The 234,655-nt window shown below is 40.4% G+C and overlaps 5 protein-coding genes and 1 long non-coding RNA gene across 12 annotated transcripts in view; 2 read left to right on the top strand and 4 right to left on the bottom strand.

The window, feature by feature from the left end:
* Positions 1-55,269: 55,269 nt before the first annotated feature.
* Positions 55,270-101,127, bottom strand: epb41l5 (erythrocyte membrane protein band 4.1 like 5). Of its 4 annotated transcripts, none has more exons than XM_033612626.2 (26): positions 100,946-101,127; positions 98,048-98,259; positions 89,760-89,864; positions 88,649-88,691; positions 88,274-88,352; positions 88,053-88,097; positions 86,462-86,514; positions 83,298-83,418; positions 80,163-80,250; positions 79,926-80,014; positions 79,722-79,791; positions 76,551-76,720; positions 75,201-75,307; positions 74,931-74,949; positions 73,960-73,999; positions 73,514-73,632; positions 64,066-64,259; positions 63,809-63,906; positions 63,481-63,615; positions 62,693-62,760; positions 61,632-61,754; positions 60,107-60,188; positions 59,560-59,640; positions 58,579-58,641; positions 58,164-58,303; positions 55,270-57,573 (listed from the first exon to the last, which is right to left on the bottom strand). In XM_033612626.2, exons 2-26 carry the CDS (start codon positions 98,225-98,227, stop codon positions 57,504-57,506), a joined length of 2,382 nt encoding a protein of 793 aa, XP_033468517.2. In that variant the 5' UTR covers positions 98,228-98,259; positions 100,946-101,127; the 3' UTR covers positions 55,270-57,503. The 4 variants fall into 4 exon arrangements, with proteins under 4 accessions (XP_033468517.2, XP_033468533.2, XP_033468525.2 ...); XM_033612642.2 differs by having other exon boundaries at positions 58,164-58,230; XM_033612634.2 differs by having other exon boundaries at positions 64,108-64,259.
* A 5,325-nt stretch (positions 101,128-106,452) lies between these two features.
* On the bottom strand, positions 106,453-189,300 carry ptpn4a (protein tyrosine phosphatase non-receptor type 4a). Of its 2 annotated transcripts, XM_033617507.2 has the most exons (28): positions 188,761-188,900; positions 180,399-180,481; positions 154,506-154,660; positions 141,486-141,593; positions 139,333-139,375; positions 138,536-138,614; positions 136,221-136,265; positions 134,694-134,746; positions 131,092-131,212; positions 130,498-130,585; positions 128,960-129,048; positions 123,849-123,912; positions 123,003-123,175; positions 122,024-122,092; positions 121,767-121,901; positions 120,811-120,975; positions 115,042-115,201; positions 114,304-114,387; positions 113,954-114,010; positions 113,574-113,730; positions 111,772-111,938; positions 111,529-111,619; positions 111,238-111,299; positions 109,840-109,986; positions 109,024-109,152; positions 107,445-107,593; positions 107,167-107,302; positions 106,453-107,079 (listed from the first exon to the last, which is right to left on the bottom strand). In XM_033617507.2, the coding sequence occupies exons 3-28, from the start codon at positions 154,641-154,643 to the stop codon at positions 106,612-106,614; spliced, it is 3,177 nt and encodes a 1,058-aa protein (XP_033473398.2). In that variant the 5' UTR covers positions 154,644-154,660; positions 180,399-180,481; positions 188,761-188,900; the 3' UTR covers positions 106,453-106,611. The 2 variants fall into 2 exon arrangements, with proteins under 2 accessions (XP_033473398.2, XP_033473397.2); XM_033617506.2 differs by lacking the exon at positions 180,399-180,481 and having other exon boundaries at positions 188,761-189,300.
* On the top strand, positions 113,715-115,185 carry LOC117251321 (uncharacterized). Its single transcript, XR_004501221.1, has 3 exons — positions 113,715-113,788; positions 114,879-114,965; positions 115,056-115,185. It is a non-coding gene; the product is annotated as an uncharacterized LOC117251321 (long non-coding RNA).
* A 4,060-nt stretch (positions 189,301-193,360) lies between the features above and the next one.
* tmem177 (transmembrane protein 177) lies at positions 193,361-197,270 on the bottom strand. Its single transcript, XM_033618336.1, has 3 exons — positions 197,172-197,270; positions 194,775-195,032; positions 193,361-194,532 (listed from the first exon to the last, which is right to left on the bottom strand). Exons 2-3 carry the CDS (start codon positions 194,973-194,975, stop codon positions 193,801-193,803), a joined length of 933 nt encoding a protein of 310 aa, XP_033474227.1. The 5' UTR covers positions 194,976-195,032; positions 197,172-197,270; the 3' UTR covers positions 193,361-193,800.
* Positions 197,271-198,664: 1,394 nt separating this feature from the next.
* On the bottom strand, positions 198,665-200,059 carry LOC117251165 (zinc-binding protein A33-like). Its single transcript, XM_033617183.2, has one exon. The coding sequence runs from the start codon at positions 200,057-200,059 to the stop codon at positions 198,665-198,667; it is 1,395 nt and encodes a 464-aa protein (XP_033473074.1).
* Positions 200,060-220,909: 20,850 nt separating this feature from the next.
* The window catches only part of mrasa (muscle RAS oncogene homolog a), a 26,040-nt gene continuing 12,294 nt past the window's right edge, over positions 220,910-234,655 (top strand). Inside the window, exon 1 of one of the 3 annotated variants that reach the window (XM_033617495.2) lies at positions 220,910-221,080. The gene's annotated coding sequence lies outside the window, so the exon portion shown is untranslated. The remainder of the gene's footprint in view (positions 221,081-234,655) is intronic. The other 2 variants (XM_033617494.2, XM_033617493.2) reach the window with 2 other exon arrangements.

Genomic DNA, 234,655 nt, shown 5'->3' with positions numbered 1-234,655 from the left:
TTATTGCATTGATGGGGTTAGCTCTTAGCTAAGAGCTAACCCCATCAAACCAGCTGTTCCGAGCGTCCTTCTGGCAAACGTCCGCTCGCTGGACACAAAAATGGATTACATCCAACTGTGGAGATCCACTCACCAAGGAGTGAGGCACTGCTGCGTCCTTGTGTTCACTGAGACATGGGTGAATGGTAACATCAGACTCTGGTGTTGAGCTAACAGGGCTAACACTACACAGAGCAGACAGGGAGACTGCATCATCTGGTAAGCTCTGGCAATATACACAAACAGTTTATGGTGTTGTGATGTGAAAAGGATCTCAGGATGTGGAGTTTTTGACTGTGAAATGTCGACCCTTTTCATCTTACTATTGCACTATATGTTCTTTCTTATATGTTGCACAAATTGTTTTTAAATGTTTTGTTTCTTTTTGCTTGGGGTATGCAAAATGTCATTTCGTTTTATGTGCTGCACATAAAAATGACAAATAAAGAAGTTCAGTTCAGTTCATAACGTGATATATGGCAACATAGCATCCAGTTACTAATGGCTAACATTAGCCTCCTGTAACGTAGCCTCTGAAACATTAGCGTTATCTTCCTTGTGCGTTTCCACCTACTAGTAACGTTAACGCTACTATCTAACGTTAGCACTGTAACCTTATTCTAAAACTCATCAGTCATCACTGACATCGGTTGAGTTTTAAAACTCCGGGGTTGCGTTTGCTGTCTTGGTTGTAAGGTTACACTCGCTCTCCTCTTACGTGTATCTAACATCACCATGCCAACGCCTACGTCTATCATAGACGTAATGGAGGAGGGGGGAGAAGGCCTTTGGAGGGAGGTGGAGTTGCAGGAGGAGTGGGATGGGACTTTGGAGGGAGGCGGGAGTTGTGGATATTCAAATCTTTATAAGTGTTGTGTGAAATGCAAGAAAGGTAAGAGTTGATTTAATGATACTCCTTACCTGGACAAGGAGATAAACGTTTCTTCCAAAACATCCCAAAAACAAAAATACCCTGAAAAATGTAGCTAGGTAGGTAGCTACTGAAGGCTTAGCCCTCTGAATGTTTTATGATTGTGACAGCACATAAAGACCTGCCCTACACTACAGGAACCAGTGAAGGGAAACAAGGAAACTCTGCAATGTTCAACCATCTGTGTGCCATCACAGTGTGAGCAGATGAACGGAGTTTGGCTTCCCGTGGAGCTCCCCGCACATCCACTAGCAGATGCCCAGGCTCTGGTCGCATGGGGTAAAGCCAGACACTGTTCATCTGCACACAATGCGATGACACATAGCTGGTTCAAAATTGATGAAGTTTCCCTTTATATTCATTGTCCTCTGTCTCAACTCCAGTGATGTGGTGGTTCACTTTTACACTGTATCTATAGTCTGTAGTTAAGCTTTAGCTTCCTACTATCTTCATCTTCTTTCACCTGTTGTTGCTGCTGAGTGAGTTTTGACATCTTGACCCCTCTGTCTGCTTCTCTCTGATATGGCTTTTTCTTTTTCAAAAAATGTGAAAATATTTCTTCAGGGAGTGCAGTTAGTTACAGTGTGGGTTCCATGTCAGCTCGGACAACTTGATGGACCATTGCAAAGGGGCAGGGCTTCGCAAATGGTCAGTTGAGAAACTCTAAATATACTATCAGAAGAATTCAGAGCAGAGGATTTGAGTCTGGCTGGACATTTTTTTGATAACCAACTGCATGAACCCATCATGATCGTGCATCATGCATTGTGCATCATGATCAATTTGCAATTTTTAGACTGAAGAAGAGGCTTCTGATGGTCTGTGGTATTTTGTTTTAAAGGTGTCACATAATGAATATAATAAAACCAAAGAAAAAGTAAGTAATGATGCAAGCCAAGTCTTTCATCATGAGTTTTCTAATAATGACTCTCTTTTCCTCTGTGTGTGTGTGTGTGTGTGTGTCTGTCTTTCTCTTTGTCAGTTTGTGTGTTTGTGAGTGTGTGTGTGTGTTGCACTCTTTTACGTCTCTAAGGGATGAAAGTCCTCTATCATTAATTTTCTAATAATGCGCCCATGGCTTCACATGTGAACAGAGCTCCGACACATCAATCAAAGCACAGAGTGTGTGTGTGTGTGTGTGTGTGTGTGTGTGTGTGTGTGTGTGTGTTGTTATTTGTGTGGTTTCCCAACTGTGCCTGGGAGTGTGTTTCTGTGTTTCACCATGTCGTGCATTTACCAGCGGCTCGGGGCAGTGTGTGCTTATTGGCTCGGTGACAGACTGGTGTATTATTCATCACCTGATGGAGAGTGACAGATGACTCCCTTTATGAGTCCATGCATGTGAATCGACGTGCTCATTTTAACAAGTGATAAAGAGAGGGTGGTGCGGATGTGTTTTGATGGTCTTACATCTATGTGTCTCTTTGTGTCATTGTTTACTTTGTGTGTATAAGAAACAGGTAGGAAGAGGCGTAGAAAGTCTCTATCAATCAAAACAGAGTAAAAGAAGCCAAGAAGAGGAGGAGGAGGGTAAGGTTATGTTTCTTGTCTGTGCATATGTATCAGTGGTAAACAAAGGCATTTACTCAAATACTGAACTGAACTGAAAGTTTGTGGTACTTGTACTTATTTCTATGTTATGCTGCTTTATAGTTATACTCCATTATGATTCAGAGGCAAACACTGTTCCTTTTACTTCACCAGGTTTATGCCACATAATATGCTCAATAAAACATTAATATATTAATGTTTTCAGAGTTCAGAAACCTCTGAGAAACCTATGAGCACAGCAAAAGTACACGTGTTGATTTATTATTTTGCACCTTATTTCTCCTAAGGTGATACATTTTAGTAATCTTCAAATAAGAAGCTAGTTTATTTCTGATAAGACTACTGTAAGCAGTTAAGTTTTCCTGTGGGAGCTCCTAAAAAATCACATTCTACTAATTTCCAACAGCAAACATGTTTCCTTTGAAACATCATGTTTTTGCCTGTTTCCACAAAATGCTGATAGTGAATATATTAGCAAAATGTTCACAGACAAAATACTTTTCCCTCTTAAGTCTGCTCATCTTGACTTATACATAATTAACATTCTTGCGGTTATATTAAGACACTCGTCTGGCTTAAATACCCCAGTGTTACTTTATTAACATTTGATCAAAACCATGATCTTTCCCTAAAATTAACCAAAGTGCTTTTGTTGATTAAACCTAACCACAGGACTCAGGGTGTGAACCCCCTGAAGTTCTGCACTAAAAAGTACTTTTACTACTGATACTAAAGTATAATTTGAATGCAGACCATTAACTTTTAATATTTTTTGTTTGTTTGTTTTTTTAAAAAAGACTAAAGGATCTAAATAGTTTGTTTAAGCATCTCGTGGTTGGTGGTAAGCAGTATGCAAGAACTGCAAGACAGTAAGGAAGCGAGAAACACGTGAACACTAGTATATCACCAAGTGAAATACATGCAACTGCAAATCGACACAGTGCAGACCTATCTGACAATATCCATTTAAAATCTTCAAAGTTCCTACCAGATTTATAGCACTGAACCCAATACAGCTTGTAGTCAGCACAAGACTGAAAAAGAGAGTAGCGAAGGTTCTCCCATTTCCCGCTGAGTTAAGAGAAGGTTACTGGACCCCGAACACCTCCAGCACAGCATGGTGTGTGCGTGTGTGTGTGTGTGTGTGTGTGAGTGTGTCCTTCTCTGGTCTCCTCTCAGCATGTAGTAGTGAGTGACAGCTGGTGATTTTGAGCAACAACTGTTCAGACCTGAGGAACCCCAGTGTGCAGCTTTAAATAAAGGCTCATTCTGATTTAAACATCGGCTTTCAATCAATCTGGCCCCTGTGCCTTGTGTCTCGCCCACTACACATAGACCAAACATTAAAGAGACAACGTTAGGGACTAGCTGGTGAACATAATAAAGCATTTAGCAGCCAAAACGCCACTTTATTAGGTACACCTGTTCAACTGCTTGCCAACCCAAATAGCTAATTAGCCAATCATTTGACAGCAACTCAATGCATTTAGGCATGTAGACATGGTCAAGACAATCTGCTGATGTTCAATCCAAGCATCAGAAGGGGGAAGAAAGGTGATGTAAGTGACTTTGAACATGGCATGGTTGTTGGTGGCAGACGGGCTGGTGTGAGTATTTCAGAAACTGCTGATCTACTGGGATTTTCACACACAACCATCTCAGAGGACAGAGGGTGGTCCAAAAAAGAGATAATATCCAATGAGTAGCAGTTCTCTGAGCAAAAAGCAGATGGGCTACACCACCACACCAGGTGCCACTCCTGTCATCTAAGAACAGGAAACTGAGGCTAAATTCACACAGGCTCACTGAAATTGAATGATAGAAGATTAGAAAAACATTGCCTGGTCTGATGAGTCTGGATTTCTGCTGCGACATTCAGATGGTAGGGTCAGAATTTGGTGGTGGTGGTGTAATGGTGTGAAGGATATTTTTTTGGTACACTTTGGGCCCCTTAGCACCGATTGAGCATCGTTTAAACACCACAGCCTGCCTGAGCATTGTTGCTGACCATGTCTATCCCTTTATGACCACAGTGTACCCATCTTTGGATTGGGCTATTTCCAGCACGATAAGGTGTCATGTCACGATGCACCAGTCATCTCAAACTGGTTTCTTGAACATGACAATGAGTTCACTGTACTCCAATGGCCTCCACAGTCACCAGATCTCAGTCCTATAGAGCACCTTTGGGATGTGGTGGAACGGGAGATTCGCATCATGGATGTGCAGCCAACAAATCTGCAGCAACTGTGTGATGCTATCATGTCAATATGGACCAAAATCTCTGAGGAATGTTTCCACCACCTTGTTGAATCTATGCCACAAAGAATTAACGCAGTTCTGAAGGCAAAAAGGGTTCAACCCCATACAGGCAAGGTGTACCTAATACAGTGGCTGGGGAATGTAGTTCCCTCAGGCATTGGTGGAGACCAAAAACAGAGCTAAAAGAGCATAAATACTGGAATTACAGTCATCAGTTGGACAGAAACATGACTCCAAATGAATGCTAATGTCGCTCCATGTCTGCTGGATGTGCATAAAAAATTGCAACCAGCTGGTAACTGTGACAGTGTGTGTTTTACTGTAAATTAATTCAGCTTTAAAGTGTTCTGTAAACTCTTACCTTCTTTCAGCGATATTGGTGTTGATAGTTTATTTACATACACACACATACACAGTATAATTACAACAGGGAAGCCAGTCCAAAACTGCAGCAGTGTACCTGGAGAGTTGTTGGCTCATTATGCCGCACCTGACTACAATTAGACTGGATACATCCAGCAGACACACCACCTGAGGCTGAGACACACTCACACACGCATTACTGCATGTACACCTAACCACCAACAGGTCAAAAATGCAAACACAAGCACAGAACCTTCACACTGTGCTACAAAAACAGAAAGGAAAATGGTGACTAAACAAATCATTCAAGGTGGAATAAAGAAGGTGAAGTCTGGACATGGTGCCAGAGACGGGGAGTTGGTGTAAAGAACACAGAGAAACTCTTTATTTGCCTTCATTATGTGTTTGTGGCCAGCACCAATACTTGATAAGTTGCTTGAGGATTTTAAGTACAAATAACTGTTTCCACTGAAAGACTCAGAAACAGCAGCAGGAAGTATTGAGCTTACATGCCGCTGTGTTTTCTGACAACTGCACCTGGTATCCTGCTATTACTATTCAGCTGCACTGCACTGTGATGTGTGTTGCTTAGTTTATTAAGCTTGTTGTATAAAGGCTTTGCCTTGGAGGGCTCTGTCTGTGTTCACTGAACTTGAATTATAGGACATAATTAGCAATTTCTGGCCCCTTTTCAGTGGTGTGATGTAGCACTCTTCTGCATGAAGTAATAATGACTGAGTCTGTCCTAAGCCATTCTGTGATATTGCCTTTAATTGACTGGCTAACACTGACAACAGTTATCTTTTTAAGAAATTTCATCCTACAGTTTCTGTAGTTTGGATTTTGGTCTACTACTACAGTTCTGTTCTTACAGTTATCTAGGAGATGACAGTCTCAAAGTTCTCTCTTTCTTGCTGTCAAAGCTTTAAGTTCTGTATCCAGCAGTTAATACAAACTGTACAGTTCATACTCCTGCTTCAAAACCACAGAAAGTCTTTGATTTTCACCAAGGTAGGCAAACTCCTGCTTACTCTGTTTGATTAAAAAAAAAAAAGTATTCTACATCAGTTCAGATCAAATCGAGTGAGGGGCAAAAAGTATACAAAACAAGCTGAATAGAGGCTGCAGGTCATGGAAGCTTACTGCCAACCTCAAACCTCTAATAATCATTATCAACTCTGTGTGTGTGTATAAGTAACTAAACCTTTACAGCCAGGGTTAGGGAAAAGACTAAGGACATGTTCACACAAAAGGCTAAAGGTTTAAAGATGAAGTGTTAAGGGCCAGGTGAAGATGCTGGCTGTTCTTAGACACTGTCCGTACGTATACCTAGGAAAGGTACTGCACCACAATTTGTATATAACCCACATAATAATGAGCCAGTAATTGGAGTATAACCCACATAATCTGGAAGACTACAATCACATGACCAATGCGCTGATGGGATTAAATATGGCAGATGTATAAAGACCGAAAGTCAGTTGGGGCAGTTCGTCCAGGAAACCAATTTTTGGAACCATGAGAAACAAAGTGAACTTTGAGTTTTTTTAAGGTATGTCATCACAATGTTTCTTTTCCTAAACCTAACCAAAGTGATTTCACTTTCCACATAACTTTACTTGCCTAACTCTAACCTACACAACTTTGCTCGCCTCAGTTTGACCTACATAAATTTACTTGCCTAAACTCAAAGACGCCCAACCATGTATTTTTCCTTAACCAAACCTATGCAACTTTACTTTCCGTCAACTTGAATTGCCTAAACCTAATCTCTTGTGTAACTTAAATTGTCTAAACTTAAAGAAACCCAACCATTTTCTTTTCCTAAACCAAAGTAAATTTACGATAAGGTCTTCGCACCATTTGTGGGGTGCTAATTGACCTATGGCTAAGCCCCCCTCCACTCACTTGGACAAACTGTCAACATTCAGTGGCCATCGTTATGGCAGGTGTCACAGTACACGGCATTTCGCAGGAGGCAATTGATGTTTTTTGGGGACATAACGATCAGATGTCATTGAGGAGTAACCAAAAGGGCCTAAACTACGCATTGGAGGGATATATTAATCATTTTATTGTTGAGAAGGTCGATGAAAAGCTTAAATTACAAGCCAAAAGTTACAGGTCACAGTGTGAACCCCTTGTGAACCACATCTCCTTGCCGTCGCCATCAAAGACAACAAGATAAAGTGCAACTGAAGTTAAGGTTTTTGGCTCAGAATATGAGAAAAGGATAACGGCCTTTTTACCATCTTTACCAAGAGTGTCTCTCCGTTAGTTTGGTGCTACAGTATTTACACTGAATCATTCAGCATAACGTTTGCCACCCTTTGTTATCTCTGCGATTACAGATAAGTTAATGAAGCTAAGCTCCAGAAGTTAACGTTAGCTTAACTAGAGCCCTTTGGACAACAGCTAACAATGATGTACAATCACCAAAGTACAAAACTAGAACAAAATAGGCTAATGAACTCCCAGCAAACAAGGTGACATAGCTAGGAGCTAACATCAGGCTAACTTTAGCTAATGTTAGCTAGAGATGTTAAAGATAACTTTATATTTCTTTCCAGCAAAGTGACAATATGTTGCCTAAAACAAGATGTTGACTTACCTTAAAACAGATGTAGACATCATTGTTAATCTTATTCACGCTGAGTCTAACATTACCACACAGCTTTATCCAAAGAAGACACTTTTCTCGGTTGAGATGTGTTTTTAAGTGTAAAAAATACACCTCGTCGCCCAGCCTCTCAGGATACCTTGTGTCGGAGTTGCATGTACACCATGCACACTGTTTGACCATTTTTAAACTTCAAATCTCCGAAAAAGCTCATAAAACCGAACAAAACTGACTTTCTGTAATGCATTTCAATGAATAGAATGGCTGAGAATGTCCAAGTGTACTGGAATGGCTATATGCACTGTGATGGGCTCATCGCGTTTAGGTCAATTAGCTAGATATCATACGTACTATTGAGTGTATATGAACCGTTTTATGAGGATACATTAGGAGAGAAGGACGTATCTCTATTTCCAAAGTTGGACACTTTGTACACCCAAATATCCACTCCAACCTCCTCCCTTAGAGGTTTTGCAGCACAATAACAACGTCTCAACCTCAAGACATCACCTCTCAGAAAAACGTAAACATGAGTCATATTAAATATTTGAACATTGCTGTCGTTTTTATGGTGACGACAGCCTGTTTTGCTTACATGTTTGTGAGTGTGTGTACATTCTTGGTAGTCCAAATGCTCTCAGATGAGTGTGGATGCTTGTGTGTGTGTGTGTGTGTGTGTGTGTGTGTGTGTGTGTGTGTGTGCAGTGTCATTATCCCTAATAGAGAACCACAGGTGGCTCTATTAATCAGTCTAAACACTGCAGCAAACAGTGTGACACAGACTGGCAGCACTTGCGCCTCCCCTCCCCCTGTATGCAGTACAGTATATCCTCCTCCAAACTTCTATTCTCGTCCTCAGAGATTTAACAGAAGACATTGTTCTGTGCACTTCCAGTTGGGTGATGAATTCTGCCTCAGATCAGACCTTACAGGCCGTAACTCTCCTTTTAGTTTGCCTCCTTTTCTCTTTGCTCACCAGAGGAATAAGATTCTTAGGGTCTTTGTAGATTAGTGTCTTGATGGAAACATTTGTTTTTTTTAATGTTATTTACATAGATATGACCATTTTTATATTGGGTATCATAACATTTTGCTGACCTATGGCAATGCAGGGAGTTTACAGAGCATTTTGAATGCACTGTTGTCTAACGTTTCTTTCACTGTATAACGATATGCTGCTAATCCACCTCTATATATATATATATAAATATATATGTATATACGGTCATGACTGTCTCATTTAGGTCAAGACAAAGAGGTCCACACAGCCGTGATCATAAATTAAGGACAACTCAAATAAGATGGAATTATTGGGTGTATTAGTATTAATAAAGGAGAAACCACCCAAAGTTATTGGTTATTACATATACATTGTAAACCCTGATTAAGTGTCCTGACTCATGATCTGTATTTCTTTTATTCTGAAGTATTCAGGTGGGTAGGCTTGCACAAATGAATAGACGCATTGTCCGAATTTAAAAGTGAATTTGTCAGCCTAGTCAAAATCACAAGGATTCCTCGTCACCTGTTTGTTACACGCTGGTTTTAAGTTGAGAAAAATGAGCATGTGAAATATCAGGTTTACATATGAATGGCTTTTGGATCCAAGCCTTTATGTTTTAATTTTGGAAAATGTTTGTTAATAATGGTTAAAAAAAGGTTGTTAATGTTTTCATATTGCTTTTTAATTCAAGATGTAATATTTTTGCTATTCCTATATGTATGTATTATCATTTTACATTGTAGTAAAAATAAATTGGCAGACCATTTCTTATTTGCCTAAACGCCTTAATTATTAATGGTTTCAAACCTACCACTATGCCTTATTTTTTTCCACTCACCCTTACTTTACCCCTTTCCCTAGCTCTGTATAAATTCTCCATTTCTGCTTGTCTTTGCTGTCCCTTTTTCTTCTTCACACACACTTCTGTCCTCTCTCTCCTCTCTGTCTTTCCCTCCCTACAGGCTACGGAGGCCCTTTTCTTATGAGAACCCTAGATCTCAGTCGCAGCTTTACAATGGCTCAATATTGTATCATCTATCACTCTGCATAGAGCTGCGGGCCGCATCAGCCTCCACGGACAGGAAACAAGATTTATTACAGAGGACGACGCCCTGCATGTGTGGTGGAAGGAGAGACAGAGGGAGATGGAGATGCAGTTGGAAAGAAATGAAGACTGAAATGTGGCAGAGAGACAGAAAAACAGACAGAGAGGGAGCAAAGATGGAGACCTGTCAACAGAAAGAAGCCAAAAAGATAAAAAAAAAAAGGTGTTTTTTGGCAGGAGAAATAGATGGATGTGGAGAAATGAATGTAAGAGGAAGAGAAATAAGCAGAGAGAAAGATAGATGAAGTGAAAGAGAAGGCTAATGAGCTTGAGTGATTGAGAGTATAATGTGCGTGTGTGTGTGTGTGTGTGTGTGTGTGTGCGTGTGCGTGTACATGATAGACGTAGTGCTTAAAGGCCAAAGCCTGGCTGTGTGTCCATTAGGTGTTTAGTAATGACAGGTTGTGTGTGTGTGTGTGTGTGTGTGTGTGTGTGTGTGTGCGCGTGCGGAGGCCTTCAGTAATCATCTGTGTCAGTGTGATTGATGACCGACCACAGTCGCTGTTTAAACATTTAAAATCTTTCAGGACAGGGGAGCAGGGAGGAGAGGAAGAGAGTGATGGTGAGAAGAAGTGAAAAGAAAGATGGAGAGTGCAGAGGGTCTTAATGATCAAATTTACGCCTACATAAGCAGAAATCCACATCAACACCATCGCTGTCGAGCCTCTCTTTTCAACAGTTCACACTCCTTACCAGTGAAGAAATGTAAGTCCCACATGTAACAATACAACCTGACTTTGCTTTTAAAGTGCTATATTTTGCTTATGACTTACCACATTACGAAGTAGGAAAGTCTCTGATCAAAGCCAATTTAAGCCATTTAGAATGCGTGGAAATTAAACCTGCTCCTGCTGCCACAGATTTATGAGTCATTTAGTGCAACTGGGAAGTCAGAGAGAAATATAACATTGTTCTTTAAAGTACTGTCAAGATTTCAGTCCTGTTGTAATCAAATGGTCTAGGATATAACTGGGTAAATTTAGCATGGAATCCAGTCCATGAAATCAGCCCTGTCTTAGAAGGGTAGATGGTTTTCTGAAGGCAAGGAAGCCTCTTTAAAAAAAAATTGTTCAGCATTTGAGGAATTATGCAAGTACATATATTTCCTTTCTTTCTCGAGAGTGAGAGGAGAAGATTGATAATCTCTTGTATGTGCATGAAGCTAATCAACTGTGTTTATTCTAAAAGTAATCTATTATTAGGATGACTTTGTTTCTGGCTTTGGAACATACTTCTGTCTATACCCTAACTGCAGCCCATTCTCATTTCTAGGGCTTTACATACTGATGCTTTGTCCAGCCCAGTCTCACTCCAAAGTTGTCAAATACTGGAGCTTGTGCAGTGCATCGGGGGAAATGCAGCGGGACAACAACGTAAGTTAAGTGGCCGAAAGTCCAAGTAGGGTTGGCGGGAGGGATGTTGAATGGGTCCAACAACCACCGATACGACTTCACTTGGGAGGCAATATTTTTTATTTTTTATATATCCAGCAATATTTGACGCTCAGAGCAAGTGATGTAGTCTGAAGAATGACAAAGTCAGCACAGGATGGACGAAAGGAGAGGTGGATGTGTCAAATGAAATTGGACTTTCATCCAGGTGACTGCTGTTTGTGTCCCTCAACTCAACTTTATTTATAAAGCACTTTATAAATCCATGTCCCATTTGAAACCAGGAGTTAAGTTGTTTGAACGTAACACTAGGTCACTTACATACCTACATCTCAAGTGAAACCAAAAGTCATTGTTGTTTTAATGTTATGTTACGCAGTTAACATACAGTAGTCACAAATTGATGTCACTTACATGCATTTATGTCACGTTATGTAACAAGCATACTTATTCTCACCAAAAACATCTTCTTTTTTTCTAAACCTAACGAAGTAGTTTTGTTGCCTAAACCTAACCGCAACTGCTTCACAACATTAACAATGTGTTACAATGTGTTTCAGCTGTGGGTCACATAGATGCACTAAAGGCTGCCTTCTGTATCACTATCAAATACCAAGGGGTGTGACAAAGCCTCGGTATATGATCATTTTGGATCAATTGACACTGTTGCATGTTAACCTGTGATGTGTAAATCATCCCAGGCAGAAAGGTCACATGAAATGAATGAGTAGATTTACTTTAAGTGTTAAAAGCACAGGTTCATTGCTCAGAATTTGATAAATAGCCTCCCACATCAGATCGAGTCAATTATATTTAAAAATCCCAAAATCACAAATTTGCTTCAGTGGGCTTCACATTATGACCCACTCTGCCCATGACTCACTCTGTGACCCACTCAAACATCAGGATGGCATTGTGGATGGCTGCCTCAGTGTGTTGGTGCTACACATATTTTTTTACTTACCTTCACACTCCCTGGACAATAATTCAATCAAATCAAATTACAATATAGAGAAGGAGAATGAAAATATTAGGTTGATAAGTATATGCATCCGGTAAGACGTTGAGCAACTTCCAGGTGCTGCTAAAACAGGCAGGACTTAAGACACAACCTCCCCTCTACCATGGCCTTGCAGATAAATTAGCTGTTAGAGCTTAAAGAGTCAGTTTGCCTATAAAAAATTCACTCCTAATAGTATTGCCATGTTGATAGTTTCAGTCTACTCTGTCCAGTTATTGAGATTTATGCATTTGATATTTTTGCTGCCAACACAGTACAATGTAGGTTATTGGCCTTCTGAAAGTGTCACAGTGACATGTTTTTCCAAGAACAACATTTCAGTGACACTCAATAATCGTAAAACTCTACTTTCTCCAGTTTTTCTTGGAAAAACTTGTTTGGTAGAAAGTAAGAAGACAAATGTATATTGTTTTGTTTTTATGATTTGGGTGAACTGCACTGAAAAACAAACTCCTGGCAGCCCTGTGAGACATTTGTAACAGTAAACATCATTTATTTTAAATAGTGGAGTTTTGGGTTACTTGGCTGACACAAAACTGTTTCTATGCACTGCGAGGGAGGTGAAACGGTTTTGGCAAGAGAAATGTGATCATTCAGTGTTTCAACCGATGCTGGTGTAAGATGTTGGACGTTACACAGAAAGCTAACAGGTGTGGGACACGGAGGTGGAAACAGTGGGAGGATTGGAGAGAGAGAAGAGAAGTCACAAATAAAGAAAGAATAAAGGAAGTAAAAGTTGGCGTGGATGACAGATGGGTTCGAAAAAAATAAGTGTTTCAGAAAGAAAAGGCATGAAGGACAGAGGCGTGGAGAGGGGGAAATGGAAAGAGGAAAAGGAGACAGACACGCAGATTGTGTGTGTCCGTGTGTGTGTGTGTTTGTACCAGCCTCAGACAGACAGTCACTCCACTCCAACAGTCTGGATGCTCGAATGTTCTCAGGCTTTCCAATATAATTCACCCGTTCCGCTATGTCAAGTTCCCCAACGTGGCCCTGTAGGGCCCGCCACGCCTCCCTTTCTCCTCGCTTCCATATATGGGCGTCCTGTCCCCCCGCGGTGCTCAAAGGGATTATTATGTTTATGTCCGCGCTGCTCCAGTGACCCTGTGTTAGAAAAGAAGAGAGACTGTTCATGCTATTTCCACCCTGCTTTCTGTGATGGCAAACCGTCTCCGGGACTTCAGTGTCGGACGGATATGTGTGTTTGTGTGTGTGTGTGGACACAGAGATGATGGAAAGATTAAAACATCAAATACAGATAAGCACGGAAACATACAATCACTCAAGTACCGTACTCAAATTTTGAGGCACATGTACTTTTTTTGAATGTTTAATTTAATTTTTACTTCTACTCCATTAGATGTCGGAGCGAAATATTGTACTACATTATATTTATTTGACAGCTTTATTTACAAGTTACTCTGAAGATTCAGATTAATAATACAGAATATAAATCAAGTAATAAATCATGATTTAATATTACTGTTTTAGTTAAGCTACTCAGCATTATATGAAGTAATTAAAATGAACTCCACCTTTACCAGCTACAACATTAATGCAATGTACACATGACTGCATCAATAATCCAATAATATAATGTAGAATACTCTGAAATAGGTCATTCTGCACAATTAATAATTTTACTTTGAAGCATATTTGATGCTTGTACTGCTGAGTAAGACTTTGCAGTACTTTTACTTGTAACACAGAATTTAAAACTTCAGTATTGAAAGTCTTACTTAGTAAGGAATCTGTGTACTTTTTCCATCACTGTCATTGTTCAACATTTTGGGAAATATGCTAATATGCTAATTTGCTAATTTGCAGAGATTTAGCTAACCTAGAAAGTTACTGCGCCTAACCAAGAAATACTAAATGGTAAAAGCAGCTGCTCTTGTATTGCACCTTTCTAGTCCTCCAACCACTCAAAGCACTTTTACACTACTTGTCACATTCACCCATTCACAGACATTCATAAGTGCTATACAGTAGGCAGCTGGACTTGCTTGCGTTTCTTGAAGACGTTTTGCCTCTCATCCAAGAAGCTTCCTCAGTTCAGTCTTTAAGAAACGCAAGCATGTCCAGTTGCCTACGATACAGCACTTATGATTACTATGACCTGGATGACTGAGAATCTTCACCAACAACATTCACAAACATTCTTACACTGGTGGTCAAGGCTACCAAACAAGGTGCCACCTGCCATTGGGAGTAATATAGGGCTCACTATCTTGCCCAAGAATACTTGGACATGCAGTCTGGGGGAGCCGGGGATCGAACTGCTGATCTTCCGATAATTACCTCCTGAGTCATGGCAAGTCAGGCGTGCATAAAGCCAGTATCCCTTGGGGTTTTCCAAAATCAAACAAACATGTATAACTTGTTAATTAGTGAGCTTTAGAGGTGCTGGTAGGTGGATTTTGCTACCATTAAACAAACCCAGGCTAGCTGCCCCCCCTGTTTTTAAGTGAAGCTAAGCTAAACTAACCAGCTGCTGGCTGCAGCCTTTTTCACTAGACATGTACATGAAGGTGTCAGTCTTATCATCTTACTGTGCAAGAAAGTTATTAAGATTATTTTCCCAAATGTCAGACTACTGCTTTATATGTCCTTAGGCTTTCGAGCAGCTTGTTTAATGTGAGATGTGAACACATATCCCTGCTTTTAAACAAAGTAAGTTATTGTAGCTGTTAGCGGCTGATACAAATGTTGGTGACCATGTACTATTATGTGCTTTCCAACCACATTATACGCTGTGTTGATGTGGTTTAATTGTGTAAAAGTTCAGTTTTGCAAAACATTTTAGAGTGCTTTTTTGTGATGTACAGTCATGCCAGTACATTGAATTGAATCTGCAAGAAAAAGAGCAAGAAATTGAGACAAAGAGTGAAGAAAGAGGACACTTATAAAGAGAAAGAGGAGAAGACTGAGGGGGGAAAAAAACAGGGTCTTTAAATGAGTGTGTAGAAAAGCGGCCTGGCATCGGAGCAGACACGCCCCATCACACAACAGTCGAGACATTAACTTCTCGACTCTCTCTGTTTTCCCCCCTGCCATCATTCTCTCTCTCCCTCCCTCTTTCCTTCCCTCCATCTGCTCTGCCACTGCACCTGGCCTCTTCACGTTCTCTCACTCCATTTCCTCTCTTTTACTTCTTTCTTCCCCTTCTCTCATCATTTTTCTTTCTTCTCTGATCGCACCATCCTACCCTCCTCCTCTTCCTCTCTCCCTCTTTTGCAACTGAATGGTTCTTTCTCCTCTGTGTGTCTTCCTCAATCTGTCTCTTCTCTCCATCTGACAGTGTCTCCATCTCCACCACTGGCGCTTTTGACATCCGTGTCTCCTCCCTCTCTTTCCGTCTGACTTTTCCTTTTATGGCATCAAACATAATTTGTGAATCTTTCGTCTCTAACCCATATTCTTCATTTCCCATCTCCCCAAATGTTCAAATTTCTTTCTTTCCTTTACAGACCACTCTTTTTTTTCTATACCCCCCCTCCCCCTCTAGCATCCGGGGGGCTCACTGTCTCTCCGTCTTGGCCCAGCATGAGTGGGCCACGTCTGGGCACAGAGAGTTAGGACCACAGGGTGACTCTCCACAAAACCCTGGAGGGGTCTGACACAGTGGCCATATGGCAGAGCATTGAGCGAATGGCTCCACACACTCAGACAGGGAGACACAACACAGTCTCCGACAGACGCCCTGTGTGAAGGAATGGATTGTGTCCCCTGTGGCCGGTGGGCATGTCCACCACTCATTAGTTTCCCATGGAGAATTGATATTATTCACAAAGCTGCTTGGCTCGCCTTGGATCACAACCCCGACTGCATGAATAGGTGGAAGGCATGTGTGTGGTATGGGAGTGCACAAGTTAAGATGAGTTAAGAGGGGGATTTAGTGAACCATTTCAAATTTGATGTCAGTCTCTTAAAAACACATTAGTATACAACCAGGCAATTCTAAAAGCACAAAAACTGACCTGAAAACTGCATTATTACACCTCTAATAAAGCAAGCTGGGAATAAAATTAGAGTTTATTTTGTACAATTGCGAAACATGTTAAAATCATATAAGAAAATGAGAGAAAGAGTCTACAGCCACACTAGTTGCTCTATGAGATTGAATTTAGACACAGCAGTGCTTTCAGCCAAATAATGATAATCGTAACATGCTGATGTTTAGCAAGTTTAGGATTTGCCATGATAACCATCTTAGTTAGTGTGCTGGCATGCGAACATGTGCTACTTATATTCATTCCTTTAACAGGTATTTGGTCAGGCCAGAGTCATCACATTACAGACCCCTGGGCACAAATGTTTAATGGGCCTCGAGCCAACTTGGTATGGTGGACAGGCTTTTTTTCTTCTTTTAATATATCAGATATAGCTTGTAGGACATGTACGGCATGGTTCTAATTCATTACGGAAAATTAAAAGTAAGCAGTAGTGATGTTAAAGGTAATTCAAACTCTTACACGTAAAAAGTATTAGCATCAAAATATATTCAAAGTACCAAAAGTAAAAGTGGGCTACTTGCAGAATGGTCGATTTTAATCATTCCTTTGATAATATATATATTATATTATTGGATTATAATAATTGATGCATTAATGTGTTCATTATTTATTGCTGCAGCTGGTAAAGGTGGAGCTCATGTTAATTACTTCATACAGCCTACTGCTGGGTAACTCATAACCTATAATTTATTTGCTAATTTATATTTTGTACTTATGATCTGAATCTGTAAAGGAATTAAAGCTATCAGATAAATATAGTGGAGCAAAAAGAACAATATTTGCCTGACATGTAGTGGAGTAGAAGTATGAAGTAGCATAAAATAGAAGTACCTCAAAATTGTACTTAAGTACAGTACTGCAAATAAAGTACTTTGTTTCATTCCACCACTGAAACTAGGCCTAACCATTACAATACAACTTGACTCCATTAAATGGAAAATAAAGCAGCCACAGGTATTTTGTTTAATGTAAGTTGTCCCCTCTCTTCTCTCTTTCTCTCTCTCTCTCTCTCTCTCACACACACACACACACACACACACATACTTGTTGCTGTCTCTTTTCTGTCTGTCTCCTGTTCTCTTTACATGCTCTCTAGGGGCTGTCTCTGTGTCTATCTGTCTGGTATTGGTGATATGGGTTTTTGTTTTTTTTGTTGTTTTTGTTTGTTTTGTTTATTTTTGTATTGCTTACATGGGCGGAACAAGTGGCATGGCCTTTGCCCAGAGTGCCCATTGGATAATCTGATCCAGTATTTGGTCATAAATTAAAGTATGGAACAAATTGAATTTTTTTTTTTTTTTTTTTTTAAATTTTGACCTGATTATGGAGCTAGAGGATAAATCACCAAAATAATTAGGATTCATCCACAGAGGACCACAAATTTCCATCTAATAGTTATTGAGACATTTCAGCCATCACAATGACATTCCTATCTGTGCAGTCTTGCCACCAGGCAGTCGGCCTTGCAGCGAGGGAAAAGAAACCCAAACTACCCTATTCTTGGCCTCAATCTAAATACAGCTGTAAACAACAACATTCAACATGCAACAAACACAACATTCTGATGGACTTTTTTAGGTATCACTTTGGGCGAGGTTAAAACACTGCAGACAACCGACTGGTCATATTGGGTCTTCACTTGCGCAACATGGTGTATCTTCTTCAAACCCACCATTTTAAACAGCAAAGCTACTGTCACTAGTGACTATCTGCACTGGAAACCGAGTTCAGTTTAAATTTAGTCATGATTGAAATGTCTCAAGTCAGATCTTATCAGTCTTTGCCAAACTACAACAGTTGATCCATATTGCCGATATAGAGTTGCCTTGTGTTATTACAAGAGAGAAAAAGTGTTGTCTTTGCATATGGAAATATGAAACAGGAATACTGCCAGGGTAAATGGGGACAGACTTCCCTTTCCAAACAGTTTTATGACTACTTAATGATGATTCTGGTGTACAGTCGAGTGTACAAAAGCATATTGTTCTTAGTTCATTTGAATTGTATTGGATTTATGTGTTCTTGTAACAGTGAACAGAGTTTTTAGTCACCTATTGTATTTTTTCCTCTTGCATGTTACTAATCAGATTCTTTGTGTTTTCTTTTCATGTTATGTTTTTGTTTCATGTAGTCTGATAACAGGTTTAAAGAAAGCTGGCATTTTTTGTCATAGAGAAACATCATATGTGCACGCATGTGTATGTGTATGCAAAAGTAATAAGCTTTGAATGTCACTGAAATATCATGCATTACTATATCGCAGTAGGGCGTTGGTGGAAATGCAGTGATTGCCCTTACATTGGCTTTTATTCTAATAAGACAATCATTTTTATTCATGCCACCGGTTCTGCCCTATTCAGTGTGTTCCTCGTCATTACACACACGCTGACTAAATTAAAAAGATTATTCACTTTTGACAATTTCAGTGCTCCTTTTTACAGCTGGCCCATCACAATCAGAGTTCATGTGGGAAGATAATGCCTGCATCCAACAAAAAAGCTTGTTTATCTTGGTGTATTTGGCTATTATTGGATTATCTTTGTTTTACTGTGATTGACAGTCGGCTCAGTCTCCCTCATTACACATAAAACATAAATCTGTGATGAAACGAAGGGTCAACTGACTTTAAAACACTTACAGTATAGTCTTGTTACCTTTCATATGAAAGTGTACTTTTAAACCAAATGAAATGAAAATTGTGTTTAAAATGTATCACAAGTCTGGTTGGTTGGCTGGTTGTGACACCCAGAGTTAGTTGCAAGTGATGGTGGGGTCGGGGCACTTTGTGACACAGGTTACCGTACATCAATGTAATTGAATTGCGTTCAACGGTTTCTATGTACTATGATGCCATTTGATTTTTTGGTGATAAAATTACAGTTAGGCTACATGCCAATATAATCTTTTTTGTTAAATATTTTTTCTGTAGCATTATATGCTTTTCAATAAGAGTTGAGAGTACAGATGAAACAAAATGAAGGTGGCGAGAGATGGGGATTGACATGCAACAAAGGCCCCAGCTGGACACAAACTGGGAATGCTGGGATTCACAGTTAACACTTTAAAGCACCATAGATCACCAGGGCATGGTGGCCAAGTGAAAACTGCATTTATTTTTCTTTATAATATTCCAATTTATTCAGCCTCCATGTATGTAGGATTGGCAGGGCTCAGATGCTTGAAAAGTGTTGACATCTGTTATGAATGTATGCCATGCAGAGGAAAAAAATACTGTAAAATGTAAGCTGTTTCCAGGTCAGAGTCATCTGACTGGTAGTCTCGCCACCAGACAATCAGAGATCTCCGCCTTCTGATAGTCTGGGGACACTCCTTTATAAAGTGTGTTTAACACATCGGCGAAAATGGCTGGCAACAAAGCAACGCCTCTTGCATTTTTGAAAAGGACACGCCTTCTCGGAAATGTGCGCTCCCCCTTTTCTCATCCGCAAGGAAACAAACACACAGAGAGCTTGAAAATGGACGCCAAAAGATTTAACTCCATTTTATCAAACGTGTGCTCATCCGTGAAGAAAATATTTTTTCCAGCGGATGTCTTAGTTACAACATGATTGAGCTAACTGGAGTAGTTTCATGTCGTATCCGACAACGGGAGGCTTTTAACAGATGAAGTCCGGATGTTAGCTTTGCTGCTGCTGTTAGCTGTCCCTGTCAGCTGCAGCCACTGATGCTTTCTAGACATCGTGATTTCCCAAAACTGAATAAATACCACACATAGCAACACAAAACTGCTTTGCTAGCTCAATCATGTTGTAACTAAGATATCCGCTGGAAAAGATATTTTTTTCACGGACCGTTTAATGAGTTATTACCTATTACAGACACTGCTAACGGCTAACAGGGCTAACAGCTAACGGTTAGCCCAGCTAAACGTGCACACAGAAATAGTAATGTTTGTTCCATCATTGTGTTTATAGACTTTACAAACATCGGATTAGTCCAAACAGTGATGTGAAAAATGTGATATATAGGCTATATATATATATATATATATATAGCTAAAAGCTCTGCTGGTTTTCTACCCGGAAGTATTTGTAAACAACAAGGTGATTCCCTCTATAGTCCGGCCGGACGGATGAGTCATGGCCTTGTAAAAGATTATGTTTGTTTCTTTTAGTTGGTGAGAATATGTCGCCGCAAACGCGACAAACATCCACTAACTTTGACGGCGTTTTCTGCCAGCACGGCTGAGCCATTTTGTACCGCTACACGTGTTTCTAGTGGGACTATGTTTACGAGCACAAGAGTTCAGCGAGCCACCGAAGGACCGCCCTGCAGATTTACTATTGGTTCTGCAATGTAGGGAGTTTTTTTAAACTCTGAAATTGTATCCGCCCATCTAAACACAAAATCAGGGAGAAAGTCATCAGTCTTTAGTTAAGCAAAGCGTCTAAAGACTGACTTGTGAGTCTATCTGACTGGCAACAATACTGACAAGCAGTCTTCTTGTGAAGCATACAGAAAACATGTGTTCCGTAAAATGGTGAAAATGCCTAAATCACTGCTAAAGAGCACAGACAAATTACCAACCAGCATTGTGCAGCAGTCAAACAGTTAGAAATGACGACAGGTCAGGTTGTGCAGTGGAGGAAATGCTGCTCGTATCTACAGAAGAATCGCAGTTAAGTCGATGGTAGGAAGTAGTGCAACAGTGACTGTCAGCTGCATACATGCAGCATCTCTCCAAACTCCTCTACATGTATTGCCCTTGGTGATTAAACTAACTCTGAAATCCCTGACTAACGCTGTGTATGCAATTTGCATATGTAAAATCTGTGTGTATGAGTGTTGTTTTGAGACTTGTGCGAGCTCATATTAGTTTGAGGAACAAAGCGTTGAGTTTTAACTGGGGCATCGAAACACAAAAACAAACACATGACAAGGACAACAACGCTGTCTTTACAAAAACAAACTCCACACATCTACTTCCTCTTTGTGCTGAACCATCAAAGCACAAAACTTCTATTTCCTCAGTACAAACTGACACACACACACACACACACACACACACACACAGTGAAATAAGTATAAACCAGAGTTCACGCTGAGTCATCCTCCATCAGTCTGTATTCTTCTTTATGGATCTAATGATTATTATCCTCTGCTGCTCTGAAGATTTTCAATGAAATGCAACATAAATGTTTGGCAATAATGTGAATGTGTGTGTGTGTGTGTGTGTGTGTGTGTGTGTGTGTGTAAGGATGAGTGGACAATTACCTTTTGGAAGACCTTTTATTTCCTGTTTGACTACACGCTTGTCAGTTTCTCTTAAAGTCAGTGTCTCACAAAAGTACATTTTCATGCACTCATACTTGGTTTGCTTTTCCACTGCAAATGATGTTCTGGAGCCATTTTGCACACCCACACAGGTGTCACTTATTGGGATTGATGAGACCTCTGCTCAAATTGGGTGGAGCTGTGATGGAAATTACATGAGGTCACCAAAATCCATTCACGAACGGAAAAGATGCAAGGTGTAAGACAACCCCATGTGCGTCAAGAGGAGAGGAGGTGTCAGTCAAGCAACAACTGTACACACCCACACTGTCATGAGCAGAGGTTTAACCAGGCACAACAAGTGAAAACACCTGTGTGAGTGGACCTAACTGTAGGTGTGTATGTTCTTTAGACATACTGCAATGTTGGTGGTAAGTGCAAAACTATTTCATTGCCTGTAATAATTGGCTAAAGTACTGACCTTTTTTAAAACTGCAATTACTCAACAGCTGTGATTATGCTACCACAGAGCCAGTATTGCCGGCCACATTGGTAGTTTCTGAATGATGATACAAGCACCTTGTAACAACATAATATAAGGAGCTGGAAAGTCCCTATGGGCGGGAAGGGAGGTGGATAGGTCCAACAAACCCTGGACTTTCATCTGGGAGTCTGCAGTTCACTTTCCGTGCAATGTTGATCCAAACCATGATGTTTTTTTTCTAAACCAACCATGTGCTTTGTTGCCCAAGGGGCTGTACACATGCTGTGCCTTTAACCACCTGGAAAATGTGAGGTCAGGTGCTGGGTGAACTCTTGTGCCTATCATGTGCTAACTTTCAGAAGTGCCGAGTCAGGGTCCATCTAAAGTTGCTAAGTAACTACCACAAGCACTGTATGAGGGCTAGGGGGGAGCGATATGGCCTTAAAATAATATCACAATATTTTAGGGTATTTTTGCGATAATTATATTTTTGACAATATGACAAATTAGTAAAAACAAATATTTTATCATTAATTTAAGAAAACGATAACAAAATAAGTAGTATATATTTACAGTTTGCTGTCAAATATTCAGTAAAAACAAAACAAAAATTATCTCCTATTCCTTTAGTTTGTAAACAACAACAGTAACTCACAATGACAGTTCAACAAAATAAAAACTACCACATTCTAACAGTTCCCAAATGCAAACAATGTATCCTGGGTACTCTGTTTATCTAGGGGCATAGCCAACATGTCCTGAAAAATAGGTGCTCATGCATAGTGACAGCATTGTTCTGACATTTGAGCTCACCTAGCGTGCATCTTCATTAACAACTATGGATTTGAGGGCACATAAAACGCTACAGCCCCTTAAACCAACCATTGGCTTTTGTTGCACACAGAAATTAACATAAATTATACCATGGTCTGGGTGAATACTCTTTTCTCATTGGTCGGCAGGTATGCGTTAAAACCCTTTAATGCACATGTAGTTCGGCTAAACTTTATAACTGTCTAAATTCATCCACTAACCAGCCTGTAACCATAGCAACATTAACGAGCGCAGCTGTCAAACTGTCAACTGCCAAGGGAAAAAAAATCCACTGCAGCTGTCAAATAACTTCTGATGGAAAAAACAAACAGAAATGGCTGATTTTAACATTTCTTTTAACTTATTTGGAGAGTACAAGGATTTTGAGGAATGGGATGCCGCAGAAGAAAAAGAAATGGAGAAGGAAAGAAAAAAATCAAGCGAAAAAGGGCACAAGGAACTGACACCTGAAGAGCTTCAAATGATAGAGGAGGAGAAAGATGAGATGAATACCAAAAAGACAACAAAATGGGCAGTTAAGATACTGACGGACTTTCTCTGCCAAAAACAAAAGAACACGGATTTAAATACATACTCTGCAGTCATGCTTAATGACATTTTATGCGAGTTTTATGCCTCGGTTCAGTCCACTAAGCCTGGCGGTGAGTACAGTGTGGCTAGCTTAACGAGTATCAGAGCTGGTATTAACCGCTACGTATCACATTTCAACATAGTAAGTGATAAGTTCAAATCCAGCAATGCTGTTTTTAAAGCAATGCTGAAACGGTATAAAGAGCGGCAAAGACACCAGTGTCCATCATCCTCGGATAACCGAGTCTGACCTGCAGATGATCCGAAATTCAGCCATCCTGTCTCCCGACACTCCTGTTGGCCTGGTGAGGAAGGTCTGGTTTGATATCCAGCTTTGCATTGCACGGAGGGGCCGAGAAGGGAATCGGCAGCTGACAAAATCATTGTTTTCTCTACTGCATGATGAGGATGGTGTGGAGTATATTAGCCTGGCGCACAATCCAGAGACCAAAAATCATAAAGATCCCACCGCCTTGAACAAGGAAAATCTGAGAGGTTTCATGTTTGCCCTGCCTGGGAATCCCTTGTGTCCGGTTAAAGTTTTAAGAGCTACATCTCCAGATGTCCAGACAACGCCAAGGCCTTCTATCTCCACCCGAGGCGCATCCTGGACACGCAGCTTAATTCCACTCAAGTGTGGTACACCCAGGAGCCGATGGGGGTGAATTACCTCGGGAATATGCTCAAAATGATCTGTGAAGAGGTGAGATATTTGGGCACACACTAAAGCTTATAAAATCATCAATAATTTCTCTTCCCCAGATTATTTATTCAAATTAATTTCTTTTTTCTTTTTTTCAGGTGAGTCTCTCCACACCCCTCTCCCGGATCTACACAAACAACGACGCGGGGCTAGAGGGTCACCAGATTATATCTGTGACAGGCCACCGGTGTGACACCAGCCTCAAATCCTACTGGGTCCCGTCCATATCGGAGAGGAAGACATGGAGCCAGATCTTGTCCTGTCATACCTCCACAAGCACCGTGACGCATCGCCAATCAGTTCATCGGCCCACCAATAAACCAAACGTGCCTATTTCGTTCACAAATTGCACCATTAAAGGGAACGTGGAATTTCATTTAAATGCTTGACTAATTGTTGATTATTTGCTCATAGCTTCACTGCATGAAAAATCGAAGTGAAGCCTATTTTTTTGTCTGATTATTCTAAATTGTTACTAATAGGCTACTGTAGTTTATTTCGTGTGTGCTGGTTGAAGGCACGAATTGTTTCAAATTGTTAGCCTATTAAGCCTATTTATTTATATATTTATTTATGCATTTATTGGTGGCTGAAGGCTAAACCTGTTCCAAATTGTTAATAGACTACTTATTTATTGCTTGTCGAAGGGTTACATTACACTTACATTACATTTTGTTATCTTTTATAGCCTACTTTATTTGAAATAGAAATTAACCAATTAAATTGATATTTATTGCTTGTTACATTTTGTTATCTGCTTTATTTGAAATAGAAATTAACCAATTAAATTGATGAATTAACGAACCAATAAATGATCCCCTATTTAGTAGCTGTGTCTTAACCTAATCAGTTTAGCAAATGTCTATCATTGCCTGGTAATCTGATGGCCTATCTGCACACTGGGTCACGACTCACTACTTGGTCCGATCATTTTATAAACAAAAACCACACTGTGGAATAATTTTGACCTAAATCAAGCTTAATTTTAATTTTTAATAGGCTACTTTTGGCTTTGTTAAAGCGATTGGGCCTCATCCCGTCCTACTGTGACTACTGGCGTGGTTTTAAAAGGGACTAGTTTATTCCTTGTCATGACAATGGTAAGCTCTTGCTTCAAAAACTTTCAATTTTGAGTACAAAACTTTCACCAAAAGTTGTCGAATCCTTTTATTCCTATATTCTTGGCAAATGACCATGGTATAAGCGGGTTAATCCACTAGAAGGTGTGTTCCAAACGGTTTTAATGCACTTCGCAGAGGCAACTACGCTGCGCGTCGGGTAGTTCTTCGCCCCCACGTTGTGCATTAAAACCGTTCGGAACACACCTACTAGTGGATTAACCCTTACATATTAGGTGCTTTATCAGCATTCTAAGTTTATTTTGAAAAACACTGAATGCATCTAATGAGCCAAAACCAAACTTCTCCTGTGAAAACAAAGCAGCAACCTCCAGGGCTGAAAAATGAAGCCAACATGGAGGTGCCCAAAACTGCAGTTCTTTGAATGACCACTTGAGGCTGGCTCCAGACCCCAGTCAGTCCCCATAGACCTAACACATGTTAAAACGCCCAACTTTACAGCAGAAATAAACATGTTTACAGCCTACCAGAAACAGTTTCGGTCTCTATAGAGGGAATCGCCTTGTTGTTTACAAATACTTCGGGTAGAAAACCAGCAGAGTTTAGCTATATATCTATATCTATATATATACATACATACATATATATATATATATGTATATATATATATATATACATATATATATATATATGTAGCCGTTAGCGGTGTCTGTAATAACTCAGTAACTCAAACGGTCCGTGAAAAAATTATTTTTTTCCAGCGGATGTCTTAGTTACAACATTTATTATTATTTGTAAACAACAAGGCGATTCCCTCTATAGCTAATTTCGACATTCATGACAACTGTAAAAGCTCACCCGTTTATATTTTATGAAGGCTTAAAGTTACACATAATTGAGGGCGGGCCACTTTAAGTGACAGGCTGTCTACCAATAGTGTCTGCAGCTTCTTAGTCAGATCCTACCCTTGCTCTTCCACAGCCTCAGCCTCTCTCTTCTGGCTCCAAATAACCACAATGGCGATGGCCAAGATACAGGAGTCCACAAACCAATGGGTGACATCAGAGTAGCTATGTCCATTATTTTTACAGTCTATATTGAAAATGGTCAAAGTGTCAACAACAGATGCAGGAGGATACCTAGCATGTCCTATGTAGACGTGAAAGTCCACTGACAAAACTGCGATATTTGACAAGTTGGGATACGTACAGTCAAATGAGTTCTATACAGTGTGTATTGCGCATCAAATTAAGATTTGAACCTAATGATGGTGATAAAACTTATCTTGTGGGGAACATGAATATCTGCACCTAATTTAATTGCATAACTTAGCCATAAAAATAGAAAAATACCCACACTGAAACTTCTTGGTGAATACACGCTTAAAATTAGCAGAACTTGGAGAGAGCCATTAATGTCTTATGAAGCTTACACACCTGCAAGAGTCACCTCCTCTTTTTTTTTCTCATGGTCATTCACATTCATTTTCACACTTCATAGTTACGCTTTTATCTGAACCACTGCTCTCTGAACAAATGCTTGAATGTCTTAATGAGCTGTTGCTGCACGATAAACCCTCATGCCCTGTTTCCGTATCATTGTTATTTTTAAAGATAAAACCGAGTCAAAAAATATAAATATATTTTGCTGTTGTCTCAGCAGATGGTGTCTCTATGACACATTCACAGAGAGAGAGACCCTTCTGTATTTAGGCCTGCAGACTGACAGAATTACACTTCGCTAATTAACTTGAATAAGGCAGCTTGACACTCAGAAAGCGATGCACTGCTATCAGTGTGTGTGTGTGTGTGTGTGTGTGTGTGTGTGTGTGTGTGTGTGTGTGCGCGATGGAGATGAAACAACATGGTAATGAGTAACTAATCATTACTTTCAGTTTGAATCAGTGGAATAATAACATCTTCAGTTAAGCAAATGTGACCTATTCTGTCATTGAGATATCTATGTGTGTGTCTCTGCAACATTTGCATGGACAGTATGTGTGTCCATAGGCTTGTGCTTCTTTCCCTTTTGAGTTAATTGACACTCTGCACAGACTGCAGTTGCCTGTCTCAATAATGGTTGTTATGGAAACGATGTTTGGTGTGACAGATGCGTTTGTGGCAGATCAGGATGCGGCAAACCCCGAGAGACACACATGGATTTGGATGAAGCGGCAGGCAAATAGATGGCTGAACAATACAAAGAATAAGAACACAATACAAAATCAACACAATGGACACAGCGGATGAACACATTCATGAAATAAAAAGGGATTACTAAATGCCTACAAACTGGTATGAATATTTCAATCTGCATTATTATTCCACCTGATTAAAGACTTAAATAAGGGTAAATATTGTGAATTACACCATTCCCAAGCACGACTTTAAAAAGTTTGCTTGAGATGTGTAAATATAAACAGCTCTAAACTATGCCTTTATTAGTAAATGTGGCTAAATGGAAGTCTAATGGCATTTTTCTCATTGATATCAATCGTTCTCTTAGAAATCCGACGGCCCTTTCTTGGGCCCTCATAATGTTTTACTTGATGATTATTTTATTTATTTTATTTATTTAACCTTTATTTACCCAGGCAAGCAATTAAGAACAAATTCTTATTTACAAATGCAGCCTGAACCAAAGAGCAAAGGCTCTCTGGAGGGAGAGGGGGAGTGGATGCTAAAAATAAAAAATAAAGTTATATAAAATACACAATAAACAATTAATAAATACAATACAATAAAGGTAAAAAACAGTACAAACATGACAAGTAGGCCTACTCAACAGGTGCAAGAGTCAACTATAATTTGTTGCAAATTTTGTTTAAAGACTGTGAGTGATGTGAGGACGGTAAGTTTGAGGGTGTTTTGAATGGTGTTACAGTCATTAGCCGCAGCAAAGCGGAAAGTGTTGCGTCCAAAGACTGTGCGGGCTTTGGGGATGGAGAGTTTAATGAGTTTACTGGACCTTAAATTGAGGGCAGAGTGGGAGAGGTGCAGGAGGGAGGAGAGGTAGGGAGGTGTCATACCAAGTATGGTTTTGTAAATGAGCTGAAGCCAATGGCGGAGTCGTCTGGTGTGGAGGGATGTCCAGTCTACTAGGTTGTATACGTCACAGTGGTGAGTACTGAAATGTGCACCTGTGGCAAAACGGATGGCAGAGTGGTGGAGAGGGTCCAATTTACTGAGGGTAGAGTGAGATGCCATCCTGTAGATGGTGTTGCCAAAGTCAAATATGGGCAGGATGGACATTTTGACAAGTGTGTGTCTGGCTAAACGGGTGAAGGTGGCCTTGTTGCGATATAGAAAGCTCAAACGAGCTTTAACTTTTGACTGTAAGTGCTTAATGTGGGTGGTGAAGGAGAGGGACGAGTCCAGCCAAAGGCCAAGATATTTGTAACAGGTCACAAACTCGAGTTCAGAGCCGTCGGCACAGAGGATTTTAGGGGCAGTGGTGGAGTCATGTTTCCGGTCAAAAATGATACATTTTGTTTTCTTAGTGTTGAGGAGAAGATGAAGGCTGTGGAAATGCTGCTCAATAGAAGAGAGACTATGCTGTAGTGTGGCTGCTGCAGAATGAAGAGAAGGGCTTACTGAGTATAAGATGGTGTCATCGGCATATAGGTTGATCTTGGAGTTGCCGGCATTCTTGGCTACATCATTAATGTAGATAGAGAACAGCGTTGGGCCTAGGATAGAGCCTTGAGGCACCCCTTTAGTGATGGTGAGAGGGTCAGACAGGATGTTTTCAGTCTTAACTTGCTGGACTCGATTGTTTAGGTAGCTGGCGAACCAATTACAGGAGTGTGATGACAGACAAATGCTGGAAAGCTTCTGCAGGAGGATGGAATGGATGACAGAATCAAAGGCCTTAGTAAGATCAATGAAGGCAGCAACGCAGATCTGCTTAGAGTCCAGGGAAGTGATAATGTCATCCAGGACCTTCAGAGTGGCTGTAGTACACCCATGGCCTGGCCGGAACCCAGACTGCAGGTCGGACAGGATGTTGTTTGAGGCCATGAAGTGACTGAGCTGTTGTGAACCAATTTTTCTAAGACCTTGGCCAAGCAGGGCAGGATGGAAATAGGTCTGTAACAGTTGGGATCAGAGCCAGAGCCACCTTTAAAGAGCAGGAAAACCAGTGCAGATTTCCAGTCTGGAGGAAAGACAGACAGCTCTAGAGACATGTTGAATAGCCGCGAGATGGGGACAGCAATGACGGGAGCAGCAACTTTTAAAAACATGGGATCAAGCCCATCGGAGCCCGCCAACTTGTTAGAGTCCAGCTTAGTGAGCTCCTCTAAGACTTCCGAGGCCAGGATGGGTCTAAAGGAGAAGGTCCCAGAGCTGGAAGACGTAGGTGAATGTGATGAAGCAGCAGTGGGGGGTTTGACAGAAGGGATGTGAGCTGAATTGACAAAGTGTTGGTTGAGAAGTGAGGCCATATGGGACTTATCAGTGACAACAGAGTCACCAAAAGTCATTGCGCTGGGAAAATGGGGTTGGGGAGAGCTTATTTTCCATGGATTTGACTGTTTTCCAGAATGTCTTGGCGTCAGAGCCGCAGGATGCAAATTTGTCCAGGAAGTGAGTAAGTTTGGCTTTTCTGATGGCTTGAGTGCATTTGTTTCTACATTGCCGAAAGGCAAGCCAATCAGTAGGAGACTTGGAGGAACGGGCTTTCCGCCATAAGGTGTTCTTCTGGCGGATTAATGCAGCCAAATCTCGGGAAAACCAGGGGCTGCAGCGATCCTTGATCCGTAATTTTATGAGTGGGGCATGTTTATTGATGATCTGGCCAAAGGTCAACTTGAAGTAGGACCAGGCTGCATCCATAGTAGAGAAAGTGTTAATTCTGTCCCAGCTCACAGCAGCATTGTCGTGGAGAAAGGCATCCAGGTCAAACTTCTTCAGGGAGCGTTTGAAAACAGTCACAGGTGGACATTTAACAGAGGAACCAGAGCGTATGCAAGCAATAGCACAATGATCGCTCAGATCTTGACTAAAGACACCAGATTTATAATTAAACGGAGCATTCGTGAAGATGACATCTAACAGTGTGGCAGATGAAGGAGATTTCAGATTATGTCTAGTGGGCTCTGATATAAGTTGGAAGAGGTTTAGGGCATCGAATTGTTGTGCAACCAGATCTGGGGGGTTAGTCATGTCCCAGTTTAGATCACCCAGGAGAATGAACTCGGAGGAGATGTGCGGGGCCAGGAGTTCACTATGAACAATTAAAGAACAGAGTGGGGCAGAGGGTGGTCTATAGCAGACAGCAACAGAGAGAGAAAAGTTATTAGACAATTTGATCTTTACCACTAGTAGTTCCAATAGCTTAGGAACGGACTTTGACAGAGAAATAGTGCATTGCAAATGGTCTTTAACATATAAAGCAACACCACCTCCTTTGCTAGCTCTGTCCTGGCGAAATACATTATAGCCTGGTATGGAAATGACAGAATTGACAATATTTTTCTTAAGCCACGATTCAGAAATAGCGAGAACATCAGGAGTAGCAGTGTGAACCCATGATTTCAGCAAGTCAAGTTTGGGTAACAGGCTGCGAATGTTAATATGCAAGAAACCCATAGACGTGCGATCACAAAAATCCATAAATGACAAATTAGGGACAGCATGATTAACAATAGCTGGGCCTGGGTTGGGATGTATATTGCCTGAGACAAACAGCATGAGAATAATTAAAATGCGCCTGAGAACAGAGCCAAAGCATACTTTTGGAGTATTGCTATTTTCTTTCATAGAGGATTTAACATGTAATAGAAGGGGAGTCAATGAATTGCTGCAGAAGCATAAAGGAGTACAGTGAAGAGTATAACACAGTCAAACTAGGAAGTCCTGTATTTTTTGTGATCCAGAAAGTGAGAGCGTCTCTGGGCAATAGTCTGATGTCCAGCGTGCCACCACCATAGAGGACTATGGCTGGCCTGTGCAAATGTCTGCCAGCATCTCCGGGGGACTGATCCGCAGTGAGCAGGCAGATGATAGACAGTGTAAGCCAGAAGGCCATGGACAATCTTTTGTAAGGTATTATGATATGTAAACAAGTGCTGTGTTTGCTGTTATTTAAATGGTTTACTTATATAACCTATCGTTAGACAGAGATGTTGCTTTCGGTTTGATTGATGAGGACCATTTCAAGATACAACCAGCACAGCAGGTTCTGTAAAGGCTTCCATCAGAAAAACAAGCAAACAAACAGTAACGTTACTCACCTATTATGCCTTATCATAATCCACAGATCCATCTAATGCCAACAAAAACACTGGTGACACAGCATGCACTCCAAAATGATCGAAATCCAGTGAAATATTTAGTCCAAACACATTATTACATCCATAGATATCCATTAACTTCTTTTGAATTGTTTCAAACGTCAAACATCAGAAGAGGTGCTGGTGTCAATGCCGGTGTTCTGACAAATGGAGCTACCCGCTCAGAATGACCTACCAGTAGTGAAATAATCTATCAGAATGGACTACAAGTTCTATAAATGTAGGTAAAAGTAGAGCAGCTCATTCTGTCAGGTAGAAATAGCTATCACAATGTGGTTAAAAGTAGAGTAGGCCATTATATAGGGTAGGAATTATCCATCAGAATATGGTACTACCTCTATAAATGTGGTTAAAAGTATGGTTTTGTCGTCTGGTATGGTTTTGGTGTTTTTTTTTTTCATCACTTAAATGCATCATGAATGAGCAGTTTGTGTTAGTAGGTCATTCTGAGTGGCAGCTCTATTTGTCAGAACACCGGCCCAAGTGCATTTATAGTGTAAAGCGACTGAGTTGTATCTCTTGGACTGTAGAAAAGGAGGAGAAAGTAGAGTTGTGGAGTGAACAGGAGTGCCTCTTTGACATGTCCTCCCATTTGTGCCATGACAGAGTGGAGAAGGAAAAATGTGGACAAAATTTGCTGCAGGCCTCAAAAAAAAACCAATATGCTATAGCTAGTACGCTAACCACCGTAGAAGCCATTTCCAAGCTAACGTTAGACACTGGAATGTTTGCTACAAGCCCACGACCTATGTTGCAATTAAAGATAGCTAGCTTCAAAAATCACATCATGTAACCACTCTGTGAGTGAAAATAGGAATCTTAAGCTGAAATGGGTCGTTCTATGAAAATGGTGGCTTTCCTGTCCCCTCCTTATTCCCCAGGAAAAACACCCAAAAGTCTCAGAAAATGACACAAAATATACATGCTTTGTTTTAATGTAAGTGTTTCATTGTTAATAAATGACAAATAAGACAGATATATTGCAAATCTTTTTTTTTTTATTATATTGTTAAATATTGTCAGTGCCATTAAATTTGCTTGTCCCTCGGGTAAGGAGTCATGATTTAATGACATTTTTAGAATTAAAATACATGATTTTCTCCCATTTAAATGTCATAATACAAAAGGAATATGTTATAGTTAGTCAGCAGACTACTTTAAACATCTAAAAAAAAGTATTAATATTATAAATAATTTACAATAAATAGCCATCCCTTGATTTCATGTCACTGGTGTTACCGTATTTAAAAACCACCACCTTGGAAAAACTACAACTTCATTTCCAACTTCTTCCTGGTTCAAAGATTCATTGGAGGAGTGGCCATCTTTCAGGTGCAAGGTGAGTCTTCAGTTCCTCTTCACATTTTAACAATTTTGTGCTTTAGGTAGTTATTTTATGTGAGCACTTAAGATCCGTCACTGGTGTTATACAGTTTATAGTCAGGGGAAAGGGAATTTGATTACAATAACTGATGAAATTGCATGATTATGTGATTTATTTACAATTTAAGAAATGTGATTTGACCTTGAGTGGCCACCATCTTAGATATGCCATCTTGTCTGCAGATTTGTCACTGGTGTTACTGTCACTGGTGTTAGTGTTCCAGTTAGTAACACCAGTGACATGAGGGTAACACCAGTGACAATACAGAACACTGTACTCACTTTTTTCCTTCCAAAAGTAAGGTTCAAAGCATTTTATTGTTGTTTCAATATTGTAACCACATGGCTTTCCTTTTTATAGATATGGCAAAAAAAACTGCCAGTGACGAAAAGATCTTTTGGAATTTGCCACGGTATCTGGAAGTACTTGGAGGAGCACCTGACTGTGTGGCACAAGCACACACACACATATCACACATACTCATACCACTATGAAGTCCTATCCATATCAAAATAAGCAGACACATGCACAGCAACGTGTGTGTGCATGCGTGATTAACATAGTAAATTTTGGTACACATGCGTGTGCACATGCGTTATTACGTGCGGATTGTATTTCACGCCTAACAAGAAGATGTGTATTGTACTTAAAGTGTGTGCACGTCACTGTTGGAGAAATTGTGTTCACACACACGCATGTTCACATTTTTTGATACTACGCAACCGGTAGTTTATCTGCATCGCGCACACCAGTTCGCGTGCATGAACGCCTCACGAAGTTTCCTTTCCATTTCATTCCATTTCTGTGTTCCATTTTCATCCAGTAGATGGTGCCATCGAGCCAATAATACACTAGACATATATAATTATAGTTTTTTAAAAAAAAAGTATTATTATTAGATGTAATTAGAAAAAGGCGGACACAAAGTTAGCCTAGATACAGTTTTTTTTAGTATTGTGGAAGAAAGTATTTGCATGAAATATTTGTTGTACCATTACCACAGAGAGCAGAGTTAGCTCACTGTGTAGGGTGCTAGGATTACAGTCTAAACATTATGCAGTCTGATAGCTGGTCTCCCCACAATGCGATGATCCCCTGGTCAACTATAGTTTGATGATTTTTCAATCATCTTTCCCGGTCAACTATAATTCAATGACTATGTAATAAAATGTAAAAGGAAACTACGTGAGGCGTTCATGCATGTGGACTGGTGTGCGTGGTGCAGATAAACTTCTGGTTGCGTAGAATCAACAAGTGCGAACGCGTGTGTGTGTGGAGACTTAACAACATTTCTCCAATGGTGACAGACGGACGTGCACACGCTGTAAATACAGTACGCATCTTACGCGTGATGTAGTTTGCGCACGTCATAGATGTGTGCTGCACCTGTGGGTATACTTGCTGCAGCATGGGCATTTGTCGATGCAGTCAAAATGTCTGAAATTGGTGGTCTCCGCTAGGGGCAGACCGTAGAACTCAGACACAGAGGTCGCGAAAAGCGTAGAAGGCGGTGACAGTGTATGTCCGGATAAACACAAACATGGACACTCTCGATGAAGAGGAGATCATAATTTTATTGCTGTTAAGATCTCGGCAGAGGAAAAGGCATTGTCTCCGCCGCCATCGGAGATGGTATGTAAATTATTCACCGCCATTGTGATGACGTCCGACCTCACGTTCACAGTCTCTAGGTATACTTCGCAAGAGCGCCTCTAGTGTTCGTGTCAATATTGCATCTCACATACGTGTAACGCTACCTCGCAGCAAAGTGTGCGGTCTACGCACCAAACGACTGCAAAATACGCATGGCAGCCAAACGTGCACGAAAACTGCACACGTTTAGTGCAGCAAGTATACTTTAGCCATTATAATGCTTGTGTTATGAAGCACATTTTTAGCTGTCAACTTCTGGTCGAAATCTTTGACCAATAACCGTCATTTTATTGTTCACCTTGAATTAACATGAATTCATCATATCAAATGAACTTGTGTTGTAATATGTAAAGTGAAAATATTCTGAATAAATTGATCATATTTGTTTTAAACAATCTTTTGTTTTATCATTCCTTAACATTCTGTCACTGGTGTTACAGTGTGTAACTGGGGTTACTGTATGCCATATTGGTGTTCTGGTATCAGAGTTGCCCAATTAATTTAAATATGTTTTTGGTATCTACCTAACTGTTATTACATTCACTAGTAAACATTTTAAGTGCATGATATTTCAAGTTTGAGGACTGAGTGTCCAGTATTTTTAATGTTACGTAAAAAAGAAAAAAATGGTAGTAACGGAAAAATGTCATAAAATAGAACTTTACACGTAAGTGTTAAAAGTATATTAATACTTATCAAAACAGTTTAATTATATTATTCACCTTTTCTGTCTTTGATTATATGTGCAAATTAAATAGTCAAATTACATTCTTTAAAGCCTGAATTATCATCTAACACATAGGTAACACCAGTGACAAAAAAAAGAACAAGCATTTCTTAATGTAATGTAGTAAAAATATAAAAATACATTAAGCTGTCATTTGTGTTGATTTATAATGTTAAGGGGTTAACTATTACTATTATTAACTTTTGGATTGAAAAAAATAATAAAAATGAAAGTCAAAATTGCTGTTCAAAAAGCCACCATTACGTTTGATTTGCTTGTGGGCTAATAGCAAACATTCAGGAAGCTAACGTTAGCTTAGAATTAGGCTAACGTTGTTTGGGATGGGGACCATAGACATATATACGTAGACGCCGCATCAAGTGGGTTTGCCCGCTGCTGCGATACGTCAACGTCGCTGCCATATTGGATGTGGCAAGGCTGCGCTGTAAACTAATACAAGTGAATGGACTTAATTTCATAAAGCGCCTTTCTACAAAGAAATTTACGATAATGCCTCTCGTTTATTCATTCACATATGCACTAATATACTTGAGAAACAGTTAGGCACCAAAAACAATGTATTTGATCTTTTCAGATGGCTAAGATAAGAACTTTATTGATCCCACACAGGATTAATTCACCTTACATCAGCTATAGAGAACAAGGTAGTGCCGAAAAACAATACACAGTATACATATATATATATATATATATATATGTGTGTGTGTGTGTGTATGTGTGTGTGTGTGTGTGTGTGTGTATACCTAGTACAGTAGGCCTACAATAAAAATACAAGACACAGTAAAAGGACAGACAGATACAAAAATAGCAAATATTTGCATAAACTAAACCTAACTGTACTCATGGCAGGGTTTGCAAGCACTGAAATTAAGCTGTTTGGTGACTCAGATATCCTACACAATTACACTTTTTGGGGCTTCTGAGGCTTGCGCTTCCCTTCCTTCAGAACGGTACTCCATGCTGGGGAGAGGAGTTGGGGGCACGCCGTCACCCCAGTGACTGCCGAGCAGGCTCCGACGACCCCGGGGCTTCCCTCTCCTGCGATCCCGATGCAGCAGCACCAGCCCCACGGGCCTGGCCGGGCGATCCATGGCAATGGCACCTCTCCAAGTCCGTCATCCGGCGATCCAGAGCCGCAGCCGGTCTCTGGTCTTCGATCACACTTGCCTGTGTTTCCAACGCTGCTCTCAGAGCAGAAACTTCCTGGCTATATATATATATATATATATATATATATATATATATATATATACACATATACTGTATATAGGCTACTGTGTATTGTTTTTCGGCACTACCTTGTTCTCTATAGCTGATGTAGGGTGAATTACTCCTGTGTGGGATCAATAACGTTCTTATCTTAGCCATCTGAAAAGATCAAATACATTATTTCTGGTGCCTAACTGTTTCCCAAATATATTAGTGTGTGTGTGAATGAATAAACGACAGGCATTTGGATAAGCCGGCGAGCACTGTGAGGGTCATGTTTTTTGACTTCTCTAGTGCATTCAACACCATCCGTCCAGCTCTACTGGGTGACAAGCTGACACCAATGCAGGTGGATGCCCCCCTGGTGTCCTGGATTGTAGACTACTTGACTGGCAGACCACAGTATGTGCGCTTGCAACGCTGTGTGTCAGACAGAGTGGTCAGCAATACCGGGGCCCCGCAGGGGACTGTCCTCTCTCCCTTCCTCTTCACCCTCTACACCACGGACTTCAGCTATTGCACTGAGACCTGCCATCTTCAGAAGTTTTCTGATGACTCTGCTATAGTTGGATGTATCACCAAGGGTGATGAGGATGAGTACAGGGCTGTTGTGGATAACTTTGTCACATGGTGTGAGCAGAACCATCTGCAGCTCAACGTGGCAAAGACAAAGGAACTGGTGGTGGATCTGAGGAGGACCAAGACATCGGTGACCCCTGTTTCCATCCAAGGGGTCAGTGTGGACATTGTAGAGGACTATAAGTACCTGGGGGTACACACTGACAGTAAACTGGACTGGGTTAAGAACACTAACGCTCTCTACAGGAAGGGCCAGAGCCGTCTCTATTTTCTGAGGCGACTGAGGTCCTTCAACGTCTGCCGGACTATGCTGAGGATTTTCTATGAGTCTGTGGTGGCCAGTGCTATCCTCTATGCTGTTGTGTGCTGGGGCAGCAGGCTGAGGGTGGCGGACGCCAACAGACTTAACAAACTGATCCGCAAGGCCAGTGACGTTGTGGGAACGGAGTGTGACTCTCTGATGGTGGTGTCAGAGAGGAGGATGCTGTCTAAGCTACGAACTATCTTGGACAATGTCTCACACCCACTCCACCATGTGCTGGTCAGGCACAAGAGTACTTTCAGTGGGAGACTCATACCACCAAGATGTACCACTGAGCGCCACAGGAAATCATTCCTGCCTGTGGCCATCAAACTGTACAACTCCTCCCTCTGAGTGGCCCTGAGACTTTCACACACTGCAATAACTTAATTTAACTTGTGCAATAACCCCGTTCACCCTGACTGTATATATTCTGTTTGTGTAAATTTTGTTTACAATATGTATATGTATGTGTATATATATATATTAATATATGTATATATATATATATATATATATATATATATATACATATATAATTTACGTTTATGTTTGTTAATAATTCCTGTTTATTTAACTATATATTTGTTAATACTATTGTTTAAATTTCTTATATTTTCATGTATCTTTCCTGTCTTGCAAGGAGCACCTGTAACATAAATAATTTCCCCTCGGGGATCAATAAAGTATTTCTGATTCTGATTCTGATTCTGATTAACGTAAATTTCTTTAAAGAAAGGCGCACCCCGATTTGGGTAAACTGTGCCTGGTAAAAGCTGTACCCGAAAATGTCCCCGATTTTGACAGTGAATGGGGGGGAAATGCGCGCAGACTCAAACACCAGTTATTACGGTAGTCAGTAAACGCATCACCAGAGAAGATGTCGTATGACTTTCAGATATTATCAGGAAGCACGACCAGACGCAGCAGCATCAACAACAACAATCTAGAGGCGGCAAAAAGGAGAGAAAAGGAGACCAGTGACCGCGTTAAATGGTATGTGTGTGAGCTGGCAGTAGACTTGACTGTGTGTGTGTGTGTGTGTGTGTGTGTGTGTGAAGTGAGGTAAAGTAAGTATGATTGTAACATGCAGTGCATAACATGCAGGAGAAGAGACAGAAGGAGAAATTGGCTGAATGTAGTCTGTCCCCCTGATGAGTGACTTTTGTGAGTGCACTTCATGAATGTAGCTATTCTTTCATTTTAATAATTTAATAAATTTTAATAAAGTAGCATTTTGTTGATGTTGTTTAGCCTTACTGATGCTGTTGCATGGGTGATACAGTTGTTTTTATTGTATGAAAAAAATCATATCTGGAGTAGAAAGTTGCACTTTGGAAATTTGGTTTGGTACAAAGTGTTACATAGTCTGAAAGGTTTAGGAACCTCTGATGTAGCACATTTCAAACAGAGGCAATTACACAGAGCTGATAAAAAAGAGCACAATGACTAAATTATATAAGTATATTATCAAAACTGATGTTATTTCTTTATAAAACTATTCACTTACTATTGGCTCTGTTCTTGCAGTTTTTCTCATGTTCTCCTCTGCTCTTATTCTACCCAGGCTCCTGAGGCGGAGGCTACAGAGGTGGATGAATGAGGGGGTCACGGTGATGTCACCTATTTTTTTGATTGCCACCTTTTGTGTCAGTTCAGTATTCAGTTATGAGTTGAAACCTTTGACCAAAACAATCCATCCTCAAGCTAACAAGATTAAGATATTTTTGTCTTCCTCAGTGGATGGATGGTTGGTGATGTCACTCATTTGTTTGATTGCAACCTTTTGTGTAATAAAAGCTGGTCAAAATACATGAAAAAGTACTTGTCCCCGTTTTTTATTTCATAATGATAATATTTAATGATTTTTCACCGCCGCACTGAAAATGTCCCCGATTTTCATCTCAGAAATCTGGTCACCTTAATGATAGACAATAATCACTAGTGATGCGTCATAGATTCTTTTAAATAGCCTACATGAAAATGCAACACTCTTTACTCAGCACCAACAATGAAATCTTGTGATGAAGCATACATTATAATAGGTGCATCAATAAGTAGTTCACTTTACTGAACACATAGGCTACAATGATAAATTATGATACTGCATACTATGAGTCCTCACTACAGCTGACTGTTGAGGTGAGTATCTATTCATAATGCATTATAAACTCAGTTATTATAAACAATCAGTCAGCCTCTAGTTATAGCTAGTCAAGAACATCCATTAGACACTTATAAATCATTAAGTCACATCTATAATGTTTTATGACTGTTGATATAGTGCATTAGTAAGCCTTTTGTGTGTTTATGAGTGCAGTCATAGAGCATTAAAATGCATTATAATTCACTATAAATGCCCTCATAATGCATTACAGATATGGTCTTCATAGAAAGTGTTACCACAGTAAGCTCTTTAATAGACATTTCTGTCTGCATTGACTTGTTTTACACTCACATTCACACATTCAGTAACACCTCGGACAAGGTGAGGCTTCATGCTATGGTCCCCAGTGTTTCCCAGCTGATACCTCCCAGATCTAGTCATCTGCTGCATCTGCTTTCAAAATATTCAGGCGAAGATAAGAGAAACCTTTTTTTCAGTGTGTTGAAACTTGTATAACTCAGTAATTTAAGTAGTTACAGTGATTCTGATTGTTGAGGAATTAACTTCATTGTGTTACCTTTCAAATGAGACCATGCACATACATACATGTACTAAAGATGGAACAAGAACAGCATACATTTACTTTGGGTTTTGCCTTGGATAGGTGTTTTTGGTGAATTTAGGTGAATTTTACAGGATGCTTAAGAGGTACCTTCCTACAGAGCTGAGCGAGCAGGAGGATCAGGATGGTCGACAAACATTTTGGCCACAGCTCGTTTTGGAAAATTGGCTGCAGCTGCATTTTTTTGGGGGGTGGGGGGGCTTGTTGTCTGTTTCTGTGCGTCCTTGTATCCTTTGATTCTCAGCCCAAATGTGATTGGGCCAGACTGGTTTGGTCCAGGTTTGCCTGGCCTGATTTCTCCTAATTGCTTTGGGCTTGATTTGGTCAGGTTTCATTTTATTCAGCAGTTTTGATTTTTTTTTTTTCTTCCTTTCGTTAACAGTATAAAAGTGACCCCTTTGTACCCTGCCAGAACACTCAGTGACATTCTAGGAGCTTGTTAGGCTGCTCTGGGTTTACACAGTTGACACAAAATCAAAATGTTTTGGCTTAATAATCACTGCAGTGACTCAGGCTTTGATCAGGTTTAAACAGGATCCAGGCCCATATGAAGCCAGATATTTGGGGCCCAAAGAAACTCCCACTACCCATGAGATTCCCTTCATTTAGTTATCTTATGTTGAGCAACAACTGGACAAGAATGTTGATTACAGTCTTTCAGTTGTTTTTTGACATTTTTCACTTTCATTTAATAAAAAAACAATCAACAGATTTATTCAAGAATTATTCAAGTTGTTTACACAACTTCAAGGAGGAGGTCTAATTAGGGGAAAATGGAGTAATCTGGCCATCATAATTTGGTACAGTGTGACATCAGTCCAATACTTTCACCAGGTGTGCTGCAACTAATGAGAGCTGAGAGGGCGGCAGACAGTGAAAGCTTATTGGTTGGTGCCTGAGGTAAAGCCAGTGAGTATTAGATAGGGAGGAGAGTTATTCATGTGCTGTGTGTGCGTGTGTGTGTGTGTGTGTGTGTGTGTGTGCAGAGGGAGGATGGAGGGGGTCTTTCCATGTAAGAAACACCTGCTCCCAGTGTGTGTGTGTGTGTGTGTGTGTGTGATGGGAACGGGCATGCAACATCACCAACTGGATGTGTGTGTATGCCCGTGTGTTCACATATACACTCCTGTGCACTTGGTGCCAGGTGTTTGTGCAAGCATCCATGCTTGCGCGCGTGTGTGTGTGTGTGTGTGTGTGTGTGTGTGTCTGGTTTGGTGGTCCCGTCGGTATATGGGATGATTGGCAGCGCCCGTTTGGGCGTCGTTGATAACACACGGGAGGGCGACAGCCACAGATGAGCTCTGTCAAGCTGTCTGCCCGTCAGACACCCACACACTCTCCTTTTCTCTTCCTCTCACACACAAACAGCAAGACACACAAACCTCGAATAACATCTGTGTGAGCGCGGACATGTGTAATATCTGCATGCAGATGTTCATACACCTGAAGACATCAGCCATCAGTGGAGTGCACAAGCTTGTAGGTGTGTACAAATGGTACTTTTTTGCAAAGCACAAAGTTGAGGAATTTAAATGATTTGCTGTGAATGTGTAAAATGTGCACTGTGATGATTAAATATAATGGTTAAACCTGAGAGAGAGATTGCATGTGGATCTGAAGCAGAGGGTTACTGACTTCAGATGTGTGTTCAGCACAGTAGATTAAAGATACATTAGCGATATAATTTTTTAATTTCTAGATAATTTTCCATCATTTTTTGTATTTTTTTTGCTGTTTTTCACAAAGTATTAATTATGTTTGTCTTTCAGAAATGTTATGTATGGATTCATTATGTAAAAATGTGTTTCAAAGTCTGGTCTACCCATACATTAGGAGAAAAGACAGGCATTTCAATGTAAATATACTCTGATATTGATTTTAAAAAAAATTATATATTTGGTATGTGACAAAAGGTTAAAAGTCCCATGTGGAGGATTAGGGGGCATCTATTGGCAGAAATGGTGTATACTATCTATATTTATGTTTTCGTAAAGACCTGAAAATAAGAATTGTTGTGTTTTTATTACCTTAGCAGAAGTAGTTTATATCTACATACAATGTAAGTCCTCTTCCACTGAGCCATTTAGTTCTACAGAAGCCTATAATGGACAAACCAAACACTGGTTTTAGATAGAGCCTTTGCGTTTTCACATATTCACGTCCTTCACACTACAAGTTTCAGTTGCAATCTGCAATGTCACTACAAGATACGACGAAATCCTCCACACTAGACGTGTAACTCAGGGACACAGGATTAAAGCTGGGAAATCTATTTTTCATTTTATTAGGGACTTTAAGACTTTCTCTAGGATAGTTTCTTAAAGTATGGGTGTAGGAATGAAATAAGACGGAATCTGACTTCATACTTGCTGCAGTGTTACTGCACTCATGGAAAGCCACAGCATGGGTCACCAGTATTGACATAACTTTGCTGCAACTGTCTACCAGGTGTGCATTACACAACATTCACTTCAAGCCTTCCCACCTGCCAGCTAAATTTGCCTTTAAAGGTTGCATGAAGTTTGGGGCTTGAACTTGGCTTTGCAGATGTGATTTTTTTCATGTGGGCAGTCTCTAGAGGCTGACATTTATCAGAATAATAGATTCTCTCATACCTCTTTTTTATGTATCCAGGATTGTGTGTTTCACTGAGCCAGCTTTGTTGCTGTTTGAAGCAGCAGAGTAGTTTCTTTTAGGTCTTTTACAGCTCCTAAACCTTTTCAATTATTTAACTTAACAAGTTCTAGTTTTATCTACATTCAGCTATTAATTGCTATGTCATGACTTAATAAGTCTATCTGTTTAAAGTTTTTAAGAGTAAGCTATTACAGAGTGTCTTTGCTTGTACGTACTGTGGTAGAAATTAATTGCTATGTCATGACTGTTATCTGTTTAATTTGTGCAAATTTTAACAGAAGCCTATAATGGCAAAACACATCCAAACACAGTGAATGAAGTGAAACGCCTCCTGTGGCAGATATACATACTCAAGGAGGATCATGAAAAAGAAAGGGAGCCTTTGAAGCAGGTCATTGAGTCTCAAACCAAGAAAATAGACTCTCTGAAGAACAAAAACCAGACTCTTAAGGCCAAGGTGAAAACTTACAAAATAAGGGAGAAGGAATGGGATGAATGCAGTTTAGAGGACTTCTATGAACTTTGCAGAGACGCAAAATTAAATACCCAGGAACTCTCAATGAAACAAGAAGAAAGAGCAACTACATGCTCCCCAGGCAGAAGTGCTGTTATGTGAGATGGAGAACAGTAGGTACTGAAGAACTTATGAGTCAAGCCAGTACAAAAAGAAAAGGCCATTGCTGAGGCAGAAAAAAAAGATGGCTCAAAAGATATGAAATTGCCATGAAGCACAAACACCTTGAGATAAAGGCTGAAAAGCTGAGGAATCTCACCAATAAGGTGTCGAGAAGACATCAAAGGTAGAGAACCACAATTACAGTATGTGCAGGCTAGAATTTGTTACATCAAAATAATCAATGACCAGAAGATTGAGAAGCACATGTTGAAAGAAATACCTCAAAGAGGCTAATCTGCTTCTTGAAAAGGCAACAAAGCCAGTACATCAGAGGCTAAACTCTTGGTTCAATAAAAATTACTGTGATTTGCCAATGCTGTCCCAGAGGTTGCAGAGGAAACACTATCCGTTTACCCAGAGGACTGGCAGCCACTAGGCCTCACAGATGACAGTGTAATGTCATCTGTGCATCCCTGTACCAATGACATATCATCCTGGCAGCAACATCTATGTTTGGATGATGACATCACATATGTTTGGCATGTGAAGATAATAGTTCCCCAACAGCTGACATTTAGGGTGCTTTCACACCTGTAGTTCGGTTCATTTGGTCCACAACAGAGGGGGGGAAATGATACATTGTCGTATTTTAGTTCTAGTTTGGTTCTTGTCTGGACTGACTTTTTGCGAACAAACCAAGAGGAGTAAACACAAAGTTTTGACAGGTAACTCATTGATTGGACAGTTTTGGCGTTTGTCATCCTGCATCATTGGTGCATCATCACGACCCACATGGGAAAATCAGATTCTGGGTCAAACTCCCTGCAAGTAAAAATCACCTCCATTCTCGCATGACCCATGACACCATGACACCATGACAATAGAAACCTCCTCCTCAGGACAGCAGCTTCATATCTTGACTCAATGCAATGAACATCTCAGCACTGAGGACACAAAAGACATCGTCAAAACATTACACCTGTCCCGTCAGATCTTGTTTTGGTGCTGTTACTACCATCAAGGCAAGGCAGTACCCCCATTCCATGACTATACCTTTGGTTAAGAGTGACGTGATGGAATAGCACAACATTCCCGTCTTGAACAGGACATGTAAAAGGGGCTTATGGGGGTCTAGGACCAGCCCAGACACATTTCAGTGGCATTGTCAGTGCTGGCTGTGAATCACATTTAGGACCACATTTCCAATAAAGCTCGTGTCTGCTTGCTGTGTTTCAGCTGCAGCAACATCACCTTTCCTGTTTTGCATGTTGAAGTTTATTCCCTGTGAAATCAAGAGGCACACTGTAAAGAATTTAAGAGTAAATGTCAGGGGTTGTGTTGTTTTTGACAACTTTTCTACTGTACCATACATGGCTGTCTGGTGGCATGTTAGGATCACTGTCTGCCACTCTGACCACACCTTGCATGGTGAGGAAAGCTACACACACACACATGCACACACACACACACACACACACACAGAGAACCTGTCAGCCCTGCCTGTGGCCAGCCATTGAACCTGGTATACAGATAACAGCAACAACAGCCCTCTCCTCTGCAGGGAGAGCCAGTCTCATTCATATGTATCTTTTGATGTGCCAGGGAATCTCTGTCACTTGTTTGTCACTTTGAATGTCTCCAAAAGACCAGGCTGACATTTGGAGGGGTAAATTTCAATACAGCAATTGAGAATGGCAAAGGGAAGTGCTTTTTCGATACTTTGGCAGCCACGTTCACATTGTCTGTGGTATGCAGCTAAGTTTTAGCTTCAAGTGGAGGCAGGAGGTTGGAATTGGAGTTCGGCATACAAAGCTTCTGACTCTGTCATTTGTCTGCCATTAGATAATGGTTGTTTCATGTAGCCCTCCCCTTCCATAATCACTATAAGTTTCTTTAAACTAACACAGTAAAACAGTACTTGATTTTCTTGGCACTTTGGGGCAGCAGAACAACTTATAAACATTTTTAATGATCACCTAATAAAGCTTACAGGGCAAATGTGTTAGCAAACAGTTCTCTATTTGAACAAATGGTCATCAGGTGCCACATCAAAAAAGCACATCAGAGGATGTACTTCCTTCAGCTGCTGCCAATGACATTGATGGTGCATTTCTACACTGTCATCACTGAGTCCGTCCTAACCTCCTACATCACTGTCTGGTATGCTGCTGCCACTGCCAAGGACAAAGGGAGACTGCAACTTACCATTGGGGATTGACAGCAGTCTGCTGTGCTTCCAGGACCCTAAAGACGGTTTTACAGTGCATCAGCTCTATGCAGAGCATTTGCTGTAGCCTATGCCCCTGTGAGCATTTATACTTGTGCATGGTGTGTGTCTGTGTCACTTTGTAGTTACAGTCGAAAACACTAGTTGGCAGTGGGGTTTCTGTGAAGTGTTGTTAAGTTTTACAGACATTAAACATGGCTTAATAGCAATGATTTAAACACACAATCAGCTCCATTATAACTTGCAAGATTCACAGGCAGATCACTTCTGCTGGACACAATTTCCCCACAAATACAACATGCTAACATTATTAGCACAAGCCTTTAGCATTTTACATGTATAAATAAGCCTAGTTGCTGTTGGAGTTTTCCTCTACTCATATGAAGCCAGGAACATCAGCAACATTTACCACAGGTACCATGAGAAAATGTGGCTCCATTACACCTGTTACAACTCTCAAGGTTCACCAACAAAATAAGTGTCTTGTACTACAGACATTTTCCCCATAAATACCACATGCTATTGTTATTTGCAAAAGTCAATGACATTTTACATTGCCTATATTAGCCTAGTGGCTAGCAGAGTTTTTCTCTACTTATATGAAGCCAGGATAAATTACACATAGAACATAAAATGCCATTGTGTGAGGGCTTTAGCTTCGGTGTTGATTCCACGCATAAGTATAAAGCCTGCTTAACGCCCAAGCCAAACTGCCTGCATGGGCAGCACATGAGGGCTACCTCGCAGAACCGCTGTGGCTCACGTGCATGCAGTGTTCACATTGCAGAGTTGCCTGCTGCTATAACTACTGTAATCCACAATTAAAAGCTAGTACTCCACAAATTTATGGAGCTGTACGAGCCAATGCATTGTCAACAACACGTTCCTGCAATTAATTTACACTTAAAAGGCTTGTGTTAACAAATGAAGGGATTCTGTCCCAAGAAACATTATCAGGGGCCTTGCATTTTAAAATGGAAACTGGAAGGGTTGAGTTAAAAAGAACTATCTATATTTTTTTCATGTCTGTGACAGATATATACATTGAAGCTGTAGCAAAAGGTGGTATGATGTCAAAATTATTATCAAAAGACCATTTTCTTTGTCTTTTTCTAAAAACTGCATGCACCACACACAGAAAAAATAAGCAAGACTCAGAATCTCTAGAGGTTCCGCAGCTGAGTAGTGGCCAAGCAGCACCTAAGCAGCACTGCTCACACAAGCAGTGTGGCTGCTCCAACCTGTTAACATAGGCGCTAAAAAAAAACAAGAGGTTCCACAATGCACATGCGCTGTGTGACCCGGGCATGAGGCATGCAGCAAACATATATTGTATACATTTTTATAGTATTTTTTATGTATATTTTTTTACTGTAACTTTATTCTATCCTAGACGTATGTCTCCTGATTTTTGCAATAGCAAATCCCTTGTGTGTGATAACCTACTTGACAATAAATATTCTTTTTTGATTCTGATTGACATTTATATATCAAGCAGATATAGAGCAATATTAACATTCATTTGGGGTTGTGTTTTTATCCACCTGATGAATGTACATTCAATATTCACTCTCCTTTTAGCTCTATTTTGGTCTCAACCAACTCCTCAGAGGACATTTAGCGCTAGGAGGGTAGCATACAAAGGGTTTATCAGGGCCTTGGCTTTCCCAAACCGGACCCTCACCTCTCCCAAACCATGACGGAGTGTAACTCTCTTTAAAATCACCTTCACAGCTGAATGAAGCACAACTTCCAACAATCAATGTACTCCTGCCAGATGACAACCACCAAATAATAGTAGAGAAATACATCGACCAATGCAAAGTGAAAATAGACATTAATACAGTAAAGTAGTGAAAATCATGATAAATTCATATGATTTCCTGGGTCAAACTTGCCACATATTATGTGGCTATAGTTCACACAGATGTTTGCCATTCATCTTTTTAAATATGCTGGAAAGGAGGATGCATCCGGTGAAGTGGCAGAAATCAAGGTTCTACTTACTCTACAAGATTTCAGCTAGTTTCATGATGAAGCAACAGTATATAATAACTGTAAGTTATGTTTGTATGTGTACAACCACACCTGGTATACACACACACACACACACACACACACACAAACACAGACAAATGCATACAGCACACACTTACTGACACAATGCAGCCCTTTAGGGATCAATTACCGCTCACTCACGTCTTTATCATCTCAAAGCTTTGACTATGAATACTTCCCCACACCGACCAGACACACACACTCGCTCTCACACACATGCATACACCAAGGCTATAAACCCATTCTGATAGTTGAGATGTATAAGCTTCTTTTCAAAATGCCCTGTCACCCTGTCAGAGAGTGCTATCTCCTGCAACAGCTCGCCAAACAACACAATAGCCTTTATTGTAATGACTGACAGAGAGAATCTCATTTGTGTGTGTGTGTGTGTGTGTTAGAGAAATAGACAAAGAAAGAGTCTTTCCTCATGAAAGAGTTTACCTGTTGAATTTTCAGGGACTTCAATACACCTGAGACCAGCTCTCTTGAGGAACCATCAAACCTTACACACACACACACACACACACACACACACACACACACACACACACACACACACACAAAGTCATCTTTCCATCACTTCAGAGGACATTACGCTGACCTACATTCATTTCCTGGAGACTTACCCTAAACTTAGGCTTAGCCTTCACCCTGAAATTTAGTGATTTACATCATGGGAACTTGTGTTTTGTCTCTTAAAGGAATGTGAGACCCCACAGTGTGACTGTGTAAACAGATTCATGTCTTCACAACATGAGCAACACTGACACACACACACAAAGCAGTATCTTTAGCTCTCGCTTTCTCTTCCTATCCAGATGCTCTACCATTTGTTCATCTCTTGCCGGATAAACTTTTCATCAAGGTCAGTTTATTCTGCAGAAACAGGAAACTTGATCAGGGTCTGACAGTCAGAACAGAGAAAGCAATGGAGACAGATGTGAGGGCAGGTGTAGAGCACTTTTCATCAGCATCTGGATTTCACCCAGAATGTGAAAATGTATTTTAATTGGGAATGCAAAAAACCTGCTTGGTCTTCTCTTACATCTGAGATTTAATGGGCAATACTCCCTGAACAGTAATGACTACAAATGTTCCTCCTTAAGGTGTGTTTAGACAGAGAGCAGAGTGAATCTGATCACTTCCAGTCCATGCTTATTAACCCCGAACAGCCAATAAAGAAATAAGGAGGGAATAAAGTTCACCATTGTTTGGTTCTGTTGGAGTAAAGAAGAAACAGGTCCCGAGCTGTCTAGCTAGGAGGCAGGCTGGTTCAGTGGATGGGTCAAAATGCAAAGGACTTTCTCCAGAAGACCGGTGTTCAGGACCGTGTGAACTTTGAGTGAGCTTTGAGTCATTTTAAGGTAAGCCCTTACCATGTGTCTTTTCCCTAAACCCAATCTTGGTAACTTTTCTTGCTTAAACATAACCACTGTAACTTTCCGATAATGACATAACTTTACGTTAAGGATGTAACGTCATCCTTGGGGCGCTAATTTGTAGGATATCATACGAACCATTGTATAAGAATATGTTGTTTTATTATAAAAGGGCAGGTTTAAAGGGGTTTTGCCAAGATCATTTTTATCATCAGTTAAAAAACAGGTGAAAAAAAGTTTTGTCAGTAAAATAGTTATCAATTTTTTTTGGTGAGGATCATTAGCTGTCAGTCGGCTAGCTAACGTCAGTCTAGCTAACACTAATGACAGATTTGTGCCGATTAAAATGCATCTTGAGCTAACAGAAAGACATGGCAGTAATGTTACTTACTAACATGAGATATGTACCTTGGGTCTCATTCATGAAAAGTGAGTAAATCTGTGTGTAGATTTGCACATAAAAGCCTACTCTACTAAAAACCTACTCCGGATTCAGGAACGCCGTGGGAAACTAAGATTTGATCGTAAACACGTGTGTATGATCATGAATGCCAATCCATCGTAAAGTGACAGCGCGCTCCCGGTAATCAGCAATTAGCATAAATCCCCGCCCATGAATAGCCAATGACCACCATATAAGGAGGTGTAGATGCATCCTGTCGACCTGTCAGTCATGGCGCAAAGAAAGAAAGAGAGAGAAAGAAAAAAGATTTTTTCCAGATCGGAGATCGAAATAATTTTGGGTGAAGTGGACTTAAGAAAAAACATTTTATTGTCTTCAGTTAATAGTGGTGCGACAGGGACAGGCAAAGCGAAGGCCTGGAGGGAGGTAACAGATGCTGTTAATGTTGTCTCCGTGGTACAAAGAACCATGTCAGAGGTGAAGCGTAAATGGTTTGATATGAAACTGGAGGCAAAGAAACGCATAAGCACACACACAAAAAATACAGCAGTCACCAAACAAACAGAAGATTCATTTGTGGGGTTTTGAATGAAGTGGGAACGGGAAACCAGAGATGTTTTGTGCGTAATGGATAAACTCTAAATCAGTGATGGCTGTCAGAATGTAGAGCTATTTAACATTTATTTTAACAAATGGGATAACATATAGCCTACAGCAGTTTTGTATGCATCGTCTTCAAATTAGTCTATTTGAATCTTAATAGCCTAAAGCTCTGTTTTATAAAACATAAATTAAACATTTTTCAAATCAGATTTATTCATTCAAATGATCAAAAAGCCACAAAAAAAACAAACAAAACAACATGTTGTCTCAAATGATTCTTTTAGCTGGCGCGTGCTCCTTCGTGGCTCCACCACCTGCTGCCCCTGCTGCCCCTGCTGAACCCAGGCACTGAGGCCGAAGAGGCTGTGATCCAGCTGTCCTTAGGGATATTTTTATTATCATCATTCAACATGTAGAAAGAACGTGTAATCTATTGAGTCGATTTACATAGATAATTCACAATCATGAAGCTAATCTGGATCTTAAACCTGCTAACTGCCAACTAATTTAACTAAATGTGTTATATTTTTAATATTTTGTCATGTTTAGATTATGTGTTTCAAAGGCATCTGTGTATTGTGTACATAACAGAGTGCAATACAAATTAAAATTGTAATTTCCAATAGTGAAAAGCAATATTTATGTGCTTTACTAAATTTACACAAGCACTACGAGTGGTCAGGAGCAGGAGTAGATTTTGTTAGTAGTTACGAAAAGATCGGAGCTACTAAAATATTGATGAATGCGGACATGCACGTAAATTTCCGTCTGCGAACAGTTTACACACAAATTCCTTCTGCTCACGTTTCATGAATGAGACCCTTTGTGTTTAGTGTGCATGTAGAAATTAACTCACCTGGAAGAAAACATGAGTGCTGTACAAGTCCTTTTGAGAACATGGTTTAGTGGCATGCTTCAGCCCCTTGTGGCCAAAATGAGTATCACCACAACAAATACTTTAAAAAAATGATCATGACACATAAAATAATAATAAAATAAAATAAATTTAAATAAATTAAAAAAAAAATTGTTTTCACTGTTTTCACAGATAAAAAAGAGTAACTTAGAAAAGTGATCCTTTGATTCGCCTGTTCCGAAGTCATAAACACAGGAGAGAAAACAACTTAGGTCAGACTTCACCTGAAAGTTTTTTTTTTCTCACTTGTCTGTCGGGGCTTCCATAAAATATGTATTATCTTTTGTGTATAAGCTGAGAGAACAAAAGTACTGCCTTTTCAAAAATGGTAAACAGTTTTAAGGAATTACAAATGAAAAAAACAAAACCGATATAAATATGTACTCCAAAAGTCACAATTTGGAAACTTTGGGAGAAAACTTTTTTTTTACAAACTCCTGAATAACATCAGTGAGTTTTTCTACTGTCTAATTAACACCCTAAAATGGCTGCACTGACAGCTCCAAATACCATGTGTAAATAACCCAAGTGTTATTATTAAGTTAACAGATGGTCTTAATTTGGTGCTACACTAACATTTCACCTTTTCTTTTGATTGAAGTATTTCATGAACACTGTTGGGTTAAAACCTTGACATCCACTATGTTGATGTATTCCTGTTATATCCTCTGCTGTTCTTCTAACCTCGATGCAGTGAATCCCTCTTCAAAATGAAAACCAACATTGGACAGCCTGTCATCAAGCTATAAACAATGCTGATAGTTAAAAAAAAACTACTGCTATCATCCTCAAACAATATTAACATTTACGAGAAGCTATGTTATATTTGCTTTAGCGGGATCTGAACTGGTGACATCAGGGCACGGGCTCTGCGCCAAATCTCTATGAATCCACCCAGAGCTTTGAGCATGCTTAAGCAATCATGACCTGGCATAAGGTCCATGTACATAATCAATTATTCATTTGGAAGGTGGGGGAGAGTCGGCCCATCTGCTGAGGGGAGCAGTCCTGGCTGAGTTATTGAGCTGTATGCTGTTTAATAATGGTCCAACTATGTATTGCTCTGTCGCGCGGACCCGTCGCAGTCAATCAATTTCAAATCACTGCATTTTGAAATGTAAACCAATATGGCAATTGACAAATAACAGCAGAGTCTTTGCTTTTATTCTGGTACTGATTGAAGATTTTCTAACATGATGCAATCCCATAGGTATAATTGTTTCTGTCTTTTCTTTAAGGCAACAGCCACTGAACTGTGGTCCATAATGAGCATTTAGAAGTTCTTTTTATCTTTCCTCAAAGACAGATGATGCGTTTTGTTCTTTTTAATGAAGCAGCTGAAGAGATGACAGACAGTTAATGTAAAAAAAGTGGCTTAAACCACTCGTTATTTGTTCACCCGACTAATACCATCCACTCTCAGATGACTGCTGTGACCTACTGCAGACATTGCTCATGTGATCCAGTCTGATTAACAGACTTCCCTGAGCAAATGAGACACTAATCCTGAACCTGGAGATATTGGACTGTGACTTACAGAAACGGTCAAAGTATACAAGGGGAAGTGTTCACTGTAATGTTTCTGCTGTTGGGCTTGTGAGAGTTTTTAATAATATATCAGATATGAAAATGATAATTCCATATAGGGTTATATATATATAAAAAAAAGATCCACCTCTACTAAGCAGGCACACTCTGGAGCTACACTACACTCTAGAGGTTAAGACTAGCACAATGCAGTCACCAGGTTCTGCTGCTGACACTGTATATACTTTATCTCACTAGACGATAAGCTGTAGGCTGATTTAACTCCTGAACTGTTTCAAGGAGCTTTTAAAGAGATCAGACTTTTTAAGTTCAATTGTCTGTAGCTAAACAAATGAGCAAACACTTCCTTTAACAGTTAAAAATCAAACATTTGTGTGTAAAGGACGTGACTGTTTACAATATCTGACAGTCTGATAAAATGTTGGGTGAAGTTTCACATTGATTATTAATGTAAAACACAATCAACACTTCCTATTATGTGTTCAATTATTCACATTCGAAAGCAATAACAGCTTCTTGGAAGAGTCTCATTTCATAAAGTTAGAGCATTTTTAACGCCTTACACATTAACAGTATCACATGACGCACATATATCTCACACTATATGGTGGAGATCAGAAATCGGAGTGTTAATGATGCAGGAGGGGGAAAATCATCTGCTCAGCGCAGCTCTACCCAAAGGTTAAAAATGGTACTGTGCTGCCATCCAGTGGTGAACTGGCTAACATACACTGAAGACTGTTACCAGCTGTGTAAAACTCACAGTGCTGACATGTTAACAAAACAGTTCATCCATTACTGAGACACTTGAATAGAACAGAGCAACCGGTTAATGTTATCACCTGTTTATTGTACTGTACCCAGCCAAAGTGTCTAATGTGAGAAAAACTATATACAAGTCTGCACCAACTGCCGACTGTCTCCACTGTGTTCTTTTCTTTGTAGATGGGGTCATAGGTTTGATCATTTACATTAGTGTTGGTGATTTTTATATTTACATTTTGCCATAGTTGAAGAGTTGTGCTTCCCGACTCTTACACTGTGGAAAATGTCTACCTGAAATATATTCCACATCACTGATAATGAAGAAAAAACAGAGTGCTGCACCGAGTCAAGAAACCACCAACCTGATGGTAATAAATCAGGTGCTCTTCAGGGAGGGGCAAGTAGTTGAATAAGAATTAAAACCAATAACTGTCCAGCTTATTTAAAGCTCCAGTGTGTAGGATTTAGGGGCATCTCTTGGCAGAAATAGAACATAATATTCATAACTATGTTTTCATTAGTTTACTATCACCTGAAACTAAAAATTGTCGTGTTTTCTGTTACCTTAGAATGAGCTGTTCATACCCATAAATGCAGCAGGTCCTCTTCCACGAAGTCTGTCATGTTGTTTTACAGTAGCCCAGAACAGACAAAACCAACACCGGCTCTAGATAGGACCATTTGCATTTTGCCTCAGCCACCGTAGTTCTCTTACACACTTAGCACACACAAGAAGTTTCAGTCATGTAACCTCCCCGCTAATGTCGAGGTCCATGGTATAGGTTTGTAACCTAAAAAGCATCTAAGGCACTCTGACTGAAAGTAAAAATCGTTTTTAATATGAACAACATGTTTGCCAAAGCACACCAACCTCTACCGTTCTACATTAAATAAGCTGGACAGTCACTGTTTTCATACCTCTGTGCCAGAGTCGTGGCCAGAGGCATAATGTATTAAAGCTGTCCATCCATCCGTCTGTTCCATTCTCAGGATAGCAATATCTCAAGAACGCCTTGACGGAATTTTTTTTTACAAATTTGGCACAAACGTCCACTTGGACTAAAGGATGAACTGGTCACTGTGACCTCAAAAAACATGTTTTTGGCCATAACTTTAGAATTCACATCTTAATTATGCAGAAAATTTCACACATATTTCCAATAGAATAAAATAATGAAGTGAGGACATTTTATATGCAAAAGGTCAAAGGTTAACTTCACTGTGGCATCATAATGTTCTACAAAAAAAACACTTTTCGGTACAAAGCAAAAGCCAAAAGATCTCATACTGTGATCTGCGATGCTGTCAGATTTCCTTTTTGGAGTTGAACCAATTATCAATAACTGAGACGAAGAGCTGAATATGTAGACTAATGGAGTGAATGAGGGTTTTACATCAGCTTGTTATTCATTTTCTCAGTAGTTCTTAATTAGAAAATGTAACATCATCACTGTGGGAATGTGACGAACCAGTCTGATTGGTTTGGAAATTACCTTTAATCTGCCTGATGACATTTGACAGATATGTTAACTAACAAGATCTAAAATCATGTGAATTGGTTTAAAAGGTGGGTTTTTCCCTTTATACTTTAGTGGATGATGTGTTTCAAATAGCAGGGGGAAATAAAAATTGTACTTCATTAGATGACACATGGTGACACTAGTAAATACACTCAGGTCCAAGTTATCACTTTAAAAGAAACACATTTTGAATACTCAAATTTTTGCTGAGTCAGTTGTTATTGCTACATTTCTGCAGATACAAGAGTTTAACTTCTCAAAGACAAGTTGAATTTAAACAGGACTGCAAAATCTGATTTTTTTTTAACCTCGGAGTGATCTGGGTCAGTGTTTCATCGCTGGTTTAACAAGACAGAAAGCACATCTGGTCCACAGCACAGAAATAAATCAGATTGTCTAGTCTTGCATAAATCCAGCTGCAATCACTGAGAACCTCCTGTGCAGGCAAACCAATTCAACAGAAGCTACATAAGAAAAATGAATGAAAAACAATTGACTCCTACTGTAACAAAGCTTTACTGAATCATGATCAGGTATTCCAGAAAAAAATAAAAGTTTATATAAAATAGCATTTGAGACTGTCACAATCTCTGCGTTTTTCCAGTCAGTTCGATCAGTAATACGTTTCCTACTTCGTTTGTAATTAGAAAACAGCTTAATGCAGAAATCTTCTCAGTGTGTAGTAACAATACTGCCAACAGAATTTTCAAAAATATATATATAAATCTACTTCATATCTACAGCCAGCTGATGCCATTATACTGACAATACATTAGAACTGTGCGCTACAACACTTTTGGACAACATGTAATATTTGATCAATTACACTGAGTAGTAGCATAAATAACTGTCACTGCTAAGAAGACATTGTAAAACAGTCAGGTTCCCTTGTTCAAGACAGATTATCGAATCATCATCATAATGAAAGAACTACAAACATAACTTGGATGAGGCTCCAGATTTAGTGAATACGACATATGGGGTAATGAGAGTTTAAAAGAAAATATGCAAGTCTATCTTTTAAGAGTCAATGCGATGTACTTCATTTATACTTCAGAAAGTGTGGAATTAGTCCTTAATTCACATGTACAAAATCAGATTTTAAGGGACAGTTCAACACAAAATCAAAAAGACATACTTTTTCTTTTACCTGTGGTGCTATTTTTCAATCTAGACTGAGAAGTAGCACTACAGGTTAAGAGGATATATGTATTTTTGATTTGGGGGTGAACTGTCCCTTTAATTTCACAAGTTTTCCTCCAGTTATAAAATATATCAGCATTTGAGAATTTCAGAAACTGTAAAACTTTTCATACTGTGGCATCTCCAGCATTCTCAGACGAGACTATTTGAATACATTCATTCCTATAAGGCAGGGCAGTAACTACAGCATGTTAATACCAGGAGCCATGTTCAACAACAGGGTCAGCGTACTGTCAAAATGAATTCAGATATCCAGTTAGGTCATTTAAAAAACTGGGATCACAGTAACCTTAAAGGGTTCAACAGCAAACTTGCTTTCACTTGTCACATTTACATTGCTAATTTAGAGGTTAAAATTGAAATGAATGAAGTGGAAACAGTGGTTTCAAGTGAAAGCAAAGTTTAGGATCACATTTTAAAATATTAAAACTTCATGTCATTATGTCGTCACCTTTGACTCTAAGCCATGATAAGAGTATACAGAAAGAGGTGAACATAGAGAGCCCAAAAAGGGCCACAGAACTAACTTCCATTAGTGATGTTCAGTCCCTCGTGATGTGTGAATTCAAGAGTACTGCGACGGGCAAATTCAAACATCAAACAGACAAAAAAAAGTAAGAGCAGGATAATAAAAACATCAGCTGAAAAACCAAAATGATCATCTCTACTATCATCCGTTGCAAAGAAATCCTTCAAGGTCCAGTGTTGCAAAGATAATCCAGTGAGTGTTCATATCCAGTGGCTGCCAATAGACAAGTTTCACATGTAGTAGTGACTGGGTTTAAAAAAAGGTTTGTAGTGTGCTACAAGGACAGTACAGTGTCATATTCATGTTTCATCGTGTTAGCAGTCCAGGTGTGTTTATCTCTCCAAATCAACACTTAAAGTCAGTCTTTCTGTCTTTTAGTCCTTCATCCAGTGTACATCAGCAGCTCTACGTGCTGTGTGATCTGTGAGTGTACAGAAAAGCTCAGAGAAGCAGAATCCAGTAGTGTGAATAACCAGTGATAAAACAGCATGAGCCAAAAATAGGGTGAGGAAAGCAGCGCTAAAAGAGACAACCTACCCTTTGAGTCATGAACCAGTGGTGGATGCCTTCATGAAATGTACCTTATTCTGAGACTTTAGTGAGTCAGCCCCAACTTGACCTCTATTTGTTTGACAGGATGGATTATGTGAATAGCAGGTTGCTGACAGTGAGCTCAGGCAGGAGGTTCACACAGTAGGTGTTCTTCTAGGATGTTAACACTGGAGCTAAACATTAACATAAAATACTGTCATCATATTCCTATTATTTTCTTATGTGCTTGGTTGAATTTGTTCAATCTGTTTGTCAGTGTGGCTACAATTGTGTTTGTGGTGTTTGTAAGCTGCCTCTTCCCTGGTTCCACTTTCCTCTTAGCCCTCAGTATTCAGCACATCTGGCCCAGCTTGCTTGTGTGTGGTTGGGTGAAGGGGTGAGGGGGGCTTGGGGGAAGCAGTCTGGGAAACGAATGTTGTGATGACTGCTCCTCATTACTCCATCAGAGCTCAGTGGTCAGGAGACCTCTGGGTTTGGCTCCATCCTCTGAGGCTGGCTGCTGACCCGCAGTGCTGTGAAGGATGGCAGAATGGCTGCATCAGAGACGGACTACTTGTCTTGTAGAAGCATAAAACATACACTGAGCATGTTGGCCCTGAAAAATACTGCTCTACAAAGAATGAATTTCATTGCTACATCCATAGAACAAACAAAAATACAGCTATGATAGGGAACAAAGATAAAGTATCCATCACATGGTGAGATGGCAAGGTGCATAGCTGATATTTCAAACTCTACTTGCGCATGTTCTCACTTATAATTGTGTACTCTCAGTGATATTATTTTGCTTTGTGCATGAGAAACTCTGAACCAGTTAACAATAAGGCAACTTTATGTTACAACAGTGGTAATTCATCATATCAAGGATGAGCAACTTTTACAGTGAAATGATGCTGAAGCCTCAATTTAAGCTCATGACTTCTCATAGCAGCGAGGCCGAGCAACAATTCCAAGTCATTCTTTTTTAAAGCCTTGCCTTCAACTCTTTTGGTTTGAGGTTTCAGCTAAAAGCAGGCATTTTCCTGCTCGATCAGCAGGGGTCAGCATACTACCAAGCTTGCTCTAAAAACAAGCTTTAAGGTTCGGATCTCAAGAAGTTTACCTGGCGGAGATGGTGTTACGTGTGTGAGCGAGCTGGGGGAGGACTGGGGTGAGAGCGGCTCCCCCATCTGCAGGGAGAAGAGGGTTGACCTTAGCAGGGGGGTCAAGGTCGAGCAGGCCGTTAGTAAAGACGCCAGGAGGCTGCATTAGAAGGGGATGAGGGAGAAGGAGGGAGGTCATTCTCTACATAGCATCTACATCAGCCAAAGTGAATAGCAACTATGCAAGTGCACATGAAAAAGTAAACACTGAGCCTTGCATCACCAGTTTCAGGAAACTGGACACAAATTAAAATAATTAAATACTCATGAAAGCCTTCTAAAACATAAAACAAAACAACATAAAAGCCAGACAGACAAGCAGACCGTAGATCAGGAGAAAAGCCAGACAGGTAAATACAAAGGTTGATCACTCACAGCAGCTGTAGGGATGATCCAGCGAGGTGTGATGAGAGGTTTGGGCTGCTGCACTGGTGGTAGCTGGAAGACAATCAGAAAAATGTTGGCACACAATATTGACGATACATACTTTACAGGGGTGCATTCACCCACGTTTGACCCCAGATCACTGATACACATTTGCTTCAATAGATCACAGCAAGAGACTTGTGACTACAAATCTAGTTCTAAACACAACACTGAAAAGTCACAAAGACATTACACAAAAGAACCAAATTACGTTTCTGCCATTGTGAGTGTCAATCTATATATTCATAAATGTTGTGCAGGTGTATCACCACTAACATTAAATTTAATTCCTATCTCAAATAGAAAAACCAGTATGCTAAAGTGTGGTAGTATTGGGGCTGTGTTCAGTGGCGGTAGTGACTCAGTCCATAGGGACTTGGTTTGGGAACCGGAGGGTCGCCTGTTCGAGTCCCCATCCGGACCAAAATATGGAGCGTGGACTGGCGGCTGGAGAGGTGCCTGGGCACTGCCGAGGTGCCCTTGAGCAAGGCACCTAACTCCCCAACCGCCAATCACTCTGACATCTCTCCACTTTGTGCATGTATAGGTGTATATATAGGCATGTTTGTGTCTTTTGGACCTGCGTGTATTTGACAAGCAAGTGTGAAAACATTGAATTTCCCCTCAGGGGGATTAATAAAGTAAATAAACTTAAACTTAAAACTTCTCACCCAGCTGGGGCTGCAGACACGGGTTAAATGTTTCTGAGTGAGGGTGAATAAGTGATCAATTGTTTCATTCCAGTTGTGTGGTTCGACTGAGTGTGTCTTGTGTCGAGGGTTGGTGGTTTGCTCCCTGCAATGGCTGATATACGTAGTGTTCTTGAGCAAGTCGCTTTGCAAAGGTATTTACACAAATAAATTAGTCAAAAATGGATTAAATGACAGTGTTTTGGCTGGAGTTCTCCACATACAGTAGAATAAGACTCACCACAGGAGTTGGATCGGTGAAATCGATCAGGTTGTCAGACAGTGGGGTGTTGTTTTGCAGGTCAGCTTCCTCTGCTTTAACCTGCAAAAAGACACCAACACTCTTAATCAAAACACACAAACAAACCTCTACAAAGTCTGTATTAGATGATTTGTTTACATCAGATTCAACATGACACATAGAGCAATGAGGAGCCACATAAGCAGTGTGCATACAGTGCACCGTCATGAAACAGATACCAGTGGCAGCACTTCAACCTGAGGTTAAACAGATGCCACTGTGAGACAGTGAAGCAGATTTCCATCATTTCTATCAGCACAGATAACAGGATGGACATGTAAAATGTACCTGTACATTCGTAACATGTAATAATATATAATATACTGTATGTGATGTTGAAAAATCCACTAGAACTCTATTTATTACTGTGCCTTTAAATAGCAGTAAGCTCTATGTTCATGTGTAAAAGCATTAATGGCTACTATTCCCATGGTAACAAATGAAAATGCACCACAATAAGTAATTCAACTATGAATAATCATGTTACCTTTGGTGCCATGACTTCGCTGGCAGACTCAGAGAGCATCTTGGGAACAGGGGGGTTTAAATCGTCAGCTATCCTCTCTGCACTGATGAATGGAAAAAGAGAATTTCAGATTCCTGTTCCACTCAGAAACATTAACAGAGTCCAAGTTACTCATCCTTGAGATACAGTACTACAAAAAACATTTTTTTTAAATTGGTACATTTTTCTCATTCATATGACTAAAAAAAAAAACAAAAAAAAAACAACAACAACTTTATTATCGGAGCTAATCACACAGCCCAAGGTAATGCCTTCCAATTGCTTGCTTTGCACAACAAAGGGTCCAAAACCCCAAGGTATTTTTACAACCTAGAAAAGCTTGATTTGTGCTGGATAAATTAGTTTAACTGTTAGCTGATTATCAAAATTGCTCTTGATTAATGTTCTGTGAGTGACTAATTGATTCATCAGTTTATTGTTTTAGCACAGCGTGAGGTTACAGTCTCCAGACTCCTGTAGAAAGACAGCCTGAATGGTTGGAGCATTTACTGCATCAATGAGCCCGGGGCCTTACAGCCTTTGTGAATTGTCTGGTCAAGCGTCTGTATTTTTGTGTCATCCCACTGTAAACACTTGAGCAGAGATGCCAGCAGTATCCAGGCAGAACTCAAGTCATGTGACTGAACACACCCAGACACACACACAAACAAACACATACACACACAGGCGTGTGCACTGCTCAAACAGGCCAACAGATGTCAGCAAAGACTACTAAGAACAACCAACACCTCAGTTTCCAATGGATCATTGTGAAACGTTTATGTTCTGTTTGGGGGGAAAAAAGCTGATACAAAATTATAGAGTAAAGATACAGGAAATATATCAGTCAGGTTAATGCCAATGAAGAAAAAGGAAGTGGGCACTGTAATGTGAGTGCACTTTGGTTTTTACTCTCTAAGCCCTGTCTTCATACCTTTAATTTCAACTACTTTCTATCCACTTTTATATATTTCTTATTTCAATCTGGATGTCAAAGCCTCGTCTTTCTTCTGTCAAGGTCCTAAAAGCTGAAGTAGGTTAGGTGAAAATGATCATTACATAAGGTGTGATTAAAGCTATAGGCACAGTGAAATATATCAAATTACTGCACCTTAATTTACAGAGTATAGTAGTTAGTTAATGACAAAACTTCCATATGACTTGAATAATAATGTGTGGAGGATTTCACAAAGACGCACAGTGTTGTTTAAAATAAAATGCAGCTAATGATTTTCAGCAAATTTATCGTTTGACTTTAAGTTAGATAAAAGAGAGAAGAAAAACAGATATATTGTGCATCTCTGTCTGCCCAGAAGGATTATGAATCTGAAGCTTCTGTCAAAATTCCCTCCTCCGCTAATCTATTCTCCCAGTTTCTCTCTCATTTTCTTCAGACACAGTGGGAATAATACAGAATTCACCTTGTAGACAAATAAAAGTGCAGTTTTACTTAGACATACAAAGTAAAAAAACAAGTAGGGACAGCATAGCATGTTCAAAGACTAACCTGGCCCCTGCTGATGAGACCAGTGAGGCTGGCTTGAGCAGGTCCCAGGAGTCTTGGATGTCAGGGCGACTGCTAACGGACAGAGACGAGTTACTACCCAGTCGGCCGGTGCGCACTTTCAACCTGGAAACAGACAATACATGTTCTTGTTTTGTGCCAGTAGTTTTGTGTGGATGGAATGACATCAATCCTTTCACACTGAGTAAATGATCTTCACAGTAATAAAAAAAAAATCAACATGAATCAAGAATTAAATTAGGTATAATAAAGGAAGACAATATTTAAAATTGATTTTAAAAATAAGAACAGGAAAGTATATATATTTTTACAAACAGCATTTGCTAAATCTACTTCGGCTCATTCTCCCCCACCAACATCCCGAGCCACTGACGGCCTCTGATACAAGACGGCGACAGGGATTTGCTTTACAATCTGTGGAGCCTTGCTTGTAAGAATGAGCTGCAGGTGATGTAATGTTGTGAGCTACGCTAATAATCCTCATGAATATTCAATTGGTTAATCAGCTCTAGCTGCAGGGAGTGCTGAGATTGGCTGAGACAATGTGTTGACAGTTGGCATGACTCAGGAAGATGGAGGAGGAGGGAACAAGGCCCAATTTCAAGACAATGGAGCGCGAGTGACAATAGATTTCTCCTGTCCATGTGTGTTCTGTGCTGCCTGTACAGTGCTGTACTGTACTGATGGTTTCAAAAGGAGAAAAGATTTTTTTTTAGAAACACAGTATGATGCTAAAAAAAAACCCTAAATAAACAAAACAAAGTATTTTGCATGGTTGAATGAATGTTGGGAGCTTGGCTAAAACACATTCATTGCATTCTTTATCATTTGTAACAGATGGAAGTTTCGTCAAAGGACAATCAATAATAATTAATTCAGTTATTATAATTATGTATTATGGAAGCATAATGGGATAATTATCCCCACAATTCAGATTCAATTCAACAATTCAGATTTTTCCTCAAGTGAATGCACTGCAATCCTGTTTTTTTTATCTACAGACTGTACATTCAAAAATGTGTTACTCCAGTGTGTGATCATACCTGGCAGAGGCCTCCTGCAAGTTACAGTTTTTATCTCCAACAATTATGACATGTTCCTCCAAAGATCCCTGCGAAAAGGAACAGGGAGAGAGAGATAAATGGACTGATAGACAGAGAGACAGGTGGAGGACTATTACGATGATGCATCTCCGCCTTACTTGATAGCAAAGTAACATCACAACTATGATAGAACATCAATGCTGCAACACAAAGCCCACACTCTTGAGGCTTGAAAGGGTTGTTTTAAAAGTCACAAATCCTAGTCCCTGGTAGAATGCCTTTATTTCATATACCTTTCAATTTCCTGAACCAATTAGAAGCATCAATAGTGGGAGTACAGAGGCCAGCATTAGAGTGCACCTGTTACTTGTGTCTTTCACCCTTCCACCCCAACTGTTGAACCTTTGAAAAGGTCAATGACCAGGATCAATTTGCTCACGTCAGTTTTAAGTTTCACTGTTCACACACAACATTTACACTACCTAGAAGGTCTAATGTTGCTGAAAACAGCAAGGCTGCAGCCATTTTCCATAACCTGCTATTCAGTAAACAGAAATCATTAAATTTGAGTTATACGCCAAGGGGTTAACAGCAGAGACTTTGTAGACAATGCCCTGGCTGGGTACCTTTGTTGCACATCATTCCCCATCACCCTTCTTGCTGCCATCTTTCTACTAACAACTCCCAAACAGCAATTTATTGAAAAACATTTGTTGGCCTTTTACACCTTTCAAAGTGTGATCACTAAACAACACAATGCATCCAGTTTGGTGGGGTCTGTTCCTAACCTTGAGGGCAGCAGCCTCAACTTGTGCCTTCAGGATGTTGCTCTTCAGATCCTCTGGGGTGCACAGTGGAGTGACAACTGGACTACTGCCTGTGCTGCTGAGACCACACTTCTCTGTGAGCTTCATCACATCCTCCTGTTGGAGCATGATCAGATAGAGCAAACACATAACATACAACAAAAGAGAGAAAATATGGTTATCATCTCTGAACAAAGCAGACAACATGCTGTGCTATCCCTGCTGCAATTTTTCTCGCAAAGGTTTTCATTGCATCACCTTCATTTTAGTTCCACAACAAAATTAACAGAATTACTTTATGAACACCCACTTGATTGTTCATGGCCATATTGACATTGATGTTATTTCTGGGAGTACCAAGAAGCGGACTGCTCTCCAACTCCAGCTGCTTCAGACGAGCTGCTGCATCTGAAGAGACACAATGTTTAAATTAAATACTACTCAATGAAACATACACATTACAAGTCTAATGTAGTTGCATGCGATATATATTGCAGCCCCCTTTTCAGTATGCAATCATTGACAATAAGTGCACTGTGTCGACTGCGTTGATAAATGAGTTGCCACCTGAATTCACTTTGTGGTATGCTTGGTTTGCTGTAGCCTCACCAGCCAGGCCGAGGTGATCCTCCCCGGTGACACTGGGGGTAGCATAGGCGCTGCTTGGTCCGGCCTCGTCTGCAGCCGTCACTGTAGGAACGACAGGAGCCCTGAGGACATCATCAATGCACGTCTCCATCAGGTCCGCAACCATGGGCATACTAAGGACAGAACAAAAGGATAACAGAAGGATATAAAAGAAGCACCAGAACAAAACAGGGGTTTAAAAATAATCCTGTTTAATTATAAATAATAAACAGAAACAATGAAGATAACGCAAGCGTTAAATATAAAAGTACAACAAAATAATAAAGGATTATGCAGCTGTATGACTTACCTGCGACATCCATAAGACATGAGTGGACTCTGCAAAGATGTCAAACTGGCCCATGATGATATGTCAGAAGATATTTTATAAAAACTTCCCATAAATACAAAGAAAACTACAATAGAACAAATTAAGACAAAAAATAGGGGTGACTGTGTTTTGAAAACTATTTGTAAGCCTCTGGCAAAAGCTGATCATGTAGGTTCACCAATGAGTTTGACAAGTACAGCCATGCATCCATCAGTTTGTTATCAGGAATACAAGAAAATACAAAGACAGTTACTGTTGTTTCTACCAGAAAGATATGGGATCTGCTTGTCCAAAGAGAAAAGCTCTTTATAACATTGCTGTAAAAGGTCTTCTAGGGAGATGGAGAGGCATGATTGAGGTCATGGAAATAAGTCTTCAAAGCAAGCAATAACTTCTGTGGGAAAAAAAAATGCAGTGTAATATTCTTAGAAACAAAAGCAACTTGAAGCAAAACATTTGATACATGGATTTTGATGAAAGCTCTTCCAGCAGCCTCATAATTACCTCATATTTCTGTAGCCTGCAGACACAGTGAAACATGAGAAGTATATATTACTATATAAACGACTTGGAGAGAACCGGAGCTACTGTAAAGCACCCTGCACACACAAGATAAGTACAATCCTTCGCCTGAGGACACACAAACCAAATGTATATAAAACACTCCCACATGTTAAGTAATCCATGAAGGAAACACATCAGGGATGCATCCAACCCTCATGTGGGCCATAAACAAAGTGCACTGTATTGAATTTACACTAAAAATGTAACGTATGCACACTTGAGAGGTTCCACAGGGAGATGATAAATCTTTTCCAACTAGGTACAGAGGTTCAAAACACTGAGGTAGTAGCCAATGTCTTGTCATGATCAATCCTGAAGTAGTTATAACAGTATATATATAGATTGCCTTTGTGACATTGCCTTGTAGTCAGCAGCAACAGTTTACCAACCCACTACCTTATGGCTCTTTATTACAACCTACACCCATAAATTATAAATCCAAAGAATGGAAACACTTTGGGTTTTGGGTTTATACAGTCTCTAGAAGTGTATGATTCAACTTTTAACCATGGTCTAGTGTTAAAAAAGTCAACAAAATTGCAAAAAAATGTAATATTGAATCGCAGTACTTTTAAAGTATTTAGATAGTATTGAATCAGGAGATAAGCATATCATTCCAGCCCTGAATATATTATGCATTTGACAGGTGAGTTACAACTTGAGTGACCGCAGAAGATGATACAAAATTTCAACCGCCAAACAGCCGGGTAATCCTTCTTAAACAGTGTGTACACTACAGTATGTAGGTTGGTACAAGTAATCAAACACACATATGGTTACATACTCCTCTGTATCAAGAGTAATTCTGTCTTTATTCTCTGGAATGATTTTAAACATGCAGTTCATAAAGATATAAATCCTTTGGTCAAAGTTACGCTGTAAACATTTAACTAAGCAATAATATTACGAAATCACCTTCATTGGTTGAGCTGTGCAAGAAACGGTTGTGCAGAGGTGTAGTTGAGGTGTAGGGAAGCATTCAGTGAATATAAACTTCAAAACAAATAAACAGAAATACAATTTCCATTCGATTTTGATTTACTTCTCAACATTTTTATGGAATCATATTTGTCTGATCTCTCGCCATATGTTGGATGAGAAGGTCAGTATCAATTTGATTTCTGAGTATAGAGTCCAGGATATGTTTAGGCTAGCTCAACAACTTCCAAGAAAAAGCTTAAAAAAAAAAAAAAAAAGCATCTTCAAGCATTTCTTAAAGGCGTTGAGCATACAAGAAACCATGTATAAATGTAACAGATTCTGATGTTTTTGGATTGCATCTGTGACAGAGTGAAAGCAACTCTTTTCTCCTACTTCTGTTTTTGTGCCAGGTTATAAACCTCTCAGTAAAATCTCTACAGACGAGACAAATACTGACCTTCTTATCCAACTACCTTTATAAAACAGCAGCAGATCCATGAAATGTGGAGAATAGATTAAATACAAAATAGAGAAAAATCACATCTTTTTATACATTAAAATCATTTTATGGAACTAACTAAAACAGCAACAGTGGTTGAAATATAAAAAGCACAAAACTAATTTTGAGAGAACGACAATGAGAGCAGAAGAGGATTTAGTTAAACCTTCCAGGAACTGTGACTTATTGTTTCCTTCAGTTGAGAGTGAGCTGAATTCCTAAGCCTCACATTGATACCATCTCACCCCAGCCAGCCAGTTTCACCATGAGGTTATGAGTGAAGGACAGAGGAAAGAAAGAGAGAAGGAATGAGAGAGACAAAGAAAGTGTAGAGGGTAACGAAATAGGGAAAAAGGAGGAAAAAGAGGACAACTTTTCAGAATTGTCACTGGAGCAAGGGTCAAGCACAGGTGAAGGGATGTGCAAAGACTGAAACACTGAAAAGGAAAGAATAGTATCAAGAGTGATGGCAGCATGATGGGAAGCTTGGAGAGATGTCCGTCTGTGAGGGGTGCCTCTAAATGGAATATGTGATACTTCGAGCAGTTTGTGTTGTGGAATGTTTTCAATAAGGCATGTCTGCATTCACACCAAATGTGTCCTTCCATGTGGTGCAGCCACCACCACAAATACCAGAAGTGTTTCATGGGTGAGTCACTGCTGAGCCATCCCCATTTATTAAGTGTGCTGTCCAACTCATGTCAGTACAGAGGGTGACCGTTGTCAGTTCCTCGGATTGGTCCAACTCTTTGTGGGGGAGCATTGATGAGACATGAGCAGGAGGGGTGGAGGGGAGAGGAGACCTGAGGAGAACAGGGTGGAGGGAATAGACAAAGGGAAGGGGGGGCAAACAGGAGGGTGATGTAAAGAGATGGATAGTGAGTGAGTGAGAGAGTGAGACTGGTGGGGGAGAGGAAGGGAAGCATTGAATAAAAACGGCAAAGAGGTGAGGGACATTGTATGCAAATGAATGGGGGAGAGGCAGCACAGGTAGAAAGAAAAATGGGAGCTGTGCAAAAGAGCGTCACCTGTTTTTGTTGTAAGAGATTATGCATTTCTTTTAACTACAACTTGGCAAGAGAAGTCATGCTGATGATAATAAAAAAAATGTTATGTTAGTGGACACGAAACAACATGAATAAATAAATGAGGCGTTCATGGCCCTGATAAGCCCGGCAGTGTCTGGAAACTCAATATGCCACGCAACTTATGGTACATTGCTTCTGCTACACTGTACACTAGCGTGCATTTAAGTGTGCTGTGACAAGTGTTGTGACATGTACACTTGAGTTAACTGAAGTGGACTGGATGTCTCTGGAGCGTCAGTGACCTGGCTTTGCACCTCTAGCGACTGAGGTCTGATGGCTTATGTCAAATCTGTGTTTATATATTCAGTGCTGGAGGCCCTGAGCCGGAAGCTGTTATTCATGATGACAGCTCCACTGGGAGCAGGAGAGGCAGGGGAGCATACAGTTTCTCAATGCCACTGTAAAACAGTGACTAACTTGATGATCTTTGGCTCCATGTACGGCAGATGAACTTCTACTGACCTTTTACTGTATATTTTCCATATACTCTCTTGCTGGCCATGGAGACTAAAATGTGATGACTTCATTCCAATGGCATTAATCTAATAATTATGTACTCTCACTTATGATAATGTAGTGGAGACGAAGAAGTGAAGAAGCTTAAAGGAAAGAGAGGAAAGGGTCAGAGGGTAGGCAGCAGATACAGTCCTCAGAGTAAAAAGCTAAAAAAAAAATCATAAACATTCCTAACTACAATTCTTTACTTCGCATTTGTTAACATTTTACTTTGGTTTGGAAATGTTTGATGTTGCATACATTTGACTAGAAAAACATTAACAGTAACTGTTTCCACTTACTCAACAAATGTAGTGCACACTTACAGAGCTATCTCCCATTACTGTCAAGGACATATAAATATAAAATTTGGATTATATTATCTGCATCAGGGCATAAAATCACAAGCTTACATGTATTTAGTTTCTTATGTGCTTAGTAAAGTTGGAGAGTGACAGACAGAGATAGAGAAGACTGGTTGCTCATGGTATCAGGAGAGCAGCTGAAGGTTATAGTGCTCCATGCAAAATCAACACTGACATTGCACTAAAAGCAAGGGAGAAAGGAGTGGGATGAGAGAGGGAAGAACACCAGGGATTAGTCTGAAGTATTAGTGGTATAGTTTCTTTCAAAGCATCCTCCTCCTGTCCACTGAATCTGTTGTGAACTGTTGCCATGGGTTTACGGCATAAACAAGAACTCAGAGGTTTTCTCAGTGCAATGTCTTGTGCTGATATATTACGCAAGATCTTGTATGGCTTGTGTCATATTTTTTTTTTTATCACTGGATAAGCTTCTGAAGGCTCTACAACATTCTAACGAAAGCACTGACTGTCACTGAGCAAGGTGTGCCTGTACCTGGTAGGTCTTCTCCAAACAAAACTGTTGTTCTGTTGGTATTAGAGCTGCACAATATCAGGACAATATGCAATATGCAAAAACACAGAATATCGTGATAATATTTTGGGATGCACAGATTTTGAAATTCTGTTTAAAATAACAATTTAGCTGATAGCCATTACCGATGTTTGTATGCTGTTTATTTTATTTTGTTGTTATTTATTCCCCCTTTTGTGCCAGGAAAACAAAGAGATCTACAAGCCTTCACATTCAATAATACAAATTTATGAAACAATAATTTAGTATAACCTTTCACTTGAAAGAACTAAAAAAAAAAAAAACAAACTGCTTCAAAGTTGTTTTACTATAATCATAATTCCCTCTCCAATATCTATTTTATATTTCTGTGAAAACATCAACACATATCTATGTAAAAGAACTGTATTTATTTGAGTTTCTAGCCTAAAACTATGTTTTATAAGATTACACTGAACACATCATGAGAACCTACCATTGCCCAATACTAATTTTTACTGAACAGAGCTTGAACGCATCATAACATTAGTCAATGCAACCTCCGTAAGCTGTTAGTTGGCCACTGGCTGCTAACAGTTAAAGTTAACTACTGTAGTGCTCCTCGTGCTGATTTTAACACAGATCTATTGTTCACACTGTAGCATTATTGGGAAAAGAACAGGGTGCATCCTCTGATGCAACTAAAGTGAGTTTACTGCATCCTTTCATCCCAAACGGGAGGATCTCTGTTTATCACAAGCATGTTTTCTATTGTCCCAAGGATGGCAGGACGCTGACAGCTACAAGCCATTTGTCCCACATTAGTGAGCAGCCTTTTAATTTTAAAAATCAATTGCACTAATTAATGAATCAATTCATATGAAAGCGTCCTGCCTGTATAACCATAACAAAATAAGGGGGAGGCGGTGTGCTCCGCTGTGCTGTTTTAACTCCCCCAGCAGTGGGGATCAGATTCTCTGCTGCACCTTCAGCTCCAGGAAAAGCCAAGTCACTGAGCAGGCTGGGCAAAGGCATTTTTGAGGTGAAACGGACTGAGCAGAGAGTTATTTCCTCTTCACAGAGGTGTTTTAAATTTGTTAATGGTGAAAAGTTTTATATCTTAAGGGTCTCGTGATGTGGTGTAAAAAAAAGGTCCCAGTAGCGGTCCCTACAAAACTTCAACAAAGTTGCCCCCATGATATGTTACATATTCATGTACGAAATTCGGTGTGAACATGTATCAGGTCCAGACATACAAAAAAGTCTCTTAGAGCCATACACTAAATCCAACAGGAAGTCAGCCATTTTGAAATTACTGTGCAATTTTTGTACCGTTTTGGCCATTTACAAGGCTCACGCTTTAATGAACATCTCCTAGATATTTAATCCAACAACAGTGAACAGAGAGTGGACACAACAATTTGTCCATAATTTGTCTAGCGCCACCATTCAATCCAGAAAATAACATGTATGATGTAAGTATAATTTCAAAAGAAAACACAAGCTGCATCCACTGGCATACTGCCAGTACCCCCAAATTGCGCAGAGGTGTCTGGGTGATAGCATAAAAAGGTATTCACAAAATACCTAACGTTCGTCCCACAGATGTAATTATTTAGATATTATATCAAAACAAGCTTGCAACTGTTGCCTTTTGTGAAGATAAATTACAAGTTAACTCTAGCATATGCCCCACTGTAAACTGTCCAGGCGCTGCACTGCCCTTGCGGTTGAGTTCTGCCTCTCCCGTTCCGTCAACACCACGTTGTTCCATAAACATTTGGACAATCCATTGCTGACCTTTGTGAATCAATGGGGCATTGTCCATGTCTGCATTGTAATGCATCTAAGAATTGTTTCACCCACCCCTAGTATATACTGTATGTATTTATATTTGCTTTGAGTGTTAAGGAGCTGCAGTGTGTATTCATGGACATACTTAAAAACTACACTGTACCCAACTACCACTTGACAACTTTGTTTTAGGATTGACGACCATTTCATCAATGAAATAACCAAGCCTGCCTGTGTCTTTCTTTAAACGCTCTACTAATTCGAAATCACAGAAAGTAGAACAGCAGTAGTACTGGCATAATCGGGCAACTGACTGATTGTATTTCTTGGCTCAGCGTAACTTTTTATTGGACCCAGGTCATCAGGCAATCCTTGCTGTTGGACCCTAACAGCAAGAGCACTATCTGACTGGGCAGAGATTTAACAGCATGGCATGTATTAGTCAAAGTAGTGCCTACAGACACATTGTAAAGCAACATTTTTTTTACTATAGTATATTCCAAGAGCAATATTGCAGTCTTTCACTGTGTGTTTATTGTGCAAGTTGATATCGCAATGATAATTAAAAACAACAACAAAAAAAAAACTTTGTGCAGCTCTAGTTGGTATACTTTATGTTGTTTAAACACACATAAAACTAATACTAACTGGGAAGTAACATATTGGAAGCCCTTGCTTCCCAGCACAAATGAATTGACTGTGTTTTAAAAGACATTGTGGAAGGAAATTTGAATAATAACCATTTGAAGCCTCTGGGATTTACTGTTTACCCTTGAACGATAAAGTCTCAAATAGGAGAATACAGCAGCATAATTAGTGGGATAGGTCATCACTCTGTCTGTGCACCGGCCCTATCCAAGGTCATGTCTGTGCATCCTGTTTTTCAGGGTAATAAATGAAGCAAAAAAGGGTCCCTGCCCCAGTGACAGGCAATCCTCTTAGTACAATTGACCAGAAATTTGCTTTACTAGAAACAGGATCAGCCTGAGCTGTAGATCTGAATAAGCTTTGTTCCCCAGCAGCCACAGTCGTTTGATCAGGAAGTAAAAGTACCTACTTTACACTGGGAAAAAAGCATGTAGGCAAGTAATGTTTTCTTACTGTCTCACCACTAAAAAATGAAATGTTTTTGGTAAGCTTTTAGCATCTCTAATCATATTGTCCATAAGCTGATTGGCAAACAAACTTCCATCCATCCAAATGTATTGTTATAATATCTTGTGGACCATTTGACAGTTTAGAAAATACATAAGCGTTTGTGGAGGAGCACAAACCCTTTCAAAGGATGCTTCAAATGTTGAGAAGACTGAAAGTAAAGACATCTACACACTGAAATGCACCAAAGTCTTCAACAGAACAGATCCAAAGCTGAAGCCACATCACATCAATGATTCATGATGCCAAAAACTAGATCCCAGCATAGCACCCCAAAATCATTACATCATTTCCTCCACCGATTAGGTTGGCATTTCATGCTGATCAAAAGTGAACAGACGGCAAATCACCAGAGACGATTTAATCGTAAGAAAACCCTTCTCCAAAGCCAAGATCAGAAAGCCCGTCAATGCACAGCGATTGATTGGTTAAAGCCGGAGCAATGGCGAGGTTCAGCGTTCAATCATACCTACCTGGCCTGCCTCCACACAAGACCCATTTGTCTTCAGTACATTTTAATACTGGAACACAAAGTGAACGATGCAGGTTTATAAGACAGGAGGGTGCATGCATGTTTGTTTATATATTTCCTTGTTCAAGCTTCACACAACACATCAAAGTACATCCACAAATATCAGATATATCATGGACAAAAAAAAAGACCTACAATATATTCATACATACTGTTCAGAGGCAGCAACTCTGACTCAGGTATGAGAGCCAAAAATACAACATAACGGGAAAACAATTGGCTATAACAAAGAGAGCTACAACCAAAAAATATAAATAAATAAATACATACAAAGGCAATACAGGCAGTAATGAGAATAAGTCAGTGGAATACTTGGACAGGTTCTGTCTATCAAATTAAAGGCAGGTGAAATCCTTAGAGTATGTCTTTCTCTTTATCTATTCACTGCCTACTTCCTGTCCCTGTTGGCTATCCCCCATCAGCCCGCTAGTTGTCTAACGGCAGTCCATTTTTCTTAAGCTTGAGTCTGCCAACTGCCTGAATGCTGAACTGCTGAATTACAGTCTTCTGGTATGTGCTGCACACTACTAAGACACACTCACACATGCATGCAGACACACAAGTAACTCCCTCCTTTAGGCCATAGAGTTTCTAACATAACATAACCTGTATTTCATGCACACTTGCAAAACAGAGCATGAACTTGAAAATATGGAAATAGAACAACCAAGCATGGAAGGGACATGCAAGCACAAATAGAAAAATGCACACAAAAATACTCTCTCCGCCTTCCTCCCTCCTTCTTTCCTGCATTCCCTGGTCACAGTAAGACAGGGTCAGTGGATAAGCCATGTTAAGCCACTCACATGGCATTAGACCATGAAAAACACACCTAGCTATCCACCCACTTCTTTCAGCGCCCAACAGAGATCAGTCAGCCCGCCCAAGCCCTTCCTAACCTGGTCTTGTTTCCCTCATCATCAGTGAGCACAGTTGTAAGCTGCCATTGGCTTATAAACATTTAACTAGCATTTAACTTAAAGTACCATCCATCCAAAGATATAAAACCATTCATTCTCTTAAATACTTATCCTCATCAGGATTGCAGGAAGCGTATTTTCACAAATATTGTGTACAATGTGAGCTAAATAGTAAATAGATAAACAGACATTCAAAAAAAAAAAAAAAAAAAGACTCTGAACTTAGGTACCAACCTCCTCTTTTCCCCTCCAGGACTCCTGGGTAGAGCCTCAATTTCCATGGGTGCACAGGCAGAAGCAGCTACCGGGCTGACCACAGGCACAGCTGACCAGGCCCCTCTATTGGGAGAAGCCTGAAGGCAGAAAGACAGAAAATACATGTTAGAGAGCAGGGATGGTAGAGGTACAGAGATGGGCACAAAGAAGGATGAGATTGGAAGGTATAACAGTAATATATATAAGGAAGGAAAGAAAAAAAAACAGTTATCTATCTGTCATACAAATAAACTTTTTGTTTTCTATGTAAAAACCTCTAAAATTGCTAGTCTTGTGTCCTCCCTTGTATTATTTGATTCTTACTTGAGTTGTAAACCTGTCTCAGTCTGTTGTCCTGCTTTGTTTTGTTTCCTTGTATAATCGAACAGGGATTAAAACACACACACAGAAGCCTTTCTCCTCACCTTGCTGACTTTGCTGACTCCATTGCCTGAGGACAGAAACCTGAGCAAAGAATGAAATTGAGATTTTATTCACAGAATTCATACATAGCAAACACCTCTAAAGAATATATAATAGTGTACAAAGATTAATACAATAAAAAACTGAAGTAGTGTTCAGTGTTGTCTGCATGTTTAAAAATAAACCAGGGACTCCCACAGTGCTTTTCACAGAGCACACTGACCATGTTAATTTGGCTGAGCAGCCACCATGGAATGAAGAGCTCATAGTTTGTGTCTAGCCTTCAGGCCATGGTGGCTTCAGCCATGACACATGAACCACATTTTGGGGCAAATTTGGACACATTTATGACAATACATTATGTACTTTTTATTTTGAGTCTACCAGGTTGTCCATGAGCCAATTTGAGATTCCCCATCCTCATTTAAGACGGCAATGCTACATCCTTTAGACATAGCTTTAAATACTGTAAATGTGTTGCCACAAAATTACTGGAGCTGTCACAGTGTGGGTCATAGGGACATTTATCATCACGTTCCTATGCTTTGAGTCAACTTGTCCCATGACAGCTTAAAATTTCACTGACATCATGTCTTTAGGCCACACACATCTCCCTGTAACAAAAGGCTTCCTCAATAACAAGATTACAGTGGAGGCTTATGGTGTAACTGAATGAACTAAGAGAAAGTGTGTGTGAGAGTCACAGCACTGAGCAACAGTGCTAGATAACTGTGGATACATTTGTATAACACGTAACTGAGCAATTTCCAGTGCAAGCCTTTCCATTGTTGTTATTTTTATCACAAACAAGACAGTGTAATCAGAATTAAACAGCAGCAGTGCTACAACAACTGATGAGAATGAAAAATGAAATATAATTTCCACGCAAATCAACTGATGTGGATGTGATCACATTAAAATTAAAGCTAAGTCATTCAATCAGGCGAGTTCAATAACAGTGCAGTGTACTTACTCCTGGTGATGGATCGGTCCTGTAAAAACACAAAGAACAGACAGTAAGTGTTCAGTTCAGATAGATCCAAAAATATAAACAAATATACATGCTTTAAAGATGCAAGCATCTGTGCATATTTAAGGTACTGTGTCATATCATACATATCATGTATACATGTGCTTGCAATCGTATATTTTTTTGTAATGTATTTTATGTCTGATACTGACTGTTATGTATGTAGGCAGTATGTTCACATGTGCTGTGCAGGTGTGTGATTGTTCTCCTCACCTCTGTTCTGCATGGTTCTTCTGGAGTAACGCCGACTGGGCCTTCTCTCAAAGGAGGCTGACCGTCTTGCTTTATTGGCCTTGGTTGTCTGATACTCCGTTTTTCCACTGGTCACATAAACAGAAACAGGAAGTTATTTTACACCTGCCCCTGTAATACGCAGGCAAAAATCATTAAATATAAAACAAACCTTTTAGATTACTGGATACATTTAATTGTCCGACAAACAAAAGGCACAGTGCTGACCCCTGCTGAACTCTGGACCCATCCAAGCGATAACCTTCTATTAACAACAAACCCTGTAACCTCTGTGTAAAACCAACATTACTGTCAATGCTTATCCAACTGGGTAATGTTTAAACACACAGAGAAGGGAACTAGCTGGCTACTGCAGCATGTCGATACTGAGCGCCTGTCTTGTACCACTGCAAGTATCTGTGTGTACACATGTGGGTCTTTTTTTTTTTTGTATGTACAGAGAATGATACTGTGTGTTAAACTATGGATATCTCTGTTGTATGTTCAAACACACTGTACAGAAACAAACACATGACTCTTTGAATTATCTATCTCAGCATAACCCCAAGTCCTCTTTTTAAGATAGTCCAGATGCATTTGTTCCCCAAGCTAATCTCAACTGCAATGTTCTTTCAATTTGAAGCCACCAGTGCTCAGGATGTGCAGCCCCAAACACACTGGACACCAGATGGTTTGATCAACAGAAGGGGACTTGTTAATGTGAAAGTCAAACAACAAACAGTTGGAACGTTCAGATACACATGTAATAGAATTGCTTGTAAAAAGTCTGTACAAAGTTGTTCTTGATTCAATTTATGATGTGATTTGGGGAAGTAGTTTGCACCACTAGTGATGATTTCAGTGTGTTGTATTTAAAGGGCTCATAGTCATAGAAACATTTATGTGGTGTTCTATATTTGTACTTAATTTAGATAAAAATTAGAGATTTGTTTTTACTTTCACATCAGTTTGTTTAAGTTGATGAGTGGGAAAAAAATTCTGATTTCATTCACTGTAGTTCCACAATAAAACATTCAAAATACATGCAGGAGTGAATATTTTAGGCATTGCAAACACCTGAAATGCTGCTCCGCAAGGCTAAACATTATTAGGTAAAACTCATTCCCAGCAAATGTCTGTGCTGGTACTGTTGCCATGGGCTTCGCATGCAGAGTTTATTTGGTGAATCTAACATTGCCGGAGAGCTTTAAGCTCTGAGTACTTGACACAAAAATTGCAACCCTTGTGTACCAATTATCCAGCCAAAAAAAAAAAAGTGCCTGATTCAGAAGCATCCAGTATATCTGGTCAGCGAGCACATCTCTCTGTTACCTGTATCTGAAGCGTGATCCCATGCGTATGAATCCAGAGCGTGCAGAGTTCTTTTGTACCGGCCCTCTCAGCCTAAAGAAAGCATGGTGTTCCACAGCACACTTCCAGAGGTGCTTACAGGCCTTGGGATGGTCCATCCTGAACACAAAGGTGTGCTCCTGTTCCTTGCCCTGAGGAGGATTGGTCGAAGGTTAAATTTGATTGAGACAGAGAAGATACTTTACAAAGTGAACATCTCCAGGTAGAGTGAAACCTGAAACCACAGTGTCTGTCACCTACTGGTTATACAAGATCAAATTCAACACACAAGAGTCATTTGAAGCTCATAGCCAACAGATTTTCAGTAAAAGCTAATATGCTAGCTCTTGCTTGTAGAAAGAGATTAATATGTGAGGAGTGAGTGGCTGTATAACAGTGTACAGGTGCTTCCTCTGTAAGTCTGATTTCTCGCTGAGGTATTAAATTTACATCCTTCCCGAAAAAGACCCCTGACTATCTCACCCAAACAGACAAAAAAACTTAACCATGTGTTGCTCATACTATATCACCACTATGGTGAGCTAGAAAACAAAACTTGGAGCCAGTTAGGTCCTCTGGTTTTTAGGAGGTTGGGTCTTTCCAAAGACCTCTGACAGTAACAACGGCAGACTTATTTAATACCTGAACAGAGATAGTGAAGCATGAGCTTGCAGATAAACTACATTCTTAGAAACATTCCAACCAGCCACTTGTTCTTAGGAATTTGGTTTGACAGCAGGATGTTACTGTTTCACTTTCTCAATCCACTTACAGAGGACAGACACGATTTACTCTCAAAATTAGGACTGGTAATCACCACTAACTTCCAGAATCAATTTAATTTTGATTCTCATGGTCCTGCTTTGATTGAATGCAGTATCAATTCGATAAGTTGATTATGATTGCTGGCTCTATTTATTACTAGAGCAGCAACAGTATGTGTATGTTTACAACAGCAAAGTCATTAAACGCAATAATATCTGACTGGAAACAAATCTAAAATGTCAATAAAATAAAAAATAATGTTCCTGACGTCACAATAGGCTACTCTGTAAAGTTTAAAAATAATAAAAACACAGACATTATTTAGTATCAGTCATTCATCCTGTCATCTGTGCTCCTCCCTCTGCTGCTGATATAATCACTGCCTGCAGGTAAGCTAAGCTAAACAGCTGTTGTTGTTTTAGCTTGAATGTAACAATCTTTATTAGCTGAGCTAGCTTGCGGTGCTTGTGTAAAGCATAACAACAGTGGTAGTGAATGAAAGACTGTGGACAGAGCCAACTGAAATATTGCTTCTCTAAATGTTTATGTGTTCATGCTTGTTGAACGGGTGTATTAATAAAGTTACTGGCATTTTTACTCCCAATGGGTTTATTGCACTTATAGTAATGAGCACAGATGGTGTAAACCCGAGTAATCTGCAGGCTGTCCGCTCTGCATTTGTATGAGTATGTGTATGTGGGGGAGCAGCTGCAGCCCCAACACAGAGTGCATGGAAGAGGCTGCAGGTTTTTTAACAAGTTACGACTAAACATTAAACATTGAGGAGGATAAATGCTACAATCTTTAATAATTTAGTTCAAGGGCCCGTTTAAAACTGGCGAGATTAACAAGTTGAAGGCTACACACATCCACGGGAAAAGGCAAATTTCAGAATCTCAGATTTTACGAATCCATATCGGATCATACAAAGAAAATCGATTTGAATCAGATGCATCGATTATTTTAACCCAGACCTACTCAAAATATGTGCAGCCATTTTAATGCAATGACTCCTGACAAAGCCAGCCTTCTCTCTTCTGGTTACATCTCTGATCTCTGGTTCAGGTCTGTGTGTGACAAACAAGCACGCTGATGGAGAGAATCAAAGTATATACAGTAAATGCCTGTGGTAAAAAGACCAGCATACAGTATATAACTCTTTAGAACAGAAGTTGGGAGCCAAAAACTCTGTGTGTGTGTGCAATTTTGTGTGTGTGCAGGAGAATGGTGCATACCAGAAATACCAGAGGGGGCAGGCTTCTTTATTAACCTCACCCACAGACCTCCAGGATGGACATAAACAGACTCTCCTTCTCTCTCATATACACTGGCCTCTGGGTAATACAATACTAAGCCTTGTTTCATTTTGATTTGGAAGCAGCCTCTTTCAGGGCTCAGGCACTGCTTCAAACAAAGGTTTTAAGAGGAATATTAGTTGTTTGTACAGTTCTTTTAAGTGATTTCTTTTTTAATAGCCTGTTGGGATACTTTGTCTTTGTCCTGTCAGGATTATTATCTGTTTATGAAATGTGGTGAAATGTGGTAAATGTTGGGATCTTTAAGGGACGGTTTGTTTGTTTATTTAGTTGTTTCCTTTTTTTTGTAAGAGGAAAGATGTGATGGGACCATGGGTTAATTTTACAAGCTGTTTGTACAATTTATAGCCTTAAGTACTACATATTTTTGCACTTCAAAAGAGGACTGCAGTTGAACTCTACTTGTATTCACTGTGGTACTGTGGTTAGATATTTATTCTTGTCCCAAATGCTTGTGCTGGTTGTGAATGACAGATATGAACAGCTTGCCACACAATCAACAAACCAAAGCTGTGTATTTAGACACAATTTGTCATATTTTCACAAAGGTCTGCCGTGTAATTGGAACCTACTGTGTGTACAGATGGACAGCAGAGAAGGTGACAATGCGGTGGGACTGACTTGAGAAGTTTCTGTGCCGACTTTAATCCTTTTTTTTTTAAACCATGAAACCATGTCACTATTGTTCCTGCCATCCTCTGCAAAGCTACAAACTTAGTTGAGGCTGGCTGGTGTTTGATACCCATATATGATGGTTGGATGCTCCTTCAAAATCATTCACAAGCCCACTCTTGCATAAAGTGCTTATGATGCCATCCATAATTAACTGCAAAGAATTGCTAATATGCACTTAGGTGTGGCCTTCATTTTAATGCCCCTACTGGGAATAGGAGCAAAGTGAGGCAAGTGCAGTACATTCATTACATTATAAGCACCATATGTAGGGAGCATTGAGATGGAGTCATTAATACACTGTTATCAAGAGGGATTACTTCGTTGACTGATTGCATGCTCTGCATTTTTTAACATTGTACCGCATGGCAAGTATCTGACTGTGAGTGCTCATGCTCACTTGGTCATCGTCCTCCACGACCACAAGCGTCAATTTGCTCTTCTTGAAATCCAGACGAGTGATCTTGGGCCTACAATACAAACACACACACACACATTCAAAACAAACAACCACACACAGATGAAGGAATACTGAAGACTCAAATGTGTTTCTATAAACCATTTATGTAAATATTTCAATAAATGAGGACATAACCAAACATACCAGAAGAAGAGTCCTATCTTGGTTTCTCCTTCAAACACCAGAACTCCAGTGGGAGTCAAACCAAGACTGTACTCATTACCATCTCTTGCCTACAAAGCAGATATGAAAGAAGACACCAAAAAACATTTTTTAGATATATGTTCATGCACATTCCTTCCACTTCCCGTCTTTCATGAAGGAAACTTCAGATTCAGGGTATACAGTGCATGCTAATGAGAAAGAGTGCGCCTCAATTACCTTGACCATATGCATGTCAACCCCATACATCTCTAGCCACTTGGCTTTGTTCAGGTAGTTAATTTCAGCTTGTGCTGGCATCTGACCTCTGAAGGAGAGGAGGAGAAAAAACAGAAAGAAATGTTTGCATGATCAAAAACAACACGGCAGCTCCAAGCTGAAGAGATGAGGAAGTGGTATTTTTGCAGTGTTGCCAGATGCAGGCCGAGGTCGGACAACACACAGACTACAGAATGAAGCACATCCATTTATTATAATAAGATATCTGCTAGTTGTGGCCATTTTGTAAATGCATTCGTCCTTGTTAATATTCAGCTTAACTGACCAGCCATACAGGCAGTAGGGACGTCACGATTATAGATTTTCTTGGTACGATTATTGGTTTTACAATTATCACGATTATTATGCATTAATTAATGCATTAATTAATTTCACACTATAAATGTGTAAAATCACATGAACACTCCTTATAGATCTTTAAGTTTCATTTATTTCCATGCCAACATAACAAAAATAATATAGCAACAAAGAAAAGTAACCAAAAAGTAGTGTGCGGACTCTACTTTTACTACATGCCTCTTTGTGGTCCAGCAGTTGAAGTTTTTTCTAGGATGTGCATGTCTTTTTGTTCTCTTTAAATTACAATTACACAAATAAATTGAGAGCATATCTCGTGCAGTGTTAATAATAAATGAAACAGACATAGTGCACGAAGGACAAGTCCAACATTTACTCAACACAGATGGGAGGAAGCAAAAGGAGGTAATACCAATGCTAAATGTTCACTGACTGAGGACCTTGAGAAGACATTATGTATATCTTCCACACTGCACACTGACACTGAAACAGTCTGACGACTAAAAAAAAGATTTGAACTTGTAACAGTCGAATATCCCCCCGGGGATTAATAAAGTATTCTGAATCTGAATCTGAATCTGAATACATGAAATGTGCCTTTAACATGGTGTATACTGTGTCGTCTAGCAGCAACATCATCAAGCAGTGCCTGTTATGATTTGAGTCCAGTGTTGCCAAGTCCGCTTATTATAAGCAACTTTGGGCTTGTTTTTCTGTAAAGTCGCTTACAAATATTGGTAGTCGCGGGTCGCGTTTTTTTTGGGCTTGTTTCTAAAGCGTAGTTGCTTATTTGGGCTTGTTCCCAGCTCCATAATAAGTTGTCAAGCAGATATTTTCGATACGTTATTACGTAGGATAGTTTGTCTTGCCTGTTCCCTCTGTCCCTCCCCTTTCCCAATACACACAGGAGACAGCAGAGTTTTTTCCCACCCGCATCCTGCTTCTAATTGGCTCTGACCCTGATGGCAACGAGTACTAGCCAATCAGAGGCAGAGCAGGGTAATGTATTTTTTTTCTGGTTAGGAAAATGTCAGTCCTGTAACTAAAAGTAAAAACTTAGATGAGTGCATAAAAAGCAATAATAAATAAAGAATTTGTGAATTCAGAATGATATTTATTTGTGTGTGCAAATTTTAATTATCAGAAGTTTACTGTGTATATAATGTACTTGGTACATCAGTCTATATTTGATATCCCCTCTGTTTTCTAATGTTAAATAATGTTAAAAAGTGGTTTAACTCCCTCTTGTAGTCATTGTCCTGAAGCTCAGGGGGGAGAAAAATAAATAAACTGTGTACCATGGGTACAGTTTTGCAAAACTGCGCACAGTTTACTTACCTGTCCACATGGATGTAAATTGACAATCTGTACCCACAGTTTAAAATCCGTCCCCACGGATTGCAAAACCGTGCACACAGTTTATTTAATTTTCTCTCACCGGAACCTCAACACAACAGTGATGGTTTTAAGTATGTGTGGTGACTTTTTTGTTCATGTATGAAAATGTAGTAGCCGTACAACCGGGCTTGGTAAGCTTGGAGCTTGGTGTTTTTAAGTTGATGTAAAAATAAACAACGAACATTTGTGAAATCCTGCACTCGTGTGGATGTGAGTTTCTGCCTGTCGTCTCACTCCAAAGAGCTACACTGACCCAAAACCATTACATTACATTTACCTTTACTTGCGCATGTAAAGCCGGGTGGTTGTCCCGCAGGTGTTGTATCATGTTGCTCGTGTTTGATCCTTTGGCCGCGACTTTTTTGTGGCATGTTTTACAAACTGGAAAGCTGTTGTCAACAATGACCCCCCTTGGTCATTTTGCGATAGCCAAAATGATACCACACGGCTGACTTTATCCGTTTTTTGGGGGGGGAGAAAGTCTTCTTCACCCATACTTCGGCCCAATTCCAATCCGGCCCCTAAAGACTCAAGCCCTGAACCCTCCCTGTCTTAACTGGCGTCAGCTGTAAGTGATTGAGTGTGAGAGTCTGAAAGGGCTCCGGATGCTACAAATAGGAATGGGACAGAACTTATCCCCCTCTCTACAAAATGTTGTTAACACTGGCGGCTCTGGGCGTGATCATTTATCAGTTATTGTCAGCATATATTCCACACACAAAGAATAGATATCTATATCTATATAGATATCTATTCTTTGTGTGTGGAATATAACCACTGGTATTCCTCTGACTTCATGTGTGTTTATGTACCATCTTAAATCCTTGTTAATGTAATGTTTCATTGTTTATCTGTTTTTTTTTCGCTCTCCTTCCATAACATTACCGTTTGCATATCTGCCGACCGTGTTTTCGTTTTTTTAGGGTTAGGGTTAGGGGTTAGAACAACCCCTGTATTTGACGTCACAACACTATGAACTGTGGGTAATTTCCTTACCGTAAGTCTGCATCGATGCTGACCTACGGTAAGGGGGCTTAAAGGGCTCACTCACTTTCTCACTGACTTGACGATTTGACAATGGGACAGCCCTCACACACTTAACATGAACGCGCCTCTAAGTCAGTGAGTCTGTAAGGGATCGGATTGGAATTGGGCCTTCATCACTCGGAGACGCCGCTTGTGTAACTTTGTTTTCGTTCCGGGCGAGTTGCGCTGACCTACTGTATATGGTTCCGCGTCCCGGCATAATCTTTGAGAGAGACGATGTTGAGGAATCTTTACGAATAATTAACCGTGGCGTTTAAAATCGCGGTTAATAGTGAAATCAAGTAATCATGACATCCCTAACAGGCAGTAGTTAAGATATAGCAAAATGCTTACCTGCACTCCTTCCATGCGTTGTATATCGCTAGCTCCACGTCCTCTGTCTGGTTGGGGACGAATCGAAATTCTGACACCAGATCCAGATTATGTTCTAATGGGTCACAATCACCTAGCTCAGCTGAAAATACACACACATGCATACTTGTCAGTTTACACTCTGAGCAACAGATTCACAAGATAGATTTGTTGAGGGGCATTGTTACAATAATACTTTTGTGTTCACTACGACCCCGACCCTCAACCCCTGGAAGAGAACCCCAGGATGAGTGGCTGATACTGTGGTAGTGGGTAATCCTAATGGACAAAATAATAAACAAATCCTCCCTCCATGTCACTGCACACATAATGTTGTGTAGCATCAGGTCAGGGACTGATGGTTATCTGATCTCTCTCTTTAGACAAAAGGTCATGAATTTTAAGAGGTGAAAAAAGGAAACAAAATGAAGATTGAGGCATGAAAAACAATGTCTAAATTTTGATATTTGGTTTCTAATATCATTTCCCTTTTTTCATAGGGTAGGGGCACTTGATTCTTCATCAACTGACAGCTTTAGGCTGCCTCATTATTATTCCCCAGACAACCATAATATATGTTTTTCTTACATTTTTCGAATTATTATTATTTCATTAGTTTTGTCCTCGTTTGAGTCACTTAAATTTTGTTAGTGGAGATTTTTTCTTTTTTGTTTACACAGGCCTTTATTCCTTTCTTTGAGACGGGTTAAGCCCCTTCTTATCAAATTTGCAGCTATTAAATGACAGAATCCCTATTTTTATACTGTACATGTTATTTGAATTTTTTTTGGTATTTTACTTGTATATTGTACAGTATGAGTGCCATTGTGATCATCAGCTGTGTCTGCTTGTTTGTCTTCATCTTTTTGACCACACCTATGGGTGGATCCTCAAAGTGTATATGATGAACACCTGCACACACTTGTCTAATCACTGACCTGACAAAGAGCCCTTTTGGGCTCGAAATGTTGTCTTTATCTATTATGTAATCTTCAATTATTATGTAGTCACTTAATAAAAGAATTCTTCTACCAGGAGCTGCAGTGTGGCGAGTCTTCTACCTGCCTACTTCTATTTTAGGGACTCAGCACCTATGAATGAGATGTGCGTGTGCTTTTCTTCTTTTCTGGCATGAAAAACAACACATAAATCTTCACTAGATAAGAATAGTGTGAAAAGAAGACATTGGGGAAGAGAAAACTCTTATCTCTGGTACTATGGTGTAAAGAAACAGAACAAAGACTGAAAAGCCTTTGCCCTGATTACACTTTACAGTGTTTTGGTAGACGAGAGAAACTAGGACCTCACTGTTTAGCTAGTCCAGCTGTGAGCATAGCCTCAGGATAAAGAGGAGTGAAAAGATAATTTTATCCTATCCCTATCCCAGCAATTGTCAGTGGACCAAAACATAATTCTGAATAAAGGAAAATGAAGGGAGGAAGCTCAACCAAAGGAAAAAGAGAAGATAGAAAGGGTGCTGGATTAGGGGGCCTCCAAAGAGGACGGAGCACTAATGAGCTGGCATTTACCCCACAGTGACTGTGTGTCTCTGTGTGTGTGCTCAAGAGTTTGGGCACGCAATCCCATTCCATAAATGTCTAATGATTCAAACTTTGTTTCTCTGAAGCAGCACTCTTTATATTGCTCTTGTAGTTAAATGTTACATTTCTAACCTTAATAAAAAATAAATATGTGTAGTTTAAAAGCTATAGGCTCTTCACTATTCAGCAGTTGGGAGAAGAGAAAGCCCAAGCTCTGCTCTACTAGTCTGTTTTTAAATGTACTGTATGTAGCTATGGAAGCATTAATTGTCCTGCAATGGACACCAGGCTGTCCTACTCTCAATTTCCCAACTGTAACTTTGATAAGCAAATTTTGGGAGGCAACAGGAGATAATATTCCTGTGGTTACACAGACATTTGACTGACAATACTACTGAATTAACAGAGCTCCAGTGGTCAGAGAAAGAATTAAAATGTCCTACTTCTTTTAAGTTTTTTAGCCTGAGGGGTAATATAAAAAAGTTCTTGCACTTGGATTCAGGATAATTAAAATACATGTGCACTTAAATCGGCGGAAAGATTAACCAAAAATTAGCTGTGACAAAATATGTGTTCTCCTGACCAAGTGCATTAGCACTGAAAAAAACATTATTATCATTAAAGTCTCCACTTAGGTGTTCTAATAAACGTTTTTTCTAATTAGTCATATAATTAATTTATACAAATACCTGCTCATTCTCTAGTTTAGGTTGAAGTGGGAATGGGCAGGAAGAGAACCTCAAATATATCTTTACCCAACAACATCCTTCAGCTTCTCTTGTTGCAACGTGTTGTTCACACCACCTCAGCTGGTGCATCTTAATGCAGAGGAGCAACAGCTCAATTCTAACGTTTTTCTTAAAGTCTGAGTTTTCCCCCTTAATGTAGTATGAGAAAATCACGCCTCAGGCACATGTGTCTGCAATCTCATTCTTTCTTCTGTTACCCAAAGCGACACTACTTCATGCTTTGCAGTCTTATTGTAGTGGAGGGGTTTATGTGCCTTGGTGCCAGCAGCATCAGTCAAAGAAGATGGTGATTTACAAAGACAGCCATGACTGGTTTGAAAAGATCAAGGAAAACTCTTGTGGAACAGAGACACAAGGGTCCACTCCTGCAGCTGGGCTTGGGAGTACATTTATTAAATGGATCTGTCAGGTGAGTACTTTGTTGAGACACAGCTCAACTGAGATGTGTGGACATTGAATTATGGGTTCATCAGTTACAAAGTAAATGTAGGGGTAGCAAACAATGTCTTTTAGGCATGTGACATGGTTGTAACAGATTTAAGCTATGTAGACAAACAGAATGTAGCTCTTCGGATAAGGACCTAGTCACTGCAGATTGAAAATCACAGAACCTTTTGGTATGTGAGTGTACCATGCTCTGACCTATGACTGACTCACACCACAGTAAGTGGTCCAAACACATGCTGTATTTCTGCTACACAGGCCTTCTGAGGCTCTGTGCAGTGGGCACAGTACATATCTCAACTCTGCGAGGGAGTGTGCACCGCAACAAACAAAATAATGGCAGCTATTACGGAGGTGAGCCCAATTACCAAACACAGAGTTGGAGAGAATCCTGAATACCTGCTGTGCTTACCCTGTAACGAGAAGGCAGCCAACTCCACCGCTGTGTCAAATGGACATTCTAGCCTGAAAATAAAGAGATGGTAACATTAATGAAGCTAAAACGCTGCCACAGGCCACTAAAACCCCCCTGTGATCTTCACTGAGGCCTGCTGGTCTCTACCACTCCCTATTATTCTTCAGCCAAACAATGCAAAAATGTTCCTCTGTAGTAAAACTTGCACTGATATTCCCAGTCCACTTACTGACTACTGTTAATAATTCTTCTCTGTTCCCCATCATGTAATCCTGTAAGCCTCTTATGGCCGTGACTACAAACACAACAACTCATGTTTAAAGGGATAATAAATGCAATACAGTGTATTGTCTTGGTCAAGTGATTTAAAAGTTAGTTAGTGAAATAATTATTTAAATGACAGACTAACTACACTACTATATTCCATTATATAAAAAAAAAAAATCAAACATAACGACTGAGAAGGGGCCGATAAAATGTTGACCTGGGCCATCAATGAGTGGCAAGTTGTGTTTCTTCACTGTGATAAAATCTGACAAAAAGACTGGATAACTTATCCGAATGTGTTAAACAACCATGGAAGCAAGTACCCTGAACTAGAGAGTCACGCATTTAAAGGGTGGGCCACTTTTGTATTCATCTTTTTTGGTTTTTATGTCTTTCTGTAGCTTGCCATGTGACCTGACATTCTGCATGATGATACATAAACTCCCCAGCTTGCCTTATGTGCATCTTCGTGACTGTGCCAAGCCTTCTTTGAGAATCGTGTGTTATCAATCTCCCAAATTACCTATATTACTCCAACCCCCAAATCAGCAGGAAGGCTTAGTAATGTACTGCTCTGGATGCCATGTCAGTTCAGATCTGAGAGTCATGCAGTGGAATGACTAGCTGATTGAGGCAGCAATATACCACCAACTTCAGTGTTCTGTGAGGTAAAATAACTGTTTTTGTTAAAGAAGTCTGGTGGCTCTGAAGACAGTGTATCAAGGCTTCAGTTCCTTGTCAGGAGGGGCTGTCTGACAGCAAGGTAAAGTGGTGAAAATATTACATCGACTATGGATAAGAATCTCATGCAATCCCACTTCAAAAAAATTCACACTTGCTCTTTCAGTTATGACTTATCTTATCTTATTATTACTACAAGCAGTCACCACTGAAACCTGTCACTGCTTTTTGCCAATGGCTGAGTGGCCACTTGAAAAAACATGGAAAAGAATGCAGATGGACTTCCTTTAAGGTTGTTAAATAGTTTCATTAGGTGAGTAATTGTTTCTTAGCTTTAACTATAAGGAAAACATTTCCCAGGGATTTTCCTAATAGTGTCGATTAAGCTTGTTTGTTTTAAAAGACTTCTACAATGATCTACTAGCAGCACCTAAAGTGTTAACTTCTTAAAATATGTAACTGACAAACCACCGCCAAGTCTCTTTAATGTTATAGCAAGTTAACCATCTATCTGTCTTTCAGTCTTTCTCACTGATCATTTATTTGAAGTTCCATAACATCATGATAATAAAAAATTCTGTGCAGAGTATTTCATAAAGGTGAATGGCAGTTAAAGGTTAAAATGCAGGGCATCACTTACTTGCCACTGAGGACGTCTTGCTTTAACTGTAACACAAATAGGTATCTGAAAGAAAACAAAACAATAGAGTTAAACATGGTGATGAAGACAAACAATATGATTTCATTTAAGTTATACAAGATGAACAAATAAACAAAATAAACAACCTCAAAAGACCCATTGTCACTTTTACAGTGTGAGTTCAAGAGAAAGTGAGTTCAAATGTTTGTGGCTTCACTCACCTGGTGAGCTCCTCGTGCAGGTTGTTCGGTTCTGAGGAGTAAAACTTTACTCTCATGTGAAGGCAATATGGTGGGCCAACTAAATACAGATAAAATGACAGCTGAGTAAATGCTATAAAGCTTAACAATCATATTTTATGTACCTTTTTTAGTAAACTGAAGTCTTTTAAAAACCAGAAGCACCACTTTCATTTAAACACACACAAATACTTACAATAAATTGTTATACACAAGAAACACTTCTGTTTAATACTAAAGAGATTTAAAAGGAACTGTTGTTTCCATGATATGTTTTGATATATAGCGAGTAAATATGCATGTTCAGATAGAGGAAAATAAGTGGGTAGAGGAAGGGGCGCTGTACTGTATACTTACTTTTTACTTGCTTTTTGATACTTTTTGTGACATCAAGCCAGTGCTGAAAAAACATAAGAATAATAGCCATTTTAAAACACAGCATCTTCAACAATGTAGATATATTACATAACACAAACATTAAATATTCATATGTGCAACTGGATGACTGAAAAAAGAAAAGAACTGGGGACAGAAAGTGGACAGTTACATTAATGAAAGGTTGAATTCTGGGAGGTCCTTTGTGAATATACACACAGACACACACAAACACACACTAAAGTCAGTGTTCTGTGATGTAATTCTTCTTGGAAGTTTAGGCTCTATGAGGCATGAAAAATGCCAAGGAGAGGCAGTGGTGTGTGTGCATATGTAAGTTTGAGAGCGAGACAGAGAGAGATAACAGAAGAACTCGCAGTCTCCTCTCCCCCACATTCCTCATCACAGCCCTCCCTCTCTCCCTCTCTCTCGACTTCAGTTCTCCCTCCCAGCCCTTTAACTCTCTACCTCCACCCCTCTCCTTGATGTCCCTCCCTTCTCTTACATCCTCCCACCAGCTTTCCCGTCTTCCATGGCCTTCACAGAGCATCAGGGTGAAGGAACAGGGTCACTGGCAGACCAATGACTTAAAACAGTTTGTCTCGGAGCACAGCCTGACTCCCGGAGCTGACAACAGTCCCATAACCAATCCCTTTAGCCCATTCAGGGAAAGTCCCAGCCTAAAGCCTTCCTTCAGATGGGGGAGTAGTGATTTGAACTGAAATCTGAAGTCTGGCTGTGAACAGAGAGGACTGCCTGAAGTGGTGAAATGTACTGAACACATACATAGAATTCTGATTAGTTCAGTACAGTAGATATTGTGATTAATTGCAATAACTAGCGTCAACAATCACAAAACAACATTACCTTTGTTCCATTGCAAGGTATTTTTGATCATATTTATTTTTCCAAATGTTTTAACCTTGTTGACAAGCCAATTTTATCATTAGATTAGTTGCGGAAACAAGAAAATCATAAAACTAATTATATGAAATAAACTGTGCAACCCAATCAATTAACCAACCCACAGTATGGAGATAAAACAGTTCAAAATAATAAGAGATCATTGTAATAAGTGTATTTCCATTCTTACCGGCACTTGTGCCGAGTCCATGAAGCGTAGTCCAAAGTAGTCTTTCTCTACGATGTCCAGATGGTACATAATCTGGTCAAACAGCTCCTCACCTTTGGCTTTTTTCTGATCAGGGAACACACAGACAAAAAGAGGACTGAACTGAGTTACGCATTTTTTCACCCAGGGTCATGATGTTAGGGTTTTACACACATTGCTGGTAGGTTAAATCAAGTAGTGCTGCAACAAATTATCATTTTCGTCAACAATTAACCTCCTTATTTCTTTCTTAATGAAGTGATTTGTCTATAAAATATAAGAAAATAAGCAAAAAAGGCCCTTGATAACCTCCCACAGTAAAAGGTGAATGAACATTTGAAAACCCCAAAATATTCAGTTTACTATCATGTATGTCATTCATTAAATCAGATTTAAAAGTTATACTATGCAGGATTTCCCTCAACAACAAAAAAAAATGTACAGACTCATGCAAAAGTAATCCCTCTCAATCATCACTTAGGACCCACTTGAAGTGTGTAGGGGGTGTATTTATTTGCAGAAACCCCTCCCCTCTGCCTGTATTAGCTTCTTTTCTTATTTTGCTGTGGTCAGGGTGTTCCTGGGCCCAGCGCACAGGTGAGGTCAGGACTTTATAAAAATGTAATGACCAGGTGCCAGACTGGTAGCCAGCACGGATCCAAGAGGAAGCTACGAACATAGCGAGATGAACAACAAAAAGATCAGCTTTCACTTTTACTGACAATAGGCTACTATTTAAAAACAGTAGCTGTGAATTCCTATGTAGTTTAAGTTTAAAAAAAAAAAAAAAATTGAAACTACCATATATTTTGCACAAAAAAAACAAAAACAATCTGTAACAAACAAATTGTCTTATATCACAATAGTTGCAGATTCATTTTCCATGTATGACCTAAACCATTAATAATTTCAGGTCTTAAGTTACTTGCTTTAGAAGTAGTTAATCAAAACATTTTTAAGTCTACATCTATTAAGTCTGATAGAGCTCACAAGACCAAAAAAAAGGTTGAGCCTCTATTTTGTACCTCTCCAAAGTATTGTTTTGAGCACACCCTGGTTTAAGTGTACATGCTCTGATTCATGTTTCACAGATTTGAACAGTGAGATATGAGAACCTACTGACATGAGGTACTCTGAGTTTAAATAGGTGTTGCCCTTCCTGACAAGGCCGTACCAGTTACTGCCTGTGTTGTGCCTGGGACTGGGAGATCTCTCCCTCACATGTGCACTCACTTACACACACACACAGGCATCCAACTTCCAAACCCCACCATGAGGCACAGCGACAGGGTTGCCATGGCAATGGGGGCTGAAGTGCCCCAGACGCCGAGGAGCTGAGGGGAGTGGGGTGGCTGGATACATCATGTGATCATCTGGCTCTATGGGCCCTTCACTATGTTGGGAAAATTCGCCATCCAAAATCAGCCTGCAGCTGCACTTTTTTTTTTTTTTTCCTCTCCTTTCTCCAACTGGAGATTTTCCCTTTCTTCATCCATATTTGCTCTCACACTGAAATGATCTGTAACACTTTCACTTGTCTGGGTTTTCTCTCATGCTTTCATAAACATCAAAAGCATGTTAGAGCCACCAGGACCACAACATTTATAATTCACTGTCACTTTGAGCCATCATGTAACACATCAACATCAAGTCCCCACAAAGAACGCAGGGTAACTGATGATGACATTCATGTGACTGGCCTGTTATTAGTCAAGACTAAAAGGTATCCCTTCAGTAAATTACTAGGGTGTAAGGAAGTTTTCTTTTGTGTGTGCTTACTTAATAGAGTAGCAACATCGCAGTGAAAAACCATGGGACCTTATTATGGAAAAAATATTCACAATACTGATCAACGAGAGAAAAATATTTTTTTGATCCCTTTCTATTGTTAAATGAATTACACTTAAAGGACTGTAAAAATACATAATTAGAAAGACTACACAAGTCACGTACATGATGCCATAGCTTTCTCTCTTGCTGAAGCTACAATGCCCGTGTGTTCTGTACCTAAATGTACACACACGAGTAGGAGGTCTTGCTCACTACGCTTCTCAGCTGATAGAAAGAGCAGCACTCAATGGATAAAACACAGGCAAGGTTACATTTATGTGTGGAACACCGCTAAACTACCTAGCTAGCTAGCTGGTGATTTCTATTGCAGGAGGCAAGGGAGGTAGCTTCACACAAACTAAATGGTAGTATGAAACACCAACAAACTGTTTCAAATTGACAAAAATCACATGTAATCCATAGCACAATTCAAACAGGATAAAAAAATTATCTGTCTCTCACAGTTGACTACCATACATATTTCTTCCAAAATAAGGTCACATGGGGGACACTGGAAGGGGAGGGACTTTGCCTCTCTATGAAGCACTAACCACTGCAACTCTTGACTGCAAGAGTTACAGTGCCACCGGGTCGACAATAACTCACATTTTTCTGTTTTATTTTTCTACTACCAAAGTTTTAATATGGTTCTTTTTCCAAATGAACAAAAACGGTTTCCAACATTATTCAGCTCAGTTCATTGAGCTTTCAGGCACTGTAATGGTGATGTTCTCTCAGCATTAGAACGTTGGCATTGGCAGCACCAGTTTCATCAGTTCGTAGTCCTGTCTTTAACTTTTCAGGTAAACTTTACAAACTATGTACAAAATGTCACCCACAGAAATCACAGTGGTGAAAAATGAAACACAGCAAAATTGCAAGAGGTAAAGGAGAGGAGCATGGGTCCTCTAAAAGTCTCCCTGTTTGTCCTACACACACACACTCTCCCCCTCTTTCTCTCTCACACACACAAACACACACACCCCAAGAGAGCTCCTGGGCAGCTCAGGGGGGCTGGCCCCATGCTAGCTGGCATAGTTGACAAGGCATACCGCACCCCTACAGTACCCGGGGAGAGAGAGTACAAAGGACTCATTGTGCGTGTGTGTGTGTGTGTGTGTGTGTGTGTGTGTGTGTGTGTGTGTGCAATGTGTGCTTCACCCAAGGCCTTGTTATACTGCCTGCAGTATTGTTCGGCTGTTTGCAGCCTTTCTGCCTGCCTGTGAGCATACAGCTCTGTCTCTCAGACACTGTGTGTCAAATGTTTAAGTTACATTTGAGGTATTTAGCTGATGTTCTCATATATCTTACAGCAATTCATGGGGCCATTTAACCAACCAGCGTACAATGCATCCATTTTAAATGTTTAGGATAGGTGGAAGACTATGGGATTTACGAGAGAAAATCATGTGGTTTATGTTACACACTTCACAATTGTAGTTTGACTGACATTTATAGTTTGGCTGAAATGACAATAGTTCTCCATAACCTACTCACTTATTACACTGCAGGAGATACATTCAAGCAAGCTTCTCTCAATTCAAACGCCCATAAAAGTAATAAAAACGCTGTATGACCCTGCAAATACCACTCATCCAGTACAAAGCAATGACTTTTCTTTAGTGAGTCCTGATGCCAACATGGCTGCACTGTACACATGTAAAATTTGCCAATAAAAAAATACTTTTGATTTGAATTGCTTTTTGGTAAACATACAAAAAATGAATATGAAAGTATACTAAAATATTTCAGCTGGGGATGAATAGAATACAGTTCACTTAAGTGTTGTATCTTTCAGTCAACTATTCTATCATTGCAAATGATTTCTTGCCAATGATGAGCTGTACTGACATTAACAGAAGGACTGATTTTATTTTATGTAAAAGTAAATCAAGCTAGGATGTGCTTAACTTCTTCTATGGGCTTCAAATCTACACGAGAGAAAAGGAGGCTGCAGGAGGTGACAGTGTGGGTGGGGAATGGGAGGAGAAAGATAAAGAGAAAAGACAGAAGTAAAGAAATTTAAAGGAAGGAATGTGAATCATAAGGCTGTGTGGAATAATGTTTGGACATGGATGCTGCCAAACAAAGGTAACCCTAGGAGTCAACTCTGGGTGGCCTTACATACTGGTGACACAGCTGGAAAGCCAGTAAAGCATCTGAATGAGACCTATTCAGTTTTAGATTGTGGCCAACGTCTATTTACAACCACTTGAACATCTAAAAGAAAAAAGAAAAAAGAAAACGCAACTGTTTAGTAGGGGTCCCCACAAATCTATGCCAGCTGGAGTTGAAGTGACAAGATGCTTGACTGTGTAACTCCAAAACAAACAACAATGGGAAGGTTTTTATGTATTTTGCTGAACAATACAACATGAATCCAGACTACAAAAAAGTCTATTTAACTGACAACCAAACTGTGTTGAACTTGTTTTATAGATTTCATCACTCCTGCCTCAAAATCCCTGGAGTGTTTAACACCATATGCTTTACTCAAAGTAAAGACCGACTGCCTGCAAAAGGCAAAAATGTGCTAAATTTAACTTTTTCTCAGAGTCTGGTTAACTAAATGATTAGCACGGCTGAAACACAGATAGTGGGCAGCTGCTTCTCTCTCTACTGTCAGGAGGATTTGTCTGTGTCTATATTCACACTGTTCCTCCAATAAATGTTCAGCTCCCCATGTTACCCATCGCATTCAGGAACAGTTCAGACAGAGTAGCACAACAACAACAAAACATTAAAAATATCAATATCAACGATTCAGTTCTCTTAACTAATTAGGCACAATGCCACTGGTCTAGCTGACATTTCCCCAAAAGGCTTCTGCTGCAAGAATAAAAATGTATTTTATCTAGATCTTCTAAATTAGGGCTGAAATTAAAACTCCTAAATTAGTAACTCCACATTATCATACACACGCATAAACAAGCTACAAAAAAACAACAACAAGGGATTGATGACAAAATTCTCCTAAAATTTTTTTTATCACATACTTCTGCTGTATTTTTTTTTGTCCGGCTTCTAGCAGCTATGAAAGACCGTTTAATACAACCTCAGGAAAGCTAAAGTGGGGCCACCGATTTCAGTATCCACTACAGTATCCATCTACACATGCAGACTAGCGCAACGATACTTAATTTACGCACCGTGGGCCAAATCTGGCCCCCTATAGGGAGCTGGATGGCCCCCCAAACATTTCCTATTTCACGATGAAAATCAACTGATTCACACTGGGAGTTTCTTTTTTTACTTTTAAAATAGATACAATTCCAGAGTGCACAAAAAAAGGATCCTCCGGACCCCCTGAGAGAGCTTCAGTCTATACCCCAAATGTCCTCAATTCCTAGAAACACCTCTGCGCACACCTGACCTGTGTGGGACTGCTGCATCTGGCCCCTGGCTTCCTGTCATTTTGCAAAAGTGGCCCCCGGGCACTTTTGTTGAGTATCCCTTCTCTAATGTAATGAAGGGCAAGAACACAGACACAACAGAGAGGAGAAACTTTATATATTTTTCTGATTAATGTTAAAAAAGAAGCAACTGGACTGACAACAAGTTAGACTGCCTACTTTTAAGATGTTAGAGAAAGACAGACCTACACCATAATAATGCAACTTGAATCTTGTGTTGTCCGCCTTCACTGTCTTTATCATTTTTAATTCAAAATAGTCAATCAATATTATGACGGCTTCTCTTCTACAGTTCTTCCCTGGTTGTGTTGAACTGCTTTCGGTGCTGCTGTCACTGGTGCAATGGATATCTAGAAGGAAAACAGAGCAATGCTCCTAACTAAGTTTTTGTTAGTGTCCTATCACTTAGAGATAGATGGATGATAAGACAGAAAGGTTTGCAGAGGCAACCTATATCTGGGGGATGGGAGGCACAAAAATGCTTATTTTGAAACCAAACACAAGCAGAGGGCTCTGCTGGAATGCATTCAGAAATCCAAATGAATTTTAAAACTTCCTTCAGGCGCACACAGCAAATGACTGAAAGTTTTTAAGGCATGACAGCATTAGTGCCAAGTCAATTAACTCCATCAATAAAATAGGAAATAAAAAACCCCAATGAACAATGGTGAGACAGTCTTGTAAAAATTCCAGTGACCATTTCTGTCCAAAAACAAGACGGACAGCAAAAGAGAGACGGAGAGAGATACAGTCAAAGCAGATAACATTCCACTAGAAGAAACACTGAATATGTCTCACCACTCTGCACACAATATTGAGCTGATAGGAAGAGCTACATGTTAATGATTTAGCAGCTCTTACACTTAGTCTCAAAAATGTGTGACATCACTTGTGAGACGTGTGGAATAAAAAAATGTTCATGCATTCTTGCTCAATAAGCTTGTAAGGAATTCTCTTATACTGTTGACTGGTATCATTTGTCATGCCTAAGTATCACTGCTTGGTCTACGGCATATAGAATGACCTAAATGTAGAGAGTAATCTCCTTTGAATTAAAAAATTAAAAGTGTTTTGTGAACATCTGAAGTTCAAACTAATAAGACAGATATAGTAACACTGAGAAAATATATTCTCTCGACACATCCTCCTTATAATTCATACCAGACGGCTAGATTTCAAAATAAGATTGAGTCATACAGGACAGTAAGACACCAGACTGGTCCCACTGCATGGCTGCAGATTTGACACATGCAACGCTAGTGGAAACACAAAGTAGCAAAATCTGCAAGCCGAGCAAAAATAAAGATCACATGAGGGCAAAACATCCAGATATTCACGCCCTCAGTTCTAAAATTACACAACTATACACAAAAATACACATGACATTTTCTCCCAGCAGGAGCTTGGTGTTTGCCTGAGAAAAGGCAACACAGAGAAACAACTAGGGATGTCCCGATCCGAACATCGGATTGGTATCGGCCGCCGATACTAGCAAAAAACAGGCATCGGCATCAGATCGGACTGCATGGAAAAATGCTGATCCAAGAACTCCGATCCAGTTTTTCAGGGAATCCGGGTTTTCCAACCAGCCCAGTGCTCCACGAGTCAAGCAGTCCATTCAAGTGATCCGCTCCAGCTCTTACTATCAATCCACCAGGCCAGCATGCAGATGGCAGACACACACGGAGGGTAGGAAGAGTAGCGGTCAACTTAGTTAACTGACTATTTGTTTTCTGCTCTGGTTTTTTGAGAGTGATATTTTTATTTGGTTTACACTCTTACTGTTTAAGTAAAGAGCACTGATGGCACTGTTTTGGACACAATTAGCGAAATTGGAGCCATGGATGGACTATTGCTTGTTTAAACAATTGTGTGCCTGTGCACCAGGCTGGCACTGACACTACTAAAATAACTGAAAAGGAAAGGCTGCATTGTTTGTTAAATGTCAACAATGTCTTGTGGGGTTGATCTTTTTTTTATTTATTAGGGGGCAAAGCACAAGTGTGTGGAGTCTTGCTGCTATTTTAATTTCAATGTTAGACATTTTAAAGATTTCTTGTGTTGATCTATTTTCTATTTATTAAGGGGCCAAAGCAGCCAAAGCAAACCAGCTATATTTTTTATTTAATGTTAATGTTCAAGTTTAAAGTTTGTTTATTTAACCCTGTTAACAATAAACAGGTCAGTTTCTCATACCAACTGTTGTGGATCATTCTAACTAACCCGATTAAGTAGTTGTTCTTGTTAGAGTAATATTGCTTGATCAAACCTTTTCTAACATGACTGACAACAAAATAAGTGAATATGTATAATACACGCTTGGATCGGATTGGTATCGGTATCGGCCAAAACTCAAGGCTGTAATATCGGTATCGGATCGGAAGTGAAAAACCTGGATCGGGACATCCCTAGAAACAACTAACATAAGAAAAAAGGAGGGGAGAAAAGAAGAAGAAAGACAGAAGAGCAAGGAGAGTGAAGTTCTGCTTTGTGTCCACTTGGCAATGAGCCCTGCATGTCACATGATACTGTCATGTGATTAAGTGTGTTCTCTAGAGAGGATCATGGAATTACAGGTGATCAGCAGCACTACCACACACCCACTACACAGGCTCATAAGGACTACTGCTCTACTGACACAGGCACACAATGGTCACTAGTACAGCGCTTGGACTTTCACTTTGCAGCTTTCACTGCTGGTTATGGTTAACGCCCATTTGACAGAGAAAGTTAGAAAGTTTAATCAACTTGCAGAGCAGTGACTGTCCTCTTAAAAACACCAAAACAGCATGCACACTTTAAGGAAAGTAGAGACACAGGGACATCCCTTGCAAGACACAGGCACTATGGCTTTAGATGTCTACTCAAAAACTATGCATACAGCAAGTGTATTATAAGCCTTCCTAGCCAGTTACAAGGGATAGCAAAAGAAACAGAGGGGGTGGGCATAGAAAAAAGAAAAAAGAATAATGAATGGGAATAATGAACACACACAACTTAGGCTCAAACTGTGGCAACACTATTTACCGGCAGGTCAACGCTGACGTCTGTCCCGTCCAGTAAGGATACACGACAGGTAATGATAGATTTTGCATCCCCTGCAGCAGGGATGTGTGTCGTGGCACGCTGGGCCTCCCGTAACCGTGTTTTCTCTGCATGTTTCCGGATGGAGCGTCGCCCCAGCGTCCTGCGCAGGAAACTCAGCATGATGGGGAAGAGGGAGGGTTACACTGCCACACCTGTAAGAGAAGAGAGGAGATGTTAATGCATATAAGTTAATCTCATATTTGTGGACTGTACAGGCCTTCAAAATTGTTACATATTTAAAATTAGTGTCTACCTGTAAAACACGTGAGTAGGGAACGAAATGAGCACCAACCACAAGCTAAATGCTGGTACAATATGCAAGTGGCTGGTAGATTGGCTCACCAGCCTTGAACAAATAACCAAAAAACAATGGTAATCTATTGAGTGGCTGGTAAAATTTGAACATTCACTCGCCATTGGCAGGTGGAAACAGTTAGTTTTGCACCCTGCATATTAGTGGACGACAGCTAGGAGCATAGAAACATGAGATGTAGTTGTGTTACATTGTTTTTGCATAGACTGTTGTAATGTCAGCTGACAGGTAGCTAGATATCCAACATGAATACCTGACATACCTGAAACAAACAGGTGCACATTTTTGTTAGCATTAGGGACTGTTCCTTATGTGACGGGAGAAGGGGTGGTGCAAAATGGGGAAGGCATGTCAAATAATTTTTTAAATATTGAGGAGAGACTTGTTTATTATTTTGGCTTAGGGGAGGGACAAACAACTTTAAATGATTGCATTTTTTTTTTATATTATCTGAACCTAAATCTGGCAAGCTGGTTTGAAAGGCACATTTTCTTTAGAAATTGCCAGAAGTACTTATTCCATTTATCATAGCCATAAACCGTAAAAACATTATTGTTGAATGTTTAAATTGCAGATGGTTCTTGAATACATTACAAGCTTCCTTCAGGAAAAATAACTTGGATTAAAATATTCATATTCTAATTAATTCTACATGTCTCATAATTTCTCCAAAAATATACTGTTTGCAATAAAGTACCAAGACATTTTTCAACTTCAAGACTTTGTTTTCAACTTTTAACTTTCAAACATTAATGGGCAAGTTTATAAAATCTAATCACCGCTGACGTGTCAAGCTACTGATATTCAAAGTTTCCACACATTTTCATGGACAAAATTTCAAAACCTTTTCATGATTTTTCGAGGAACAACAATATTTTTTCTTCTTGCCCCAATTGCCTGACGTTATTCAAACATATTGGATTCAAATTTTGATCATACACAGAGGGAGAGATGGAGCGCAGGGAGAAAAATAAATAAACATACATAATAGCAAACAAATGTCACACATCTACGCATATTGGAGCAATGTTACATCCACGGCTTCAGAAAATAATTTTGCTGTTAAGTTACATTAGGCTGAAGGACGGTAATTCACACAAGACTAATGTAACAATTTCAATACACACAACAGAATTCCATGACTTTTCCAAAACTTTCAATGATTTTTACAAATTTCATGACTTTCCCAAGCCTGGAAAATGTGACTTTTCCAGGTTTTCCATGACCCTGGATATTATTCTAGTCTGCTGCTGGTGTTACTGCTGTGTACTGTTTATTTGGGAAAACTGTCAATACATGCACATGTTGCTAGTGCCGACTATGTGTGCTGTGATGTTTGTCTGTGTGTGTTGTGGCTTATTAATTTTTGCTGGTTTTGTGTGGTATGACCAGGACAGGTGGCTGTCGTGCATCCATATCCTGCAGGATTGGCATTTTGTTTAAGAAATTAGTGGCTCGTTTTGGTGATAACTCTCACTCCCTCTGTGCTGTCTGCTCGTAGCATTGGCTCCCATACCTACATTTGGTGTGAATATTAAAACACATACATTTATGGTAGAGGGACGGTCACACAATTTCCCCAGTCACTCAGGAAGGCTTGAGGAAAAATATTTATAGCTTTGGGAAAGGTGAAGATTAAAGAAGAAAAAATGCAGTCGCCACACCCCTCCTCTGATAGATAGAGAACAGTCCCTTACATTCTCTTATATTGCTTAATTTATTATTATATGTGTCCAGACGGGGCAACAGGCTTATGTTAGTATTATTTGGTCTTAACATTTGGTTATATTAACTTAATGGTTCACCTGGCTACGACCTCTATCTGTAAACTGACTGTTACAGGTGACAGACATCAAGATGACGTTAGCTTTTATCGGCCAACGACTCAAAAATCGTACATATATTATGGACTGGGTTTACGTTACGTTATAACGTTCGTTAAATTTCTACTTTTAATGTTACTTTGTAGGCAGCTCTATTCGACGAATACAGAAAGCAAAGTAAGGATAAAGGACATTTTTAGTGGACTTTACACACTACAATGAAACTGAAACAGTTACCTAATATTAGCCGACTTAGAAGATGTGTAGCCTATACTTGCTGGCTATTTGTGGTTTCAGGTCAGCCAGAAAAAGAAACCCTGAGATGGGCTGTGCTGCCCGTGCTGCCACAAACCCCTACCAAGTCTGAAATGTAAAGACAAGCTAGAAAACTTCAGCTAAATTCAGCTGAAAAAATAATTATAAAGCAAACAAATAAACAATGCGACCCTTAGCTTCACATTTGTGTCCAGTTGAGGCCTCAGGTACCTGGTGTGTAAGCAAAAGCAACAGGTGTGCGCTTGTTTTTAAAGCACGAGCTAACCATTAGCAACAACAGCATCTAATATACAAGACTCCGACCACAGCAGCGTGTCCCGTACAACAAAACAAACGCCGTCTTTCTGCTCAGGACGATGTATCCGACATACACTTGCTCCGCTGCCACTTGTGGCTCCGTGGAGGTCTGGATAAAGGCATACTTACAAAAACCTCCTCGTATGAATTCACAGCGGAAGGACGTCCTCTTGCATTGTAGACGACTAAACAGCAACCTGGTACATTTCCATGTTTTGTTGCTTATTTCTCTTTCTTCTTTCCCCCCCCCACACCGTTACCTCTACGGGATAATTTTCTCTCCCAGGTCCCAACAAAAAGTAGGAGGCAAAGCTCTCCTCAGGATGTGACGTCACGACAAATCCCTAACAAAAACTTAATTAGCATTTTTAAAGCGACAAACCTCTTTGTTCGAGCCGGCATGGTAAAATTATCATTTTTATAGTGCTATTACCAAATAAAAAACACACTTTATTTTATTACCTCGCGGTTTACATTTACTTTTTTTCCAGTTTTGGTGTAATTTGGTAATAAAAGTCAAGATAAAACAAAGCTGCTAATCAATTAAACATACTTTGACGTCATATATAAACATATAAATAATCATAGAGTCATAGAATAGTTGCCGTGCCATTTTTAACTCCCAGTGTTAGGAGGATTGGCCTCATTCATTTTCTAAAGTTGAACCACACTGTTGTCTCTATTACACAGCAGCACCCCCTTCTGGTTAGTTTGGGAATAATGGTTTAAAATGTGTTTAGAGAGACCTGTTTGACCTGTGGTTCATTCAGGGTTTAAGGTCATTCAGCATATAGGGCAGCAGATTAGGACACTGTACACTGAGGTGGTTTTTAAGAGAAATTATTTATGTTTAAGTGTGCTTTTGATGGCACTGTATCAGGGACAATGCTTTAAGTTTATCCAAAATATGAAATTATGTAGTTATGTATTGTGATGTTTCACTCTGAAGCACATCAAAGCTCCTAAATGTTCAGGTGCAGGTACATCTCCCGATATGATTCTTTATGTGTGGTCCTGTATATGAGAACAAGTGATATTTTTGTGTGTGTGGATTGCAAAGAACTGCCTGCAACAGTATGGCATGATCATAAAAACATGTGTGGATAGTGTAAAAGCTGCACAGATACAATATGTTTGGCCTTTTTCCCTGCAAATCCCTCAAAAAAATCCCTATGCTCTGCCATACAACACTAGTAATCTCCTACTAATGCAGTTATATGTTGGTATATAACCCAGCTGTGGTCTACACATTTAAGTAGCCCTCCTCAAATTATTGTAGGCCTATATCGACTTCAAAAATGAGCACTGGTGTCTCTCAGAAAGTACGACAACTGTCTTACTGTGTGTATTGCATTTACACCGGCGTTAAAGTGGTTCGCGTTTGCTTCTTATCGTTACAGAAAGTACAGTAGATGCATCTTTTTTGTCTGCTTTGGTGCTTTAATGCTCTGTAATAACTCCTATTGTGGCCTCTGGCTCAATAATACCATTATAAAAGGAAATGGTTGGATCCAAAGTACCTTATGCTATCAAATCATCTTACATTATCATAAATCTTTACGGGTGGCTTATTTCAAGACAGTGTGGAGGCTGTTTGTTTCCGTAGAAAATATACTTTCAGTGTGTCTTCGCAACTCTAAAAGCTCTTCTTTCCTTCTCAGTGTCAGTGTGTTAGTTTTTTCTCTGCATTACAAGGATTTAGCATTTTGGCTGCCTCATGTGGTCGATGGCTTCACTTCATGGCTAAATCTCAATCACTGAAAATATAAAATAAGCTGTCCTTTTCATCTGGTGAATCTATGATTACCCAGCCTCACTTTTACAGTGCGGAAAAGCAAGGTGATCCGAAGCCACGTCTCCATGCTTTGACAGACAAGCTTTAATTGTTCACAATCAAGCTTATAGACATGTCCAAAGCACCGTAAAACCATCATACCAGAAAGAAACAAGCAACTGAGGACAAAGGTTTTTATGACACAGGTAGGAGTTAACCAAGGATATAATACGGTAAAACATTTCTCATTATTTTGTGATTCATTATATATACACTCGCTGTTATAGATTACGTCTCAAATAAAACAGAACTTTTTGCAATAGCAGTCTTGAAATACACACCATTTGTGTCACATTTGAATCGTCCAAAAAAAAAGGGAAGGGAGAAAAAAAATCAAAAATAAAATCAAAACAAAATCTTTCTGCTCACAAATGATTTTCCCTTTTATTTTAAAGATTTTTTTTTCATATACAACATTGTATTTACATGTTCTAGTATTATTTACACAAAATTAACAAGTGGCACTGTGTAGTTAGGAGTTCTTTTCTTTTTTTTTTCCTTGTTCCCTACAGGTCTTATTTTAAACAAAAATAAAAATGACAAATTAAAAAAAAAAAAAAAGAACAACTCATTTTAACAATGCTTTATGTCTCCAACTTTTTTTTTTTTTCTCAGTAGCACTACCTGCCACTCAGCCTTCTACAAAGTGCTGTCCTTTCACCTACCCAACTAGAGCTGTTTTCATCTTTACAAAAATACAACTAACCCGAGCCCTCCCCGCGTCTGGTCCCCTCCAAACTACCTTTGATCAGTACCCTAAACGCACAGACAGTACCAATTATGTGTCAACAACAAAACACTTTGAACACAGACAGCTCATTGCTGGACATTTTGTGCAGATGGAAACTCTGGCAGCCCTGATTTATCAATTATTAATTTTGCACTGCAGGGTTTTATTTTCTTGTTAGAAATGGTCATTTTATTGAACTTGTTATTGATGCCACTTTATCACGAGGCCTTCAGCATTAATTAAATGTGATTTGGTGGTAATTTGATTTGCTTGGCCTGGCTGCTGAATACAAAATCTAATGATAAGAAGCCAGTGGGTGCTGAATGCTTGTTCTTTTGATTAGAAGCTCATACCGTAGGGTCTGCCAATAATAAAAAAGGAAAGTTTAAACCAGTTACTGAGTCAGTCATTCACTGGCTACCCTCAGTTTATCCTGTGGAAAACAAGCTTGCACTACTGTACCCATGGTATTCTGCTCAGATGTGTCATTTGCCTCGAGGCTTTGCAGAGAGAGTGGGATCCGTGTATAATGATCCAAAAGAGAGAGGCATCTGGGGAAGAACAATGAGAAGAATGGACTGTGGATGTTGTGTGGGCTCTGCTGAAATGACTGATGTTGCCTGAGAGAAGGAGTTAGGCAGATTTTGGGAGACGGCCGCAAATATAGGAGAGATTAAAAAAAGAAGAAGAAGAAGAAGAAGAAGAAGAGGGAGAGAGAGAAGAGGAAAGCTCGGCTCTTCTTGATCCCACCTCTCCGTGTGACAAAAGTATGATTCAGCTGTTTGGATGGGAGGAACATTGGAGCATTGGTTTGAAATGTTTCACAGGCCAAGATTCAGCCCGGTTCTTAGGACAGACTATAAAAAAAATCACTCTCCAAGAAGGCTCTATCTGAGTTTCTTCAGGAAAAAAAAAATCTTGAGATCGGGTTAGATTAGGTTTGTGGCTTTATGGCACAACCCTTCATTCCAGTTAACGGACAAGCAGGCATAGACCAGACAGCTAACAAACTATATGTTAGAAATGGAGAAGGGAGAGATACAGAGAAAGAGATAGATAAAGACAGAAATCGGAGTACACACACACACACACTCTCACACACTCACAGCAGTAGGTTTTTTTCCAGCAGAATCCGATGACAGCAGGTACTGAAGCAGCCGATAAGAAAAATATCTCAAATCATGAAGAGGCTACACTTCATTCCATACCGCTATGTAAAGTACAACGGCAGCAAACCTATACTTTTACAAAAAAAAAAAAAAAAAAAAAAAAGAAGACAGGCAACTTGATGCTGGGTTTTGTGAATTAAAAATACAAGTCATCACTTTAGTCTCTTTTCACTCATTAACACATCATCTTGGCTTAAAAACAACATGTGCCTTAAAATGAAGTACCATTGGGAAAGATCAATAAAAAAAAAATTTGAAAAAAAAATTGAAAAAGGAAAAGCATTGGTTGAAATTTCTGTTGGTGCTGCTTCTTTGAACTGTCAACTGTTCTCTGGCAGACAATCAGAGTTGAGAAAACAAAATGAAACAGCAAAGGTTGGTTTAAAGCCCCGCTCCACTGACCTCTGAGCCTCACTGAACCTTAAAAAAAAAAGTATTCAATGAGCTACTAGAGTCATACAAGGCGATGATCCGCCAGTCTCAACTGCAAATGTGTCACGAAAGATCCAAATGTCTTGACCCTCTGTATGTATAAAATGGTGGGAGGTCAGTGGAGGGAGCCTCTGAAGTCATGTTTTTACCATTCACACTAAGGTTGAGATCAGTTCACCATCAATTCAGCAAGCAGATTCGAAAAAGCAAATACTGATTGCATAAAAATTCTAGCAGCTTTCAACCTCTTGAGAACTTATTAATGATACTGGTGTCTGATTTTCTGGAGTAGTATTACCAGTATTCGCCTCTCAGGTTCTAACATAGGGACGTGTGCAAAGGTACACAAGGTTGATTTGCTAAAAGGAGTCCTGCCGAGCTTCACGTACAGTGGTGATTTGTTGTCAGTGTCTGGCTCAAGGACACTTAAGCAGGGACTCTGGGTTTGATTTCAATATGAAATTGGCTGCATGTGAATCCTGAAGAAAGTAGTGAACTGAGCTCAGCCTTGTTTCTTAGCTTCATCAGCCACGAGGGCCGGGAAATAGCTTAGATTGTAACTCAGTGAGGCCGGGTGTCTACTGGGGCCTCTCTTAATGACGCTGTCTTCATTGAGCGTTATGCGGCGTGAGTTAGTTTTGAGTGATCCATCAATGCTGAACGTTTCTATCATTCTGTTTTTCAGTGGGAGGTCTGTGGTCGCAGAGGAGCAGTAGCTGCTGCGACAGAAGTGAAAGAGAGGTGCCCAGTAAACACTGGCCCTGAGGACTGTAAACCAGTTATGTTCTTCACCACGCCAAACGACGGCCGCTTTGGAGCGCGCGTGTCTGTAAGCTCAAAAACACAGCACAAAGCAGGATCAAGAATACAACTTGCCACAGCATTGAACAAGAGGTGAGACACAGAGTGCTTTCAGCTGTCCATCTGTCAGTCTGTGCTGTCAGAAATGTAGACGAGAAAGCCGAGAAAGATAAAAACCAAGTACAATAAATTAAATCAGTTTTTTTCCCCCACGAAAAGCAAAAGAAATAAAGAAGTACTTAGAAGAAGAGGAATCGCACTACTTTACTACCTAAGATTTAATCAGGAAAGCATGAAGCTCTAGATTCATACAAACAAACATACAAGTTTTTTTTGTTCAGTGGACAGGGTTTGACACAAACTAAAACACAATAAATACTCTTTCTGAGGAACAAAAGATAAGGTATATCTCTTTATCAGCTAAAAGGACACTAAAAAAAGGCAGGTCCGTCTGGCAGACTCGCTCAGAAGAGGACAGGGTGACCCATTACGGAAAAAAAAAAACTTTCCCTCCATGGGGACAGCCCTTCCCCTTCGTACTTATGGCACTACAGCAATTCCCCATCCACATTTTATTCTCTCGTACTTTTATCTTTTCATTCTTTGTAGACTTTTTTCTTTACCCTGAACGTACAATATCCCCTAATGGTACCTATTCAACACAGCTGGGTTTCTTTTTTTTATTCTAGCTTGTCCATGACTTTCACGTTTGTTCGTTTGTGTCTTTTTTTCCATTTTTGTCAGCATAAAGTGCAACAGTGCTTTTGTTCTCTCCTCCGGCCGCCTGGCCTCCTCCTGGTAACCCCCGATGACTGCCAAAGGTCAAAAGTCACGGGTTAGCAGGATCGGGATCAGGGTCAGGGTTCACGCTGGTCTCACTGGTCACGCTGGTGGCGCTTGCAGCACTTGCAGCAGTCGCGGCGCTGGCAGCGCTGGTTGCGCTCGCGGCGCTAGCGACACTCGCAACACTCGCAACGCTCAGCTCCTCCACTTCCTCCTCCTCTTCGTCCTCCTCGTCTCCCTCTTCTGTAACTTCCCCCACATCCAGCACCTCCACCTCTTCGTCGTCGTCATCCTCTTCATCCAGACCTCCTTCCAGCAACTCCACCACAGCCGCCTCCCCATCTTCCGTTGCTGCCATCTTTGCTCCTTCCCCTGCTTTCTGCTGCTCTTTCTTCTCCTCGTCCCTCCCCTCATCCACCTTTTCTCTCAGCTGGTAGATAGCAGTCTTGAATGGTTTGACCAGGCCCTCCTCGTAGACTTTCAGGATGGCCTCGCACACAAAGCGGTACTGGCTCTGATGGAGAGATAGAAAGAGATGTTTTAGCTGATGGTTTAAAGCAGCTGAGAGCAGCTGTGCAGATAAATGGATGTGTCTACGTACAGGTGTTTGTATCATCATGGCTCTCTGGTCTCTCATGGTCCTGACGATATCTAGAGGATACACTGGCTGACCGCACTCCATTAGACACAATGCTGTCTCCATGGTGATAAGAACCCCTGTCCGACCAATCCCCGCGCTGGAAAAAAGCCACACGACAGAGAATCAGAGGTGAGATGAGTTGACTATGTTACCATGTCATGTCAAGAGCCTTCACACAACACACAAAACAGCTGACAATGGGTTCACCACCTTAAATAATTCACAGAGAACAACTGTACCTGCAGTGCACCACCATCGGCTGGTCCTGTCCTGCCCGTTTGGTCCGTACCAGAGCTACAAAGTCCAGGAAGTCAGTGGAGTCATCAGGAACGCCGTGGTCTGGCCAGGCCAGGTACTGAATCTGGGTGAGCTCTCTCTGCTGCTCACTCTGAACACACACAGAGAAAAAAAAAGAAGAAAAATAACTTTATATTTTCATATATTGCCTTTCAGAAATGCTTCTTTATTATTGGCAACAAACTGACTGCATTCACTCTCACCTCAGTCAAGACCCGAGCTTACTATGTAATGAATTATTCTCATCCTCAGATCCCAAAACAGGTTATTGTATTTCATGTGGGCGACCTCCTAGCATGTTTCATTGAGCTCTGGGTTCCGGGGGGGGGGCGGCGGCGGACGGACAAACTGCACAGCACCCTGTTTGTGTAATTATGGCCTTTAAATGTGTTATGAAACGGGTACTGTGCATAACAGACAGTGGTTTTATTCCTTCCACTCCACTGGTGATGCACGTCCTTCTGCCCCATTCTATCAAATACCAGATATTCGAGGCAATATTTACGTAGCTCCAATACAAAATGTAAATTTTATGTTGCAATGAAACTATAAATAAGTATATGTCACACTTTCTCTTTTGTTTATTCAAAAGGAAAAGAAAAACGTGTGTATTCAGCGGTCAGAAAAAAAAGAGACAGTGAGATTTAAACCCAAAAAGGACAGAATGATGACCACACACACACACACAACCTACAGCAGATAACTCCTGACCACTGTCTGATGTCGACTCACAGCCCCCCGTTCCTCTTTAATATTGCCTCGCTTCGTCGCCATGGTAACACTTCTATCTCCATAGCAACAATCACAGGCAGAGGAGAATGCTAATTGCCTCCTCCTACAGCCGTATATTTCAAAGGTCATGATACACGGGCGAGACACAGCGAAGCAATCAGGGAAACACAGACAGCAGGAAGTGACGATGAAACACCAGGAACATCCTGAACCTCCATTAAAAGTTCATTTTCAATTGTGTCCTCAATGCTTGCAAGGTTTATACCATGTTACGTGTAACATGACACCATTTTGCATCCAAAGGCAAATAACAGCCTTCACTTTTAAATGCAGCGCACGAGGCAGTGAGCATCAAACGGCTTCCACATCAAAATAAGACAAACTTACATTTATGTTTTTGAAACTCTCATCGTCCCACTCTCTCTTCCTCTCTCCCTCCGTTTGGTTTCTCTTCCTCGCTCTCTATTTCGGCAATGTGACTGACACGGGTGGTTGGGTTGTCATGGCAACCAGATCCCAATACGTGGCCCGCATGCAGCAGCGGGAGCCAGAAAAAGAACAGCCCACACTGGTCACTATGGCAACACACCTCCTCGGGGTCCTCGGCGGCTCATCCTTCCTGAGACACTGGTCCCTTGCTTTGATTGGGCCCAGCGTCTTTCTCGGTGATGCCTTCGCCCTCCTCTCTGCCCTGCTCTGCCTTCCTCTCTCTTGTTCCTCTGATCTGGTCCTAATTTTCCTTCCCTGTTCATCCCCCTTTTGTTCCTCGTTTTAAATGTGTGTGATTACCTGCGTGTGCACGAGAGTCATCTCCCGGACCAGGAAGGCAGAGTTGCCCTCTTCATTGTGGCACGTTACTGTGAAGTCTCCATAGGTGGCGCTGCTGTCTGGATTGGGCCAGTACTGGTGACACTTCACCTATAAACACAGACAAGGTATTCTGTTTACAACTGGACGTTTAATTTACTTAACAGGTCCCAGCAGTTATGCTCAGCTCTAGGGTCAGTGGTCAAGCTCTGCTATGCAACAGCATCTCTCTAAAGTTAGCCATCTGTTCTTTGCTATTATATTTAATGCACAAATGCATACCATATACAAAACATTCAGTCCATCTGGAACCATTAAAGCCTCCAGTGATATGTATAGATGATGATTTTCAGGATGTCCTGTCCCCGGCCTTTCGTTTTGCAATAAAACACTTCTTTCTAATGTCAAGAAGAATTAGCAAACTTTGCATGTTTTGTTTTAAATTCACACCTTGTTCGATGAGTAAGTGATCTTTGGTCTATTGTTTTCACAGTAACCCAACTTTTACTCACTTTGTGCATTTAAATGAACAATGCTCAAATGAACAAAAGACACAAGCTGCAGAAAACTTGTAAATGATGAAACATTTCAACACAAGTATCTCACCCAGGGTTTGGGATTTCTACAAATGGCAAACCTGCCTACTTTAGAGCAATGCAGCACTCTCTTTATGTTTGGGTGTCAGACTTTATTGTGTACAGCAGTGCTACATGTACAGTAAAGGTTTTGGAAACGTTGAACATGCTGCAGTCAATGTGTGTTTTCCAGTCCATGTATTTGAGAAATTCTTCCACGTACCCGCCCCCTCTCGACCTGCGTAGTCAGCATGACCACCATAGATGAGCCCTGCTCCCATGTCATTTGCCAGAAGTCGGGGCAGGTGTTGGGCAGGGGGCCCTGGCATGCTATGTAACGGTTTATCAGACTCGAGGCTGGAATCTCCATCTACAGAGAGAGAGACACACAGATTGTGATACAGAGAAATTAGGTTACGGGGATCTCACTTTACAGCTTCTCTTCTTAAATCATTTTCAATTGAAAGGATGCGCTTTGTGTGTTTATATCAGTGCAGAGAGCTAAATGTTCTCAAGTTACTGTAGAAAGGTACAACCACTTCAAACTTGGCTTAAACATGCTCTTAAATACTTAAATGTGCTGTTTTGTCTCCAGTTTGAATCTCTGAGTCACTTACAAAGTCAGACCTAGTAATATCAGTGTGACACTGAAGCTTTAATTGAATGCCATCCAGTAACACTGACATAATAGCAGCAAAAAAAAAAAAAAATTAATAGTGTACCAACTTCCTAAGAGCACAAACATACATTTTCCATTTGACTGTAATACCTTGTTGACATAAAAAAGAAAATCAGGTTGTCGAGAAGATGCCTCTCATATCAGATCTGTCTAATAAATGTGTTTCATGAATATTTTCACCACACAATAGGGCACAGAGGAGGAAAACACTTCAGGAAACTACTTCAACAATCAGAATAATTCTCTCTACATTTTCAACTTCCATCTGTGCCGGCTTTCAAATAACAGGATGAATACCCAAACACTTCACATACAGAGAAAATAAAAATTGTCAGACTGACAGTAGGCAGCAGCAGGCTGTATTCGGTCTAATAAATGATAACAGCGATAAGAAAATGGATGTAAAGGGCTGAATAAATGAGTGAGAAGCTGAGATGAGTGTCCTCCATGCTCACAATGATCATTAATTAAGCCAAAGGGATAAACAAATCAACTGCAAAACATGAATATGTGAGAAAACTGAGAATACATTTCTTACATCACATCCTTCCTTTCCAACTGACTGCTGTTTCAATGTGCTACTCCATACGTAAAGGTCCCACCATGTCTAGCACAGCCATTACAGGGCATTAATGTGACAAAGAAAGTTTGACTTCCAAAAAAGGCACGACTTAAACAGATGTCTGAAAGGGGCTCAAATTAATAACATCCATAAGCTGCTGATAGCTTTACTGGCTGCCTGAGAAACATGTAAAACATGAACTCACAGTGTTATCTGCTTGTAAGCCCATGTGGTTAATTCATTCACCAGTATGGCCACCGTAGTGTTTCCAACATGTGTTTTGATGGTTAGCGAAAACAGACCACCCACCACGGCTCAAACGAGCCAAACGCATATTGATGGAGAGATGAAAGAGGAAAGACGAGGAGGACCAAACTCACATTGATGTAATTTGCATTGATGTAGTCATCTGTGCTTTTCAGAATGACCCGTGTGGCATCGTCTGCAGAGGGACAGAAAAGACAAGAAAAAGGGTTAAGAAAAAAGAAAGATTACAGATTGAGACAGACAAACAAACAATTGACAGAGAGAAGAAAGGATTTCAGGAAGAAAGAAAGAGCACAGAGAGGAGAGAGAGAGAGAGTATGATGGAAGGAACAAAAGGTTAATGTCGGTACATATTTAAACACACGAGCCAACAGAAATAGACAGAATCGAGTGCGGTCACGTACAAGGAGAGATGTCTCTGTAGCGATTTTTGGAAACGTTCTGAGGTAATTTGGCACACAGCATGGTCATCCCCGGCCTCTTTCTGTACAGTTGCTGCAAGAAAAGGAGCACAAATTTGTGTTTAAGTTGTGGCAATGTAAAGGAGGAAAGAAAGGTTTGACAGAAGGTTTGTGTGTATCTCTGTGTGAGCATAAATGTGCAGTATCTTTTCACGTGTGTGTTTATTTCTATGTCTTTCTCCTCACATCAAACTGTGCCAGTATGGCTCCACCAATCAGGCCTTCCTTCAGTGTGACCATGGAGTCCCTCAAAGCATGCTGGTCTAGCTGGGCGGGGTCCTGAGGGGACTTCTCAGGGATGTACTGAAAATCTGGCTCCGAGTCCACCTTCTCTTCCACCACGTCATAGATGGCTGAATGGGACAGAGAAGAAGTGTGTCACAGTTTATACACACATAGCTGTTTATGTAGACTGAAGCCCGAGGGAGCTGATTCATCTTTAAGTACATAATGAGGAAAGTAAACATCCAAGAGAAAGACACGCTACAAGTCACAACCAAAGCACTGCACCAGAGGAATATATAGCTCATCTATGTGGAAAACAGCAGAATCAAATAATGTGACCTGACAGGCATTCAATACATTGATGCAATCTTATATCTACTCTGATGTAAGAGAGGATAGAATCCATAAATCCCTCTTTGACCCAGTTAAAATACCAAGAATCTCAATGTTTCATCATCTTTAAAAGCTCCACTCCCACTTCACTGCTGCCGATTAAAGGATATGATCTGCCATCTTTCTACAAGCTGAATACATATAGCTGAGATGTACAACTTTAGACATCTCCTTTAAAATTACAAAAGTAAGACTGAGCAGTCCAGAAAAGGCCAGAAGAAGAGTCGAGACTGGTGACCAGATGTGCAGTTGTTAATCTTCAGGAGTGGGCTGCACCAGCTGTTCCAATATTACACTGGAAAGTCATGCATCACTGTTCTAAAATGTGTTGCACCAAACAAAGTAGTGCTTATGCAGAGATTGGCTGCTACTGAACATTTACACCCAACAACTGCCAGATGTAACTCTGATGAATCTGCCTGAACCAACTGAAAGAAATAGCTTAATATGACAAACTTTCATAACAAGGTCACGAGATGACAACAGAACCATCTCCATGGCAACGGAGCAAACTTTATGATACCGTCACTTATGCAAGTTATGTTAAAGCCTGTGTGACTCCCTGTTCACACCAATAATTGCTCTCAAGATGTTTCATAGCAGCAATTTACACACGGTCTTAGTATGTAACAGCCCATTTATGTGGTGTTGGATTTACGGGAAAGATTAGTTCCTGACTGGGAAAACTTCCTGAGGTCGGAACAACTCGGAAAGTCTGCGAAAATTTTTGTCCAAGGCTTGCCGATTTTGACGTCACATACATAGAAATATGGCAGACCAAAGTAAATGTTTGGTTTATGGTGAGAAAGTTTTAATAATTCATGTTTCCAAATACTGGAAATAGTTATCAACTTGTTGTTTGGATGCTCTGCTTGATAAAATACAACGCATTTTCTTCGTGGCGTCCATACTGTTTCCACATTATGACTTAAAAGCCCATGAAAACAACAGAGTCAAAAGGACGACTCCCCAACTTGGGATATGGGACCATCCAGGCACATGAATGCACCATGAGACATTCCTGAGCAACCTGAATTAGTACATTAGTTACTAGTTACAAAATTAGGAAGAATTTAGTAATAGCTAGTTGACTCGATAATGGGGTAACACTTGTGCTTAGTTCTGCAATTCCTATCTCAGCTGGTGGCGTCTAAGCTAAAAAACACAGGAAGTGGACAAAAGAACAGGAATATCTTGAAATTTAAGTCCAAGAACACATCTTTTTTAGAACGTGTCAGCACATTGTGAGTCAACTTTGTATTGTTTAGCTGAATTACACTCAACGTCTCTCCATTTTTTTGGTTCCATCCAGTGAATTTGACAAAGGTAAAAGTGACACAGCGGATCCAACCACTCAGGGAATAACTCACCGTTCGGTCTGACCAATAGGATCAGCTCTCCAGAATGGCTCTCACAGCTGGCTTTGATGAACATGACCACCTGGTCATGGGTGTGGTCAGAGATGTCCCGCCCATTAATTAAGACCACCTGGTCGCCCTCGTTAAGGCGAGGCACACACAGGTCAGCCTGAAGAGGGAGAAGGAAAAGAGGGCAAAGGACAAAAGATGGCGACATGATGAGTATGGTGAGATAACAGTAACATGTTTAGCTTGATAAAATGTCTCTAATAGGGGAGAAAAAGTCTTTAGAAGTGAAAATGCTAAAACACTGGTGGTTAAACTCAGCAGTGCTACTAAAGAAAATATAGTAGCAGTCATCTAGTGACTATATGTGGTGGTTGTGAACTTACCGATGTTCCCGGAGCCACTCGAGACACAATGATGGGCATCTTCTGGTCAGCCCCACCCTGGACACACACAGACACACATGTAGACACGGTCAGTATACAGCACAGAGCCTCACACATTTCCTGTCTTTCTAGGGAATACTCAACAGTTCAGGCAAAGAGTATAGAATTGGTCATGATGCATACAGATAATATGTGCCAAGGGTTTTGACTACTTGGCATAAGAAAAGAAGGACAATGAGGAGTATACGGATGAAGAGATGAGCCAAGGATAGAAAACAACGAAAAAGATAGAAAAACCATGAACAAAATAGACTTCTTCCTTTCATGTCCCAACTATACTCAGCTCTCACCTTGACATTGAAGCCAAATCGTCCGTGTTCGTCAGGTCTCATCTTGATCAGGACCAGATTATCATGAGGGACAACTCCATTTAGCTGCAAGAGCAAAGTTGGACATAGGTACATCAAATTCACCTCCTGCTTTCCTCCATATCATCATCCTCTGCATTTGGTGCAAATTGGTGCTAGAATGGAACGCCAACGTCACATCTTCATTTTAGATTACAATTTAAGGTGTCAAAAATGTATTTTGGCCACTAGGGGGCAGAAAAAATAGCAAAACAAACTAAACTGATTTGCAAAGCAACAGAAGCACTTGAATTATTAATAGAATTCACAGGGTGCATCTTAAGTTGTCTTTTATTTTTATTGCTAATGAGGTCTGTGAATGAAAAATATACTCAGAACCTCAAAATGCTCATAACTGTAAAACAATCTAATGAAATCTTCTGATGTCATGCATTTAATTTTCACTTTTTTATAGGATACTTGAGAGGACTGGTAGGGTAATCATGTTGTGAAGACACTTTATGCAACTGACCTTAGCGATAACTTTTTTTTTTTTTTTTTTGGGCTTTTATTGTTAGGACAGCAGTAGAATGACAAGAAAGGTGGGAAAGAGAGTGGGAAGACACTACAAGGACTCAACCTATGCGGGGCACACCCTCTACCAGGTGAGCTAAAAGATGCCCCAGCACTAACGTGTTTTCATACGTAATGAGCGTTACCATCTTGTGTTGCCATACTGACCGTGGTTTTATCAGCATTGACAGGAACATCGTACATCTCGTTAAGGTGGTTGTCCAGGAGGCTCTGCTGGGAGTGGGCCTGGATGATCTGGCTCAAGGTCTTCCTGCTCAGCTGCTTGGGGGGCAGAGCTGGAGGCTGGCCGTCTAGACCCTCCGGAGACCTGAGGGAGGCAAAGAGAGAGGGGGGGACAGAGGGAAGGAGACAGAAATGAAGAAAAGGAAGTAGTTCAGATGAAATGTTGAAAGTTTAGAAATATTTTTCCAAAGACATTTTCCAGCTGTGGTGATAATTCAGTTTTGCATCACTACTATGATCACACAGTAAAGAACCAAACCTTACTTCATTACTATTGTAAATAAATACAAAATGTATTCCACAATTTGCTGATTAGCAGAATAACTGCTGATGAATCAAGGGTAAGAGATGGTGGGGAACCCAAAGGCACAAACACATAGGTACAGAACACAAGTAATGGCTTCACTGAGGATTGTCCTGTTTGTTAAAGAGGTGGGCTCTTTAAGAAAAAGAGGCAAATGGAGAAACAGATAAAAGGATAGGGAGAGAGAACAAGACTGCAAGAAACAGAGAGGCTTAATAGCACTGTGTTAGTCACAATGCATTAACCTCAATAAAAGGGCTGCAAGAGGAAGGAAAACACCCCCCCTCCATCATGCAGACAATAAAAGGCAGTCAGTGTGTACGATGAAACAACACGGTCGGTCAGGTGAGGCTTTCAGCAGCATCATGGCTCTCTCTCTGGGGGGTAACAGCGAGTCATTTCACTCTGAGCTTGTGTGCAGGCACTCCTCAGGGGCGAGAGCACCAGTCAAAGAGCATTGCCTTTGTTTTGGCTGCTGCCACTGGTGCCACTTTGTGGCTTAAACACACACACGGAAACTAACATTTATTATGGGTCAAAACCAGGTCAGGCTTTCAGAAGGAGTGCAGCGCACAGCAGGCCTGAGCCAAGGCAGAACATCCTCCTACATTACTGTATTTCCTCAACACGACACAGACGAGTGAAATGGATATAAAGTGTCTTTGTATCATACCACAACACAGACAAGACACTTTGATAGGAGATTTCATCTTCGTCTACACCGGATATGTCTAAGCCCTGCTTTTTAGTTTTCCTTCTGTTAAATGCTTTTATTATAACCAAATTCTAAATGGAATATTTTGTAATCCCAACAGAGGTCAGAACTAATTGAGTATGCACAGTGACAGAGGAATCATACGCAGGTGCGTGAGAAGACAGAAAACAAGCTGCTATAAAGCATCGTGCTGCATTCAAGTCCACCAAAAGACAAATATAAAAAGACACTTTCAGTGCACACCCAAGTGTTTTTTCAACAATATTATCTTGTGAAGCAAGCCTTTGCTTTGCAACTGTGAAGTAACAGGTCTGATTATAGCATGCAAAGTAATTTATCATGTCATACAGTTGCATGCAATGTTGTGTTACAGTGTAGGATATAATTGTACCTTTCTGTTCCCCGACACTGTCAAGGAAATATAGACGCTGCATTTTGAAACCCATCACTGTAATGAGCCGTGGTTAGCTAAACGGACAATTTTCACTCTACACGACTAAAAACAGAACATTATAGAGAGAGTGTCTGAGGGTTATGGCTTTGTTGTATTGCTTATGTGTGGAACTGACATTGCGTAGAACTGCGGCCTGTGGGAGGGAAAGCAGATTCTAATTTGGTTTTTTATTGGAGGAAAGTCTTGGGAGGAACATTGGGAAAATTTGGATTACGGGCCTGAGCAAAGTGAAGGACCTGGAAATATTGGAATAAGTTTGAGTCATGTCGGCTAAGACTGCAAACACACAGTCACTGAATATGAATCTTGAGGATTAGGAATGATTCTCACTAAAGAATCTAATCTATTTGGGGCAAAGAGGTGGTTATTAGATTTAGGACTGATAGCTCCCCAAAACCAAAGTGTAATCTGGGCAGAAACCAAATCTTTTAAGTAGACAACACAATGGGGTTGATGGAGGGGGAAATTTGAACCCACCAAAGCTAAGCAATGTGTTTCTTTTGATGATAATCTACTTGGAAAATTGTAACCAGTAAACTGTTTTCTGAATATTTGCAGCCCAATAGTCATATCTGAGATTAGGAGGGTTCAACCCACCCTCAGATCTAAGTCTCTAAAGGATTCCTTCCTCATCTTTGGGTTTTTCATGGCCCAAATAACAGATAAATTAATCCTCTCAATAGAGGAGGGAAATGTTTTAGGCAAGAAAAATTGGGAGATTGGGAACTTGGGATGCTGAAACTGCTCACCAAGTTCACTCCTTCTGCCAAAAAGTGCCTGTCCAAATGAAGTCTATTTACAAGGCATCATGTAGTCTTTGCCAGAACTATCTCCACAGCGCTTTTCAGTGCTAGAGAAAGGTCTGGAAGCGCCAAAAACACTCTGGGTTGTTTGGATTTCTCGTAACCAATCACAATCATCTTGGCTGCACTAAGCTCAGGGTAGAGCAACGGTGCCCTTGCAAAATGCTGGCACCCAGACAGCTGAAGGGGCGGAGAATTCTGGATGAAACTGCCGACCAATAACAGGCTTATACCCACAGTCTACATCTAGTGAGTCAGACTCAGCATCATGTAAACAGCTCAGTTTAATCTTACTCATGCTAATATTTTGGTGAATAGTTCCATGTAGCTTTGAAAAAATAATTACTGTGTGTAGAAAGAGAGAGTCGGATGAAAGTTCTGAAAAATTGTGTTAACAGAGAAAAGATGTTAAAAAGACTGAAGACCAGCAAAATATCAATTTTAGTAGTTTTGCTTAAAAGTCCATTGTCATTGAGGGTGAATATCCATGTGGATTATTCTCGCGGAAAAATATAAAAGTTGATTTCATGGGTTCTTATGGAAGTTTGTACACCGGGGCGGAACTTTCGTGCAGTGAAAAAAGTTTCCACCCAGACTTTGACCCCCTGCGGAATTTGCCAGCGGAACTACACAGCTGGGCCAATGAAATTGTTTGTTTATAGTTGCGCAGACCCAGGAGAGTCCAAAATCCAGTCAGGCAGGACAGTTTGGGAGAAAGGTTGATAAACCTCGTTTCACAGCACCCCATCCCTTTTGATAAAAGACAGGATGATTTTATGAACAATGAATTAAAGGACAACGTCTGACAGTCCACTGTCCAGCTTGGTGGCTGCGGTGAGAGTTGTAAGTGCTAAAGAAAGTTGATGTTGATGCTTGTTAAACGTTAGCTTGCTGCTGCTGCTGCTGCTGCTACTCTCCTCCATGTTCACTCACACCCGTTCACACTGCGTGGAATTGGAACACAACAACACAAAATTCCGCACTGTGTCCATACCACACATAAAAAAACGTACGGCCAATAAACAGAGCTGATAAAGCCAAATTGCTTTCATTGACTTCGCAGGCGCAGCATCTACACTGCTAATACACACAGAGAGCCAAACATGTTGTCACCATTGTGGGCGTTTTTCACAGTTTGAGAGGAAGAAAACACGATAGTGGCGGGTGTCTGATCCCTTTCTGGTGTTGCCATTACACTGGTTTGATGCAGTGCTGAAGGACCGACCCCAGAGCCACTGCCCTCCTAGCGTACGATCAGTTCAATGTCTGCCCGGTTAGTTTGAGCTAACACAGCAGCAGGGGCTAACATCCAACACTGAGCTGTTAAATGGTTTCAACGAACCACACCGACACAAAAACGACTCAAATCTGACGTTAAACCCATTAATAACCGTTAGTTAGCGTGAGCTGTATGATGCTAACAGTTAGCCCTGTGACTGTGTGTGTGTGTGTGTGTGTGTGTGTGTGTGTGTGTGAGACTGTGACTGTGCAGTGTACAACTGTCTAGTGATAAACAGACAGGGAGAGAGAGTGATTCAAGGAGGGACTAAGTGAATCAATATACTGCATGCAGCTCTACAATAAAATCAGTGTTTTACCATCTCAAATGGCAAACAAAAAAAGGAAAAACAAAAAAATTGGCAGGTCAGTGTTGATATTGTGGCAGGCTGTCACAAATAAATCAATCAATCTGATTTGACAGATTATGTCAAAGCATTTATTTTAAAAAATTGCCAAATTATATTTGTGAATTTTACAATTACATGTGGTTAGGTCAGAGCTATGGAATATTAAGTAGGTAAGAAGTAGGTAATTATCAGTTACCAATATTAGCTGAAAAAATCCATATCATGCATCCCAAAATAATTTGCATGGATAATGTGTATGTTGTCTAAAGAGGAGAGAGCAGGTGATTATGTCATCCTTTGGCTCTGTAACAGTGATGAGCGAACAACTTGGTGCGCGTGCGCATGTGCGTGTGTGTGTGTGTGTGCGTGTGTAGCTTTGTAGGCAGCTGAACTATCACTGTAATGTTACTTAACCACTCTGATTTCCAACTGAGAGGTGTTCCATCTTTCCATCTCCATTCTCTCTCTCTTTCACACACACACACACACACACACACTCCTACGGTGACAACAGATAAAGCATGCCATATCTACAATGCATCTTTTGCCTCATTCAGATTACAGAGCCTCAAACACAAACCGTTCCAAGCCAACAGCGCATATGTGCATCTTATATCCGCGGCTCATCTCCAGCTCGATATATCTAACCGATCCAGCTGGACAATCAAACACAATAACATAATATGTATTAAGTATATTTAAGGTTTTTCCTATTCAGAATAATTTGGACTTGCCAGCCATTGATAAATACTGTAGATTTGCAAAGACAAGTAAAAACATTGTCACTTAACATTAGCATCTGCATCTGCTGAGCAACTGAGCACCTGAGCAAGAGAGCACAATGACTGGTGGCAATTTGCTAAGTATTTCCCCCCTTACATCCTAGCATAAATCCACGGTTGTGATCAATTAGGTAACAAACTCCTGAAGGCCATGCTACAACATTTTTGAGTCAACTTTTGCAATGAAGAGGATTAGACGTTGAGGTATGTGTGTACTGGCGTTCAAATACCAGTGTTTTCCATTTTCAGAGTCAGAATGAATGGTTGTACAATAGTAGGAACTTTCAAATGTACTAACAATGATTTTTTTTCTTTTCTAAGCCCGAGCTAATAGTTCTTTTAATAGACAAACCCATTTTTTGATTCTGACATAGTTTTAAATCTAACCAATGACTCACTTTAACTCAGAGGCTTTCAGGCTTTCAAACAGAAATGTGGAACTTTATTAGTTCATGAAATTCACCAGATATTTTATAGTGTGTGAGCACAATAAGGACATGCCAAAAACACACAAACACACGCACACACACACTAATTCCTAGTTCAGCTCTGTTGTATAACCTCTCCGCCCTGCTCCCCGCTATAAACACATTTTTACAGGCTGTTTTTCAAAGGGTTCATCTTTCAATGGGGCCGGTTAAGTGACAGTGGGAGAGGGTGTGAACTGTTGAGAGAAGCCACAGGCACAGACAGACATTTAAAAAACCAGTCAACTCAGCAGTGCAGTCAGACAGAGTGGCACTAACACTGATGAGTAAAATTAAACTTCAAAATTAAAGGGCGGCTGTTTTATTTATAAGGCAGTTCATTTACAGTGAAATCTATTCCCTGCCACTGAGTCAAAGGTTGGTGTTTTTTCCCCCAAAGACAAACAGCTTTAAAGGAAGTGTGCGTGCATCAAAAACAAGAAGACGGATCAAAGGAAGGAAAGAACCAAAATCATTCTTGGAAAAAAAGAACGATATTGACGACGTTCTCCTGACAGCGTCTGACAGGAACGAGACTTACGGTGTGGAGTCCAAGCTGATGCTGTTGGCCTGCGTTGACGATGCTGATTTGTGATTGGAGGAGGAGAAGACAGGTAGGCTGGGTGAAGCGTGGATCACATGATCGACCAGGTGGCCAACTGACGACGGGCGTAGTCGCGTGCCCTCTTGTACAAACAGTGAGTTCCTGACGGACAAAGACACGTAATGTTAAAAATGTGTCCATTGCTTCAGGTATCAAACACTGAAGCACCGGAAAGCTAGCATACTTTGTGTGCTAAGAACTGTACTCTTATTTACTTTTTCTTAAATCAGGCAGTGTATGAATTAAATCATTTTAGAGTGCATTTTATCTCGGCAAACTTCTTGTGAAGCTAAATATTATCGTGGTATTGATGCACAAACTCTGACACCAAACTGACACTAAATTTCAAATGATACCTGATTAATGCAAACCGCAGGAACTGACTGAGAAAAGACTTGAAATTATGCAATGTTCTATTGATTTTTTTCACAGGTCACAGGTCAGAGGTCATGGTTGGGCTTCAGAGACTTGCTCAAGGACACTTCTACAGCATAAATCCAAGGTCAATACAGTCCTGAAATTACTCCTTATCTCAAAAATGGTCTCTTTTACACAAGGCAGACCTTATTGTCCACTAAAATAAGCAAGGTAACCTTTTCCTAATAACAGTAGCTACAGACTACAGTGACTTACCACTCACAATATTTGCATTTTCTCTAGAAACATTAATTAAAAAAATCACTGTAGTTGTGCTAAAAACTATACCTATACCTATACCTTCCCTTTTAACCGAATTAACTTAATTTGTGTAATTTGTTTGCTGTCAAAGCAGTTGTTTTAAAAATTCCTCACCATGTGGAATGTGATTATATTTTAATTTCCACTGCAACAATCGTCTGCCATGAAGCTGAACTGCAATTCAGCCTGGTATAAACCCTGAAATTTGGACTCACTGATTGGGCGTCCCAGGCGGCGAGCGAGTGGGCAAGCTCTGGGTCTCCAGTCTCTCATCTGATAGGCTGTTCCTGCTGACCGACTCCCAGTCAGTTCCGCCAACCAACTTCCTGGCCAATGGCTTGCTGGGAGATCTGCGCAGAACAAGGCATTCATTTGGCAACAAAAGCAATAACTCTAGTTCCTGTCGTGTTAATCTGGCATTAGAAGCTTGTGATGGCTGGATTGAACCAACCGAGTAAGACATGTTGATTACCTGGCAAACACTCTGTCCTTGATGCCTTTCTCCTTTCCATACTGCACAGACTGCACCTCTGTCCGCCCGCTAGAAACAACAACAGTAAGAGTCAGTGCACTGTCTTGGAAAATCAAACTTTAACTGGAGTGAGACTGAAAATCTTTAACTCTTGGGTTTAGCAAGGTTAGAAAAAGTTTTCTGAAGCTACAGCTTGCTTTTTTGCCCTTTTTCCTTCATGAAAATTCTGCCTTAAAATGCAGTCTGCTAGCCAGTAACAAATGCAACATATTTAATACAGCTATTTTACTGTATGATACACTGTTAATGACATGTTAACAACCCAAATTCGCAATTTAAAAATGTAACCTGACTGGAAAATCAGTAAATATCTTAAGAGAGAAAGCACACACACACAGTCAAGCCAAACATCAGAACAAGGCTTGCTGGGGTTGCATCACTGCTGCTCAATAATGCATCACAAGGCCTCCATCTCTCAGTTCATCTGTCACTCACACTTCATAGAAAAGGAAATAAAAAAGCTACAGATGAAGTGAAACGAGTTGTGACAAGGCCTAATACAGTGCTGAGTAAAATGTTTGTATGAGTGATTTTATTTTGATGTTTCAGTCCCTTTTTCCAATTTTTCCATGAATAAAAATAATGAATAATTAAGCTGTGGTTTTCTGGGTGAAAACAGCATGAGAAGCACCCACTAGCCTACCAGTGTTTCAGCCTCTCAACCCAAAGTGAATCAGCTGCATCAACTTCCAAACAAACATGTACTTCGGTTGATGTTTCCCTAAGGTGGGAGTAAGAGAGAACAAAATACGGGCAGAGCATCCTGGTCCATGTCTGTGTGTCTGAATAAGTGTGTGTATGTGTCAATCTGTCAACGTCTGGCTGAGTAGGGAAGGCTTTTCAGAAGTTATCTGTGTTGCCCAGTGGAGTGTTCCTTCCATGTTCCTACGGGAGTGTGTGTAAGTCAACTTGTTCTCACCAGTATCTGAACTTCGAGCCCAGAGTGAAGTAGTGAGCGAAAAAGTTCTTCTGTGGTGGGATGGGCCGATCCAGTCTGAAGAAGGTGTGGTGCTCCACGCAGGCCTTCCACAGGTTTTTACAGGCCCGATAGTTCACCATGTTGAAACCCAGCAGCGTTTCCCGCGTCTCAGTCTGTGTGCAGAGAGGGAGAGACAACAGTCAGTGGGCTGTTAAATAACACTTTAGCCTTCACTGTAACAGTCAAAAGCAAGTGTGCAGACACAAATATATATGCAGCTCTCTAGACGCATTCAGGGAGGAGTACAAGACAAGTAATGCGAGAGAAAAAAAGGAAAATCAAAGAAGTGTATCATTTAAATCTCAGCAAAAATTCACCTTTCTACATAAAAAAATAAGGGCTTTAAATTTAAAAGTATTGTAAGATGGATGAATGAGCACTATGCAACTATTTGTAGTGGAAATATTCATCAAGTCACTGTGACAGTGGCAGATCATCTGTCTGAACAATTGTTTGTTACACTGAGAATAAAAAGAAGAGATCCACGTGTCAAACAAGGGATGCAGGACACAGTGGGGGATTAGAGCAGAGTCAACTAGGACACAGGCAGCAGGGGGTTAATCTGACATTGATTACACACACATATGCAGACACAGCTCAGCTAGCATCTACAGTATATATACACACAATAATACAGGTCAGTATGTACAGAAAAAAAACATGCAAACACACATGGTAAACTTCATCTCCTTCATTTGTGCAAAGGACACAATTGCAGAGGGGAGGTGGTGGTGAAGAAGTGTGCGTGCGTGTGTTTCGTGTGTGTGTGTGTGTGTGTACACGTACCACCTCTCTTCTTAGCTGGACGAAGAACTGTTTGCACTTGAAGGAGATTTTCACTATTTTCAACCTGTAAAAAAAAGATAAAACAATGCAAAAGAGGAGTTAATGTTGCCATGGCTAATGAGCCTATCACCTGTATTGAGACACTGATATTAGATTTACACACTTCAGGTCAGTCATCGTGCTTTGAAAAATATCAGTAGTAGGTATGAACTAATACAAAACATCATAACAATCTTAAACAAAATTACCATAGTATAAAATGTAATTTTGATAATGCTAAAAAAATGGTGAAATTAAACAGCATTTTGATGGTTTTTTTTAACTTTAAAGTACAGGCAATTTCAATAACCATTTAAAAAAAATACAGTAACAAAAAAAAAGTGCAGAAGAAGAAGTGTCATGTGATGGAGTCAAGCAGTGTCATACCTGATGTTTTACATAATCATCACTGCTGTTTAATTTCATTGTGTTAGCTGACAGATGCTTCTCCTAATTGCCATGGCCAGCTATTGTGATAATATCCAATGGTAACTGTACTAATATAACAATTAATACTGATTTTTAGATATACAGTCTTATTGTGTGAGCAGAACACCACACACATTTGAATCGCTTCAAGACATCGACAGATTTCTGGGCTGCTATTCAAAGGTCTGACACCACGCTAGGCGTATTTGGTATGTTTGGAAACCTTGGGATGAAAACTGGAATTTAAAATAAATTTGTAAGAGTCTCAAAAACTGACCCTCTGGCATATCAGTGGTATCTGAAATGGTAAAATACACTATAAAATAATAGTATTTTTCGTTTTTCCATGCAAAAGTTGAAGCTTAGCTATACTCGCACACACCTGCTCCAGTCCACCATATTCTAGGCACTATACAGAGTTAACACAATCATAACTGGCAGTGTAGATAGAAGCACGGTATGTCCAAACTTCACTTTCAAGAATCGATAAGTGAAATTGAAATGCACGCGCTTCAATTCCCCATGTGTCGCATCCCATTTAACTCCACCCATTCCTCCTTCCAAAGCTGGATGCTAAGAGCATGACCACACTTGAGTCTCCCAATAGTTCCATGATGTCCACCTTTCCCCATCTACTTGTGTGTCGTCACGCATTTAAAGAGGCAGAAATGGTATAAAATAATAATCGAATCAAAAGACCACACACGCGCTGCCACAGTAAGAGGTCTGCTGATGAGCAGCAGCAGAGTAACATAATCCCTTCCTAGAGCTCTGTTGCTGCTGTGACTCATCGCTCCCTGCTAAATATATTTTACATACTTACTCACACACTCTTGCATGGACAAACACACACACACACACATGCTTGGGCAGAGTGTGAGTCATGCCCCAGCTAAGTGTGGCTCATTTGTCAGGCTGCTGTGAACAGAAATAGGAAGGAGGCAAAAATCTAAATGTCTTTCTCTCTTGACCGTTCCCTACTGTATCCTACTGTTTAATTTATGACAAGAGAGGAACAATGACGAGTGCAGAGGAGAGGAGAGACACTGTGAGAAGTGACAGGGATCAAGAATGTGTAGAGACAGTGAGCCTTTGTTTAAGAGAGGATAAGGAAAGAAAACACGAAGGAGAGAGAGAAGAGAATCAGAGAGCAGAGGGCTGAGAGACTCTTGTGTCCCTCTCTCCTTCTCACAAATGGTAGTGGACAGCTGTTGGGGACACCACTGTTGGTCTAAATTTAGCCCAACTGGCTGGATATGCAGACACACACGCACGCAAAACTGTTTTTTTTCCCCTCCACTAAGGAGGACTTTGCATTGATTTACATTCATTCCACGGAGACTCATCCTAACCCTAACCAGAAACCAAGTCTGTACCGAAAAATTTCATGGTTTGGATTTTGTCCCCAAATGGGAGGCGAGTCCTCAGATTTATTATTCCGGTCCCCACAATGTCAGTAATACAAAACATGAGCCTTACATGAGTGAACACTCATCTCATCACAAACATCTTACTGCTGTCAGACATTCACACACATGCATACACACCAGCTGCTATGTGCATTTGGTCAGGGTGTGTGTTCGTGTGTGTGTGTTAAGCCTACACACGAGTGAATTATCTTCCGGAGTTACAGGGATTTGAGTAGTTACTATCCCACCCCCGGCACCCATTAACATTTAGCCTCCCACAGTGCAGCAGCAGAGGATGGGAGATTTCCAAGAATCAATGCTTTGGAGAGAGAACAAGAGCAAGAGACATAAAGAGTGATGCGAGTAAGTGAATTAGACAGAGAGAGGTGAAAAGAGGACAAAGAGAAAAGGAGAGCGAGCCGATTTGATGCCTATAATATTTCCAGGAAACCTAGTTTAACACGAAGCTCTCCCCATTAGACAAGTCTGTTGGAATCATCTGCATAATTCTAAAAAAGATCAACTAAGGCTTACACGTTAATATGTTGTGTCAATAATCACTATGTGAGAGGTTTCCAAAATATTGCGAAGCACATTTCTCAGCAAAAAGGCTTCCTGGATGTGGTTCAAGTGGAGCTGGCAGCTAGTTGATGGACAGAGAGGTGTGTTTGTGTCAAGAACATCCACAGTTTGATTCCCCAGATCAGGACGCACTCTCGAGTCTTGTCAGCAATTACTGCTCGGACCACAGAAAGCAAAGTGGCAGAGATTCGACTGTTCCAGTGGAGCTGCTGATAGTGAATGTGTTTTCACTATGAAAATATCAATGGGGAGAGCTTGTTCCTTTTTTTCTAGCAGTTCTCTGTTTTTCAGCCACAGCTCCACTCATTCACACCTGAGAGCTGCCAGGTTTTCTGCTGTTGGCCACAGAGTCGCTTCACTGTTGGTTTTCCGCTACCTTGCTTTTGGCTTCCAGCAGGTGTAACTCAAACTTCTGATCACCAGCTTCTTTCAGGTCTCCCACTGATTTACAGCATGTATGTTATGTTTTATCTCTCTTTCTTTTTATATTTTGCCCTACAACCAACACACAGAGGAATCTGCCCACTTGCATACTAATTTAAACTACAGTCCATTAAGTCCATTAAAAGTGCGTGTTTTCGCCACTGACGGGTTTAGATTGTTATAGTAAGTGTCTGACAACATTACAGAAAAGACCCTGCAGAGAAATGAAATGTTTTCCCTTACCTTTCCTTGAACTTGTCTGTGTATAACCAAGTCTTGCTCAAGGACAAGTCTTGTTATGTTCTTTAGCTCACACTAAGCTAGGCTTTCTGTACTTCAACACAACAAACACTCCCTGGTCCAGCACTCATCCTTCTCACATTTCCAGTTGTTTTTCCTGCAACAAGTCACCTCTCGCAAGATTTCAAAATGAGGCTTCTCCTTGAGGGATACTTGGTCACAATAACAGATCAGCAAAAGGTAAGGAACAATGTTTCATTTCTTTGGAGGATGCTTTACGTAGTGTTGTCAAAAGCTTACAATAACAATCTGAGCTTGTCGGTGGCAAAACAAGCACTTTCAAGCCACGTTTCCACCAAACATTTTCGATATGGTACCTCTGGAACCAAAAGTAACCCTTCAGACATGGTACCTAGACCCTATGTCTGCTTAGCATTTCTACCACAAACAGTACTCTAAAATGTCGTCGGGGTTGTTGTCACTCACTGCTCCGTCCAGCACTAACTGTATTTCTTCATCACCGGTGACACAGGGAAGTCTGCACCTCGTTTATCATCCACAGAACGAGGCTGCTTGCCGACATTTTCAGAACAAAATAAAACAGGCTGCAGTGAGAGTCTTTCTCAATGAGATACTTAAAGATAGCAGGTTTGTGCATTTAGCCCTTCTCAGGCAAGCTCAGGGGTTTAGTGTTGCTGGAGCCCACAGGAACAACATTCAGTGGCGCTTTTTTCTTTGCAGAGTGAGGATTAGCATATATGCCATCCCGGTCAAAATTAATATAAACAAATACTTGACAATTAACTTAGGTAATGGTCAAAGTTGTTGCAGTGAAATTTAAGGTGTGTTGATTGATTCACGTCATCAGCTCATGCATTGAGTAACATTACAAGGTAGCGTTCCACCTTAAAAGTCTCCAGCAGTTGGCCCAGTGAATTTAAGTTAAGTTTAATTTGGTTACATGAGCTTCAAAACCAGCCACAACTCAGCACTGAGCAGAATGACCATTCGCTATTGACCAATGAATGGACTGCAGTATTCACAGCTCCACCTTTTAGTACCATATCTGTGTGCTAGGTACCCCAGCAGAGGGGTGACCAAAAATGGGGACGGTACGGAACGGTTCCATTGGTACCATCCACAACTTTTCACAGTGGAAACGGAAGAACAAGCGTCCCGAACTGAACTAAACCGTACTGTACTGCTTGGTGGAAACGGGGCTTTAGTGAATGGAAATTAATGGTGCACCATTGCCCGAAGGGATTACACTGCAGCCTGTTTTGCTGCTGCAGTTGTAGCTGTCTCTCTCAATACTCGACTAATTTAAAAAATTGTTTTCTCCATTAGTGACTTAGTAACAAAAACATGGGAAAGTAGAATCCAAGTTTTTCTTAAACTACTCTCCAACTGCCCTTTAGTTCCAAGGCATCCCACAGGGTTCTTTATTTGGTCCTCTCCTGTTCATCCTGCTCCCTCTCTATGAATTTATTTGTTTTCAAGGCCTCCACTTCCACTGTTGTGCTGATGATTACACATCCACTGAATCCATTTCCACTGCAACTCACTCCACCCTGACCAACTGCCTCACTGAAATTAAACCATGGATGCAAGCCAACTATCTAAAAGTGGACTGTGACAAATCTGATATGATTATCACTGGTCCCAGATTTCTCACTAAAACCACCCACAACTTCTGCCTCACCATCAACAACCTCACTGTCTTCCTCCCCACATATTTAAAACCTTGAAGTAATCTTTGACAGCAATCTCTCATCAAAACACTATACACATCCCATCATAAAACTGCCTTTTCCCACTTGCTTAGATCTATTTTTCGACTTTTCATTAGTCTTATTTTATTACAGTAACTCACTAGTTTAGAAATGCGGCTGTGGTTAATTCTTGCAGCAACACTCTGGTAATGGATCTGAACACTTAATGACATGTATAATCTTATGCTTTGTGTGTGTGTCTGTGTGTGTCACTCACCATGGGAAGTAGTTGATCCGTACTCTGTTCTTGTAAATCACAATGCCGGCAGACATCACCCCGATAAGAATCTCTGTGTTGCTCTGGTCCTGAAGAGAGAACGGAGTGTGTGAAGGAGTGTGTGTGTGTGTGTGTGTGTGTGTGTGTGTGTAGTGAAGCGCAGCCAAACAAAGACACAACAGGAAAAAAAAGACAGGCTTCCTCACTGTTACAAAACAAGTAGCAGTTGCTGAAAAGAGACCAGCCGCTGGGTCCACCTGCCTCAAACTAAGAGTAGAGGTTAATGAGAGAAACCCACACAGATGGAAATAAGAATCTGTGTGGGACAAGAACAGCATATGTGAGGATGGGGTCAGGCCAGGGTCCAATGAACATCTACAGTAAATTAGAGAAGACCTTCCAACATGTTTTGACATTGGTCCTAATTGATTATCTAATTTAGCAATGTAATTTTATACAACGCTGCACTGAACATCCTGCATGCGCAATGTGATACTGATGATGACAGAGTGCTGAAACATGTTTGTCTTGTGCTGCTGTATGAGGACGGTAAAATTGATTTTCTTAAAGTTTTGATCAATAATCATAAATAGCCCAAAATGAACAAGCCCGGTGATTGTTAATGCCTCAGAATGGCATATTTTGTTCATGACAAAGGTTTCTAGCTGGTGACCCCAGGAATGGCTGACAGTTTCTCTTTTCATTATTCCATAGTTACATAAAAACCAAGGTTATTCCCCAACCAAATGATGCACGCAATGCTTATTTGATTTTAAATAATCACTTTCTGACCTCAAAATAAATCACCTCATGGCATGTGAGCAGGTTTACTGTCAGTAAGTTTGACAACAACTCTCTTTAACGCCTGTCTACATCTGAAACCAAGTTTAAGTCCCAATCCATAAAAGGGTTCAAATACAATTTCCACTCCACGGTGACACAATAGTCGGTGCGACCTACTTCTGATGCCTTCAGCAGCTGAGGTGAAAGTTCAGCTTTTACTGTAGCACATTAGCCAGAGTAGATTAGATAGGTAATAGCTGAGATCTGTGCAATGTTTTCTACACATCAACCCAACAGAAATACTGTATATGAAAGAAATCAATCTAAATGCCGACTTGGCTACTCTGCTACTATCTGCTGCCGTCACAGTGAGAGCTGAATGCCAATGTGTGGCATTTCTACAGGATGTGGGCATCGACATTGACTGTACACACTGCAGCTCCTCCAACCTGTTCTCATTCCTCCTCAGCTGCTGATGGAATGAAAACAGCTTTGAATCAACCATGTGGGGCACAGATTGGGACTTTATATATACATTCTCAGACCACTGGTTAAATGTGGAAATGGACTAAGCCATCTTGTATCACTCAGGGAAAGAAAGGAGAGAGAGGGCCAGAGAGGGATCACAGATACACTGACATGTCTAAATGTGGCACTGGACAAACAGCAACACAGAAACAAACAAACCGTATCTACAGCAGTCTTTAACGCATGCAACAAAACACACAGCAGTCACAGAGTAAAACCTTACTTACCCTTGCATAGTGCAGCTCTACCCCGTAGAGCTCCAGCGTGCGTGCTGTGTTCAGATAATTAAACTCTGACTGGGCAGGAGATAGACCACTGCGAGACAGAGAGAAAGGGATGGGTACAAAGACAGATGGGGATGGGAGGTTGTGTGTCAGAGCAAAGGGAGTGGTGATGACAGGGTAGGTAGAGAAAGAGAGTGTGTGTGTTAATGAGACATATGGAGGAGGAGAAGAGAAAGGGAGGGGGGGTAAAAAAGAAACAAAAGAAATGGGCGATCAGAGGTATGAATGAAGTAACAGCAGATAAACTGTGGCAGCGCACCTGAAAGTATGTGAAGTAGTGAGTTTTCACTCTTTTCTCGGTGCTCAATATGAGGACTGATGGCAAAGATTAATTACTTTCATAGCAACAAAAGGCTCTCAGAGAGCGACTTTTTATCTGAAGATACAGTCATCTGTTCAAGGCTGGGTATTCAATTCATTTTTTAGTGATTTCACTGCCACATGCACAGTTGAATATGTCACTTTCTTTGTGTTTTCACATGCATTTCAATGTGTGTGGGATGCGCACTGTGCTTGGTTTTATGTATCTCGGCATACCTGTGCTGCTGGTGATGTTTGGCGACCTCTTTGTGGAAGTCTTGAGGGGGGTTGGGCAAGAAGCAGTACTCCGACAGATAACCTGCTGTATGCTCCGTTTCACTGTAGTCCCCCAGCTCGGCTACACAGAGAGAGAGATTGATATAATGTCAGCGCACTGATGCTTGCAGAAAGGAGGAAAGACACAGATAATGAGACAACAAGGATGACTGAGAGGTCCACGCTGAATGTGCACAGGTACGCTTTGTAATAATCCTTTTTGAAAAATTATTGTGACACAGGATTCACTGGAGAAGCTGAAAATGTTACCCACAATAAAAAAAAATCATATCATACAATCCTGACATTTAATAACAACATGTGGCATTTCTGTCAGATCTTATTTTCCATAAATAAAGAGACCAGTCCTGGAACATGTGAAAAACAAACTAGTAGTGTCAAATAGTTAAATATTAAAAACAAATGTGCCATCTTCTGTCCTTGATCTGGAAGCGTACTTGTTGTAGATCCTCAAAAATATGTTTTTACTGCCTAAATGGCCTATTAAAGAAACCGGTTTAGCCACTGCTGGTCGTGACCATCTCCATGCCAGACACATTCAGGATATGAGCATTTATACGCTGTGGCTCATTATTAAAAGAATAGCAGCAAACCAGTGGCATACAGAAATATTTCTGTCATGATCATAGGTTAAATTTGCACTTATTAATTGACCTTCTCACTCACTCATCTCTCACTTTTCAATCATTCTGCCCTCTTATTTACTTTGTGGTCTGTGTTTGTTTACAAAGGAAGACAACACAACAATAATAATGGTGAAAAATCTTTACACCTTAACTGCAAATTTCTCAGTCTCTGACAATCCCCTTTTATTGAAAAAGTATGTATGAAAATCATGTTAGTTTTTAAATGTGCTGTTGTACGCACGTGTGTTATCATTTGATTGTTTGTGTTACTATGTCCTTACAGATTATCAACAGAGCTGAAAGAGGTGCAACCCTTTTATTATCATATGAACAGACCAGCCAAGAACCCTTACGGTGTCAACTTATACCAAGCTGGTCTTCCCTGATAAACTACATGTCAAAAACTAAAAGGCAAGTACAGATCAACTGTGTCTTGGCTCTTTTCACATCAATGTTTTCATACTGATGTTACAAAATTCAATTCTAGGACTTTAAAGTACTTATTAGAGTATATTTTTTAATTCAAGGACTACACTCAAAGCAAATAATTCATTTTCAAATATATATTAAATATAAATTATGTGATCAACACCTCCCTTTTCATTGAAGGGTTACTAATCTAACTCTTTTTAAACATAACTGTATTAAACCCTCAAAAAAAAAAAAAAAAACAAGATTTAAATGTCATGAGAGCCAAGGTGCTCATAATACTATAATGCACCACTTTTCCACACTTTGAGAATGCAACGCCATTGAGAGGGTGACGAGTCAGAATTCAATACAGAAAAAGCTGAGCAATTCCCAATTCTTAGCAATTTAATTATAATTACCTGATGAACAAAACTTTGGTTAAAATATAAGACAATGTTATACGGTTCATTTGAATTCCAAGGACTTTTTGAGCACTTGTTTGAAAAAGAGGCTATTTTCAAGGTACTTCAAGGTAGTACTTCATATTTTTCCCCTTAAGATTCAAGCACTTTGAGGCACTCAGTGGCTTAGTGGGTAGAGCAGGCTCCCTATATACATAGGCAATGTCCTGGCCGCAGCGGCTGCAGGTTCAATTCCTGTGGCCCTTTGCTGCATGTCATCCCTTCTCCCTCTCTCCCCCCTTCACACTCAGACTGTCCTATCTAATGAAGGCAAAAAGCCCAAAAATAATAAAAAAAACCCCACCTTGTGCAAACCCTGATTTAAATGTGGCTCAAAATAAAAATAAAGCTGTTTTTACTCAATGATGAAGACAGAAGTGATTTTAGGTATCAGACGGAAAGATAAAGAGTGAAATGATTTCCACACCTATTAGCTTTCAGAGTCCTCTGAGAGACGGAGCTCAAAGTGAATCCCCAAAGCCATTAGCTCACCAGCTAGCAGTTGAAGCTCAAAAGCATCAATTCACTCAAGTGGTCCCTGGACCAACCTAGTAGCTGGTAGCCTAAGCATATTGACCAACCAATCAATTCAAGCTCACCCACTTATTGATGTGCGCACAGCTCCAGGGAGGAATATATGTACAGTCAATAGCTTAGGTTTTAGAACAGTAGGCTAATGTTGGTTTGACTTTATGCTGCAGTTATTACTTTAACAAGCCTCAATGCTAAGGCCAATGAAGCTCAAAGACCAGCTGACAACCTGATCTCTCTTTATATAGTCATCTATTGATGTGAAATCCATACTGGCTCCAGCTCAGGCTCCTTGTAATGATGCTATTGACCAGACAAAGCACAAACAAGACATTCAACTCTCCATTTGTGATGATGGATTTACATGCATCGTGGGTAATTTAGGCCAAGTGTGTAAGCATGCATGTGTGCCTTCGCTTTATTAACATTTGACAGAAGAGCTGACCGTATGTTTCCTCCCCTGATACACACCACTGTCAGTATGAATACATTAGCAATGGAAACACTGAATGCAACAGCCTTAACTACTGCTTTGAAATGAACAAACAAAATTGTGTTATTCCAAGACTTTTTTTTTTTTTTTTTAACCAGATTGCCTTTTTTCCGAGGAAGGAGTTGCTATGGTTTTCTAACAGAATTTGAATTCTAAACAAGAATTAAGGTCTACTGGGAGGGATTTTGAGAGTGCAAGCTTAAGTGTGGAATTCAGGGTGATCAGCGCCGGCCAAGCTAACTGAATTAGCAGCATAGCAGCTGCTTCAAGCCGTTTTTACCCAAAGCAAAACATTTATCTTCATAATCTGGGCTGCCACCAAGTGAAGTGACAACATGGAGTGTGTGTGTGTGTGTGCGTGGGTAAAAGCAGTAGTGTCATGATGTTGGTAGTCTAGGGCCAAATCTCTTCTCTGACCTATATACTGTAGCAGTGCAAATTCCCCACAAAATATGCCAGAGAGGTGGAGAGCGGAGGGGGAGGGGGGGGCGTAAGAGAGTGGGGTTTGTGAGTGTGGAAAAAAAAAAAAAGGGATAAGCAGAGAGGGATGAGACAGACTAAACAGAGATAAAAGAAAGAAACAGACAGAGGGCAAAACAGGCTGCGTGAAAACAATGAGCAGCAGTAAAAGAGAAAGAGACAGACCAGTGTGTCACCAGTCATTATTCAGATGACCGAGGGGCCCAGTCAGCCTTTAACCCTAATGCTAAATCACAACAGCCCATTTCCATTTGCCACTGTACCGTTTTTGTACAATAATGAGTCCTTTTTTTTTTTTTTTACCAGTCCCAAATGTAAATAAAACAAACCACAATCGCATTGAATATTCATAACCCTGCAAATAATATCAGATATCACCACACGGCTTAATTGAATCATAATGGCTTCAGAGCACCAGCTATAAATGCACTGGAGCAACCACAGTCATTACATTTAACAGTGCGTGTAGCTAAAGAGAGGCCTAATGAATTGCCTTTCCGTTGTTATATAGAGTGGATGTATCCAGGGAGCACTACTTACATTGAACAGAATAGGACGCCAGCAGTGCAGCTGTGTTGTGTGGACAGGGCAATCTGGGAGCCACAGGAACATACATACACACACACACACACACACACACACAAACACAAACAAAAAAAAAAGAAATACAGATATTTAGCATTGGATCGATACAAATTGAAATAGCAGATATTACTCATCTTTGGTAATAACGGTAATATAGAAATGTAAAGCATCAACATTATTTATTTTATTTTAAAAACGAGGGACAAAAACATCAAAGAACATGTTGGGTGTATTTCACCCTCTCTGACAAATGTGTTATGGATTTTATTCATCTGTTTTGTTTTTTTCAATAATAAATACTATATATATATAATATTTATATTATATATAATATTTATATATATATATATAAATATTAAGAAATAAACCCATCAGGAGTTTATGAATATTGTGGTGTTATTTCTGCATAAGAATGTTGTCTATCTTTTCATAGTTGTTGATTTTTCAAAGACTGCCCATTATTCGCTTTAGTTGTAGCATGCCAAGCTGTAGCAAGACGCAGTTAATTTAAGTGCTTTGATAGAGACCGAACACCATCAACCTGACGGTGGAGGTGATGTAGAGATATTAGATGCTGCCTCTGGACCACCCAAGAAGCACCAGAGCGAGATGGAAGAGTAAAAGACTGCAATCAAGCCATCACTTACACCTCCTTGGACAAACTTTATGGTAAGTGCATTGAAACAGCCCAGTATACACATGTAACTAAATGTGAATTACATGCTAGGACAGAGTATACAAATACATATATGGAAATAAGATTTACAGACTTACATTCAAGTATAAAATATGCTAACTTTGTTCACTGTAAATTAAAAATAAGCAATCAAATTAATTTTTGAGGCCAAGTATTTTATTCTTTGATTCTGAGTTGCTGGGGGAAAAAAAGGCTGACAATAACGAATAAATTGGAATCGTATTGCCAATTTTTGTGAACACAACAGTTTGTAGCGTTTGAGTCGCAGGGTGGATAATTGATTAGTCGATACGATCAGAGTTAATCCAGTCAGATTGATGGATGACAGGAGCAGCTGCCACAGTGGCAAGTGAAAGCAAACTTTTAGACCCAACACAATGTACAGTTAATTTTCACTTTCACTGTGCCTGGCATTCTGCTGCTCCGTCTGTGCCCAGAGTACGCTCAGTGCTCTGAGAGTGTGGTGCAATGAACACCCCAATAGTATATATATATATTCCAAAAGCACTTGTATTGCTGACCTTTGTAAGTTCCGCTATGTACCCAGCAAACATCAGCAAACTTCAGGCAACAGTCTTAAAGCTACATAGCTAAGACTTAACTTTAGTCAAAGAATGTTGCATTAGCTATTACCTCTTGGCAGAATTTAAATCCACTGATGATCTCTACTACAAACAATGCTAATGCAATGATAATAAATATATTACAGCACCTCTTTATGAGGCAAAACTGAAGTAAAGTAATTAAAGTAACAATAAAAAATATTCAAAGAATGATGTACTCACCTTCCAGTTACTATATCCTGCTTGATTTGAAGATAATATTGGTACCTATGGGGGAAACAACACACAGCATTAGAACAACAGACCAGTTCACCATGACCTCTGGTTAAACTGATTACAATATGATGTAAAGACAGCAGGGAGCTGATGTCTGCTGGTCAGATTATGATGTAAACAATATATACTGTATACATGAACTGATGCAAGTGCCTTTAAGAAGGGAAAGTTAGTTATACTGAACTAAGGAGGACTGAAAATATCATCCTACTACTGGCAATATTTTTAGGAGCCTTTCCTCATCCAAGCTCTTGGTATCAGTGTTTAGCCCGGTGTTGCCATGTACCACACACCGCTGTCATAAACATAGTCCGACAGAGCTGTCAGGAGTGTGTTTTGGTCATGACGTGAGTGTACACTGCACCAGAGCCGGCTCAGTGTTACGAGCTGTATAAAAAAAGTGTTGATATTTAGGCTCAGGGAGCGAAGCCATGGCTGAGAGGCTGAAATAAACACCAGGCGGGAAAAAGGCGTCATGGCGCTGTGAAGCCTCCTCTGCATGTTGTTTATGTAGAACGCACTGTTGCAGACCTTATGTTTACAGAACTGTGGGTTGGAGTCCAAATTACGGCCTCGATACAAAACATTCTGGTTTCTTGTTTTCTTTAATGAGCCTGCATCAGTGAGAGAGTGCTGGGAAACCATTTGCAATTATTGGATCCCAAAAGCTCTTTTCATAAAACCAGTTTTTTATATCATTACCCTGTTTACTTAAGATCCACATGAGGGGAATACCTTTACTTTTTATACAATATAATACAATATGTTCCTTCTTGCATGATAAGATCTGGGACATTACGTACCCCGTTGGCAGCTGTGTGTCTACTCTTGGTAAATGAACCAATTTTTCCCCATAAGTAACAGGTAGCCAGCAGTTTAATCTGATGATACATCTGCTGTAAAATCATTCTACATGTACGTTACTGGGTGTTAAGTATATATGAATCTACGTGGATAGTAGGGTTAGAAGCTACGCTGATGGCTGCACTGTAGTTGCCATGTGCCTCCTACATGTTTCTGATGCTGGCGGAGATCTTTGAGAGTGAATATGACAAGAAATAAATTGGAAAAAGACACCATGGCCAACCTCCTGCTCACTGAGATTAGGCTTAAATCAGAACTAAGACGCTAAAACAACGATCTAGAATCTGCGCCTTACTGTGATTTTATCTGTCATTTAGAGACGGTTGTGGTGGAGTGGTGTGTCCGCCCGCTGAACCCCGTTAATCAGCTAGACTGATGAGTGAATTACAAAGCCCTTTACCGTCTCCTTTCCATGAATCTGACACCCCTCATCTCCACTCTCCATATGCCTGCTCACCAGAACTGTGCTCTGCACTCCATTAGAGCAATTAACATTACGGATATGATTTGGATTGTTGTATTAAAGACAAGCTAATGATGTTAAAGGGAACATGATGCTGTGATATTGTTACACCAAGCAAAGACACTATTGCTTGAAAAGAGGAATCAAATTTTAACATTCTTTTAGTCCGTAAATGCTTTGTCAAGTAACTTTAGCTGCATTGCTTGCAGATAGCTTAAAGGTTTGATCATTTCATGCTCAAAACAGTTATTCAAAATATTTGATCCAAAGTAAAGTCTAACATCAATAATTACTTAAAAATGCTAAACAGAGAATATATTATTTAATGAAAATGGATAAATATTTTAGTATTACTGGTTCCTACTGCTACTGAGATAGATTTTTGAGGCAATAATTTTTTTTTAATTATAGAAATGTGTTTATTTACTCATAGGCAGTTCATAATTATCATATTTAGGTTTTATGACTTACTCAAAATGGATATCTACACATTTAAATCAACAGGTCAGTACATAATAATCCCAAATACAAGATGTTATGATTGTCCTTTGCACTTCCTGGTTTCACTGGCGTGCTGTGATATCACTCCCCACCCCCTTCTCCCCCCACTGCCCCCTTGCCACTGGACTGCCTCTCGGAGATCTAGAGGAACCACAATTGGACGATATAGAAATAAAAACGTTGACATAACCAAGATCACTGCTCTCTATTTCTGAATGAAACAACATAAATATGACTGAGCAGCATTAGTGTCATATTTGGACCTTCCTACCATTGCTTGTATCTAACATAACATAACAGTCACTGTGGGGAATAAAATCAAGGCGCAAAAAGGCTCCATCATGTACGATACACCAGTCTAGTGTTACGTGGTGATATCAACGGCCGACAAGAAGCATACCTTTCCAAAATCACACCCTTCCAACATTCTTACCGTGTGTATTCTTCCTGAAGTTTGCTGGGGTCTGTCACAAAAAATTTGACTCTGAAGCTCAAGTTATGGGGAGACCCTCCTGGAAAAACAATGATGAAGAGTTAGAGGGGAGCAACACAACATGGCAGATCTGTGTGATGACACAAAATGTAAGTGCAACAAAAGGTTTTATACTTTAAAACTGGGTTTGTATATTCACAGCTATGCAGATTGTTTTACAAAAGCCACCTGAAAAGGTTCCACACTGATTTCTTTTTTTCCCCCCAACTGTTACAGGCTATAAACAAGCAGAATAAATGATTCAAAGCGTAAAATAAGCAAGCCTGCATTCCTACAAACACATCAGTCTAACTCAATGTTCTGTGTAAAACACAAGTCCTGTGGTTATTCCTCAGTGAACCAATCACTCAGCGTAAAAGCAGAGTTGAAACACAGTTCAATCATTGCTCGAGGAGAACCGCATTTCTCACCAGGGCTACTTCTTAATTGTTCTACAAGTTACAAATTCTATTACTCATTATCAAAAAAAGAGCAGAGTTGAAGTGAAGTTTAATCGTTGCTCACGGCAAATTCTGAATTTTAAATCACAGTGTGGACAGGAGCCTTTTGCTGGAGGTGGAGTGTGGATTTTTAACCTTCGCTGGGGCTGGACTGCAGACTACTGCTTCAAACAGCTGGGAAATTCAAAGTGATTCCAGTTGGACTTGAATGAACTGTCTCTGCTTTACAGTTTTGTGTTGATTCCTGGAATGACCTGGACTTGTTGGTAAAGGTGTTGTGTTGTGGGTTTCACCTACTTTTTAACTGTTTCCTGATGGGCTTGTTGGGATCGAGCCAGCGCTGTAAAATATTGATTGAGAGACACTTAGACACCTTCCATGGCATGGTTACACAGCCTACATTATTCACCACTGGCCACACACACACATACACACAAACCTGACAGAAAGACTTTGTTCACATGGATACAAACACATATCAATATACTAAACACAGTGACATGCAGTAAGATACATTCTAAATAGTTATTTACACACTGTCATGATGAACTTCATTGATACAGAGAAAATCAAATATCATACTATGTGCAGATATTGGAGGGTTGACTGTTGGTGTTTTTACAAGATATTTACACAATTAGATATCTGATAAATAGTAATGTGGATACAGCAAGTAGATCTGATCAGATCAGGTCAACTAAACATTTGGAATGAAAATCAGCATGATAGCACGCTATATTCAACACAAAAATGATCAGGGGCCGCGTCTACCAAAGCTGTTTTTTGAGGCCAGCGTATTTCTTTAATGCTTTGTATTTAAAGCACCGCATATTTACGCTGCTCTACAAACGCCAGTAGCACACCAAGGCGCTGGGCATGAATTCTACACTGAGTGCTGCCCGTTGGGCATTTTTTTTCTGAGTGCCAAGAGCTGAACAATGTTCAAATTTGGTTAAAGCGCCACAGTCTTCACTGTCACTTCAGCTGTGCAATCACAGAGTGGAGGAAGGACAAATACCACAAAAACAACCCATCACATATTACATGTACAGGCGCTGAACACGAAAACAATGGAGGAAAAATCAGTTAATATACTGCATATTATGTTTCCTCTGATGAACCCACAAAAACTAGTGGGTGTGTCCTCTTTTCCTTCAAGCGTCAGCCTTCCCCTTATCCAAAGCAAGTACTCTACGTTGTGTCGTTGTGTGGATATTCCGTATCATAGCAACCAGACGCAACCTAAATGCATCAGCTAAAAAAGGCTGCGCCTCCAAAGCACTCTCAAACGCTCTCAGCTGTGCATTTCCCAAGAAGTGTTTGACATTTTAAAACTTCATCTATCTTCAACTATCACCACATGCCCCCCTTGTGTGAAGAAAGTCAGAGAGCAAAGTTTTGAAAGGCTAAACACCAACAAATATGGGCCGAAGCAGAGCACTTAGTGTTGTTTATTTTGCAAATAATTACATCTATCTCTTTCTTATAACATTTGACTGTTGGACTTTTCAATGCTCTGGTGTAAACATTTTTTGGAAAAGTTCAGATCACACCAGCTGTGCCGATGAGTCAGTGACACAGCAGTATCTTACAAATAGCCTACTTGTGAAATTTGCTGACAAAATATCTAAATCTTTCCTGATTTCCTGCAGATATCTTATCTAAATAAAATGTTATGTTTACATTTTTGGTATTTATTTAGTTTGAGAAATCCCATGATCTCTACAGAGCATTAATGTTAGCTCAAGTTGTCTGGCTGACTCAAGAGGGACATGAATTATTTCTGTTGTTAAGGCGTTACTAAGGGTCTGCCTACTTGGTTCCATTACATGGGCGTCTACTGACATGACTGATGGTTTTCCAGTTATCAGTCAGACCTAATGTATTTCCATGAAAACAAAGATAACAGGAACAAAAACTGATTTATTTTGAGAGCTAACTGCCACACAATCTTAATATGTTTCATTTATATCTGTTATTTTGTTGGTAAGTGTTGTATAGCCTTCAGTGACCTCGGCGTAAGCACCTCGGTCCTGGCCGCATCACTGTCATGCCGATAGTGACGTTAAAGTACTTCCTCTTGTGTAACATTACTTAAATAAGTAATACTGACTGTCTGGAATTTTACCGCAGTTTATCGTGAAACCAGTAACCATTTCATCCCTACTGGTGTCCTATCATCATAGCGATTTATTGCCCACCCCTAATTTGATTTTATGAGACTGGTACCAATTCAGAGCATCTATAGAGTCCTTCTGTAAGCAAACACATGTATCCCCATGTACTGTACATACAACACAGTCTGAAGTCATTGCACCCACACATTGGGTTGAGACAACTTCCAGCTGCTGTGTTTTATGGCTGGAACATCCCATAACTTGTCACGTTCATTCATTTACACACATACACACACCACACACTCTCCTATAGATCGAAAACATCATACTGACCGGTGCATCTAAGGAGTCATCAGCCAAGTGCAGGCCAAAGTAGTCTCTTTCAGTCAGCTCCAGGTGCTTAAAGACAGCATCCAGCAACACCTGGCCATGATCCGACTTCTACAGAGAGGAACAGAAAACACACCATGATTTAGAATTTGTCACCCAATGTAAAAAAAAAAAAAAAAAAAAAGCAGAAGGAAGAGACAGTCTGACACAAAGACCTCTGAATCACACCCTCGCCCCATTGCTGCTCTTTGACTCCTTGGGGAAAGGTCACAGGGGAAACAGAGAGGACACATGAATAAGAGAGGAACTGATTACCCTGTGCTATTCTGTAGAAGACTGAAGCTTTGCGCTGGAACTCTTCACACACAAAAAGTCCCTTTTCTTCTCTAAAGACACCTACATAATTTAAATCCTCACACTGCTACAGAGACATTTCACCAAGTTAAGATTCATGCGTGATTCATCCATGTTCAGCCTTATTTCATATGTTTCTAACCACATGGGGAGGAACATGTATAAGGAATTAAGCTGCTGCATGCCTGTGGGCATTTGTCATATATTTATCTATTTAGCTACACCCTTTGTTCAGTAAGCGTGTAACGCTGCCTGACATCTTTTGAGCAATTCAGCCAAGGAACATGGCCCAAAAAAACACATATGAAACATCGTTAGCATGAAAATTTTAACATGAAAAAGTACACACAGGGGTGTGGAGAGCAGAATGAATTTTAAAACCATTAACAAATACATGTACACATAGGCGCAGATTTCAGGACGGGGTCTTGTGTGACATGTCCCTCTTAATATTTAGAATATATGTAGTATTTCCCCCTGAGTAAGATTTTGACAAAAGAAAATGCATACATTGGTTCATAAATTCACCAGAATGCAGAGAAATCAAGAGTTTGATGCTCAAAATTTTCTAATGAAGGACCTCAAAATAGGGATGCATTGATCCGATATCTGGATCAAATATTGGCCCTGATATCATCAAAATAGATGGATCGGGTATCAGAAAATGCAACCTATACCTGAGGCGATCCTTTACCTTTAAATCTAGTGCGACACGAGCTACGTCATACATCATAGAGCGAAAGAGAGAATCTGCTGTGTGGAGGTATTTCACACTATTTTAACTGCTGTTGCACAATTGATTATTTTTGTTAAAAATAAATAGTGTGTGTGTAGTCTGTGTAGTCATCAATGCCTGATGCCTCTAGTCTTTTCTGTTCTACATGTAAAGGTATATAGCTTTTTAGGTCAACCATGGTATCGGATCATAATCAGGTATCAGCTGATACTGAAAGCCACAGCATCGGGATCGAAACTGAAAAAGCTGGATCGGTGCATCTCTACCTCAAAACCCCCTGGACATTTTGTTCAGACAAAATGCACGCCCTTGGATTTACACGTTGGCTAGTATAAACGTGATTTCAGTTCCCACATTCACCAACTGTCTCAAGGAAAACAGAAACATTTAGTGCCATGGCTTGTTGGGTATGTATCTGATCTTAAATATGGCAATTCACATATAGAGGCATAAGAGATTCAGTGATTTCTCTTTGAACTAAGATTTTATGTTTTCCCATCATGCAAAATCATCTGAATGTGGGATTTGCATGAAAAAGCAAAGCCTGTTTGCTTCCTTTAACTTACTGGAAACTGATCAATAAGAGCAGACATGATCGGCTGGCAACTGTCTGATAAAAACTGCAGTGAGATTAAAAAGCATCAGATACGGAACAGTCAGAAGTGCGCTACTGAGGAACACTTGGCTCTGAGAAAAAAAAAACTCATTGTGGTAAAAAGAAAAAGAGAGAAGAGTGAAACCACCGTCTGTCTGTGGTCAGGCTTGCATAATGGAAGAGATGTGGAAAGAGGAACATTCAGAACAAGAGTTCTGAGAAGGTAATTAAATTCAAGTAAATCAGTGGCCATGGGCTTTAACATGGTTAAGTAACTTCGAATCTATAAGTTCTGCTTTCAAAGGTTTTGGACAGGAAGTGCTCAGTGCTGCTTTGTGCTGAATGTTATTTACTTGTTACGAGACAAGGACTGTTTATGTAATAATAATCCTTTGCTATCATCACACAGGAAGCCAAAGGAATGTCTGCATGCTTTAAAAGCAAAATATTTTCCTCTTAATAGTCTGGCTTAACAACATTTCGGTGTGCAAGCAGCTGAGCACTGTACTGTAACTGACTAAAATGTAGAAATATAAAACTTTCAAACACATGGATTGTTGTTGTATCACTGCAGTGGAACCAGTGAGTAAACTGTCATAATAACGGCAGGAACAGTGGCTGAGCAAAAACCGAGGTTGTAAAAAAAGGAATTTCCCGGAGCCACTGAGAAAAACAGGACAGAGGGGAAAGGAGAGAGGGGATGAAAGGCTAAAAAAAAAAAGGGGACGAGGAATCATTTATGAAACAGATCATTAATATGACATCGTTTCATGAGAGAGTAGGCGAGAGGATAAACTGTGGGACCACAAGTGGAGCAGAAATTCACACCTGATCCTGCCGCGACTTTGAGAGAGGGAGGGAGAGAGAGTGTGTGACTGCATCAGAGTACCCATGGGAGTGCGCACGCACGCACACACACACACACACACACACACACACACACACACACACACACACACACACAAAGTTACAGCTCTCGTCCACCTCTCCCCTTTACCCTGGTGACACACTTTTGCAGCCCAGCATGTGTAAGTCTAGAGAGCGTGTGTGGTGCGTGTTTGGAACGAACGGAATGATACTTGACAGTTGACATGTTGACATGGCAGCCCTCTGGGATCACCGGCAGTGTTTGGGCGATCTGTGTGTGTGTGTATGTGCTAGCAATCTACTGCTGTCAAAGCCTTGTTAAGAGTGAGTCAACCCTGATGCCCTCTGTGCTCCTTCCTCACTGTCTTGCTCAACTTTCCTACAGCTTTACCATCATGCTGGAATGATTAAAAACCATGAATTCAATCGTTAAAACGATCTCATGGTACTGTCTGCTGGAGGTGTCTGATTAAATCTGAAAATATCGGAGTCACGCTCTGCTTTGGTTGAGAAAAACAGACCTTCTCAAAAAAAAAAAAAAAAGAAAGAAAGAAAAAAAAAGCTCACATTTGAGAGTAATGAGATCTCGGTCATCTGATTGTCCGAGTTTTTAGAATCTTTACTTGTAAGACGTTCTTTTAATTGGTCCTGATAACTTTGCCACTGCAGTTGATCAATTTCTGGTCACAAATATCAAACCTATCGCAAAGAATCTTGGTATCATCTTTGACCTGTATATGACTTTTGACCATCATGATACCAACGTCTTCCTGTCCAGTTTCCCTCTGCTGAGAAATACTGCAAAAAACAGATGTGTCTTGTCTTCTATGGATCTTGAACTATTTATTAGCAGTTTAATTTTCTCTTGCTTAGATGACTGCAATCCCCTCAATATGCGCCTCAGTCAAGCTGCTCTAAATCATCTACAGTTGATTCAAAATGCAGCTGCCAGGCTATTAATTAGAAAAAGCTGTTGGTCCCACATTATACCTGTTCTTGCATCCCTCCATTGGTTTCCTGTAATGCAGATTTAACTACAAAATCCTGTTGATTACATTACATTGACTAGCCAAAACTTTAGAACCACTGGTGGGTGAAGTGAATAACATTGATCATCTTGGAACAATACAATGTTCTGCTGGGAATCCTTTGATCCTGGAATCCATGTGGATGCCCATTGACGTGGTCCACCCACTCAAACGGTGTTGCAGGCCAAGTACACCCCTTCATGGCAACAGCACTACAGGATGGCAGTGGGCCATCCAGCAGGACAATACACCACACCACAAAAACTGTTAAGGAATGGCCTGAGGAACATGACAAAGAGCTTCAGGCATCAACCTAGCCTCAAAATGTCCTAGTTCCAAATCTAATCAAGCATCTTTGGGACATGGCGGTACACAAGTTGTTTTTTTTTTCTGTGGTGTGGCATGGGGATTGCTGTTGCTGTGAGGTGGTGTACTTGGTCTGCAATGGTGTTTGGGTGGGTGGAGCATGTCGACTGGCATCAACATGAATACCAGGACCAAAGGTTTACAAGCAGAACACTGCATTGTAACAAGATGATCAACGTTCACCTGCCAATGGTTTTAATCTTTAGGCTGATCAGTATACAAAGCACTGTTTGCCCCCAGTTACATTTCTGATCTCCTTGTTCCTTATTCTACTTCTTTACCACTCCGATCCTCAAATCTTAGGGTTTATCTATCCCTCACTCCAAATGCAAAACAAAAGGGGAGCCTGCATTCGATGTTTTAGCCCCAACCCTCAACGCCCTGACGGCGGCGTCATATGACGGCAGCGTCATTGACGCAAGTCAAGTGCTGCCTCCAACACACACAAAAAGCGTCATGCTGCAGGGCATCAACCGGATTTCTATTGCACACTCCAGTCCGCTAGGCTGGGTACAAAATAGCGCTTTTTCAAGGGCGGCGACGCTGGAAAAATAGGACAATAGCGTAAAGTGCCGCGATGCAGCACATCGACGCGCGTTGAGCCGCCGCCGTTGTGGGTTTGTAAATAGAAAATAATGGGGGCGGCTGTTTTGACGCGCGCGGTACGCCGCCGGTGTGTTTTGGCCTTACGGAATCATCTTCCCAATCTATCAGATTTGCTGAATCTCTGGACTGTTTTATGCAGCTTCTAAAAAGCAACTTCTATAGGTACTCTTTTTAAGAACTCCATCCCTGTCTGATGTTTTTATTTGTTTTACTTTTGTTTGACTTTCAGTGTGTGTGTGTGTGTGTGTGTGTGTGACAAACTGGCTACATCATTTAGAGGCTGTCTGATTAACAAAGTAACTGAAAAGTGTATCGACTCAACCAGCTCAACAATTCTGCAGACTTTGGTCAAACCAAACTCTTGGGAACAGCACGGGGAAAAGAAGACTTTTTTCCCATCCATTCAGTTCTAAAGTCTAGAAGAGCCGCACGATTAAATCATTTTAACCCCATTCAAATTAGCGCAGGGCTAAACCAGAGGTAACCGCTCGACTGGTGAAAGAAAGCCACTTGGTCCTGCTCAGCCACCGTCAAGTCTCTTAAGCGCATGCTCTATGGGCCTCACAATGCAGAAGATCCGGATTATTTCATACTGTAGATATCAAGCTTTTTTAGCTTCATGTGACACTGAGCAGCTTTCATAAGAATGAACAGGGCCCCGCCTCCAATGCTGTATCCTGTTTTCTTTATACATCCATGGGTTGAACAGAAGAAAATGAGGAAGTCAAAAAAACATGCAAGCCTCTAATATGATGTTTATCCATGTAAGGCTATTCATAGACATGTATGAGATACTGTGTGTGAGAGAGAGGGAGTGTGTGTATGTGTGTGTGTGTGTGTGTGTGTGTGTGTCCACTGCCTCCCCTTTGTATGAAGCAGCTTTTCAAACTGGATGTGGGAGCCCTCTGTGCACTTTTTATACTGTGCTCCCAGGAAACCCATCGCCACTCTGCGTGTGTGTGCATATATGTCTATGTGTGTGTTTGTTAGCCTCTTCTCGTATTCTAAAAGCATGCGAGCCAAATGTGCGATCGCCGCCAGTGCATGAGCAAACAGCATTACATTGTTAAAACTGGACATGCACAGAGGCGAGCAAGTCCACACACAGTTTTGCACATTCTCTGTACTTTTACACAACAAATGACAGCAGCCATACTGTGGATAGTTCACTGGCTACATGCTCTGTGAGAGAAAGAGTCACAGAGAGCAAAGACAGAGACAGAACACATACTAAAGGAGGGACCAACAAAGAAAAACAGAGAGAGTTAGGGAGAACAACAGACGACTGAGAGATGGTAAGAGGAAGACAGAGAGTCATAGAGACAGAGGGAGAGATGAAGAGAGAGCAAGTGATTGACGATGCGGTAGTGCGAGACAAACGCTCTTTGTGTTGATCTTCATCAGTCCAGCAGCACCACTGACTGAAACAGTGTCTGTGTGCGTGAGAGCGAGGAGAGAAGAGGGAGCCGTGGTGATAGAGCGCAATCAGAGCACAAGAGACTGGCTGAGAGAGAGACAGGGAGAGTGAAGGAGAGATGCTCTGGTAAGTTTTCTCACCCCGAGGGTTTATCTGAAGTGTTACAGGGGAAAAGAACCCCAAACATCAATCACACTGAATCTGAAATCCAAAGTAGCACTTGAAAGAAAATCCCTGTGTGTTTTTATGGCAAGTTAACACAGGATACAAAATGTGACACATTTATTTCCCCGCCCTTAAGTCTTTCCTTTGACAGGAAACAGCTGAATGTGCTGCATGTACGTGTTTGTGTTTAAACAATGATGGAAATTCAGGAATGTGTGAGGCAGCTTGTCCAGACAGGAAGAGAACTACGTGAAGGAGGAGTCATTTACAACTACCTCTGTAAAAAAAAAAAAAAAAAAACACACACAGAAATCTGTAGTAAACTCAGATAAACAAGGATAGTGACTTCTTTGTCTCTTATGAATAAAGAAAACATGCCAGGTTACATGTTACAGCTGTGAAAGAGCTGAATTCTATTTTTCTGACAATTATTGCCCAAAAAACAGATATCAGGCTGCTAAATATTAGTATCATCAATCTACACTTACGTAGTGGTCTCACAGAAATTTGTAAGCACAGACTTGATCAGTTTGTCAGTAGTCTCGCTCACCAGACCTTTCTCGAGAAAAGAAAGGTCTGGCTGGGCCGACTCTCACTTTAAGATTGGAGAAAAAAAACGCCCCGGCTGCTTGTACTTCTTTCAACCAATCACAGTCGTTCTGGGCGGTGCCACAGCAATGGTGTGCTTGCAAAAATATTGCCGGGGGACACCGCGAACCATGGCAGAAAAATGGCTACATCCCCGCAAGATCAAACACCGCAAAAGTTAGTAAAGGACGTGTTGAAAACGGTTGAAAACTGCTACACAACCGGAGGTGGTAGGGCGGGACTTCAGCGGGTGGCTCGTTCCGCCCAATGAGAGGCTGATCTATGCAGCAAACTTCTGCCCACTCAGACTAGTTTGTCAGTAAAAAGTTCCAGTAGCTGTTTAATCATATCACAAGGTTAAATGACTGATTGATAATCCATAACAACTGGAAAAACTCATCTGCTGATGAAGATCATACAACATAATTGGCAGAGATTGTTTTCTCAAAAGCCTGTCTTAAGTACACGGGCACAAATGCGCAAAATTAACATTGGCAAATACTTGCTTTCCATTCACTTCCATTCAATGCGTGTGACAGGGCAAGTAAAACATTGCAGTGGCCAAGCAAAGTCACATCTTCGCAACATTTGGAGTTCAACTTTAGTGACTCAACCACTAGCAAAGCAGTATGTGCGGAGGAGACATTGACTGTTACCAAGTTTAACCAGCTGATGTTGTATGATACTAGCCATGAAAAATACAAACTGAACCACATGAGAGATGCTGCCAGGTTAGCAGTGAGTCAGGAGACAACCACAGAACGAAAGAAGATGCAAACTGTACCAATAACATTATGTTTGTAGTATTTATCAGCAAGATTGCTTGTCGTGTCTGTCTACATTCACTCATATGGGACCGTGGCCCAGCACCTCTTCCTAACTGGACGCAATGTGAACAAGCAACCAAGCTAAGAGCAGATTGTTTCATTGTTTCCCAGCGAAGACATCCTAACCTGCTCCATGCATCAGTGAACATGCTTTATTTTGGCAAAACTTTGCACACCTCCAACCGGCTCGCTCAGGGCTCAATAGGCTACCGAAATGTTGTTGTCCCTGGTAGTATTTCTGGACGCTTTATCAAGTTTCATCCACCTGAGTTTGCTCATGGCTGTATGTTGTATGTCATGTAGCTCCACTATGCATGACCAATTTGCGTCCTCCCTGCCCTGCTGGTTGCTTGTGGCTGCACCTGCAGCTTGATTGGCTGTCTTGATGTGAGTATCGATTGAATTTTTTGAAATGTCACGCCCTCTCGTCACACCACCAGCCTGATCTGCATCGCAGGTATCAGAGCATGCTTTCAGCAAATCAGTCGCTTACAGTAGACAGTGAATGGGAGCATGTTTCTTGTCGCATATAGTGGGGCTGCATCTCCTCCCTTCAGACTGTATTTGAAAAATCATCATCACCCTAATGTACACATGTTTATGGACACAAAAACGTACAAACTAAATAACAAGTCGCACATAGTGTATTCCACCCGCACTAATATCCGTTTCTGCAATTAGAAACGAAAGCGAGCCAAATGCTCCCACAGACACACCCATCCCACAACACAAACACAAATTTGCTGAGCCATTCTCCACAGTTTTTACACAAAGTCTCTAATACATAATTAAAATGAAATAATTTTACCAAAACACACAAGAGCAGCTGTTATCTATCGTTTAAGCTCACCCAGTCACAGAGACGACACGATAACTGTTGGAGCTTTTCATATTAGGATTGTACTAAAGAAAAAAGTGTCTGGGATGACTAAAGGGAAAGTAATACATGAAGTGGAAACATGTCCAGCTAGCTTCTGTAGAGTGTGCTGAAGAATACTAGGCAATAAGTAGGAATAAGTAGGTATCTAAAAACACGAAAGGCCTTCAAAGCCATCAGTTAAACTTAGGAGAAGGAGTTACTAACAAAATGGTTTAGAAAAAGCCCCCTACTAATGGTTTTTAAATCACATATCTTGCATTTGTATTCATTCAGAGGTTTCATTCAGTGGTAAATTACAGCTGTTTTGCAGGATTATTCGCCTCTCGCTGCTCTTACTTGCTGCTCATTATTAAGAGGTGCTTCATTACCAAATAGCTCTTGCAGGCAGCCGAATGTTTATGTGGTGTGTAGTGGTTACTATGGTTACTGCTGCATGTCACTTTACTCTGAATAAATCTTGCTTCTGACCCGGCTTTTGTATTTGTAGAGAGGTGGGTCAGTAGTGAGCTGGGCTTTTTAATTTCTTGTAATCTATCACGTCTTGGAGCTACACCAGATTCTGCTTTATACTGGTCAGCCAAAGACTTCCCATCTATAAGATCATCAGTACAAGCCCTCATGTGCACCCAACCCCAACCCCCCCTGCACCACGAGCACTCTGGTTCCCATGACAATAAGTGACTGCTTCTGGATTTTCACTCTCCGCTAGAATCAAGGCCAGTCGGCCAGGGAGAGGATCAATAGAAGTATTGTTGCTCTCAGGATGGCTTGTCTTTCCAGGAAGTTACTGCTGCTGCAGGGGTCTGATCAATGACACTGACAGAGAGACTGACAGAGACCGAGTCATTCATTCAGCAAGATTCAGGGAGGGGGGAACGGGTCTGGAGCAGGAAGCTGAGGGAGAGAAATGTGCAGTGAGAGATGTAAAGACAGAAAACAGAGAGGGGAGATTTAAGAAAAGAAGCTGTGTAAGATAGAAATTCACAATAATGACTAAAATTAGGGATGTCACCCGTTAACCATTAATCAGTAAACCACCAAGAATTTTTTGACAAGTTACACATGTCTGTCTACAGGTTGATTTAGCTACATTTCAATTTAGTAGAAGTACTAGCACTTTGCTGTACCACAACAGAGCTAAATAAGTATTCATGCTACACTGGTTAACTAGCTGCTGCCGCTCTGTATTGCTCACCACCTGGGTCGGGTGGGAGCTTGCTGCCGTTGTTGCTCATTCTGCGACTACCACTGGTACCACCATCCCAACCCATGGTGGTGTGGCAGCAGAAACACTGTGCCCACCCTCCTGTCTCTCCCAATGTCCCCTCTGTGAGTGAGTGACTTTATTTTGAGCCACACAACCCTTTATAGTCTTGTCAACAATCACTGTTAGCGCTGTTAGCACTGTTAGCAGCGTAAGCACGGCTAGCTTGAGGGTGGGCAGTGGGCACCCTGTTTCTGCACATTAAAGCAGCTAGCTAGCTGTCTGTCGGCAAAGCAAACAGGAAATGAAATAAAAAGCTAGACATGTACAACACAAAACTGTTAAATGTCACCACCACTAAATGGATAGCGCTTTGAAATGTGGCACCAAAGGTCATTGAGTCAATTTTTTACACAAATATGCTCCACAGGGCCACTACAAAGTCTCGTCTTTATGCTGCCTTTGCATTTTTACACAGAACCAAACAAGAACAGCCTCATGCCACTCTGGTGTGTGATTTTAGACTCTAGTATGACATTTAACACAAGTTGGCAGCGCTTTGTAAACAATAACAACGGCAAAACATGGCAGTAACAATCATTTACTGTCCCCTGTCTGATCTCGGCCTCTAATTGAAGTGCAAGGACCTCCTGCACCTCATTGTTTTCTTAATTTGAGGGCATTTTCGGCCACTGTTCTTCCTCTTTGTGTTAGCTGCTAACTGCTATCAGCTACTTTTTAAATCTCCCTGTGATCGGTGGTATGCATAACATGTCGTCAAAATGTCACACCTGTGCTGCCCATGATCCCGTGCTGGAGGCTGTCCTGTTTATACAGAGATTGTTTCAGCACTGTTACTACCTCAGATGCTGGCTTAAATGTGAGACAAATCTGCCCCGCCCACTCTGCAACTGTACCTATTACACAGCACAGTTAGATGGAATAGTGGCGTGAAATTCCTGCCTTGAAGAAGCAGTGTAAAAGGGGCTTATTAAGCACTGGACCAAAAGAAAATGGCTCTTTAATTTCACATCATTTTGTGTTTTTAGTTAGTTATAGGTTATTATCGAAAACAAAAGAATACAGAGAACACATAATGTATGATGCAAGAAGTTCATTAGCCTTTTGGCTCAACCACTGAAGTCCTCAAAACTTGTTTTATGTACAAAGTTCATGCGCAGAATTTGCATCTCAGTTCTTTTGGTAGGGGCCCGCAGAAAGAGCAGAAGAGCAAAGAGAGTCAGGAAAACACAGACCAACCAGCTACAAGCTAGCTTTTGACAAAAACATACAAAACCCAACATGGTTGCCCTCCATTTCTCTCTCACATCCAAATAAAGAATTATGTAACCACTCTTAAGTCATAATGTGCTTTTTTGTGTATTTCTCTAGCTATACATGCATATACATGCTCACATGCACTCTCACACTCACACACACACACACACTTCACCACCAACAGGATGTGATCTGTCAGAGGGGATGTTATTAGAGGAATTGTATTTTCTGACTCACAAAGGGAATTTCCCTACTCGTACTGTCAGAAGTCTGATCACACACACGGTGACAGAGAGACATAAAGACAGACACAAAGAGCAAGGGAGAGAAAAGGAAATGTGTTATCACATGAAGTGACAGACGACTCTAATGTCAGTCACAAGGCAACGTGTCACCTGGCTTTGGGCAAAACATACAACACACACACTTTATGTCTCTTCCCCTCAAGGTGTGACTTGAGTAAAACATGATAAAACCCAACTGTGTCTGAGCACCTACTGAGTGTGAGAGAAGACAGTATTGTCACAATATGGCAGGAAAGAATACAGTGTGGGATGCTTTTTAAATGTCTGCAGACATGCAGACACACAGAGGCCTTTTCCCCACCAACTCTCAAGTTAATGTGAGGTGGGCTTGAGGGGAAATTTACAGTAGTGGAAGAAGTGAAGGGAGGGAGGGATGTGAGAGGGAGGAGGGGGCACAACATCGGCGCTCTCATTTCTAGTTTTTCCTTTTGGGGGTTTTGCTTGGGTTAATGTAGGATTATTTGAGGGCTTGCTCATTTTCTCCTCACTTCATGGCTTAATAAACATTAAGTCACTTCATGGCTCATTGAGCACACCTATTATGTTCTCTTTGAACTTCTTTTTTTTTTTATGTATAACCAAAAATTCAACCATGTGATTCTGATGGGTTTTCATTAGTCCGGTTGAGGTTATTCAATGGGTTTCCTAATTTTAAAAAAGAAAAACTATGCCTACATGAGAAGTTGATTATTAAAGTTTTATTAATTATTGGGCGAATCACATTTTGTCTGACAGAGGTTTTCCAAGTCTGACACACTGAGCTCTACCTCAGTAAAACTTTTGACAACTGCTCTACTCCGAAAGACCCCCCCCCCCCAAATCTCCCCATCACACTCCTATTATCATTATGACTGTGGTCTGGGGTATATAATGCTCTACAGCACATAATTTGGGGTAGGTCTGGGTAAGGTGGAAAAAGTCAAATATCTCAATATTCTTGACCAAATTAATATCAATATCGACACTGCAACAATATTGTAGAGTTAAAAATTGGTGCTTTCACAAAATATTGACACAATGAGATTTTCTATAAATAATCATTGATAATGTGGGTATAATGACGAAGTGGGTAATACAAATAATAGAACAGCAAGAACAGTCTGGTGAGTTCAGAAAATTACATCACTTTACTGTAATGCAGCTTTTAAAACCAGTAAAGGACATTTTTTTTATGATATTACCAAGAGATTTACACAGGAACTATAAGGTTGACGTAGAGTCAGTTAGCAGAGGGCTAATGTTGTAATCCTCTGCTTACTGACATCGAGTCAGTTAGCAGAGGGTTACAACATTAGCCCTTTTTAGCCTGTATTTGTTTATTTGTAAACTGACATTATGAAAAGTATGCTGAATTAGCTATTAGCTGTTCCTGTTTGCAATGCACCCATGGATGTACAGACAGTCTGTACTGTCACTGGATCTTGTTCTGGATTTATGAGGAGCATCTTTATTCTTAGATTTGTGTGTGACTGACATCAGAGATTATGATGTTGTCAGGCAGTGACATTTACACTGAAAATAAAAAAATGTGTGTATCATGTCTGTATGTTCAGATATGACTGAGTTAAAACTCCAAGACGAATTTTGATTCAAAATATGGCTCACGCCTCTCATCTCTCCCTCCGCTCCCCCCTGGGGAGGTGTGCTTCACATCTGTTCTTTCAGAATGCAGTATTTATCCTGTAATTTGTGTCAAACCTTCAGTATGTTAGTCACAAATGTATGCTCTCATTTGCCACATATTTCGAAATTCAGTTTATTAAAATCTAGATTAAGATACTTATGGACCAGGGAGAGCGGTACTTACGCTGACTTTGAAGGCCTGGACTGTGTTGTCCAGCAGCAGTACGTTGCACACAACCTGTGTGTGCTGCCTGTCTCGCTCCAGCTCCGTCGCCCGGACATTGTAGGATCTGCCAGCAGGCAAGTGGAAGCGCGCGCTCATCACGCTCCTACCAGGGTCTGCAACAACCAAACACACAGTAGAGAGGAGAAAATGATGAGTGAGAGAAACAAGAGGAGAAACAGCAAAAGAAAAGAAATTCACCATCATTGTATCTATTCTTGTAATGTGCAAATACTTTATGACAACCTAGGTGTGCTTAAGTAAGAAAAGCCCCTTTGGAAAAGGCTCAATCCATCCACAAAGAACACAATAAGCCAATGTACAGTATGACATAATGTATTTTTCTCCCTCCTGCCTCAGTGAAGGCAGCCACACAGCGAGACAAGCCTGTACAAGTACAGCAGAGCAGCAAAGACTGACTGCTTCATGAGAAAAGAATGTCAATGAGTAGGCAAGCAGCAGATTCAATACCAGGGGATGTGGAAACTACACAGCAGCACAGCACTAAATCACTCACACACTGCTATAAAATGAAATGAAATGAGAAAAAAAGAGCTTAAAATGCAATCGTCCACATTTCATTGTGTCAAAATGTAACTGCGTTCAATCTTTAATAGAAGAGAATATCATATATTTCTACTGCTTACTTAGAATATTTCACAAAAATCAGGATATCTAGTCCTTTCACCTGCCTCATTTAATAGAAGCAGTTATGAAATCTGAACTATTTTCATTTTCACTAAATTCTAATAACTTCACACGTGACCATCCATTTAGAATGAATTTGAATAATACTTTAATTTTATCATTCCATCATCAACAGGCCCGTCTGGAGTGGCTCAAGTGATTGGTGGATAAATGACGGCAGCTCCAACAGTGGCTGAGGATGCCCTGTCTGCTCATCAGTGGAAATAATGACAATAATTCCATCTGAAGATGCTCCATTTACAACAAACCAAACTCCCTTATTACTGAGGCAGCATCTGACTACTTTCCTCATCTCCGTGGAATTGCAAACTGGTCGCATGTGGCTTAAATCCAAGTAATCAAAGATAAAAAAAATAAATAAATAAATAAAAAAAAAAAAAAAAAAAAGGCCTCTTACATGTTGCAGTATAGCTTCACTCTGCGGGATAAGTATGAATAATGTATCCTTTTTCACCAAAAAGCGTATTACTTTTGATTCTAGCCTGACATCTACAGCCTGATATCATACATCTACTCCTTAACGACAGAAATTTGGGGGAAATATACATTTTTTGTACAGGTAAAACTAACAGATACGACTTGTGAATGAGTGAGCTGTAGAGGTACTCATGGGTGGATTTTGTTACCCCTGAACAGGGCCAGGCTAGCTTTTTCTCCCTGTTTCCATAATTTGTGCTAAACTAACTGGCTGCTGGTGTTAGCTTCATATTCAGTGTACAGACATGAGAGTGGCGTTAATTTTCTCGTGAATCTTTGCGCAAGAAAGCGAATATGCATGCTTCCAAAAATGTGAGATTAGTGCTGCAGGGATGACGTTTTTGTGGGCCGACACAGAAGTTTGCGTCACACTGGTTGCCTCATCAATAAGCCTATGGGATTTTTCCATTGGATTTTGGATTATTGCAGTACATAAGCTCTGTGGCAAACAAACGTTGATGATACGTGTTTTGTTCAGCAAGATAATCTTCACAAATAAACACCACTTTTATGAATATTTTAAGCATAAATGCAATGGCCAGAAGTAAAAGCTAACATTAGGCTATATACTAACTACACTTTGGTCACATGACTTTTGTGCCGACACCAAACGAGGCTGTACAGCTGTGTTCAGCAAGATGACATTCTGTAGTTCCTTTTAGCCACTTGTTAGCAACTTCCTTTTTAAAGACACCTGAAAGCTTCAAAATTCACAAGCTGGGTATTTCCTGATGTATTTTATGTTGTAGAACAAAACGTGTGTTAACCACAGACCTTATTTCAGGCATCTAACCAAAAACTCGCTCAAAAAACCCATTGACTTCAAGACGAGGGAACCAGGGGCGCTAAAATGCTAACTGGTTTTCATGTTTTAGGACTCCTAAATTCCTGGGGCACTGTAGATTATTAGAGAATTAATACATATTGTATTTGTATTGTCTTATAATTACTATGACTTCATCATCTTGACTATGTTACTTAATAACTTAATATTGGTAAGCTGTTATCATTATAGCTGTAACTAAGATGGACTGTCCACCTTCTCTCAGTAAAACAATCTGCAATGAAAACTCTTCGTGGGAAAAAAAAAATCGCCATCTGAGAGTCCCACATGCCAGCTCTTTCTGTTTTTGTGTAGTTTTCATTTTTCTCTATTTTGTTGGGTAACATATGCCGTTGCAGTGGCATTTCTGCCCTTCCTGTCTGCCTCCTGCTTTTTTTTATTCTTTGGTGATCTGTCTTGACAGGAGACATAATAACCCCATGAGGGTCACGACCCCGTCATCAAGAGCTGCTGTATTTGTAACGATGGCTCTGTGTGAGCATATTTGTGTGTGTATAGTATATATGGAGGGCTCTCCACGTGTCTGAGCTGCTTGTCACTACGCATCAGCACAAACCCCCATGACTACTGGCACATGGTGTGCATAGTGTATATACACATGCACATACCAATGTACAGTTGAGGCCCCCACTAACAGTAGTGACTGCGTGCCTTGTCACCTTCAGACACTCAAGCTCTTCTTTAACATGTGGTTTTAACATGCACAGGATATCATTAATAACCCCTGATGATGTCACCAGTGTTACCTCTGTTTGGGCATGGAGATCACAAATTCTTACTGGAAAGTGTGCCGTGTTTCTTACAGTGTATTATAGCAGTGGCTGAAAATAAGACCTCCCCCACTAACATCAGAACAAAGAAATCCTTACACCGTAATCAAATACATCATTAGCCTACACAAGGAAAGTGCAGAGGTGTACATAACACAACATAGATAATGAGTGAGGCAATAGTAGACGTTGTCATTAGGTAACTGAACTCATCACAATACGTGATGCATCTGTCTGATTCAGCTTAGCAGGGTGACAGCGCTTAACACCTCCGCTAACAATTTCCTGGGCGAAACCGAGGTCGGCGTAACAAACTGGGGACATGGAGTTTCAAGATGTAAGCATTTATCAGGCAGGGAGGGGCTAACAAGACAAAGAGATGCTACTAAGCTTTGTTACAAGAGGAGTAGGATATAGGGCTGCATGATATATCATTTCAGCATCTAACAAGTAAGGCATATTAACTCAAACAGGTCATGTTACAACTTTTTGGTGCTTTATACAAAAGGAAAAGTTGCATGGTTCTTATCGGCCAAACCTTCCACTATAAGACAGGTGGCCTTGTGGGTGATGTGTGTATGTGACGGAGTCTGGTGGGGTTTGTTATGTGAAGAGATACTCTCCTGTTTGTGTGTGTAGAAAAGTATCAGGCACCCCAGACACAGTGAAGCGCATGCTTTTCATTGATGGTAGGACTGTCACAATAAGTACATTATCAACTAATTGTGCGATATATGGACATGACCTTGATCCTTTTGCTGACCTTGGTATTACCAGTTTTGTTCACATGCCTGTTTGTTTACCTAAGAATGTGACCAGCAATTTAGCCAACATGATGCCAGAATAAACTGCAGGATTTCCCCGGACCATTATACTGTAAGACTTGGGCACAGCAATTCTCCCTGTTTTTCTCTCCACCCTCACCTGCTTGTCAGGGTGCAAAGACAAATAACACTTCAAAGACGACACAGTTTAGCTCACTGGTAGCCTGCAGCTGCACTTTTTGAGCAGAAGAGGCACAGTTTCAATAGCCATTAGCTTGCCAACCACTGGCAATGAGCAAAAAAGGCCGTGGTTTATAGTTTTACCCTCCACTCTGTAAACCCACCAGCAAACCACTCAGCTTCCAGGCCATCCATTCCGCAGGAACACACTTGCTAGAATATGGAGGTAACCCGGAGCTTTGCAAAGCTTGTCTATTAGTCACAAGGGACATCACTTGATTTTGTTTTTGTTGGCCAAATTTCGTATTAGATCTCAAAATCAGTTATTTTGGGCTACTACTATAAAGTGTACTATAATTTTCTTGTATATTAACCAGTGTTTACTACTATTTTAAAAACATGTTGATTTTTTTTTCATATTGCAATTCCAATGTCTGAATGTTCTTATGAATTAAAAGTTTGTGGCTTTTGAAAGGATGTACCTGCATCATTATGCTATTATATTATAATTAAATTAGTGAAATAAAATGGTCTCAACATGACAATAATACCGCTTATCCCAATTGTTTCCCTGAGAATATACTGTCCAACAAAAGTAGTTATCATGTCAGGCCTAATGGGTAGTGAAGCCACAACAGTCAGCACAACATGTCTAGATAAACTCAGATTCCAGTGTAATAACTATATAAAAAAAAATGCAATGTTGTCACCTGCAAAAGCTACCAGCTACGAGCTAGGCTAAAGCTAACCAAGTTAGAAACCGAAGATCCCCAACTACAGTCTGGAGTCAAACGGGTAACTCTACTCTACAGCAGAAGTCTGTCTGATATAACATAATTGACTTTGATTTAAGGGTTCTTGGATACACAGAGTTCATTTGCTAATAAGGGACATGCAGGCACTGCATGCTTAAATCTTTCCAAGTACAGCTATTCCAAGTCATCTGGTGAAAAGTCATGTAGTTTTTCATCAGCAATATATATCCTGGAAAAGTAAATACTGCTATGTCAGTTTTTTCCAATATTGTGCAGCCCCGGTAGGACCAGGTGTTTGACAGCTAGCAGGTAATATTTAACTAGCCCCGATGATCATCATGCTGTAGGTCATCCTGGTGAGATACACTTTTCTGACTGCCAACAGGACAACCACGCACACAATCAGGCACACATGCACAAGTATAGCCACATGCACAGCCACAAATGCATGCAAGCACACAGGCAGAACATGCATGCTGCTGCTGTGACGCATGCCCACACTGACGCCAGCCGCAGCAATGTCAGCTTGGGAAACAGAGCGAATAAACCAGTGAGATGAGCGGAGAGGAGAGCAGGGATCAAGCCATGCAGAAGGAAGGAAGGAAGGAAGGAAGGAAGGAAGGAAGGAAGGGAGGACAGAGGGACACTCTCCTATCACTGGCTCACACTGTGCTACAGCTACAGGGTACATAGATGATGAGGCCTGACACACAGACTCTCTCCACAGGCTGCCTCGCCTTCCCCGCTCTCTTCCTGTCCTAACATTTCTCTGGCATCCAGCTGAAGACAATTTAAAGACCACAGACCACAGGACTGGATCATCTCTGTGGTGTGCAACCATTTAATCACATTTCCTTCCCAATAACACCTCTGCCCGAGACTTTTAATTATCTCAATTATAAAAATGTATAAACATCTTTTCAAAGCACCGACATTGTCACAATGTTAGCAAGGTTTTCTCTAAAATATATTGTGATATTTGATTTTGTCAAAAAAGCCCAGGCTTGTTGTTAAGCCTGCGACGAAAGCTGAATTATTTTTACTTTATCTTGGCTCAAACAATTGTGTGAGCATTTTTTCTCACTTGCTTTGTTCTGATGATTTTTACACCAACTATTGCTACATAGTCTGTTTTAGTGTAATGTAGTGTTTGCTCTGTTTTTCTACATCCTAATGTCATTCTCATTTATACTTTTCATTCTATTATTTCTGTCCTGTTCGACTGTATTCTTCATGATCTTGGTCTATGGTATCATTTTCTTTTTTACTCGATTCTATTCTCGACGTTCTATAATTTTCTGCTCTGCTGTGTTTCTTTTCAGTTTTGCTCTGCTGAGCTGGACAGGGCAGCCACACTCCCCTGGGAGAAGCCTCCGGAACTCCGGAAGCACGCTACCATTATTGCTTCCTGTAGTCAGCAGAGCTTACAAACAGGCAGGAGCGTGCATGTGTATGCATGCATGCATGTGTGTGAGTGTGTGTGTGTGTGTGCGCGTCTTGACCCTAAGGCTTCCCTCAGTGGTGGGCTCCTCTGGCCCTCTCAGCTTATTGCAATCACAGACGGTCCTGGAGCCTTTCCGTCTGTACACAGGAATACCCGCCCTTCATATACACACACGTATGAACACTTCTGCTGCAACACGTTGACCCGCACATACATACAGAAACACACACGTTACCTAACATCAAAATCAGGTTGTGGATCACAGCTCCACTGAATCAGGACATATAGCTGCTCACACAAACAGAGCAGCACAACAGTAGAAGTTATCCAAACATTACCTACTGAACTACGATTCTCCCCACATTTCTTATTTATACCAACAGAACAAAAGTCTTCAAAGGAAAAGTTGCATACTTTCCCAGTTCAAATATGGGACAACTAATGAACTTCATTTGCCCCATACATTTCTATTTATACCCCCCAATTTCTTCAAAAGAAACTCAAACGGCACACTATGCATGGCTTCTCTGTCCCTTTGTGTTGCTTTAAAACAATTGAAATAAGAGGATAGCAGTTAGGAATCCCAGAGGAATTATACATCGCTGCTCCACAGTGTTTCATAAAGCAGAAACTAGGCCACAGACAAACAGGTGGTCAATTACAGATGTGTGCCAGTGTGTGTGTGTGTGTGTGTGTGTGTGTGTTTGCAGACGGCTTGTGACTGCTACGAGTTTTTATAATAAATGATTGAAAAAAACAACTTTAAAGTCCTCATAGATCTAGATAACATTTAAATAAGAACATTATGAAACATGCACCATACACAGAGTGGAGGTCTGCATCGGCATGACACCACCTGATCTAACCTGATGTTACATTTCAGGTATTCTGTCTTCAAACACCAAGAGGTATGCTTGGTATTAAGCCAGGGAGGGTGTTCTTCTATATTAAAAAAAAACCCCACCAACTTCCTGTTCGTGGTCGTTCTGTCCTTTGCACCCAAACAGCACAATCACCCATCCTCTTAACGTCTTTACCTGTCCCTGTTTAGACCCCTACACCTGCCCTTGTTTGAACTTGCCAACCCCTTTTCCTCCCAATGTTTGGTGTCGCACCCTTTTTCCCTCCACTTAACATCCTCCTCCCCCTCTCACATCCGACACCCCCCCCCCCCCCCCCCCTCCATGATCCCTTTAATTCTACTTATTTTATGTAGGGCAGCAACAACAGTCGACAGAGTGCTGTTTCATGTCTGTGTGTGTGTGTGTGTGTGTGTGTGTGTGTGTGTAACTGACAGATTCAAACAAAGCATTGAAAATGTGTCTGCACAGGGGGGAGGTGGAGTACCAGGGAAGTTGCAGCTTAAGGAATGTGGGCAGCAAATGACCTCTGACCTCCTTTAGGGATAGCCATGTGCAGCCCTGGCTGATGGTAAAGTCATACAGTGCACCTTGTAATGTGATTGCTGAAGTTGAAGAGAAGAGAAGAGAAGAGAAGAGAAGAGAAGAGAAGAGAAGAGAAGACAAGAGAAGAGAAGACGAGAAGACAGGAGAAGAGTTTTTCTCAAAATTATAACTAAAGTTCTAATTTGATGTTGATGTTGCAGTCAAAGTGTTTCTCTTGGTCTGCTGCCAAACTAGTAGCTGCATAAAATACAACAATAGCAGGAAAATACAATAAAAAGGGTTGGGGGTGAGAAAATCTTTCCGCAAGACAACCTTCTTCTGAAAGTTCTCACACTTTCACCACTGTGAAACCAAAAGGGTGCAGAACAAATATGCAATACATTTAAAAAAAAAAAATGACATTACAGTTATTACTCAAAACTTGCATTGTAATCATCCATTAGAGCTACTTTCTGACCTACTTTTTTGTTTAAAGTCCCACACATGACCCCATTACAATGACATGGTTTTAGAAAGCAGGGATGGTCCCATATTTTTTTCATTTCCCACACCTATTCCCATGCCTGAACTTGCATTTTGGCCGATACCAAATTCTGATCCTAACCCTGTATGGATGTGAAATGACTGCTATCATTGCTGTATGGCATGGCTTCAAGCTTTTGTAAAACATTAATAGAGAATGGACGCCATAGGACTGCAAAATTGCTGCCATTTTGCTAACACCCAGCATTACACTATTTACTACAAATCGATTCTTGATAACACCTAACATCACACTATTTACCACAAATCAATTCTTCGTCTCTGCTCTGGAACAGTTGCCAGTGGCTGCACAGCGCAACTTGCTGTGTAGGCTATGGTTTTAAAGTGAAGGGGAAGAACTGATTTCTGGGAAGACACCTGTTTTATCTGGGTGTGAAACCACTTTTAAGTTTATTAATAAATCACATGGTATTGGATCAGTGCATAGACTCACATGCTCACCAATAGTTGATCCAGCATTTTAGGCAGTATCAGATGCATTTACGATAATGGTATTGGAACAAATCTATTACATGTGGGGTTCAAGTTTTAAAAAGAGCTAGTGTAAATAAGTCACTCAAATTATGTTTATAGGAGAATGTCAAGTCAGGTTTCTCATCTCTCGTCTCCAGTTCATCACAACTCAGAGTTGCAGATGTCTACAAATCTCTGCTTGAACTTTACTGAACCCTCATGGAATAACTGCTTCTTCAAGTGCACGAATGAAAAGCCTGAGTCAGCTGGCCCGACTGCATTGATTAGAAAAACTAGACAGTCCAGTTCTCAGCTGCTTGCAGCCCTTAGTAATAAGTAATAAAAACATGCTACGACAGTAAATGTTCTTATTCATTCAAGTCACTTTGACACAAATATTTGACTGCAAAGAGCAGCAACTTTTCATTCTGGTTGGACTCGGAGATGAATTGTAAAAAAGAAATTCATGTATGTTTATAATGAACACTCCATATGGTACATTTAAGATGGCATGCTCCATTTGTACTTTTGTGTATTTGTTCTGTAAATAAAAATAAAAATCCACTATTGGTCAACCTCTAATACAGAGACTATAAAATCCTTTGTAACAGTCACTAACGAGGGTGTCATGTTTAGGTGTAGCACATCTTTTCCAGCAGAGCCCCTTCTCAATCACTCACTGTATCATACAAACTCAAATTAAACCATCAAGATGTGTGATAGTTTATTTATTTGCTGGTAAGAGTGGTAACTGGTTGACAACTAAAAGCTTTAGATTGTCATTTTCATTAGATCTTAAGACCTGCAGTTTGGAAAACTCTCCCATTACACACAACAGGGCTGATTCACCAGGTTTTCTGTGGTATTTTCAGAGGCTCAATGCCACTGCAAGTAAAATATACCCACAGTAAATGTTATCCAACTGAATGCCACAAGGGTCAAACTAGGTGAGTCAATCAGTGAACTTAAAAGTTGAAGGATTTAGAAGTGGGCAATATGAATGAAATCTATTACAGCTTTTTATTTCAGTCATTCCCAAACTCTTTCTAGCATGTTTGTTACATCATGTATTTTACATATTAAGATATGAAGTTTAGGATATTTTCCCTTTAAGGGTCAGTGTGTAAGATTTAGGGGTATACATTTTTGCTACCTTAGAATGAGCCATTTGTATCTACATAGGGAGCGGGTCCTAGTCCACAGTTGCCCAGGATGGACAAACCAAACACTGGCTCTAGATGGGGCCATTTGCATTTTTGCATCAGCCACCGTAGTTGAAAGCCCCTCCACGACACGCAGTGGTGGAAAAACACAGATTTTTTTTTAACGTAAAACTGTTTTGTTCAGTGTTTTTGTTGGTTTTAATCACTGGGGCCATTTAAGACCTCTGCGGATATTTTGTCTCCTGCTAAAAACCTCCTGAACATCTGGATCTTAAGTTATATGAAGAAAAAACTGAGCATACAGTACAGGCCAAAAGTTTGGACACACCTTCTCATTCAATGCGTTTTCTTTATTTTCATGACTATTTACATTGTAGATTCTCACTGAAGGCATCAAAACTATGAATGAACACATGTGGAGTTATGTACTTAACAAAAAAAGGTGAAATGATTGAAAACATGTTTTATATTCTAGTTTCTTCAAAATAGCCACCCTTTGCTCTGATTACTGCTTTGCACACTCTTGGCATTCTCTCCATGAGCTTCAAGAGCTAGTCACCTGAAATGGTTTTCCAACAGTCTTGAAGGAGTTCCCAGAGGTGTTTAGCACTTGTTGGCCCCTTTGCCTTCACTCTGCGGTCCAGCTCACCCCAAACCATCTCGATTGGGTTCAGGTCCGGTGACTGTGGAGGCCAGGTCATCTGCCGCAGCACTCCATCACTCTCCTTCTTGGTCAAATAGCCCTTACACAGCCTGGAGGTGTGTTTAGGGTCATTGTCCTGTTGAAAAATAAATGATCGTCCAACTAAACGCAAACCGGATGGGATGGCATGTCGCTGCAGGATGCTGTGGTAGCCATGCTGGTTCAGTGTGCCTTCAATTTTGAATAAATCCCCAACAGTGTCACCAGCAAAACACCCCCACACCATCACACCTCCTCCTCCATGCTTCACAGTGGGAACCAGGCATGTGGAATCCATCCGTTCACCTTTTCTGCGTCTCACAAAGACACGGCGGTTGGAACCAAAGATCTCAAATTTGGACTCATCAGACCAAAGCACAGATTTCCACTGGTCTAATGTCCATTCCTTGTGTTTCTTGGCCCAAACAAATCTCTTCTGCTTGTTGCCTCTCCTTAGCAGTGGTTTCCTAGCAGCTATTTGACCATGAAGGCCTGATTGGCGCAGTCTCCTCTTAACAGTTGTTCTAGAGATGGGTCTGCTGCTAGAACTCTGTGTGGCATTCATCTGGTCTCTGATCTGAGCTGCTGTTAACTTGCGATTTCTGAGGCTGGTGACTCGGATGAACTTATCCTCAGAAGCAGAGGTGACTCTTGGTCTTCCTTTCCTGGGTCGGTCCTCATGTGTGCCAGTTTCGTTGTAGCGCTTGATGGTTTTTGCGACTCCACTTGGGGACACATTTAAAGTTTTTGCAATTTTCCGGACTGACTGACCTTCATTTCTTAAAGTAATGATGGCCACTCGTTTTTCTTTAGTTAGCTGATTGGTTCTTGCCATAATATGAATTTTAACAGTTGTCCAATAGGGCTGTCGGCTGTGTATTAACCTGACTTCTGCACAACACAACTGATGGTCCCAACCCCATTGATAAAGCAAGAAATTCCACTAATTAACCCTGATAAGGCACACCTGTGAAGTGGAAACCATTTCAGGTGACTACCTCTTGAAGCTCATGGAGAGAATGCCAAGAGTGTGCAAAGCAGTAATCAGAGCAAAGGGTGGCTATTTTGAAGAAACTAGAATATAAAACATGTTTTCAGTTATTTCACCTTTTTTTGTTAAGTACATAACTCCACATGTGTTCATTCATAGTTTTGATGCCTTCAGTGAGAATCTACAATGTAAATAGTCATGAAAATAAAGAAAACGCATTGAATGAGAAGGTGTGTCCAAACTTTTGGCCTGTACTGTACATTAGCACGTGCTGGGCTAGCAGCCCATCTCTGACTGGCCAAACAAGCATTGGAGAAACATACATTTGTAATGTGAAACTTCTTTATTTAGTATTTTGACCACTTTAAATGCCCCTGTTCTGTTTGTTTTGGAGAAAAAGAGACCTCTGTGGGAAACTTCCTGAACAATGAATACTGAAGGAAATCTAACTGGGAGAAGTTTCAGCTAGTTGCAATCTGTAATTCTCAACACTAGATGGCACTAAATCCCCCTAAATCTTAAACACTGCTCTTTTATTATGTTAGGACAGCAGTGACAAAAGAAACATTTTATTGGTATACAATGAACATTATATTTATTTTTACCCATGTTGATACCTTTATTCCCATCAGAGCACTCTTGTTTCTTTATACAACGGTACAATGGTCCGTAAGATATCTCACTAGTTAGCACTCCTACCGGTTTGGTTACCTTAGGTTTCGGAAAAGATTTGTCACTGGGCATCATCACGTTAGGTACACTTGAAGTAACAAGAAACATGCTCCTCCTTTGCTCCTATCCAATGGACAGCCTGCAGCACATGGGTCACGTGATCACAGCATCCTGGTTACTATTATGTGGGCTATATGCAAATTACAGTGCATTATTTGTCTTAGGTATAAGTTCGAACAGTAAATGAGAACAGTCTGCTTTATATCAGCCACCTTAGCTTATTGCAGTTAAGGCACAGGTGGAACTAATATCATTAATAAAGGCTTTGGCCCGGCAATTACTGCGGTGCAATGCAGCGATTAATCATGTTATTAGTTACACCTGTTGGACAAGGCAACAAGTCTCTTGTGAAAATTCGACACAGGCAGATGTAAAAGGAGAGCTGCCTTAAACAGTCCAGCACAATGACACATTTTTAACTCAACCCTAGCATCCTAATTTTCTCAAATTCTAGGATTTGAAAAACAAGTGTCAGATCTCATTTTGACTGGACCACAACATGAGAGAAGCCCTACCTCTCTTTCCCTGATCACAGCCTTGGTTTTTTTCTCCTTCCTTGTCTTTTCCCTCTCCTCTCTTCCCGTCTTTAACTGTCAGTATGGCCTGTGAGTCCATTATGCAAATTATAGTCATCAGTGCCAGGGAGAAGCCATTACTTACACACAAACATACACACACAGAGCCATTCATAAAACCCAACACCTGTCGCAGAGATTCCTACTGAATCAAAGATACGGATAATGGAGCCTGACAGTCATTTTCTGCAGGAGCTCTTTTCAGCTCATTCTGGTCAATGACACCGCCGCACTCATCTCCTCTAGATGCATCTCACCGTCACAATATCCACATCCACCTTTCCTCCCCTCTCGCCCTTATTAGCTTCTGTGTTCTTCTCGCCACTCCAATCTGATCTCCTTGCACCTTTTTCTCCTTTACGCCTGCATATTAGCGAGTTATTTCCTATCACCTTGCTTCCCCCAACCTCCAATATAAACATCTCTTCTCCATTTTCTACCATTCTTTTCATGAGTTGTCCCCGCTCCACCACTCTCTCTTTCCCTCTTGACCTTGCCAACATGCATTTCCTGTAGCCGAGGAGGGGATTAATGCACATGGAGATTTCTTCAGCCCCCAAACAGCGTCATAACATTTCTTTGGAAGAACAGGAGTTAAAGGAGTTAAATGAGGCCTTTCTGACTGGTTTACCACTGCACAGAATGTGGTTACAAACGGCTACAGGTGGACGAACCGGGGGAGAGGCAACTACATTCACCCTATATATAACGTCTTCTGTTGAAGCACCCTCTGGCTAGAAGCACATTCCTCTAATCAATGTGACCTCCACAAAATCGTTAGCCCCTGGCAACTACAATTGCTCAAACTGCTGAGGGTATTTAATTACATGCTTTACAAGGACAGGATTTACAATTGTGGTTCTCAATCTACAAGCATGGGCAGATTATAAGACAATGGGCCCCTGGGTACAGATATGCAGCGGCCCCACCACCTCTCTTACACAGGGGCAAGACACACAGTCTCTGTGGTGGTTTTACCTCTAATTTTGTTGTCTTGTGCCTCTTTGAGCTAATTTCATCTTCTTATTTGGTAGTTTTTCCCTTTTGGTAGTTGATTTTTGTCTCTTTGCAGTTCTTTTGCGTCTCTTTGTGGCCTTTTCGAGCTCCTCCCTGTATTAGTACGTGTTACTTTGAGTTACATTTCGCAGGTGAAGGCCAGGCAGCCCCCAACACTTCAGGCCCCTGGGTCTGTGCTTGGTAGCCCTGTTCAGTAAATCATCCATGTCTACAAGACAACATTCAGCTCACATTACAATAATGTAGAAACTAGAGATTTTAAAGCTTCCAGTAATTCATTCAAATGATCCAAAACAGAGTAAGAAACAAACCTGCTGGGTGCTTATAAAAACACCCAGGAACGTGATATGTACACTACTGTACTCAGAGACTGTCCCTCACTTAAATCTTAACATTGACCAATAATCCAAGAAAGAAAACCGTAGCGTAAAAACCTTTGCCTTATTATCTCACCAGCATTTTGATCATAACCACTGTGAAAAAAAACACAGAGAACCCACACCCAGGTTTGTCCGCGGGATATGTAAACGCACATGTTGACTTTGCTTGATGGTGTGAATTTACATATAGCACAAATGTCACTGTGGCGGCTGGCTAGCAGCGGTGGAGAAAACCCACATTTGTAAGGGTTTCCTGCTTTCAGCTAACACTGCAAGAAACAACTTGCTGCTCTGTAAGTTTAGTGAACACCTAACAGAACAAATACGATAAATATAAATTCAACTGATGTTTATTTTCTGGTGCTGTTAACACATTTATCTGGCACTGCCACACATCCGTCTTGACAGAAACCACCAGATTATAAAAGTGTTTCCTGTTTTGCTGTCCAGCAGCAGTTTTGTGTAACATCCGACTTTTACATGTAAAGGTATTCAGGCTGTATTGTACAACACGAGGCCTGGTAAAAAATCACCCGACAGTCTGACTGTTGAGACAAACATTACACAAACAGCACACAGCTGGTTAAATTATTGATTTGATTCACAGCTCAAAGCTTTTGCACTTCTCTAAATCATCTCACAAAGCTTATTCTAACAGGTAAGAAACCTGTAACCACCTCTGCAGCAGTGAACTGCTCTTTACAGGTGACAGCTATTATAAAGACATTTTCTAGATTTATTTGCTTCAGGGCTTTTATAGTACCTTAATTAATTTAAGCTGCACAAGGGTCCTCAACAAGAAAAAGCAAGGTAACAGTAGAAGTCAACTTTTCCTGGATTAATGGACTATCTGAGCAGAATAAAATAATATCTAGGCTTCACACACAGTTTTTGAAAATGTGAGAGATGTGGGCCAGTGTTATTTCATTTATATAACAAGAGAGGCCCTCTTCTCTCGAGTAATACGGACACACGCACACACACATAGCTACACACACAGAAAAACAGAAAGCAGAGAAACAGAGATGCAGGTTTGATTAAAGCAGCACATTCCCCTGATTTTTTCCCTTTCCTGCTGACGCTGGCACCTTTAAATGTTAGCAGGGGTCGTGTTCTGAGCACACTGCAAATTTCCACCCGCATCCACCTCAACCTTGCACATTCCTGCCCCACCAGCAGGGAGGCCAGGTGTTCTGCACCAAGCACACCCCCCCTGCTGCGAGGCAGTCATGCTGCTATGGGTTAGGGTAGTGGCATAACATAACTCAGGACTACAGTCGCATTTGCTCGCACCTGACAGAAAAAAAAAATGTTTGTATTTCAATATTATCAAGTGAATTATTGCCACTATTTCTAGTAACAGGTATTTAGACCTTGGACCATTTCTGGGGAAGTAGTTGAGGTGAGGTAAGAATAATCAATAAGTATCAAACACTGACATTTGTCCTCTTTCACCACTCAGAAACACAGCTGTGATTCAGTCAGTGCTTCTGCTTTAACCCTCTCTTTGTACCTGCAGTACATGGAGGTTTTCTTCTGATAAAGGATAAAGATGTTTGCCATTAGTTGACTAGTTGATTAAGCATTTTAGCCAAGCGGCAACCTCCAGAGCTGGAAAATTAAGCCAACACGAAAGAGCCAGTAACTGTAATTCCTCTAATGACCACTTGAGGCTAGCTCCAGAGGCCAGTCAATCTCCACAGACCCTCATGTTAAAATACCCAACTTTACAGCAGAAATAAACACTTTTACAGCCTGGTACAAAAATGGTTTTGGTCTGTATAGCAAATTTTAACATTCATGGCAACTGTATGGGGGGTGAATTTAAATATTGCCAACCCGTTTGCATTTTATTAAGGCTTAAAGTTACGCATAATTAAAGGCGGACTGCTTTAAATGTCAGGCTGTCTGCCGATAGTGTCCTCGGCTTCTCAGTCACATCCATCCCTCGCTCCTCCACAGCTCCATCCTCTCGCCCAAATATGGTCACTTCCAGCACCAAAAATCCAAGATGGTGATGGCCAAAATGCCAAACTCATGGCTTCAAAACAATGGGTGATGTCACACTAGCTACATCCATTATTTTCACAATCTATGGTTGTTATCTTCACTAGTCGGCACCAGAAATACTAGTTGGTTAAACATATTACTAAAATTACTATTATTTTATTGAATTTTGTTTACCCAATGAAAATGCTGTTGTAATAATTAGGCATGTTTTGTGAAGATTTATTTTCCTAAAGAATATTGTTTTCAATAAATGTTAATCGTTAACTTCTATTTAGTGAGTTGTTGTCAGTTATTTCTTTGTATAATGCTTAACCTTTTATTTTAAACTAAGGGAAATAAGATTAGACTTTACTTTGAATGTGAAAATAAGTCATAATCTGGAAATTCTTTAACCACCGCTCTCAGGAAGCGGTTGACTGTGTGTTTAACAGTGTGTAGGATCAATAAGCAGTAAGTTAATCAGCCTCTCATCATCGCTGCAGTGTAAATGCTCCCTTGTGACCACACACTGTAAAGAACAATGCACACTTACGCACAAGCATACACATACATATTCATGTGTGTGGGAGCATTGATCTCGGCTCTTTTACATCTTAATTGTTTGAGCTTATTAAAAGTGTGTGTGTGCATGTGTGAATACAGTAACCAAGGTGATCCGGCAACCACACATACACTTATTGATACATAGATTCTTCCATATTAATGAAAAGGATTAGAATTCTGCACAAAAAAATTCCATGTTTGGTTTAAAATTGTGACATTTTAACACATTTTTGTAGGTGTAGTTTTGTAGGTTGATGTGCTTTAACTTCAGGGATTTTCACCTGACAAGACTTGTTCGCTGGTCTTTTTAAAAACAGGTCAAAGTGTAAAGGGCTTTGTGATTTTCTTGAGCAGTTGCTGGTTCGAGGGTCAACGCTCCGACCATTAAAAATAAGACTGGAATTACGCAGCTTTAAGAACTTTGATGCTGATCATGTGAAAGCAGCTAAAGTGGAGAGAACTGTTCTAGATTCTCTGGAAAATGGCAAATAACTGTTAATATGGTCAAACAACTCAAAGTGTTACTCTTCACAGTGGTTTTTCAGTGTGGAGAAATATACACAAGAAGAAAGTCTGTTCGTCTCTTAGAAAAAGATGAAGACAGGGCAGCATGTGACACAGTCATGATGACTACATGATTTCCTTAATCCCCTGCACCCTCAGGATAACCCTGTATTCCTATTCTTAGAAGCTATAGCTGTTCAGGCTGCGATACTCAAACACTAAACCAATCAGTAGTCATCTCATCAAATTTCAACCCATCACGTTTATTACCTGTCTCCCCTCACACACTGCTCCAGCCTTTTTTCTAAGAAGCCTCGGATATTCTATTCTTGCTCTTTGCTGAGAAACAGAATTAAACCGAGGTTGACATTTAAAATGAGAGATCGGCAGCAGGTAGTTGAGGAAAGAGTACTGGGAAAAGGCTTTTATCATCGGCCTAATCTTTTAGAGGCAATACAACAAGGATTTTCCTGGAAACTCTGCACCTCCTGCCGCTGATCGGAGTTTTGCTAAAATATGTGCATATATCAATGCTGCATCGCCTCCGAAAGGTCACCAGCTCAGGCACTGTAAAGACATTTCCTGATTTGCCTGATTCATTTTTCACATTTTAACAATGACTTTTCAAGGTCTCTGCGGGAAAAATCACAATACAGCGTAATCTGTTGACGTTATAGACATTTAACAAACATGAAGTCACTGAATCACACAATATGATGCACAAAAGAAACTAAAATATAAGCAAACCAGTGGGAAACGAGAGATAGCAGTTTAATTCCCCGCCTGGATGCATCTAGAGGGTTCCTACCTCTGGATAGAAATGTATAGTGGGTTATGGTAATGCATTATACACACATTTGCAATGACTTAACCCTACCCTTCACACAGATGTCAACTGAACACTGAGTCCTAAACTCACAATATCTAACAACACTGTGAGGACGGACAAATCGCTTCTCATATATGATCAAAAATACAAACGTGTATACATTAGATCTATACACAGTACAGCATCATATCACACACTCTGTTTCATTCACACTTGCACCCACATGCTCACAGAGCCACACAAACTCATGCACAACATTCGCTGCTTCAAAACATCTAAAAATTAATTGTCTCAATGCCTTCAGCGCAAATGTTCACTTCAGAGAGAGACAGTTTTTGCCTTCAGCGTGTTTTACAGAGTCGTACGTGCTGTGGCCAGTGTGTGTGTGTGTGTGTGTGTGTGCGTTTGAGTGTGTGTGCCCACGGATGGGACATACTGTAGGCTTACAGAGTCTGCTCTATTTTGCTGATGAAAGGGATTCTGCTTGATGCATAATTCAGGAAACCTGAAGCAAGTTTTACACCACACCACACCTCTCTCTCCCTCCATGTCGGTTTGTGTCGATTGCCATCTTTTTAAGTCAGAATCATATCAACGGTGATCTCTTCGAAACAAACGATAGTCTGCTTGTGACTTCTATCAGAAAACCCACAGTTTGCTGTACGGCTGCCAGGGTTCAACATGTGTTTGGTCTACCGCGTTGCTTTTTATGTCACATTTTACTTGTCAGACGGCAGCGCGGTTTTGACCTGCTGTGGTTCAAGCCTACAAGTGACAGTTTTTAGGTTGTGAGAAACAGCGTGTGGCTAGCAGTACTGCGAATGCTCAAGATAGAAGACCTGTAAACTATCCGAATAAAAAATCTATAAACTTAATAGGCGATTCAAGAGTGGAGTTGAGGATTAAACAGTTTGATCTAATGTATCATATAGCTCATGTAACAAGAAGCATGTGTGTGGGAGAGGTGTTAGGGGATGTCTCTGCACCACTGGTTGTATGAAGAGGTGAAGATGAAGAGATGGAAGTGGGTGGAACACACTGTGGTTGGTAAACAGGGCCAAAACAGGAAAGCGTGGGCCCACCTGACAATCACCACACACAGCCTGTACAATGTTTCCACGCTGTAGAAAATAAAGTTAGCTCCTGGTAAAAAAAATACAGAGACAGCACTTAGTCGCCTTTTTTTTTGCATTGTCCTGAGGAATGAGGGCAGAAATGTGTGTCTAGATTAATCCCTTTCAAGGCCTCAGTTGGCTTCAAAATACCAAGTTGCGTGTGTTAAACTCAAACAGCTGATACACATCTCCCAGCATCAGACCTTTTAAGTTCATTTCTGCTAGCATCACTCGGCACAGTGCACTGTTAGAGTCCTGACACAGTTCCCACTGCCTTTTTCTCACAGAAGTGGTGCATTTATGATACATTATACAGTGTGACAATAACATGCTGCAGCATATCCGAATGATGACTCCAACCTGCCTGACTTCGGCCAGAGCATTGTGCTGCACGTCTCATCCTAATAAGCATGAGGTTAAATATTGCCATAAGTACAGACGATAATGTTGTGGTTTATATAACTTATACTAACAGTAACAATGGCTTTGCTGTACACATGATCAAAACATTCCAAAATTCAACACCCTGCCTCTCCAAATGAGAATATTTTCCTGTACAAAAATACTATCAAAACTAGAAATTAGAAAACTTTAAGCAATTGCTGTTGGGTTGATTCCATATTCTGCAGCATTACATCTGTAATAAACATAAACTCCATGTTCTTTGTGGCTTTATATGCTTACATATGTAGGTCAGTACAGGTTATGTATTCGTGATAGTGTTACAAAGCAGTTGGCATTTCCTCTGCAGCACTGACCTGATACAGCCTCAAACCGGGTTTCACAAACAAGGGTTAAACGTTGCTTGATTTAGCCTGTTCTGTATTAATCTAATCTTACAAAAGTAGATTAGTGCAACCCCAGACCTAAATGAGGGCTTAAATGAACCAATGAAACAGATTCAGCTTCAGAATAATGCTGTTACATCGCAGTACGCAGTATATCAGTAATGCTGTAGAGTATAGAAATCTGAATATGACACTGAGAGCCACAGAGCACAAGACAGAAACAGAAGCACACTTACTGTGCATGGGCTCATACCGTTTTTATGTTGTAATTTTTGGCTGTAGAGCAACATTTATTAGTGCAGTATGTTTATATGTACTGTCCAATAGCTATGCTATGTTCACCTTTTTCACTTTCAACTAGTTCCATGAAACATCTAAACTGTACACATTTTTAAGGCTATTTAAGGTTCTGACCGGCACTGAAAAATATTAGGAAAATATGCCATATGCAATATGGGATAGCATTGCTGAATATCGCAATAACAATATTGCCTGCAATAATGAACTCAGGGCATTGCTGTAAATGAGCTTAATGCTCAGTCAATTTTCCCTGAATAAACAATGGTTGATGATGATGATGATGAAATAAACAGATATATAGGCCTAATAACTACTTTTGTTGGGTGATATATTGACCAAAATTAATTGCCATAAGCGATATTATTATCATTTTGAGACCATTTTATGAAACTGATAGAATGATAATGTCGTAACATAACGATGCAAAGAGCCACAAACTTTTAAGTCTTAGGAATATTTAGCCATTGGAATTTTAATATGGAAAAAATATTTCTAATATTTTGAAAAAAGTATATTAACACCTGTTAATATATACAATAAAGTATATATATAAATGATAGTACATTTATAGAAGTAGCCCAAAATTACTTGCTTTGAGACTTAATAGAAAATTCGGCCAACCAAAACTACATCAAGTGATGCCTCTTGTGACTAAAGCCCCGTTTCCACAGAGCAGTATGGTACGGTACGGTACAGTTCAGTTCGGTACACTTTTTTCTGTTTCCACTGCGAAAAGTTGTGGATGGTACCGATGGAAGCGTTCCTAACCGTTACCATTACTACGAACAATGGACTTTTTAGCTCATTGCTGGTGGTTGGCAAGCTAACAACTATCCTAAAATGCAGCTGCTGGCAACAGGTAAGCTACACTGTGCCGTCTTTTAAGTGTTATTTTATTTTTATTTTCGGACTTGTGCAAGTGGGCAGGGGTGGAGCGAAAAAAAAAAAAAGGTAGCATTGCTGGGCCCAAGTCTTACAATGGTCAGGAAAACCCTGCTGTTTATTCTGCCATCATGTTGGCGACATTCTTATGTAAACAAATATGCACGTAAATACAACGGGCAATATCAAGGTTAGCAAAATAATTAAGGTCATGTCCATAAATCGTACGATAAGTTGATAACGTAATTATTGTGACAGGCCTGGTACTCAGTTCTGCTTTTCTGCAGCTTTCAATATACCACTAAAATACAACAAATTGCTAGCTGATTTAGAAAAATGGCAAATCACTTCCAACATTGTTTTATGTAACAGAAGTAACACTGATCTCAACCTAGAAACCACCAAAAACAAAGTTACGATCTATTCTACTGACACTCTCTTCCAACGGACTCAAAAAGCCCCCGAGTCCAAAATTGAACTCGTCTTTCAAGATGTGTTTATCACTCAAGTTGACATGACGACAATTAATAGAAACAATACATTATGCAGCCCTAGTTCTGACCATACCAAACACACCCTGATGTTTCCACGTCTTGATTATCTAGACTCCAGTGTCCAGAAGTCAGTGAAACAGTTTAGCGCTTTACATACTTAATCAGATGAACACGTGCTCTCGTCATAATCCAAACTCTTTCTGTGAAATCACTCTAAATGCTTTGGTTTAGTCACCTTGCTCCTATTAAACATCGGCACAAAGGCATGCCATTCACTTCCAACTAGCATACACAGCTAAGTTTTTACAGAATTTTATTGTTGTTGTTGGCAATTTATCAACCCCTTTAAAAATTCAATACACTGTGATTGCACTGAAACACAACCAGGTTATTTAATATCTAAATAAGGGCCAGTCTTAAACTGCAGCCTGTGAAATTGGCCCTTACATGGCCTGGGGAACAAACCTAACAAACTATAAAGTAAAATGATTGCCACTGCTCACAGTCGTAGCTTAGCCAGTGTTAATCAGTTGCTAGGTTAATGCATGAGCAGGAGGCGCTAAAACATGCACAGATTCATAGTCCTGTAATTAATGTGTCATACATTAAAGTGTCCAAGAAATGTCACGCATTGTCTTCTTGCTGGTAGCTTCCATGCTGGCATAGAGGCTGAGGCAGGGAGAGGGAGAGGGAACAGAGCGGCCGTGAGTCAGCCAGAGCCAGCCCCCTGCCTCACGCTGAAATCAGAGAAACCACAAGAATGTAACAGCTTCTGTTATTATCCCTCCCTGCTGCCTCGCTGCCTGATAGCCTGCCCCAGAAAATAGCAGCAAGGCTGTCTGTTTCTCCCTCTCTTTCCCTCTTTCCTCTCTCTCTCTCTCTCTCTCTCTCTCTCTCTCTCTCTCTCTCTCTCTCTCTCTCTCTCTCTCTCTCTCACACATACACACTCACACAATCTTGTTCTCATGTTCTCATCTCTGACACACGCACACACACACACATACACACAAACACAGATTCTCTCAGGGTATGGTTGTCCATTTTGCGCGCTTTTCTTCCTGCACACACAGTATATAAGCTCACACACACACACACACACACACACTCACACACACAGAGGACCTGACAGTGCAAAATCACATAGACTGCAATTTGTTTTTCCAACTGAGAACTGCTGCAAACCTGGGGCTGTCAGACACATAGAAACATCTAGACCAATGCCCCCAGAAAAACCACGCTGATGCAGTACATAACTAGCCGGCAGACTGGCACGTTGATTGACAGTCTAACATATTGAGATTCAGCAACTTGTTGTGTTTACTGATCAATGCTTTGAACAGACACTTAAAAATAAAAATTAAAAAGTAATAACAGAATAAAATAACGAGAAATAAATCATATACTGACATGGGCAAAACAAACAGCTATAATAAATACATAACTTGAGATTTTAACAGAAGAAAATAAATCCACAGTAAAAGAGGTATGGTACCGTACATTCATTATACTCTGTCCGAAAGCAACGTACAATAAATGCATTATTCACAGCTTGTTGGGTCAAAATAAAGCTGCAGAAAGTCACGTGTGGTGTTCACTGTTGTACATGTATGTGTTACAGGGGGCTGACTCAGCAGCTCCTCAGAAAACTTTTTGGCGACAGCTGTCCCGTGGCCTTGTTCTTCCTTTTTTGTGCATTTCCGTCTTCTCCACTGTGAACAGGCAGGCATCCGCTGGTCTGATTGTCACGGCAAGGACAGACAGGGACAGACTGATGTAGAAATAACTACAATGATTACATTTCAACAAGCTAACATGTTACCTAGTAAGCCAACCACTTTTTAATCTAAATAATGTTACATTTTGGCTGTCAATATAGCTTTCTATAGCTACAAGATCAATCTATCTTAAACAATTAATACCAATATACAGTAAACTCACATGGGTCCCTTTTTAAAGGGGAACTACGCCTATTTTCTGAGTATGGGCCCAACCACAGTGACGTCACGCTTACAACAGCTATAACTTGTGAGGCTAAGTCTACAACTAGCAATAGATTTCAATTGCAGACATATGTGAAATTAGCAAATTTGTTTATATCCGTTGTCATTTTCAGTTGTAACATTTAAAGATAAAGCGTGAAACACGTTGGTACAACCTATCTGACATTTCTGCTGTGCCTGTTTCATGTACTGTGTTGCTCAGCTATCGTCTTTGATAAGCAACATCAACCTGCACGGAAGCTAACCAATGTACTGCTGTGGACGGGGTGCAGCATAACATATTTTAACTTCGCTTAAACTGATATTGATCTTTGTGGTTGGCCTTTTTCAGGTGGCTAAAAACGAACTAACTGAGGCAGCGTTTGCTCAACACTGTTTGATTTTTCTACCCAGCAGTTATTGTAAATGAACATTATGACTTGGTCTATATGGTTACATTTTCTTTTTCAGAACTGAGAACACTGGGTATAAAAAAAGAAAACATTATGTGGGTCCACAAGTTCAAGAAGTTTAAGCCTTACTTCTCTGGTTTCTGGCTTTGAGAGAGAGTAGCAAATGTTCATAAATATTGATTAAACTTTCCTAGGCCATAGAAATAATATATTGAAATTCTTAATTGATGTGGTGTTCCTCTTTAACTCCCCACACAACTTAGCTACAGTTGTGTTAAGCAGCTATACAGCAAAGATGGACGACTAATGTAGCTTGCTAAGGTTGACTTTTCATGCTTTCATGTTTATTGCAGAAGGGCCAGTTTTAACACAGCCTTATAGCGGTGGTTGTCTTGCTTCTTGCAGTCAAACCTCCACTGAAGCCCTTTCATTTTACCTGTGTGCCAGTCAGACACACTAACAAATGAATCCCTTTTTGAAAAAGTAATCTGTAACGATGCTGGCTTCATCTATTTGTTAAAGTGATAGCGTTTTGGCATTCAAAGACAGGTCTCCGTCACATGAATGTCCTGTAATGGTTCTGTTCAAACATAATTTGCCATATGAGGTGTTAATCAAAATTTGGAAACATCTTTTTGAATGTTAATTAAGAAACATAATAATTTAAATAATTGCCAAGCCCGCACACACAGCTAACACAAACACACTGTCTCTATACGTGGTTGCTATATGCAAATCAAGTGTCCTTGTGAAAAAAAGTTAGCTTGAGGATAGGCTCAGGATCATCCCTGCCCTCAGGCTCTGAGTTAAAGTTCAGAAAGGTTAGGCCCACGTGTCAAGAAAAGAGCACGGGGGGTACATGCGATTTGTGCGTATGTGTGTGTGTTGTTCAGAATGATCCAAGCTCACACTGGTGGACACACCCTCTGAAAAAGCATGCCCATCGGCCTGTGTAACCAGATATCTCTACACATGTTGTTGATCCTTTCGCTCTTACTTTCTTCACTGCATCATCTCACATGCACAGTGACGACACTCACAGCCCCCATCTACATTCGGCACACGTCTGTTGACTAAAATATAGGAAGTTATGGAGAGACAGAAACTACAAACACCTATATCTTGAACAAGCTAGTCATGTAGACTAGGATTCAAGACCGGAGAGGCTAAAAGTAAAGGAGAGAGGAAGGGATAGAGAACAAGCCGGACTATGAAGAAATTAGTTGCAGCATGAAATAAAAACAGCAGCACTAATGTCCTGTATTTCTTGACTGCCCTTTATGTTCTTGTTTCAGTTGGCGATGGAATCCCTTCGCGCTTCCTCCACTACATCTCCAAGCAAAACAAGCAGCGGATAAAACAAGGTTTTACCATGTAAACTGTTGATGTTCCAGAAATAACCCTGTCAAGTGTCACACAAAAACACACTGCAGGTCTGAAAAAGAGGGCAGGAAACTCAAGGTTTAGAAACACGGTAACCCGTGTAAGAGTCTCTCACTAGTGCTGCTCATTTGCCACTGCCTGACTGAAGAGTTGAATTATTACAGGTTCTGTAACTCCTAATGTTGCCACTTTCTAGCTGCACAATTGGAAGTAATTTAATCTATGGAAACAGAAAAAAATACTAAACCTGGGTCTTTCTTTAACCTCTGCTGGTCACACCTCAACCTGCGATCAAAGACAATGAACGCTTGCTAATTCTCATGAGGGGGGCACAGCAGAATAAGAAGTGAAATCCATTTTTGGCTCTGACCCACTGTTCTTAAGCAACTGTGTCCTTTGACCTCTTGAGGTATTCAAGGCTCTTTAAGCAGCTGTTTCAAAGGCAGACCTGAGACACACTCACACACACGCACTAAGCTCAGGTTGCACAAGCGGCAGGTTATAAAGAGCGCATGGCAATGGATCTACAACTCTTTGCTTGGCAAACTGTAATACACCTTTAGGGAAATGGTGGTTATACGTGTAAATGTGCCTAGAAAGGTATATGTTGCTGTGTGTGTGCATTTTTGGGGATAGTGGGAAGGGTGATAGTGAAGGAAAGGACAAGCCAAAACACGCACTGGAGCGTAATTCTTGAGTAAAGAGTGAGGAGCCAGCTGTACTCACATACCTGAGGAGTGTAAAGGTGGGGGTGGGGCTGCAGTGGAGAGGAGTCCTCTCTTTAGGTATAATCATAACATCCAGGGGGTTATTCTGTAATAATACAACAAGGAGCAGTGGTGGTCAGGAACGACTGATCTCATCATCTTAGCCCCATTTTGACTCCAGCGTCAGTCTATGAGCAGTGTGCGTCTGAAAGACATCTGACCAAGATTGATGCAATAATTCCCAACACACGTACTTTTGTCACCACATCTGAGCTAAGTCCTAATTACCTTTCTAGTATGTATGCAGACTTCAATAAGGGAGTAAAACCCTGTGTCAAAATTCAACGGATGACTTCCATGAAAAGTCAAATATGATTATATCACTATCCCTCCAACGTAACTGAGCCAGGGGAAGTGGTCACATAACGCCGACAGTGGAGCAACAGCCATTTTGCTACACAATGTATGGCATATTGTCTAATTTGGTTGCAAGGGCCGTGACTGTGACAACAAACAAGCACACTTAGAAGTGTAATATGAAAGAGTTTCTTAAAAAACAATGTGTAACTCATACAAAAGTGATCCCCTCTCATTCATCACTGATGAGTCATTAGAAGTGTGTGGCAGTGTATTCATCTGCAGAAACCCTTCCCTCTGCTTGCATTTTATAATTTTCTTCTTATTCAGGTGTGTTTTGGATGTCTCCAGCCAGTAACAGTGCGCAGGTGAGGTCTGGACTAAAGCGAACAGGCAGAAGGGACACACATCCAAGAGGGAGCTATGTAAATCATGGACACAGCTCCAAATAGAATACAAATATATCGAGGCGAAACGCCAAGTGGACAAAGCTCGTTCTGAAACAGGAGTAAAAGTGGGGTTGCGCTTGCGAGCACTGATGGAGAGGATGGACAATAACAAACGTAATGTTCCTACATTACTACAGTAGCTTGCAGTGTTCATATAAGCAATGTAGGGAGGAGAGGCCAAGTCTGAACCTTGTGTTTACAAATGGTAACTGACAATTCCTGTATGATCCACCTTTAACATCAGTTGCATTTATATTTGCTTTGCTTAAGTGTGCACACAAGCCAATATTAAAGTCAATATTAACTTATAGCTAAAGCAAGAAATGTATACAATTGCAAGCAAACAACATGTATCTACAGTTCAATGAATGAATGATGTCTGATGAGTAGCACCTATTGCCCAGGAGCACATCATTAGTTTGGTTCTGACTGATCAGTTAGCAGCAATAATTTAATATTGGTTCTTGGTACCAATCCCAAAAGACAACAGAGCTCTGGATGGATAAGCTGAGTAGAGAGTCAGACAGAAGGAACTCCACATGTTATGGAAAAGAAAGGAGCGGCAGGGATTATGTTTTATTTGCTTTGTAAGCACAGCTAGAGTAGAGCAGAGCTACACATGTGCCTTTATGATAAAAATATTTCATATTTGAACTTTTGAATGTACTATGAGAATTGGATTAAGTGTTCCAAAATGGTGCTCTGTTATACAGAAAATGCCTTTCCCTTTTAAACTTGGATTAAGTACATCTATTATTTCAGGCCAAACATCTACTGCTTCACATATTCAATCCACCCTTTGATGCTGATCAGTTGCACCCCGTCCCCTGCTGTTTGCCCACCTGTCCAGCAGCCCTCGTCTCCCATTCCCCCGTTTATCTGAAGCCCATCTCTGCATCTATCTGTGTCATATCCAGTGATCATCAATGACCATGTTAATCCTTTAATGTCTTTATGTTGCGCTGTCTTAATCCAACCTCTGCAAGGCTAGCTAAGTCTCTCTCACATCACCCTAAACTATAATCTAGCTAGCTTTATCTCCTGGCTCTGTCTGCAAAATCAAGCCCTGCATTTTTCAGAAACTGGGTTAGAACACACAAGTGACTCATAATGGGGCAAATACCGATGATGAATTACAACAGATATCTGGAGCCACTACTTATGTTGCCAAGGCCTAAAGGCTTGTGGGCCAGTGGAGTAAAAGAAGTCAAACTCTCTTGCTAAATCATAAAGTTTTGAGTCAATTTGTAGATGTAGGTACGAGAGAAAAAATGATCCAGTGGTCTTCAGAAAGTCAAACTACCACACTGGGGTATCAGCAGATCAAAAGATGGAGGATCTCCAAGAGTCTGTGGAATAAATTTGAATGTGATATGCTCTACAAATTTTACACCTGCATCAAATTAAGAGACAATAAGTAAGTATAATTAGTTTAAATATCATTGATAAAAATGTGTGCTTAATAAAAACTGTTACGGCCATTATAGGATCACAAGCGCTGATTTCTAGTACTTTATAATTATGGTGTCAACAATATTTACACATAAGAATCAGATATTGCGCACACATGCGGAGTGACAGTTCTCACTGGTGTAGTCTGATTTCTGTATACCTCAACATAAGTGGTGGTTTCATAGCATTTACTCAGTCTGTGTGTGTGTGTGTGTGTGTGTGTGAGAGAGAGTAAGAAGTAGGGGGTCGGTCTTGAGCTCCTCTCTCTGGCTGGATAACATGCTGTTTCAGCTAATCAAACCATTATGACTGCCCACTAACTGAGAACACCATTACCATAATATGCAGTTTCATCTGATTAGTTATGCATGATCCAGATACACCAACGCCGGGCACAGGGAGAGATAGAGACGGAGAGAGAGACAGAGTGTGCGTGAGGAGGATGGGGATGGGATGGAGGAGGTGACCCTGATCTGACAAAAATATGTCTAAAAAAAAATCTTAAAATGGAACAGAAGGAGAGCTACAACCACTACGAACTCACGTTCCATGAAAAAGGTCCTACTGAGTGATATAATGACTCATAGGACTCATTAGAATAATCTTATATAAGCATGAAGAATCACTGGGATCTATATGACAATACCGCCACTGTCCAACTATGAATGCATTCTGTTCATCCCTAGACAAAATGAAGCCGTTATTTTTCATATGAACACCGGACAATGTCTAGAGAATCAGGTCCAGAGTTGCCCTTTCACACATATGGCACGACAGGAGATCGTCCATGTCGGATACATTCTCACCTACTGGAGACACTTGGTTTGATTTAGGTGAGGAGTACAGGAGGCAGGACATGACTTAAGAAATACGCTGCAGAAGTCGCAGTGTTTTGTTTGTTTAATCTGGCCATGAACAGCCGAGTCTCATGCCATTGCTTGAATTTATCTGACGCTTTTGGCGATGGCCCTTACTGACAGAAGTTCCTTAGTCTTGTCATCCCTCCAAGTAGACATATTTGTTGGTGTCTTTGTTTAAACGACCCTTCTTCTTCTTCACCCTGCAATGTCTATCTTCTTGCATGACAGAAATGTCATCAGCAGGCCCCCCTCGCTCGCTGTGAATTCTCTGGACAATGACCTGCTCTATTCACATGTGGGCTTAATTGGACATTACACGGACTTTATACTATAGGGAGCTGGCACAGTTAAGTCCGTTTATTGTCCTGTCCAACTAATTCCGACATTTGCATTCTCACATACAGTTCCTCTGGGTAATATCTAGACAAGTTCAGGGTCGCTGTGCATGTGTGAAAGGGACTTAAGTCTTCCCCCCTACTAGAACTGAACCCATCTACACCCAATTCACAAGGCCACTGTTATTTTTGTCCCTGTGTTCACAGGCAGGAAATAATTATTTTTAGTCTGGGCCTAAAAATTTAAAATGTATGCACACGTGTCTTCTTCTCTATTTTCTGAATGATAGTGTGACTAAAATGCTAAAAGCCTGTCAGATGCATCCACATGATACTATTATTCTTTTCTACCGATCCAAACTCACATGTCACCATTAATATGGCACTCCTCGCTTCTCATTTTGGGGAGTCTAGATCTGTCAAGGCACCTTCATCCTGGCATTCTGTAGCTGTGGTATCTTGCACAGAATAAACACAGCTGTGTTTGGGGCTTCGGAGATGATATTCGCCAAAGACTTGTGCCATATCCGCCCCAGCAACAGACCACTAACTAGCTGCCTTTCTGAGAGCTATCTGGCTGGATATTTATGTGAAGGCATGGCTGTTTGGCTGGTTCACTTAAGGACTGCCAGTCAGACTGAAAGGACTATAGCTCACGACAACGATGGTGATCTGAGAGGGCTATCAGCGCGTGCCACGTTAGGCAAAATTGTTTTCATGCCCTCCTGTGGGCATATTTGTAAATCTATGGTGACTATTTTGCCTCCCGTTTCAGAGTGACTTATTGGCAGTAATTTCCCCTCATGTGATTACAGATGCAAGATGCACAACATTCAAGAAATAAGCTGGCACAAAATCGCTAGTAACTTGGCAACGGTCGGGTCGGTGTGCAGTCACTGTTAACTGAAATGGCCGAACTCTTGTCTATCAATGTGCTCTGCTTACTGCGCTTCCCAACTGCAAATAGGACTGTGAGCTTTCCAAAGGGTTATAATAGAATGAGCAGGCAGCTGGTCCTCTTGGTTAAACATGAACAGGCTGCTCTTTGACAGGGCTGTCACCAACAGTCAGCGTAAGTCCCAGTGAGCCTGGTCTCACTCAAACAAACAAGAGGATCATATCAGGGATCTTTAAAGGTAAGTACTACTCAATTTGAAACATGCAAGTGTGAATCTTATTAACCAAGTTGTTAATTTGTGTAAGGAGTGAAAAATGCAACTTGGTAGCACGGAATTGACAAAGAATAAAAAAATTACATTGTGGTGACACAAGTGAAAGTGAATTGATACTAACATTTTTTTCACAGCTCTTCTGGCAACGAATCCAAGCTTACTGATGTAAGATACGCAGATGCTAGTATCTCTGAAGTCTGATAATGTATCTTGCCTGCAGCACCCAGCCAGCAGTCTTCTTACCAACGCTGTCAGTTAGCACTAATACCAAGCTGTCAGCACAACTGAGCACCACGCTGCAAGGTAGGGTGTGTCTTTTTCCAACGTTGAGACTAACCAGACATAAGGTGTCAGGCAAAGATAGAGAGAAAAAGGAAGAGCAGAAAACTCAAAGCAAAGAGGAAATGCTATTTCCCTACTAAACACTGACTTCTTGTGTGAAACAGTGGACATTTAGGCACTTAATGTCCTGCACATTCTCTAGCGTTCTGTGCTCCTAGCCCATCCCACTGTGTATACACATCTCAGCCTTTCAAACCGGCAAGAACAATGGCTGACCTTTGACTACTTTGCTATGTGGGCTGGTTTATGATGTTTAACCAGGAGGCTGTCATCTTTATGCATCCTCTCTGCAGGGCATCAGCCAAACCTGTGGAGACACATCTGTAAAAGTGGCATGATGATAAAGTGGTGGTGAGAAGGATGTCCAAGTGGTCATGAATTTGCTGTACCTTACTACTTACCACACTAATTTAACTAAATTACTTTACACTAATAAAACAGCCTAATGCTTGCACCAATAAACTCAAGTATTGAATATAAGTGATGGATGAAGTAAGAGAAGAAATTCCTCCAAAAATTCTGAAGCTAATTTTGCCCCTGTTGTAAAGCTGCAGGCAATGTTGACCAACAGTTTCTCAAACTGTTGTGCATATAGTACAGGACTGCAGGCTACGCCCCAAGACTGAGAATAATTTCAACTAAAGTGACGCCTTTGGCAGAAATGATTAGTCATCGTCTGACTTTTATTGTGTTGGTTAAATATCGCCAAAAATAACTACTAATTGTTGGAAATAAAGGTAAGAGTACATTACAGCTTGCCCCGCACCATGCCCACAGTTGAATTTAAGCCAGCCGCTTTGGGATCTGATGATACTCCCTAACTCCCAATTTGCTCCCATGGGATCCCCCTGCCCTTTACAAGCAGGTGCAGATTATCCCCATTACCCCGGCCACACCTGTGCCTCCTCTGTCTCCCACTATCCATATCCTCACCTCACATCTTCCCCTCACTTTTTGCTATCTGTTCTCTCTCTATATCACAGACGTTTCTGCTGTATGCCATGGGGATGGCAGGTTCAGGTGCACTGCTCAAGTAAACCAGGGCCATTGCCACAGGCAATTTAATCCTCACCAGCTGAGTCCATCCACTCCTAAAACTCAAAACTTCTTCTTCGTTCGGAAGGAGCAAAAGCAAAGAAATGTTCAGTTCAATGAAGCATTCTCCTCAGCACATCATTTATGAAGGCTGCAACTAACAATTGTTTTCGTTGTCGACTGATCTGTTGATTACTTTCTCAATTAATCATTTAGTTATTTTGTCCATAAAATGTAAGTAAATGGTGAACAATGTTGATTAGTATTTCCCAAAGCCCTAGATGATGTCTTCAGATGTGTTGTTTGGTCCACAACCCAAAGATATTCAGTTTATGGTCATAAAAGACTTAAGAAACCTGAAAATATTCACATTTAAGAAGCTGGTATCAGACAAGTTTTACCTTTTTCCCTAAAAAAGTACTCAGATTAACAGGTTATCAAATTAATTGCCAATTTCTTTTATGGTTAACAACAAATACATCGATTGTTGCGACTCTACCATTTATGAATTTGCAATATATAAATAAAAATGGCTAAACTGCATGTAACAAAACCAATGAACACACACTTTGCTCAGCATTATTTAGTCATGTTTATGTGACAACGGCACCACAGCACAGCCTCAAATCCTACGGTATGTTTCAGCGATCAGAGATTGTGCCATTAAAGAATCCTGGATGCCTGACTCTCCTATCTTTACCCTGAGCTGAGCTAAAAATCCAGTGTTACAAAATAATCCGTACTACCACCGCTTTAATATATAATATGGTGTCCCAAATAAAAATGTGCAACACGGCAGGCCTAATTCCCAAGATAAGTAGTTCAGCTTCTGCAGCCATCAGCCTCTGACAAGGATTCCCAAACGCATTCAGGTCAATATCAACATTAGGTCAAAGACACCCATTTTTAAGGGGGGAGGCATCTGCTTAGGTTACTGCTTATGTGGATTCCTTCGTTGATACTGTAGAGAAGCTATTGTCACTGTCTAATCTTACATATTAAAATATAAATATGTACAATACGCACAGTGTAATGAGGGATGGGGGCCCCCTTCACAAATCCCTGGGAACCCCCATCCATGTTTTTGGGGCTGCTGACACTTGGAAACCCGAACCCAGCAACTGGACTCCATTCACAATCCCTTCCTTTGCTGCCCCTGACTGAGATCCCATTCAGAACCGTTTGTGACTCTAAGCTCCGGGGCCCTTAAGTCATTTTGCAGTTCAGATAAAGAAAAAAGACAAGAAAAGAAAGCCAGGAGGGAGAGATAGAGGCTAGACAACCAGGACAGAGCAGGGTCCATATGATCTCAGCAGCGGCAGCAGACTGGCAAGCAGCAGGCAGCAGAGGAACCGACTGCGACCCAAAAGATGTGGCACGGATGGTGGAGGATTACGTCATCGAAAAAAAAGGAGGACGCCTCATCACAGCAAACCCTCGCATCTATTACTTAACAACACATAGTTAACAGCTTCTCGGTCAGCAGACATAGCTGTTTTCCTATCAATTACTTTGCAGAAAAAATGAATTATTGATGCACGGGCGACTGAAGCAGGGTCGCAATAAGCAGCTTATCCATATATATGCCCTCTCGTGTGACATTTCTGGGATGTGACACGTACATGAGAGCAGTTGTAACCAAACGGTGCCTCAGCAATCATTACCAATGAATGACAAAACCCTACATCGATTTCACTTGAAGGGTCTGTATTCGCTATGGGCTATCTATTTACCACGGATGGTATATGGTGAGACACACAGTAACACGGCAAAGCGACTCCCTCAGTAACCACTGATTAATGCCTGTTACATATGATAAAGGAATGTCATTTTTGAAGCCACATCCGTCACATCACTGACGCCGCACTGGCTCCATTGAACGCCAACTGGACGCTGTCATTAAAGGGCTTATTGTGCACTGTATAATGAATGAGCTATTAACGGCCTTTTAAACTCAACTATAAACGTCGACTCGAGGTAAGGTCGAGCAAAGTTTAAATAATTCAATAAAGCTTTAAATGCAAAAGCAATACTGCGCACACTGGGTTAGCGAGTGTTTCGCAGCTACGGTAAGTAAGCTGCAAAATATTGAATGGGCTGAGAGGCAGCTAGCTAACAAGCGAGCTACACCACCACTGGCTATTAAGGTTATGGTTTAAAATGTGTCTTCTGTTTCTTTTTGTGGTACCAAACTCAAACAGGCACAGTTGTATTGATAATATGGAGCATTTAAAAAGGCGCTATCACAGTGTTATGTCGCAATGTTAGCTTTTTTAGCTGCGCGAGGAGCAACTTGTATAAAAGTGACAGCGCTAAGCTAGCTAGCTAGCTAACGTCAGCTGGCTGTAAAAACTGGTGGCCTGTGAATGAGCGTCTTTCTTACCGTCATAAACTGCTCCAGCGGCGTCCAGTTTTTAAGGAATATATTTTTTGCCGTGTGAGGAAATGTTTTGTGTAGGGGCGATATAGCCCGAACATCCAAGATCAGTTCACCCGCTGCCGATGAAACCCGAGCATCATCATTATCACCGTCTTCATCAGTACTGGGAGTCCGGCGCTGCCTCACACACATCCATCCAGCAGAGCGGGGCCTCCTCCGGGCTCGACCATGCGACTGGCTCGGCGACGACGGATAATCCACAAGACAGGAGCCCCCGCAGTAACCATTGGCTAGACGAGGCGACTAGCAGTCATTTCAGGTCGAGAGAATGAAAAATATATTCCCACGCATGCGTCAAAATGAAGAAAATGTTATCGGGGAGAAGGTTACGAGTGATAATCTATGGGTATCTGATCACAAAACAGGCAAATGTTGCGTTTCTGACTTTCCTAACATGAGCCTCTCAGTTGTTGTCAGCGTTCCCTGGTCTCTCTGCAGCTGCTTTGCCTGCCTGCCTGCCTGCCTTGCAGCACAGCAGCGATCAGCATACCGACGTAATGGCGCAAAGCGAGCGCACAGGGGCGGGGCCACGGAGCGGGAGGCGCGCGGTTTGGTTTTTGAGCGCACACAGGTACAGCTACTCCAAAATATAATCTTAATATTTCCACCATTAGCTGCATTGTAGCTCATATGAAGAACATAATGGCAGTTTTGTGTGTTTGTTTGGGTCAATCAAATGATGCTGTCAAAGCATGTGTATCATGTGACCACTGATATATAACCTGAGGTGAAGTCAGGTAACATGTGACTTGAAGTCAAAATGGACCATTGAATGAATCATTATGATTAGTCTGAGATACTTAGGTGGGGCAGAACAGAGAGCCTAAAACTCACTGGACCCAGATTTTGCCAGGAAAGCCATGAGGCATGTTGATTTTCTTATTTTTGGTGATAAAAGAACTGCAGCTAAAATAACGAGGGTATAACAGATATGGTTGTAGGATGCTGCATTTTATTAAATGATTGTCTTATAATCAAAATATTTTCACAATACTTTTACTTTTTATAGGAAAAGCTTTTGAGTGTGTACTAAATGCATTCAGGTAAAATGGGACAAAAACAAACAAACATAGGAACCATTTAAATCATGACTTATGCTAGTGTGTGTCACCCTGTAAAGATGAAGCAGTGAATCGATGTCAGCCACAACTGTCCAGGGTTAGTCATCATCATTACACACACACACACACACACACACACACACGTCCATTGTAGAGAATACAGCACCAAGAAAACAGGGAGCAAAAGAACAGAATAGATGGATGGTATTTTTTTATTGAATTGTTGGGTTACAATAATGATTCAGTGAATTAATGGCTGAACTGATAAACTGATTGAACCATTTAAAAACAAACATGACAGTTGCATTTTATCTGAACATGTCACTGGAGTGAGGCAGGGGCTCTTTGTGTGTTTGGCAACATTAATCTTCATAGAAATATAGCAGGGATCCATAACAAGACTTTTAGATGGTTTTCTTGGCAGTTTACTAAAAAGTGTTCAAATGTACCTGACTTCACCCCTATATATTTTACATTATCTTAATCTGTACTGGATAATGTAACACGTGGAATATGTGCATACTGCAGGTTGTACAAATTATTTCATTTTTTGCATACTGTTAAAAAATATTTAGTTTAGCTATTTTGCTAGTGCACACACAGTAGTCTACCTACTGTCTGATTCAGATAGAAAACGAGATGCTGTGTCAACAATACAATTTGCACAAATTCTTATGTGTTGAGAAATCCTTCTGTATACCTTGAATGTATTTGAATGCACTGTTTTGAGTAGTTGTGAATAGGTAGTTGATATAATGCACTTGTGCAAATAAATTAACTTAACATTTAACTACATTTTATTTTATGTTTAAAAATGCCACCAGAATTAAATAGAAATAGAAATAAACCATGCCATAAACTCAACACACATACACACTTGGATTTGATGTTAATAGAATATATTTTTTTACTTGAATTTCATTTTGAAAAGAGCCATGTCCCTGCAAGAGTCTTAACTCCAGAGTGAATATCATTGTGTGACTTTCAAAATAAATGCCATTATGAAAATTATTCTTTTCTAGTTTGTTCTCATTCACTTCAAGTCCAAGCCTGTCCATTCAGACCAAATGAACCTGTAGCCCTGTCATTCATAAGGCACCATGAAAGAAAAGTAGTAGCAAGCTATGAGAGCGGTGATGTGGGCTGTACTGACCTCAAGTGGCTTGACAAAGAAACAGCCTACAATGCCACTAACAATGGCCCATTGTACAGTAACTCTGTTTGGCATACAATAGAGTAAGCAGATGAAGCAGAGTGGTGAGAACAAGACAATAAGCCCAGTGTTGTTGATATGCATATCCCAAAAGACACTTTGTAGTCGGCAAAATGATGAAGTAGACCTAAATATCCACTCAAAGATTTTTTTCTTCTTCTTTTTCACAGGAACATTCCTAATCAGATATGTATTTATTGATTTTTTTTTTCCAACTGTGTTTTCAATATAATATGACCTGACGATATGAGGATTATTACAGTACAACAAAAAATATTTGGTTCATATATTGGTGAAAGCATTTCCTGAGCGCAGGGTGCAGCGTGTCGAAGCCTACAATCTGCTGTATAATCATGAATCTGGAACATATTCGGCATCTTGCTCAAGGGCGCTAATGCAGAGAGGACACTTGCTGTCAGAGAACACTGAACCCAAGCTGTTCTGGTTAAAAACACTGCCTTTATTCTACCAAATCTGCCGTCTACTTTTATGTCCAAATTTTATTACACCATGTGCCTTTTATTTTCAGCTCTATTGACCCATTAAAGAAGAACACAGTGGGATGTAGCTGCCACTTCACTCTACGGACAATGATATAAAAAGTCAGTGTATGTCTATCTACAACACCATTAATTATGTGCTTCTATATTTAGTTCAGTCCACAGGGTACAAGATTGTAATTGTAATTAAAACACCATATCTGAACCTTGTTAATATACAGACGGACGACCTGGGGGAACTTGGGTCCTATATGATGAGTTCTGAGCCACAATAAGCTGCATATTAAGATTATTATCGCTAAACAAATTAGTTAGGGTCATGCAAATGATGCGTGGGAACATCGCGTTATTCTTCCTGAAAGGTTATTCAAGATCTGACCTGAGATGAATGGAAGAATGCTGCTGTTCATTATAGTGAACACAGCTTGATGTCATATTTAAAAGGACAAATACATGGTTAAAGAGCTTTTTTAAATAGATGCACTGGGAAAATACTGCATTAACTAGTTCTATTTCATCTTCTCAAAGTATGCACATATGGATGATGCATACAGCTGCACTGTGGGGGGTTCATTGCTTCCATATTTACACATTAAAACACAAATAGTTCGGATATTATGATGGATTGACCTGGCTTTCATTGAGTGGTAACACATCTGAAGATACTGTGCATGAGGGTGCTTCAGATTCTCTAACACAGCTAACAATGAACTGCTATTTCTCTATAAAGAAGCATTCAGCTGAGCAGCTAAAAGCTCAAACATCAAGGGCAAACTCTTGAGTTTGTTTAAATATTTTTACCCATGCTGAACATCTGTGATATGAAAATACTGAATCTTGTGTTGCGTTGTCATTAGCCTGTATTTTGGTGCTTCACTTTCTATTTCTGAGAACGGATCAACTGATTCTACACGGAGAAGAAATGAGAAGTTTCAGCTTCTGGGATGTGAAAAAATTCCACTGGCTGTAAACAGTGAGCTTGCCACTCAGGATAATCCACCGAGGTCAAAGGTTTATGGATAATCCAGAGTTTCTAGAACACTGTTTATTGGACAACATGTTGCTGTTTACTTGTTTTGTATTTTGGTTTTCAGTTAAATGATCAAAAACAAACTAAATTCCATTCACCTTGATTGTAATGGGATTGCAGCAGCTATTGGGTAGATGGATATCTCAAAACCTGGGCAAATAAACAGAACTATACATGAATAGATACCAATATATGTATGTAAGGATATACGTTTTGCTTGTTTGTTTGTTTTTGTAATATGGACAAACTGGCCTGGTAAACAGCAGGGGTGGGGGAATTAATTGATACAGCATAGTATCGCGAGTATCGTGTGGTAATATCGTATCGTCCCACAGTGCAAAGTATCAAATTTTTATTAAATAAATTATTAATACCACAAATTCAAATTACACTTTAGTTAGCCTACTAAAATAATATAATCAATGGCTTTTTCAGTCCACTAGATACACTTTGCTGCTGCTGCTGCAAAATGGCTTACATGAGATGAACACACTGAAATCTAGATAAAACATCTGATGACAAAGTTTTTCTTTGGAAACATAAGTTACAGTTGAAAAAAGGTAATAAATCGCAATATATTTTATCGCAATATTATTGCATCGTGACTTAAGTATCGTGATAATATCGTATCGTGGATCCTCTGGTGATTCCCAGCCTGTAGTAAACAGAGTGTTTTGCAACACTGATCATTTCTAATAGCTTCTAATTCTAAAATCTAGAGAGAAAGAACAACACCGTATTCTGCGTGACGAAGGCTGTTCACCCAGGTCTACTCAGCAACATTTATTTTATTTTATGCTCTGAACAGGCTTCAAAAATATCTATTTGAACATTGGGTAACCACTGGAATCTTGTCTTCTGTTGGATAAATAACCCACCAGTCAAACTGTCCATTAAATACTGGACACCAAAGCACTTTAAAAGGCTGTCCTGTCATTTGTGTTGTTCCGCACTTCAGAATTCACAAGATGTTGAACAAAATAACATTCATCTTTCATGGGATGACATACTTCTATGGAAAAAAATGTTATAAATGATTTTGGCTTGGGTTTTTTTTTTGCTTCAAAAACAAACTCAGGAACCATCTTATCCTGCTTTTATTCAACAGTCTATTCATGATTAGCACAATGTATAGATCGACAGGTTCAGCTTACATCCCCCCTGCCGCCTCACAGTCTCTCAAGATTTTTCCTCTCTCAGCAGAGTGAGGATCCCGTCCCTTCTGGATGTGTACGGTGTGTGTTTCAGCTGAAGCAGGTGAGCAGGAAACAAGTTGCCACTCGGGGCATACATCTCCTCTCCCTTTCTCCCCATCAGGGAGCGCAGTGTTTTGTTTCTGGCAAGAATCTTATCGTAAAACTCTACCCCTCCTTTGGCATAATCACGAGAAATTCCTGCAGCCTGCCGGTCAGAGCTATAGTCAATCCACTGGCCAACAGCATCCGAGGTGAGGAAGTAGGACACGGCACCGAGCCCCAGTGCCAGAATGTTCACGCCCCCGCGGAGTAGCACAGGCCCGGTGTGGAGCCCAAACACCTGCTTCATGAGCACGCTGTAAACCCAAACCCCACCCAGGCAGAGCGGGGCAACAGCAGCACTCACAACGGGTCCTCCGGACTGCAGGCGGGCCACTTCTCGTGCTAAGGCGAACTTCTGTGCCTCAGGGGAAAAGACCAGTGCCTCTTGTAGAGTGGCGCCAGTTTCGCTGCTCCAGTCCACCGTTTTGCCGTTGATAAAGATTGTGCGATTGGTGATGCCACTAGAGTCATCGCCAGTGCTGTTAAAGTTTGCTGGGATGCCGATTTGAGCCCCTGCAAAAAGCCAAGGGACACCAGCACCAACCGGATGGAAGCCAAAGGAGGCGAAGGCAGAGAAATTCTTGGTTGATGTGATACCGTAGTCCTTCAACACCTAAAATGACAACATTGGAATTTGGATTTTGTCACTTTCTTTTTACTGCACTTTATTAAAAACTGATGTTACTGCACCTCCATAAACTATAAAGCAACACTTTGTGAGTGCTGTTGTTTAATTGAAAGGTTAATATCTTCCTTTAACTGTTCTTATTTCAACTACTGTAAAAATTATGTGCAATAATGCAGATAACCCTGCCACAACTGTGTATTAAATATAACCTGACTGGACAGCACTACCTGCTGGAAAACGTCCTCGAGCTTTTCAGACAGTGTGGCTGGTTCTCCCTTGGACCAAGCCTGATAGAGCTGACGGTAGGTGTGGTCAGGGAACACATGGTAGAATATTTTGGCGGCAAACACCCCACCACAGCTCGCGATAAGCAGTGGAGTCCTGTACTTCTGGAGAAGCACCGTGTACTTGAGGAAGCGGGACGCCATGTCACGTCTCGACTGCTTTTGTGTCAGTTAGCTGCTGCAGACTTCAGTAGGTGGCATCTGTGAAGGAGGCAGACAAAACGTTTACGAGTATACCAACGGGCCTGCAAGTCACAGATATGCAGAAGATGGATTCAATTCAACAGAAGCATGACACTGTCGGAAAAATTCCCTCCCTTTCAAAGAGGTAATGTAGAGTTTAAGTGTCTCTCAAGGACACTTCAGGCAGGGATGTGAACCTTTGTTGTCCTGTTGATGGAATACTTTCTTTAACCAAGAGGCCTCCGTAATATCACCTTCATCACTATGAGTTAGCTTCAGTTAAAAGCTCTATATCACAATCCCTGGCCATTATGTTTTCAAGGTTAACCAGGGAGCCATTAACACCAGATGGGAACATAATAGCTGACACAACTAATGCATTGTGTTACTTTATGTTCCAGTCCACAGATAAAGCCTCCTCCAGGAACTCGGCCTCATATCGACACTGAAAATGTGGGAACATAACATCATGTCCTTGCCTGGTCTTGAAAGGCACAGTGAAGGGACTGTTCTTAACATATCAGAAGAAGGGGAGGCTGAGGTGTCAATTTTTTATCTTTTAATTTTTTTTTTAATCCTCACCCTCCCAAGTGAGGGGAAGGGTGAGGAGTATTTTTCCTTGAGCTTCCCTGAGTGACTGGGGGAAAATACATGACCCTTCCTCCACCATGAATAACCCCTAACCTTTTTTTTTCTTTTCTTTTTTTTTAAACATTTACGCCAAATGTTGATATTTGAGCCAATGTAATCACCAAATCCAACAGCTGATTCCTGAAGCAAAATGCAAACCCTTCTTACAAATTGCATCATCCTCACACAAGCTGTGTGTGCAATTCTGCAGAATATGGGTGCATGACAGCCAACCTTACCACACAAAACCAACAAAATTTTATGAAGCCTTCACATCACACACTCCCCACGCATGCAGCCAGTATCAGCAGCATGTACATGATGAGTGTTTTCCAAAATAAACTGTACGCAACAGTGACAGGAGTGGCCAGCCAGAAAAATACCAGTTACTCTGTACAGCGGATGTTATGATTTTAAAAACTTCTTTGACGTTTGAAAGTTAAAAATATAAGATGGAATCCTGGAGCTAGAAAAAGCATTGTTTTTTTGTTTGTTTTTTTTACTATTATCATGCATGCAGGAGTGCAGCATTTAATGTTTTTTACAGGATCTGGCTAATGGAAATATTTTGTTAATGTCAAATTTTAGGTGAGAAAGGACGGCAGAGGAGATACTAGCACACCGATGAAACTGGGCTGGACAGGGACAAAAAGGTCCACAGGCTGAAAGTGATGAGTGTACTTTGAGCATTCTTCTTTTAGTGCACAGATGTCCTTAATAAACTGACAAATTGTTGCACTGATCTCAGCCTGTGACCTTTTTGAGGCTGTCCTGCCCAGTTGTATTGGTGTGCAGGTACGTCCTCTGCCGTCCTTTCTTGTTTCTATTGTACAAACACACCCAGGACAAACTTTTTTGTTGCCCTAAGTAGTTTCACAGTTCACAGCAGCCCTAAAATTTTAAGTGAGACATGTAAAACAAAGTGATTTTTGTGAAATATCACTATCTTAAGCTTAGATTTGGGTATGTTTCCTGAGGGAATATAAGTCCCTCTTCAATGTTTAAAAATTTAACATGGCTCCCCTATTTTGTACCCCCAATAAATAACGAACAGTCCCTAACGACAGTTTTCTGAACTTATTTAACACTACAGGCTGAGTGAAATTACCAGTGAATGTCCTGCTCACGCTTAAACTACATGAAGGGCCATGCAACTAGTCATACACAAAATGTTAGCAACCTTATTAGTATCAGAGTTTGGGTAGCTTTATTTCATTTTCTAGACAGTGCCGAATTGAAGTTAGCCTAGCAGTGCATGCTAATAATTATAGTCTATTAATATCTAGTTATTTAACGTCGCTAAAACAGTACACAGCAGCACTAAAATGCAACAACTACCGTTAACCGCCTCCACTGCTGCAAACTAACACAATGTAACGTTAGTTTTTTTGTTTGCGGCACATTGTCCACAATGTAACGTTACAGCAACATTAGCTAAACAACCGCTTTCCGTTTTAGCTCATAACGTGACTAAAAACAACGGCAATTTACTGTCTAAATATCAAACACACATCTTGTTTCACTCACATGCTCTCCACATCTTTACAAGGACAGCCGATATAGTTATGTGACACAACTGTTCAGTCCGTAAAGCGATTTAGCTGTCGTCATTGTGTTGCGCGACAGTTTTACGACAGTGGATGTAACAGTCTGCCTGAATGTTAGTACCTCATACAGTGATGTATTTTCCCATTTGTATAGTAGGAAATCGTTTATTCTAAACCACATATTAGTTAGTATGATTGATAAACAAAGCTAATAAATTATTGTTCAACGATTTATTAAAATAACAATAATAAAAATGCACACACTCTTATTCAGACACAAAGTGTTTTATTATTCTTGTTAATTAACTGTTTAACTGTTTTACACACTTAGATAAGTGTAACCATTTAAAGTGAACATGTAACAGTAGTCTTAACGCACTCCAACAGTGAGGCAGAGAAATGTAAATAAAAGATACACTCAAGTTAACTGTTCAATGCAACAGTATATGACCACAGAGGTACCACCACCCTGATGGTACCTTAACAAAGTAATAATAAATTATCTTATTACTTTGGTCTATACATTTTTTTTCCATTTACACACTCAAAGTTGTTTAAAGGCAATTTAATAACAAATAAGGAACCCCACACTGTGGTAGAAAAATGCAAAATAATAAAAATAAAAATACAGTCAAGCTTAACTTTCAACTATTCAGTGTAATGGTATCAACACCACCCTAACAGTACTTCAAAAAAGTGTAAAAGAAAGAAAATTACAAACACAAATGAAGTAACAAAGTGACCATCTACGTGAAAAATCCCTGAGACTCCCTGCTACCATTTGGTTTGTGGGTAAAGGTCTCTGTTGTAGATTCAGAAAAAACTTAACAAAAGTTAGCAAAGTAATAATAAATTATAATAATAATAATAAAGTATATTTTTGTTTTCATCTTTAAATTATGTATATTTCCCATTTATACACTTCCAAAAGTGGATCCATTCAAAGTTAAGGAACCCCAAAACTGCAGAAGAGAAACGCAGACATATACATATGCATAAATAGACACTCAATCAAAATATTTAACTATTTAATGCAATTGCACTAATCCCACCCTGATTGTACCCCAACAGGAATAAAAATACAAACACAAAAGAATTAACAAACTGACCATCTATGTGAAAAATTCACATTTCTGTAATTGTGCATATATTCAGTTACTACGGCTGCATATTGGTAGTTTTTACTATATTTTACATTGCACACGTCTCTAAATACACAATTTTAATTATTCCCAATTCTGATCCAATCTGAGTCTACATTTATTTACATTTTACATGTGTACATTCTGTTGTGTTCTCTCAGCATGTACAGTACTTGCCTATACTGTACCATCATTTATTTTATTTTCATCCAATGCAGCGATTGCCCATTACTTTTGTTGCCACAATGATGACCCCCAGAGATAAAACAGGTTCTCTGGCTTGATAAAAAAAAAATATGGCAAATAATAATGGCGCATCACCAAATCAGTTTCACACAATGGGGTTACTGTTAAAGAGGTTCCTTGGCATTATCTTCAGTGGGTGGTCACTCCAGGTGTTGAAGTATGGAAACAGTCGGCTGGTGAATGCGTGTGTGAAGGTATGTATGGCTTTGTTAGTGTCTAGATCAATGAAGGACAGCCTCCCTTTGTCACAGTCCAGATGCACTCTGACCCTCCAGAGCCTGTGCCTCAGAGGGAGGACAGACCCTGAGCATGATGGGGAGAATGCTGTGAATTTATCATTACAACACCTCAGCATCCATAACCCAGACAGTATGTCTCCCGTCCTCTGGGCATCCTGTGCTATCACACCCAGTGCCCACACATGATTGTCTCTCACCTGCACGTCCCAGCTGTGACACCCTGATGTGAAGCCCTTAGCGCCCAGGACACTGCGGTGCTGCTTCATCCTCTCTGGGGTTGCGGCAAAAGTCTGTTTTGGCCCACATCTTACATTTGTCAGATCGTTGGACATGTGGAGCTCTGGATGGGCAGTGTTGGGGTTCAGGATCACAGGGGTGTATGACACCACGCTCTTCATCTTCCACCACACACTCACCCTCATATTTCCCAAGTGTTTGGCAACATTGACCCGGACATCTGTGAGCTGCTCTGGGTCATCCGGCAGGGGGCGCTCAGCTGCACTCTTTAAAGCTTTGACTTTAAAGAGCAATGCCGTGTCATTATCTCTCAGGCCTCCCTCGATGGTGTTTATGGTACTTTCCATGGCCTTTATCTGTGCTGTCAAACCTGCAATCTTGTCCTTCATCATCCCTCTTTTTTGCTCCTCTTCATCTTTCAGTCCTGCGATCCTGACTGCTTCCTCCAATTCCAAAAACTCGCGAAGCTCACTAAACTCCTGTTTTATCTTGGTCTCTGTCTCCCGAGCTTGACTCTTAATTTCTTCATCTATTTTGTCCCAATTTAGTTTCACTTCGTTGAAGAGTTTCACTTTCTCTTGCAGAGGACTCAGGTAATCCCCCAGGTCCTTTCGGAGACTCTCTGCTGCCTCGTTAACGGGAGAAAACCTGTGATTTGTGTGCAGTCTTGAGTCTCTACAGACGAGGCAGACAGGTGTCTGGTCATCCTGGCAGAAGAGTCTGAGCCTCTCGTTGTGGAGGCGACAGAAAACCTCTGAGTCCATCTCCAGCAGATAAGACTCGCACAGGGTTTTCAACACCAGGTTGCGAGGTGGTAATTTACGTATCGACACTGCCTTGCAAAGAGGACACTCACGCGATTTTTTCGTTTTCCACCATGTCTTCACACAGTCATTACAGAAACTGTGGCTACAAGGGAGAAGCACGGGGTCCTTGAAGATGTCCTGGCACACCGGACAGGACAGCGCCTCACTTTGAGCTGACCAGGTGGAGGTGGAGGCCATGTCTTCCGCTGCTTCTTCTTATCTGTCCGGGTTTACAACTTTTGCCGACTGTCACAACTTTCTCTTTACACATAAAGTCTCTGTCCCATCGAGCTTGTCCACCGTCTTTCATCTGCACAGTTGGTTTCGGAATTGGGGGAAAAAAACATGCTATCTCTCCTCCCATTGGCTGTCGTGAAATTAGCTAATGACGCATGGTGTTGCTCGTGCTGAGCCATATAATAACCTCGGGAAATGTAGTGGTTTCCCCAAGTCAGTGCAGTAATATAGGAGAATGCTAGGGGGCGCCACTACTATTACTTTGAAATATCACATAAGGCCACAACAACATAACTACATAGCAAAGCCTACTAAAGAACCCTGCCTGGGTTCCTGCTGCCTCATGGAGATTGTATTGATTTACATTGTGACGCGTTCAAGTTCTGTCAGTGAACATGAGTATTGGGCAAAGGTTCTCATGACATGTTCAGTGCAATCTCATAAAATATAGCTTTTGGCGAGAAACTTGAATAAATACATTTTGAAGGAAAAATGTGTTGATGTTTTCACAATAATCTAAAAAAGATATTAGAGAGGGAATTATGAAGTATCAAATACAATAAAAAGGCTTTTTGCGTACTTTTTATATATATTTTCCATGTGAAAGAATGTTATGTTAAAGGTTGTTTCATAACTGTGTATGATTGAATTTGTGTTCATTTTAAGGTAGTGTAATAGGCTATAGGACTGAATGACTTTAAAACTGTTCTTTTTTTGTAGTGTATATTTCTGTGTTTCCCTGGAACATAAGAAGAATAAATAACAACAACAAACAAAAGAAACACCAATATTAAAACATCGGTATTGGCTATTAGCGAAATTGTTATTTTGAACATTGGTATCAGTATCGGCCCAGAATGTCAAAATTGGTGATTCCCTTGTTAAATTACAAAGTTAATTTAATTTAAGTTAATTTTACAATGCTGTGTATTATTTTATTGTTTATTCTTCTGAACAAGTTAATTTGTGATTGTTTTTTTTTTTATTGATCTCTGATTATTATGACACGTTCCTGTTTTTAGTTTATTTTTTTCCTAATAGCTGATGTTTTTATCTGCATAAATAAATAACCTAGCTTTTCTGGGGTCCCAGGTATGGGTGGACTATGAAACAACATGCTCATACATAACAGCAAGACAAACAGATGTTTTGGTAGGGTTTTTTCGCCTTGTTTTTGTTGTTGTTTTTGCATCTTTTTGTAGTCATTAAGCATATTTTTGTGGATTTATAGCTCTTGTTTGAGACTCCATGTGGTTGTTTTGTGTCTCTTTGATTTATTTTGTTTCTTTCTTGGTCATTTTCATTTCTGTAGTTATTTTGTACAGTTTCTTTTGCTCAGACCAGGATATCTTTACAGGCCATTTATTCTGATAAAAAAGGTGAATAACAAAATCCTCCGTCAGTTGTCAATTCTGTAACTTACCCCTCTCCTGTGGAGTTCAACAGCAAAAAGCACCAAGTATGTTGCATTCCATACTCTTAAACACAGACGACATACCTGATAAAAGAGGTCAGTAACAATGTCTTCCATCAAACGTCATTTGTGTAACTTGAGCCGCTACACAAATTACGTGACACAGGTTTATGTTAACATATTACACAGTAAGTTTAAGATAGCAAGATAACTTGCACATGATGTTTATGTGGCAGGGTTTCAACAGTATGAACATTTTACAATACGATACCGTAGATAAGTAAATGTACACAATATGATAACCAATCATTTTTATGCCACAGAATACCCTGTATACTCAGGCCAAACACTGTGAGTAGATGAGAGGATAAAAAACAGTTTCACAAATCAGCACATGACCTCAATACCATGAAGAGTGGCCTCTAAACAGGCCTTCAAATAAAAACACAAGATGGAGCTGTGACAACAACCTTTAACCGTGACGAACCAACATGAACGGATGATCGGTACTACACTGGTGCACAGTGCTAAGGCTGGTTGATTTGTCATCTCCAAACTGTTTAGGCAAATCTGTAATCATGTCTCCAAAAGCTTCAACAGAAATGACTTGTGTAGGCTTCAGGTCTGACTGGGTAATGGGAGTGGAACTAGCGGTGGGGGTTAAAGCCATCAGCTGGCACCCCTCCACCCCAAGAGTAGTATCATGCCCACAACCATTCATAGTATGAATCCACAAAGTAGAGACAGTAAAGCCTTGCACTACCCATAGGGCATATCAGAGCTGTGATTATAGCCTATATTCTGGCTCAAGTATGATCGTAATTTTTAGTTTTGGTTCAATTTCTTGTTAGTATTATTATTTTTTCAGTTGTTTTTCTGTTTTTTCTATTACTTGTGACACGGCTGCTGTTACACTGCAGTTTCCTCTGTACTCTGTTTATCTGTCCTTTTCCGTTTCCTCCCATATGTTACTTGGAAAATGTAATTTAAGTAAAAAAAAAAAAAAAAACTATGTGCCCTTATATTGTCTCCAGCCTCCCTCCACCCTGCAAATGATAAAGAGGTATGAAAAATAGAAGGATAGATGGATTATCTTCATGTATTGATGTTAAACTGATGATTCCCTTTTTAGTGCATTGGATGAAAACCTGCCCAGTTGGCAGAAGAAAATGTTGGTATTGTATGTTTCTGCAAACCGTTGACATGTTACCTTTGTACATTTGTTCTATTTAATAATAATAATAATAATAATAATAATAAATTTTATTTGTTGGCGCCTTTCTGAGCACCCAATGACACCTTACAATAAAAACATACAAAAATACCAATAATACAACATTAAAAATAGATAAAATACATGACAGAAAATTAAACCGGATAGGCAAGTCTGAACAGATGGGTTTTAAGCTGTGATTTAAATTGTCCAATGGAGTCAATCTGACGGATATGGGGGGGCAGAGAGTTCCAGAGTCTGGGTGCAGAGCCGCTGAAGGCTCTGCCACCCATAGTGGTCAGTTTGAAATTAGGGACAGACAGAAGAGCAGCTGAGGAGGAGCGTAGAGCACGGGTGGGGGTGTAAGGGTGGAGAAGGTCTGACAGGTATTGGGGGGCCAGGTTATGGAGAGCTTTGAATGTGAGGAGAAGGACTTTATTTTGGATTCGCTGATGGACAGGTAGCCAGTGGAGCTGAATGAGGATGGGGGTGATGTGGTCGGTGGATTTGGTACGGGTGATGATTCTGGCGGCAGAGTTCTGGATGATGTGGAGACGATGGAGAAGTTTGTTGGGGAGACCAGTGAGGATTGAGTTGCAGTAATCGATACGTGAAGTGACAAGTGCGTGGACCAGGACCTGGGTGTTGTGTTGGGTGAGAGATGGACAGAGTCTGGAGATGTTACGTAAGTGCATGAAGGCAGTACGGGTAATGTTACTGATGTGGGGGGGGGGAAGAAAGAACACTGTCCAATATGACACAGAGGCTTTTGACTTGGGAGGAGATATGGACCTCTGTCTAAACTGATGTAGCTTTGATAACATGTACATGAGCTGACTTTGATGTGGCTCAAAAACCTCAGTACTGGAGGCTGGCCCTGAGTTTCACTTTCAGTTCAGGTTTGAATAACAAGGTTTCAGCGAAAGAGCATAGGACTGGATAAATAATGTATGCTGTTTTCCATGGAGGCATGTGAGAAAAACAACGATTCTTGACGAATTTTAGGTAGCACGGTATGACTAATTCATATACAAAGGGTCATTTTATGGATGAGGTATTTCCTTTAAGTCGATTCCCCCCACATCTCTCTTTTTTTCCAAGCCAGTGCACTGTGGGTGTGAGATGGGAACGGCTCATTAAAGTCCTATTGGTATTTTCCATCCTTCCAAGAGACCTTGGCAACTGCAATCAGTGTGTTGCATTTGTTCTATGGTCACATTTGTCTAAATGAATGAGTAAATAAATTAAAAATATATATTGCAAGGCTTCTGTCAGTGTTTGTTGTAATGTTAATATTATTATATTATTCATTTTTTCTGTTACATTATTCCTTATCTTGTTGACATTTTTAATCTGCTGTTATTTTCTCTATCTTTGCCTGTAAGGTGACCTTGAGTGTCCTGAAAGGTGCCTATAAATAAAATGAATTATTATTATTAGTGTAGTTAAAATAGAACAAATAAATAGAAGCAGTAATATCAATATAAAAAGACTTGCAGGTAGAACTTTTAGAAAAGGAACTAGCCAAATTTAAGTTACATATTTACAAATTTACAGATGAATGTCATAGACCTTATTAGTATATGTTTAGAATTTGTGTCTATGGTAGCAGACTCTGAAGGGGTGTGTGTGTGTGTGTGTGTGTGTGTTCCTTTTCTATTAAATTAGCTCTGTTTTTGAACCAGCTCCGTTCAGGAATCTTGGAATCTTGGAACCACCTGTTTTGCACAGAACCATTGCCGTCAAGGATGTATCATCAACAGTGGGCGTTGCACAACAGAAGTAAACTGTTGTAGAAAAAATCACGGATTACATGGATTACCTCCAAATTTTCATTCTGTTTTTAAAGATACTTTTTTAACCCAAAAATCAAGCATGCACCAAATAATAATGACAAAATGCAATGCTCTTTTTTGTCAGTTTCGTATCCTCGCTTTCCAATCTGTAGAATATGACAAGCTGACTGATGTCCTCAGGGTTCACATTTCAGGTCAAGGAAAACCCACTATTTTTTGTTCTACTGTTCCCAGCTCTGTTATAGCATGAAGCCAAAAAAACGTAACTGCAACGCACTGTGTGGCCCATAGCTCAGATGCATTAGAGACTGGCCAGGCTGGTTACTTCCAATTCAGCATTCAGCAAACTTGAATGGGGATAAAATGATTTAATCATGTAGCTCTTCCAGACTTTTGAAATGTTACTGGACAAAAACTGGATTAAACTCTGATAGTGAATCAAGTCATTTCGCGGGGAATGTGACCCCAAAAAAAGGAATTCATTGATTTACAGACATCTCTTTTGCCTTAAATCTATGAGGAAAAGTCTTTTTGGACCACATAGCATCACATGACTAATGTAATGACACTGTTTGGCCGCACTGATACCTATGCACGTCAGGCTATGGCATTAGGCTAGGCGTCTGTGCAGAGTCCACGCCATAGACATCAATTCATTTCTGAAGTATAAACCTTGCTTAAAGTCAGGATGCTCTCAGTGGTACTCTTGTTGAAATTTTGGAGCAGTTTCTGTGAGAGCTGGGCCTGTTACATACTATTATTGGGCCTTTTTAACCAGGTTTGAGGTGTTGGACGTTCATGTCAGCTGTTATGACACATTGACACAAGGAGCTTTAAGGTTTCCATGCTTTCCACTGCCTCTCCATGTATATGGAGGGAAAGTTGGACTTTACTGTTGGTTCTCCTGAAGTCAATAACTAGGGGGCCAGATAAAATAATTTGGCAAGATTAGATAGTGGCCATGTCTGCGACCTAACAGGAAATGTCTGTTACTAGGTAGCCATTCGTTTGCCTGTTACTGTCTGTTAATGAAAACACATTAGTTCACATTGGTGCATGCCTACAAACTGCACGATAGTCCTGCTATTGTGACATGTACAGAAAACAGCAAAATTAACTTGCTTGATTAACCAATATTGTGTGATGGGGCACATATAGTATATTTTGAAAGACAAGCCGCAATTGGCCCCTAGGCCAGATTTTGGACATTCCTGAGGTCGTCATTACATCATTCAGCAGATGTTCAACCTTGATCCTGTGGGCATCATAGATGGTGTCGTTTGCAAATTTACCTATTATGTTAGAGGTATGAATGGGGGTGCAGTTATGGGTGAAGAGTGCGAAGAGCATAGGGCTCAGCACACAGCCCTGTGGGGTCCCTGTGTGAAGGATCAGAGTGGAGGATGTGTGATTACTAACCCTGACTTGCTGTGGTCAGTCTGTGACAAAGTCAATGTCCCATGAGCACAGTGGAGAATCAAGGCCCAGGTTGTCCAGTTCGCTGACCAGTTAAGATTACGGCATTAAATGTGGAGATTAAGTCCACAAATAGTATCCTCATATAACTGTTTGGTTCCTCTAAGTGTGTCAGAGCAGTGTGGAGAGCTGCTGATGTCATCCTCTGTGGAGCTGTTTCCTCACATTGCTGTTTATTCACAGCTTTTGGTTAGGAAACACCTTTATTGTCCATCCTAGGACTGATCCAGCATATTCCTTAAGATCTGTTCCTCCTGCAAACTAATCCCAGTCTGTGTTATCAAAGCAGTCTTGCAGAATTGAGGTGGCCTCTAGAGATCTGTTACCTGTCACCTGGGGTCAGAGTTAGGGAAATATGGTCTTAGATTTTGCTTGTGGGGGAATATATGCTGCCTTGTTTGATGTTTGAGGTGTCATTTCAACAGTTTTATAGACATCCTTTCACAAGGGTGGGTAAAACATTTTCAGGGGGTCGCCGGGGGTGTTTTATGCAGCAGTATTGCAAGTAGCCACTGAGAAAGTAAAGCCCACTGGGGGCCCGGTCTGCACACGCCTCCATCTTGGAAGCTGTTGATTGAGTCAAAAATGTATGCAATCCCATGCAGATTCAAAAAGGGGAAGGGGGAGAAACACATGTGTGGTTACTGCTGATCTGTAATGATGGGTGTTTCCTTTGAGGAGCTGTGGGACGTGGCTACATGCCCATGAGCTGTTATAAAATTTTAATGGTGTTGCTGAGCTTATGCGCAGGATGCAAATGAAAGCTGGAAGCAGGTACACAACAGCTGATTTTCATGCAATCACTGGCTGCACATGGCAGTGGTGGTGTCGCGGTAGAGGAAGTGAAAGTTGTGCAGTTGCTTAAAACATTCAGTATTTTAGTCTGCGTGATCCTGAGATGACGTCTAATTAGAATATTTAAGATCACAATGTGCAACTGCCAAAACAGTGAAATCTTTTATATTCAGAGGGTTTACCTCAAAATGGGACCTTGGATGAAAATTGGTTTTCTGAAGCCAAGTGCGTATTGTGATAGTGTTGAGGTGGAAGTGCACTAGGGTGGGGCAGCCTAACACCCTGTTAGAAGAATGTGTGTACTTGTAAATAACAGCCCAGCAACACATTGAGTAGGTAGCGTTTGTAGACCAAAAGGCTAAAGCAGGCCAGAATAGGCATACTTTTTATTCAGTCACCACAGTGATCTAGTGAGCACTCAGACCCAACCAGTATTTTTGCCCAGGTTAGCCAATTCTTTTTCATTATTCCATATTTTACCTTCTCAAACCTCATTATCCTCTGTTCATTGAGCTCATTTACTCCTATCCTTGCAGTATATCTTTTCATTAAAATACAAATATGATAACTGATACTTTCCTAACATTAAAAAAACAAAACAAAAAAAAAACAATCTGCACTATCTGGAAACTATGCAAATTAGAGACTTACGCAGAGTGGAACAGATTAATATAGTCATCAACATAAGACCTATAGAGTCATGATGCTGATGTTGATAAGCCCTATGTAGGACACACAGTCATTGTAGAACACAGTAATCAGGCAAAACTGAAAAATTCATCACTTTGAGGTGTGTGTGTGTGTGTGTGTGTGTGTGCACCCATGTGTGTGTGCATATGTATTGTGATCAAGTCAGACGGTCTGATTCTAGTGAGGAAACAGCTCACTACTGTCTCCATGGAAACAGGCAAGAGGCGATGAAAGTGTGTGTGTGTGTGTGTGTGTGTGTGTGTGTGTGCGTGCGTGTGTGTGTGTGTAATATGTGTGTCTGAAGGGAAAGAAAGAGAATCCCCTATTCTATTCTATTCTATTCTATTCTATTCTGAGCCATAAACCTCAAATAAATAACTGCACAAATATAAGGGATTATTGATGCTGATATTGGTATCAGTGACCTCTTGCACTGGCACTCTTTGGTCCTTGGCATTTTAAACCAGAGTGAAGGGACCATACTAAACTCAGGCTGGAGTTGTCAGCATGACCACTATGAACCATGATTTTTGTAGGATCAAAAATGTCATAATGTGTTGAGTCAAGTAGTGAAGCAGTTGAATGTTTCCAAGGGCAGCGTCCTGTAGAGGTCAAGGAGGCTATTTGCTGGACATTGATGTGCATTGGGTTGTGTGTGTGTGTATTTCTACACATATACACGTTCTGTGTGTCAGTGCATCAATACTGACACACATAGACGTCACTGGTGCTTAATGATCCATGGTACTGAATACTGACTTATGGGCATGCCAGACACTGTGGCCTTTTGATGTCCCTTAAGAGAAAATCAACACTTTACACTTAGAAATGCTACAAATATTCCTGTGCCAATAAAAATTTTGAACCCATTGTTTGGTCTGGTGAACTTGTGTCCATGGACTTTGGTCCTCCTGTGACTGAAGCTCATCCAACACTTGTATGTGGGGCCCATGTGAGTAGTAAATGAGCTGAACAATGGGCCCTGTATGGGATTGTCCAAGGGTTCCATAATAGCACCATGCCAATTGCCCACATGGGTGGTTTTACTCAAGTGGACCCAAGACAAGAGCATAACCCATGTGGGGCCCACTTCAGTAAACCCACCCATGAGGGCAATTGGCATGGGACCATTATGAAACCCTTAGACAATCCCATAAAGGGCCTATTTTAAGCTCATTTACGAACCACATGGGGCCCATATACAAATGTTGACTGAGAGGTGCAGGTCTGCCATGAGAAAGGTTCTCTCTACCTGACCCCGCCCTCCAAACACCAGCAGCTTCAGAAGAAAAATGAAGATTACGCAGGAGACACAAAGCAATCAATTCTCAAATTAAGATACCATCAGCTTGTTGTCCAATCCAGTGGAGTGACCTCTCAATGAATGAATAAATCAGTAACCCAGTCAATCAATTCACCACCTCTTGATTGCTTCCTACAGGTCTTCCAAAGCCTAAATCAATATGTCCTTACGTCAAACAGAGCAAGCTGTTGACCCCCCTATTGGCATGCTGGAATAACCAACACGTGTCATTGCTGAACAGTCACTGTACACATCCTGTTTACCTTTGATTCACTACAAAATTTCTAAAAAAAAAAGTCTAATTAAGTTAATTTAATATAATGCAGTGCTGTATCACCGAATAGATCATTTTTCCAATTGTAGAAGACAAACTTTTCTTGACATGTGGATATACAGTGAAAACTCTGTTTCTATGACAGTCCCACCATTTTGTACCTCACTCTGTACCATTTTGTGCCTCTGCCACTTGCTGGCAGAGGCTGTAGATGGAGGTTTGGCCAGGCTGTCTGCCAGAATATGCAGGTGGAGGTGGCAGCTACATGTTACTGGCAGAAGCTGAAAGTGGAGGTTGATTGAGGTGCAGATGGAACATTGGTCTTCAGGACTTTGAGATGGTGGAGCTGACGGAATTTGCCGGTGGAGGTCATAGTTTGAGCATTTCTCTATAGCTGTTTGCTGCCTGCAGGTGGAGGGTCAGGCAGCAGACGGCTGCTGCAGTTCGAACGCAGAGTTTAAAACTGAAAGTGGATCTAAGTAGCTAGTGGTGTAGGCTGGAGCAGGACACTTTAGAGGCAGTAGATGGATGTTGCTGGTAGATGGTGTCAATGGAGGTTTCAATAAAAAGCATGCAATTCAAATAAATCTAACTAAATCTAAATAAATGTGATTAACAAAAATCATCTCAGTTCACTTGAATGAGGAAAAACCTGAAATCAAAATCAAGTCATTGGACGGAAGTGCTTACCTGAAGACTCACCTTCAGGTTCGGCTGTCCTCTTCCGCCAGTGGCTGCCAACCTGGTTCATCATTCTGAAAAGATTTTGTACCCACCTTGGTTTGGGGCCCTTCAGCAATGACTTAGGCTTACCTGGTGCTGGAGGTGGGTCAGAGGGACTCACCTCAGGGTCACAGCCACGTGGGGGGACTGGTTCCTGCAGCGGGCTGATGGGCCTCAGTAATGGAGCAAGGAGGCTGGCCCACGGGATGTCCTCAATCTAAAGGTAACAACAAATACAGCCATCAGACTACAGCTCCACATCATGTTAACAACGTCAATTTGACACCATTGTTTCAGTTTCTAACACTATGTGTTATGATTGTGCACTGACAACACATTTTCTTTTTATCTGCATGTTAGACAATAGACTAGATTAGGTCAGAATACAGTGTCTTACAGTGTCTCCCAGCAGACTGGACGTGTCTGAGTCACCGATTGGGGAGCCAGATGTTGAGCCACTGGGGGAGGTTGGTGCTGGGACCCTCCAGAGGATGAGCCGCAGACTGCCAGGCTGGTCCGGGTTTGCAACGAGGAGGCTGGTCCACGTGTAGCCCTTGTCCATCTAAGGGTAACAACAAATACAGCTGTCAGACTACAGCTCCACATCATGTTAACAACTTCAATTAAGCTCCATTGTTTCAGTTTCTAACACTATGTGTTATGACTGTGCACTGACTACACATTTTCTTTTTATCTGCATGTTAGACAATAGACTAGATTAGGTCAGAATACAGTGTTTTACAGTGTCTCCAAGGAGACTGGACGTATCCGAGCCAGATGATGAGTCACTGGGGGAGCTCCAAGGGATTGGAATGACGCTGTCCCAATTATGGCCCTGGGCCATCTGATGAAAAAACAAGAATCCAACCGTGAGACCACAAATTTATCACATCACATATTGAATTGGCCCATTAGCACATAGTCAACACTGCTAAAAATTGAGTGTACAGAGTACAATTAAATGTAACATTTCTGATTGTAAGTTAATGCCAGACTCAGAAAATTCAGTCACAATCTACTTTTGAAAACTAATTCAAACTAAAGCCTTTTATTTAGCCACAATAACGGTGTTATTTCTAAACCCAGTTTGTCCTTCTAGGAGTCTGGAAGCTTTCTGACAGCATACTTATAGTCATGGATTACTAAATGGACACTGGGCACAGGCCCAGGGACCCAGAGTGTCAGGGGCCCCTCTGGCCTTCACCTACAAAATGTCACTCAAATTAACACGTACTGACCATGAAGAGACTCAAAATGAACACAAAAAGATGCTAAGGAACTGCAAAAGACAAAAAAACACTACAAAATACACAACTACAAACAGACACAAAAAAGAAAAAAGACACAAATTGACCTCATAGAGACACACAATCACCCCAGAGAGACACAAAATGACCTCAGAGAGACACAAAATGACCTCAGAAAGACAAAATATTACCTGAAAGAGACATAAAATGGCTAAAACAACATCAAATAACTCTTCAAAGACACAAGATTACTTTAAAGCTACACAAAATTACGTCAGAGAGACAAAAATGATCTTAAAGAGACAAAAATGACCTAATAGAGACGTGATGACGTCAAAGAGACACAAAATCACGTAAAATGACTCCACGGAGCCACAAAATGGCCTCAAAAAAGACAAAACAGCAAAAATATCACATCATGACCTCAGAGAGACACAAACTGTCCTTTAAGGGACACACAACCGCCAAAAAAAAGAAAAGAAAAATGACCTCAGAGACACACAAAGGAACCACAACACCACAAATGATCTCTGAGGCACACAATTATTAAAATGGCACAAATGTACCTCAGAGACACACAACATGACTTTAAAGGGACACAAAACCACTGCTGACTCAAAATTGCCTCAAAGAGACAAAAAATAACTACAATGACACAAACTGACCTCAAAGAGACACAAAATGGCCTCAAAAAAGACAAAATGGCGGAAAAAAATGACAAAATGATCCTAAAGAGAAAAGTACCTCAGCCAGACACAACATGACTTAAAAAGACACAACATGACCTCAAAAAGACACAAAATGTTCTTTAAAGGACACACAATGGCCAAAAAAGATGCAAAACAACACAAAACGTCCTCAAAGACACGCAAGATGACCTCAGAGAGACGCAACATGACTTAAAAAGACACAACATGACCTCAGAGAGACACAAATGTCCTTAAGGGACACACAACGGTCAAGAAAAGATGCAAAACAACACAAAATGTCCTCAAAGACACACAAGATGACCTCAGAGAGACGCAACATGACTTAAAAAGACACAACATGACCTCAAAGAGACACAAATGACCTTAAGGGACACACAACGGCCAAGAAAAGATGTAAAACAAAACAAAACGTCCTCAAAGACACACAAGATGACCTCAGAGAGACACAAACAACAAAAAAGAGGCAAAACCAGCACAAACTCTGTGTGTCCTGACCCTGTGTAGGAGAGCTGGTGGGGCCTTTTGCATATCTGTGCCCAGGGGCCCATTGTCTCATAATCTGCCCATGCATACAGTAGACATAGCTGTCTTTTACAGAGTGACATTTTTGCCACATATTCAACAACATGCCAATTTTACGCTCTCTTGCTGAATGAGAAAAAGCCAGCACCATATCAACATTTTTTTTCTAGAAAAATCTCCTTGATACACACCTCTCTGTTGCTCTCACAGTATGATGACATAATATTTAAATGATGTTTTGTGTAAAATACTTATAGGTAAATGAAAAACATCCTAAATATTGAGTTAAAGGCTGAATTATGAGCATATTCAAATAATAAGGCTTCAATGCTTGTGTCACTGCTTGCAGCACTGATGGCCTATATCACCAAGAAGTTAAAAATATATAAGCTATATTTTTATTAGCATGTTTATGCTGGGCTGTTTGTTGGACAGATAAAACAGACAGTTGGTAAACCAAAGACAGTAGCTTTGGATTTAAACTTGGTAACAGTCAAACGTCAGTCCAATTTGATCCATTTACACTAAAATAGTACTGATGTAGGCAAAATATTGCCATATTGGTCATACTTTGCCTACATTAGGACAGTTCTGTAAAGTCTCAACGGTAAAACACACAGAAAACAACATGGGCTTTAACAAAATGTCAAAATCTCTCGTCTACCTTGAAAGAGTCACTGACAGCAGATCTTAAGAAGAGGTCCAGAGGCAAAAGGTCACAGCTGTGGTAAGTTTTTCAGAAAAATTGTCGAGGACAAGTTGAGATGCTGCTTCGCTCTCCGATGCAAAGTTTGTTCTGATTGAAATGTTTAAATGTGTGAAAAGATGCACCTAGAGTCAACATAGCAACCATGGAACCATCAGGTCCATAACAACACATCTGACCTCAGAGTTGTCATTACGTCCACAGCGGCCTGTGCTCTACTGCAGGAACAATAGCATGATATAGCTGCATTGCATATAAATTGTGTTTGCTTTTAATTTTTATATATCTATTTTGTCTGTGTTTTGTTTTCCTCTCTTCTCTGCATTCACGTGGACAGTTTTTTTTTTCAATCAACAGCCTTACTGAGACTCGGTTAACTCAGCTGACTTTTGGTTCTTCTTGATGTGGATATCACCATGTGAATTAATTAAGGTGTATTCATTAAACGCTTTCTAGTCAGCTCGAGGCTGTCATCGTCTGAAGCTCATATCACACTGGTTATGTGGTGTACAACATGATACCAATGGGATAAATACAACTGAGTGAAAAAATGCAATTTTTCAAAAAACATTATAATATAAAATGATTAGTTTTGGGTTTCTCTGGGCGCTCCCTCCCTCTTTCAGCACTGTTCAATAAAGGCGCACTGCGCTTTTACGCACGACTAGTGACACTGTGGAGGAGATCAGAGAGCCATGAGGACCGTCACTGCCACCACCGCAACAAGATGATCCTGGTGCCTGGTCTGTTGTTGTCTCTCCCTGAGGAGAAGCGGGCCGGTGCCTGGAGGAGGGTGGTGGCTTTACTTTTAATGGAGACCTCCGCCACTTTGTCGCGGCCACCAACACGGTTGTCATCGCAACACAGGAGAAGCGGTAGCCTACCAGCTGAGCCACCACCTGACTCTGGTCCAGAGTCTGGCCCAGAGAGGAATCTTGATGGGTGGGCATCAGAGGTCTTACCCTGTTCCTGAGATAACTGAGTAAAACCATCTTTCAGCGCCAGCATATTATTGCCGACCAGCCGCGCTGTGATGCAGGGTCGTAATCACCTATTTAACATTGGGGGGACCATTGTAAATCACCACTTTTTATGATTTGTTTTTAATGACATACCAACACTTGACAACAACAACCACAACTCACAGTGATATACCGTATGAAACACTTATATTACATCTTTTCCATTTTTTAAAAACATTTTAAAGTATTGAAATGCATAGCATAATAGCAAACACGTGACCTCTGTTGGAACCATTTCAATCAGCAGCCACTGAGTGGTGCTGTAACAATTTACCTGTTGTTATTTAAAGGCCACACTAATTGACACGTGTGGCACATTTTGGAGGTCTATTGTTTTTGACTGTGGCGTGGCGTGCGTGGACTGTGCGAGGAGGACAGTGCTCTTTTTGTTGATTTATGGTGAACTCCAGATGATAAATAAATAGATTGGCATATCTGCTCAAAAGTTGTGAGTGTGGACAATTGTTGTTTGTGAATCCTGTCCTGAGTGTAACCCTGTCTAACTTTGTCCAGGATACACAGGACCATGTTGGCTCTGGTGACCTGAACGAGCAAAGTAGACAGAGCAACGAAGACACGGTCCACAGTGGCTTTTGGGACTCCAACAGCCGTTTTGCTGAGCTGCTGGGAGGCCATGTTGAAGGAGGTGTATTTAGGAAGCAAACGGAAGCCCTGCAGGACATTTGGAACCACCTCCATCACCACCTCCTGTGGGCCAAGCAGTTTAAGGCTGGGCACCTCCTGGTGCTGTTCTGTCAGGCTCCTGGCGTACTTCTGAGCCTGGCTGATGATCTTGGGATGTCTGTAGGCAGGGGTGCCGCCAGGAATTTTGGGCCCCTGCACAGCTGTTGTCACCACATCTCTAGGACCTAATTGAACCATTAAATGTAACTTTGAAGGCTTGCAACTGTCTTGCCAGTACAATATTTACTGCTAGTGAGTTGTACATGCAACAGTCTGCATACAGTATGCAATTCACTATTTGATGCAAGATTACAAGCCGCCATAAAAATGTGCCTACGGCCATCTTTTACAGTCTAAATGTCATTTTTATTATAAAATCCCAAAATGGAAAATTCTCTTAACATTAATGAAAGACTTAAAATAACTTTTCAATCAAAATAAATTAAGATCATCATCTCAAAATAATGAAAACAGCAGATTTTTGAATTTAGCTGCACATGCCAATAAGAAAATAAAGTTGAAATGGAAATTCAATCTAAATGAAAGCATCTAACTGGATTATTTTAATTATGCCTGTAACTTTAACACAGGCTGAGTTAGGCTACTTAATGTTTCCAGCTGTCCAGCATCCAGTACAGACAGTTGTAGGCTGGTTTTGTTTCATAATAATCATTATGTGGAAAAATAATTTGTTTGAATTTCTGTCATTAAAAAATATTTTGTTTTCTTTTTTGTAATGGTAAAAAAGAGCAGGAGAGAGACTCCCTGCAATGATGCTAACATGCATGTCATTCAACACAGTGTTGCTCACCTTCTTCACTGGGACGGGGAGGGGTAAAGTTATGGGGAGACAGGGCTGCTGCTTCTGACTCACCTGTTGTTGAGTCTGGTAAAAGGGACAGGGACAACTGGTTTAATATGAATATCTTGCTACACGTTTACCTGCACTGATTTAATGTAGGTTAAAAGGAGGGAAATGTAGGCTAACGCTTGTCTGTAGCTAGCTTATTTCACTATGGACATTAAGCTAACAGCTTCATTTCTACCACTCAGACTATAGACTACCCACCTTTCTTGGAGAAAAACTGGCTCACATATTGACACTCTTTCTTTTGCCTCTCCTCTCTCTCCTTTCTCTCTTTCCTTTCTTGAAAACCAGATTTTCTTTTAGTACTAGGTAGCATGATGATGACTATAGCGTAATTTTGTATTATTTTTTTTGAGGCCCCTGTCAGTCAGGGGCTCTTGGAATTGTCCTATTTTTCCCCCACTATATGGCACCACTGCCTCTCAGATGGATTTTCATTAAATTTTTACCAGTCACAACAGTAAGGCTGTTCTATGTCCCACCTTGTTTGTGCGTGTGTCTGTGTCATTATGGCAAAATGTAGTCCTGGAGACACCTATTGTAGAGGGGACTACCACAGAGGCGGTTTTGAGTACCATAAAACTTCAAGTAGCGGCCTAGTCCCAATTAAACATGCAGTCCCTTTTACCAGCCTAATGTGGCTACATATTTTGACAAATAAATGCCTGTCTCAATTAGACACCTTGTCTGGTTGCCACGCGGTTCATTTTTTTATAGAGGTACTTTGGATGTATAAAATTGGGTTGTTGGCTACCCACTTAAACTAACATTAGTTAGTTTAGATCGCACTTACATACATAAATGCTTAAACTTTTGTCAGTATGGATATGCTAGGCTACACATTGTTAGCCCAGGTAGATTCTCCACAATTCAATCATTCAGTTAATTTTATGTAAACCATGATCACCAAAAAATAATTCATTCAGATTTAGCAGCATGGTAAACCAGAGAGACAGAAAAAAAAAAGTGGCGACTCACTACCTGCGACGTGGTCATAAAGTTAGAATATGTGTTGGTTCCTTGATTACCTGATAAGTCATTCATATCCTCATAGTCTGTAAGGTTTCACTGATCAAAAGAATCAAAACGGTTTTTCATAAAAATGAATCCAATTTGCAAATATTTAACAGGATAAAGTGGTGTTGTGTCAGAATGCTGGGTTCTGTAATCCCCAGATGCCTTAAATCCAGTGTCATAACTCTCTCTGTCTGAGCTAAAACAAATGATTCATAACTGATATGTTATTTGAAGCCTAACTTTTGTACAAGTAATATTCACACTGGTTAAAATAAACAATTTGTATTTCCCATCTTTGTTGAGCAACAATTTTGTGTGAAAAGGAATGAAAGGCCTGTCCCATATAGACACCTGTCCCAAATATAAGCCTATTGAGTTCAGTGGTTTAAGCAAATAATAGCCCGGGCTACTAATTGAAGTTTTACAGTCCTTTGCTAGGTGTATATAGCCTTTGTCTGTCTGTCTGGGGATAGATTTTGTTGGTGTCACAACCATGCAAGATGTAGTCACAAAACTTTAAAGGTGTGTAGTTAAGATCACAATAAAGGCTGAGTTCGAAGATGGGTGAGGTTCAAAGGCAGGCACTGGAAGTGGTGGGGTGGGGTGGGAAGGAAGTAGCTGTTACCACTGTAAGATGATCTTTATTTTTCAGATATGTATGACTCCCAGACAATGTATTCTGCTATTCTGACTTAAATGTCTTGATAACTATTGGACGTATTGCCAAATATTCAGTTCTCACTTTAGTTCCCTTCAGGGTAAATTGTGACAGCTTTGGCGATCTTACCTAAGACAGTGTATACATATCAGGCCAACCATGTTATCATCTTATTATTGACATCATGGGTGTTAGCATCTTGACATTAGCATTTAGCTAAAAGCAAAGCAGCGCCTGTACAATCTCACTCGCCAGCAAGATAGTTTTGTTAGTTTTACAAACACCTGCGAACCTCCAATAATGCTGTTGAACTTTGGGAAAACAGTTATTAACTTTTCAGATTACCAAAAGAGTTAAATTGTCATAATAGTGAGACTACTACATGGGCTGCAGAGGGAAGCTACTGTACTTTTAGGTCAACCTGAATTAGTACTAATGTGCACCTTTAACTCTTAAAAAGCCCACTAACCTTTATCATTACTGTGGATCAAACCGTCCATCTATCATACCTCTATTTTGAAAATACAGTATATTTGTATTCTTTGACTTTTTCTGTCTTTCTTGTCTGTGTATGCAAAGAATTACAGAGTATGGATATGTCTGTATTTGCAACTGCTTTTAAATAGCCTACAGAAGATTTTCCAGTAAATACTGGACAAACATGCAGAAAGAGAGAGAGAAAGAGTGAGACCACTCCACTTCCTATCACTTAGTCACTGTAACATGAGTCCTACAACGCCTAATGTCTGGATTATTTACAGAGGTAAAACTCATAGCAAGCTCCCTCTTCCTCATTTCAATTGAATTATTCACATCTTTCGCTCCCTCTCTCTTACATGCACTCACACTGGTAATGGACTGATACATCTTGCCAGTAATGTGGAAAATGTGTGTGTGTGTGTGTGTGTGTGTGTGTGTGTACTGTTTCCCTGAGCATGTGTGCACTTATCAGCCACACTATGTCATATAAATAATACATCAGTAAAGACACATCTCATGAGATATCAGCATTCCTTAGTGTTTGCGTCCTGTCCTCTATGGCTTTGAGCTGATATCCAGAATATATTAATCACGCTTACAAACAGCCTCATAATTACCAAGGTTTATAGGAAGCATTTCTGTTTAAATTGCCTATCTACTAGCCAGTGTGACAAATGGTCAGAAAGCAGCCTTGGTAACAACAGACCTTGCTTTTCAGAGTTGCACTGCATGACCCCTGATATTTGTATTCAAATTATTTATCGACCTGTTACTGAGTGAGTTATGAAATAAGGAATGTGATTGCTCAGAAGTGATTTATAATTAGTTTTTAATCTGTAAAACAAACAATACTGACTTTTATTCCTTCTGCACAGATCTGTTGCAGTCTGGTACATGCAGATTTACTGCTCACCAAAATTAAATTGTAGCCTACAGCATCTGCTCTAATCTATTCTTAATATTGCTAAAGCTCTCAATCATTTTGTATCACACACACACACACACACACACACACACCTCCCTTTTTCTCTTGATTTATCAGATCCCTATCTGTCTCTTTGACCTCTAGCTAAAATGGACCAAGGGTGCAGCATCATATGCTTTCTTTCTTGTACAAGAAATGGTTGATGAATATAATTTTATTAGACAAAAAATATATACAGTAATGTTTTACATGTGAAATGTCAGAAAAACACATATGCCTGTGTCATGTTTTTTTTCTAATCTAAGGGTGCAGTGCATTCAGCAGAAAAGAAAAAATAGAGGCGTTCTCCTGCAAGACTTTTCATGATTACGACTCAGCATCTCAGTTACAAGCTGTATCTCACACTTAAGAGAAAAATATCCCATAATCACAAGGAAACTACCTAACAGTTATGAGATCTTGTAATTATGAGATCTTGTCTCATAATAATAAGTCACAATTAACAGATACACATTTTGCAATTATGAGATATGTACAAGATGATTGCATGAAAAAGTCTCCCTAGTTCTTTTCTTACTGGTGAACGAATGCTTCTCTGTAAAAAACACATGTGCCTTTTTTTGTGTACACACCCTAGAATACGTTTGCCTATTCTGTGTGTGCATTTCATAAACCACCTGTTAAATTATCACATGTAAAATCATGTTTCACTTGTGAGCTTGTATGTGGGGTTTTTGTTTTCACATACAGTGCCTTACATTTCATAAATAAACTTGTAATGTGCTTATATTATATGAATTTCATCATGTGAACGAGAAGAGAGAATAACAGCAGACCTATATATGTAATGAACATGTTACATTTTATTCACTGTGATAAATTCACACTATGTAGGCCTTTTTCTTAAATGGTACAGCAGGAACATTATAGGTGTAAAATACAGAAATTAAATTATTAAATTTAGCTGATAGAGTTTTAGGGTCTCTGTATTGTGCATGATGGCTCATGACACCTGTGGTTTGATATCAAGTCGAACAAAGCTTGTTGTGTTTTCATGTACCTGAGTTTTCACAGCATCCTTTGGCTCTACTTTACCTATCAGTTCCTGTTCTTTATTTCTGAGCAACGTGTCGTGTCACGGAAAGAAAATGGTTACATTTTATCTGTAGAGAGGATCACTAAAGAACCATCTGAATAAAATAAGCGTGAACCAGTTGCGGATTTTCCTACAGGTGACATCAATGGCTGCCCACTGTGCCTTCCATAGGGTGGGCACCACAATTACTGCCCTCCCCCCATTTTTTCTTTCTTTTTTTGACAGAAAAAATAAACAAACATAAAGGGAAAATGACCTAAAGATCTAATGCTAATGGCTGGCCTGTAGCAGGGGTACCACCTCTATTCCATCTAGTTTTACAGTGATTGATTATTACAGTAAGCACATGCTTGAGCATTGATGGATATGGTGGAGCGGAGTGTGTTTGGAGTGCATTAGAGTAAAAGAAAATGACAAGGCAAAAGCCATCTGGGGCACAGTAGGCAACAATAATAATAATAAATAAATGCAAATAAAATAGAATAATAAAATAAAATAAAAAAAAGAAAGAAGACGAAGATGAAATTTGCAGATGTTATTGTTTTTGTTTGTCATAAATAAAATAAATATAAAAGATAATAAATGTGGCAAATAATTTATCAGCCTCAGCCTCATGTCTTTTCGTTTTATTACCTGTTTCAGAGTTTGCCATAATATTAAAAATGCAAAAGGGGTAATGTGTCTCTGTGTCACAAGCCTTTGTAGCCTTCTAATGACACAGTTTTTAAGAGGTTTTATCCGATTTGCTCATAATAAGCTGTAGCAAACAGGACACAAAAAACATCTGAAAAGTATGTTAAATCATAACCTGATTTAAGCTATTACTGACAATTAATTTGAACGATTAGTTGTAGTGATTCAACTAACACAACCCCACACATTTTCTTTAATTAACCCGTTTTACTTCTCTTAAATTAAGTGCGACTAATTTGATAGGACTATCCCTTTAAAGAAGTCCTATATATATAAAGGAACAGTCCATTTCACCAAAAAGGGGAACTCTGTCACAGCGCCGTGAGATTTCAACATGTTAACACAAAAAATACATTATGAAGGAAAACGGACGCATTACTCTCAAACTGCTCTTAAACATGAATATCACATTACACTGAAAACCAACATTTAATGGTTTAATGTATTCCCCCAAAACGGCGCTCACCCCTTTGGGGCTTTTCTATTTATAGCATCAGCTGTTGCAATACAAAGATTAGCTATTCAACGTATTGTTTCGCAGATGTGGGGAGCACACTCCCGTCTGTGGCGAAAGGGCGGCGGTGGTGTGAAGCCGAGAAGGAGCGAGATGAGGAGGAATATGTCGGTGTGAGGACGTTTCTTTGTGTTCACGGCAGCGAAACTCACAACGGTAAGTAGCTTTCCTGCTGACAGAGAAGAGGTCGTGAATGCGGGCGTCTGTATTCACGGACAGTGCAGGCAACACTTACCGACAGTGTAAAACCAACTACTCTCAGTGTATCAACAGATTTACTGTAGCCTAGCTAACTGTCACCAGCTTATTTTGACTAATGACAGCGCTGTGAACAGTCCGGGGAAGTTAGCTCGTTTTAATTAACAACGTGAACGACTGTGTTCAGTTTGCGGAAATTCCTTTTTGCTTCAAACTTCAAGAGAAAGATGAAGCAACCGAAATCCGTTATTCAGGGGCGGCTGCTGTCGGTTTTCCATACGGCGGCTCATACACACACAGAGACAGAGAGAGAGAGCGAGAGAGACGGGCCTTGCCTCTGTGTCAAAAATGTTCCCGAGGGGACGAAACAAAAACACAGTGCCTGTCTTTTATCATATGCCAAGAACGATCACGAAATCCACTGTGCACACAGTATTTTAGCACGGTGTTTTTGAAACAGCTGTACTGTGTATCCTACACACAGTGGTGTCCAGCTCTGAAGCAGAAATGGTGTGCAGATTTAACCACTGGACAGAGAGAACAGAGAGATTCTTCATGTATCAAATCATAGGATGAGATCATTCAGAAGCACCTCAGTCTGCACACACACACACACACACACACACACACACACACACACACACACACACCACTATTAATAGCAAAGTGAAATCACCAGATAATTTGGCTGTCTGGGGACAGAGCCCCCTTTATCCTTCCATCATAACTTCATGGAAATGTCAAACCCTGCTGCTGCTGCTGCAGCTGCTGCTGCTGCTGATGATGATGACGACGTTGCTTGTGAGGTTGCTGGTAAGCTGACTTTTGCATGTTGCTGTTTCCCAATTTCCCTGAAGCTTTATTGTGACCTTTGACCAGGGGAAATTACCTTCTGGATGACTGGTAGATGCTGGGTTTCCCACCCAGATGTGTTGGTGTGTCATCTAGGCTATTACATGTGCTTGAGGCCTGGTATTGCTTGTTATTAAGTAATAATTCCTGGGAGCAGTACTGGGCAATCTATCGGTATTATGTCAATATCATGATATGAGACTAGATATTGTCTTAGATTTGGCATAATCATTGTCTCTTCCTGGTTTTAGAGGCTGTATTTCCTGAACTTACCAGGCTGTCCTAGCTGCTTTGTTACTTGCCTTTGCCCACTTAGTCATTATATCCACGTCACTGATGCAAAAATCTCATTACAGTTTGCATACCATATCGTTGCATTATTGATATTGAGGTTGAGGTTTGGTCAAAAATATTGTGACTTTTGATTTTCTCCATGTCACCCAGTCCTGCCTGTGAGATTCAAATTGTCACTTGCATGTATATGGAGTCTCACATAGGAGAGGCCTCTTTTATTTCAAAGTGTGGCAAAAACTTGGCCTATAGTGTAGAAATAGAGGCTTGTGAGTGACTGTAAGGTATGCAATACATGAGTGTTAACAAGAGCATGATCCTTACCTGGATGAATAAAAATAAAGGATACATTATTCCGAATTAATCCAGTCCTAATTGGGCCTAATCCTAATCCTTATTGATAGCCTACCCCTTGAGATAGAAACTAGAGCAGCTAATCTGCAACTAAAATAGAATGTTTTGCATTTCAGTTCGACTACACGATAGCATCTTACTCTACTTCAGTGTTAAATGTCAAATTTTGGAACTCCTTTAATACAAAACACTGGTTGGGTATTTCTTTGATTAGCAGTTGGTTAGGAAATGCAGTCCTAAGATTTCCATCCAAAGAAATTCAGATGAATTAATATAATTTCATTCATTTTGTCATTCAGACAGTTGGGTTAGAGGTCAGAGTTTCTACTGCCAGGTGGAAGACTGAAGTCTTTGCCCCTTAAGTTTAGACTCAGGTGTCCCTCCGCTGTACATTAGCATACTAGCCAAATGAGGTAATATGGCTAATTTGGAACATCCCTAAAATCAAGTTGTCTCAATATCAGGCTGATGAGATTGTCACTTTTTTTCGACTTTTGAAGGGGCGCATGACAGGACAAATTTGTGAACCACTGGTCTTAAAGGCATGCTCTGCAGGATTTGTCGTATACTGTTGGTACAATATTCAAACTTGGCCTCTCCTCCTTGGCTCAAGGAGACTGAGAGAGCAGTGGTGGTCAAGCGAGTCAGAGAGTAAATGAAGAGAAGGAGCAGTGTTACTGTGAGCAGTTACGTTCTATGGCACAAATAAACACAACCACACCTCCGCATGACACTGCAGGAAGGTGCTGTATTGCCAGATTTTGTGTGAATTCAGGTGAAGTACACGCTTCATCCTGTCCGCTTGGCTTCTCTGCTCTGTGTGTGTTTTTTCATTTTATTTTTTTATTTAAAAGGGACAATGTACAGCTCAAACATAAATGTCACCATTTGATGCACCATACCAGATTATAGCTACAAGCTAATTCACTGTTTGTCTCAACCTCAAACAGACAGACAGACCTGCAGCTTGCATCCACAGAGTAGAGGAGAGAGGCGAGGACAGCGATGTAACCTGGTCGCTATGTTTTATAGAGACCTCGCACTGCTATTGGCTGGGGATTCATAAGAGAAACCTGCTTAAGAAAATATATGCAGAGGGCAGATACAGACACCGCAACACACCGCTAGTGGGTCATAGTGATGATTGAGAGAGCATTTTTGTGTGTCTATAAATTGTTTTTTTTAGTTTTTATTTTTTTTTTTTAAAGAAAATCCTGCATAGTATGCATTTTAAGCAATGAACTACATGTTATAGTACAGCCCTGTCTCCTAGATATTATGTTCATATACAGCTCATTTGAAAGAGCAAATGCGTTTTTGAGGCAAGCGTAATGCCAAGCCAAGTACATTTTCTATTAACATAATGAGGAAATGTTGCAAATTTAAGTACCTGGCTGGCAAATCAAAAAAATGTTGATACTGAACATATCGGCAAAATGTTCCCTGACAATGTATTTCATTATTTTTTTGCCCCAAAATGCAATCTTGCTTTATATTATCCACTTGTTGTGCCCACAGCATGTTTTTTTAATTTCACCTTTTTAATAAACATTTCACTGAAATCACAATCGTCCCCTAACCTTAAACTTACGGATTTGGCAAAATTGTAGGAGTGAGCACTGAGAGTAACACAGTAAGAGAAGTAATGTCACTGCAGCAAATATCATGGGACAATTTAGCAGCAAAATCAAAAACTATGGGTATAAACTTGACAGAGGAAACAGAATTTAGCTTTTCTAATGTGTTATTTTCACCCACCCTTTGTGTGTACCAAGCAGAGTGCGTTGTGAACCAGCCTATGTAGATGTATCTTACTGTCTGAATAAAGCAGCCTTAGGTCAGTTGTTTTCTGCTGCCTCAGAATAGCAATATGCCAACAGTGTGCCTAATCACACCTAATTTGAAGACCTACATACCCACAGGCACACAGATAGGTGCAGGTTACTGACACAACATGGACACTGGCCGGGAAAATGACAACTGCATCGGTCTGAAACCATGCTGAAAGCAATGACGGTTGCGCTGTGCTGTGCACCATTTTGCCCCAGGTGTAAGATAGAGCCCAAAGTAACCTTGTCTCTGAACATAATCCAGGCAGCAATTACATTGTCACCACAATGTAATTATAAATGCAATTTAGTAATATACAAATGCAATTTCTCGGAGACAGGGTGGCGTAGTTATGCATTAGGCCTACATAAGACTATTCTCTTCTTCTGAGTAAGAAATGGTGAATATACAGTAAGAAGTAGGTTACTTGATCATACAGTCAGTGTCACTGATGCCTCGTAGTGGTTCACTCATGATGCTCTGTCTCCTGGTTAAAATTCCCAAATAGCCAGAACAAAAAAGTAAATTATTAGAATGAATGGATGGAAAGGTCAGAGAAGAAGATGCCCCCAGCAAGTCACAGAACATTAGTGAGATATTTTGGTGGTGTGTGTGAATGGCAGCCTTATCCACAGAGAATTTTTCAAAAAGGCGCACTGTTATGAAAAAAGACACCAGTGTAATTTATGGCTAAATGGGTTCTCAAACAATGCTGTGAGACTGGGGACTGTGGCAAGTTAGTCATTGGCGATGACCCATAATCATGTGATCAGCTATACAACCGTCTGTTAGGCTATTTGCACTTTGTTCTCTCAGCCAAATGTTCCAAAGAGTTGTAAAGATTTGGATTTGTCTGTTGTTTTTGGAGAAAATGTGATGAAGAGGCAGCTGACTTTGCTTACCTCATTATTTGAAATAGATGAACAAAACTATTACATTAATTCAGTACACAACAAATAACTTGATGAAATAAGTTTAAGACATCTGAAGTAAGACATCTGAATTCAATACACATCATCATTAGCATAGCCTACTGCTGCTCAAATAACCATCAGCATGAAACATAGTCTGGTTAATGAACGTAGCCACTGTCATGCCGCCACCCCTTGGTTTGTGGACTCCCCTTTTGCTTTTAGTTTGGCAATTTGCCATTGCCATCTTGTTCTTTTTTTTCAGTCAGAAGTGACCATATTTGGGTGAGGGGTGGCGCTGTGGAGTAGTTCAGGGGTGGATCTGACTGAGAAGCAGAAGACACTATCGGCAGACAGCCTGTCATTCAAAGTGGCATTAGTTCAGGCCTTAATAAAATAAAAACGGGTAAGTTGTCATGAAGGGGAAAATTCGCCATAGAGACCAAAACCGTTTTAGTTTAAGGCTGTAAACGTGTTTATGCTGCTGTAAAGTTGGACATTTTAACATGGGGATCTGTAAAGATTGACTGGCTGCTGGAGCCAGCCTCAAGTGGCCATTCAAAGAACTGCAGTTTTTGGCACTTCACTGTTGGCTTCATTTTTTTGGCCCTGAAGGTGACACTTAGTGTGAAACACTGTCAAAGGAAGGAAACAACCCAGCACAATAAGGCAGTGGCTCAGTTGGGCAGATTGCATCTTACTGCGCACTGAATTTGTACTTGTGTAGGAGATGCTAGAGATGTACAATTTAATTCAGAGAGTCATATTGTTTTGCCAAGGAAACATCATTTAAAGAGTCAGTGTGTGAGATTTAGGTGGATATATTGGTTAAAATGGAAAATAATGAAATGAGTATGTTTTTTTAGTGTATAATCACCCGAAAATAAGAATTGTTGTGTTTTCTTTACCTTTGAATGAGTGATTAATATTTACCCAGGAAGTGGATCCTCATCTACGGAGATCGTCATGTTTACTGCCATGTTTTTGTGGTAGCCTAGAATGGACAAACCGAACAGTGGCTCTAAATGGGGCTATTCATGTTTTGCATTGGGCACCATAGTTAGAAGCCGTCGAGCAGTGTCAGAAAAATTCTTATTTTTAACGTGAAACTGCTTTACTTAGTATCTTTACCAGTTTAAATTAGAGGTCTAATTCTCTGCCCAAGTCCAGTTGGGCCAGACCTCCGCCTAGTTTGGGTGTGGCCAGTCTGTAATTCCTCACTATATCCCTGGGCTTGAATCAGGTTGGGTTCTCGCCAATTTACCTGTTTTTAAAATTGTTTTTGTCTAATGAAACTGGCAGTTCTCATGCTTGAATGTTAAGAGTTGTACTGGGCTGAATCAAGAGGGAAAGAAGAGGAGGGATCACGACGACTGAGAGGTAAAGTGATGGAACAATGGAGTAATATTGTGGAGAAAGAGTGAGAGAGAAGGTGCGAGCAAGAGAGGAATGGAAAACGAGAGAAAGGGAGAGAGAGGTGGGGACAGGGGCGGACTGGGACTAAAAAACAGCCCTGGACTTTGACTCGGCCCAGCCCACAACAACCGGTGCCCATACGGTATGCGCTGCCTTCTTCTTCAATTTGATTGGCAGCCAGCCGGCTCCTAGATATCTATGGGCCGGCTGGCATCCAATTTAAAGGCTGCCACCTAGCGGACTGGACGTGGAACAGTAGATTATCAGGGAGAAAAAACAAACAAACAAAAAAAAAAAAACGGTGATGACTGCGTAGCGGCCGATGGCCATCCTGGAGTACCGGCCGTTCTGTGATTCTCCAGAACCTCCAGATGGCCAGCCCGCCCCTGGGTGGGGTGTGGATAATTCTGCTCCAGGTGAAAACCTCCTGAATGTCGGGATCTTAAGTTATCAGAGATAAAAGGTGAGCACACCTTAGCAGGTGGTGGGCAAGCCGCTCTGCCAAACAGTGTTGGAGAAACAGTGATTCGTAATGTAACTAAAGCTTCATGCAGTGTTTTTACCTGTAATCACCTAGTCCACTTGTTTTGGAGAGGATGAAAACCTCCTGAACTATGAACAGTGAATTATTTTTTCTTTAAGATTATTTTTTGGGCATTTTTGCCTTTAACAATAGTATGGCTAAAGACTAACAAGAAAGGAGGGAGAGAGAGGGGAATGACATTTAGCAAAGACTGCAGGTCAGAACCAATCCCTGGACACTGCAAAGTACTTTGCCCAGATGAGGCGCACACTCTACCAGGTGAGCCAAAGGGCACCCAACAATGAGGGAATTATAGCCGGGAGAATTTTCAGGTGGTTGCAGTCTGCAGTCCTCACTGCTAGATACCGCTAAATTACCCTAAATCTTACACACTGAATCTTTTAAGTAAATAAATAGAGATGTTTAGATGTTTTAGAGATGTTACCATTTTTTTCTTCCTGAGATCGATTCAGATACCTAAACTTGCATATTGGGTCATATGAGTTTCGATCCAATGCCCTTGCTTAGGAAAAAAAAATAGCTGTATACTACTAACCCATTTTCATGTCAAGAAGCTAAATAAACTTAAATGTTCAGCACAGATCTACTGAAACTAGGGTAGGGTGAATAATATTAATAATAAATTACGTGGTATCAGATAAGTGCATAGGCTTGCATACTTGCCGATACCTGATCCAGCATTTTGGGCAGAATTGCAGGCATTTGGTACTGGTGTGGGAACATCTCTGTAAACAATGCCATACTGGCAATTATGGTGGAAGAATTAAGGGCTTTGACAACATTAATAACTGAAAAATACTGCCAATATTGACACTGATAAAGAAATGTTAGGGTCCTTTTTTCCTTCTCTCAGCCAGCTCACAGACAGAGATAGCCCTTAAGCACATTATTGCTTTCATTTCAGCTGTCTTGGTGACAAGAACCAGCAACCTGCTTCGTCTAGGTAGAAAACCCACTTCCTCCAAAAAGTCAGGATTTCAGTGTTTACAGAGAAATATATATTCTGGTCAACCATGGCACAATTCATAAAATGCTATCCATTTCTTAAATAGTTGTCATAATTCAAATGTAAAATAAAGATCAGCTCGGACACCAAGAAAAAAAAAGTGTGGAGTTGGCCCAGAGTTTGTCACTTGACAGCAAAGCTTTCATACAATTTGAACCTGGTGAACTGTCTTAACACCTCCTTTGAATGATCGATGAGTGTTGATATCAACGCCACAGTACAGGCCAGGGTGTGCACCACTGTGTTCCTCCTTATTCCTGTTCTGTGAGATGTGGTGCTGCTTTGTTCCCATGTGAAGAGGGAAGTCCCTTTATCCTTTCCCAAGGCAGCAGCTAACCACTTCTCAAAGAGCCTAGAAAGGCTTGCTGGTGAAGACAATATATGAAGTCCAAAACACAGCAGCTGCTTCTGTTATTTTATATGTAAAACCACACATCTGTAGAGTAATGACTGTGAAGGGGAGGCAGTTTGGATTGCCAGAATATGTCACTGGTCCACAAGCTGTCATACTGAATGAGGAGAAACTTATTATATTTCCTTTTTAGCCACAGCTGTAGAGATTGGCTCTTCAGTTGACGTGAATGAACATACAAAAAAGCTTTTAATAACATTTATACATGCTCCATGGTCCTGTCATTATGCCACACTGGTGCACATCCAGTATGTGCAACAAGGCATACAGTAACCTAACATATCTGCTGTGCTGCATTGATGTGACGTAAAGCATTTTTGCAGACACAAAAATGATGAAGGTTTCTCTGATTAATGAGCATTGGATTTGCAACAGGAAGATATAAAAAAATATATGAATATGTCCTAATGTAGATATTTGCAATGTGTCAAAGTTGGTTTTCTCCAGCATTTTCAGATGGGTTTCCAAAAGTCTCTTTTGTGGAAAGGCCAGAACATTAGGACAAAAGTTAAGATGAATCAGGCTGAATCTCGGTTTGTTGCTGCCTACTCTGTCATTTCTTATTCCAACCCTGTCACCTAGAAATTCTATATTACTAAATTAGTTACCATTGATGTTGATGTGCAAAACATAATCAGCATGTTTATGGATATTAAGTGCAGGACTTTGACACCAGAGTATGAAGTTCACATCCTGACTCTCATCTGTGGTTAGTTTTCGGCAACAAAAGCAAAGTTATGGTAAGGGAAAGATCAGGATTTCAGTTAAGTGCTAATAAACACATCGTAGCTCATCGTAGCTTCAAGTCTCTCTTGTCTTTCACTCAGTTTAAACCAATACATTGGGCTTCCCTTAACCTTAACCAGGTGCTGTTCATTCGAAACCCAGCCTATTTGTTGTGCAAATTAGTAGTTCATACATGTTATTTTTCTGAGACAGGGTTGCTTTATTGTTTCAGCACACAAAATACACAAATCATGTTTTCTGCTTCATTCTCATCTTATCTTTTATTAGATGAGTACACTAATAAAATAATTGAAATGTGTATTTAAGTACTGCGTAATTTCTGTACTGCTGCATTTAGGCCTTTAATCAAAGCACTACTTTATGCCTGAAGTCAAGTCAGTGACAACACTTGTGTTAAATCATTGCATTCCATAATAAGTAATGGAAACATCCAATTACGTCTTACTAACGTTGCTATTTCATAGAGGTACTTGATCACGCCAGTGAAGGTTGAGGACTATACATAACTGTGTTGGCTGAGCTTCATTTCTCTCTTGTTTTCAGATTTATTCAGAGATAAATGTCCTCTAAAGGGTTTTTTTAAAGCTCATTTTTAGGGCTGGAAAATGCCAGGTTAGTGTGGATGAAAGGCTAAATCTGAGAGGAAAGGATTCAGAGTCACTGACATTAGTGTGAACACTGCAAGTGTTGTGCACAATACTTTAAGTATGTCCCCATGCAGCCTCGGTTGGCCCTCTGAAACATCCTGGTTTGTAAATCTACATATAGCCAGCCACATTGGTCAGATGACTAACTTTGGTTGGGCTCATAATAAAATTTCCTCTGCCACGCTTCCATTCCCAAAGTAATTTGGTTTAAACTGGTGTCTGTGGATTATTTTAGTCTCACAGAACAGTGAGTGGTGGTTCAGAGAGCTGTATACTCCACCAAGTAGACTCACAGAGGGAAATGCTGACACACCATTCGAGGTTGTGACCTGACCTGGCTTTAGTTAGGCTACACCACGCATGGTGTGGAAACCACAACTGGTGGCAGGTGTGTTTCACGGTGCTTCTCAAGGTGTTGTGTTCTTGTTTTTCTGCACAGTACTGAAAATCTGTGTAACGTGATGTCTTGTGAGTAGTGGCATTTGTGGTTTTATGACAGCCAGCCAACCAACTGACTGATGAGACATTTAACATCAGGAATTTGGCTCGGAAATTCCTTGCCCAACCTGGCTGGTTGACTGTTGCAGACTGGCTGGCTATGGAAAGGAAGGAAACATCTTCCTTCCCTCCATTGTGCTGGGCAGGAAAGGATGGACTGAAGCCAGCTGACAGCTGTTTCCTGGTGGATGAAGGAGGAATGGGTGCGTGGGTGGGTGGGTGGTGGTGTTGGTGTTGGTGTTGTACTAGTAGTGAGTGAATGTTCTTTTTTGTCTGCTTTAGCTGCTGCTGCAGTTAAATAAGTACTAAAAATCTGAGGGTTTCACAGTAAGATGGAGTAGATTGGTTTAATTTCAAATTTATGTGAACACTGTGGATGGCTTGACTTAAATGGTTGTATGTTTTAACCGATTCACTACAAAGTGCATATACTCCCAAAATGTATTTAAAGCAAACCATACATTTATACTGCCCTACAAAGTCAAAATACACTAACTCACAGTAGTGTAGAACTGAGATAAACAACCTTAAAAGAAGTTTTTTTTTTATTTCTCTCAGAATGCAAAATGTACTCTGGGTACAGATGGAACAGCAGAAAGCCAGGTGCAGTAAAAGTGAAACTTAAATGTTCATTAGTTTTAGAAATGCGCTGTTATTTAGAGCGGCGCTGTCATTTTAGTGTTGTCCATCGTTTTTCTAACCTACTTTCGATGAAACCGGCTGTGGTCTCACACATCAACTTTATTGTGGGTAAACAAAGAATTCTAAGCACAAAGAAACAAAGCCAGAGAATTGTACATGTAGTTACGGGATTTTGCCTTGGTTTTGCCACAACTTTTCGTAGTTAAAACAAACACAACCCACTATTTTCAATAGAAACAACAGAGGAGACACAGGATATTTGTATTTCCCACCTTTCAGGCAGCAGCTCTTTTAATATTAAATCAGTATCATATAGAGATGCATTTGCAGAGACTTGCAAAAACTTCAGTCTTTTCTTTATATTTGAATATCTAAAGGTATCTGTATTTTAAAGGTTCCTTTCTTGTTTTCTTGTAAGTCACATGTACATTCAGTGTTTTCCACCAAAACACAGGATGCTTCCTCGAGGTCTTACAAAAGTACATCAAACTAATCAGTTCTTTTGATATCATGAATACATCCGTGTTTGCTAGATTAGCTTCTTAACCTTTGTTGCTGCATTGGTTACTTCTATGTGTGTTATCAACTGACGATCAGCAGAATAGTGTGAAACCGCCAGCACAAAATGGGGACCCAGGATACCTCTAAGTTAGCTTAATTTGACTGACAATCTGACTTCAACCTAGATTTTGCATTACAATTGCGAATTGAGCGATGCGACTTGTTTGAGCAAGAAAGTAAATATACAAAATCATAAAAAGTGCTTGGTGTTGAATGATTCTGATCATTTGCCTACACTTGAAATTATTATTTTAAACATTTGAATGTATAAGGAGAGATGACAATTAAAAAAACTGTCCAAAAATGGGGCGCACACGGTAAAATACTGGTGTCTGTTGTGTAGACTCAACACCATATTGTAACATTTCTATCAAATCTGTCCTCGTTTACCCTTGCTTCTTCTCCCTCACGCTTCTGTGTCTCTCACCCTCCTCTTCGCTCTGTTCTCTTGAGTCCCTCCCATGTCTCGTTCTTTCTGTAGCTCTCCCTCTTTGTGGTAAGCTTTGTGTGAGCTTTTGCTATAAGAGCATGAGATTGCATCCATACACAAATATTAAAGCTCCCATATCATTGCCCATAGTAATTTGAACCATAGACCATTACTGCACTAATGTAAGACTCTCAAAAGGGCAGTCTGATTTAAAAAAGAAAAATAACAGGTTTGTTGAGTACTGTACAAGCTGTTCCCCTGAGGTGTAAGCACAGAATGCATGTGAATCATTTGCAAATGTTAAAATAGCTTTTCTTATATTGAGTCTCTACTGTACTGGTGTGGAAAAATGCTTTACTATTCTGTTAAACGTTTCATATTCTAGCAAGATGGATGTTTATTTTTGTTTTCAAAAAACCATAATTACAAACTACCATATTTCTCTGCTGGTTCTGTGGTTATACTGAACTACAGAGAGTAGACATCATTAGCCTGGTCTCTGCTGCAAAGCTAAGCCGGGCTCACCAAGGCCTTGTTTACCTGCTTGTCAACACAGTTTTGATTCAGTGCTGTGAGTGGCTTTGATTAGACCCAGTGGTTTTATATAAAGCCTGTTGCCTACTATCAGTCATCCAACCTGTTTTATTGTGGCTGCTGCTTCATTTACAACTCTTCCTTATATTTGAAACATGCCAGCTTACAAAAAGCTGTCGATGCTGTCCACAATAGCAGTAAGGTGTAATCTTGATAACAAATGTGGCTGCAGCGGCTTCCCAATTAAAATCATTTGTGGCTTCTTATGAAGCAGCAGCTGCAGGACATGATGGCTTTGCATTAACAGTATCTGAAAGGAACCCTGTGGAAATTCAGTGTTACACATCAAACACATGGTATGTATCCTTGAGCTCTTTACCTCCTCACAAAACATATGCATAGCTGATTTTTTCATTTAAAAGCCAGCATGGTTTACACCCATGTAAACTTGCTGGCAGTCTTCTTCTTCCCTGTCTTTGAAGGTGCATTGCAGTATATCTTGACGAGTTACTGCCACCTGTAGATCAATGGTGATAAACCATTGGCATCATCCTTGTGTGTGAGCAAGTGAGGTCATGATATTGTAGGTCAGTGTGGTTATCAGTGCTTTGAGGGCCCCAGTAAAAATACATATGTTCACAGCTCAGCTCACAGTGGCTGGGCTAAGGCTTGACTTACGCTCACTGATGAAATAAGTTCTGTGTGTACTGAAAAAGAAAACTATGGCCTCTGTCTCATGATAGGTTCTTTTCCCAATACCCCTCAGGCCAACATCCACCACACAAATAAACATTTATGATGATATAAGTTAAACAAGTCATTTAAAGCTGGGATAGGTAGTTTTTATTTTGGCATCATTGGGCAAAAATCCCATAATGAACTTTGAGCATATTGTCATTCAAGTGATCTAAGAGAAAACTAAACTTCTTCACCTCCTCTTGGCTCTGTTTTCAGACTTTAGTGAATCTATGCCGTGATGGGAAACTTTAGCCAATTACAGGTCATTTCAAAAAAGAGTTCCTATTGGGTATTCTACAAATGTAAAAGCGCATGCACATCCCTTTGATGAAAGCCTGATTGAACGGTGGAGAGTCCAGCAGAGAACATTAGTATTCCAGCATTGGCAACAATTGCCTACACTGCAAAGCAACCCAAAAAAAAGGAAACAGGACTTATGAATTGGAGAGTCTAAAAGAGAGTCTGACAATAAACGCAATAAAATGTTTATATCGGAAAGTGTTTCATAGATGGAAAGACACTGTTGCTAATAGATTAGCCTTTTGCTAACCAGAGCCAAAGGCTCACGGCTGCGGCTAATTCAAGTTCACATTTATGTAGCTAATGTTAGCTAGAGCCTATAAACAAAGTGAGTTCTCCACCTCACTCCCCACCACTACACACCACCTCACCAGGAAGAGAGTGGGCAACAGGTTACACACGGCGCTGTTGCTGGCTACCAGCCTGCCCTGACTGTTGAATTTGAGCAGCTACAACCGCTGACTTAAGGTCTGTCCCCGGAGCTGCTGCTCACCCTGCCCCTGGCGAAGCAATCTACAGTGGTGGGGAGAAAAGTGGTGGGACCGCTGGGTGTCGTAGCTACCTAATTCTTGTCTCTTTTTTGGTCTGATAAACAGAGAGAGAGAGAGAAAGCTCTACAATGAAATAAAAAAAAATGAATCAATGTATGGGAAACAGTGGGTTACTGCATGAGACGTGCATATTCCTGTGGTTGTCTGGTGGAATAGGCTCAGGACAGAGAAGGGAATGATGCAGGATGGTCTATGTTTCCGTTTTATGCCCTTTTCAGAAAACTGCATACCATGGCTTTAATTATAAGTCAGGTACAGTCAGGCTTTGT

Source organism: Epinephelus lanceolatus, chromosome 14 (assembly GCF_041903045.1).
Source record: "Epinephelus lanceolatus isolate andai-2023 chromosome 14, ASM4190304v1, whole genome shotgun sequence".
NCBI lineage: Eukaryota > Metazoa > Chordata > Actinopteri > Perciformes > Serranidae > Epinephelus > Epinephelus lanceolatus.
This window is presented reverse-complemented; position numbering and strand designations above follow the sequence as displayed.

Excerpts from the sequence above, each read along its gene's own strand:
- epb41l5 (XM_033612626.2), bottom strand. The coding sequence starts at position 98,227 with ATGCTGAGTTTCCTGCGCAGGACGCTGGGGCGACGCTCCATCCGGAAA. Across the intron at positions 76,721-79,721 it reads TCGTGGAGGACGATGACCAA|GGCAAGGAACAGGAGCACAC; the intron begins GTGAGCATGAGC and ends AATCCTCCTCAG. Across the intron at positions 60,189-61,631 it reads GTCTCATCAGCAGGGGCCAG|TGCAGAGAGGATAGCTGACG; the intron begins GTTAGTCTTTGA and ends TCCATTCATCAG.
- ptpn4a (XM_033617506.2), bottom strand. The coding sequence starts at position 154,643 with ATGAGCGCGCGCTTCCACTTGCCTGCTGGCAGATCCTACAATGTCCGG. Across the intron at positions 115,202-120,810 it reads ATCAGCTTGGACTCCACACC|GTCTCCGGAGGGTCTAGACG; the intron begins GTAAGTCTCGTT and ends TGCCTCCCTCAG. Across the intron at positions 111,300-111,528 it reads CTACAGAGACATCTCTCCTT|ACGATGCCACACGGGTCATT; the intron begins GTACGTGACCGC and ends GTCCCTCTGCAG.
- tmem177 (XM_033618336.1), bottom strand. The coding sequence starts at position 194,975 with ATGGCGTCCCGCTTCCTCAAGTACACGGTGCTTCTCCAGAAGTACAGG. Across the intron at positions 194,533-194,774 it reads TCGAGGACGTTTTCCAGCAG|GTGTTGAAGGACTACGGTAT; the intron begins GTAGTGCTGTCC and ends TTGTCATTTTAG.
- LOC117251165 (XM_033617183.2), bottom strand. The coding sequence starts at position 200,059 with ATGGCCTCCACCTCCACCTGGTCAGCTCAAAGTGAGGCGCTGTCCTGT.